Below are 247,216 nucleotides of genomic sequence, written 5' to 3' on the forward strand. Positions count from 1 at the left end.
GCAGCGTCATTGACCACGTCACTGGGTTATTTTATAGTCAGAACTACTCGCAAGATTGCGGTAGGAAAAACCAACCACAAGAATAGCGAGCAGTTCATACGCTGGTCGATGTACTCGATTAATCTAATAAATAGCGGAGATGACGTAGGATGCGAGCGGCCAGGGGGCGTAGTTTTCCAAAAAACGACCGCATGTTTTGTATGCTCGTTCAGACCTAGAGGCGTGAACAGACCGCAAAGAGTGAACGGTTCATTTGAATAGCCACCCCTTTTTTCTGAACGAGCGAGCGCAAATAGCATCCGGCTCTGAATCAGGCCCAGAGTTACTACAAATAAATTGTAAAAAAATATCGGGGAAAGCCCTGTGATAATAACGCCACCTGGCGGTGGCGTTATCCAGGGTCTCCCCCCGTTACCGGACTCCTGCTCCGCTCTATCGGGGAGAGCAGAGGCGGGAGTCGGTCCCAGTAATCAGCTGTGTGGTCTAAACAGACCGCAAGCTAATTACTGAAAAAAAGAAAAAATAGTAAAAAAAAAAAAAAGTACTTACCTAACTCCAGGGACCGGTGATCGTGCCTCCGGTGATGACTCCCCTCCGGTCAGCTGGTCTCCCATAGTGCACTGCTGCCCGGTCATCAGGTGATCGGGTCCCAGTGCAGTATGGGAGATCACCTGACCGGAGGCATGGAGAACATCACCGGAGGCCCGGATCATGCAGGTAAGTGTAATTAAGGGAGAGGGGTGTCGCGGGGGGGCGGGGCTTAGCGCGGGGGGGTTAGCAGCAGCGACCGGTCGGCGCATGCGCGGGCACTTAGTCACGGTATTTTTTGCGAAAATACCATGATAAGGCTCCGAAGGGGATTCGGAGGGACAGAGCTTTATCGCAAACTCTGTCCCTGCAAGGGATTTGTAGTAAATCCCTGTGATATTGCCTGAATTTGCAATGCTAATTCAGTCGTTAATATCACACTACAATCTGCATTCAATATGCGGATGGTAGTAAATAGAGCCCTAAATAAGTACTGGGGGGGGGGGGGGGGGGCGCAGGCAGAAGTTTTGCCTAAGGTGCCTAGAAGCCTAGTACTTGCCCTACACAGTATTGGTGCCTCTTATGCAATGCCCACAGTAGTAATGCCCCTATGCAATGTCCACAGTAGTAGTGCCCCCTATGCAATGCCCACAGTAGTAGTGCCCCTATGCAGTGCCCACAGTAGCAGAGCCCCTTATTGAACACCAACAGTAGTAGTGTCCCCTATGCAATTCCCACAATAGTAGTGCCCCTTGTACAATGCTTATAGTAGTGTCCCTTATGCAGTGCTCACAGTAGTAGTGCCTCCTATGCAATAACCACAGTAGAAGTGCCTCTTATACAATGCCAACAGTATTAGTGCCCCTATACAATGCCCACAGTAGTTGTGCCCCCTATACAATGCCCACAGCAGCAGTGCCCCTTATACATTGCTTACATTATTAGTGCCCACTATACATCGCCTACAGTAGTAGTGCCCCTTGTAGTAGTGCCATCTATACAATACCCATAGTGGCAGTGCCCTCTATACAATGCCCACAGTATTAGTGGCCCTTGTAGTAGTGCCCCCTATACATTGCCCACAGTAGTAGTGCCCCCTATACAATGCAATGCCCCCATACAATGGCCACAATAGTAGTGCCCCCTATACAATGCCCACAGTATTAGTGCCCCTTACAGATAATGACATACAGGCACACACACAAATATTACTTACCTGAAACCCTGCTCCTGCGCCCACCGCCGTCCGACAGCTCCTCGCGCTCGGCACAGTGAGAGAAGATGTCCTGATATTATAGAGTCTCTCCTAACACTGGAAGGCGGAGCTCAAGAGTGAGCTCCAGCCTCCGGCTGCAGGGAGGGTGCCGTCGGGTGCCCGCTGGTAACCAAATCTCAGCAGATGCCCGGCATATGGAGAAGGCAGCGGTGACACCTCTCCGGCATGGCTGAGCGCCGGCATCAGATCTACCTGCGAGCGGCTTAGTGCTTGAAGTGCCGGTATACCATACCATAGTATACCGGCACACTTCGAGCACTGGTCACACTGCAGAAAAGGACGCAGCTGCATTAGCATGCGCCTCTCACTCAGGGCCTTATTATTTATCAAGCACTGTGGCAGTACTTTCACTGTTGTGCTGCTTGGTTATCAGTGGTGTTACCATTACTTTTACAGTAAAATGAGTGTCTTTATTCAGTCCACGGGTGGAGCTAGGCACAAACCTCGGCTAGAGCAGGGCATGCTCTAAATATCTCTTAATAAAATGATACCTGGACATTTGAATAGATCTATTATTAACAAAACCTATTCCCACTTCTATTGTTTATTCATTTTGGTCCTAGAAAAAGAATCATTTGAAGTAAGATATTTCCAGTATCATAAACTGAGACTGTCAGGGAAGAGACAAATGGGAGCCCTAAAGAAATACAAAGGAAAACAGCCATGGGAGTGATTACTCCGTAATAAGGACATATTTAGGCATTATCCTCAGGACCCATGCCTCTGCTATATAGCTACGGGGAACATGAAATATTGCTGCAGGAGGCGTCCTGTGTAAAAAGACGCTTCCTGCTGTCTTCTCTGATCTGTCCGAAGACGCAGCATCGGATCAAACTGTGTCTGCATCTGAGTTACCCTCAGGCTACTCAGGATGTCAGTTCAAATGATGCTGCCAAGGCCATTGAGGCTCCGTCCAATGGACACAGCCCCTGGCTTCGGCACGCCCAGAAAATGGGTCAAACACCCCCCTCTTTTCTGTGATGCTTCCTGATGCCGCCCCTAATGCCAGCAGCATGTCATTTACGCTGCATGCCCCAGATCTGCGCGTGCAGATTACATTAATCCCATATGGACCCGCCTCCTCCCTGGAACACTTGAGGGGGGGGGGGCGCCGTAGCACGCACGTTCTTCGGGCACCCTGGCTACACGCTACTCCTCTGCCAGGGCCGTCTGCATGCATTTGCCCCCCCAGGCTAAAAGTTGCCAGCCAGCCCCTGATGACTGAACATTCAGTGTAGGCACAGCACCAGACTGTGAAATGAATGTCGTAATCGTGCAGTTGTTTCTATGTCTGCTAGTGGATGTGCCCCTTTAGTCCTTTTTAAAGTGACCATATATATTAGCCAGCCCTCCGTTTTTGCATGCAAGGGCGTAACTAGAACTTTGTGGGCCACATAGCAAGATCTTAAAAGTCCCTAACAGAGGTAAAAAAAACAACACATACATTAGCCCCCACACAGAGCCCATTCATGTTATAGCACACAGAGCCCATTCAGGTTATACCAATAGTACCACTTATACACATTATGCCATGCAGTAGTAGTGCCCCTCAGAACCGTAACTAGACTTTTTGGTGCCCTGTGCCAGAAAGAGCAATGGCGCCTCCCCAGTTTTCAAATAGGGACATAACACACCCAAAAAATGGGAATGGCCTCATTGGGAAGGGCCAGGGTAGAGATAGGTGAGGCCAGGAGATGCAGAGGGTTAAATAAGAGGAAGCTACAAGTGAGAATGATAATAAACAGAAAATTTACAGGCCTGAACAGCGCCCCCTGCCCTGCGGTGCCCTGTGCCATGGCACATGCCGCACTACCCTAGTTACGGCCCTGGTGCCCCTTATACATTTTGCCACACAGATTATTCCACATAGTGCCCCATATAACACATTATTCCACATAATAGTAGTGCCCCTTACACATTATGCCTCCCCCCAGTAACTCACCGCCCCGTGTCGCTCCCGCAGCCTCTCGCCTCCCCCTGTGTGCCATCAGCAAGTGTAGATTTGGTGCCAAGCTGCCAGCTAATTACAGCTGGTCCACCAGCACGCAGACGTGAAGAGATAGGACTGGCGCAATTTGATTCTGGCACCAGTCGCAAGCCAATGAGAACTTGCAGACCAGTAGCCAATCAGGAGCCGCCACTGCTGATTGGCTGCTGGTCCGCTAGTTCAGATTGCTTCACGACTGGTGGTGCTGTCTCTATATGTCTGCCTGCCGGGGCACCAGCTGTAATCAGCTGGCGGGCTGGCACCAAATCAACACAGCTAACACACGGGCCCCCCACGGCGGTCCCCCACAGCGGCCCTTAATGAACCGGCCCACTTTGTGTTCGTAACTGGGTGCAGGGAGAGCTAAGGGCCACAGAGGCAACTCGGGCACCATAGCAGCTGCACCACTTGCACCCACGGTAGTTACGCCACTGTTTGCATGCATGTTAGCAAACAATGGGTCAGGGTCAATGGAATGGGGTTAGAGACTAAGACAAAATAAACAAATAAAGGTTACAGGTGTACTTCCGGGTCCTGTCTTCAACCCAGACAACGCCAGGTATCCCAGCTAACATATAATAGCTTAATAATGGGGGTAAGGTGCAATCAAGGAGATTGCTAGACTCTTCAGGGAGTCAGGGAGATTGCTACAATTTCAGAGAGTCTCCATGACGATCAGGTAGAATTGGCAAGTATGCCTATGGTCGTTCAGAATGGTCGCATGTACTGAGAGACCAGAGCCATTTTTATTCCATATGGGATCGCAGACGCAGGCTCTGACTTACCTCAAAAATGTTCATGGCACGCCTGAGTTTTTGCAGCCACTTCCCTGTTACCTCCCACAAACTGTCCATGACTAACAATCACACTGCAGGTATAAAAGTTGCTGCGAGCGACAACGGTAATGTACCTTCATGCATGCGCAGGTAACCAACAATAGGTCAACTGCGTAAAAGTCACCTCTTTGTACATCTCTGAATCAGGCCCTGTATTGTGTATTTCAATGGTTGCCAGCCATCGGTCTGTTTACTGATAATAATAAATTAGTAAAAATGTGGGAAAGGCGAGCAGTAGGGAGACCAATCCTGGGATCTGGATCGGCAGGATCCCGGATTTTGGGCGAAAAACTCCGGGATATGAATCCCGGGATTGGCGTTTCTGGGAATGAACTGCGCATGTGCAGTTTAGTCAGGCAGCACTAAAAACTTGGGTCAAAGCGCGCTTCCCCAGTCTGGCGGGCAGGCTGTGTGGCTACGTGTGACATGAGAGGTCACGCTGCACAGCCCCATGCCCGCCCACGGAGGTGAGTGACTGGAGTGCTGCGGCCGCGTGTGTGCCTGCTGTGACATGGTGAGTGACACTGTCACTGTGTCACACAGTGTCACTCTGAGGAGGTCTGGATGGACTGTTGCCGCCGCCGCTGCTGGGTACCTGCTGAGCTTTCTGCTGTGCTGAAGTGAGTGGCTGGGCTGGCCTCCCTGCACTCTCTCCCTGCAAGGTGAAGGCTGAAGCAGAGGACGACTGTGGTGAGGAGGCTACATTCAACTGGACTGGACAGTGGACTGGAGTGGAGTTGACTCTGGAGGGTCAATGTAAAGAACAATAATATTTTCATGGCTCATTGATTTTTTTCAATCCCAAATCCCAGGATTGAAAAACTGAAGCGGGATTGGCTTCCCTAGCCAGCGCCACCCACTATATGACCAGTCAATTCAGAATGTTACTGGGGAATATATAGTTTGGTGATTGCACTAGAAGTCTATTTCAAAGTCTTCCAAGCAATTATGGGGCTGGTTCAGAGTCGCAGATAGCTGCTTCTTTTCCAGTAGTCGTACCTGTGACTTTATGCTAATGCCTGTATCAGCCCTTCCTCTACTGTACAGTGTGCGTCTGACCGTGCAAGCCCTGACATGCCCACTTTGTGTGTCTTTAGATGCAGCATATTCCCCCTTTGTGCGTCTTTAGACACAACCATCGGATGAACCATCAAAATTTGCACCTGCGCTACGGCAGGTGCAGATTCTTGGCTTGATTCAGATCCGCACGCATTGCCAATATTTCCACAATTTGAGCGATTGTAATACATTGCATGTGTGAAAGTCACACTGCGCACGCGCATCAGCTATTTTGCGATCACACACACACAGAGGATTCACTTGCATAGTGAGTGACAGGTAGTCAGCGTTTGGGGGAGGTAACGAGGGTAGTTAGAAAAACGCAAGTGTGTCAAGACCGTTTAAACACTGTTTTCAGGGCATCCAATAATTAGCCAGATCCCTCTGCATGCCTGGAGACCCGCTTTGTCTGCAGCATCTTACACTTACTCAGAAGGCTGATGGCTGTCTAATTTGCATTTGATGTTTCTGGTATTGTACATGAGCGACAAATGTAAGATGCTTTTAGCGGGCATCTCTAAGCATTGGACGGCGAGTGAGTCATTAGCATATTTTTGCATTTGCAAATCCGTGAGAGATCGCAGCTGTGATGGAATTTGCTTGCAGATCTGAATCAGGCCCTCTCTGTCTCCAATGTATGGAAGCTACTAAGGGTGCGATTCATGGTTGGTAATGCAGCTGCACTCACAGCCTCTCCTGCAATAGCGGTTGCTGCGCTTGTATACACAAATGCTAATCTCAGGCTCCACTGTGCGATGTAGTGTACGAGCGCTGAGACGCCCACTTTCAGGCCCTGTGGACTGTGCATCTGCGATGGAGAGGGTAAACACACTAACATCGACGCAACATCGGTCGCAACATCAACATTTGCGGTAGCCTAAGGTCTACTCTAACTACTCCCCTCAAATCCAACTATACATGGACAATGAAGCTGTGTATTTGCTATTGGGAAAGCAGCAACATTTCTAGACATGCCCATGACACTCCCAATGAAAAGGCCCCTTATTGTGATCACTATAGGTCACCTCCCAGTCTCTACCCTGATGCACCCAAGCATCGTAAACCCCTTTTCAAGTGTTAGCAATACTGTATGCAGTTGCGAGCAGCATAGGACACTTCGGTTTGTGCGCGCTCAGTAAGGGATTCCTGGACTTTTCACGCATGAGCACTAGCAAAACATCGCTGAACTGCGGAAACATCAGAGTACTGTACATCTCTGAATCAGGCCCTATATATCTGACACAATGCAGATGTTTACGTAGTTGAGCGACTATCGCATACTTGCCTACTCTCCCGGGAGTCGCGGGAGGCTCACGAATTTTCGGGTAACCCCCCCGCACCCCCGGAAGAGAAGGGAGATCTCCCACATCCCGCCCACTTCGTAGTGAAGTGGGCAGGATGGGGAGATTCTCCAATAAATTTGCGGGTCCATCGGGAGGGGGCGGGGCGTAATGACGCAAATTGCGTCATTTACCTCCGCCCCCTCCTCACGAACCCGCTAATCATTGTGATCTACTGTAAAGGGGACAGGGCCTAATGACGGCTGTAGCCTGGCCCCGCCCCCCGACGAGAGCATCAGTTCCTCTCCGGCTGCTCCCGGAAAAGACAACTTAAAAGTCAGTAAGTAGGTGCACTGTGCATGAGTCTGAGGTGCACTGTGCATGCGTCTGAGGTGCACTGTGCATGCGTCTGAGGTGCACTGTGCATGCGTCTGAGGTGCACTGTGCATGAGTCTGAGGTGCACTGTGCATGTGTCAAGTTACATTACAGACAGCCGTCTCAGCAAGGATTTGGCCGCAGTGTGATTGACAGTAAGGCAGCGTTTGTGGGAGGTAAAGTGCTGAGGAAAACCCAGGTGTGTCCTTGTGAAGCTGGTGTACTTTTATGGGACACTGGTTAGGTACGGTACCCTCCTGCTATAAAGTAGAAAGACTATTTCTGGTGCCATTATCCTTACATAGGAACATGCTGTCTCCGTGATGTATTACAAATTACCATAACAGTCTATATTATCAGAATGCAAGAGATAAAAAGCTGGCAGGGCTTGATATAGAATAGTGACACTAATTACTCCATAAAAGTTACTTTAAATGATCAGTTTTCAAACCCCCATACCCCCCATACCACCTGCTGCAGCAAAACAGACCTCATACAATATCACTTCCTATAAGTCTTACAATATAAGCAGTATTGAAAAGGGATGAAATGTAAATGAGTCACTCCATTTACATGCTAAAGGAAAAGCCCACTTTGGAAACTTCTGTTAAAAGGGCCTTAGAAACTCAGGGGTCTAATTACCAATCAATGAATAGCCTATTTATGGAAGGGTTAATACCAGAGAAGACACTGATTTCTCTGGAGTCATCCATTTTTTGCTCAATTATCACTGTCCCCATAGGACAGGGCTGGATATGGGATGCTGGCGCTTGGGATCCCAGAGGTCAAATCCTAATGCCTGCATCCCAACAGGGTTAGGATACCGGCACTTGTCGGTCAGTATCCTAACTCTCAACCTCTCCCTAACCCTCCCTCCCTAATGCCTAAACCTAACCTCCCCCTCCTCGCACCCTAAACATAACCTCACCCCTAATGCCTAAACCTAACCTCCCCCTCCCCACACCCTAAACCTAACCCTCCCTCCCTGGTGCCTAAACCTAACCTCACCCCTAGTGTCTAAACCTAACCTCCCCCTCCCCACACCCTAAACCTTACCCTGCCCCCTTAGTGCCTAACCCTCCCCCTAGTGCCTAAACCTAACCCTCCCCCTAGTGCCTAAACCTAACCCTGCCCCCTTAGTGCCTAACCCTCCTCCTAGTGCCTAACCCCTAACCCCAGTACTTACCATCAGGATGCTGGCGCTGGGATTTTAACATGTGTCGGGATTCCGGCCAGATCCCCTAGAGCTATATGTAATCAGGGAAAAGTGTCAACTTAACAAGCTGTGAAAAGACTTTTCACAGATTGGATTGTTTTCTCCTGAACAGTTAGTGCCATCAGTGGATGGTGAAAACACAATACCTTCATGCAACTCTGGGTGGAGAATCATTGAAGATCCCTGTGAATCATCAGTGCACATTCAGGGCTTGGTATTTATCAAAGAGATATAATTGATAGTGAGAGATAAAGTACCAACCAATAAGCTCCTGTCATTTTTCAGACACAGCCTGTAAAATGTAAGTTAGAAGCTGATTGGTTAGCACTTTGGGCCTCATTCAGACCCACTTGCAAGCGGCTGTCCGCTCGCAAGTGGGTCGATGGTGTGCACTGCGCATGCGCACGACGGAGGGAGCTCCGTCGTGCGCATGCGCCAGACGTGACGAGCGAAGGACTTTCCCTTTGGTGGGCGTGCCGGGGGTGTGCCTCCCAGATGGAGGCGTTCCCAAGGGAACGCCTACCGTCAGAAGCCGGCCCCACTGACATCACTAGTGATGTCAGTGAGAGTGATTTTGGCTCTGATAGAGCCAAAATCACTCCAGGGCTTGTGGTCGAAAACCCCAACCACAGGCTTCTGGTCGCACTGGCGATGGTCGCGATGGTCTTGACCATCGCGACCATCATCCTGCACGCTCGTATGAGCTGTGGGTGGTGACCCACAGCTATACGAGCGTCCAGGAGGACGCTCCATTTTTATGGAGGACGGCCCTCATTCAGAGCGAGCGCTCTGCTCAGAGCGTCCGGCTCTGAATGAGGCCTTTATCTCTCACAATTTTCGCTCTCTCCAGGCTTTGATAAATACTCGTAGCTTAATAAATGAGTGGCTCCGCTCACTGCAGTATTAGATAAAAACAGAATTTCCTTATAGTGTTATGCTGTACCTACCTGTCCATGATCCTGGGCATAGGTTTTATTGCACATGCATGAATTCTGTTGCACACATGTGCAGTACTGATGAAGTGTTGACTAGCTATGTGCATCCTTATATGCTCACGAATGCCCAGTGAAGAGACTCAGGGCCTGATTCAGCACGGATCGCTATTTTGCTAATGCGCACGCAACACAGTTGCTAATATCAGCGGTGATATGCAAATGCATTTCAAACACAGTATAACATTGCGATCGCAGCCTCACATAAGGATGCCCACATCCGTAATACTATGGCTGCATATGGCCTTGCAGTGGATAATTTATGCATGCCCCTGCAACACCTTTGAAACACACTGGCACGCTTGCATTCACCCGACCACCCCCTCCCCGTCACCACTCACAAACGGCACTTCCTGTCAATCACTCTGCTATGGGTCTGCGTAGCGATCGCAATAGCTAGTTCGCGCACGTGAACTGCGATGCATACGCATGCACAGAACGCAACAATTGGCCGATTGCATGCGTATTAGCAACTGCGATCCATGCTGAATCAAGCCCTCAGTTAATTGTGTATATGAGAGTTTCCACACAGCTGCCCCCTCCCCCTGTTCCTTTCACTCCTGCAACATGTGCCTTCCACCCCTGTACCCTGTAACTACCACCCATGGACCCTGCACCCCTGCACAGTGTAACTGTCCCCTTGCAACTGAAACTCCCACACCCTGTAACTGCCCGCTGCACCCTGTAACTGCCCTAACTTCACATTGTAACTGCACCTCCTCCAACTGGCACCCCTGCACACTATCACTGCTCCCCATGCAAGTGACACCCTGCACCCTCTAACTTCCACCCTTGCACAATGCAAAAATACCCCCTGGAACTGCCTTCACTAAACACTCTACTAAGGGGCATTACTGTGTGGCATACTGCGTAAGGGACATTACTGTGTGGCATAATGCGTAGCGGGCATTACTGTGTGGCATAATGTGTAATGGGAATTACTGTGTGGTATAACGTGTAAGGGGAAGCACTGTCTGATATAATGTGTAAGGGACATTACTATGTGGAATGATGTGTAAGGGGTATTACTTTGTAAAATAATGTAAAAGGTGCATTACTGTGTGGAATAATGTGTAAGGGGTACTACTGTGTGGAATAAAGTGTAAGGGGCATTACTGTGTGGCATAATGTGAATAAGATTCTCTATTGTGTGGCGTAATGTGAATAAGGGACTCTACTGTGTGGAATAGTGTCTATAAGGGACACTACTGTGTGGCATAATGTGAATAAGGTTGTGCTACTGTGTGGCATAATTTGAATTGGGGCTGCTATTGTGTGACCTCGCACTTTCCCGTAAGTTTACATAAGACCACGCCCTGCAGCTCAGGCTGCCACTATTTAAAGTATGGGGGGGGGCACCAATGCAACGGGCACAAAACACAAAGGCCCTCATTCAGAGCCTGAGCTCTGAGTGAGGGCCGTCCTCCATAATTATGGAGCGTCCTCCTGGACGCTCGTATAGCTGTGGGTCACCACCCACAGCCTATACGAGCGTGCAGGTTGATGGCCGCGATGGTCTTGACCATCGCGACCATCGCCACTGCGAGCCGGAGCCTGCGGTTGAGTTTTTCAACCGCAAGGCCCGGATTGATTTTGGCTCTATCAGAGCCAAAATCACTCCCACTGACATCACTAGTGATGTCAGTGGGCCGGCTTCTGACGGTAGGCGTTCCCTTGGGAACGCCCCCATCAGGGAGGCACGCCCCCGGCACGCCCACCAAAGGGGGCGTGCTGTCAATCAACATCGACAGCATGCCCCCTTTGATCAGACACAACGAGCGAAGGAAAGTCCTTCGCTCGTCGCGTCTGGCGCATGCGCACGACGGAGCTCCCGCCGTCGTGCGCATGCGCAGTGCACAACATCGACCCACTTGCGAGCGGACAGCCGCTTGCGAGTGGGTCTGAATCAGGCCCAAAGTGTCTAGTTACGGCTCTGCCACTGTCTACGGATGTTTCTTTATAAATATAGCCATCAGTGTCTTCATACCATATATTTGTTGCACCATACCATATATTTGTAAGTTTAGCATGCCATCTAGTGACTGCTTTTATCATTGACGTTTTTTTCTATAGGAATAGTAATAGTAATTATTTCAATGTAACAAAAATTATTATTATTATTACTATTAATTTATTTATAAAGCACCAAAACAAATTCTGTAGCATTGTACATGAATGGGGAGGGGGAGTCGGGGGGTCTATACATATATTGATTTAGGATTACTTTACAGAACACAATATGAGACAAATAAGCCCTGGCTGTTACAGCTTACAATCAAATAATAATAATTTTTATTATTACGTTTTTTTTTATATGGTGCCTCAAAATTCCACAGTGCCATGCAGTGGATAAGTAACACAAGGTAGTAGCCCAGTGGAGCAAAAATAAAATACAGAAAAAGCAAAAGGCAAAACATTAGCAATAAAGACCAGACACCCCAGGATGCCACGGCGCACAGTTAGGGAACCACTCTTGGTATCCGCCTAATGTAATGTTGGAGGTAGCAGTACGCTGTATTCTCTCCTGGGGATTTACATTTTTACGTGTTAGAAGTTTATTTGTTTTAAAAGATAAGCATGATGACTTATTTCACTAACACTAATAAGGTGTTAATAACATATTATCAGGGGTGATTCCTGCTATTCTTAAGATATGTGAATATGGTACTCATCAATTCTAGGGTTGCAGGTGGAAGCTCCTAAAATGTCACATACAGTAATATATGTGTTGGTGTCTTGAATATAACGCCTAGTGTTAATCCTAGAATCTTTCTTGTAGATAGTTATGCCAAGAAAGTTAGTGGTACTTAATATAAGGATTAAACATGTAGTTGCAACCAGAATATTGAGTATATCATCAAAGGAGCATAGAGAGATTTCATCTATCCAAATACAAAAACACATTGTTGAAAGTGGCATGGGATCTGTATATTTATGTTGTTGTCTATACTGACCCATAAACAGGTAAACATAGGAAGATGCCAATGCATAGCAGATCCTGTTAACTGCAAACAGAATGTATATTTGAAGAGAAAATAGTTTTCCTACATCAATAACTGGTATCAGGAATTACACAATGGACCATGATATAGGTTTTTTCTCATTGCAGGATAATAATAATAATGATACTGGTGTTTTTGCACTAGCTCTCATATTATTTCTTGTTTCCACATGCTTGGAGAATTTATTTGCTAGAAAAAAAATAATGGAGGATAGAGACACTTTGAAATGCATATATTAAATTTGATTCAAGTAAAGTTAGATACATTAGTTGGTGTCTGGATACCCTGACTAACAGTCTAACACAAAACACTGTTTTAATTTTTTACCACAAAGGGTGGATTTGTTACAAACTGTAATATACTATTGTATGTTTGTTGTATGTAAATGTTGATTTTCACCACGAGAATGTTGTGAGAATACAGCCCACAACACTGAGGGGGAATTATTCCAAAACCCCATATTTGCACACTAGGGGCTCGATTCAGACCCGCTCGCTAGATGCGTATGCAAATTTCGGCAAGGCAGGTGATCCCACGGCAAGGCATTAGCACGCCCACTATGTCTTAGCATGCGATCGCATTGTGTTTGCAGTCGTCCACCAGCCTGTCTAAGGACGCCCACTCGCGCATGTCATCTCCAGGAAGAGTATGCAACCATCGGTACATCGAGTACCATCGGAAGTGAACGCAGTGCTTGAGGCTGACCATACCCTACCACAAGCACTTCGAGTGCTTCAGTGTAAAATACAACCATGTGACATGTACTATGACTCTCCGTCTTAATTATGCACGCCCCTGAAACGGCGTTAAGACACTCAGACACGCCTGCATTCGCACCACCACTCCCCTGTTTCAATCGACCAACCCCTGTCACCACCCACAAATGGCTCGTCCTGTCACTCAATCTAGTGAGACGTCTGTGTAGAAGGGGCGATCGCTTCCCAATCGCATGGACTGGTTCGCGCACGTGCATTGCGTCTTATACGCATGCGCAGATTGCAAACATCGGCAGGCTACGTGCGAATGCAGCCTAGCAAACGGGTCTGAATCAGGCCCCGAGGGCCTGATTCATCAAGGAATGCATGGATACAGACGCACACACCCGGCAGCTGCGAGTTGAGAGACTTCCTGCACGCAGAGGGATGCCAGGCTGCGTCCGCCATCTCAGTGGCTAATTTATGCATGCCCCTGTAATGGGGTGCGAACGCACTGGCACGCCTGCTTTCGGCCAACCACTCCCGTATCCACCCACAAACGGCACTTTTCCCTGGGTCTGCATATTCACTGCGCTCGCTTTTGCAGATGCAGTGAGCGGTTCGCGCACATGTACTGCGACCCAGACGCATGCGCAGACTGCGAACATCGACCAAATGCGTGCATCTGCATCCGTGCGTTCCTTGCAGAATCAGGCGCTGTATTCCCAGGTAAAACCCATTTGCACTTATTTGGTTTATCTAATTTTTCATCTCCCTTTTCACTTCTGTTTTTCTTTCTGATTTCCTTAAAAAAACTCCTACTGATTACTCTCTTGGATTCTGTTTCTAGACGATTACTTTATTATAGCCTTTCTTAAAAAATCGCTACACATTATGGTGTCTATTTACTAAGCAGTGTTAGGAGAAGTGAAAAGTGTAGAGTGAAAAGTGATAAGGTGCCAGTCAATCGGCTCCTAACTACCATCTCACAGGCTGTGTTTGAAAAATTACATTTGGGCGCTGATTGACTGGCACCTTATCACTTTTCACTTCTCCTAACACTGCTTAGTAAATAGACTATATCAGCTTGCTCAGGAAACCTTCTTACATACAGTTTCTCTTTACTCTTTTTAAGTGGCCTAATTTAATGCCATTGATCCAATCTGTGTGATGCTCACTAGTGGCTGGTATATAATTGATAGTATCTGTTGGTTTTCTACAGTTATTAGAATTAATTTTATTCTTTTTGATGTATATTGCAAGGTTCAAAAAATAGTAAAACTGAATTTTATGTTACAGTCATATGAATTTAGAATGTTGTAAAAATCTTGCCATATAAAAAGCATATTGTCAGTATGGGAATGCCAAGACACCAGATTTGACCCATGAAAACACCAAATTGCCTCCTATTACTAAAATGCCAGAAAGAGGTTGGTGTAGCTTCAGTCAAATCTAGTTCCCATCGCTGTATCCATTTTTTGTAGTAATTATGCAACCTCACAATAATTATTACTTAAAATAAATTGATGCGATATAATAACTCTACCTTTGAAAAAGGCCAGAACGAGGCTGAAACACGTTGGGACTGGGCTGGACACCAGAGACATTATACACACCTTTCACCACACTCACATCAATGAGGCAGTGTTTTTAATTGTATCCTGCACCAGCAGCCGCCGAACGAAGCACACAGCCAAAGTGATTAAGGGCCTCATTTAGACCCGCTCGCAAGCGCTGAGCACTCGCAAGCGGGTCGATGTTGAGGCCCTGTGCACGCGCAGCGGCCACACTGCGCGTGCGCAAGCCCTGGAGCAAGAGAGAAATTCACTCCGTGGCTCACTACAAAAGGGGCGGCTGTCGATGGTGATCGACAGCTCGCACCATTTTGTAGGCAGGGTGGGGGGGTGGCTGGCCAAACGGAGGCATTCCCAAAGGAACACCTGCCGTTTGGGGGTGGCCCCACTGACGTCACTCATGATATCAGTGGTGAGCTTCCGACTCTATTCGAGCCGAAAGCTCACTGGGGCTTGTGGCAGACGAGACCCTACCACAAGGGTCTCATCGCAAGCCTCGATGGTCACAATGGTCTTGACCATCGTGACCATCAACTTGGCCGCTCGCTAAAGCTGTGGGTGGTCACTTTACAGAGAAGTGGCCTCCCTCATTTAGAGCGAGCGCTCGCATTTTTGCGAGCGGCTCTGAATGAGGTCCTAAGTGCATCCGGCGCCAGCAGCTGTAGAACAGAACACCATAGTCGCGTCAATTAAAGTGCATCCTGCGCCGGAAGGTGCCGAACGGAGCACAGAACAGTGGTGACAGGACTACTACTTTCTCCCAGGAACTGACATCGGAGCTTGTATAAAAAAATTCTCAAGCTTTTAATTCAATTTAGATATTTCAAGGGAAGATAGTGTGTATTTGAGAGGCAGCATGTATTACTTCCTGGGTGTTGTAGTCCCATCAGCTGCACACCAAATTAATAAAGTAATAAAATAATAAGTTCTTGATTTAAATAAAATCTCAAGTCTTTTCATTCAATTTAGATATTTCAAGGTTGTGGGTATTTGAGAAGCAGCATATATTACTGGATGTGGCAGTCCCATCAGCTGCACTACTAAATAATAAAAGCTGTCAAAAATATTTTTTTCTGGTTTAAATTTTTTTTCAAGTCTTTAAATAAAACTGCATGGTAAAGGTTCATCATTTCCCTATCTCACTGTACTTTCACTTTGTGTGGTGGTAGTTACAAGTTCTAGTACAGTAGCTTTACTCCTGTCCTGGTGCAAATCAATCATGAATTAGTCTATAGAAGAACAGGAGCATCCCAGTAAAGCTGACAGTCATAGTACTTCTTCAACATCTAACTTTATAGAAGGAAAACTGGTAAAAAGGTGTGACATACTACTCCAAATCTAAACAATGTTTGACAGTCTTTAAGAAAACATCACCTCTAGCTATGAAGGGAAAAGTTACAGCTGAAAAACATAAAATTGCCAACATGCCATACACAGTGGAAATAGTTCAGAGCATGGTCTTTATTTGTGAGTTGAGACCCGGGTTAAAATCCCAGGAATTGCAACCTGGGTTGACCTTTTCACACAGAAGAAATACCCGGGTTGACCTGGCAAGTTATTGAGTCCAAACGCTTGACCCAACAATTTCATCTTCTGAAAGGGGCTACTGGCCTGGGACCGGGAACTGATCCATTCTCCATAAGCCAGGTAAAAGGGGGATCAGCTTCTATGTGAAAGTGGCATAATGCTGAAAACAAATTGTCTGTTCACAAACTCCACAGATTCCTGAGGAGAGTTTAAGGATGTCCACAAGAGCTATGTGTGAGTCTGACATCTCTGGTACTGTAATTCTAGAGAAGCCTCCTTCCACCATTTCTGAACCATCTGTAAATGTGACCATGAGTTGTAAAAAGGTAATGATCTTGATGGTTTTAACAAAGCAATTGACGTTGCTACATTGCAAGTTGTCAATGTGCAACAGTGAGATGAGGGGGATAATTCTGTTTCTGACCCTAATGAAGATGATGATGGAATGTGTTAAAATTCAGGAGAGTGATGTTGTTTGTGTAGAAGTCATTCACCAGTGGCAGCAGTTCATGCCAGTGGTAAGAAGTGCATTGTTATGCCTGGGCAAAGACAAAAAATGCCGCTTCTTCTTTGTGGAATTATTTTTACCCAATATCTGTCATTTGTTGATGCAAAGTAAACAGAGGTAGGGACATTATCCATCTAGGCACCTCCTTCCTGTTACGCCATTTGCAGAGAGTTCATTCAAGTGGCTTATCGAAATCGGGAAATTCACATATAACAAGCAGTCCAGCATCAGCTACCAGCAGCATGGATAGATTATTACTATTATTATCATTTATTTATATGGTGCCACAAGTTTCCTGCAGCACCTTACAAAGTACATAAACAGGTGACCAGTGACATACAGAACAATACAATACAAGACAAGGACATGGATAGTATACATTGCTACATTAGCAACCATAACACCCACATAAGCAGCCAAGCATAAGCAACCAAGTATTAGGTGCCCTAGTGGTGAGTAAGAAGTAGATGAAAGTAAAGTAAGAGCTTACATTCTAAAAGGGAGGGGCAGACAAACAAGTGTGACACAGATGGGGTAGACGGGAAGGAAGGAGCATGTAGCAGTGAGTTAGGATGACAGCTGGAAGGCTTTGATGAAGTAGTAGGTCTTGAGAGTCCATTTGAATGATTGTAGAGAGGTGGAAAGTCTGATGGGGAGAGGGAGAGAATTCCAAAGGTGGGGAGCAGTGCGGGCAAAATCTTGGAGGTGGGAGTGGGAGTAAGTAATCAGTTGGCATGAATGGCGGCGGGTGAAGGGAGATGAGATGTAAATGGAAGAAGATCAGGTGAGGGCTTTGTATTCGAGCGTGAGAACCTTAAATTGGGTTTTGAAAGGGAAGGGGAGCCAATTTCAACATGTACCATGTTTTATGCACACGATAAACTTGGTGGTTCAGAATTTCTTAAAAAATGAGAGGTCCATGCAGATGCTGTCTGTAGCCTGAAAAATATCTGGGTATTTGCAGCATTCAGCAACTGCATGCAGACCATTGCAGCAATTGCAAGAAAAAAAACTGAGCTAATATTGTGTGATGATGATGATATTAACAACAACAGTGATGATAGTGATGCATCTTGAACTTTGAGGATGATTAACACTGTTAGCCATTAGCTCATTGGTAGCATGGTTTAAACAAACCACCAAAATGTTTTCTTTTGTGAGTGCCCAAACAAATCAAGCACTTCAGCCACAAAGTGGCATTCCCTGTCACTGAAGTGCTTGGTATGTTAAATTGTACATTACTGTTTTTACTGGGTGTTTTAGCCCAGAATTATATTAATACAAAGTAAAATTCTCTCCACATGAAGACAAGGTCACAAGTCAGCACGTGATTATCACCAATATGCTCCCGTACAATGAATGTGATTAGTAATGGTGACAGTATGAACACATGTAAACTATTATGGAGAATAAAGAAGTTAGTGGATTATCTAACCCAAACTGAATATATGGAAATGCTTCAAGGTGACCTCTGGTAATGAGACTCTCTTTTATATTCCTCCTAATTAACTATAATGAGTACAGATCATTCGATTTGATTTTTTCAGATTTTCCTCTTTCAGTAAATGGTGAAGTATCAGCTCCAGCTTCTCAACTCTCATCAGGAGGTCCTGGCAGCAGCATATATCTGGTTCTGGACAGCCACTTGTCATAGGCATTTAAGTTTGGCAGGACCATCCATCAACCGGCTTCTCATACAGGTGTGTAGGATCCATTTCCTGCAGCTTTTCCAAAGATGCAGAGAAAGAAAAATCAATTACAACCTGAGCTGTGATAAACACATCACACCCACTAATATATCTTCTTGTAACTATTGCTCAGTTTGCATTTGAAAATTCACATTTGGAAGCTTGGTTTTTATTCATGTGTTCCATGTTTCCAATTTACTTTTCCTTATAGAAAATAAATACTTTACCTTCCACTAAACACTCCATCTACAATCACCTGTACTGGCCTGTGTCCTGTGATTTGCTGTTTGGAGTAAGTTTAAGGGTAATCTAGTTTTCTACTAGACTTTACTCCAGCAGTACCTGTAACCACCTCTACTGGCCTGAGGCTTGAGAGATACTGTTTGGATTCAGTTTGTATTTGAAACCTCACTTCTGGAATCTTGTTTTTTTTTTCCATTTACTGATTTTAATCGATATTCATTGAGTTTTAAGGAATCCGACAAAAACACTTGAAGGTGGTTTTGCCAAAACAAAAACACGATGTTGATTAGAACCAAAACAAAAACATGGGGGTCCGAGCACATCTCTAATTGTAACTACTGTGAAATCCTAAAGGCTATATTTCGTAGGCTGCTGGATTTCAAAGCCACCTGTTGTCAGCAGTTTTACTCACAGGACTTAAAATGTAAAATAATATTAAAAGTAGAATACTCCTGGTTTCACATCTAATATTGTTGCCGTTTAAATCCCACAGGCATAACCGCTGATAATCAGCATTTTTGAAAACCCGCTATTTAGTAAATTTAGCCCTAAGACAGGGTACTAGCCTTTTTATATCAAATAACCCCTTATGTCTGTATATGTTTACCAAACATTCACTGTGGGCCTGCATCAGAGGTGCACACTAGGGGGTAAACTTACTAAGATTCGAGTTTGGTCGAGATTGCAATTTCTGGTGAGTTTAGGTATTTTTTTCAACTCGCAAATTTACTAAAGATAAACTCGGGTGAGTTTGGGAGAGATTTCTCTCTTTTCACTGAAAAACTCGGATGAGTTTGTAAACTCACTATCGGCCAAACTCTGAAGTACTGTTCATGAAAAAGATGCAACTCAGGAATTTACTAAGAAACGAGATTACAATCTCGGGTGTAATTGTAGCAAACTCGCAGCTAATTAGAAGTTTCAAATAGACTACCTCCTGAGCTGCGAGTTTGCCAGAAGCATATGTATGTTTCTGCTTAGTAACCTTCTCTAAAGTGTTAGTTTAAAAAAAAAATTATATAGGGTCCCCCCTAAAAAGGATAACCAGCCCCGGGCTGCTCAGCAAATCCTGGTTCCTTAAAATACGGGGGAAAAAATGAATGGGATCCCCCGTATTTTAGGAATCAGCACCCGGCTGCTGAGCCAGTCCTGGTTTTAAAAATAGGAGGAAAAAAATTGCGTAGTGTTCCCCCTATGTTTAATACCAGCACCAGGCTCAAATCCGGCTGGGGTTTAATGCCACAGCCAGGGGACCCTGCCAAAGCATACGCACCCCAAGCTGGTCAGCGCAAGCCGGGGATCGCAGGGAAGGTGGGGACCCCCCCCAATAAAGGCTTAGGCCCTGATTCAGAGCCGCTTGATGCCGCTGCCCGCACGCTGGGATTGTGAGCGGTTTTTTTTGTTCTCCGGCCACTCGCAAAGCTGTGGGAGACCACCCACAGCTTGGAAACGAGATTACAATCTCGGGTGTAACAGCAACGGTCAAGCCGGCTGGCTTGACCGTTAAAGGGTGCTGTAACCCCCAAAGTACACTCCAGTCCAAACCAAAAAAAAAATTATTTTCTGTGTCTGTGAATTGTGTGCGCAGTAGCCGCACGTGCATCAACAAAGTAGTGCCAAGCGTGCGCCTGTGTCATAAGTAAAGGGCCAGCTGGCTTGACCGTTAAAGGGTGCTGTAACCCCCAAAGTACACTCCAGTCCAAACCAAAAAAATATATATTTTCTGTGTTTGTGAATTGTGTGCGCAGTAGCCGCACGTGCATCAACAAAGTAGTGCCAAGCGTGTGCCTGTGTCATAAGTAAAGGGCCGGCTGGCTTGACCGTTAAAGGGTGATGTAACCCCCAAAGTACACTCCAGTCCAAACCAAAAAAATATATATTTTCTGTGTTTGTGACTTGTGTACACTGTGGCTGCACGTGCATCAACAAAGGAGCAGCGCCAAGCGTGCGCCTGTGTCCCATAAGTAAAGAGCCGGCTGGCTCATTTCTTAAAGGGTGGTGTAACCCACAAAGTGCACTACTCTCCAGCAAAAATAAAAAAATATTTTCTGTGTTTGTGTGCGCTTTAGCCGCACGTATATATCAATATAACATAAATGGAGGACCAAACTTTCTCCGATAAAAATAAAATAGGGAAAGATCAAGAACCACTTCCCCCTAGTGCTGTTGCTGCTGCTGGGAGTTGTTCATCATCCCAGAGAGGAAGTAGGAACATCACTACTTTTACTAAACAATTGACCCTCCAACAGTCCCTAGCGATGAGGATGAAGTACGACAGCAGTCATCCTGAAGCAAAACGTATAACTGAGGCCTTGACTGCTATGTTGGTGTTAGACGTGCATCCGGTATCCGCCATTAGTGCAGTGGGATTTAGACAATTGATGGAGGTAGTGTGTCCCCGGTTCCAAATCCCGTCTAGATTCCACCTGCATCCTCAAAGCAGCAGCGACAAGCGTGCGTCTGTCTGTCTGTTAAAGGGTGGTGACACCCTCAAAGTGTGCTACACAAACAATAAAAATATTGTTATTTTTTTTTCGGTCTTTGTGAAATGTGTGGGCTGTAGCCGCACCGCACCTGCATCCTTAAAGCAGCAGCGACAAGCGTGCGTCTGTCTGTTAAAGGGTGGTGACACCCTCAAAGTGTGCTACACAAACAATAAAAATATTGTTCTTTTTTTTTCTGTGTTTGTGAAATGTGTGGGCTGTAGCCGCACCTGCATCCTTAAAGCAGCAGCGACAAGCATGCGTCTGTCTGTTAAAGGGTGGTGACACCCTCAAAGTGTGCTACACAAACAATAAAAATATTGTTCTTTTTTTTTCTGTCTTTGTGAAATGTGTGGGCTGTAGCCACACCTGCATCCTCAAAGCAGCAGCGACAAGCGTGCGTCTGTCTGTTAAAGGGTGGTGACACCCTCAAAGTGTGCTACACAAACAATTAAAACATTGTTCTTTTTTCTGTCTTTGTGAATTGTGTGGGCTGTAGCTGCACTTGCATCCTCAAAGCAGCAGCGACAAGCGTGCGTCTGTCTGTTAAAGGGTGGTGTAACCCTCAAAGTGCTCCAAAAAATAAAAAACTATTTTTTTAATGTGTTTGTGACTTGTGTGCGATGTAGCCACACGTGCATCAACATAGTAGCAGCGCCAAGTGTGCGCCTGTGTCATAAGTCAAGGGCTGGTTTGGACATCTGGTCCGGACTGAAGGACGTGCCAACAATTTCTGACAAGTCTACTGTCACTGCATATGATACTGTCCTCAAAGCAGCAGCGACAAGCGTGCGTCTGTCTGTTAAAGGGTGGTGACACCCTCAAAGTGTGCTATACAAACAATAAAAATATTGTTCTTTTTTTTTCTGTCTTTGTGAATTGTGTGGGCTGTAGCCGCACTTGCATCCTCAAAGCAGCAGCGACAACCGTGCGTCTGTCTGTTAAAGGGTGGTGTAACTCTCAAAGTGCTCCAAAAAATAAAAAACTATTTTTTTAATGTGTTTGTGACTTGTGTGCGATGTAGCAGCACGTGCATCAACATAGTAGCAGTGCCAAGCGTGCGCCTGTGTCATAAGTCAAGGGCTGGTTTGGACATCTGGTCCGGACTGAAGGACGTGCCAACAATTTCTGACAAGTCTACTGTCACTGCATATGATACTGTCCTCAAAGCAGCAGCGACAAGCGTGCGTCTGTCTGTTAAAGGGTGGTGACACCCTCAAAGTGTGCTACACAAACAATAAAAATATTGTTCTTTTTTTTCTGTCTTTGTGAATTGTGTGGGCTGTAGCCGCACTTGCATCCTCAAAGCAGCAGCGACAAGCATGCGTCTGTCTGTTAAAGGGTGGTGTAACTCTCAAAGTGCTCCAAAAAATAAAAAACTATTTTTTTAATGTTTGTGACTTGTGTGCGATGTAGCCGCACTTGCATCTTCAAAGCAGCAGCGACAAGCGTGCGTCTGTCTGTTAAAGGGTGGTGACACCCTCAAAGTGTGCTACACAAACAATAAAAATATTCTTCTTCTTTTTTCTGTCTTTGTGAATTGTGTGGGCTGTAGCCGCACTTGCATCCTCAAAGCAGCAGTGACAAGCGTGCGTCTGTCTGTTAAAGGGTGGTGACACCCTCAAAGTGTGCTACACAAACAATAAAAATATTGTTCTTTTTTTTTCTGTCTTTGTGAATTGTGTGGGCTGTAGCCGCACTTGCATCCTCAAAGCAGCAGCGACAAGCGTGCGTCTGTCTGTTAAAGGGTGGTGTAACTCTCAAAGTGCTCCAAAAAATAAAAAACTATTTTTTTAATGTGTTTGTGACTTGTGTGCGATGTAGCAGCACGTGCATTAACATAGTAGCAGCGCCAAGCGTGCGTCTGTCTGTTAAAGGATTACATCAGTGACAGCATCCAAGTAGGCATGTCAGACAGTCCGTACCTGTACTGGCAGGAAAAAGAAGCAATTTGGAGGTCCCTGTACAAACTGGCTCTATTTTACCTGAGTTGCCCCCCCTCCAGTGTGTACTCCGAAAGAGTGTTTAGTGCAGCCGGGAACCTTGTCAGCGAAAGGCGTAGAAGGTTGCTTCCACAAAATGTGGAGATGATGATGTTCATAAAATGAATTATCAACTCTTCCAGGGAGACCAGCCTCCAGAACGTACAGAGGGACCTGTGGTTGTGGATTCCAGCGGGGACGAATTAATACTCTGTGAGGATGAGGATGTACACACTGAAGAGGGTGAGGAATCGGTGGATGAGGAGGATGAGGATGGCATCTTGCCTCCGTAGAGCCAGTTTGTGCAGGGACAGATTAATTGCCAGCTTGTTTTGTGGGGGCCCAAATGAACCAGTCATTTCAGCCACAGTTGTGTGGCAGACCCTGGCGCTGAAATGATTGGTTTGTTAAAGTGTGCATGTCCTGTTTATACAACATAAGGGTGGGTGGGAGGGCCCAAGGACAATTCCATCTTGCACCTCTTTTTTTTCTTTGCATTATGTACAGTTTGGGGCCTAGTTTTTCAAACTGCTATCCTGTCTGCCACTGCAGTTTCACGCCTAGATGGGTCACGTGTTTGTGCCGCCCACTCATGTCGCTTAGCATAGTCATCCAGCTACTTCAGTGCAACCTTTTGGACATAAAAACACTATTGTGAGGTGTGAGGTGTTCAGAATAGACTGGAAATGAGTGGAAATTAAGGTTATTGAGGTTAATAATAGCATAGGAGCAGAAAAACCTACAAATTCTGTGATTTTAGCTGTTTTTCTGCTTTTTTAAAAAAAAATACAGATCCAAAACACAAAACCCAGAACCCAAAATACGGAAGGGTGGTTTTGGCAAAACCAATCCAGATCCAAAACACGAAGAAAGATCCAGATCCAAAACACAAAACACGAAAAGTGGCCGGTGCACACCCCTACTTTACACGTCAAAGGAATTACACAGAATTTTTTGGCGAATTCATGTATTTCCATACACTGGACTGTTGTTTGGATCATAATGACGAAACCACGATTCGCAACACGTCACAATCGATGTCAGGAAATCGGGTATCCTCTCCGACATTCGAACTGTGGGCCTGATTCAGAGCCGCTCGTAAGCGGCCGCTCGTTTGCTCCGAGCGATGTTCGCACATCTGCGCATGCATATGGGTCGTAATGCGCATGCGCCAACCAGTCAGTGCGGTCGGAAATCGTGTGTTCACAAAATAGCGAGTGCCTGCTAATTTGAGTGACAGGATGAGGCGTTTGTGGGTGGTAACAGGGGAAGGTGCTTGAAAACGGGGGGTGGAGATCCGAATGCAGGCATGCCAAACGGTCAAAACGGGCGTTTTGAGGGTGTGCATAATTAACAAAGCAGCGTCATCGACCACGTCACTTGGTTGTCTCTTAGCCTGAACTGTTCGCATGATTGCGGTAGGAAAATCCAACCACAAGCACTGCGAGCAGTTCAGACGCCTTTCGATGTACTCGATTAGTCTAATAAAAAGCAGAGGTGACGTAGGATGCGAGCGGCCAGGGGGCGTCTTTACAAAATAGCGAGCGTATGTTTCGTTCGCTCGCTCAGACATAGAGGCGTCAATAGACCGCAAAGAGCGAGCGTTCAATTTAAATAGCCGGCCCCTTTTTCTGAACGAGCAAGCGCAAATAGCATCCGGCTCTGAATCAGGCCCTGGGTATTTAAGAACACTGGAGGTTGATTAGCTTCTCCACTAATCTATTACCGCTAGGAGATTAGGAAAATGCCAGTGGGGTTCTATTGCCCCTGGGGAATCTATTAATACTCGGGGGTGGGAGGTACAATTACAGTGGGGGCCTATGGAGTTCATGGGGACATCTCCAGGAATATATTTAAGTGATTCCTAATAGTCGCTTAAGAAAGAATTGCTTTCCAGACCAATCGTGTGGTTCCAAAGCACAAAAAGTTATTTATATAAAGAAAAAGTAACACGATGAAAGATTTAACAATTAGAGTAAAAAGCAATTAGAAATAGTACAGCCGATGCGTGCGCACTGGTCCCAGTATACAGTAATCAATCATGAAGTCTGCGGTCGCAAGAAGATGTCTGAACACTGGGATCGGGACACAGCTTATATACCTTACAGGTTTCAGAGTTACCAAAGGGACTAGTTGACAAGTTTCCATTGGTTCTTGCTTCTGGTCATTGGTCAGTTCATACGGTGTCATCAGGGTATGGCTCAGTCTTCCAGCAGTCTCTTTGTGTAGCTTCCCGCTGAACAACTGGTTAAAACTGGCTACAACACTGCACATAAATAATAACATTCTCAGCAATAACTCCCTATCATCCATAACTAGCGGACGCATGATGCAACTTCTTTGCCGATAGAAACAGATGTCTGCAAATAAACAGGGATTTAGTATGATACCAAACATGACATGTTCACTGTATTCTAAACCTTAGATCTCATTTAAGTACATATTACATCATAATTATTAACATATAATACCTTTAATAACTCTGGTTATTAACTATAGTGTGTGGGAACCATTTTATACATTTGCGTTTGCATATGTGCATCTGTGCATTGAAATTGCAAATGTGGTATGTATGGATGTGAATACGCATATGAGCGTCTATGCGTACGTACAGTCAGGTGCATAAATATTGGGACATTGACAGAATTTTCATATTTTGGCCTCTATTCACCACCAAAATGGCTTTGAAATGAGACAAACAAGATGTGCTTTAACTGCAGACTTTCAGATTTAATTTGAGGGTAATTACATCCAAATCAGGTAAACGGTGTAGGAATTACAACGGTTTCTATATGTGTCTCCCACTTTTTAAGGGGCCAAAAGTAATGGAACTATCAACACAAAAGCTATTTCATGGACAGATGTGGGCTATTCCCTCGTTATTTCATTATCAATTAAGCAGGTAAAAGGTCTGCAGTTGATTCTAGGTGTGACATTTGCATTTGGAATCAGTTGCTGTCGACTCTCAATATGAGTTCCTAAGAGCTGTCACTATCAGTGAAGCAAGCCATCATTAGGCTGAAAAATCAAAACAAACCCATCAGAGAGATAGCAAAAACATTAGGTGTGGCCAAATAAACTGTTTTGAACATTCTTAAAAAGAAAGAACGCACTGGAGAGCTCAGCAACATCAAAAGACCCGGAAGACCATGGAAAACAACTGTGGTGGATGACAGAAGAACTATTTCCCTGGTGAAGAAAACCCCCTTCACAACAGTTGGCCAAATCAAGAACACTCTCCAGGGGTTAGGTGTATATGTGTCAAAGTCAACAATCAAGAGAAGACTTCACAAGAGTGAATATAGAGGGTTCACCGCAAGATGTAAACAATTGGTGAGCCTCAAAAACAGGAAGACCAGTTTAGAGTTTGCCAAACAACACCTAGAAAAGCCATTACAGTTCTGGAACAACATCCTATGGACAGATGAGACAAAGATCAACTTGTACCAGAGTGATGGGAAGAGAAGAGTATGGAGAAGGAAAGGAACTGCTCATGATCCAAAACATACCACCTCATCAGTGAAGCATGGTGGTGGTAGTGTCATGGCGTGGGCCTGTATGGCTGCCAATGGAACTGGTTCCCTTGTATTTATTGATGATGTGACTGCTGACAAAAGCATCAGAATGAATTCTGAAGTGTTTCAGGCAATATTAAATGCTCATATTCAATCAAATGCTTCAGAACTCATTGGACGGCGCTTCACAGTGCAGATGGACAATGACCCGAAGCATACTGCAAAAGCAACCAAAGAGTTTTTTAAGGCTAAAAAGTGGAATGTTATGCAATGGCCAAGTCAATCCCCTGACCTGAATCCGATTGAGCATGCATTTCACTTGATGAAGACAAAACTGAAGAGAAAATGCCCCAAGAACAAGCAGGAACTGAAGACATTTGCAGTAGAGGCCTGGCAGAGCATCACCAGGGATGAAACCCAGCGTCTGGTGATGTCTATGCGTTCCAGACTTCAGGCTGTAATTGCCTGTAAAGGATTTGCAACAAAGCATTAAAAAGTGAAAGTTAGATTTAGGATTGTTTAGTTTGTCCCATTACTTTTGGCCCCTTAAAAAGTGGGAGGCACATATAGAAACCGTTGTAATTCCTACAACGTTCACCTGATTTGGATGTAATTACCCTCAAATTAAATCTGAAAGTCTGCAGTTGAAGCACATCTTGTTTGTTTCATTTCAAAACCATTGTGGTGGTGAATAGAGGCCAAAATATGAAAATTCTGTCAATGTCCCAATATTTATGGACCTGACTGTATATGCAGTGATTTTGCTGTGCTGCAGTCTACTCTAATAAAACTATTTTATACATTAAGTACACTACTGAGATTTTAATATAAAGTACTACACTTGTTAAAGTGTAGGGGTTCTGCTCCTTGCAAATTGCTCCACTACCCTGACGCACTCTCTCTGCTCTACATTGGTTGGAGAATTTTGAGTAGCTCTGTAAACAGATTGCTGAGATGCTTAATGATGAACCATAGCTCTTTTGGTAAATGGGCTGCCATATTGATGTTCCGAAAGTCATAATTTATTAGTTCAATCACTAGTGCTGACAAATTGAACCTCAAGCTCTAATCGTTTGAACGATTTTTTTTTCTAACGATTTTGCTAACGATTTACTCAACGATTTGAACGATATCTGAAGAAAAAGAACGAAATCTGACAAATCTGACTGCAAACATGTCAGATATCGTTCTCTAACAAACGTGAATGCATGAAATACATACGATCGTGTATGTGTATATGTATATATATATAGATGTGTGAGTTATGTGCGTCAGTGTATGTGTGTGATGGATTCGCATTAGTGCGCATTGGATTGCACAACGCAAAGTAGCGTCGTGGTAATACATCATCAGACTATAGACGACTAAATCGTCAGATAATAATTGTAAGCGACCATATCCAATTATTTGACTTTGACAATTTTTATCAATAAAATGTTTAAATAAATTTTTAAAAATACATTGTTAATTTAATTAAAGTTAAAAATATAAAAATTTTCAGAGTTTTTTTGAAAAAAAGTGACAGCACGCCCCCTTTGGTGGGTGGGCCGGGGGGGTGGCTGCCCAGACGGAGGCGTTCCCATGTGAAGGCCTCTGTTTGGGGGCGGCCCCACTGACATCACGAGTGATGTCAGTGAGAGAGATTTCGGCTCTGTCAGAGCCAAAATTTATCTGGGGCTTGCGGCAATGGGACCCTACCAAAAGGGTCTCGTCACAAGCCCGATGGTCGCGATGGTCTTGATAGGACCATTGATAGGAAGCTGGATCTAATACAGACCTCTCTTGATGCTGCTCTGACTAAAATCTCAGAAAACACCACTAGAACTAATACCCTCAAGCAACGCACCAGTGACCTCGAAGATGATGTTTGTACCATCATAACTCCTCTGAGAACCACTCTAAACAAATTCAGTGGCTCATGGATAGAAATGTGTGATTTAGAAAACAGGGATTGCAGAAACAACCTGCATTTCTTACAGGTCCCAGCGAACATTCCTGATTCGGCCCTACATAATTACATCTCCACCAACCTTATTGCAGATTTGAATCTTTAAACTGATATTATCAATCCACAAATTGAGCATGCTCACCGCTTAGGCCCGGCAAGGGAGGGATCCTCTAATAGGCCGTGCTAGGTCATAGCGAAGTTCATAGATTTTCGCTTCAAAGAGAAAATCTGGATGGCCAAATAGTTTTAGCCAGATGTTTACCCCTTCAACATCTTGGAGCATATTATTGCTGATTTATCTTGCTGACAGTACAAAGCCATAATTTTAAGTATACTATATATATGTTAAATATTTATGCACCCAACTCCTCACAAACTATTTTTTTTACTTTCTCTCTCCCATTTATTATTGCAGAGGGACCATCCAAACCTAATTCTTGGAGGCGACTTTAATCACGTTGACGACTTTGCCTACAGGGATCATCAAATCTCTCGAAATCACTCATGGCCTAGTGGACACCTAGAGATTGCCTAACCCTACTGGAAAATCATTCTCTGTCTATTTGGGGGTCCAAAAATCCTTTTATCAACATAGTTGACTCCGACATCACCGACATTTTGAACTCAAACCATGCCCTGATCTCTGTTTTCATTCGTTTGCCTAGCCCTTGTTTGGGCTCCCTATGCTGGAAGTTTCCTGCTCACCTGTATCATTCTACAGATTTTCATCATTTCCTCAAACACAAATGATTTGAATATCAAGATGATAATATGGAACACTGGGACACCCTGGTTTTATTCTGGGAGGGATCTTAGGCAGTCTTCTGTGGTCATGTTATGTACTACATTCTAATTATATATGACCTTCATCTGAATGTATCTGTTAGTTTTAATGCTTATGTTTCTAACCTGACTCATGAACTCTTACTATAAGCAGGCTAGACAACTTTGTGAGAGTTTCTTACTATTCCAGGCCAGGACTCATTTACATCACTACAGGAGGTATATTTTCGACAGTGCTGGTTTTTAAAAGTAGAGTTGTTACCCATGGCAACCAATCAGATTCCAGCTATTCTCTTGAATAAGGTGTTAGATAAATGATAAGTAGAATCTGATTTTTTCTATGGGCAACAACTCAACTTCTAAAATCCCACGCTTTAGTAAATATATACCCACAAATCAATGTTATAGATCGGGCAATTGTGAGGGCAAACTTTTGGCTAAATTGGCTAAACTCTCTAGATAAAAAAAAATCAGATTACATTAAGGGACCCGGGAGTCTTCTCACTGGGTGTAGTAAGTATTACTGCCGGGCGCATGGCCGGTGGTTCAAATCCCGACAGCAGAAGCCCAGCAAAGGTGAAGATCCTGATCGCTAATTAGGTAAGTATAACTAACCATATTTCCCCCCCTAAACCTCCCTTAGGGGTGCCTAACCCTAACCCCCATCTAAGTGCCTGAACCTAACCCCCCCTTCCCCGCAGCCTAACCCTGTCTCCCGGGGAGGGTGCCTAACCCTAACCTCCCCCCCAGGGGTGCCTAACCCCTAACCCCCCCGGCTTCCTGACTACATCCTTTCTCACTAACTCTGCTGATATCACTGCCCTATTCCATGATTGCTATTCTTGCTCTATTTTGGCTCCCTGCATGATGTGCCTCTGATGGATCGTCTGCTTGCTGAAGCTTGGCTCCCCAAGTAACACAATCTCAGAAAGACTTGATTAACGCTGATATCACAGGTGAAGAAGTGCAGGCTGTTCTTTCATCTTTACGTTTACACTGGCCCTGATGGGTTCTCAGCAGACTATTACAAGATCCTTCAACTGGACCTTGTTCCTATTTTACTTGATAGGAATTGCCCTGATTACCCCGCCTATAACTCAGTGTTTACTACACTCCTCTCAAAGCCATTGAAGGACCTTTAGTCTGAGACCTCATATCGGTCTATTACACTTTTAAATTTAGACTTTAAGCTTTTGGCCAAGATTATGATTAATAGACTCCAATCTATTCTTCCTGCTTTCTTGACTGAGCAGAAACTCGACTTTGTATCGGGACGGCATTCAGTTAAGGTGATATGAACAGCGACTGCAGCTACTGAGTAGCCTTTGACTACCAACCATCCTCCCCCCTCAAAGATGTTACTTGGTCTAGATACCAATAAAGCTTTCAACATGGTTTCTTGGTCCTTCCTGTATGAGATTGCCTGACTGAGTGATTTTGGTAGGGACTTTATATGTTTCCTTTAATGTCCTCGACCACCTCACTATTAATTAATAGCACAGCTAGCAGTCTGGTAACCATGAGATACTAATCAGGAGTGCCCACTTTCCCACCTACTATTTAATTTGGTATTGGACCCTATGTTCCAGTTTCTACAGTCTTGGCTGGTATTACGAGGCATTAACATAGGTTCCCATGAAATCAAACTGACTGCATTTTCAGATGACCTTTTACTATTCCTGATGAATCCGAAGACATCTCTCCATCCCCTTATGCTAAAGCTTGAGGATTATGGTAAGGTCTGTGGAATCATGGTGAACTTTGATAAGTCTGTTGCTCTCTACCTTAGACAGGATTACATGAGGCCGACCTGAGCACGGGATATGTTAATTTGATGGACATCAAAATCTATCTCTGGGCATACAGCTTCCTTAGAATTTGAGTCCCCTACACAGTCTCAATGTTTCTGGGGAGGATTCATCTATTGAAAATGGTCTCTTTCCCTAGACTCCTCTCTCCACTCCAATCTCGCCCAGTTTTGCTTACCCGCAAAGATGTCCAAGATACTAACTACTGAAATAAAAAAAAACCTTGCAAAGGTCTTTTTAAACTCCAACAACCTAATTTTTAAGTGCAAATAGATTTTTATTAGTTTATAAGAAACAAATTTGACAAAAACAATTTTGGCTGTATATATATTTAGATGTTTCTATTTTCTATGTGTTTGCAGATTGATATATATATATATAAACAACCTAATTTGTAATGGTGGTCATAATTTGTCCAATGTGGAACTCTGCTAACACCTCTTTTTATCTGGTATGGGTCCCCATATTGTTGGCCAGCTCTGGCACATCTAAAAACCAATGGCCTATCGTCAGGTTTGTGAGGTCTACCCGGGACTGACAACTGTTAACATGGCATCCCTTCAGGCCCAACATTACGCCATGGATTCATTACTTAGTGCCCTCACTACTACTTCTAAATTAATGCCTGCTGCAACTAGTTGTTAAAATGTTTAAGGTATTGCATTCAACACATAAATTCAACCAAAGTTCTCTACAAATGTATTTATTTACTGATTTATTTATAGTTTCTACAAAAATAAAAAAATATAAATGTTGAAAGAGCTTTTTTATGATGGCTAAAAGCACCGAATATGACAATTAATTTGTATATAACCAGTACATGTCACGGGCCACTCTGGAGGACTGCGGGGGGTCCGGGATTTACCTGTCCGAGAGCACTAGTAGGGTCTATCTGGCGGGGGTGCAGGCTGTTGGCAGTTAGCGTGGTGTGCGAGCAGGTCCTGAGAAGCAGCACTGGGTCTCTGGCTTGTTGTAGCCGCTGTTGCTGGTAGTCTGTGCAAACTCTGCCGAGCGCTGGGCGTCGCCATCTTGGATTTGGTCACATGTCAGTAAGGAGCCAATCCAGGCTGAATGATTCACATGGACTGACAGCCAATCCAGCTCCAGCCTTGGGTACTTAAAGGCTTCCTGGGAGTTCTTAGGTTGCCAGTGCAATGTCTTACACAGCTTGTCTGTGTGCTAATTCTCTGTGCCCCTTATCTTGTTTACCTCCAGTGTCCCAGTTGCAGTGCTCATTTGGTGAATTTGTTTGCTGCCAGCTCCAGTTCATAGTGCCACTGCCAGTGCTCTGCTCAGTTCTGGTAATCTACAGCTACCTGCGCTACGTTACAGAGCCTTCCCCACCAGTACTCCCAGTCACGCGCACCAGGTTCCCATACCACAGCATCTCCGGAGCCGCGATCTGCATACCCGGTGGGGTTTAGTTCCCTTTTCCCTGTGATCTCCATCCTCTGCATCATTCAGCAAAGGCAGAGACATTCATGAACAAGTACCCCCTGCGTCCAGCCTCATTCCAATATCAGGAAAATGCTCACAAGGACATACCTGCACCCAGTCCGGATTCACTTCCCACTTTGGATTTGACACAACATGTATGACAAACATAAGGTAAGTTGTTGACTACATTAAAACATGGACATGAAGAATTATAAACCACTCAAATTACATATAGAGCACAAAGTAACAATGTAAACAAATCTGTCTGCTGGTATTACAATTACAGTTATTATCTATTATATAGTGGAAAGTTCTTGGTGTAGTTTGTTTACTCAAACCAGTGTCAATGACTTTGGATGTGGGATGAACGTCCTCAGAAATATGGCAGCAACAAGACGGAGCAAATCATAAATAATTTGTGAGTACAGAGATCTGTTTGGACATCTGTGAAAGAATGAAGTCCAGTCCTCTGCTACAACATATATATAAAAAAGTTTATTTTTAATTGTAAATCTCTGCTTACAAAGGTGAACTGATGACAATCGGTAATTCTTCACCAGCAACATTTAGTTATTAATATCTTTACTGTCAGAGGTGTGCCCAAGAAACAGCAGTGTCTCCCATTATCTATGATTACTAGTAAAACTGTGAGCAGTGTGGAGAGAAGAACCCATTGTGTATAGAAGAAACTGGTCTCAAAATTGCTTTTGTGAGCCCTGGGATAATTGTTCCCTCTCCATTAAGTTGTACTAATGAGGAAAGTTGGTAAAGAAGGATAATTATTTCCATAAGTATTTCAGTTACTTACACTACTGTGTATAATCATGCCTAATATTCTGGGCATCAGATCTCTAAGGGCGGGATGTATTAAACGTTGCATCGTGGATGCGGTACATCCTGCTACTTATCGGGTACATACCGGCATTACTAACACTGGTATGTACCTTGAAATGCGATTAATATCGCAAAGGATGGCTCTCCCAGTAAGAGCTGTCCAGAAGGACCTCAGGGTTTATAACCTGGAAGTCCTTCTGCGCATGTGCAGAATGATGCGATTGCCGCATGGGACACTGGGAGGGATTCGATTGGATCACTCTCAGAAGCAAATGCAAACAGATCCCCATAGGCATCAATTGGGCAACGGCATCTGCAGATGGCGTTGCCCACTTGGTCCAAGCTCCGGAATGTATAGCATTCCGGAGCTTGGTACATATGAGAATGCGGCCAAAACTCTGAAATCAGGAGTTTTCTGAGTTTTGGACGCATTTCAGGCTTAGTACAACCACCCTAACTCTGCTTAAATGGATTTCACCTTAATTATTGTCTGGTCACCAAACCACTGATTTATGTATTATTATAGGGAAATGCACGCTTTTTATTTTCTCTCCTAACAAACCTCCCAACCCTCTGCAGACTGGGAAATACCTCTGCATGCAGGGAGTAAATTATGATGAGCCAAAGTCCTGACTGCTTGCCCATGGGGATGTGGCATGGGGATGTAGCATGTGGCATGGGGATGTGGCATGGGGATGTGACATGAGGATATGACCTGGGGATGTGACATGAGGATGTGACCTGGGGATGTGGCATGGTGATGTGACATGGGGATGTGACATGGGGATGTGACATGGGGATGGGGCATGGGGATGTGACATGGGGATGGGGCATGGGGATGGGGCATGGGGATGTGGCATGGGGATGTTGCATGGGGATGTGACATGGGAATGTAGCATGGGGATGTGACATGGGGATGTGGCATGGGGATGTGGCATGGGGATGTGGCATGGGAATGTGACATGGGGATGTGACATGGGGATGTGGCATGGGGATGTGACATGGGGATGTGGCATGGGGATGTGACATGGGGATGTGGCATGGGGATGTGGCATGGGAATGTAGCATGGGGATGTGACATGGGGATGTGACATGGGGATGTAGCATGGGGATGTGACATGGGGATGTGGCATGGGGATGTGGCATGGGGATGTGACATGGGGATGTAGCATGGGGATGTGACATGGGGATGTGGCATGGGGATGTGACATGGGGATGTGGCATGGGGATGTGACATGGGGATGAGACATGGGGATGTGGCATGGGGATGTGACATGGGGATGTGGCAGGCTGTGCTAACAGCAGGCACAGTGGGAGAGAGCAGTGATTTCTCAGTGGTTTGTCTCTTGGTAAATTGTGATAACCTTAAATAAATCCTTGCTCCAGAGAAAACACAGGAGAAAAGGCTTATCTCCACTTCATAAATAGAACCAAACTGTTTAGTTGGTCATCTAAACAGTATATGATAACAGCAAACTATAACTAGGACAAATATACATTGATTAATGCTATAGATAACAATAATGATATAGTGGTGACTGGATTATGACATCTTGCATTAATGGAGGGGGCAATAACATAAGAGGAAATGCTGTAGTCAGGCAAACTTATTAGCAACCATATGATATATTTTTTAAAAACATCTACTATCACTAAAAACAGTGGCGTCAGAAGGGGGGTGCGGGCCGCACCCGGGTGTCACCCGCCGAGGGGTGACACCAAGATGCAGGCTCCCCCTCGGTGACAGGAGGCGGGTGCTGCACTGTAACATCATGTGCAGCACTCGGCTCCTGTCACAGAGAAGGAGCCTGCACTGCCCGCACCTCCGGCACCCTCCATTGATAACTAACTACCGGCGGTCTCGGGACGCGAAGCCACGCCCCGTTCCCAAGGCCACGCCTCCTCCATCGAGGCCACGCCCCTTTTCGGCAAAGTGCGCGGCTCCGCCGCGCTCAAGGCATCCCTCCCCGCACCGGGCGTCACTGCGGGGAGGGACGCCACTGACTAAAAACCATAGGGCCTGCTTCAGCGTTGTATGCTTACTGCATCCAAAGACGCAGCTGCTGTGTGCATGTATACTAATGCTGCAGGAGGCATCTGAAGGAGAAAGCATCTCAGGGCCTGATTCAGAGCCGGACGCTATATGCGCTCGCTCGGTCAGAAAAAGGGGCCGGCTATTTAAATTGAGCGCTCGCTCTTTGTGGTCTGTTGACGCCTCTATGTCTGAGCGAGCGAACGAAACATGCGCTCGCTATTTTGTAAAGATGCCCCCTGGCCGCTCGCATCCTACGTCATCTCCGCTATTTATTTGATTAATCGAGTACATCGAAAGGCATCTGAACTGCTCGCAGTGCTTGTGGTAGGATTTTCCTACCGCAATCATGCGAGCAGTTCAGGCTAAGAAACAACCAAGTGACGTGGTCGATGACGCTGCTTTGTTAATTATGCACACCCTTAAAACGCCCGTTTTGACCGTTTGGCACGCCTGCGTTCGGATCTCCACTCCCCGTTTTCAAGCACCTTCCCCTGTTACCACCCACAAACGCCTCATCTTGTAACTCAAATTAGCAGGCACTCGCTATTTGGCGAGCGCTCGATTTCCGATCGCACTGACTGGTTGGCGCATGCGCATTACGACCCTAACGCATGTGCAGTTGTGCGAACATCGCTTGGAGCGAACGAGCGGCCGCTTACGAGCGGCTCTGAATCAGACCCTCAGCACCTTCAGGCAGCATCTCAGAGCTGATGCCTGCGATGTGTGCGGCATCGTCCATCTGAGTACGCCTAAAATTAATGACATGCCCCTATTTTCTGGGAACGCAGGCAGCGCTGCCCTGTCCCCAAACGGCTGCAGCATGTCAATCATGCTGTGGCTGTGATCGGCACATGCGTAGTACAGATCCTGTTCATACGCCAATCATTAAACATCAGAGTTGTACGCAAACCATCAGGTTTGGGTACAACTCTGAATCAGGCCCAGAGGTTGCTTTGTACTGAATCTTATACTTTTAAGACTTGTTTTTTACTGTACGGAATTTATGCCAGTCAAAAAATACAAACAAATCCATCTTGTTAAAAATATCAAGTCAATTATTAATTATTTTTATTATATAAAATGAAGCAGAACTGCCCCTTTGTTTGAATATGCCGCTCATTCTCTCTGTATATTGATGTAGTTCCTTCTTTTAGCCTGCAGATGTCCCTCTTGACTGGATGTCTCACTGATGGCCCATGGCCCAAATATGGTTCTCCAAAGTTTTTGGACCCCAACCATCCCTGACAACCATCACTGGCTGTACTATTGGACATCATTTTTAAAATTGTATTCATCCTGTGAGAAGATAAGTGTAAAGTATTCATGGCTGATAGTGAATCTCTATAGGTGTGTGGTGTAACACCATGATTTAATGCGTCACTAAAAACTTATAGATATGAAAACAAAAGTGGAGGAGCATCATAACTAACCAATGTATATAAAAGAAATTTCTAAAAAAAAATATTCTAAAATAAAATAAATGCATAATATATTTAATCTGGGAATATGTTTGCACTACATAAGTAACTTAAAAAATACATAAAATCATTTTAAAAAGCTGCATTTCTTACTGAAATACTCTAGAGGGCAGCTGTTTTTAAGGAAATAAAGTATCATCTATATAAAGCAGTTCAGTTATTAATAATGAGAAGCATACAAACACTGTGCAGTTGACTTTCATTGTATAAGCCAGGATCACTAAGGAGGAGTACAGGTTGAGTCGCCCATATCCAAATATTACGAAATACCGAATTTTTTTAACATGATAATGAAACCTTTGCTTTTTGATGGTTCAATGTGCACAAACTTTGATTAAGGCACAAAATTATTGATAATATTGTACAAAAATTACTTTCAGGCTGTGTATAAGGTATATATGAAACATAAATTATTTTCATGTATGTACACAAACTTTGTTTGAGCCACACACTTATTGAAAATATTGTATAAAATTACCTTCACGCTGTGTGTATAAGGTGTATATAAAACATAAATGCATTCTGTATTTAGATTTGGCTCCCATTTCCCAAGTTATTTTATAATGGTATGCAAATATTCCAAAATACGGAATATTCCAATATCCAAAATACCCCTGGTCCCAAGCATTTTGGATATGGGAGCCTCAACCTGTATTGCTTAGCTGCTCAGGCTGTTATTGATTGCAGTAATAGCTTTTCGCAATACAATTTTTTTTTTCTCTCTTCACATATTGATAAGTAGACTGTCTAAACATTACTCACAGGGCCTCATTCAGAGGCGGTCGGAGGATGCAAGCGGTCGCTCAGAAACTGGGCGGCCACTTGCATCCTGACCGCCCGCCTCTGTTGCGGGCGTTAGGCTGTGGGTTTACACCCACAGCTCTAACGACCGCTCGGGTAAAATCGCGACCATCGGGGCTTACGATGAGACCCTAGGGTAGGGTCTCACTTGTCGTAAGCCCCGGAGAGCTTCTGGCTCTGTCAGAGCCGGAAGCTCTCCACTGACATCACTTGTGATGTCAGTGGGGCCTCCCCCAAACAGTAGGCATTCCCATGGGAACGCCTCCGTTTGGGCTGCCACCCCCCCGGCCCGCCTTCCAAATGGGGCGAGCTGTCAATCAACATCGACAGCTCGCCCCCTTTGGAAAGAGACCCGCTACGACCAGCGCTGTCGGTCGTAGCGGGTCTCACGCATGCGCACGAGGGAGCCGGCTCCCTCGTGCGCATGCGCACTGGCCAAACATCGGGGCGGCCGTGCGGTCCTGTACTGAGGAACAGCCTGGAAGAGTGGCATCCTCTAGCTGAATTCAGGTCATATAGGAAATTGTAGAAGCCGGTTGTGTCTTTGTATAAGCTTCCCAACCAACAACTGCAATTGGGTTGGTTACTGGATCTCGGCAGTAAGAACACAGACAGCGGCATCCCGACAGTCAGAATTCTGATACAAGTAGGTAAGTATACTAATCCTAACCCTCCCCCTTACCCTCCTTTCCTACAGCCTAACCCTCTGCAGCCAAACCCCCCCCCCTGCAGCCTAATGGTGGGTACACACCTAAGCAATATATCTGCAGATTGAGTGATCTGCAGATATATCTGCAGATGATGGTCATTCATACACACTGAACAACCATCATCTGCATGCTGCAATGGGTCCCGGCGGGCGGGTCCTGGTGGTCGGGGGCGTGTCCCGCTCCCCTACCCACAGCTGCCACTGTGTGTGTACGGACGGTCTGCAGACCGCCTGTACATACCTGCCAATGTACAGATATGTCTGCATACATATCTGTCCATCGGCTGTGCAGCGCAGCCAATGCAATATGTCTGTGAACGACGTTGTTCACAGACATATCGCTGGTACACACTGGCCGACGTGCAGCAGATATATTGGCTGATCAATTGATCATCCGATATATCTGCCAGTGTGTACCCAGCAATAATTCTAACCCTCCCCCTAGTGCCTAACCCTACCCCTAATACTTATTGTCAGGATTCTGGAGCCAGGATTCTGACTGCTGTCGGGATTCCGACACCGGTATTCTGAGTGCCGGCATCCTGACCGCCAGGATGGTGACTACATGCCCTGCAGTCTTCTAAATCCCCAAATACTCCACCATGCAATACGTCTTTAACAATTTAATTTATATACAGTACATAGGAACCTATGAGCAAATTGGGAGCTACTACGAAACACAATTCTTCTGTTTACCTAGCCCCATAGTAAGTTGCACAGGTTACTGTAACTGTAGTTGTATATTTGCATACTTTATGTATGCATGAATGTGTCATGTGCGACCATTTACAGCTTAAACTAAGAGGGAATTATGTCACACAGAAGAGATTGTTTTATCCATTAAAGCAGTGGTTCCCAAACTTTCTTAAATCATGGCACCTGAGATTGTCAGTATTTTATTCATGGCACCTCTAGGCCAAATGTTTGTTATTGAGAAATTCAGATTACTAAAGTAGATTGTGCTTACTGTCTGTGCTGGTGGACAGGTTCACTTCTGTTTGTCCACATATTTTAGAATAGGCCAGTGGTTTCCAATCTGTGTACCGTGGCACCCTGGGGTGCCTCGGGACACTTGCAGCGGTGCCTCCAGTTGGTGGCCTAGCACCAAATTAAATTATTTATAGTCAATGCCATGTAAATATGTGGACAAACAGAAGTGCAAACCTGTCCCCCACCACATAACTGAGCCTAAGGATGACAAGTAAGCACAATTTATTTAATAATTTTTTTTTTTGAATTTCTCATCAAGCTTTTGGCTTAGGGGTGCCATGAAAACAATGCTGATACTCTAGGGCGCCGTGATTCAAAAAAGTTTGGGAACCACTGGAATAGGCACAACCAGTGCTGGTGACTTACAATCACATTGACCATTGATTTGATTTGATCCTCGACTGCCAACCCGTGGCACCCCCACTGCTGGCTAGCCCCCTTGCAGCTCATATGACAGTGGTGACCATTATCTCATGTTTTTTTTATTTCTAGTATCAATTCAGGTGGAATTCTACTTATACAACTCCTAAACAAAGCCTACCATATAGCAGCAATTTAAATGTATGACATATTTGAAAGATACATTTGTTATTTGTAGAGCTGCATATATGTAGCAAGAGGAGAACTTGGTGACGGGAAAGGGATGACAGGAGAAAGGCTGCACCATTGGTCTCTAAGTATGGCACACAGTGGGCACAGGTGCCACTGTGATAACACTTGTGCTGCCACCTCTGCGTTGTGCCCTGGGCAGCGGCACTAGTCAAACCATTCTCAGTATGGCACTGATTAATGTCATAGGCCATTTAATGGCTCACTTTGTCATTTTCTCTAAATCTTTCTGTAGTAAGTTACTAGTCTGCAATCAGTTTTGCTTTCTTGATCATAGAAATACAGCATTATATTTTCTTTTTTTCTATGACATCTATGAGGTCATCTAATCTATTTGCATTCTGCTCTTAATGAGCAGCAACTTTCTGTGTTGTGTACCAGAAAACCCTATCTGGCAGCAAACGAGTTAATACACGTTATACTGCATCCAGATTTTCACAATATCTTATAAAAGAACTGTATTTGAATAAAACTTGGCAGGAGTGCTGCCGTTCTTTGTCCAATTTTCCATTCAGCCCAGTGTGATCCAAAAACATGAATAAGCAAAATTCAGACAAAAAGACTTTTTTTTTTAACACACAAGAATTATGGAAGCAATAATGTGTAAAGTGAAAGAAGCAAAATCAATACACATAATAAGCAGGACAATAGTCTAGAAGGACTGGGGGATCCTGCACTCTCTCTTACCTGAACAATTGCTTGAGGACATTTCCCAATTCCCCCACACTTTCAAGGACCAGCACCAGATTTGCTGCGATGTGTAAGCCAAGCATAACATATAGCGTAATGGAATAATTCTGACTCTGGTGCCTGATGATGAATATGAGCCCCTGAGCTAGCTGGAACCACTGAAACAGTCGCTTATCATGCCTCAGCGTCATCAATAAAACATTGGATGTGTACTTGGTGTGATAATGATACATTATGTACAGAGCATCACATGCTGCAGAGATGTGTTTATACAAATATGCCTTAACCACTTATTCACCAGATGCTTTCTTTCTTCAAGAACATACAAATATTCCAATGTTCTCGTTTTAGTAATGGTCAGCAGACTGAGAAACATAGATATTATCATTTAGATTCTGAAGCCACACACTTGTCCCATCTCCATCGCAGAAGCCACCCCATGTCAATTTGTGTTGGGTGATTCCATTGCTAGTAGTCCGTGTATTGATTGTCTATCTTAACCCAGTGGGTTACGGCTGAACAAGAAAAGGAGATTGTAGGTAAGTAATTATACAGTAATTCACCCTACACTACAGAGTATATTAAAAACCATATTACAGTCAACATATTCATGTGAATTCAATTAATGGGGCTCTATTAATTACATGTATATATAGAAGTGCACTATTAATAATCTATATATCTATGAGGGGTACTATTAATTAGAAATAATGATATAGGGACACTTGTTTAGGGGCACTGCTTTAAATATTATAAAAGATACAGGAGTACTAATAATTAGTTCTATAGATATTGGACCACTTGTTTATTATTAAGGGGATGGGGGTATTGTAGTTTACTTTATTTCTGTTACCCACTGGCCAGAAATACTAAGAGGGGCCATATGCTGCTTTATATTGTTCCAGGAACCACCCCAGGGGACAGGGACCGATGCTCAGTACCACATATATTTTGACATTAGTAATGGCAGTTTTCCCTAAACTGCAAGCAATTTAGGAGTTTAGGAACTGCTAAACGTCACCAAATGCTTTGGGTGTTTTTGGAACGGAAGGAACAAAATTATATACAGAGGCAAAGGACACTGATTAATTTTTATACCCTATGCTGAAATTGCAATATTGATATTGAGCTTTATCTATTTGTTCTCTTGGGACTTTTTTTATATATATTTTTTCAAAACCGGCCGACTGTTGATTTTTTATATGTATTGTTTTTATTTTATATATGTATCTATTACATTTTATTTTATTGTCATTATTAAATTAATTATCTGTTAGCGCTGTCTAGTTTCTGTTTTTGATTGTTTGTTTATAGGTCCAGAGCATATACCTATCTTTGATAGCAGCTATAGATTATTTATTCACTAAATTTTTTTATATATTTTTAGGATATTGCCTATGAATATTCATTGATTATAGTGCGCTCGATCCCCCCTTTTTCTAATAAGGGAGAAACCTGGATTAGTACCTGTCACCCTCCTGGAATCAGAATGAGGAAAACCAGGTGACCAGGAGACCTTGCTACTAGGTTGGGTGTTATTTTTGTGTGGGCACGTGTTCACACATTTCAGGCGATGTCTGTCTCTAGCACAAACTCGTGTCAGGCAGACCCGTGCCTGGGCTACACAAAGGGAGGTTTGTTAGGGGACAACATCCATCAGGTGTCTCTTGGCACCTTCCTGTATCACTGTGTTGTTAATCTGGTAGCTATAGGGTTAAATATAATTAATTTCCCAAGGGAACCGTTTTACTCTCCAAGGGCTGGAGATCTTCTTGAGGGATACTGTTGGCTCACAATGATTCACCTGTAAGGATGAGACTGATCTACACTGCTAAAAAAAACTACTTCCTAGCTCTCCTCAATCTGGTGTAGTACAGTATGTATACCACCCGCCCTAGTCTTCCACTGCAGATGTAAACCAACCTCTCTGCTGTGGGTCCTACCCTAGACTCGTTGTGATGCACTCCAGTCACCAGACTACCAAACCTACCTATCTACCTACCGATACACAAGACACTACATCATATCAGAATCCTAAACAAACAGTAAACAATGGCAACACAATATGCATATGCAATACAATACAGAATACAATGCATTTAGACCCACACTGGAGGACACACTGGAGGATGGAGGACACAGCCCAGGGGCCTGAGACCTGTGGCTGGGGTCAAGGGTCAGAGACCTGCGACATGAAGCTTGTGACTGGAGCTAGGGACTGATGGACACTGGATCCTTAGACTTAAGAGGCTTAGAACAGGGGGTCTTGATAAAGTGATTAAGGACAGGGGTCTGTTCACAGAGCAAAACCTAAAACCTGGACCCTGGCTAGAACACAGAATCCTTACCTGATATCCATGTGGTTGAATCTTCCCTCTCGCTGGACTCTGCAGCCACTGGATCACTTCTTCCCACGTGGTGCTGGACTGCTGACTTTCTTTTTGTCCTTTTGCATCCTGGGCGAAAAGCATTCTGCTCTGAGGGCTGTCAATAAAAGCACTCTGGAATCTCTCCTCCATCCAGTACTGCAGCTCTCACCAAGGGGTAAATTTACTAAAGCTCGATTTAAAATCAATCCAAATTGATCAACATCAATGGGTTTTCCGAATGCAAAAATTGCATATTTATCATCGTAGGGTTTCAATTTCAATTTAACTTGAAACCCTACGGATGATAAATATACAGATCCTGCATTCGGAAAGCCCATCAATGTTGATGTATTTAGATTGATATTAAATCGACCTTTAGTAAATTTACTCATAAGAGTCTCTTCTTTCCCATGCTTGGATACAGATCATAGTCCCTGCTGGGGTCGGCCGATGATGTAGCAGTGAGGGATTGTAACACCTATCAACATCACTGTGCAGCCTCTCTGCAACTAGGTGCATGGCTGGGATCAGTGTCTGCCAATCCAGGCTCTTACACTTACATGACCATCTTGAATAATAAAATAATATACGAGGTGTGGCTATTAAACAATGAGACTGTAGTTGTAAAAAATAAACCATACTGCGTGAGGAGTGGAGGAACATTGATTTTGGACTGCCGCAAAAATGGTTTTGCAAGTTTCACCCGTCTCACACAGATATTTTGCTGTCACACAGCATTAGAAGAAGTTGCGTTTTTCCTGTGTGTTTAAAAAAAGGCTCAGTTCAAAAGTAGAGCAAAGCGTGAACTTAAAAGCTTACCAGGCAGATTGTATGTCATGTGCACGTGTGTTTGAGTGGCACAAAAGATTTAATGACAGTCGTGAGGATGTCGTCGATGATGAACGTCCCGGAAGGCCTTGTGCATCAAAAACAAATGAAAAAAATGGTAAACATCGACAAAGAAACTGTTAGGCAAGTTTTGCATCAAGATCCTAACATAACAAAAGATTGTGCTAAGATGGTACCAAGGCTCCTCACTGCCGAGCAGAAAACAAAAAAAAAGTGAATTTGTACAGACATTTTGGAACAAATTCAAGCAGGTTTGCATTTTTTAGATAAAGGTATTACCTGTGATGAAATGTTGATCTACCAATACGATCCTGAGACCAATGCCAGTCCATGCACTGGAAAACACCATTATCACCAAGAATGAAGAAAGAAAGCAAAAACAAATCCAAATTCAAAGCCATGTTAATTGTTTTCTGTGATATCAAAGGTGTTATTTTGGAAGACAGGGAACCTGAAGGCATAACAGTGAATCAATAGAAAAATGTTCAAGCAAGTTTGCGGTAAAGAATCAGAATATAGAAGCCAGAGTTGTGGAAAAATAGTTTCATCCTCGATCAAGACGACTCACTAGCTCACACAGCTCTCTCTGTAAAGCAGTTTTTGACCGAGAAACAGACTACAGAGCTAGAAGACCCTTCATACTCGCCAAACCTAGCATCATGTGACTTCTTTTTTTTCCCTAAAGTCAAATCTGTACTTAAGGGAACTCATTTTGCATCAGTTCCGGGTGCCAGAACAGGGCGCAGACCACCTTAGCCAGCTGTTCTGGGTGCTGGAATGGGGAACAGACCACCTTAGCCTGCCATTCCGGGTGCCGGAACAGGGTGCAGACCACTTTACACAGCCATTTCTGGTGCCAAAACAGGGTACAGACCACCTCAGCCAGTTGTTCTAAGTGCCAGAATGGGAAGCAGAGCACCTTAGCCATCCGTTCCAGGCACCTGAAATGGGGTGCAGACCACCTTAGCCAGTCAGAATGGGCCTAAGACCACCTGCTCAACTGTTCCGGCTGCCAGAATAAGGCACAGACAGCCTTACACAGACATTCCGGCTGCCTGAACAGGGCGCAGACCACCGTAGACAGCCTTTTCAGCTGCATCAACAGGGTGCAGACCACCTTAGCCAGCCATTCTCGCTGCCAGAATGGGGCACAAACCACCTAAGCCAGCCAGCATGGGTGCTGGAACCCTGCTGTGACCACCTTAGCCAGCCGTTCCAATTGCCAGCATGGTGCTCTGACCACCTTAGCCAGTCGTTCCAAGTGCTGGAACTGAGAGCAGAACACCTTAGCCGGCGTAAGATGGGAGGTGTTCTGTGAGTGTTCGAGGTGTGTCATTGACAGTGGCTGTGCTCCCAGGCGCATAGCCGCAGCCACAGAGGCCATGTTCAGATGGAGAAACTGCACCTGCCTTTAGGCTGGTGCGAGTGTCGATGGTGTAAGTGATGGGGCACTGATGGTGGCGTGTCAAGAATAACCAGCGGTGTTACAATATGCAGAGATGTTGAAAGTGGGCATTTCAGAGTTAGCACATTCAGATGCTGGCTACTGTACCTGGGGTAGGCTGAAACAAACATTTGCATATTATAGTCACCACGCCTCCGCAAGCGGACGCACCAATGAACGCAGCAACGTCCACCTCTGAATCAGACACCATATGAGGTTTTGCATTTGAAAGCACCCACTCTCCACTCCCCATCCCCAAAAAACCCCAAGAAAACAAACAAAAAATCATGCAGAATATAGTGGAACCAGTAGCTGGATTTTATTCTAACGCTAACATAAAAATGGGTATAGAATATGTTTGAAAAAACCTAAATAGAACACATCTCTAGACTGCTTTTCTCACTTGCATATCCTTGCCCTTATTCTTCTGAACTTGCATGTAAACCCACCTTATTGGTTTTTCCAAGTGTGAAGTGACATAAGCAAAATACGTGCATATCTAAATACAGATTACTTTTTTGCACACGCTCAGAGGTGCAATTTTAGATTTCGAGCCATTGTTAGGTTCCACAACTGAACTTGTCTACAATACTAAATTGGGCCCATTGTCTAGTTATTATACAGCAGGCAAGTTATGTATATTTTGTATATATGGCACCAGATAGTTTCCTTAGTGCCCTTCATAGTGGATGAAACATACAACATAATTACATAGATCATACAGGGTAGTTACAGAAAAGTTACCAACTTTACAAATATACATAATTACATTGAAATCACTTAGGGAGAGAGGGTCCTACTCACAAAAGTTAACATTCTAGAGGGTCAAAGGCTGGACACATAGAGGGAGAAGAGAGCAGAGTTGGGTAAAGCAGAGAATTATGGTCTAGCCCGATGGGGGCAGGCTTGAGTGAAGAAATACATTTTGAGGGCACATTTGTAGATGACTGGAAGGCTGGATTAGTGTCTAATAAGAGTGTAAGAGTGTAGGAATTTTAGGAGATTGGTTTAGGGCTTTGAATGTGAGTGACAGTAGTTTGAATTTGATTCGGAGTTGGACATGGAGACAATAAAGGAATGAGAGGGAGTAGTGAGAGAAAAATAAGTCAGGCAGCAGAGATAAAAAAAAAAAACACTGAAGGGAATCAAGGTGGGAGCTAGGTAGGCTGGTGATCAGTAGGTCACAGCTATCAGGAGATGATTATGTCACGGATCAGGGTTTTAGTGGTTTCCAGAGTAAGAAAGTGTGTTGTCCTAGAAATATTGCAGATATATTAATGACAGGTTTGGCAGAGGGACTGGCCGCATGGAGAGAAATAGATGGTAGATGCTTTTCCAAGCATCTACTGTCTCACAGGCTGACTTATTATTTTATTCAGTTGTAAATTTTAACATAAATATCTTCATTGAACTATAGAGAAGGTATAATGAGTACCTGACCCAGCGCTATTTATGGGAAGTATTTTCTAAGAGTAGCTTTTGCAGGAGATAGTCACTCCCCTGATAAAATATTGCAAAATAATATAATAACAGCACTTGATGAAATGTTGCAAATAGATGCTTTCAACACAGTTAATAAGTCAAAATTAAGGTGCATTTAATAAACTAAAAATTATTTAGACATAAAATATGATCATACAAACATCCATAAAGCATAAAATATGCATAAGCATGGATAATGCGTAAAAGATCTCTTTGTGGATCATGGTAGAATTCCTTAGGAATGTTATTTAATTTCACAGTCTTTTGCCATAATGGTACCCAAGGAGTTAATATGAGAGGGAGAGTTCAGTCCTGAATAATGCAATTCTTACTGTGCAGGAATAACATAGGGTTAGTTTGGCGATGACTTGCCACTTGCAGCAATAGTCCACTCCGTTTGACGGATCAATGCTGGTCTTTCTGAAGGTGAAGCTTATTTCTGATGTAAGACTGCATGTGAACTTCGTTGATAAATATCACCTCTCTCTGGGACTTGACCGGTCAATCCAAATCTGCAGGGATCCTTGTAGCTTCTTTAAAGTGGTTAGGGGATGTTTCTGTTTCCCCACCGACGCGTTTCGCTGGTAAACAACAAAGAAATACCCGGCACCAGGGAAGAACTAAATTAGTATAAACTGTGAAGGCTGCTGCTCACCACCTGAGAATGCTGCCACAACTCTCCAAAAGGTAGGTATAAAATAGAAAAAAACACAAGTACACCAACCAATATAATAAGGTATTAATAGTAATATTTAATACATCATCTAAAAGATATCACAATATAATGATAAAACCAATAAAGTAAAAAGCAGTCACAATTATAAATTCATCATGTAGCAAATGTTATACATAGAAATAACTTGTAAACATATATCTGAAAATCAGCACTAACTACATATAATAATACGAACCCAGCTGAGAACAATGTGTTACCATATAGTTCCTAAATTGCAAGAGTAAGCCTCCAATGGCTATATTGAAGATACATTACAAAGTATCTAGTAAACTCAAAGTCAAGTTTAATGAGCCAATGCCTGCAAGGTGAAATAAATGGCTGGACGCATTGACAAGGATCACACAGATTCATGATTATCGGGAATCTGCACATGCGCCTAAGCTATACTGTGAATGTGCAGTATGGGTCTGCGATCCCGCATGCAGTCCGGCATCAGTGATTGACAGTCTGCTGCCGTTTCTGGGTGGGTAGGGGGCAGCAACGATCTCCGTTTTGCAAAACAGAAGCATGTTGCAGCCCTTGGGGGTAATGGAGAGGCCAGGATCTCCGTCGGCTGACAGAGATTTCCTGGCCCCTTGTACTCCTCTGCGGCAGCCGGCTTGAGTTACCCCATGGTCACTTAGCCGTTTGAAGGGAGTGCAGATGATCCAATGCTGCATCCTTGGACGCAGCTTGGATTAGTAATACATGCAGGAGGAGTGACCATATTACAGCCATCACAGCTGCTAACATGTTAGTAGCTGTGATAGCATATCTGCTTAATCACCTCCTCTGTTCTGCTGTGATTTCTGAAACTCAAGTAATTTTGGAAGCTACACTTATTTCTGTTCTGGAAGTCAGTCTGCTCCTGATATACCCCTTTTCATTCGGTATGAGAATACGCCTGCCTGCACTGTCATCTACTCCTAATTTGCAGATATCCAGGTTATAGGCGAGGACAGTGTACAAAAATGAAGGCTGCAGGTGTACTTCAGTGTCCTATCTTCAACGCCGGGTATCCTAGCTGGTATATAATACTGTATTCAAAACATCTGCACAGCAGGTGTTATGCTGGGTACACACTGGCTGACATTGATTGGCCAATATATTGTGGGTGCGTTGTTGGGTGTGTACCAGTGATATGTCTGTGAACGACATAGTTCACAGACATATCGCACCGGCTGTGCAACACAGCTGATGGCGATATATATCGGCACATCAGCCGACTATCCATACATTTGCTGCAAAGGCCGCCGATGACAGTATGTAGAATGTCTGCCCAGTTTTGACGTCAGGCACGACACATTGTGCGCCGATAATTGGTAACAGGGGCAGAACTATGGGAGACAATGGAGGCGTCTGGCGCCGGGCTCCAGCTCTGAAGGGGGCACCTCCTCAATTGTCCACAACATATTCACCCCACTTAGGGCTGTAACTATGTACCCGGAGTGTACTGTCATGGCCCTTCATGGCACCTGAGAAGGCACCGTACACTAGAGGAGAGCTCCATGTCAGACCATCGGCTGCTGCCTTTGTCTATCTATAGCCTGTCTGCATGCGAATTGCTACATTACAGTGTCAGCGGCTGTGACGAGGAGGCACCAAATTATAACTTGCCTCCAGGCGTCTGGGATGAATTTACGCCACTGATTAGTAAGTGTGTATGGCATTGGCAAGCACTTACCAATCGTCAGATATCCAGCCGATCCGTCGTCCTAGCGTGTACTCAGCTTTACATATATGAGCTGTAGCACTAGCAGCCATCTCCCTACGTCTCCCTGCATACTGTCCCGTGTGTCAGCAGCAGAACACACACAGCCACACTGTGCAAGGCTGACATTCTCCAGTCAGTCCGGGAGCAGCAGCATCATACTGGGAGCCGGCTGTAATCTCTCCCTCCCTGTCTCCACGGTGACAGTCTGTCACAGACACCCCCCAGGACGCTACATGTGCCGGTCCGGTCTTTCCCTAAACCCGGGTGAGTGTGAATATAGGAGCTGGGCTGCGCCATGGCTGTGGGCGGGGCAGCAGCAGTGGGCAGATACAAGCCACCACCTCCATGGGTTGGCACAGCAGCGATGAAGGATAAGGAAGGAGATTGTGGCTCCGTATCTGTCCGGCTCCCCCTCCCTTAGCAGCACAGCGGTGGGTACAGGCTCTCCGGTTATGCCCGGGGACGGGCAGCAGCTGCAGTCTGGATCCCGGGGCTTACGTCCGTAGCGGGCACACGGTGAGACATCTCAGGCCTGACTAGATATCCTGCAGTACAGGGCCAGGTCCATGTTGCTGCCAGACATGTGGGAGAACACGGCTGTATCACTACTGCACACATCATGTAATGCAGACATGTGATTCCTTACCAGAAGCTGGGTAATTATATACCGCCTGCTTTATTATTATGATATATAAATGTATAATATTCCTTATTAGAGACAAACTCAGTGTGTGCAAAGTGTTGTGAGGAGTAACATCAATATTCATCTGCAGAACACATGCTAAGCTCAGCCTGTACCAGATTGCTCCACTCCTGGCTTTCCCATCCCATGCCCGGTGACCTGTGCTGCAGTACTACACTACTTCATGTTACATATTTGCACAACTTTTGTATTTGTTGTCCCATGACAGCCTTTTATCCACCGAAACCTTTAACTTACTATTGTAAATTTACCCGAATTTTCCTATAACTGTTTATAATGATTTGGACATATACTGAAACATCGGATGTTTATGATCTGAACAAATTCACATATGTGACCCCGTATATGCTGCACTTTACATTTAGAGGGGTATTCAATATGAAACGTAAACTTCGCTGTCGAAGTTTACGTTTCATATCGGAGTTTTTACCTGCGTTAAAGTATCGGGCGCGCGCCCGCTTATCCCCGTATTCAATATGAAATTAACGAAAATGGGAGACTCCGAAGTTGGATTTGCGTAAAGTTACGAATTTTTCCTTAAAAAAAGTGTAGGACCCCCCTAAAGTTGTAAAAACATGGGGGATCAATATGAAATTAACGAAAATGGGAGACTCCGAAGTTGGATTTGCGTAAAGTTACGAATTTTTCCTTAAAAAAAGTGTAGGACCCCCCTAAAGTTGTAAAAACATGGGGGATCACTATGGGTACCCCCGTTTTAGCCTGTAATTGAAAGTCAGGGATTTAAATAGCCGCAGCAGGTGTTTTTTCCCGACATTGAAGAAGTGATGCAGAAGAGCACTTAGGTTATTTTTTTTGTTTTTTTAAGTGGTCCCATCAAATTTGGGGTACATGAAAATGGGTACTAGCATATTTTTAAGTCCCTAAAGTAAGTTTTTAAAAATTCTGCAATTGTGCACCTGCCGCTATAAATCTATTCTAGAAAACACCTGCCGCATACATGCAGAATAGCCCTGAACCTATTTCCCTATTTTTAAACAACTTTTTCCCTTTTTTTTTTTTTCACCCCAATTTTTAAATACATTTTTTGGGGTGTCCCTATTTTTTTTTTTTTTAAACTTTTTATGACACAGTTCTTTTTTAAATGTCATTCCCAGGGGTGCAGGCTATTTTTTTTAAGCCTGCACCCCTAAACCCCAATTCTGCACTTTTTTTCGACACCTATTCAATGGTGAAAAGTTTTCCCCGTTTTTGATCAAAGACTTTTCGAACCTGCGATAAGTCTTTGAAATTGAATACGGTGTAAAAGTCAAACCTGCGATAATGACGTCAAAAGTGCGATATTAACGCAAAAACTATGTTTTCGCTCCCATATTGAATACAAGTTGTTGTCTTCAATATTACCCTGTTTAGACTGTTTTTTTTTCTGACTTCCTTCTGTAGGTCTGTTTAGTAAGTGATGGAGGTTCTGGAGGAGGAGATAACGTGCCCGATATGCTGCAATTTGTTTGAAGACCCAAGAGTACTGCCATGCTCACACAACTTTTGTCAGAAATGTATAGAAGGCATACTTGGGGGAACATCAAGGCAGATGTTATGGAGACCGTCATCTTTTAAATGTCCAACCTGCCGTAAAGAAACCTCCACGCTGGGTGCCAATAGCCTTCAAGTCAACTATGCACTGAAAGGAATTGTGGAAAAGTACAACAAGATCAAGGCCACTCCAAAGATGCCCGCGTGTAAGGAGCATAGTGGCCAACCCCTGAACATGTTTTGCACTACAGATGAAAAGCTGATATGTGGGATTTGTGCCACTAGTGTTCAGCACAAAGATCATGTCTTTACGTCCATCGAAGATGCATACCGTCAAGAAAAGCATTCATTTGTCTCACTCTTTCGGGAGGTTGAGACCCTTCAGAGCATGGATGTCCACACCCACCTGGACGCCTTGGAGACCAGCAAGAAAGAAGCTCTTCAGTTGCTGAATAAGAACTCGGCCGGGGTGAAGGATTACTTTGAAAAGCTGCAATGTTTGCTTGAGCAGAAAAAAAATGAGACCCTGTCAGATTTGGAGACCATGAAGCTCTCAGTCATGCAAGCGTACGATCCAGCAATCAATATGATGAAGACCATCAAAAGTGAGCGGGAAAAGATTAGGGATATAGCTGAAGGGTTTAAGGACATCTCTGACCCACTTCTGTTCCTTCAGCGGATGGAGGAGTTCAGGGGAAAAATAAACCTTCTGAAAAGCCCAAAGCCTTCTCTCTCAGATGAGACTGTCATTCATGATATGGAAAATTTTAACACCACTATATGGGATAAGATCAAACTCGGAGATCTGGATAAACAACTGTGTTTGCCCCAGCAACCACCAGCCAAGCTGCAAAGATTTCAACTGAAATTCCCATTCTCCACTACTAGCCTAGCAGTCACTGCTATCATACCTGTCCTTGTACTCATTGCATTTCTGTCAGCACCAAATAGCTTTATCCAAGCCTTTGACAGCCCCCTGCAGCCAATGTACCCATACCTATTGGAGACCAGTGTAAGAGCAGCTGAAGAAGCCGCCTTCTATTGGGATCTGATTGCACAAAAACTATTTCACCTTGTGGAAGCGTTAAAGAACTGTATTATGATTTTCCTGGAGAATGTGGCAAAATTTACATGTAAATATGCATTGTAATTATACATACCATTAAGTAAACTTGTCACTATAGCTTATATATTCTAGTTGGATATCTACAGAACAGGAGTGGTAGCTTAATATACATTGCTTTAATGTATAGTTTAGTTCCCTTTGCTAGGTACAAATAAAGAGGTGTCCTTATACATCCTTGCTGCAGTCATGCTAAAAAAACCCTCTTGGCGCGCCATGTCCTGTGAGACTCGGATAGTGGTGGGCATCTCTTTTTTTTGCCGAAAATGAGTTTAAATCGTAATGCAACTAGGACTTGCCAGCAGACTGTGCTGATTAATTTGATATGCGACACTTGTATGGCTGTATGTGACTGTGGGCCAAAGTCCAACCTCAGACTTTTTGCTTCAAATTGAATATGGCCCTGAGTCTCTGAATCTGTATACAAAGTGCTACAATGTAGTGGGCATAGCTTTTACATTACAAGTGAAGTTGTGGTTCATATACAGACTCTGGTGTGCAGATATACAGGTGTCACATGTCAAATTAATCAGCACAGTCTGCTGGTGCATCCTAGTCGCATGGCCTTGCAACGCTAACGCATTTTCGGCAAAACAAGACACATGACGCTAGCAGAGTAGCACGGGACCTGGCGGTTCACTCATGCCAGGCAAGTTGTGCTGTGTGGCGGATTGAGGCTAGATGTATGAGGACACATCTGTCGTCTCTCTTTAGTTTTTAAGAACATTACTATAAACTTGTTGAATCTTATGCTTTTTTTTTTTTTACCATGAGTGTATTGTCACATTACTAGTTCCCTTATTTTTATGATGTATAATGCATGTCTACTTTAACCCTTTGGGGCAGGGGCATCATTGCAGCTTCGCACAATGGCCCTCATTCAGAGGCGGTCGCAAGAAGCGAGCGCTCGCTCTGAATGAGGGCGGCCGCTTGACTTTTCTAGTGCGGCCTACTGGTCGGTAGCTAAGCTGTTATGGTCGCGATGGTCAAGACCATCGCGACCATCGGGGCTTGCGATGAGACTCTAAGGTTGGGTCTCGGCAACAGTAAGCCCCAGGGAGCTTCCTGCTCTCATCGAGCAGGAAGCTCCCCACTGACATCATTGCTGATGTCAAGGCGGCCATCCACAAAACGGCAGGCGTCCCTTAAGGAACGTGTCCATTTGTGAAACCACCCCCCGCCCCGCCTACAAAACGGGTCGAGCTGTTGATCAACATCGACAGCCGCCCCTTTTGTAGTGAACTCCCGAGCGAGAGAATTTCTCTCTCGCACCGGTGCTTGCGCACGCACAGTGCAGCCGCTGCGCGTGCGCAGGGCCTAAACATCGACACACTTGCGACCGGGTCTGAATGAGGTCCAATGTGCTTCTGTGCACACTGTTTAATATCATTAAGGCACACTACGCGAGACTACAATGGGACCTGGCACTTTATTGAATCAAACTCTTCGGGCAGGTTCCCTGAATGAACAAACCTTGCAATATGGATTTTAATCCAACAGGTAATTCCACTTTCCTTATTTGGAATATCCTGTTCATTGAAGTGTACTTGTTGCTGGTGGCAGCCGTTTTGTATTGCGATTTCACAAGTTCTTAATGACTTCATAGGCTGCATTTTCAGCCCTAAATGGCCGCCTGCAACGTCTAAGAGCCTGACACGTGCAGACTAAAGGGCTTTTATAACATAACATCCTACTGTATTCAATATTTCAAAAGATGTCTTGTAAAGTTTACATAAAACCTATTTTAGTGCATCTCTTCATATGTTGCTTTTTAAGAAAATGAATCAAACACTATTGATTTAGCATTCCCCTTTTTCTATTTTCATAAGTCTCTTCCTCTGAAGTACACTGAAGGCTAATCATCTGTGCATAATAAAATAAAGTAAGTGCAAAAGTGAAATGTTCTTGTGCAAAAATGCATATGTCCGATGGGAGATATGTATTCCAAAATGTGCTATTTCTAAAAGTAAAATGTATTCTGGTCTGAACCATACAGCGTTAGCACTGGGCCATATTCAGTAAACAGTGCTGTTAATATTGATCATAAGGCATGTATGATGTGGGGCTATAATCATGGCTTCGTTGCAGATACTGGTTATACGTGTATGGGTGTGTCTGAGAGTTATAGCATATGAGGGGATATGATATATGGCTTTTAATCCAACAGGTAATTCCACTTTCCTTATTTGGAATATCCTGTTCATTGAAGTGTACTTGTTGCTGTATACTGTGGTGGCAGCCGTTTTGTATTGCGATTTCACTAGTTCTTAATGACTTCATAGGCTGCTTGCGACAAGCTTTATAAGGAATATTTATAGTGTACTCTATAGCCAGGTTTACTTTCAGTCCCATCAGGACACCTATAATAAGGACAGCACTGTATGTATAGCACTGAACCTTTGTTATGATCACTCATGAAAGTGAGCAAATGAGTCAGCGTGGTGAAGAGATTTGCACATTATTAATGTCAGATTCTCGGTATTGTAAATCTATATAGAAATAGGCGGAAGCTCTTTTTTTTCCCCTTTAACTTAATAATTCATGCAGAAGTTACATAATATGACCATCAGTACACTGTCCGATTTGTTTAATCTAATTTTTATTGGTGGCACCAACTGGTCTTGTATAATTAAAGTGTTAAACACAAAAGGGAATACCACGCAGGAGTAGTATACAATATAGTGAATACAGCCACACTGTACCCTACATTTTATTATTTAAATTATTCTAAATTTGAATTTGCTTCCAAGAGTTACTTTTCGTTTCACTTTGGGTTTTATATTCAGTTTTAACCTTAATAATAAAAGTTCTGTTTTATATGTCCCACTGTTATAAGTGTGTGCCCCGCTATGAGAATACTTTCTTCTCTCCCTTTTTGAGAAATCAATACGTAACTGGTGTTGTAAATCTTAATAATAGCCTAGAATGTAAATATAAAGCTTCTGTTACCAAGCTTATCATACAGAATAATTGCTATTTATTATAGGCTCATACATGTGTGTGTCACTGGTACCCACTAAGCACTAAAAAGAATACTGTCTTGTTAACAATTCAGACGAAACAAGTAACTATGAACTATCTTATCTTTTCACAGAGGCTTGATCCACTATATGCCAGATGATAGACAGAACATTGGTTCAGACTATAAAATAGCTGCAACCACTAAAATATGGGTCTACTTTAAATGTGTTTCTGTATGATATGTAGATGTCCCACAAATGTATTATTTGTTCTAAATCACGTGGAGGCGATAATAATTTGTATGTTGCAATGAGACATGAAATATTCCAAGTGCGGAGCCCAAATTTTATTTAATGACAACTCTGCATGCACATCGGGGTAAATTTACTAAGATGGGAGTTCTATTAAGAAGTGAAGTTGCCCATAGCAACCAATCAGATTCTACGTCTCATTTATCTAGCACCTTCTAGAAGATAATACCTGGACTCTGATTGGTTGCTATGGGCAACATCACTTCTCAATAGAACTCCCATCTTAGTAAATTTACCCCTTAGTATCAATTCATAGTCAACCTATCTTATAATCAACATATAAGATAAAAGATATTTAATTTTGGGTGAATCAGCCAATGAATGAACACTACCTACCTGTGATTGAACATTTTCAGGTTTAATACAGTAATCTTAAACTTAATGCATACAATCTTTATTGACTATGTTTTATTGATGTAAGTAATATTATTTATTTAATGGACTTGTCTGATCATTTGCTAACATTGTGTTTTCATTCACTGGTCATTTCTACACCTTTCCTGTTTTTTGGTTGTAAACTTCTAACTATTCCCTCAATCTTCAAATCAAAACTGTATTTTAAAAGTATAAATAGTAATAATGATGGCACAGGTCTCAAAATGATTTTTATGTTGTATCTCCTACATACACCATGCCTTTAAATGAGAATTCCCTTAACCGTTCATTCACTGGAAAATTCACCCAATGCAGCTACAGTATGTAGTGTTGTAGATCTTTGTACTTTTGTCTAGTTTTATCTTGATGGATAGGGAACAGACAAAGCCAGACTCCTAATGACAGACAAGAAGAGGCTCTAGACCAGTGGTTCCCAAATTGTGTGCCATGGCACCCTGGGGTGCCTCAGGACACTTGCAGGGGTGCCCCAGGGTTGGTGGCCCAGCACTAAATCATATTATTTATGGTCAATGTAATGTAAATATGTAGACAAACAGAAGCTCAAACCTGTCCACCACCACATAACAGAACCTAAGGATGACAGGTAAGCACCATTTACTGCACTTTACTACTTCACTACATTTTTTTTCTGAATTTCTCAATAGCAAACGTTTGGTTTAGAGATGTGCTGTTACTCTAGGGCGCCGTGATTCAAAAACCTCTGCTCTAGACAGTAACATTGAAGAAACAAGAACCATCATGAACCATATTTGAGCTCTAAGTAATAGTGTTCATTCTAGCACCCTGCACATGTCACAATCCGTGCAGTTCCTCTTCCCTGCCTGGGGTGTGTTGCTCTCTGCTCTGGTGCATCTAGCACACTCGGGCCTGTATCTCAGCAGTTTGTTGCATTAGCTGAGCGACAGCCCAGACAGGAAAGAGGACCTGCATAGGTTGACAGGTGCAGGGTGCTAGAATAAACACTATGTAAGCAACAAGGAGTCCAGTTAATGAGCTAGATATTGTGAGTGGTGGAGAAAAGCCACTTCAGTGTGAGGTAGGGAGTAAAGTGTTAAAGTTGTCCCTTTTTTTGAAGTCTAAAAAAAAAAGTTTTGCAAGAAAACATTTCACTTCCAAGTGATCAGGTATAGCACACAACATGGCGGCATTTCAATGCCATCCTCTGTAAACGTAGTGGTTCTGAACAATCTGTATACATTTTGCTACAAACTCATAAATATAATTAGTCCTCCAAAGACGAGATCTCAGGAAGTACAGTCAGGTCCATAAATATTGGGACATTGACAGAATTTTCATATTTTGGCCTCTATTCACCACCACAATGGCTTTGAAATGAAACAAACAAGATATGCTTTAACTGCAGACTTTTAGATTTAATTTGAGGGTAATTACATCCAAATCAGGTAAACGGTGTAGGAATTACAACGGTTTCTATATGTACCTCCCACTTTTTAAGGGGCCAAAAGTAATGGGACTATCAACTGAAAAGCTATTTCATGGACAGGTTGTGGGCTATTCCCTCGTTATTTCATTATCAATTAAGCAGGTAAAAGGTCTGGAGTTGATTCTAGGTGTGACATTTGCATTTGGAATCAGTTGCTGTCAACTCTCAATATGAGATCCAAAGAGCTGTCACTATCAGTGAAGCAAGCCATCATTAGGCTGAAAAATCAAAACAAACCCATCAGAGAGATAGCAAAAACATTAGGTGTGGCCAAATCAACTGTTTGGAACATTCTTAAAAAGAAAGAACGCACCGGAGAGCTCAGCAACACCAAAAGACCCGGAAGACCACGGAAAACAACTGTGGTGGATGACAAAAGAATTATTTCCCTGGTGAAGAAAAATCCCTTCACAACAGTTGGCCAAATCAAGAACGCTCTCCAGGAGGTAGATGTATATGTGTCAAAGTCAACAATCAAGAGAAGACTTCACAAGAGTGAATATAGAAGGTTCACCACAAGATGTAAACAATTGGTGAGCCACAAAAACAAGAAGACCAGATTAGAGTTTGCCAAACAACATCTAAAAAAGCCATTACAGTTCTGGAACAACATCCTATGGACAGATGAGACAAAGATCAACTTGTACCAGTGTGATGGGAAGAGAAGAGAAGGAAAGGAACTGCTCATGATCCTAAACATACCACCTCAACAGTGAAGCATGGTGGTGGTAGTGTCATGGCGTGGGCATGTATGGCTTCCAATGGAACTGGTTCCCTTGTATTTATTGATCATGTGACTGCTGACAAAAGTAGCAGAATGAATTCTGAAGTGTTTCGGGCAATATTATAAGCTCATATTCAGTTAAATGCTTCAGAACTCATTAGACGGCGCTTCACAGTGCAGGTGGACAATGACCCGAAGCATACTGCAAAAGCAACCAAAGAGTTTTTTAAGGCTAGAAAGTGGAATGTTATGCAATGGCCAAGTCAATCCCCTGACCTGAATCCAATTGAGCATGCATTTCACTTGAAGACAAAACTGAAGAGAAAATGCCCCAAGAACAAGCAGGAACTGAAGACATTTGCAGTAGAGGCCTGGCAGAGCATCACCAGGGATGAAACCCAGCGTCTGGTGATGTCTATGCGTTCCAGACTTCAGGCTGTAATTGCCTGTAAAGGATTTGCAACAAAGCATTAAAAAGTGAAAGTTAGATTTAGGATTGTTTAGTTTGTCCCATTACTTTTGGCCCCTTAAAAAGTGGGAGGCACATATAGAAACCGTTGTAATTCCTACAACGTTCACCTGATTTGGATGTAATTACCCTCAAATTAAATCTGAAAGTCTGCAGTTGAAGCACATCTTGTTTGTTTCATTTCAAAACCATGGTGGTGGTGAATAGAGGCCAAAATATGAAAATTCTGTCAATGTCCCAATATTTATGGACCTGACTGTATATGCAGTGATTTTGCTGTGCTGCAGTCTACTCTAATAAAACAATTTTATACATTAAGTACACTACTGAGATTTTAATATAAAGTACTACACTTGTTAAAGTGTAGGGGTTCTGCTCCTTGCAAATTGCTCCACTACCCTGACTCTCTGCTCTACATTGGTTGGAGAATTTTGAGTAGCTCTGTAAACAGATTGCTGAGATGCTTAATGATGAACCATAGCTCTTTTGGTAAATGGGCTGCCATATTGATGTTCCGAAAGTCATAATTTATTAGTTAAATCACTAGTGCTGACAAATTGAACCTCAAGCTCTAATCGTTTGAACGATTTTTTTTTTCTAACGATTTGAACGATTTTGCTAACGATTTACTCAACGATTTGAACGATATCTGAAAAATAACGAAATCTGACTGCAAACATGTCAGATATCGTTCTCTAACAAACGTGAACGCGCATCGTTCATGCTTGTACACATGAACGATTTCTTCATCAGATTTGAACAATTGAACGATTTTTAAAATCATTATCGTTCAAATCTGATGAAAAATCTGACCGTGTGTATGCACCATAACTCTGCAGTTGGCAGAGCATTTTAGTACTGATACTTTGTTTCCTAGTGCTGCATGTTGCTGGTGTAGCTTTAGAACCCAATAGCAATATCCTAATGCTCCTGTAAGAGACAGCAGTGAATGGCACATTAGATTTCAGGTCACATGAATAGTGCCTCAGGTATTACATACAGTATCTCCATAGTGAAAAGCACATTTCTGAGACGCTGGATTTTCATTGATTGAAACCATCTTTTGTAGGGAAGTTACTGCGATGATCGCCACTACTTGTTGTGTATTCTGAAGCAACCACAATGTGTATAATTGTACCATTTTTCACTTGAAAAGCAGATTGGACCTTTCTGTATAACAATATTTTTGTCTTTTTTTTTTTATGTTTACCATGTAAAACTTGTGAGATTTGAATGTATGCATAACAATTGTTTCCTGTCCGAATGTATTCAAATGAATGAATGTAATGTTGTTTCATGTTTTGCAGAAAATAAACAACAATATTCCATGTGTCTATGCATTTTAGAGTACATGGTCTGCATTGTATGTCAACTAAAATGTCAATTACAAGCCTATGCTTAAGAGTCAGGACTAAAGTTGCCTGTAAACCACAGTTCTCAACCTGTGGAATGTGTACTCCAATGGCTACTCTATAAAACTAAATGGAAGAAAAACTTCTGTTAATGTAGAAAAAGTAAAAATAATTACAATTACACCAAGACACAATGCATTTAGTTTTGCTTTTTTAAAATGCCCCTTATGATTAATTGGGGATGTAGGCGACATCCCGACAGTCAGGATGCCGGCAGCCAGAATACTGACAGATTGCAGAGGAAAGTATTACGGTCAAGGGGAGACGTAGGCACTAGGGGGGGGGATTAGGGTTAGGCTGCAGGAGGTTAGTGTTAGGCTGCGGAAGGGTTGGGTTAGGGTAAGAGTTATAATACTTACAAAAATTTGTCAGGGTTCTGAAAGTCGGCATCCTGTCAGTCGGGATCCAGTACCCAACCCAATTAGTTGTATTAAAATATAACCTAACTACAGGGCATAAGAACAATAAAAACAGGATGCAGATATTATATTGGCACTGCAATGTCGACATTCTGGGAAGAAGGGTTAGAGTTAGGCTGTGGGATGGGAGGGTTAGGCACTAGGGGGAAGGTTAAGCTACGGGAGGGGAGGTTAGGCACTAGGTTGAGGAAGCGCCACACAATCAGCTGGAAGTCATTAGGACTTCACCTAGAAGACTCCACTAGACCATCAGAGACTTTTTGACGACATTCTAATGGTCAACATTTCATCAGTGTCAACATGATGAATGTCAACATGATAAATGTCGCATAAAATATAACAAACCACCCCCAAATTTTTTTGTATAAATGTCCTCAGATTAGGGTGTTCTTTGAATTCATGTCCACACATAAGTGGGTGCTATACTATCACACAAGGTTATGTACAGATATGCAAAACTGTTCAAAGCTTAGCAATTTGAAAAAGAAAGTTAAAAAAAAGAGAACTCCACCCCAAAAGAACTGTATTCATGAGCGTTTAGATCTTTACTGGCAAATGAATTATTTTCATGCACTCATTTCCAGGCCGCACAGCTTAGAGGTTATAGTGATATGGACGCATCACTTGCCACCGTCTATTTTGTGGACTGCTCCAGTATTCAGCCTATCAATACACTATAGACACCAGAAGCACATAGTGGCTGCATCAAATTATATCTAAAGAACATTTTTGTTTTTTAAGTTTATCACCTCTATGTCACATTGCAGGTACATACAAGCTGAAACTGTGTGTAAATGTGTATATCTGTTTATAGGTATCGGTCTTTATGGACGACTTGGCATCCTATAGTTATTTTCAAGGTAGAGATTCCAAGCTTGAATAAGGAGCTGTAATGTAGTTAGAATATTTAACATATGGTGTTGTTCTTATAATGCCTGTGCTTGCTAAAGCTGGTAAAATTAAACAATAGTAATACAAATTTGCTCGCTAGGGGGGTCCATCAGCCATTTTTTGAGTGAGCCATGTAAAATACAAGTGTTAGGTGTTAGAGCCAGAATCTGCTCATGGTTTCTTTTTATTTGGGTCAGCCAAATTAGAATGGGAGATTATTTTAGTCACCTAAAATGTTTTTCAAGCTTTTAAATACTAAAGCAAGTCAGCGTTACTATATATATATATATATATATACACACACACACACACACACACACACACACACACACACACACACACACACACACAGAGCCTTGAAAAAGTATTCACCCCCCTTGGCATTTTACCTTTTTTGTTACATTACAACCTGTAATTTATTTATTTATTTTTAATCTGGATGTTATGTGATGGATCTGAACAAAATAGTCTAATTTGGTGAAGTGAAATGAGAAAAATATATATATAAAAAAGAATCTCTATAAATAAAATTCTGAAAATTGGCATGTGCATATGTAATCACCCCCTTTGCTATGAAGCCCCTCAAAAGTTCTGGTTCAACCAATTACCTTCAGAAGTCACATAATTAGTGAAATGAAGTCCACCTGTGTGAAATCACATGATCTGTCAGTATAAACACACCTTTTCTGAAAGACCCCAGAGGCTGAAACACCACTAAGCAAGAGGCATCACACCATGAAGACCAAGGAGCTCTCCAAACAAGTCAGGGACAAAGTTGTTGAGAAGTACAATTCTGGGTTGGGTTATAAAAAAAATATCCAACTCTTTGATGATCCGTCAGAGCACAATCAAATGGAAAGAACATGGTACCACAACAAACCTGCCAAGAGAGGGCTGCCCACTAAAACTCACAGACCGGGCAAGGAGGGCATTAATCAGAGAGGCAGCACAGCAACCAAAGGTAACCCTGAAGGAGCTTCAGAGTTCCACAGCAGAGACTGGTGTATCTGTGCATGTGACTACAATAAGCCATACACTCCATAGAGCTGGGCTTTATGGAAGAGTGGCCAGAAAAATGCCATTACTTAGTGATAAAAATAAGAAGACATGATTTGAGTTTGCCAAAAGGCATGTGGGCGACTCCCCAAATGTATAGAGGAAGGTGCTCTGGTCAGATGAGACTAAAATTTTACTTTTCGGCCACCAAGGAAAATGCTATGTCTGGCCAAACCCAACACATCCCATCACCCCAAGAACACCATCCCCACAATGAAACATGGTGGTGGCAGCATCATTCTGTGGGGATGTTTTTCAGCAGCAGGGACTGAGAAACTGATTCGAGTCGAGGGAAAGATGGATGGTTGCTAAATACAGGGATATTCTTGAGCAAAACCTGTTTCAGTCTGCCTGGAGACTGGGACAGAGGTTCACCTTCCAGCAGGACAATGACCCGAAGCATACTGCTAAAGCAACACACGAGTGGTTTAAGGGGAAACATTTAAATATGTGTGGGAATGGCCTAGTCAAAGGCCAGATCTCAATCCAATTGAGAATCTGTTTTCAGACTTGAAGATTGCTGTTCATAAGCGGAAACCATCCAACATGAAGGAGCTGGAGCAGTTTTGCCTTCAGGAATGGGCAAAAACCCCAGGGGCAAGATGTGGCAAGCTCATAAAGACTTATCCAAAGCGACTTGCAGCTGTAATTGTTGCAAAAGGTGGCTCGACAAAGTACTGACTTTAGGGGGGTGAATAGTTATGCACGCTGAAGTTTTCTGTTATGTTGTCCTAAATGTTGTTTGATTCACAATATAAAATAAACTAGGGGTGTGCACCGGCCACTTTTCGTGTTTTGTGTTTTGGTTTTGGATCTGGATCTTTCTTCGTGTTTTGGATCTGGATTGGTTTTGCCAAAACCACCCTTCCGTGTTTTGGGTTCTGGGTTTTGTATCTGTATTTTTTTTTTAAAAAAGCATAAAAACAGCTAAAATCACAGAATTTGTTGGTTTCTCTGCTCCTATGCTATTATTAACCTCAATAACCTTAATTTCCACTCATTTCCAGTCTATTCTGAACACCTCACAATAGTGTTTTTATGTCCAAAAGGTTGCACCGAGGTAGCTGGATGACTATGCTAAGCGACACGAGTGGGCGGCACAAACACGTGACCCATCTAGGAGTGACACTGCAGTGGCAGACAGGATGGCAGTTAGAAAAACTAGGCCCCAAACTGTACATAATGCAAAGAAAAAAAAGAAGTGCAAGATGGAATTGTCCTTGGGCCCTCCCACCCACCCTTATGTTGTATAAACAGGACATGCACACTTTAACAAACCAATCATTTCAGTGCCAGGGTCTGCCACACAACTGTGGCTGAAATGATTGGTTCGTTTGGGCCCCCACAAAACAAGCTGGCAATTAATGTGTCCCTGCACAAACTGGCTCTACGGAGGCAAGATGTCATCCTCATCCTCCTCATCCACCGATTCCTCACCCTCTTCAGTGTGTACATCCTCATCCTCACAAAGTATTAACTCGTCCCCACTTGAATCCACCACCACAGGTCCCTCTGTACCTTCTGGAGGCTGGTCTCCCTGGAAGAGCTGATAATTCATTTTGATGAACATCATCTTCTCCACATTCTGTGGAAGCAACCTCCTACGCCTTTCGCTGACAAGGTTCCCGGCTGCACTAAACACTCTTTCGGAGTACACACTGGAGGGGGGGCAACTCAGGTAAAATAGAGCCAGCTTGTACAGGGGCCTCCAAATTGCCTCTTTTTCCTGCCAGTACAGGTATGGACTGTCTGACATGCCTACTTGGATGCTGTCACCGATGTAATCCTCCACCATTCTGTCAATGGTGACAGTATCATATGCAGTGACAGTAGACATGTCAGAAATTGTTGCCAGGTCCTTCAGTCCGGACCAGATGTCCAAACTTGGTCCTGCCTGCCCTGCATCACCGCCAGCGGGTTGCTTAGGATACCTAAGTTTTTTCCTGGCAGCCCCAGTTGCGGGAGAAAATGAAGAAGGAGCCGTTGACGTGTCACGTTCCGCTTCAGCTGACAGTGTGTTCACCAGCAGGTCTTTGCACCTCTGCAGGCTTGTGTCGGCCGGAAAGAGAGACACCACATAGGCTTTAAACCTAGGATCAAGCACGGTGGCCAAAATGTAGTGGTCTGATTTCAACAGATTGACCACCCTGGAATCCTGGCAAAGCGAATGAAGGGCTTCATCCACAAGTCCCACATGCCGAGCGGAATCGCTCCGTCTTAGCTTCTCCTTCACTTTCTCCAGCTGCTTCTGCAAAAGCCTGATGAGGGGAATGACCTGACTCAAGCTGGCTGTGTCTGAACTGACTTCACGTGTGGCAAGTTCGAAGGGCTGGAGAACCTTGCACAACACGGAAATCATTCTCCACTGCGCTTGAGTCAGGTGCATACCCCCTCCTTTGCCTATGTCATAGGTGGATGTATAGGCTTGTATGGCCTTTTGCTGCTCCTCCATCCTCTGAAGCATATAGAGGGTTGAGTTCCACCGCGTCACAACCTCTTGCTTCAGGTGATGGCGGGGCAGGTTCAAGAGTGTTTGCTGGCGCTCCAGTCTTCGGCACGCAGTCGCTGAATGGCGAAAGTGGCCAGAAATTTTTCGAGCCACCCAAAGCGTCTCCTGCACGCCCCTGTCGCTTTTCAGAAAATTCTGCACCACCAAGTTTATTGTGTGAGCAAAACATGGGACGTGCTGGAATTTGCCCAGATGTAATGCCCGCACAATATTGGTGGCGTTGTCAGATATCACAAATCCCCAGGAGAGTCTAAGTGGGGTAAGCCACTGGGCGATGATTTCCCTCAGTTTCTCTAAGAGGTTGTCGGCAGTGTGCCTCTTACTGAAACCGGTGATACACAGCGTAGCCTGCCTTGTAACGAGCTGGCGTTTCTGAGATGCTGCTACTGGTGACGCTGCTGCTGTTGCTGCGTAAGGTGATACATCTACCCAGTGGGCTGTCACAGTCATATAGTCCTTAGTCTGCCCTGTTCCACTTGTCCACATGTCCGTGGTTAAGTGGACATTGTGTACAACGGCATTTTTCAGGACACTGAGGACACTTTTTCTGACGTTTCTGTACAGTCTCGGTATCGCCTGCCTAGTGAAGTGGAATCTAGACGGGATTTGGAACCGGGGACACACTACCTCCATCAATTGTCTAAATCCCACTGCACTAATGGCGGATACCGGACGCACGTCTAACACCAACATAGCAGTCAAGGCCTCAGTTATACGTTTTGCTTCAGGATGACTGCTGTCGTACTTCATCCTCCTCGCTAAGGACTGTTGGAGGGTCAATTGTTTAGTAAAAGTAGTGGTGTTCCTACTTCCTCTCTGGGATGATGAACGACTCCCAGCAGCAGCGGCAGCAGTAGGCGTAGCAATGCAGGATCCTCCAGAGGAATCCCGGATAGGAGAGTCAGTCATGCCAGTGACATGGCCTGCAGGACTACTTCCGATCCTGACTAAGGAGGAAATTGACGAGGAGGGAGTTGACGGTGTGGTTTGCAGGCGCTTGGATACAACAGGACAACGGGATTTAGGTGTCCCTGGACTGCTTACGGTCTTAGCCAAAGTTTCTGAACTTGACAGTAACTTTTTATGAACGCGCTGCAGGTGCCGTATAAGGGAGGATGTTCCTAGGTGGTTGACGTCCCTACCCCTACTTATTTCACCTTTACATATGGTACATATGGCAAGACAGTTGTTGTCCGGATTTGGATAGAAATATTGCCAGACCAAAGAGGTGGAATGTTTGGTCTTCTGCCCAGGCATGACCGTGATGGGCTTTTTCATCCCACGGACAACAACTGTCTCCCCCGGAGCCTGATTTAAACAAACCACATCACCATCAGAATCCTCCTCGCCAACTTCCTCCTCAGCGCCAGCTACACCGGTATCCTCATCCTGTTGTACTTCAACAGTGACATCTTCAATTTGCATATCAGCAAGTGGACTGTGGGTGCTCCTTTCAGCACTTGCAGGGGGCGGGCAAATGGTGGAAAGAGCCACCTCTTCCCGTCCAGTGCTGGGAAGGTCAGGCATCGCAACCACCACCACACTTGGACTCTCCTTGGGGATTTGTGATATCTTCTTAGAAAGCAGTTCTTCGCTGTGCTTTTGCCAGCTTAACTCTTTTGATTTTTTTAGTGGGAGGAGGGCTTCCATCGTCATGTGAAGCTGAACCACTAGTCATGAACATACTAGGGATCGACCTTAGCCGTTCCTTGCCACTCCGTGTCGTAAATGGCATATTGGCAAGTTTACGTTTCTCTTCAGCTGATTTAAATGTCTTTTTCAAGGTCATTTTCCTGAACTTTGCCATTTGGGACTGTATGTGCCCTCTACTATGACATTGGGCATCAGCCTTGGCAGACGACGTTGATGGCATGTTATCGTCTATGTCATGACTAGTGGCAGCAGCTTCAGCACTAGGAGGAAGTGGTTCTTGATCTTTCTCTATTTTATTTTTATCGGAGAAAGTTTGGTCCTCCATTTATGTTATATCGATTTGATATATACGTGCGGCTAAACACAGAAAATTATTTTTTTTTTGGTTTGGACTGGAGTGTACTTTCGGGGGTTACAGCACCCTTAACGGTCAAGCCAGCCGGCCCTTTACTTATGACACAGGCGCACGCTTGGCACTACTTTGTTGATGCACGTGCGGCTACTGCGCACACAATTCACAAACACAGAAAATAATTTTTTTTTTGGTTTGGACTGGAGTGTACTTTGGGGGTTACAGCACCCTTTAACGGTCAAGCCAGCCGGCCCTTTACTTATGACACAGGCGCACTCTTGGCACTACTTTGTTGATGCACGTGCGGCTACTGCGCACACAATTCACAAACACAGAAAATAATTTTTTTTTTGGTTTGGACTGGAGTGTACTTTGGGGGTTACAGCACCCTTTAACGGTCAAGCCAGCCGGCCCTTTACTTATGACACAGGCGCACGCTTGGCACTACTTTGTTGATGCACGTGCGGCTACTGCGCACACAATTCACAAACACAGAAAATAATTTTTTTTTTGGTTTGGACTGGAGTGTACTTTGGGGGTTACAGCACCCTTTAACGGTCAAGCCAGCCGGCCCTTTACTTATGACACAGGCGCACTCTTGGCACTACTTTGTTGATGCACGTGCGGCTACTGCGCACACAATTCACAAACACAGAAAATAATTTTTTTTGGGGTTTGGACTGGAGTGTACTTTCGGGGGTTACAGCACCCTTAACGGTCAAGCCAGCCGGCCCTTTACTTATGACACAGGCGCACACTTGGCACTACTTTGTTGATGCACGTGCGGCTACTGCGCACACAATTCACAAACACAGAAAATAATTTTTTTTTTGGTTTGGACTGGAGTGTACTTTCGGGGGTTACAGCACCCTTAACAGTCAAGCCAGCCGGCCCTTTACTTATGACACAGGCGCACGCTTGGCACTACTTTGTTGATGCACGTGCGGCTACTGCGCACACAATTCACAAACACAGAAAATTATTTTTTTTTTGGTTTGGACTGGAGTGTACTTTCGGGGGTTACAGCACCCTTAACGGTCAAGCCAGCCAGCCCTTTACTTATGACACAGGCGCACGCTTGGCACTACTTTGTTGATGCACGTGCGGCTACTGCGCACACAATTCACAAACACAGAAAATATATTATTTTATTAGCACTTGGGGGGAGCACCCCTGATGGACAGAGCACCCCCTGGACAACACTACAGCACCCCTTTAGGACTGGGACACTGCACAGGACTTTGGAGTGGACACAGCCCCTATGGAGAACTGACTGCACAACACAGTCCAGCCAGCCCCTATGGACTTTGAAGTAGTGGACACAGCCCCTATTAACAGCAGCACAGCACAACACAGCCAGCCCCTATGGACTTTGAAGTAGTGGACAACAGCAGCACTACACTACACTACACTACACAGCCCTAACTCCCACCCTCCCTCTTCACTGTCCAGAGCCGAGTGAGAAAATGGCGCCGACGCGGGTACCTTATATAGGATCCAAAACCCGCGAGACTCGGAAGGCGGGATGATGACGTTTTGCCTCGATTTCAGATCCGAGTCAGGCGGGAAAAGTCGAGCCTGACTCGGATTGGACTCGGATCGGGGGGGCTCGGGGGGGTTCGAATTTCAGAAATCCGAACCCGCTCACCCCTAAAATAAACCCACAACTTTACAGTTGTAGGCATGTTCTGTGAATGAAATGATGCACACATTCAAACAAGCCATTTTAATTCCAGGTTGTGAGGCAACAAAACATGAAAAATGCAAAAGGGGGGTGAATACTTTTGCAAGGCGCTGTATATGAATGGCTCACACCTATACTGCTTCATCTGCATTTTATATATCTATTAGCTGAGATACCCCTTTAACCCCATTCCATTTATCCTGAAAAGGACCCCACTGTTTGCGAACATGGTTTTAGGTCCTTTTCAGGGCTCTCTATCCATTTATATAGAGTATTTAGACACTGTTACCTCAACACTGAGGTATAAACAATGTTGTTTGTTTTTCCATTAAAAGCCAGAATGAAAAGGCTGTTGGAAGCTCCCACTCTTGAACATGCCACATACAACTGCCCATGGGAAAAGCAAGGAGTTCTGAGTATGATGTCCCTGCTGTGACACCCTTGGCCAATATTAATGATTGGGGCATTCTATCGACCTTGATGTTCACCAGCAGGTGTACTGTCAGCATGGACGATCACTCTAAGATCATCTGATGGCATGTTTTCTAAGGCACTGTTAATGCTCTTGATGAGTTATTGATAGTCTTTCACTTGCAGGAAATGTTGCATGCTATGTGGAAATCAATGCCAGGAATATCTTCACATCGTCTTTTTGCTTCCTGGTTCCCATCTCCATTGAAGTAATCATAATTTCCTTCAAATTTATCATTGGAAGGTGGCACCAGTGATCCTACATGATGGTAGACTTGACCCTGAACTTTACATTTTCCATACATGAATGTAGAATCATAAACTGGACCTGTTGCTCCAATGGATGTCATTTGGAGAGCAGAGTTATATTTTCAAATGTTGAGCAAAACACTTGATTTATTGTGTGTTCCAGCAACCAGAAACTGAAGTGGCTCTGGTGAGTCCAAGAGTGTTTTGGGCGTTTTACCTTGCCCCCACATCAACACATACCAGGTTCTTCTATGCCCCATGTCTTAGCACTGCAGTGCCTGGACATGTTCCCAATATTTACCTAACAGTGCACTCATACTAGATCTTTTCAGGATAGTGAAATGCAGCATTTTTAAAGTCTTGCCATGGTTTTAATCTAAGAACAGCAATTCTTGCAGCATTAGCAGATTGTTAAATTTGTGTTGCTGCTGGAGAGTCCATGGCTCTCAAGGCTGCAGTTTGTACAGCATTGGCTGACTGGTGGGTTTGTTTTGCAGCTGGGGACTCAATGGCCCTGTATTCTGCATGTCTAGCAGCATCAGCAGATTGGCAAGCAAGCCTTGCATTGAGTGTTCTCTCTCGAGTGGCAGCTTGCCTCTTGTTGAGCTGCCAATCGTGCTTGTACTTCCTCTGGGGTCTCATCACGTCTTGCCTCTCTTTTACTTCTAGCATCTGGGGAGCTGAGACACAGACTGGATCGTTTTTTTTGGTGATGTGGCTATTCTGAAACTTAAGCCTCGACGATTTTTATGGAAGATAACGATATCGTTCAGTGTGTATGCAGTGCTCCCGTGGGTCGTTAACGATGTCTTTTGTCATCCTTACATGCAGGCCAATCTGACAATATCGTCAAGCTTGCCTGTTCAGAGATGTGGCAGGATAACTTCACTTTAAGATATCTTTAAAGATATCTCTCAGTCTGTACACCCCAGAAAGTTCAAGGGAAATCTTTCACCAATATCGTTCATATAGCATATAGGTCCTCATTCAGACCCGGTCGCAAGCTCTGAGCGGGTCGATGTTTAGGCCCTGCGCATGCGCAGCAGCCACACTGCGCGTGCGCAAGCCCCGGAGCGAGAAATTCTCTTGCTCCGGAGCTCACTACAAAAGGGCCGACTGTCGATGTTGATCGACAGTTCGGCCCGTTTTGTAGGTGTGACGGGATGTGGTTTCACAAACAGAGGCATTCATAAGGAACGCCTACCGTTTTGTGGGCGGCTGCACTGACATCAGCAGTGATGTCAGTGGGGAGCTTCCTGCTCGATCAGAGCAGGAAGCTCCCTGGGGCTTGTGGTTGCAGAGACCCAACCTTAGGGTCTCGTCGCAAACCCCGATGGTCGCGATGGTCTTGACCATCGCGACCATCAACCTGGTCGGTTGCTAAAACTGTAGGTGGTAACCCACAGCTTAGCTAGCGACCAGGAGGCCGCACTTGAAAAGGTAAGCGGCCGCCCTCATTCAGAGAGAGCGATCGCTTCTTGTCCTAGTCTGTATGAGCCTTGAGTCTTTGGTTGTGCTTTAACAGTGAATGGTACTGAAAAGGACCGCACTTTTGAAGGGTGAGATGTGAAAAGAACGAAACTTAGGTTCTGATTCAGACCCGCTCGCTAGATGTGTTCGCACGCAGACGTCAGCTGCCAAATTATGCAAATCCCGCGATTGTATGGCAAGACATTAGCACGCCCACTATGTCTTGGCGTGCGATCAAAGTATGTATTTAGACGCCCACAGCCTGTCACAAGATGCCCACTTTCCTTAGTAACACACGTCATCTCCAGGAAGTGTATGAAAAAATCGGTAACATCGAACCCATATGCAGCACTTGTGGCTGACCATACCCTACCGCAAGCACTGCGAGTGCTGCAGTGTGTAATTCAGCCATGTGACGTGGATGCTGATGTGAACGCAGCCTAGCGAGCCGGTCTGAATCAGGCCCTTAGTTTGAATGTAGTATACTAAAGGTGGAAAGCTTTGACAAGGAACAGAGGGCCGGATTCAGAGCCTCTCGCAAAAAGCGAGCGCTCGCTCTGAATCAGGGTGTGTGCTTTTTTTTTTTTTTTGTTGCAGCCTCTTGGCCACTCGCATAGCTGTGGGTTACCACCCACAGCTTATGCGAGTGGCCATGATGATGGTCGCGATGGTCAAGACCATCGCGATCATCGGGCTTGCGATGAGACCCTTGCGGTAGGGTCTTGTTGCCGCAAGCCCCAGTGGACTAGCGATGTCAGTAGGGTCGCCCACAAACGGCAGGCGTTCGCATGGGAACACCTCAGTTTGTGAAGCCACCCCCCCGCCACGCCTACAAAATGGGGCGAGCTGTCGATCAACATCGACAGCCACCCCTTTTTGTAGTGAGTCCCGGAGCGAGTGCTTTTTGGGCTCGCGCATGCACACTGGGCCACCATCGACCCGCTTGCGAGCGGGTCTGAATCAGGCCCACCCGGAAAACCATGCAATTTAGGTGTAAATGACAGTACAGACAGGCGTAATTCTGTTTGGAATGGAGCAGTGACTTACAGGACAGAAATCAGTATAGCTGGCCAAATCTCTGCTGTTTCAGATATCACTGCAGAACAGAAATCAATGCAGAACAGTGCAGTACATAAATCATTTCAGAGCAGAAATCTCTGCAGACCAACATTGGAGACCATGGCATATGAAAATGTGCTTTGTGGAAATAAGGGGTCTATTTACTAAGTCTTGGAAGGAGAAAGTGAACGGAGATAAGGTACCAGCAAACCAGCTCCTGTCATTTTTCAAACACAGCCTGTGACATTGCAGTTAGCAGCTGATTGGCTGGTACCTTATCTCCGTTCACTTTATCTCCCTCCATGGCTTAGTAAATAGACCCCTTAGTAACTGTCAGTGCAGGTGCTGTGTGACAGTTGATCCTCTGACTCACTGCTCTTCTGTTGGAGCTCTGTCTGCCCCCTCTGGTACATATCAGCCTGTGCCTTTAGATCACTGTAGGTTTATGCACTGGAAGAAATGCTGAGCGAACTTGCATAAACTAAAATTTCAAATCGGAGGCTCCACTGCCTACTTGGTGGGCCTCATGTAGACCTCCATGGCCCTGATGAACTTCAAACATAGCCAAAACCTAATCATGGTCAAACTACACCACCATGCCAAAATACATCTATATAATAAGAATGTGTGCGTATCTATTGGGACGGGTGCCGCCATCCCGACAGGGTTAGAATACGACACTTGTCAGTCAGTATTCTAACCCTCCCTCATCGATGCCTAAACCTAATCCCCCCCCTCCTCCCTTAGTGACTAACCCTAACCCTGCCCTAGTACATAACACTAACCTGCCCCCAACTCCGTGACTTGCCTTCAGAATTCCGGCGATCAGGATGCCGCCGCCGGCATTCTCAGCGCCAGAATCCCCGTGGTTGGGATATAGACCGCATCCCATATCTATTTTTATTCTCCATTAACACCATTTTTAGAATACACGAAAAAGAAGAGAAGGAGGTAGGGTGAAAGCTGGATAGTGCAGTACAATTTATTTACCTCAATATAAAAAGTGATAAAACCATAAAGTCAAATAATTTATGTATGGCCTTATAACTTTAGTAAAAGTAATCACATATCTGTTTGCTAACAATATAAAGTGAACCAGACAGGCCCTTGATTCCCCTTGGCTGGGAATCCCGGAGTCACAGCGGCAATACACTGTGGCACCAATTCTGTGAAATCCCTTCCATTAGGCTGTTATATATACATATATATTTTCAAAAACTGCAGTTTCTACATAATTTTATGAAAAAAAAACAACTTGATAAATAGGTCCCCGTAATTTTTTTTTACTTAGTCAATCCTTGAGTAAAATAGACTACTTATCAGAGAGCTAATACTAACGGTATCTGCTATAACATTATACTGAAATAGATCAATTTAAAGCCTATTTAATATTAACAGGAGCACAGGTGTCCAAGCAGCAGCTACCACAGGTCACCTCTCTTTTCACTGGTGGGATTAGCCACGGCTTCACGAGTGTTCTGTATGTTAGGTCGACATTCACAATAGCAACAGTCATTACTCAGACACTGTAATATTAACATGTTCAGAATGTTGACAATCACAATGTTTACTTGCAAAATGTCAACACCCAATTTTAGTCCTAACCCCACAACGTCTATTGTCGACATTTTAACTCTGCCGACATTTCCTATGTCAACATTTTAACCATGTCACCATTGTCACCTTTTAACTGTCCACACCATGAATGCCATATTCACAATTGTGACTGACAACTGTCCTGAAGACGTTTCATTCTGCCCCCACCAAAAGTGATGAGATCCGAACCAACAGCAGAAAGGAGCCCACACACCATTCATAACATAATAAACCAGCTGTGTATTCATTTTACTAAAAACAAAGATTTTTAGGGGAGAATTCAATTACCCCCCGAGAATTTACCGGGTGTGAAAAAGGGTGGTAACCTTTAGCGTTAACGTCCGGAGCTATTCAATTAGAGACCATTTTTTTGCCCGATAAATTAAATGTTAATGGGTGTTAACACATAGGTCCAAGAACTTATCCCGGTTTCTATTGGTAGCAGCACCCAAAAACAGGCTATTTATTGGGGAAATCCCATTAACTGCAGCCTGCAGGCTGCCTTTGGGCCTAATTGAATAGTCCGGGTGGATCAATTAGCCTGCAGTAAATTACCGTGGCTAATTGAATTTCCCTCTTAATGTGTAAAGGAGTGTGCAAACCAGGTATGCAAGAGAAACTGGTTATCCATCTGTTTTAGAACCAAAAGTTTAATAACTCAGGACCCCAAACAGTGCACGTTTTCCAGGTCTCCTCACAGAATCACAAGTTAAATAATTACCTCCACCTGTGGATCTTTTAAAATGTGTCAGTGAGTAATGAATACACCTGTGCTCCTGCTAGGTGACCTTGGAAATGTGAACTATGTGGGGTCTTGAGGACAGAGTTTGAGAACCACTGCAATAATGTATTCTTGCCTCCATAAAACAAAAGCCGCGCATTACCTTCAAATGTTAATACTGCTGATAAAGCAGTGGTTAAAGTGATTACAAAATTATTTTGCATTTGTACAATTATTAAGCTGTAATGATGGGGAAGTGTTTCAGTAAATGCCTGCATTTGAAGTGTATTATAGTAATATTTTGAGATTTGTATACATCCCTTTAATTATAATAAAGTTTAGGGAGACGCAATGCAGTATCAAGTCTCTGAAACTAATTCGTAGCAAAAGAAAGGAGGCCCCTAATAAATGTGGGACCGGCCATGCCTTCTCCATCTTAATTAGGGAGGATGGGATACGTGTGCACCCACAGCAGCAATTGCACAGAAATCCAGTTACAAATGGTGCAAAAAACTTGTCCACCAATATTGTAAATACACACTTCTCCAACATTTAGTTGTCTTATCACGGTGAAAATATTTGGCACATGTACTACCCAGGAATGGTGTTAGCTAGCATTTAGTAATCCATTCAATGCATTTTACTAAACAAGACTAAAAATTGATGTCTGGCTAATGAGCAAATTTGAACTATGGGGGTCAGGGAAACAGTCAGGCAATACAGAGAATACTACAGAACACATACAACTATTTGTTTCTCAAAGCTTTGAAGCAGCACTCGCTGTAATACCAATTTTCCAAAGTTTAAATTACTATATTGTTTAAATAGATGTTGTCCTTTTATAAAATGCAGCTGTGGGAAATAAATAAGTTATCAAGTGTTGTGTTTACTTTCAGTTAATCTAAATGTCTAATATCATAGGAGGTATGATTTTTAACCTATTAAAAGGTCTTCATAATTTTAAATGCCTTTGGTTCATGTTAGCATAGAAATCCAATATCACTTGTATTTTTCATTTAGATACATTATACTTATTAACTAATAATCAAATTTAAATACAGTACTGTGCAAACGTTTTAGACAGGTGTGGGGAAATGTTGCATAGTAAGAATGCTGCAGAAACTGTGTGCAAGTGTACCTAGAAGAATTGATGTTGTTTTGAAGGCAAAGGGTGGTCACATCAAATATTGATTTGATTTAGATGTTTCTTCTGTTCATTCACTTTGCATTTTGTTAATTAATAAAATAAACTAATACTTATTTTTGAAAGCATTCTTACTTTGCAGCATTTTTTCCACAACTGTTTAAAACTTTTGCACAGTATTGTACATTTTGATGTAATAAATACAATATGAAGTAATTTTATGCTAGATTTCAAAGAACACTTTTACAAAACCCGCTTGCTCTTGTTGCATTCTTTTCATTGCTCCTGTAAATGAGTTTACTGTGTGTTTTACTCTTAGCAGTGACATGGGTTCCCAAGCAACTGTAAGTCACATATACAAGCTAGTATGATTAGTGTGTTTGGTTTATTGTTACCATGCCAGAAGCCTTTCATTTGTACAGTTTACTGCAAACAGTCATTGTGAAGTCCTAATGAGTGTGAAAGTGGTCTAAAATGAGCAACTCTGAAGTGATAACTCTAAATGTTGGGGGCATGAAATTCAGTACATTAACCTCAACCTTGATGCGGATCCCAGAGGCAAGACTGGCAAATATGCTTGACGGCAGCGATCAGGATTTTAAGATAGTAAATGGACAGTATTTTGTGGATCGGGATGGTACTTTGTTCAGCTTCATCTTGGATTATCTTCGAACATCTCGGCTTACTTTACCTTCTGATTTTTCGGATTATGAAAGACTTCAAAGGGAAGCAGAATTCTACAATCTTCCAACGTTGGTTGAGCAGCTAGGTCAGGAGAACTTTTATCGTCCCAGATTGGAGATCTTGGAAGTACGTTTTCTTCTTCAAGAAACTCATGCTTTTTTTCGGATATTCTGCTCATGCAACAGCACAATTGAAGCATTTGCAGATCGCATTTTAATGTTCGCAGAGCAGCCCATGGGGGGTCAAGGCTGGAATTTCCCATTCTCCTCGCAAAAACCTTTGGCTCCAATTCCTCTTCAAAGACCCTCGCATCATGACCTAGTGTTTCAATGTGGCACGGACTACTCAACAGCAGACCTCTTCAAAACCAGGTAAATTTAGTTTTTCACGATTTCTTTGATTTTATACGTAACAGAAAAAATATCTTTATATTAAAAATATTCAGGGGTAGAATTAAATAACATTTGTAATTTATCACTGTAAAACAGTTAACATTTTTTAACTTGTGATAAGGTTTTGAAATGAACACGTGGCAACAATATTTTGATATATCTGAATCTTGGTTTTATTACACATCTAAAAGTTTCTTCATCCACCAAATATTAATCTTGATTGCCTTTGAGTTAATGCCACACGCTAAAATTAATGTGCTCCTGATCTGTAGAACAATTTGGATGAAACAGAAAAATATGAATACCGTATACTTGATATTTGCCTTTGCCAGAACTATAATATTATTAGACAAAGTACTATGAATTTTACTTAATTTTAAGATATGTGAAAAACATCTCAGGGCTTCTTGGTCCAAATAGTAATATACTGATACTCTGGTAATTTATAGGGTTTTATTAAGAGGAAAAGGCAATAAGCACTATTAACCTGCACTTCCCTATTTTACACAAAATACAGACTGCCAAAAGCAACATTTTGTTCTCCTTAAGGTTCTGAAAATTAACAGGTTCAACAGTGTAAAACAATTGTGGTTGCCACGTTGCCTGGGATATCTTCCCACTAATGAATCTGATTAGCAAATCAACAAAGCCAGCAAGTCTGAAACAAGTATAAATACAAAACACAATTTGAAATGTGTAGACATTTTCTTTAGTAATATAGAGTACAGGGAGTAATGTATCATTTTATAATGCAATTCATTTTTCTATGTAGACTATATGTAACTAAACTTTCAGGAAAAATACTGACCATCAATTGGTATAATGTATGTATGTATGTATGTATGTATGTATGAGCAGGGCCATGGTCAGTCTGCTAGTTTTAAATTGACTTTTGTCCAACTGCATTTATACTTTACTGCTTGCCACAGGTATGTGTCTATAAAACCAGATCAGAGGAAACTGCTAAATGGAACCAATGTGCTGGGACTACTGCTGGATATCCTGCTCAAAGAAGGCTTCAGTCTGGTGAGCACCAGAGCAGTGTCAGCAGAAGAGAAGGTAGAGTGCTACACATTTGAGAGGAAGAAAAGACCAGAAGTCCTAACTCTTGCAGAAAATCTAAAACCAGAAAAAAATGTGACCATCCACATGAAGCAGGGAAAGTCCACTAAAAAGAGATTAACACATGCAGCCTAGACAACCATCAAGAGTGCATCAACCTGCCATATACAGACAAGAACATGCAGGAGTGCGCCAAACAAACTGTATCTTTTCCATAGTAAATGTAAGCAGGGAGAACAGGTATGGCATCTATTCAAAGTTCCAAAGTCACTGGAAGGAGCACTTTTAAGCAAATAAATGGTTAAACAGTCAGAGGCAGTGCTGTGAACCTCAGGGCTTTCAGGTTAAGTTTTTTATTTGCATTATATTTCATGGCATGGCTAGAAAATATTTTAGAAATTAGCCATCCAAGTACCAAGCATTTTGGATAAAAGATCCTTACCTGTATTTGTACATGTACACCTAAAAAATGATTTAAATTTTTTTTAAATTCAGAGACTTGGTCTTTATTTTTGTGAAATATTTGAAATAAATAAAAAAAAAGTGCAAAAAGTATAGAAAATTGTATACTAATATTGAAACCTGTGGTCACTGTTGTATGTGTTATACAGTAATGGAGGGACTAAAACCCATCAATTTCCTAATGTTTCCAATATATTGATATGTTGTGCCTAATGCTGGCCATACACGGTACAATTATCGGGGCGATCCGCCAGATATCTGCGGATCAGCCCAATAATTGTAGCATGTGTGCGGGCGACCAAGGGTTAAATATCGCTCGGTCGGGCATGCCAGATTGTCCAGCATGCCCGTCCGATGCGATATTTAGGAGTTAAAATGTCGTCTGCATCGGGCAGTGTATGCCCAGCTGCAGCCGACAGACATTTTTACTGTGTTCCTTCCCATGGAACAGGGAAAGGTCTCCTCCCCCGGGGGCGGAGCACAGATGCCAGGGCTAATACACTATGAGATATCTCAGTGTATGCCGTTGACATCTGCGGGCTGGCAGGCTGTCAGATAAAATGTCTGTTGGTCTGACAGGCATTTTATCTAGCCATGTATGCCCAGCACTAGATGTTGAAGAGAATTGTTCAATCTTCATTATTCAAAGTATATTAATTCTCATCTCCTTTAATTAGAATTTAATTCTCGGCCCCTTTAATTAGAATTTGTGTAGGGAAATTAAATATAGCCAAAGTAAAATTAGGCTGTCATTTAAGTTTATATAGTATGGTACATTCAAAATGAGTTGGGCTATAAGTCTCCACCTAGTATTTCTATTTGTCCGTATTCAACAGCCACTATTTAATTAAGTTCTTGTGATGTGACAATTAGCTTATGAGTGTGCTATACTACTTGTATATTTATGAATATAGCAGTTATAGAGAGGACAGATGTGTATTATCCCCAGTACTGTTATTAATCCTAATCCAGTCGTTTTGTATTTATAGCATGGTCTATGAGAGGGAACTTTATAACCTTCACAGTCAGTTGGGTTGTTGTGCTCTTTAGACTGCCCATAGTTTTAGCGGTTGGAGAGCACATCTCCCTATTGTTATATCTTGTTCTCAATGTTCGTTTTGATTACTGCAGCGGTGGGTTCCCAATTCGAGACACTCTACCCATGTTTTATGCTTTGACGTTTTCCTACGGCAAACACTGTAGCCCCAGATTTTGGGCTATTTCAGTTTTTTGTCTTTTCCCTACTATAATTTTCTTCCCTTTGTCTTGGGTTCCATTGTCTCCTATACCTACTCTCTGCTATGATGTACTGCTCACCGACTCCTCAGGTCTGGTCTATACTCATGGTCTTCCCTGCATTCTCCCATTCCTCACGCTATGGTTAACTTTTTTTTCCCACTAAATACCAATTGGCTCAACTCCCCAAAACACAGGTTGGCTTTGACAACCTTTCATAGTCATAAAACAAAAATAGTGGCACTCAAGGAGACCCATATCTCATACATGGAGTCCCAAGTTTTGAGAGATATTAGATGCCCAGTTTAATACTATGCAAATGGACCATTCAAAAGACATGGGGTACCAATCCTACCCCATTCTCCTGTAATGTGTGCCCTCGCTCAAAGTAGAAGACAAAAGTGGCCGCCGTTTCATCTAGCTGGACAACTGAATGGTAATGGAAGATCCATGTTTTTTTTTTTTTTAAGCTTTCCAAAAGATAAAACATGGCCATTTAATCATAATGGGCGATTTTAATTTAGTTCTTGAACCCAAACTAGACAAATCCACAGTGTCTACCTCTGGTGCTCATAGACCTAGTATGGCTCCCTCCATGCCCTTACGGAATTATTAGCAGAGTATGATCTGCATGGCGTTTGGCAGATACAATTAAAAACAATACATATTTTTCTCATGTCCATTCATTATAATCTCGTATTAATTTAAATGGATAACTGGATGCTTCAGCAGGTCTGTACATCTCAGATAGTCCCTATAGTCTAGTCGTGCTGCTGTCATGTGCACCTGGAATGGAGCTAATTTTAAAACCTCGCCTAGGCAATGGTTCTTTCCAGAATATATATTGTCCTCTCTTGAGGCTATTCCAGCATGAAACTGGGTACACACTAGATGATATATTGAACGATTTGTCGTCTTGAGGTGAATCGGACTGACAAATCGTCCAGTGTGTACGCACTCCCACACATTGTATCTTCAGATCGACCTGCAGTGCAAGCCAATCTGAAGATCCAGCAGCCAACACCATGCTTCTGGATGCAGCGGGGCAATGATATATCAGGCGGTCGTACACCAGATTGTGCAGGGTGTATGGATCACCCAATATTTTGTTCCATCGCATTTGGAAGCATTTATGTCACCAATCCGAACAGGAACTAAGTTTGCCACAGATGGAATCATTGCACAATCCAACCTACTCACCTTAAGAGGGAGTTGGGATCTATTCAGAACCAATATCAGAAGTTATTTCTATCCCGCATTAAAAGAGCAGGTTCCTAGCTCGCAAATTACGTATGCACGAAGCTAGGAATAGAATTAGATATTATGTATCCTGATGGTAAGAAATTGTTGACTCCAGCAAATATAGCCAATGCCTTTGCCAACTATTATACCCCACCGTATAATTTACATTGATAGCTCCACATTCCAACCATCAGATGTTTCGATTAACAATTTTACAAGATCTCACCTCCAAAAACTAGGTGCTGATTGCTCTAGCCTCTCAACACCTGTGCTCAGAACATGAAATCCTTGATGTTGTCAGAGCCCCTCTGGTGGGAAAGGCATCTGATCCGGATGGCTTCACTAACTCCTTTTAGAAGTATTTTAAGTCTACTATACTTATTTCTGTTTAACTCAGCTTCCCAAAAGGGCTTGTTCCTTCCGAAGATCCTGGAAGCTCAAATTACCACCCTACCTAAACCAGTGAGAGATCTGTAAGAATTTCCAACCTATAGCAGATATTTATCATAAATCACCTTTCCTTTCTCAGCTTAAGCATCCAGACCAGGTAGACAATATTGGAGGCAGACAAGTGTCAGATAATACACACATGGTCTTTAATCTTAATTCAAGTGATTGCTGCTCTATATAGTCATCGCTCCACTAGGATTTTTAGGAATTCTCTCCTTTTTCCAATCACAAATGGTAGACGGCAAGGGTGTCCTTTTTCCTATCTAATTTAGCAGTTGAGCCATTTGAATGTGCAATTAGGAAACCAACATAATTTCCAGGTATCACTGTTGGTTCCTCCGTTCATAAACTGTCTTTTCGCTGACAACATTAGATTTGTCCATCCTCAATAGACAGCTATAGTGCAACTTCTCTGTACAAATTAAATATAAAAAAAATTGATGCTTTAGGCTTTAATATTTCAGAGATGTTCTCTTTCCTTAAGTCTCTATATCTGTATAATTGGATGCCTGACTTCTTTATCTACATTGGCATTCACATTGCAAATGACAGCTTTTACCAAGGTCAATATAGACCTTGTGAGTGCTGGCTGGGTTTTGAGTTCTTCTGGCTGTTCAAAATGAAGGTTTTACCAAAATGTATGTCGCTTTTCTGCATTTCTTATACGACCCCCTAAAGGTTTCTTTTACAAATCCAAAGGCAAGCTCCATCTCTCCTGACCAAGTCTAAAAGTCAGGGAGGTCTGGAAGTCTGCCATTTTTTAATGTACACCTCTGTATGCCTGATATCATAAATGAGTAACGGTTGGAGTACCAAAACACTTAACCATGGGTTGTCCTAGAGAGGGCATTGCTTCCAGATTATCTTAATGTATTAAACATTAATGTATGACAAAAAGAGAGCCGAGCAGTGACAATTTTAGTGAAGTTAAAAAAAAAATAATAAAATTTAGACATTCAAATGCTGTCTTGGCTTATGCTGCCTAAACCGTTAAAAGACAGATCACAATACTGGACTTTATTTTATACCATGTAGAGATTGATACATCAATTTTTCAGGAGAAACCGGATAATATGTAAGCCCTGTTTACTGATACAAAATTTAAGTTTATTCTTGTTTTTACCGTTCAGATTTATGCGAAAATAGATTCTTTAATTTCAATGTCCAGTAAGTCTGTAATGGCATGACAATAACTAAAGCACAGCGACAGACACAGTTTTCTTATGGACAACTTTATGTGGCCTTTTTGCTTGTCAAGTCAAAATGAAATCTTTTCGTGTTGACGTCATGAGGAAAAACGACTAATGTCGTCTACAAGGAAACCTTATAAGACCTTGGTTAAAAAAAAAGGACTATCGCAGTGAATTCAGAATTGCTTCAGTGTGAACCTGGGGCAGGTCACTAGTATTACATTAAACCCCTGCAGTGACATAGTCACCTTACGTGTAGTAAACTATTTACACATTAAGTGGCTACAGTGCATCCAGAAAGTATTCACAGCGCTTCACTTTTTCCACATTTTATGTTACAGCCTTATTCCAAAATGGAATAAATTCATTTTTGTCCTCAAAATTCTACACACAATACCCCATAATGACGTGTAAAAAGTTGTTTGAGATTTTTGCAAATTTAAATAAAAAAAAAATGAAGAAATCACATGTACATAAGTATTCACAGCCTTTGCGCAATACTTTGTTGATGCACCTTTGGCAGTAATTACAACCTCAAGTCTTTTAATATGATGCCACATGTTGTTTGGCACACCTATCTTTGGGCAGTTTCGCCCATTCCGCTTTGCAGCACCTCTCAAGCTCCATCTGGTTGGATGGGAAGCGTTGGTGCACAGCCAATTTCAGATCTCTCCAGAGATGTTCACTCGGATTCAAGTCTGAGCTCTGGCTAGGACACTCAAGGACTTTCACAGAGTTGTCTTGAAGCCACTCCTTTGATATCTTGGCTGTGTGCTTAGGGCTGTTGCCCTGCTGAAAGATGAACCGTCGCCCTAGACTGAGGTCAAGAGCACGCTGGAGCAGGTTTTCATCCAGGATGTCTCTGTACATTGCTGCATTCATCTTTCCCTATATCCTGACTAGTCTCCCTGTTCCTGCTGCTGAAAAACATCCCCACAGCATGATGCTGCCAACACCATGCTTCAATGTAGGGATGGTATTGGCCTGGTGATGAGCGGTGCCTGGTTTTCTCCAAACATAACGCCTTGCATTCACGCCAAAGAGTTCTATCTTTGGCTGATCAGACCTGAGAATTTTGTTTGTTTCTCATGGTCTGAGAGTCCTTCAAGTGCATTTTGGCAAATTCCAGGCAGGCTGCCATGTGCTTTTTACTAAGGAGTGGCTTCCATCTGGCCACTCTGCCATACAGGCCTGATTGGAAGATTGCTGCAGAGATGTGTCAAAACTGGATTATTGGCTGAGACAAGATCAGTTTAAAATTGAAGCGTGCGCGATGCCATCTTGCAAATGACAGCTAGACTCCATTTTAGAAACAAGAATCTGCAAGACGCCATTTTGCGACCAGCGTCACTTTAAGTTACAACTCAGGAGCGAAGAACAGATGGCAATGTTTTTGATAATCTACCAAGGGCAACTGGAAGAACAAGCTTCCTGAGTAAAAGTAAATAGAATAGACAATGGGTATTTTTACATACAAATTGGGAATCCCTGGATGCAGACAAAGTATAGTTGTGGCAATTGTAATATAATCCAGGCATTGGTCTACACAATTGGATTTGTCTGAATCCTAAACAGGTCTTAGCCCCACACACAGACAGGATGGCCCCTTCACAGCTTGAGGTGGTAACACAGTTGCATTCACACAAGAGTCTGGGAGAACAAAAGAGCTTTTTCCTTTGAACACAGGAAAGGTGGGGGCCTGCTGACAGAGGGCATGTGGAACTACCCTGCTCAGCAATCCACACTGCTAGATGTTCACTTCGTGTATGAGAAATGATGCACTTAAATCTCACTCATTAATAACTAGCGCCCTTATATCAAACCCCGAATACTCACACATTACATATTCACACATAAGGTTTAATAAGCTTTAAAGTATATGATTTAAGTTGGTTCAGTTAGTTTAAATGCTGTGAAATAAAGATATTTGATAACTAAGGTTCTATACATGTTAAGACAGCAGTGTTTGGGTTTGTACTGATGCATACTCTTTCAACAGAATTCCGGTACTATCGGTGTGGAGATCGCATCCTGCATTCGCAACTTGTGGACCGCAGAGACTACAAGCAACAAAATGTATATTTTAGGAACAACTGTTAGGATGCAGCATGGGGAGGCGGGAGGGAAAAGACCCTCAGTTGTTAGAGGTTGGGCGAGTCTATTTGAACCAGCCTGTTAAATGCACTGTAACATATGCTTTTCCCCTGGGAACCAATGGCATAAGCAAGAAACTTCTCTATTGTCCTGTCTATTCTGGGGGTGGGGAGTTTAAACATGTGTGCCCAAACACTGGGTCTTTAGTCTTCTTGCTGAATGACGACGGGGTCTCTTGCTGATGCCTATCACCGGGTCCGGAAGAGCGGCGTATGTATAGTGTACTTGGGGGTCTGTATAATTCCTTTGCGTCTAATTGTGTCTGGATCAATAGCGTGTAACTGACTGTACTTTTTACTTGAATAATACTTTGTGCTTTGGAACCACATGTTCTAAGTCTGAAGTCTCTATTTACTGTATGACTGCGTACGAAAATTAAGCGTCATCCTTAGAGGTTTAGGATTTTAGAAGGTACAGGCAGAGGTATATAGAGGTTCATTTTAATATTAAAAGATGGTTTTCCTATTGGAAGGTTCTCCTCTCTCCACAGAGGAATGCTGTAGCTCTGCCAGAATGACCATCGGGTTCTTGGTCACCTCCCTGACTAGGGCCCTTCTCCCCATTCGCTCAGTTTAGATGGCCGGCCAACTCTAGGAAGAGTCCTGGTGGTTCTGAACTTCTTCCATTTATGGCTGATGGAGGCCCCTGTGCTCATCGACACCTTCTAAGCAGCAGATATGTTTCTGTACCCTTCCCTAGATTTGTGCCTCAAAACAATCCTGTCTCGGAGGTCTACAGACAATTCCTTGGACTTCATGCTTGGTTTGTGCTCAAACATGCACTGTCAAGTGTGTGACCTTATATAGACAGGCGTATGCCTTTCAAAATCATGTCCAAACAACTGAATTTACCACAGGTAGACTCCAATTAAGATGTAGGAACATCTCAAGGATGATCAGTGGAAACAGGATGCACCTGAGCTCAATTTTGAGCTTATGGCAAAGGCTGTGAATACTTATGTACATGTGATTTTTTATTTTTTTTTTATTTGCAAAAATCTGAAAAAAAAAAATTACACGTTGTCATTATGGGTATTGTGTGTAGAATTTTGAGGACAAAAATGGATTTATTCCATTTTGGAATAAGGCTGAAACATAACAAAATGTGGAAAAATTGCAGCGCTGTGAATACTTTCTGGATGCACTGTAGGTTGTTCCTCTCTAAAGTAACCCATGGAAATTTTAGGAGGAACAGTTGATTTTTGTACACCCATTGCCTTGACAATGATTCCATGAACAAAACCAAGACCCCCAACTTCAATGGGAGTCCAAACAACTTTTACATCTCAGGAATGGGATCTATTTAACAGTTCCACAACTATACAATGGTAACAACCATCTCGAACTACACTATAAAATTATCCACCTGTTGTACTTTACCCTGACTAAGCTACATGCTATCTGGCCTGCTCAGTCAAAACTCTGCTACCATAATTATACGGAGATGAACAATATTTTCCACATCTTCGGTGGGTTTATCCTTCCTTTCAAAACATATATGTAAAGGTGGTTTCTAAAGTTTAAATATTATGTAGCACCACTCTCCCTTCATGTATATCACCGTGATTTGGATAAGCACAAATGTTATGTACTGAGCCGTTCTTTGAGCTTAACCAAAACTGCTCTAATCCAGCTTTGTACGAACACACTTCCACCATACCTTTCGAAGATTGATCATAATATATCGTTTATATTCTTGATAAGACATTTAATATATTCCACAGGAGCTTCACCATTGATAAAATAGTGCAAGTGGCATGAGTTTGTTTCCAATGGTGAGGGGCTGGATCTATTGTCAAGCAGTCCCTTATCCTCTTAAAATAATTTTCTTTATGTACTCTGTTACTCACATTAGCTATTGTTTTGTGTTCCTTGCTCTGCTACCTTACACACTTTATATTTTTATTGCTCAACAGTTTTGTGAAAGTCTTTGAATATGTGGACTGTGAACGTCCCTCCGTTACTGTTTTCTGTTTCTAAGAAAAAGCAGCATGAAACCAAAATATGTCGTTTATTGTCAAATCAAAAAGGAATGCTATACAGCTTTTACAAACATCTACATTTATTGATTTTTTTTTTAACTTTAGAAAGACCATGGTTTGTTTGGAGGGTCTTCCTTTTTACCAGAGTAAAAAGTTTCTCCATAAACTAGTTAAAATATAGTTTCTATTAAACATCTAGGAGGTAAATGCATGAGCTGCAACTTGCAGGCATCGGCGAGTCTGATGTTTTAAAGGGAGTCATGTGAAAAGGCAAAACCAACCTGTATTTACTTTTGAAATGATTGCCACTTTAAACCATCAGAATCTCATCAATGCCTGCAAGTAGCAGGCTATTGCATTTACTGCACAGGCTCTATCCATCAAGCAGTGAAGAGTCAACAGAGGCATCCTCTCTCACTAGCCTCAATACACCATGTAGCGCGATATGACTGACGTGAGTGAGCTGCCAGGTCCCATGCTAGCATCTACTGTCTTTTTTCTTTTTGTGCCAAAAATGCATCTCAGTCACAATGCGATGGGGATGCACCGAGAAACTGTGCTGATTAATCCGATATACAAGTGTCACATACTTGTGTATAGTCGAGTCTACAAATGGAACTAAGGGCGGGATGCACTAAAGAAATGCAGTCAAACCCCCGAAAATACCATCTTCAGTTGTTTGACCGCATTTCTCATGTGTGTCAAAGCCCTGGAATGTTGGCTGCAGTGAATAACACCATTTTCAGATGCTAGAAACCTATGGGCATCTCTTTGCATAGTGCTGTGAGGGATCCAATCTGATCCCTCCTAGCACGTGTCATTCTGCACATGTGAAGAATGACACTAGAGGGACGTCTAGGTTGACCTAGAAGTCCCTCACTCGTAAAGGACAGCTCTTACCGAGAGAGCTGTCTTGTGTTTTTGGTCATGCATTCCGCCCCTGGCGTGGGGAAAAAAAAAAAGCTGTGGCCACTGCATCGCATGCATGCTGATTGAGAGACTTAGTCACAACCAAATATACTAGTGTTGCATATTAAATCTGCACAAATCTCCTGGTGCATCCTAGATGCATTACATTGCGGCTAAGACTCATTTTTGGTGTGCATAGAGTGGCCACATCTGTATTTCCCATCAAAACTGCTTTGGGTTGGGGAGAAATGCTCCTTTACAGCTTTGTTCAATTTATGAAAATGTCTTCAGGGCAGAGAGATCAGATTGCTCAGGCCTTCACGTATTTACCAGCACTTCCTTCCATCACCATAGACCTATAAGGGGACAGCAGAACCACGTAATTTGTAGGTGGCAAGTTGTAAATCTTTCCTCCCCTATATCACTCCAGCTGGAAAGCAGAGAGGGGCATGTGCATTTCAAATTAACAAGCCTAACACTACTGGCAAATGAGGAGACTGACAAGCAGGGAGATAATGCTGATGATCACCGGCAGGTAAGCCTTGACAAATCCCTGAAAGGTACCCCTGGTTGCAGATTGTTGAAAAATAGAGCAGTTCACATTGGATGTAGTGGTCCTAGAAAGCAGAAGATACCTGGACAGGTCTCTCTAGCACTACTCACACCTGGGGAGACCTATTACTGCAATTTTTGCAGTCCACTGAAGTATAATAAAATTGGGCACCTGATGCGATACGCAACTAGAAGTCTAATATGTAAAAAAAAAAAAAAAAGGACACGATTACACATTTATTAAGGATTGAATATTGTAGTTTCCCAATTAAACTTTTGTATCCTGGACCGCTCACACAAGTATTGCGGTAGGTAGCAACACTACTCCATAGGTTTCATAAAAAGTTCCATGAACTGCAACATGGGTACTTTATAACCACTGTCATAAACCATACAATTATTTGAAACCAAGAACAAATAAGATCTTTACACATCACAGTATAATTTACCTAGAAAATTACCTGTAATAAAAAAAAATAAAAGTGAAAGGGTCACTTATGCATTACACTTAGTTACCATCATTTTAAAATAATTTTCAAGGACTCTTTGGTGCACAAACATGAACCATTATGTACAGCAGCCCTTGATATACTAACGTCCCAAATAATGTTTTGCAGTATTTTTAACGTTATAAAGGTTGTTTCCCAATTTGAATATTTGACATTTTGCATTCACTTTTAGCATTTTAATGTTCTGATGGCACATTACAGCCATTGCCCCCAAATGAATAGTCACCAATGTGTCTTCTTACAGGTAACCAGCGTAAAGAGTAGAGAAACATCTTTTCAATCTACTCAATATGAACATTATGCAATGTATTCCTGCTAGAAATACATTAGTATTACCAAAAAATTAATTTTAGCCACTCAATTTAACAAACTCTGCCAGTTAAGCTAGCCATCTTCATTTTTGAAACCTAGCTAAAAGCACCGTATATTGCAGTACACTGTCAAACAACTAACCAAATGGCACCAATTTTAAAGTGAAAACATTATAGATATAATGGAATGCATTTTATGATTCAGGATGAGCATATATATTTTTATTACACACATATACACACACACACACACACACACATACATACATACATATAATCTTTTTCCCACTTAGTACAATGGTTCTTTAAAACACTTAGCTTTTTAACATTGAGTACATCTAGGGCTACAAAATTCAGCAACATGGCTAAAAAATACTGCACTATTAAGAAAAAGAATGGCTTATTGCTACTCTGTTTACAGAGCAGAGACCTAATTCCGGTCCTCCATTGCATTCCTTATAGTTCAAGTTCTGCTTCTGGTTAAGCTCGATAACTCCAAAACCAAAGCATTACCATTCAACATCACTTACCTTTGTGCAGACGTCTTTTCATATATTTGGAAATCAGATTATTTTACCTTGGTACGCTGATATCCAGGGACAGACCATAATACATATTTTTTTTTTTTTTAATTAAAAAAAAAAAAGTAAGCACGGCTCTTTCAGCACATCTCAGGTCTTTACCAGTTTTGAGATCTCCTGTCTGGGCTACTTGGTGGTTTTTAAACTTATGGTGGTGCCTAAATCAATGTAGTGCTATTCCATACCTTATCCCGAAGACAAACATAATCCAGATGCATGTGGCTTTACTGCCAAGCTTACATTTGGCAGCAGAAACCACCCAGTATGGCCTACAAAACAATCACACGTCCCAAGCTCTATGGTGGACTGAATGTTCCCGATTTAGCTCATTAGTAGGCAGCTTGCATTTCAGGCCAACTATTTCACTAAGCATCCGTAAGTGAACCTAGAATGGGTTCTAGTATTGAACTAGGTGGACTTCATATGGGCCTCTAAAAAGCTCAGACCCTTATCAACACCAGTTCAGCCTGCTACTTCACATACCTTGCAAGCATGGGATGCATTGATTGTTTAGACCAGGCCCGGCCAACCTGTGGCTCTCCAACTGTTGTGAAACTACAATTCCCACCCTAGTAAAGCATGCTGGAACTATAGTTTCACAACAGCTGGTGAGCCACAGGTTGGCCAGGCCTGGTCTAGATAAACCCACCAGTCCAATCCTTATCCCACATAACCTTAACAAAACAAATCCCTGAACGCAACACTCTTCTCCTGGCTCTCTAGCTGACTTCATGTCGGCAAATTCAGTAATCCCCTTTAACCTCATCCAGAAGTGCTTTGACTTCCCGGTTCGAGACACGTACACAAGTACTACCAAAGTTGCCACTGGTCATCAAGTTTGAAACCAAGGGGTCCCTACAACCACTTCCCAGTGTGATCTATATCAGACCAAATGGTGACCACGATTTATGATTATCTGTCCTAACAGACAAGTATCGGCTGATCGGGTCGGTAATTGCAATGTGTATGGCTGCAACAGAGCAGGGATTATCAGTATGTAGGGCATGAAAAATCTTCCAGCACGAGCAACAGATGAGAATATGTGCTCATATACTCGCCATCAGACAGACCAACCAATTATCCAACAGTGTATGGCAATATAAGATATTTTGTCTATCTGATGGTGACATCCAATCGTGTATAGCCACCTTTACCCAGGAAGGTAGCAGACGCCAAGTGCAATAGGACCTTGACCTCCACACCACACTTCTCCCAGCAGTGGGAATCCATCTATAAAAGACTGCTTACTGGCTGGAACCCTGTTGAAAAATGCAACTTAAGCTACTGAACAGACTTTACCTCATCTAAACTGTATAGAAGCTGGCCACAACACTAAGGGGAAGATCAAGCCTTGTAGAGTGGTAAAGTACCAACAAATCAGCTCCTGTAATATTTCAAACAGCCAGTAAACTGAGTTATGAGCTGATTAGTTGGTACTTTAGATCACTCTACTTCATCTCTCTCTAAAGCTGGGCATCCTCTATACAATTATCTGTCAGATATCTGACCAATCTGGCTGGTTGGAATGAAAACCTGGTAATGTATGGGAGCAAAGTGACAATCGTCCATTTGCTCGCACACACTGGAAAATAGCCAAAACGGTTGTTCAGACAAATTGGTTCAAAAACACAAATTTAACCAATTTGAACAATTTTTTTTTTGTCCTTTTTTCAGTGTTTAAAACCATATGATCAACTGTCATTTGCTCCCATACATTACCAGGTTTTCATTCCAACCAGCCAGATTGGACAGATATCTGACAGAAAACTGTATAGTGGATGCACAGCTTTAGGGTTGATATCTCTCTCCCTAAATTCTGTTGGCACAACTACTCCCCATAGGGGACTTATTCCATGTTTTTTGTGATTGCCCCATTAGAGGGGTCAGTAACCTGATTTCTTAAATCTTCTTTAAACCTCCATAAAAGTCTCCCAGACTGTGGCCCTGTAACACTTGAATCCCCCCACAACTTCCCTTATCGGTAGAAAAATAAAAAAGCATCCCATATCCCATTCCAAAACTTTGTTTTCAAATCCAGTTTTCATTTCTAATGCAAGCACCAGATACTCCCTACTCTACCTCTGAGTCCTCCCCATGGTCAAGTGGTTTACTTGGCATGTGTACGTAACAGAGGGTAGAGTGTAAGATCCTCTGAACATGGATCTTACCCTCATGTTCAGCCTTGTTGAGGCATCCCAACCTTCTTCCCCTACAGGGCCCCCTCTAAGCAGTATTTCCTTTCATCTGACTTGGGTGTTTGATCTGTATCTTACCATGTTTGTTTTGTGTGTGTGTGTGTGTGTGTGTGTGTGTGTGTGTGTGTGTGTGTGTGTGTAATTGTTTCACTGATAATTTCCCTTCCCTCCACCTCTTATTTGTACTCAGCCACCCCTACACCCAATTTTTTATTTTTTTTTTTAAAGTCAACTGTTGATCGTAAAGAGAAAAAAAAATAAAAAATGGAGAAAAAAAAAATAAAAAATGGAGAAAAAAAAAAAGTGCATTAGATTATAAGGCATTCATACATTCTGGAGAAGATACTCAAAGAAATTCACATTCACATCTGGTATGAGTTCTGACACTTATTGTGGAAACAATGCTTTTCTGATTATTTCACATATTTGGTATGAGCACAAGCACTTTATTTTGTACTTTACGATTGCACTTTCTTCACTGTATGTGGCATACAGTAGTTGGATGTGGTGGTTCATGTGTGCAGTTTTGGTTTGCATGTTTTAGTTTTTTCTTTTGACATAAAAAGGAGTGTATATTTGGTTCTGGCAATTTATCATCAGATTAAAACACTATTGCACTTTAATAGATATATGAGAAAACAATTACACTATATGGATTTTGTGTGTTTTTAAAATATTGCGGAGGCAAAATGCAGATTTAAGAGGATGCTATAGAGAAAAGACACCCGCTTTTATATATATTATGTATACATACACGACATAACAAGGGGTTTTACTTTGTCACTGTTTATTTAAAAGAAGAAAATGTAAAACAAAATTTTATATTATAATCTATACGAGTACACAGATATACAAGCACACACAAGAATGCATACGCAAGCAAAGTTTAAAAGTGTGTTAATTTATAGAAAATATTGTCATGTAATAAATGTACAGTGACGTATCCACTGTTTAGATGATCAATGATTTAAGCATATACCTGCATCTTAGAGTTCTATATGCCAAGTTGTCAGCCATACTAGAGCAGCACTTTAGAAGAACCCCCCCCTCCACGCAACTAAAAAAAAAAAAAAATCTAAACATATTTCACAAATTTAAGAGGCATTTAATTATTTTATTTAAATATTTTGTTTTGTAAAGTAGATATTGACCTACCTACCTGGATCCCAGTTTTATACATTCTCTGGATAATTCCCCATATCATATAGTAATTTTAAAAACTACAGAAACTTTGATTTATAGATAACACAAACAGCATAAAAAAAAAAGGTGCCCACTTTTGACAACTCACACTTTAGATGCATATACAGTAACTAATGCTTATTTTCTCTGCAGTGACGCTGTACTAGTCGTCAAGGCTATCCTAGACTAACATTGCTGTAAAATGAAAGCTACAGCATACATACAATACAAGCATGTCTAAAAAGTAGTTTATAGTTTTAAGCAGCATATAAATAAAGTTGCTTAACTGGAATGGGAATTTTCCTGGGTAAAATCTCGGCGATCACTCTTTGCAAAGGAAAAGATGTTGGTTAGCTTTACTCTAGCAGCACTGTTAATATTGGAAGAATGTGAAGAGTTAACTCCAATATTTACGTGCTGCTAAAGCACTGCTGCCACTTTCATAGACAAATTCTGAGGACGTTTTGGAAGTAGGCAAGCCTTGCGTTTTGGCGGCAGCACAATATGGCCTGCACCTCTGTGTATCCCACAAACCATTATGTGCTGCTACTGTACACCAAGGTAATCAACTCCTATATTACCACAATACCATAAAGACAGTCAAAACATTCAAAGTATATATTCTTAAATTATCACGTTTATAATTTTAACCAAGTTTCAGCATGTGAATTAAAACTTGCTCAAGTAGTGAATGTACCATTTAACCGTACACTACTTTAGAAGGGTTATATGAAAGTGTGTATGCAACATATGTACCAATATATTTGACATAAAAATGTAAATATGAGTGGGAGGGGAAGAGAGATGGGAAAGCAGGGGAGAGAAGTGTCTGCTTACAAAATTACCTCATGTGTTGAGATGAGTGGATATTTAGATAGACATCTTTTACAAATGTGGTAACAAACACATTTGTGCATATAAACTCCCATAAAGAATACTTATTTTAAAACCCCTTATACACTTTATTTTGGGTTAGTGACAAAGCACTTTAATGTAAACCTACAGATGTATCCTCATACATTGTTGCTGCAGTCACGCTAAAAAGCCCCTCTTGGCGCGCCAGCTTCGCACGACTGCTTGCAATAAGCGTCATTTGTGTCTTTTGCCCGAAAATGTGTCTAAGTCGCACTGCGACGCAACCAAGATGCACCACAAGACTGCACGGATTACTTTGATATGCGAAACCCAATAGTCTGAATCTGTATAGAAAGCAGCAGCCGCGGCTTTATTTCCCACCACACCAAGTTCTGTTTTGCTTCATTCACAGACTCAGTCGCACAGAGATACAAGTGTTGCATATTAAAATGAAACGGTGCAGTTACATGGTGTGTCTTAGTCGTATCGTGACCAAGATACATTTTCAGGCAAAAAAGACGCTTGGCGCTAGCAGAGTTGCCTTGAACGCGGCAGCTCACTCATGCCAGGCGTCTCATGCTCCATGGCGAATTCAGGCTAGATGCATGAAAACACATCTGTAGATCAGCATATACTAAGACAAATAGCACACATTCAGGAGAACAGTTTAATTTGAAAATACATTTCAGGCATATGCTTAAAAAAAAATATATATATATTATATAGTTACCGTTTGTGACAAGAGACTGCCCCTATTAAAACAAAAAAATATACAAAAAGTTAATAAAAATCTATTATAAAATATATACAGATAGCAGAAGCAGTATAAATCTAGGCGATAAATCACAGCCTCTGAATATATTTCCATAGGACAATCAACCTCATGTGACTGCAATAGGATGTTTCCAGCCAAGCCTGCGGCAGCCGCCACCTTGTTCAATGTGTTCATGAAGTTAGAGGTGGCCAGGGACTGATTAAGCATAAAAATGATCAGGGTGAGACCACATATTCCCTATTAATTTTAATTAACCCATATTTCTGGAGAGCCATCAGTAAAATACAGGCTCTGAAATTCTATCATTGAGGCTCCTGGATGAACAAAGATTATATCATGCTTCTAGCCAAGAGAAACACCATTTAACAGCTGCAGCGCTATTCGGTTCAAAATAAATTTAGAAGGGGATGCACGCATGCACAAATTAAATGTTATTGATTAGTTAACCAATCACGTACCTTCAACACTCAAGGAAAGTGCTTTACATACCCACGACACTAGCATAATGATGCAATATAATGTGTTTTGTTTTCCCAAATCAAATATACACACATAAATACATATACATATATATATAAACGTCCAAACTGGCCCGGCACTCCAACCACCAACGTGTATTGCTCCGGTGCCCTCCAGGGCAAATGACCCAAAATGTATAGATCCAAAAAACGGAGGCACTCAGCGAGACTGAACTCAGCGTAGATAAAAATCCTTTAATCCTACGTTTCGGGATTCACTCCCGTCGTCAGGGACAAACGGCCTGTTTGTCCCTGACGACGGGAGTGAATCCCGAAACGTAGGATTAAAGGATTTTTATCTACGCTGAGTTCAGTCTCGCTGAGTGCCTCCGTTTTTTGGATCTATACACACATATATATTATATATATATATATATATATATATATATATATATATATATATACACACACACACATATATATATATATATATATATATACACACACACACACACACACACACACACTATATATACACATACACACACACTATATATTATATAAATAAAATACTACAGCAAAGTATTGGCACTCAATTGCATTTATAGTTCAAATACTTTGATAATATTTAAACACAAAACGCAGATTAATTGTAAAATAACTCATGTGGTAGACATAGGCTGGGTACACACGTAAAGATTTTCTGTCCAACCATCCAACTAGTTGATTGGTTGGAATGAAAACCTGGTAAGGTATGAAAGCAAATGACAATCAGCAATTTTCTCCCAAACACCGGAAAATGGACTAAAACTGTTGCTTGAACAAATTGTTTAGATCAAACATTTAACAAACTTGTCGGAACGTCCATTTTCATCTGTTTTCTGGCATTTAGGAGCAAATTGCTGATCATCAGTTACTCCCATACGTTACCAGATTTTCATTCCAACCAATCAACTACCGTGTTTCCCCGATAAGACACGGTCTTATTTTTTTTTGTTAAAAAAAAACACAATAGGGCTTATTTTCGGGGTAGGTCTTATTTTAATTAACATTGACAGCAGTGCCCCTTATGCAGGCCCCCCTGTAGCAGTGCCCCTTATGCAGGCCCCCTTGTAGAAGTGCCCCTTATGCAGGCCCCCCCTGTAGCAGTGTCCCTTATATGGTAGCAGTGCCGCTTATGCAGGTCCCCCCCCTGTAGCAGTGTCCCTTATGCCGCCTCCCTTGTACGGTAGCAGTGCAGCTTATGCAGGCCCCGCCCTGTAGCAGTGTCCCTTATGCAGCGCCTCCCTTATTGCTGTGCAAGTCCCCCTGTAATTGACCCCCCACCCACCAGTACAGTACTTACCTGACTCGCCGGGAGAACTGATTCTGTTGGATAGACGAGTGACAGTGGATGATGTTGCGTATGTTTGGCCCCCTGAAAAGCCCTAAGAGGACGAAGATTCAAGGCTGATGAATAGGTAAAGACAGCAGTGCATTCGTGGCTCGCAGTTCAGCCTAAAACATTTTTTTTAAAGAGTAAATACGAAAGGAGAGAGGGAGGGAGAGGGAGAGAGAATTTAAAGGGGTTCCAGAGGGTCTATATTTAAATATTGTTTTACCCCATTAAGCATAATTTTTACAGTTACCTTTAAGTACTGTAATATATTTGGAATTTAAAATAAATAAAATAGTTAGAGGAAAAACATCTAAAACTAAACCATGGCACTACATACTCTGTTCAATGGGATATTGCTGGCTACAAGGTCATGTTCAAAAGTTTCCAAATAATGTACAGAAATGCTAAAATCTATCATTTGTAGCACAGAAAATGGAAAACTGCACAGTATGTACATGCCAAAAACCACCACAATTGTGAAGGAGGTTACATAAATATATTGACATTTCAGACGGGAAGTGAAAGAGTACTAACTTGCTTATAAAAAGAACAAAATGTTGTTACACTGAATAAAGTCTTCATGAAAACCTGACACAAAAATGCATACTTTATTTTAAAGCGGATTAAATAGTAAACAAAGTTTCAAAAAGAAAAAAGCATTCAAAGTAAACCAAAATGAGGCAATAAAAGGTCATAAAAAAAAGGACATGCAATAGTGCTGCTCAAATTAACATTACAGGGATGAGAAAATAGTAATTTAGGATTTAATTGCCTAATGATATCAGCAAGGAATTATTTCACCTCAGTTTATGTGCTAACATCACACTGTTCTATAGGAGCCATGTTCTTTACAACTAGATAAGAGTAAATGTAAACTCCTTATAGTTTACCAGTTCCTCTGGTAGAGCTAGTAAGCAAACTATCTGGAGTTTTTATTTGCTTAAGTCTAGTTGTGAAGAACAAGGGCCATATAGAACAGTGAGGGAGGTTTTAAATAGCTATTTAGTTTTGTATTAAAACCTAGCTGTTGCCTGCAACATCACTCAAGATGAAATCACTTCTGCCAACATTTTTTATTTGAGGTGTTCTAGTTGTATTGCTTTGCCTAGGGGTCCTGTCGCAGGAGTGGCCCATGTGACCAGCAGTGCTATACAGATTGTGGCACCAGCGCCTTCACCCACCACTCACACCAATGTCTCTGTGTCCTGTGCACAGACTGCTATGTAGCCTATCCTATTCAAGTGAACTCCGGTTCAAAGCACCTCTCCCCCCCCCCCTTACCAGCCGCACACGATGCGTAACCTATCTCTTGCATCGATGTCAATACATTTTGTTTTTGTTATTACTCAATCTTAACTTGTCGTATCGAGATGAATCAAAGTGCAGGTAATGGTTAGGAGTTTCCACTACACAATGTTGTGGTTTTCATGAAAAATGGTTCGGTAATTTTAGCATCAACTTGGAACTGACACAACATTCTTATTATAGTAGTATATATGTGTGTCCTGCCTTACACTGTATGCCCATTTTTTTTGCTTTGTGGACTATAGTGTATGGGTGCAAAGTTCATTGAAACTGTCTTTTTGCTGTGCAAGTTTAAACCGATAGTAATTTCTAAACACAGAAATTCAGCCAGCAATAATTTTATGTACATTTATAATTTTGTTTGCAAAGTATGATTTTTAGTTGCAATTCTGTGTAAGCCACTTACTGTTTAGGCACTATGTAAACGGCTTAAAAAAAAAGGTGGCAGAAAATGTCAGTAAGATATTGCTCTTCCGGTTATCCCTGTGAATCCTGATCCTGTCACTATGGGAGCAATTCAAATCAGGAGTGATGCTGGCAGCCACACATCGCAAACCCAAAATCGCTCCAAACTAAGCATGTCCCAAGTCACTGACTACACAAGGTTTCATCATAGGTAGGAAGCATAACAGGTGGGGGTGACTGGACCTCGCTTTTGACTCCTTTTACATCTCTGGGAGGATTGAAGCACAATAATTTTACCACTTTGAATTAGGGATGTGCAGGCTCGGATAGGTTCGTGTTTGCACGTGGAGTTCGGATTTTTCCCTCCAAAAAAACGGAACTCAGAACGAGGCAAAACGTCATCTTACATGGACGAACATCATCATTCCTGGACAAAAGACCAGGAATGATGATGTTCGTCCATGTAAGATGACGTTTTGCCTCGTTCTGAGTTCCGTTTTTTTGGAGGGAAAAATCCGAACTCCACGTGCAAACTCGAACCTATCCGAGCCTGCACATCCCTACTTTGAATCGGTTAGATCCCAGGTTGATACAGAGATAGGAACTTCCATGTTTCTAGTTTGTCAGCTTTGCACTTTAAACATTGCAGGACCAGAAACCTCCAAACCACTGTAGGAACCGGTGAAAGTACCAGCACCTTGATATTGGAATCTGGCATTGCAAACCTTTTATACTTTTCCAGGCTGGCTCTGAAGGACATCCATGCACCTAAATTAAAAAACAAAAAAACAAAAAAAACAATTAACAAAAGATTATACACGCAAATATATCACTGTTGTGTTTTCAGAACAGAGGAATCCAGCCAAGAGGTAGAAAAAAAACAAAAAAACAGACTATCAAATAACATACTAAAATAATATTTAAACTAAAAAAAAAAAAAAAAAAAAGGATAGCATCACTGAAAATATGTATAAAAGTAAAGCTGCACCATAAAGCATATGCTGTCACGATAAGTCATGCTTTACCCGAACTACTAACATATGAACTCTATATGATCAAAATATGGAGCCATACTAGAGAAAGTGTATGTATTTTCTGCGCGGGTAATTAAATTGTTTTTGGGCGCTCAATCCCTCGTCTAAAAGTGACTGGGAGCTATTCAATGGTTTGTTAATGGTCGCAAATGCCGTGGGTACCCAATTAGTTCTGCTCGCAACCTTTTGAGATGGCGAGCAGGAATCCGCAGAAAGTCTGCCCTTTTGCGTCGAAACTACAGTTTGGGCAGCGGATCCATTACTTTCAGGGGTTTAGCCGCTTTACTCGTTTAAACCCAGTGAATTTGGGAACGACAAGCCCATCGGCAAAACAATCAAATATCGCCCGTCACCCATTACTTACGGGAAAAGAAACAATTGAATTCCTGTAACCAATATAGACAGGAGGACCTAAATGATACTTACAAAGTAATTATAAATTACTCTCGATCAATCCTACACACAGACCTTTGTAACGCTCAGCTAGTTTAAGACAAAAATATGGAGTTTATTTTTAACGAGGCACAGTTAAAGATGGATAGTATCTTCAGTTCCTTTTAACAAAGAATCTTTTGGCACAAATTATGCACAGTATGGAATATGACAGTTCATTAAGCTAGAAGTTTGAAATGCAACACCTACTGCAATACAAGCATTGCATTTTTTAAATGTTAAAAAACATTTATTCATACATCCAAAAAGGGATAGTAAAGTTATAAATCAGTTTTGCAGTCTTATGTGGGGTACAGACCTGAACGATTTATCGGCAGCCCGCCCGACCCAACAATTTGGCTAGTGCTCTGCACAAACTATATGTGCATACAAGCTCACCAATCTACCTCCCAATATGTCTGTCTGACTACAGGAACCGGTTGAGGGGTCATTGTTGCTGGTTCCTGCGGCCAGCATATGGGTTGGTCGGTCAATTTGCAGAAGTGCACAATATATATCTGAAAGATATATCACATCTGTCATGCTGCACAGCCACTGCAATATATTTGAACGACATGGTTCACTAATTTATTCTGAGTGCACAGTGGCCAATGGTCAGAACGATATGGCGTTCGACTGCTGTATGAACCTTATATCATCCAGTATGTACCCAGAATTAACCACACACGGAATAGGTAGTGCTAGTTCTTACATAACAAAAGGATACTATAAAACATCAACACTGCCCATGTAGGGATGTATAAAAACAGGCAAAGTGGCTTCTGATAAACTGTACATAAATTAGAATAACTCTGGTAGTTGAACAGCTTTTTGAAAAACTATGGTAGCATAGAATGAGTAAAATCTGAATAATTTTGTTACGAACAGTTCTGATATTCAAGGAAATGCAAGAAAATACATAATTAAACTCCCTACTGATTCAACAATTTAACGTCCAGTTAATAAGTAAGGGAGCAGATTGCAAGCTCTGTAGCAGATTCCGGCACAACTTGCTGTGCGTGGTGAGGCGGTTTGCTCATACAGAACAGCAGCAATACAATAGGCAGATATAATCATCCCTCCATCCTGCAGCCACTCTGTCAGTGTAGACTCAGGAGGGAGTCATGCTCTGCCCTTAGCTGCAGCAGGGTGTGTTCCTGCTCTCACCGTTAAACAGCAGGCCAGGCTCCGGGCAGTGTGTGACAGAGGTTGCTGCTGTCCACCTCACCAGCAGTCACCACTATACTGTTAGATATAGAGGGCAACACTACACCCAATCACATTTGTGAAGGTAAAGGGTGTCCAAGAAACAGAATGCCACCACAGGTTCCCCCACCCCTGGTCCGCGCTCTCTTACACATAGCCTTAAGGTGCCTATCCACTAGACAATTAAAATGAGCGATTGAACGATAATGATCGATAATAGTTTGAAAATAGTTTGCAGATTGTTTAATAAAATTGGGTTTTTAGCAAACGTGCTGGTTAACCTGACGATAATGTCAGGTTCAGCATGTTTGTCAGTCTGTGATGTGCCTACACTGAACGAGCAGTCGTTCAGTGTAGGCACAATTAATTTTCTGCAAACAACTGCACGGTTATAATGTCGTAATCGTGCAGTCTTGCCTGTCTTCTAGTGGATAGGCACCTTTCAGCATCTTAGCGTACAGATCATGTCAACCAGGAGTTGCAGTTATCTTGTCAGCTGCTGACCAGACTGCTAGAGTGTGATGGATTTCAACGACAGACGTAAATGACTACGCAAACATATCGATCAGATTTCGCTTGAGCAATTGGGCATAAACCTATATGATAGGGAGAGTATAGTTTTCCCCATGTATGCCAACTTTTCAGGTCCAAAAAAGATCTGCATCACAGAACTGATGCCTATTGCACTGCCCATCTTTGTAAGCAGCTGTGGGAGTGGCAGCTGGATACAGCAGGAAGGTAGAAGATGCAACCTGCTGGATAATGCTCAGAAGAAATTTTGCGTGAATTCTATCCTATCCAGCAGGGATGAAATGGTAGCCAAATGCCATCCTGAGATTGCGTAATGTTTTCTAGACTTCGCTTAGATTATCGCTTTAACAACAGTCCCTATAACAGACTGTGGGGACGAGATACACTCTGAAATAAATTAGATTTCTCTGTGGTAAACAGGTTCATAAATTGCCCCAATCAGTGACAGTCTTTCTTTGCTGGAGAAAATTTGGTAAATAGAAGAAAATTGGATACATGACAAACTGATCTGACAGCTTCTAATCAATATACGCGCAGGCTTTGCAGGTATTTGTTTGTTTTGGAACAACCCTGTGAAATCAGTCCCAATGACCATCATTCCTAGTGATACTTTTACATCTGTCCGTTTGGCATCAGGCAAATAAACCAGTTTATGGCTATTTATTCAGCACATATACTTGCTTTCTAAAATATTTGAGGGTGCTCTGACTTTTGTCTGTATGGAATCTTCCTAACAGAGACCATAATACAACAGGACAAAAAGGAAATGCATTCCATCCCGACTCAAGCGCTTATGTACAACGATAAAGAATTTCCCTGTCTGAGGGCCAGTTATGAATTTGCACAAGTCTGTTGCTAGCACCTCTCAAAGGCAGTGTCCATATTCTGTAAACACCAGATATAAAAATATGAAATTAGAGAGGTCATTCCCATTACAGGAAAACGTGCATGTGATGTATACATGGCTTGAAACAATTGAGCAACAGAGTATATCAAATGGGTCATGCTCCTTGCTTTCCAAACTATTATAGAAAGCAGTGTGTATCAGCACTTCATGTGGAAAATAAAATGACCAGCATCAATACATCCTTGGGTCAACCCCTCATAGACAAGCTACAATTTTAGATGACTCTTCAGATAAACTCCTTTAAAAAAAAAAAAAAAAAAAAAGTGCTGTTGCTTAAACCTTTAAAGAACTTAAAGGTGTCTATTCAAAACAACTGTACATTGTACAGTTGAGATGCAGAAGCAAGTTTAGGACTGAACCCTCTACTCATTGTACCTAAAATGATGCATCATACTCGCTCCTTGGCTGGAGGTAGCCTACCCAGGACAGAGAACATAGGGCCTGATTCAGAGCCGCTCGTAAGCGGCCGCTCGTTCGCTCTGAGCGATGTTCGCACATCTGCGCATGCGTATGGGTCGTAATGCGCATGCGCCAACCAGTCAGTGCAGTCGGAAAACGTGTGTTCGCTAATTTGCGAGTGCCTGCTAATTTGAGTGACAGGATGAGGCCTTTGTGGGTGGTAACAGGCGAAGGTGCTTGAAAACGGGGAGTGGAGATCCGAACGCAGGCGTGCCAAACGGTCAAAACGCGCGTTTTAAGGGTGTGCATAATTAACAAAGCAGCGTCATCGACCACGTCACTTGGTTGTTTCTTAGCCTGAACTGTTCGCATGATTGCGGTAGGAAAATCCAACCACAAGCACTACGAGCAGTTCAGACACCTTTCGATGTACTCGATTAATCAAATAGCGGAGATGACGTAGGATGCGAGCGGCCAGGGGGCGTCTTTACAAAATAGCGAGCGCATGTTTCGTTCGCTCAGACAGAGGCGTCAACAGACCGCAAAGAGCGAGCACTCAATTTAAATAGCCGGCCCCTTTTTCTGAACGAGCGAGCGCAAATAGTGTCCGGCTCTGAATTAGGCCCAGTGTACTCAGGTAAATGAGGCTCTGGAAAAAAATAAATCCCTTTCTATAAAGTACACAATGTCTACCTAAATATTAGTTGTCTAATATGAAACACATGACATTTCACAAGTATATTTAAAAGATCACATGTTACAGAACATGAGATGTCTGACATTGACTTTACATTTGCTCTCCAGCAGAGTGCAGAATATAGCTCTGTTGCTGCTCATCTGCAATAATAGAGCTACACTACCGGCTATCACACTGACAAGAAGACAAACTGCTGCTGCTCAGTGATAAACACTATATGCACACAGACTGCTTTTACTGGAAGTCACAGAGGAGCACAGCTGCACAGGGCAATGAGGAAGGCACTGACAGGACCAGCAAAGCTTTGTATTATTCGCCCTGCAGATATCAGACATTCTACAGAACTTCTGTAAAATCCTTAAGAAAAGTCTCAAGCATTCTGTACACAAGATGCCATAAAGCCAGTGTTACTGGCACAGTGGTCATTATATTCTTCAAAGTCACTTGCATTTTAGGTTCAGTAGGGCTTTAAAACAGGGGTTCTCCAACCTGTTTCCACTGTCAGAAACCCTAAAAACATAATATGTTCTGGGTACTTAAGGGGTAGTGTATAAATCCCCTTCTATTTCTGTACCGGGAAGTGACATGGAGTGAGGGCGGAAGTGCAGTTTCCTGCCCATATACAGTCCACTAAAAGAAGACAGTTGTCCTCTCGCGGACTCGCCACGCTTTGGGCTCGGTGGCACGCTACGCTCGCCACAAGATTATATTCCCCCTCTATGCCCACATGGATGGTAGGTAATGACGCTGGACAGTAAGTGATTACATCATTACAGAAACGGAAGGGGATCTATCCACTACCATACTTAAGGGCTGGAGTTTAAAACTTCTGCTTCGAAGGCAATTGCACATCTGTAACAATGTTGTCCATATAAACGGATCATCAATTATAGGCATTAAAGCAGAGCTGCCTGGAACAGATCATCCATGTCATATGGTTTGGTGAAACTATATGGATAGTCACTTTTTAACAATAAAGTGTGGATATTTTCTCGTAACGAACATCCACTTTTATATAGCAGCTAGGTGTGGTCCCTCAACTGAGAACTCCACTGTGAAATAAGCACTGTAGACCAGCGGGCGTCAACCTCAATTGAGGTGTGACTACTTTAATAAAATGAAACCTCCTGAAGAGCTACTAAAATTGTAGAAAAAAAAAAAAAACTGGCTAATAACCAAATAATTGAAGGTCATTTAATGAAAATTAAAAAAGTTTTATAGAAAACAATGCATTTAATTATTACAGTGATATTATTGTAGTTTGTAAATAAAATTTACGCACAGGCACATTTCACTGGTAATTACCGGCTCCAAGGAGGTACGTAGGGCTGCTTTGTGATTTTCCGGCAGGGCTGGGCGGGAGTCACTAGCTCTGTTGTAGCATAGACGCAGTGGCTGGAACCACAGCTGCGGCAATCACCTGACGTACTTCCCTGTGGCCCCCCACCCATGTCGTCGACACCACGTGGGAGTACGCCTCAAAGGTCACTTCCTCCTAGTTTACTCAGCAGCACTGACACTAGGTGAGCTACCAAAATTAAGACCGCGAGCTACAGGTTGGAGACCACTGCTGTAGACTATTAAGGGATCAAAGTAGCTACATTTTGATAAACATGGATTATGCTAAGCAAAAAAAAAAAAAAAGTTTTTAAAAAAACCAAACCATACAATCGAATATCCAGAAAGTTCTCATGCCAGACTAACAAGAGCAGGAAAACACTTCTAGGGCATTGATGAATTAAAGTGCTAATTACATGCAAATGTTAATTCATTACCATATCACATTAAGGGTGCACTAAAATCAGCTAAGGAATATAAAGCAAACTGTTGCAAGATCTTGGTATTCAATAAATTGTACTCAAATTAGCCACATACCACAACTGATCAAGTACTAATTATTTACTTAACCACAGAAAATTTCTTAACCACTCATCAATCCACCACCACAAAAAAAAAAAATGATGACTAAAATAAAATATAAAAATGTAAAGGGGATAGCACTAGCACTCTGTTTTATAAAGAAGACTGCTATAGGTACATATCCTTTCATTCAAGTGCAGTTGTGTATAGATTAGAAACACTTTCTGCAATAAACAAATCTTCAGATCTTATGGGGGTCATCCACTAGACGATTTTATCCCTGTCCAACCTCTTAACGATTTTCCCTTGAAGTTTCCCTTGAAATATGATCTTCCACTCTGAACAATTTGCAAAAGTTTGCAAAAGTTTTTCAAACGATTTGCAAAAGATCTAACAAGTGAAATTGACCTGCATGTTCAGTCGATGGAGGAGACGATCAAACGACCAGCGGGAGCGCGCATCGTACATCGTTAGAAACAATTACTGCACGATTTGCAAACGATGTTTGAACGATTATCGAACGATTTTATCATTATCGTTCAACTTTATCGTCTAGTGGATGCCCCCCATTAAGGAACACATACAAACCCAATAACCATCAACATTGAATTAAAATCAGAAGATATGCATATTCAAATCTATATCTTGGTCTCTTCTCAATGGAACTTCTATCATCCAACAAACCTAAAACCAATGCCTATATGAAAGACAATACCCTTGCAAAAAGCGATTTATTCTTGATACAATCCACCTCCTATGAGATCTTTGCATGATACATTTGTGCATGAAATGTTTTTATTGTATTAAGGGAGGTATTTATCAAAGCTGTGCGAGAGATAAAATTGCAAGAAATAAATTACCAAATAATCAGTGTGAGCGCAAGAACACTAAACAATTTTAGTGCCTAAACCCAACCTCCCCCTCCATGCACCCTAAATCTAACCACCCCCTCCCAAAACCCTAACCTCTCCCCTGCACACACACACCTTAAACCTAACCAGCCCCCTGCACGCACCCTAAACCTAACACTCCCCCCAATCCCGCTACTTACCTTCGGGACACCGGCATCCCCTGCGCCGGGATACTCAACTTATTCCTATTTATATACGGAGGTGAGTAGTTGGTCACTCCACTCAGCAGATATATTTCGATATTAACATTACAATAGTAACCAGATCTAGACTCCCTGATCCGGACAAGAAAATGGTTGTATTCGGTAAATCTGAAATTTTTTACATGCAGAATTTCCCTGACGGATTGCCGATCTGTGGATCAGGGAAATGCGCCTCAGATGTATGGGCCTCTTTAAGTGTAGACAGACTCTGTAGATGTAATGTAAATTAAATATATAAAGGGGAATTCATTAGCCACAATAAGCAGATTTTTCACAAAAAAAACAGCTTATTGTGCAATTTTATACTTTTTGCACAATCCTATTAGCCACGAAAACTTTTCACCACTTCCTGAGCAGGTGATAAGTTGGGAAAAATTTCTATTGTAAAGGAAAAAATGTCAGTCATTAAAGAGTGTAACAGTGGTTCTGAATGTAGTCCTAATTTGTCCAAAATAATCTTTTAATTAGCTTCATTTGGTCAATAATGACATTTAATTTTTGTGGTGAAAAAGTACAAAGTGCAGGAAAATGGGATAATTGATGTGGGACAGGTACAGTATATGGGGGGTGCTATATGAATGGGAAAGCTGTTTTTGTTAAATTACAGGTGGGTGTTAAAAGACAAAAAAAAAAGCGTCAAAATAGGACTCCAAGTAAAGGCCCCCATACATCAGAGATTGATTGCAGCAATAGTGCAATTTGCAATAGATTGTGTATTTATTTATTAACAGTTTCTTATATAGTGTATAAAAATCTTTCCTTTTTTCAATCTATTGCAAATTGCACTATTGCTGCAATCAATCTCTGATGTATGAGTGCCTTAAGACAAATACTTTTATGAACCCCCAATTTATAACACATTTATTTTGCAAAAACTAAACAAAAAAAAAAACCACTTGCTTGCTATCATAATTTGACAGTTTTAGAAATATGCATAAACCATTTGACAAGTTAAGAACCCCAAATACTTAGTAATACACTTCTATATTGTTTTTCTATATCAGTTGCTGTTTTATGGGATACAGGCAAAATTCCCAATTTTCACCTATACTTCTGGGTAAAACCAGGAAGAATTTTCACACAAACGCTATATCGTGACTTTTGGAATTTGATTGAGTGAAAAACGTGAAACAGCAAAGTTCCGATAAGCGAAATTAGCACATAAACGTGCGAAAACTTAGTGTGCAATAAATTATTGCATTATGGCGGCTAATGAAATTCCCCTCTTAAAGTTCATTAAAATATATAGAGTTCATATATATATATCTTTATAATATATATATATATATATATATATATATATATATATATAAAAAAAATATAAAGATATTTTATCAAAACGTGTTTGATGAAAAGTACTATATTTCTACAGCCAGGGTTAATGTTCACTATTTTTCTAGCCTATTTACTTAAGGATGGATATAAGCAGGGCCATGACTACTGGTTGCCCAGAATGGCACTTGCCAGAGGAGTCAGATAAAAGTGGGGTTGGGGGGCATGGCCGCCAAAGCCAGTAAAAGGATCTCTGCAAACTAAATCAGTTAGTCAATCCTTTAGCAGGGGCGCCCAAGATCTTTAAATACGTTATGGGACAATTTATTTTGTGCAGAAAAATCATATCAACCACCGTCTGAAACAATGGACTAGTGGCCAAGTTATCAAAGTATATTTTATTAACTTTTGACCCAATTCCAAGATATTTCATTATGAGATGCATATATTCCAAAATACGGAATATTCAGATATCCAAGCATTTTGGATATGGGAGACTAAACCGATATGTATACCTATATTTTCTATATTAAGTACATAGTGTGCATCACAAAATTAACATTTTAAACCACACAACACAGAGGTTGGATGAAATGACTTATTTACAAAGTCATTATCTGACTGCTGAACAATGTTGGTGACAAACGAAATCCTCTCTCTTCTGAAATTAATATTTTAAAAGATTATGGTTGACTGTTAGTATTGAAAGCCCTGCACTGTGTGCAAGATTATATATACAAAGAAACAAGATGCCCGGCACTCATCCACAACTAATAATTCCTGGTGCCCTCCCAAAGTACAATAGACACTAAAACTGCATACACACAACAATTTTTTGAACGATTATCGTTCTAAAAAATCGTTCACTTTCTGAGTCAAATGATGAACGATTATCGTTCATGCGCGTTCACAGTTCAGACTTGTCAACTCAATGATTTTCATTAAGGGAATATGCAATAACAGTTTGTAGTTCAAAAAAATAAAAATAAAAAAAGCAAACATTACACTTTAAAAAAAAAAAATCTGACAGAAAATCGTTGGTAACAAAATCGTTGTGTGTGTATGCAGCTTAAGAAATAAGTAGGTGGCACTCAGAACTGTGTATCATATATATATATATATATATATATATATATATATATATATATACACACACACACTTTTTTTCAGTCTAGAGTCGGCACTCCCATTCATATAATGAAAATACTGAGGTGCCAGTCATGAGTTAAAATAAATAGCAAGATCGAGAAAGCGGCACTCCACGGGTTAATAGAGATTTCAAACAAGTTCCATCAAATCAACATTATTTCAACCAGTCATCAGGGCACACATACATACTCTATATCTACACACACACACACACCTTGTGTTCAGTCCCACATTCTTATAAATGTCATGGGTTACTTGAAATATTTTGAGATTAAAATGTACACTTTCTTTAGTATCTAATCGATATTTAGAATTTTCACTTTCAAACTTTCAGACACATTTTCTTTCTATTTAAAACACACACACAAAATAGGAAAGATCTCCAATAATAGACGGTGCGCGAACTTACCAGTTAAGTAACTGCCACTGAAGTATCTTTATGTCAAGGTCTATAAAGATAAAAAGTGATTTAATAAATTAAAAAGGTTACAGATTTGACTTCATTGTATACGTACTGAACATACATGCAATAAAAAACAGGGATACATTCTCCAATGATTACAGCTATTTAAATTGCTACATTACTTTTTTGCACTGCTAAAGCCTTTTTAGCCACATCCGTAAGCCAACCCCCATCTCAAACCTGCATTATATATAGAAAGGGTCAAAACCTGCAATAAAAGTGCCATGTAACATAGCATGATGACACTCAACAGATTTCTGAGTCCAGGATCCAGGGTTGATCCTCAAACATGCTTATAGGTCATCAGACTGACCTCTTCTTTTGTGTGTAGACCACTGGACTTTCAAATCATAATCTAGCACTGCAGGTGTTCCCATTCAAAAAAAAAAAAAAGTTTCCCTCTAAACAATACAGGGTGGGGATTCAATTCAGCTCCAGTTTGTTAAACTCCCGGGATGAGTGCCTAGAGCTATTCAATTGCCAGCGCAGTAATTCCGCAACTAGCAGTTTTCTGCACACACCCTCCACCATTTTAAAACATGTATTTGTAGTTAATAAGGAAAGAAATATAGATCTCTTAAGTACATAGTGTACATCACAAAAATAAAATTCTAAAGTAAGCAATACGAGCAAGCAAAACTCTGCGCTAACTAATGCCTTGGGGAAACATCACGTGTAACCGCATCACGTCCGGCACTTAGGGGCATACCCAATTAGCTGTAAGATTTGTGCAGCTGAAATGAATGCTTCTCACCCAAATTCCAATTAACGTCGCTTTGCGTGCTCCTGTTTCACGAGCCATCCAGTTGTAAAAAAAAAAAACAAACAAACAAAAAAAACCTTGCACTGTAAATTTTGCTGTAAATAGCCATGTTATGTATGTTAAAGATTGGAAAAAGAAAAAAGAAATCGGCCTGTGCCCTACAAAACTGCATATAAATACTGGATAATATTATAGATCTCTATTACTGGACAAAAGCAAATTTGGGTTTCCAATGAAATATTTTTCCATTTCTAAACACTGAAAAAAAATGACAGAAAACAAGTTTTTTTTTTTTTTTTTTTTTTAGCAAATAAATGCTCTAATTAAGGGGCATAAAAATGACTAAGTAGTTTGAGTCATTTTAAGCCACTTTCAAAAAAAAGACACCTGTTACGCTCAAATGCAATGTGAAAAACACCTGTCCCAGCCATACAACACCCTCATACCCGTTTAATTTTTACCCATCATTCTGCAGAATATAATCCTAAAATGTACATGTAATTATTAGCCAAATTAAGCCAATTAAAAAGTTTTAATTGCCTAATCATTAGGAGGGTGTCCCAGGGGGTTCCGAACCAAGTCCTGGCATTTTACCTTAAGATAAGGATTTTCACCAACTTGGCATCTGCTCTGGGGCTCCCAAGAAAAAAAAAGAAGCAGCAGCAGCGTTAAATCATATTAAAAATTACCGCAGGCTAAATTTGCACAGCTAATTGAATACCAAAAACTCTCGCCGGGCCGTGTTAACTCACAAATCTAGTTAACACGGCTAATTGGATACCCTTTATTTAGAAAATACAGTTTACCGTGACTAAGCGCCAGCCATTGGCTGCGGTAAACTGCATCCCCTGACTAAAGTGCCGGGCAGGTAATTGAATAGCTCTGGGTACTTATTCCAAGAGTTTAACAAAGTTATGCGGAATTGAATTCCACCCACAGATTACAGTCATTTGGCAATTCAACAACATTGTATTAACAAGAATACTTAAATATCCATATACACTATTCCAGTGGTCCTAGAGAACAGGCTATGACTAGTGAATTTCTGACAAAAATAATATTTAAAAAGATAACAGGTGAAGATGAAAGAAAATGATTGGCAAAGGAGGAGGAAAGTTTCAAAAATAAAAACCTGCATTGAGTAGCACTACTGATTTGTACACACATCATACAGTACTTGCCTTGGTATTGAAACCATTTGTAACAATTTAGTAAGCTACAAATGCCGATTAATAAAAGGGGACAGCAAAATAAACCAAGATATTGCGAATGGAAAAAACAACACATAAGCTGAGTGACTAACATGTAACCAATATTAACCGCACTGACCTCTGTTACAGAAAAAAAAAAAAAAGTGGGCAAAATTAACAAAATTAGATGCAAATAGGCACTCTGTTATACAGGCCCAAATCTCAGTTGCAACCGCAGTTAAATCTTTTCACAAGGTCAGTTGCATTGAGAACACAGTCAGAGGCTCGAACATTAGAATTTCCGGCAAACATTAACCCCTTTTCCATTTCTAAGCCAATGTAGTTAACCCTTATCTCCACTATATTAACATACAAGACCAAAATATATGCTGCTATAAAACTTATTCTAAAATCACATAACAAAAACATGCTTAATTCACCCTTAGACATATATATGAAAATCTCTACATACTGAAATGGACTTTGAGCACCTGTCTGTTGTAAAATTTCTCACATTAAAATAACTACTTTCAAAAGGATAGTGCTGCTCCTTCCCATCTCTGCTAGAGAGGATGAGTTATATATTACTATATACTACAATACTATGGGCTCTATTCAATTGAACACAAATTAAATAGCGTCAGGAGGGAGCTCCCGGAGCTATTCAGCGCGCTAAGGATTTCTTCTCACACCCCTACAGGGTTGCAAGCAGAAATCCGACAAAAGTAGAGGCGCAATGCTGCTTTCTGCCCTTAGCGCGACACAAACCACATCCCGCCTGGCAGTGTAGTCGGAGAATGCCCGTTCTCGCGACTAAACACCCTGTTTAAAGCTCGAGGGGTGGGAAAACAGGCATTCTCCGACCCAACAATGCACTGAATTGAATAGCAGCTCTGGGAGCTCCTTCCCGGCACCATTTAATTTGCGCTCATTTGAATCGAGCTCTATGGGGGGGGGGGGGGAATTATCAAAGCTGGGACAAAGATAAAAATTGAGAGAAAGTACTAACCAATCAGCTTTTAATTTACATTTTGCAGGCTGTGCTAAAAAATTATAATTAGGAGCTGAGTGGCTGGTAATTTACTTTTTACAATTTAGTCTCTTGGAGCTTTGATAAACACCCCCCTATATAATGGATCTTGCGCAACATTATCACTGAATAGCACTGAATTTATGCTTCACACTTGTGATATATTATATAAACGTACAGACTTAGGGGGCCTATGTATTAGCACCCCCCACCATACCAATGAATCATACGTTAAATAAACACTAGTGTTTACTTTAAGCATGTGTACAGGTTTGTGATAATATCACTAGTGTTCACCCTAAGGGGGGTATTTATCAAATTTGTGAGAGATAAAAATGTAAAAAAGAAATGACCAATCAGCTCCTAAATATCATTATTTAAACACAGCCTGCAAAATGTAAACAGGAAGCTGATTGGTTAGTACTTTATCTCTCGCCCAGCTTTGATAAATACCCACCTTGATCTGTTAGTGAAGCTTTTTAATGGGGGGGGGGGGGGGGTTTGGGTTGAGGGAAGATAAACTTGATATACATTCACAAATATAAACAATATCCACACGCACAATATATTATATATATGCTTGTATATTACAATTTACTTCTATAGCACAAGTGCAAAATATAATATATATTTATTAGAGAAATACATGTTATTTGTGTATGGATACATCTAGAGGGGGGGGTGTTTTGTGTGTATATGATCAGGGTCCAATAGTGTAATAGGCAGCGCTCCACTAAAGACTTAGAACAGTCTAAATATAACAAGATCCAGAAGGATGGGCACTCACCAAAAAGGTATGGAAATCAGCAGTTCTTTATATGCTCACATATAACATATGCTTTTATACGTGAGTATATAAAGAAGTGCTGTTTTCTATACCTTAATGGTGAGTGCCCATTCTTCTGGATATTGATATAGTATTATATACACACATACAGTATGTCAAACGGTATAAATAATTTCCTAGTAGCATGTTCAGAAATACAAGGCGTAGAGTTTTTACACATTTAATAAAATGTAAGTTATTCACAATATCACATTGTTATTTGATTATCTTACTGCCAACAAAAGTATGATATACCAAAATCATCACAGTTCAAAATGTAACATTTTTAAATAGTTAATAATTTGGGGGAACAGAAAAAAAAAATGTTTCAGAATTATTTTCAGTAACTTGCAAAATAAATAGTCAAGTGATTACTCATAGCACAAAAGTGTTGACTAATTTCAAAGCTTGTTTATATAAATAGGTTACATAAATCAAAATAAATAGTAACATTTTCCAAAAAAAAAACAAAAAAAAAACATGCAGCAAAGCAAGCTAATACATTTTGTTTTAGCTTTAAAAAAAAAAACAAAAAAACCCCCCCCCATTCTTAATCCCTGCTGGAAAACAATTCTGACGTAGTTAAGAAATTATATTCCCATTTTTCTGAGCTCACCATCCTTACAGCAATAGGTTGGCTATTCAAAGTAACTTGAAGTAAAGACGTATATAAATTCGGCTATGCACTGTGCTACATAGCAAGTACATCGCAGTATACGGTCTAACCACACCCAGGATAACTACAGCCTTGCAGAAAATCTACTGAGAACTTTGAATGAGCAAAAATCCCAACATCAAAGGACTAGCATTGCAAGATGTGTAAACTTCGGTACAAGGAATAAGTCACATCACCTGCAGTGCATCTTATATGGAAGGCCTCAGATTACTGCAGACCATTACACTATCTTGAAGCATATGGGGTTCGTTCGGTCTGTGTGCATGTTACAGACGGCTCACCAGACCCACTTCACATGTACAACGCGGTGCAGCAAGCAGTGGACTATGCTGTACGGCTGGCAGCGTGCATGGATGGTAGGCTGTGCCGTCACACTGTATACATAGAACGGGTAAACTGAGCTGTGCTGTGTACGAGGCACTAGGTCAGGGCTCAGGCCAGACAGGCTTGTAGCTAAGCGGGGATGTGTGACGCTGCTTTCCTCTCCTTACGGATCCCTATCTAATACGTATATACTATAGCGGCTGCCTGTAGTGGATGTGTCCTTATTACACAACGGGGATGTAAGAGTTTACACTAAGTATACCGACCCCCTTGCTTCCCACGACCCCAGTGTCCGGTCCACAGCTAACTTCGGACCTGGCCTCCAGCTCCCAACCGTGACACCGGTCCCCTGTGCTAAAGAGCATCCACGGACAGTATAAGTACATCTCTGACCAATGTTACATGCAGTGTGCTGTATACTCTATACAAGAGGAGCATGTGTTACACTGTACAGCAATGATGTATAAATAGAGATTGACATAACTGCGTTTCATAGAAGTGTGAAAATACTTAGCATCATAATTATATATACCGTACAAACATACACCTAATACTATTTCTCAGAACAGAGAACTAGGACACAGGCAAAATATACACCAGTAGAGCATACGTGTAGGAAAACTGCAATTGCACAATAATTTGGATATTATACACCAACAATACACTATGCACCGTAACATTTGTTACAATATATGGAATATACAGAAGTTAAAGAAAAAGATATAAGGCCATGCAAATAAATCTCAGGCAAAGAGGCATACACTGTACATAGACCAATATCGCACACCAAGGGTGTGTGTGCATATAAACACCAAGGGGCATGCATTATAGACCAAAAGTGGTACACATCAATAGTTCTTGTATTCAGATTTTTGCAGTGACACATTATATAGAAAATAGTGTACATCAAGAAGGGTGTTCTAGCAAGCCTATTAGCACCCATTTATAATATTGCACACCAACATTATTTATAAAATATATATTATTATTATAATTTATATACACACAGAAATTAAAATGTACATTTGAAATGCAGCTATACACATGTTTATTGTACACTATTACTACATGTATATAGCATATACACAAATCAGACATTAAACACTAGTGTTAAAGCATGTATACAGGTTTGTGATATTACCAGAGTTCACCCTAAGGGTATTTATCAAAGCTGGGAGAGATAAAATTGTGAAAGATAAATTACCAACCAATCAGCTCCTATCATTTTTTTAATGGTAGTGAGGAGCTGCAAAACGTAAATTGGAAGTTGATTGGTTAGTACTTTCTCACAATTCTATCTCTCCCATCTTTGATAAATACCCCCCTAGGTGCAAAGTGCTGTTTAGTGAGGGCATATTTTGATGGTAACATTTTTAGATGTGATGTATCGCTATTGTAGCAATGCATCATAAAATTTTGCCCTTCAAAATTAAAATATGCCCTCCTAACTGATCCGCACCCTGCACCTAGAGTGAACACTAACAGCACTATTAAACACTTGTTTCATACAGTGGTGAACTGCCCACAATAATAAATACTGTGAGGAAAAGCAAAGGCGAGATCGCTGCAACTTAGGCTGGTTCCTATAATTTTTGGTTCTGAAATGATGAATCCTTGGCAAACATGTTAACATCCACACATTTCACAGCATACCTCTCACTATACATGTACACACCTGGAACAAATACACACTCACATGCAAGTCACACACTACTGTATGTAATCTGCAGTGAGTAGGAACAGAACATTATACATGGGGACAACACACAGAAATCCTACTAACATATCTGTACAGCAATGAGGATGGATATGAACAAGCAGGAACAAATTAGATAAAGGGGATCCCCCTCCCACACTTCAAAAATAGTACATCGACTGGGGTGCCACACACTAAAGATAGAGACATCTGTCCACTATCCACAATAGAATAGAACAAACTAGGGGTGCACTCACCAGACTTCAGAAAGTTTCCAGACGTTTTATTCAGCACATAGCAATGGAAATTTCAACCGACGTTTCAGGCCCCATGCAAAAAAAAAAGCCCTACAGTACATGAGAACCAATACATCGGCTGAATTTTACATTGCTATGTGCTGGAAGTTTTTCTGTACATTTCCTGGTGAGTGCACCCCTCGTTTGATTATATACACACACACACACATTATATATATATATATATATATATATATATATATATATATATATATATATATTATATACATACACACACACGTGAAAATGTATATACATAATAAGTATTGTTTTTGACTAGTATAACTTGTAATCTACCTTATCTTAGTTGTATCAAATCCGATTTATCTTAATTATAAGCAAAGCGTAAATAGATTTTGGTGTTATTACGCATTTATGGCTACTTTATCTGCAGCTAATTGCCACTTAATTGGCTGGCAACTACGGGAGATAGGAGATTAACGACTATAACACACACATACGAGCCAAGAATGAAAAAACGGGCTTATATATATTACACACATCGTACCTGCCCTATATACATTACACACACCGTACCTGCTCATAGCCCCGAGCCTGTGTCGGTAACACTTTCCTTTGCAAGCACCGAGAAGTGACAGCGCAGCCGCCAGATCAGAGGGGTGTGTGCAGGGTTAGCTACCCCCGGGGAGTCTCGGGGTGCACATACCTATCCCTCACTGTCCCGTACAGATAACAGCGATCACCCGTGCCCCTCATGCAGGTGCCAGCAGGTGACCCGGGGTACACCGGGTGTCAGAGGGAGAAGAGGGCTGCGCCAGGTATCCGGGTGTGACTGCAGTGACAGCAGCCCTCTCACAACCCCTCGGGAAGATGACAGCAGCGCCCGCCCAGCTCCCCCGCCCCCTCTCCCGCTCAAACTGCAGGATTCAAACCACAACCCCCCCGGACACGGCGACCCCCGGGGGGTACTCGGGAGACTTCGGGGGATTTTTTATGAATTTTTTCAGATTTTTCCCCTCTCTTCCGGCAGGTGCGGGCACCCGGGCAGGGCGGCGAGTGGTACCGGGGGCTGTCATAGCCCAGAGAGACACGGCGTGGGGGAGGGGCACGGCACCGGTCACAGCTCTGTAGGTGACATATAGCTGCCATACATTACCCGCTGCGCCCTCACTCACTTCCTCCTCAGTGACAGCCCCCTTCGTCCGCCGCCCCCGTCCCTCCATCCTCACACCGGTGTCCGCTGACACACAACGCCCGGGCTCCGGGTTTCCTGTGCCCCAACTCCGCTCCCTATCACTCCGGTCCCTCCAGTCATGACTCGAAAATGGCGCCGAAAGCGCAGAGCTGCTCATTCAAATTCGTTAGTGCCCCGGGGCATGCCGGGAACTACTCCGGCTGTCAGGGGGGACACGCCCACCCACCGAACCTGTGACACGCCCCCCCAGAACACGCCCAGCTCAGACCTGCACGACGGGCCGGGCACAATTACAGTACCGCTGCTCGCCCTCGCACTGTCCGGCACTGCCCACCACACACGGCTGCTCGTAAGGGGGAGAATAGTGTTTACACGGAGATGTGGGGAGGTCATTCATGTACATCAGGGGTCTTCAACCTTGGCCCTCCAAATGCTGTGGAACTACACATCCCAGCATGCACTGCCACCTTTTTGATATAACAGCATGCTAAAACTATGGCAGTGCATGCTGGGATGTGTAGTTCCACAGCAGCTGGAGGGCCAAGGTTGAAGACCCCTGATGTACATGGTGGAGTACACCGAAAGCCACCATTAATGTTAAGAGAGGGCCTCATTCACTAAATACACATCGGTATGAGGGCGCTAGGTGACCTATTATTTGTACCAAAGTGCCTGGATGGCATGGGCCTGAGTTACACCGCACACACTGCACCTATAGGGCTCAATCAAATTCAGAGCGAAGTGGACGAGTTGACGTAACGGCGTTCAATTCTTTGCTCGCTATGTGCAAATGTGCGAGTCCAGTGGTACTGTAAGTGCGGTATACAGCCACACGAACTCGCATTACAAGGAACTCGCTACTAATTGGAGCAAGCCCTTAGAATATAGGGCCTGATTCAGACCCACTCGCAAGCGGCTGTCCGCTCGCAAGTGGGTCGATGTTGTGCTCTGCACATGCGCACGACGGCGGGAGCTCCGTCGTGCGCATGCGCCAGACGCGACGAGCGAAGGACTTTCCTTCGCTCGTTGTGTCTGATCAAAGGGGGCGTGCTGTCGATGTTGATTGACAGCACGCCCCCTTTGGTGGGCGTGCCTCCCTGACGGGGGCGTTCCCACGGGAACGCCTCCCGTCAGAAGCCGGCCCACTGACATCACTAGTGATGTCAGTGGGAGTGATTTTGGCTCTGATAGAGCCAAAATCACTCCGGGGCTTGCGGTTGAAAACCTCAACCGACCATCGCGGCCATCAAACTGCACGCTCGTATAGGCTGTGGGTGGTGACCCACAGCTATACGAGCGTCCAGGAGGACGCTCCATTTTTATGGAGGGCGGCCCTCATTCAGAGCGTGCGCTCTGCTCAGAGCGTACGCCTCTGAATGAGGGCCATAGTTTCCTTGGGTCTGCTACTAAAGAAATCACTGGGAAACTGGCAGTGGCATAATACTCCCGGTGTTTACTGTACAGCACATGTACAGAATATCTCAGGAAAAATTTTGTAGGTGCCATTTTCCCAGAGCTATGCACATGCAAAGTAGACTTTGACAGAGTCGTCATTGCACCGGCATGAGGGGTGGAGATTGCACCCGGGCAGGGCCATCTTAACGTATAGACACACTGGGCAGTAGCCCAGGGCCTCACTATTCAAGGGGCCTTTGGGCAGAGGCAGGCTGGGCCAGGGGCTCCTACATGGAGTGTGCGGTCACTTGCTCCATGCATAGGGCAGCTAGCAGCGAGGCAGGCAGAGAAAGATGCTCCCTAGCTGCTCTGATTGTGAATTACACAGAATCAGAGCAACCAGACAGCATTCTTTACTTACCTCCCAGCAAACAGCCACAGAGTCTGATTAAGGGGGGCACAGAAGGCACATTGCCCTGGACCCCTCTCTCTCAGGGGCCCCCATACTTTAATCACGGCTGCCGTACATAGCAGGAACTGCACTGTGAGCTACAGAAGAGAAGGAGGAGGTGGAGTTCCTTAATCCTCACTTTGCATCATGTTTTTTTATGTTTAAGCATTGATTTTGTTGAAACGTACCAATAAATCTAAAGGTTTCATTTTAATGTCCACTAACATTTTTATTCCCGTGAATGGGTGGGCAGTGGCCCCAATGCATTGCTTTGCCCAGGGCCTACAATGGTGTTAAGATTGCCCTGCACCCGGGTGCCCTCCAATAAAACTCCACTTCTTGGGTTTGTAGGAAATGATAAATGCATTTGTAACAGAACTGAAGTTTGCACAGCATGCTAACGGTTGGGCAGATTAAGGTGCCTACACACTAAGCGATCTGGTCACGATCCGATATTGTGTCCGATTTCTCCCCCGGCAGCTCGTGGACACGATTTGGTATTAAAAGCTATTCAAATTGGCCCACGATCTATCGTGCATCCTAACTATTCCAGTGCAACGTGACTGAGATTTTCAGATCTTGCCTGCAGCAGATGTGTAAGATGCGATGTACGACCAGCGGGTACGCGCATCGGCATCTTGATCGTGAGTGGACACTCGGGATTAGTACATATTTTACACGATCTGTCGTTCCGATGCGTCGGAATTGGGCAGATCTTGTAAAAAATCGCCTAGTGTGTTGGCACCTTTAGGGTGTTCCAGCTAATTGCTCATATTATGGCCTAATTTAACAACAAGACATAACCCCTTTAGTACTTGCTAAAGGGGTCCTCCTTTCAGTATTTAATAAACAGCGGCAAGCTTAGCTTGTTGCCGTTTGTCACTGTACCGCTTACGCCTCGCAATAGGGACCCAGAAACAGTTTGTCCGGCTTCCAGGCATTGCAGAGTCCCGGTCAGATGAAAGTGTAATGCACACGCACAGACTAGCCGTCGCACATGTGCATGACACAACAGCCCGTCTCTGGCAGCAATAGGCTGCCAGCCGCAGAACAGAGGATGCCACCGATGATGGGGACGTCACTGGACCTCGCCAGAGAGGTAAGTAATGTTAAATACCAACGGCATATTCGTTAGTATCACTACGATACTAATTAAATATGCTGCTGGTAATAAGCATTGTTGTTAAATGGGAGCCCTTAGTTTTTTTTATGAGAGCATGGGCACCAAACATTCTTTAACATTCATAGCCATGCCGACTGGGTGCATTTTCCGCTCACGACCTCTTGTACATTGGGAGACAAAACGTTGTTGGAGGAGGCATGTTCCTTCAAAATGTATTCCATACCACATAGGGTCACATTTGGCGTGGGTCACTTGTGGATGCTTGACCTCTGATACAAAATGCAAACCTCTCATGGTGCTGATAGATGGATCCTTTTGATTAGTTGAGGGCTTATACTATAGCAGTGGTACCCAAACTGGGTGCCACAGGTTGGAGTTCCAGGACCAAATCATATTATGGTCAATGTTGACAGGCAAAGCCAATGCTGGTGGCTGCCAATCAAAAGATATTTGACAAACAGAAGTGTAACCCTGTATACTGTACCACCACATAACTGACCCTAAGGAGGAACACAATTTACTTAAATTTAAGATTTTTTTTATAGGGTGCCGCAAAAAATACGCTGATACTCAACGGCGCCGTGATTCAAGAAAGTTTGGGAACCACTGTACTATAGAAATGTTGGTGCTGCTATCCATTTGCACTATACAGTTATACTACCAACAACATTGCATATTTCCATTGTATCTTATAAAGACGAAGGAGGCATATATGTTGTGACACAGTCAGGATAGGGGTCCCTCTCCTGGGGTAGATGAACTCCCTCTTTACACACACAGCAGCCGTAGAAACAGGATACAAGTCTGGGGTTCTCGTACAAACTGGTCGGCGCCAGTCTTTATTGTGCCAAATGAATATAAACATAAACAAAACATAAACATAAGTCTTAGCCCGGCTGGGCACTAGCTACACAGCAGATTCCCTCTCTATAATAATGGTAGGGCCTGTTGCCCTCACCATCAACAAAACACGTGCACAGTACTTACAAGGAAAGCAACCAAGTGTCTCTGAAACCTGGAGTGGCCTGTGGATGGAGCCCTCCCTCTCCTCACATCCACACCCCCAGGACCCATTCTGGCTTTTCCCTAAAGCCGACATTTCTATTCTGTTTTTCCCAAATAGACTTCTCCTGGGGGTTTCAGAACACATATGACAGGAACCTAGGACATACATAGAAGCCATTCCACACTTCTCCAGTGCTTCTATCACAATGTGCATTTGATTTGAATACAATAAAAACATATAAATTTGTTTTTGCGTTTTAGTCTTATTTTTGACTTTGCATATAGTGAATGCAACATTGTTTGTTGTTACCATTTGAAGGAATGCGCACCTGCGCTGCCTCCCTCCAGCATCCTGCAAGTTACACTGAGCCACATGCATTACTGCGCATACATGCCGTATCTGCGCATCTTTACTCCATTGCGTCCACAAATACAGGACAGATACAGACTGTCACCACAGCCAGAGCCATTTCAGCACCCAAACATATCTGCAAATACTCTACACCGCACCCGATATATATAGTAGGATACCAGGGCTACTATCCACAGTGCCATCAGTACCTTGGCCCATAAATGTGTACCTGGAGGACTATTGCAGTAAGCACGTTCCGCAACGCTGCCACCATATTACTCTGCTACTACTATCTGCTGCCACCATACAACTCTGCTACTACTAGCTGCTGTCACAATACTACAATGCTAACAGGTCATGGGCCCAGTACCCACGTGCTAGCAGTTGCCATCAATTTCTCTAATCACCAGACTAATGCAGAGAGGGATCTGTTACAAGGCCGTCACCGTGCACAAATCCCGCTGCTGAAAGTCCAGATACCCGTGGATCAGCAAGGTCACACACACGACATGGAATAAGAGGATCTGAGTGAGTACAGACAGACCCTTATTCAATCTGTATGATAGAAATGTATAGTGCAAGGAGCAGAATTTCGTTTGAGAAGCTGACAAGTGCTGAAAGCTACTTTACATTGAAGTTTGCCATCCAGATGCAGCTGAAGCAGGAAAAATTGTGGAAGGTCACTAGTAGCCCAGGTAAAAATTAAAATCCTCAAGATGAAGACAGAGCTATAAAGGGACAATGGCCTAGCGGTGGAATTACATGTTTATTGAGTAATCCACGGAAAAGACACAGTTTATGATATGTAGATAGGATAAGTGCGAGTCAAAAAGAGTCCAAAGCATTGCTCAAAAGTTAGAGGCAAGGCAGTTGTCACTGGCATTGTAGACGTATTGTTTGTACATATCCTGGGAACCAACCTGATTGTATTTTCTCTGCTCTAGAACATTCACAGCAGAGTCTAATTTTCGAACTGTTGGTGTGTTGTGTAAAACTAAAGAGGGGCTGTTATCTCTGCAGCTTAGGGATGGAAATCGGAAGGCCACCATCAAATGATGGCTGGGCTTCCACCATTGAAACTTTCGATTTGATGGCAACTAACCATCACATCAAAAGAATTAGATGGTTAAAACTATTTCAATGACTATTGGCAGGGGGCAGAGCCTCTGTGAAAAGGGGCAGAGCCTCATTGCATCCCCGTTCGCGTCACTGTGAGGGCGTGCCCAGCACTCTCCGAGATGCTGGGCTGCCCTCAGGCTCCCCCTACACAGAGAATAGATGCCGTGCTCATGGGCACAGCATCTATTCTCCCACTACTCACCCGCTCCTCTGCAGAGCAGAGGTGTGTACTTTACCCCCGCAGCCAGCCATTGGATGGGCATCGGAAAGCTGCATCCGATGGCTGGCAACCATCAAATTCCCAGTAGTCGATGGAAAAAGTACTTTTATCGAATCAGAAACATCTATGATTCTAACCATTGGTTTCCTATGTCCATCCCTACCGCAGCTACCCAGTACCAACAACTATATACTCTAGACACTCTGGAGTGCCATGCAATGGTTGCCGAGGATTCCACCCAATCAATGGCACTGTAGCACAGGCTGTTGGGGCATCTAGGCTATGACAGAGTACAGAAGCTTCAGAGTGGTATGGTAACTGGGATGTCAGAGGACAATACTGAAAGACCAGCATGAGAGAGCTGTGTGAAAAATGAGCAGACACGTGTATCTTTTCAAATTTTGGATCCAGCTCGCAGCACTTGTGGTTGCCTTACCTTACCGCAAGCACTGCGAGGATTTCAGTGTAAAAAAAAAAAGCTGGTGACATGTACTACAGGGCTTGACAAAACCCGGGGGCCAGGTCGCCATGGCGACCAGATTTGGTTGCCTGGCGACCAGATTTTCAGCAATCCCCAGGCCCTGTAGTCCACACTACAGAGTAACAAACACACAGCTGGCGGCGGCGGCTGTATGTTTGTTATAGCAGCTGATGAGAGTGTCAGACTCTCATTGGCTGCTGCATCGTCCACGGAGTGAGCCAGCTGGAGCTCACTCATGAGCTCCACCTTCTGGCTCACCCAGCAGCAGGTTGGGAGAGACATCATGACGTCTCTCCCATAGTGTAGAGCGGCCAGGAGGAGCGGACAGCGGCGGACGTCGGCAGGAGCGTGGATCAGGTAAGTTGTGTTTTCTTAATTTTTAAGGGGCACTGCATAGGGTGGGTGGCCGCTACTGGGGACACTGGGGGGGCACTGCATAGATTGGGTGGCCGCTACTGTGGGGGTGGCCACTACTGGGGACACTGTATATGGGGGGCACTACTGGGGCACTGTACAGGGTGGGGCCGCTACTAGGGGCAATGCATAGTGGGGACTACTACTGGGGTCACTGCATAAGGGGGACTACTATTGGGGGCACTGTATAGGGGGGACCACTTCTGGGGGCACTAATTAAAGGGGCACTACATAGGGGGACCACTACTGGGGGCACTATATATGGGGACCATTAATGGGGGCACTGCATAGGAGGTGGCCGCTACTGGGGGCACTGAATAGGGGGGGTGGGCACTACTGAGGGTACTGTACGGGGGGGGTGTGGCCGTTACGGGGGCACTGTATAAGGAGGGGGGTGTTACTAGGGCACTGTATAGGGGGGTGCTACTAAGGGCAATGCATAGTGGGGACTACTACTGGGGGAACTGCATAGGGGGACTACTACTGGGGGCACTGCAGAGGGCAGATTACTAATGGGGGCACTGCATAGGGGGGACTACTACTGGGGGCATTGCATAGGGGTGCCCAAAGCATATTCTTGCATCTGGGCCCACCACTCTCTAGTTCCGCCACTGCCAGCGGTGGCTTTGTTTGCCCGGGGTTTTTTCGTCTACCATCACGACCATCGACCAAAAATGGTCGCGATGGTGATCCCAGCCTGTGACCTCTGTCACAGTGCTAGGATCGCAAATGCAGAAGGGGGTGTAATACGTGCAGCTTTGCAACTGTGATCCTCGCTGAATCAGGCCCTCAGTTCGAACTGATAATATGTGGAATTTGCTGTGTATGAGCTAAATACGGCTTACTGGAAAGTGATAAGAAGTACATTATTTCAATTGGGTCTAATTGGCTGAGTGGATTGTGCAATTGAACTAGCTTGCTACAGCTGCTTTTGTGAAACATTGTTACACTAACCAAATTGGCTTCTACACGTCATTATACTGAATAACAGCTTGTTGCTAATCTGTGTGGATTGCTGCTACAATAACTTCTAACTACGTTCATATATAATATTGGACTGTTGTTATACTAACCTAAAGCTGAATCTTATGATGCATACACACGTAAAGATTTTCTGTCCAACCATCCAACTAGTTGATTGGTTGGAATGAAAATCTGGTAACGTATGGGAGTAACTGATGATCAGCAATTTGCTCCTAAATGCCAGAAAACAGATGAAAATGGTCGTCAGACAAGTTTGTTAAATGTTTGATCTAAACAATTTGTTCAAACAACAGTTTTTGTCCATTTTCCGGCGTTTGGGAGCAAATTGCTGATTGTCATTTGCTTTCATACCTTACCAGGTTTTCATTCCAACCAATCAGTTGGATGGTTGGACAGAAAATCTTTACGTGTGTATGCAGCTTAATCCCCTTTTTTTTACTGAGCTGGTTTACAGTTGGAAATATATTTGTGTGAACGTAGAGTGGCATTGGATTAACACAATACTGAAGTCATTTGTCGTATTGGTCACTTGGATTTAAAAAGAGAAATGAGTTTTTAAGAATAACAATAACTGATGTATTTATATTGACTAGATTGCATAATAGTAATTTGTAATGCCATTGTAGTAGTAAACATTTTGACACTGACCACATATTTTATGTATTTTTAATATTGTATGTATGTTAATAAATGTGTTTGACAAACAGCGCTTCATTCATTTTGTTTTAGTTATTTTATGTGAGGTGTCTCAGTAATCCCTTACTTGAAGTTACAGTTTGATCAAATAATACTATTCCTCCCTCTTATTGTTTATTAGTACCTTATCATTTTAAAAATTTCTTCCATTGCCGGAAAGAGACGTCAGATGTCGTGTGATGCTCATGATGTGTCCTGTGATGGATGGCAGCCTTGAGTGAGGGGGAATGTTGGAAGAAGTGCACTCCTGCGCTGCCTCCCTCCAGCATTAGTTACACTGAGCCGGCAGGCGCTAGGACCCAAAAGAGCTCAGTCAGAAGGAGTTCGACCTTCTGCCATGTGCTACTGTGTATTCGCAGTGTCTCCGCGCATCTTTATCCATTATGTCCATGAGGACAGGACAGACTCTGAGGGGTCTATTTACTAAGCTGTTAGGAGATAAAGTGAACGGTGATAAGGTACCAACCAATCACCTTCCTAATTGCCATGTCACAGGCTGTGTTTGAAAAATGACAGTTAGGAGCTGATTGGCTGGCATCTTATCACGTTCCCTTTATCTCCTAACACAGCTTAGTAAATAGACCCCTAAGTCTCTAACCACAGCCAGAGTCATTTCAGCACCCAAACATAACAGCAATTATCCTTAAGCACCACTGATATCATATATAGTAGGATACCAGGGCTGCCATTCATCTGCCGGAGCATTCACCCAGCTTATGCTGGTGCACTACAATGTCTAACATTACCTTAAGATCCAGGCTGCTAAATTCACACAGATTTCCTACTACTGTTGCACCTGTGATATCCCTGTGTCATTTATTGTTGTTCTACCAGGTTACAATAAATCCAAGAACTGGTTAAGCGCACCACATGTAGACTAACTATCACCAGCACCAGCACCTGCGTTACACACAGTGTCATCAGTACGTTAGTCATACAAGGGGCTTTATGTTTCTCATCGGTTTGCAGGTGAAAATGTGAATCACCACCTGCAGTCAGTGTAAAGCACTGGATACGGCATATTTTGTGTATGACCTGTTTCTATCATTTTAGAATTTACTTAAATGTAAAACGAGGCGCATAAACTACTGGTGTCTCCTGTAGTAAAGGAGGCGCATAAACTACTGGTGTCTCCTGTAGTAAAGGAGGCGCATAAACTACTGGTGTCTCCTGTAGTAAAGGAGGCGCATAAACTACTGGTGTCTCCTGTAGTAAAGGAGGCGCATAAACTACTGGTGTCTCCTGTAGTAAAGGAGGCGCATAAACTACTGGTGTCTCCTGTAGTAAAGGAGGCGCATAAACTACTGGTGTCTCCTGTAGTAAAGGAGACGCATAAACTACTGGTGTCTCCTGTAGTAAAGGAGGCGCATAAGCTACTGGTGTCTCCTGTAGTAAAGGAGGCGCATAAACTACTGGTGTCTCCTGTAGTAAAGGAGGCGCATAAGCTACTGGTGTCTCCTGTAGTAAAGGAGGCGCATAAGCTACTGGTGTCTCCTGTAGTAAAGGAGGCGCATAAGCTACTGGTGTCTCCTGTAGTAAAGGAGGCGCATAAACTACTGGTGTCTCCTGTAGTAAAGGAGGCGCATAAACTACTGGTGTCTCCTGTAGTAAAGGAGGCGCATAAACTACTGGTGTCTCCTGTAGTAAAGGAGGCGCATAAGCTACTGGTGTCTCCTGTAGTAAAGGAGGCGCATAAACTACTGGTGTCTCCTGTAGTAAAGGAGGCGCATAAGCTACTGGTGTCTCCTGTAGTAAAGGAGGCGCATAAACTACTGGTGTCTCCTGTAGTAAAGGAGGCGCATAAACTACTGGTGTCTCCTGTAGTAAAGGAGGCGCATAAACTACTGGTGTCTCCTGTAGTAAAGGAGGCGCATAAACTACTGGTGTCTCCTGTAGTAAAGGAGGCGCATAAGCTACTGGTGTCTCCTGTAGTAAAGGAGGCGCATAAACTACTGGTGTCTCCTGTAGTAAAGGAGGCGCATAAACTACTGGTGTCTCCTGTAGTAAAGGAGGCGCATAAGCTACTGGTGTCTCCTGTAGTAAAGGAGGCGCATAAGCTACTGGTGTCTCCTGTAGTAAAGGAGGCGCATAAACTACTGGTGTCTCCTGTAGTAAAGGAGGCGCATAAGCTACTATTGCCGAGTTGGGCGCATCGTGTGTACACAGGGCCTGATTCAGCTTTGGGAATAGAGTTAAGGGGCATACACACTAAACCATTCGCTCCATGGCGATATCGTCTTGCAGGGGTCTTCAACCTTGGCCCTCCAGCTGCTATGGAACTACAGATCCCAGGATGCCCAGCGACAGTTTTAGCATGCTGTTATATCAAAACGGTGGCAAGGCATTCTGGGACATGTAGTTCCACAGCAGCTGGAGGGCAAAGGTTGAAGACCCATGTGTGTCCCCAGCAGGGGTGTGCTCAGTGTCGTTAATGACATCGAGCACACACACTGAACAATATCATGCACGATATCGTTCAGTGCCGGGCACCCACCCTCATCCCCGAGCATGCAACAGCCTAACAATATCGTCAGGTTGGCCTGCATGTTCGGGCGATGAACGACAAAGACCAACGACCTGTGAGGCGCGCATTGTTGGTCGTTATTGTTCATCGCTTTTGCATACAATTTGGCCAATATAGTGAACGACTGAACGACAACGATATAGTTATTGTTCAGTCGTCCAGAATATCGGCAAGTGTTTACGCACCTTAAGATGTAGCTAGTAACTGATCAACTTGGTAAAACCATGCAGATGTAAAATGTGCAGAGAAATTTAGATTTGGGAGGAGGGTGTCCAAACTGAAATCTAAATTGCAGTGTAAAAATAAAGCTGTGCAGTATTTGTGGGCTACATGCAAAAGCAGCCAGTATTTACCCTGCATGCAAAATAAAATGTATGTATTTGCATCTCTTGCATTGCAACATGGTTTGTCCAGGTTTACAGTTACTTGCTCTATCTTACTCTATTCCCAAAGTTGAATCAGGCCACAGTCAGCTCTGAGAGCGAAGCAAAATGCACCTCTTTTCCTAGGGGGGAATTTTGCATTCGCGATTTAGAGCCTGATTCAGCAGCATACGCAAATGCAATCACAACTGCAATTGCCTACGGATTGCAGTTGATAAAATATGCTAATGCCTGCCAAAGCACAGCCGACATAAAAACGCCTACTGCTGCCTTCTCATATCTGTTCACCGTCACTCTTCTGCGTAAACATTGGCGTACATCGGGCAGTCACGCCGCATTTACAAGTCTGACCAGTTACAAACACTGCAAGTCTCCTCGCACGCAGAAGGCTCTCATGCTGCCTATGCAATCGCAGTGGCTTATTTATGCAGGCCTATAAAACGGCGTTGAAATGGACAGACACGCCTGCTTTTTTCCGACCACCCCTCTGTCACCACCGCCAAACACTGACACGTCTGTCATTCACTTGGCGATGGATGTGCTCAACCATGGCTATCTCTAAAACCTGAACTGTTGGGGTACCTTGAGGACCACATTTGGGAACCTCTGCCCTATTACACAGAGTATTGTGAGGTGATAAGGATGAAGTTTTTATTCCTCCTATCGGCCTACTATGAGACCTTTTCAACCTTAGCTCACCCAAATACAACTAATAACCTTTCCTTTTAGTACAGTTTTTTTTTTTTAAAAACATAAAATCATGTTTAAAACTTATTCTCACATATACATAGCCAACTTGACCATTGTAGGACGGATGTTAGTACACTTGCTGTCTCCCTTTTTAGGGACAAACTCTTTGACAGCCTGTTAGGGCCCACTTTGGATTACCAAACGCGTTTCGTCATAAATGACTTCCTTAGGGGTGCTGCAATGGTGTATGTGTTAATCCCAGTTGGGCTTCAGATAATTTTATGCCTCCGAACTCTTAACCACATTTGTGGTGCAAACCTGGATACCACTTGTTAGTGACTGGTTATTTACTTCTACCAGGAGTATATATCCACCAGGAAGATCAACTAAAGATGGTGACAATATAAGCTATTAGCATAAGATCAAAGTGTCTCTCAGCCACTCTGTCTGGTTAGCAACTGGTTATGTACTTCTACTGGAAATTTAAATCCGCCAGGAAGGTAAGCTTTTAGCCTAGACTCAAAATGTCTGTCTCTCAGCATACTACTCAATTCACTAGTCTGGAAATGAATTCATTTTTAATTGAATTGAGGGAAATGAGAGACTGACAGGCTGGTTGCTGAACTGAACACATTGCAGCTGGTTACACTTGGGATTACTTATCAGCTATACTGGTTTAAAATTATATTGCATGGTGTATGCACTAATATACTGTTACAAAGCTGGAAGTTGTATCAAGTTTTATTGAATTTTGACATCAGTGCTTCACCCCTGATGAAGTCGACAACGACTAACTGTGTTGGAGGTTTATAATCTGTGTCCACAACACTGCAAGCTGCCTCTGTCACGAGCTTGCATCCTAGCGTTAGGGTTGCACAAAGAGTGTCAATTTCTATCTGCAGTTTAGTGTTAGCAGATTTCTTGTCAATGGTGTATGTAAACGATGATGATTATTTATCAAAAATATTTTAAGAAAATGTTTTTAATAAATATTTGTAAACTATCAATTAATGATTTTGTATCGGGTACATGTTTTACTACAAGAATGAACATACAAATGATTGCACATCAACAGGTCAACTCAGGCTAGACTGATCATCACTCTGTAAAATAGATATCCTCATATTAAGAAAACACTAAATAATCAAAAAACATTATACTGTATATATAAGTGAGAAAGTGTCTGTGTGTGTGTGTGTGTGTGTGTGTGTCTGTTTGTCCTTTATGCACGTCCACAGTTTTTTACATATCTCCACAAAATTTGGCATGGTGGTGTAGTTTGCCAGGATTAGGTTTTTGTCTACATGGACCCCGCCAAGTAAGCTGTGGAGCCTCTGATTTGACATTTTGGTTTAAGCAAGTTCGCTAAGGAGGTCTTCCAGTGCCTAAAACTGCACTGATCTGAAGGCAGACTGATATGTACCAGTGGGGGGCAGGCAGAGCTCCAACGAAAGTGCAGTGAGTTGGAGGATCAACTGTCACACTGCACCTGCACTGACAGTTACTAATTTCTTCCAAACACATTTTCTCCAATGTTGGTCTGCATTATAAAAAATTAAGGCTGCAGATGTATTTCAAGGTCCATTCTTCAATCCAGACAATGCCAGGTATCCCAGCTTTATATACACATACACACACAGGGTTTAAAGTAGGGTGCACTACTTGATAGAGTAATGACTGTGTGCCAAAAAGTTATTTCAATAAAGTGTGTAACGAACAGCACTCCAAACTTCAGTATGCTGCATAAACTCAGTGGTTTTTTGTTTTAAAGGTGAGTCCTTTCTCAAGCAAAACTAATATAAACATACACACACAGAATAAAGATACAGAGATTGCACCTTCATTGTATACTCATTCTGCCAGTTCTTTTAGAAGACACACTGCATAGATCACGTTGCACATTTTTTTCTAGTTTTTGTTTCTTTCAAGATTCTGGCCCAATTACAGTATAAAAGCCTATGAGTTCAGGCAACAATGAGCTCATCAATGTAGCTTTGAAATTTAAAGCATTATTTTTTTTAAGGAAAAAAAAAAGAAAAAAGGAAAATTTTGCCTTAAAAACAATTGCAGCTTTAAATCTCGAGGCTAAATCAGTGAAATCTCACCTTTGCCCGCAACTCACAGGCTGTTATATTTGGGTCTCTATCCCCTCCTTCACCTGATTTTATTTTCCCAATGTGACATTGCACCCTTATCCATCTCGTCTTGTTTTTGCCCTGGGGGTGAAGACCAACCGTAAAGTGACACCTCTTTTTTTCTGCATATGTATTCCATTTTGGGTCATAATCACCCAAATGAGAAATGGGTGCACAATGCTTTTGTATGAAGGTGCAGTACGTCTGAAAAAAGGACGATGTGTGCGCATACATTTATGTAAAGACTTGTATATGTAACATTGCACGTCTGCATGCTTGTAGCTTAATGAATGACCTGTAGTGATAAATCAAGGAATCTGATCAGACTTTAATTTAAAACTGGGCCCCAATATGGCCCCACCCCCTACACATGCAGTTATGTTTAGGGGACAGGGCAAGCACAGGGCCCACTGCCGCCCTATTGTGGTGTTGCAGAATACACACAAACACATGATACAATATACTCACAAACATGGTATAGATTTGTCAACTGAAGAATGCCAATTACCTAAGTGATGGGACAGAACAATTTTATTGTAATGGCGCACATCCACTTGCGAATTTCTATTTCTATGTGCGATTGAACGATAACGATATAGTTATTGTTCAATCGCACATGAATTGGGCACATTAATGTTGGAAACGACCAGCAATGTGCGCTTCCGCTGGTCGTTTCCGACATCAATCATCAGCCGAACATGCTGTACAACGTGACGATAACGTCAGGTTGAGCATGGCAGGGGATGATTGATGTGCTTACACTGAATGACTGGACGTTCAGTGTAGGCACAGCACAGACTGTGAAAATACTGCACGATTACAATGTCGTAATCGTGCAGTCGTTTTTTGGTAGTGGATATGTGCCTTTAGAGTTTATAACTGAGCAGGAGAGGATTTGTCTTGGCCATTAGCCTTAGAGGAACACTTGTTACTATTACCATTATGTTTGAACATTGTTAGATAAACTGTTAGATTGTCAGTAGTAATAACAGCAACATTACAGCATGGAACGTTTTCCTTGGCCCAACAATACCTATGTAACTGGTTGGTGGAGAGCACAGATTTGAGATTGGCCTAGAATCTAATCTGCATTACTGAAACTGACAGCCCCAGGACAGTACTGCCCAGCCAAACAATGAAATGAACAGAAAAGCAATTATGTCTATAAAATGATTGCACCTGGTGTCTTTCCAGCTCAGCGGTTATACAGCCATAAGATGAATCCAGTCCCTTATAACAAGGGTGTGCGGCGATCGTAGTTCAAAAAAGTGGGGGTAAACACAGGGGAAATCGATGTCTGGGGTTCCCGTGTCATGAACCAGAAAACACCCTTTTTTTGTCTGCTTAACCTAATGGAGCAAATCATCTTATTAAAGTGCTGTTGTTATGAGGTCAGTTTGCAGATGGTTGGTAGCAGTGCAATTGATGTGATATATTTGGATTCTACAAAAGGACTCCAGGACCATTCAACATAATCTGGCATTTAAGATGAAAGTTTTAGGCAGCGGCGGCTATTATGCTGGTCTGAAACGTGAGGCCGGCTTTATGCGCATGCTAGGGATAGCGATCCCACACATGTGCACAAACTGACAGCCCAGGCTTCTAGGGACTGTTGCAACTGCAGGGGAGTGGCTCTCTCTGCTAATTGCAGTCCAGACTGGAAGTCCCAGGGGAAGAAAACACTTCCCCCCTGAGACTGCCGGCCGTGATTAGCTGGGAGTACTTCCATTGGAAAGCCACTGCCAGGCAGTCCCTGCGAGTGGTGGATTTTACCAAGGACGGCAGTGCAGTAGCCCCTAGGTAAAATCTGCTACTGGTCCTAGGTCTAACTGAATAAGGAATAAGGATAGAAAACAAAGGATTGTTCTACATGCAATATGGTGCTATTCGGCGGAAGTTATTATTGGTCTTCCACAGGGATTTTTTTGGGGCCCTTAAAGAAGTCATGAGAAATATGGAGCTGTATGCGGTCAGTAATACCGACTCGCACATTAAATGGAGTAACTGGGATGGAAGTTGACAGAAAGCGGAGTAGCTGTACACAGCACCAGGCAGTGGCTGTAAAGATAAAAACAATTTTTGGATGCCTAAAAAAGGGATCAATGCACATGTTGCAAACACAGCATTACAATTCTATACGTCACCAGTTAGACCTTATCTGGAATATGAGGTAAAGTTTTGGGCATCTTATTGTAAGAAATACCCTAAGGGAAATATTTAATAACCCACAAGCTGCTGGTAGGAGAGGATTTTAATTGTGTGGGTATTCTAACTTTAAATATGCCACTTACCGGTATGTTTACAGTTAGAATACTTGTGCCGTTAAAATGCTCCAAGTAGAATTATACCAGTGTCAGGATCCCGGCGCGGGCATGGTCATGTCAACATAGTGAGTGCGGCCTCCTGTTCCCTATTAATGGGGAGATGCACTAAGCCTTGGAGAGAGAGAGAAAGTGGAGAGAGATAAAGTACCAACTAATCAACTCCTACTTGTCATTTTACAGACTATGGGGTCTATTTCCTAAGCCTTTAATGAAGATAAAGTAGACATAGAAAAAGTACCAGCCAACCAGCTCCTAACTGTCATTTTTCAAACACAATGTGTGACATGGCAGTTAGGAGCTGATTGGCTGGTACTTTATCTCAATTCACTTTATCTCCATCCAAGGCTTGGTAAATAGACCCCTAAGTTTGAGAATCTATTTTTTAAAATAATGTTAGTAAATCTGCTACTTAAAAGGATTCTTTATACTAGACTGTAGGGGAGATTTATCAAATGTTGGAGAAAGATAAGGTACCAACCAATCAGCTTCTGTCTTTTTTCAAACAGCCTGTAAAATGACAGTTAGAAGCTGATTGATTGGTACTTTATCTCTCTCCAATTTAAGTCTCTCCAAAGTTGAAGCATCTCCCACAACTGTCAAACTAGGGGCTCAGTGGATCAACACAAATACTAATTCATTTTTATTAATCAAACTGGGAGAGATCAAAAAATTTATTTCTTTTTCGATCAATTAGATAAATCCTATGAGAAAGTTAGAAATAGGGCCTAAAGCAGTGGCGTCACAAGGGGGGTGCAGGCCGCACCGGGTTGGCACCTGCCGAGGGATGACACCAAAGCTGACTCCTCTTCCTCAGTGACAGGAGCAGGGTGAGCACTGTAGCATTACATACATCACTCGGCTCCTGACACAGTGAGGGAGCTGGCACTGCACATAGAGTGGTCCCCAAGGGCAGTCCGCACCTCCGGGACCCCGGGAGTGACTAAAATGAGGCTTCGGGCAACGAGGCCACGCCCCAGCCTGCGAGGCCACATCCCTTTTGCCACTGCGCGCCCAAATGTCTTCTACCAGGATTCTGCGCCAGGTGTCACCGAGGTGAGTGACACCACTGGTCTAAAGGGTTTTTAGTTTTTAACATATATTCTGAGAGGTTGCCTAATTGTCAACAGCCTGTGGAGCTGCATACAAAAAAGAAAAATACAGAAATGTTTATATAGTAATACTTTTGCATTATGATATAAACAGGTTACAGTTCCTCTTACTGTATCCGGATAACTGGTACACCACTAGAGGTCAGAGTAGCCAGCTGCAGCAATCTTCTTCACTTCCCAGAAGTAAACTAAAAAAACTTACACTAAACAAATAGAACAAGAAAAACTTAATTTCATAGAAATCTCAAATTAAAGTGGCCACATATCTGCAAAAACCAATCCCATAATGTATCTGTATTTGCTCCTGCATGACAAATGCTGCGTTACAGGTTTGGGTTTTAGTTGTATTTTGCTAAAATACTTGATAAATCAGTGGTAACAGCAGCTTATTTCACTCCTAGGGGTATATTTACTAAAGTGCGGGTTTTTAGAACTGGAGATGTTACCCATAGCAACCAATCAGATTCTACGAAACATTTATCTAGCCCTTCTAGAAGATAACAGCTAGAATCTGATTGGTTGCTATGGGCAACATCTCCACTTCTAAAAACACGCACTTTAGGAAATATACCCTCTAGTATTTGTTGTGACTGATCAATTTCATACAGAAAAACCACAGTCACAGAATCACCATGTAAGCATAAAGGACATTTTATTGTACCATACATTATAATGCAAAGTTTCAGCCCTCTATGCGCGAGGTGGCCTCAAATCTGTACAATACAGTCCCTTTCAGTATGCACACTGGTGCTGCCACATCTCTGTATGATTGAAATACTACCATTCTCCCACTGGCTATGCAGGACTCACCACTAGATCCAGTTACAAGTAAAGTTAAAAGCAAAATATTTTGTGTAGGACACATACGTTACGCCAATTGTAACAGCAGACATATTTGATTAAGGATTTTGTTATGTCAGAGGTCATTAACCCCTTCAAGACAAGAGGTGATTAGCAATTCTGTGACCAGGCCTCTTTTCGTGGGTTTCCACTGGGTCGTTTTGGCCGGAATATAAATTTTTCATTTCTTATTCTACCCAGGATTATTTTGTTTCTCAAATAGATACAATAAAAATCTGACGGCCGTTTGCTAGGAAGAATTGGACAAAATACGCTTTTCCATAACCTTTTCCATAGTCATGTTTACATACTTTTATCAACGAGTTTTATTATACGCAACAAGTTTAAATCTCGTTGCATATGATAATGATAACGGTGCTCCAGCCAATCAGCTCCTAACTGTCATCTGTTTGAAAAATGACAGTTGGGAGCTGATTGGCCTGAGCACCATTTATCACACCCAATGGGGGAGATGTATGAAGCTCAGAAGCGGTATCAGTGCACGTTATGTGCGCTGATAACGCTTCTCCCCATTGTATGATCGGGGGTTTGGGCGGTAAATGATAGGAGCGCTACCATTATCGGCGCTGCAAGATAGCAGCGCAGATAGCCTGGGCCATGTACAAACGGTCATATCGCCTGATCGTTCGGCCGGCTGTAGCTGTCGTTATCAGCTACAGCCTGGCGCTAGCCTTTACCCTCAGCTGGAACATGCGCTGTCCCTGCTGCAGCGGCTGCCGGCTCCAGGGTGCACGCGGGGATCTCGCGAATGCTCAGTGGAGCCAGCCGGGACTGACACACAGCGCATCAGCACTAGGCTGACGCGCTGTGGTCTCTAGCAGGTAGTGCCGGAGGGGGGAGTTAACGCTCCCCCTCTGCGGCCGATGAGATGTTCTTACATCTCATCGGTAGTGCTTCCTGCTTTGCCTCGGTAAAGAGGCAAAGCGGGAAGCGTTATAGCGGCACGTTAAGCGTCATACATCTACCCCAATGACTTTTAAAACTTGTTGCGCATGATAAAACTTGTTGATAAATGCACCCCTTAGGGGGATATTTATCAAAGTTTGGAGAGATATAAAGTGGAGAGAGAGATAAAGTGTCAACCAATCAGCTCCTGTCATTTTGAAAACACAGCCTGTAACATGACAGGAGCTGACTGTTTGCTACTTTATATATCTCTAAGTTTTGATAAATCTCCCCCTTAGAGCAAATCCAGATAAATTACCAGGACAAGTTACAATAATATTTGTAATCTAGGTTTTAGGGATTATAAGGACATAAAACATTTTGATTTTGTTTTTGTTTGTAACTGCTATTTACCTCGTTTTTCAAGGGCTTCAAAAAGTGCTGACAGTTCCAAGGTAAACCTGATCTGTTAGTGCTGGGATGGGGAACCTCAGGCCCGGGGGCCGTATAATATAAGGCCCCCGGAACCATTTGGTCTGGCCCTCTGAGCTTTTTTCTGCTAGCCTCATCTGGCTAGCATGGTGCCTAGAATGGCACCCTGCAGACAGAATCTATGCAGCAGTGCCACCTGGAGCACTATTAGGACGCTTCATCTAGTCACACCACTGCCCTTACAGCTCCCCAAAGCATCCTCAGGATGATCCAGGCATTGCTGTAATCACTTGTGATTGTGGCCTAGCTCCCATCTGACTTTACATGGAGGGGCGTGGCCTGCACCAGGCCTGTGAATAATGTTATATATATCAAAATGGCCCTCGGCAGAAAAAGGTTTCCCACCCCTGTGTTAGTGGTTCATGTCAGCATGGATCTAATCTTAATGGCTTGCATGGGATAACTGAATCAGTAAGAGCCTGGGCTGTGAGGAAGTCACTGGGATTTCCTGTCACAGTGTTGAATTACTGTGGTGCTATTACCCTGTGCAAACAGCTTTCAGTTTTGAATATTGTAAGGATCACGGATCTAGGAACTGAATTAGATTCGATCCTGGACTGGACTGATCACTGCACACGACATCGCTCATATCCATTACAACATTTATATACATCACATCAAACAGCCAATGGGGCCAATTTAGGTTTGAGGTCATCCAGTTAAGTCCCTGTAGTGCCCAAGTTTAGGTTTGATTCCTGTTGATTATTTTATATACATTTAGTGGCATGAACTGTGTCCAGTAGGCAGGATGTGTGTATTAGGTTTGTTGAGTAAAAAGCACTTTTTTTCATTGATTATATTGATTCCAGTCTAGACCAATTAAGCATTTCACAGGACCCACAGGCAATCCTGACTGCCATTCCTGGACTGCTGTCTATAACGGAGCATAGGGAAAGCAAAGAAACTTTATCATAGGGCCTATTCATTTTTAGGACCTGATGGCCTCATGTAAATTATGTATCCAATTTGCAGTGAGTTGTGGTGGAGGAAACCAATGCACTGGACATTATTGCACTGGGGAGAGACAGCTGCGAGACCCTAGAACTCCTTTACTCTAACTAGCAGTAACAAAAGTTTTACACTGCCGGGCAGCGTTGCTATACTTTTATTGGGGCATGTCTTGCGCCTCCACGCTGCACCTTTTTTGGAAAATCACATTTTCAGGTCATTACTACATGTCAATAATACAATCCCAATGTCCACTCCTGATTATCTTAAGCTACAGATGAGGCTGAAATGTAGAATGTTTTGGGAGAAAATCTGAAAAAGTTATTTTAAAAAGGATTTGTATTAGGGTGATTGGACTTTGATATGACATTTACACACGTCCTGAGCAGATGGATCTCTGGACCTCATTCAGACCCGGTCACAAGCACTGCGCACTCGCAACCAGGTCGATGTTTTGGTCCTGCGCACACGCAGCGGCCGCACTGCGCGTGCACAAGCCCCGGAGCGAGAGAGAAACTCTCTCGCTCCGGAGCTCACTACAAAAGGGCTAGCTGTCGATGCTGATCGACAGCTCGGCCCGTTTTGTAAGCGGTGCGGGGGGGTTGGCTACACAAACGGAGGCGTTCCTAACGGAACGCTTGACATTTTGTAAGCTTCCTGCTCGATCAGAGCAGGGAGCTCCCTGGGGCTTGGGGTTGCCGAGACCCAACCTTAGGGTCTCGTCGCAAGCCCCGATAGTCTTGACTATCATGACCATCACCCTGGTCGGTCGCTAAGCTGTGGGTGGTAACCCACAGCTTAGCTAGCGACCAGGAGGCCGCACTAAAAAAAAAGAAGCGGACGCCCTCATTCAGAGAGAGCGATTGCTTATTGCGACCGCCTCTGAATGAGGGCCTATGTTCGCAGATGTAAATGGAGAGTTTTTGCATACAGCACATGCGCAGATGCCAATTTACGCATTTTTGCTTACTGTATGTCCGTCCTATGCTGAGTCATGTGGAACTTGTCTGGATCTTTGTTTGCATGAAATTGTGCTTTTTGGGTCGGCAACAGTGCGGTGAGACTGCGATGGCGCGTAAGTGCCCTGAAAAGCTCAGCGCCATTCTGAGTTATTATTATGCATACTGGGAAGGAACGCCAGTTTCTGAAGGACCTCTTGCACCTAGTATGAGGCTGGTGCACGTGTAGATACTAATGATGATGACTGCAGGAGCCGTAGTTAAATCAATGGACGATAAGTCTTTCAGCTTGCAGGTGCACGAGCCCCCACATTAGCCCTACAGATTCTTGCATGCATAAGGTAGTAAATCAGGCTTCCACGGCTGCCCGTAACTACAGTCACCTTGCCTGCGACTCAGCACCAGCCCCTTGGTGTCTCTGGAGTTTTCCTGTCTAGATGCACTACTAGTTAGTGGAGATAGTTGAGCACCTTGAAGTGTGCTGAACAGAATATCTAGGCCTTTTGCTCTGCATTGAAGGCCTGATGCTGATCCGCTGAAATGGCATAGCAGCTGCTATCTCTCATGGATCGCAATAGCAAAAATATGTCTTACAAAGCTTCCCCGCCCATCAATGCCTTCTCATATCCGTCCAACGTGCAACAGCGCATACATCTGTATTGTCGACGCAGATAGTGCAGCCACGCAGCTTCTGAGTGAAGTATGACCTGCCTCAAACACTGCGTCTCTCCTGATACAGAGAGAGCTCTGATGCTGCGAAGATCAAAGGATATGAAACGGGGTTTAAATAGTCAGACACACCTGTGTTTGCCTATCCACCCCCAGTTACCTCCCCAAACGATAACTGCCTGTCACTCAATTTGCGATGGATTCCTGTGTGCATGATCGCTAATCATTCACTGTGCATGCTCAGTGCAGCTATGGCGTATGCGCAATGGCTAGCAATCACTACCTGCGTGAAACATTGATTTCGCATCCGAATCTGAATCAAGCCCTGACTGCGCTCTATATATGAGCCTCACTGTGAGGATTAGTGCTGCACAATTTAACAAGAACAATGACTAAGGCAGTGATGACAAATACAGTACTAACTTTAACTGTAGTTTAATATATTTTAAAAAATAGATATATCAAATTTCTTATCTGGCAAACTTATCTGGTAAACTGTAATGTAGGGCATACACTGCCAAATAAAATGTCTGTCAGTCTGACAGGCATTTTATCTGGCAAGCTGACACCCTGCAAATATCGCGGGCTCCTTCTGATATCCGATATCTGCGCTCCTTCCCTGGGGAAGAGACAATTCCCTGTTCCTTCCCTGTGAAGGAACAGGGGAAATGTCCGTCAGTTGGCCATGGCTGACAAACACTGATACACTGACCGATGCAGCCAACATTTAACTTGCTGGACAATCAGGCATGCCCAACTGATCGATATTTTAGCATTGGTCGGCTGCACACACAGGGCCTGATTCAGACCCGCTCGCGAGCACTATGCGCTTGCAAGCGGGTCGATGGTGGCCCAGTGCGCATGCGCACTACGGAGCCGGCTCCGTCGTGCGCATGCGCGAGACCCGGACAGCGACGGGCAATCCGTCGCACCGGGTCTCGCACCTAAGGGGGCGTGCTGTCGATGTTGAGAGACAGCACGCCCCCTTTGGTGGGCGGGCCGGGGTTATGGCTGCCCAGATGGAGGCGTTCCCATGGGAACGCCTACCGTCTGGGGCCGGCCCCACTGACTTCACAAGTGAGGTCAGTGGGAGTGCTTTCGGCTCTGTTAAAGCCGAAAGCACTCTTGGGCTTGCGGAAACGAGACCCTACCACAAGGGTCTTGTCGCAAGCCCGATGGTCGCAATGGTCTTGACCATCGCGACCATCATCATGGCCGCTCGCTATAGCTGTGGGTGGTCACCCACAGCTATGCGAGCGGCAAGGAGATAGTTCTGAAAAACCAGAGGGCCGGCCCTGATTCAGAGCGAGCGCTCTGTCAGAGCGTCCGGCTCTGAATCAAGCCCACAGTACAATTATCTGGGCGATCCGCCAATATTGGGCGGATCAGCCCGATAATAGTATATTTATGCCTAATGCTGGCCATACACAGTACAAGAGGCACAGTGTTTCGTTATTGTATCACTGTCATTTTTGGGCTTAACCACACCAAGCGGTGGCTTGCAAAAGCTGCTGCTTAGTAAATTTATCCCTAAATTGCAAACATTCTGGAGAATAGAACGTTTAGGTATAAAGTTGACGTTGTATTGAAATGCATATGCCTTTAATGGTTACACGTGGAACATGGGGCCTGATTCATTACTGGTCGCAACTGTGATTACGCATGCAGATGGCCGATTGTTGCATTCTGCTCATGTATCACAGTGCGTGAAGGTCTCACTGCGATCAGACTGCGATCGCAGTGACTATGCAGACCTATCGCAGAGTGATTGACAGGAAGTGACTGTTACGTAGTGATGATGGGGGGGGGGGGCACTGTTACTTGGGCATGCATAAATTAGCCACTGCGATGCCATACGCAGCTTGGCCTTTCACTGCGATCGATGAGGTAATCAATTTCTGAGTAAGGTCAGACCTTGTGCAAGTGTGCCTGAGGCTCCGATTGTATTCGATGTTCCCGATGGTTTTGCAGACTTGCTATGTATTACGGATGTGTATAAGGTGAAGTAAGGGTCCTTATGTTTGGTAGCGACGGCATTGCGATTGCAGCCATTAGCATATTTTCGCAGTTGGACTGCGTGTGTAATCACATCTGCAATCGCAATAGCGATCCGTAATGAATCAGGCCCATGGTTATAATCTTATTTTGTTAGGTAGAAATTTAAACTTAAAGAATTTTAAAAAAGTTCTAAAATTTATATTGAAAAATAGTGTCAATTTTCAGGAAAAGTCTTTACAGCGGGAAGTGTCCCTGAGTATTAGAAACAACCATGGTTCTTTTGGGATTGAGTGGATTTTGTTTATGGGTATAACTTCATTTATGGAACCCGAATTGAGCACCTTTAATATGTTATTTTGGACCTAGTAATTTCTATATACATACCAGTCCATAAATGAATGTAGGTGTACTGTAAATTCTGTCCTATTATCAAACATACACGGTTACAATTTAGAGACATTCTAAAATCTCTTACTGCTAACACATTTGGTAATGGGTCTCTCCCAAAAAACATAAAATCCTGATTTGCAGCATGAAAATAGAGACCTTGCCCAACAGAGCAGTATAAATCTGACTCAAAAAGTTGGAAATCTTTATTCATACTCGTGCGATTAGTCCATTTACAAATTACAATCGGTGCTGTCTATTTTTCCAGATGTTGCTAATAGCAGTGGGATTGGCCAGTAATGTAATTAGGACAAGGACAAGTAAGCCTAGTCTATAAATATTCTGGCGAATGGGTGGTAAAGACAAATAAAAAAACAGGAAACTCTAAAAATACTGAAAGTAGGAAAAAAAGAGAAGTTGTAAACTAGTGCTTCCCAAATATAGCGTAGATAAACTGTTACTTCTCTGTATGCAGAGCTTTTCTGCAGCAGATCAATTCATCACTTTTGAAGTTTGCAAGGTATTAAAATGTACCTGTTGTGTAGGCAGCCGTTTTGTGTGCTAAACCAAAAGCAAGCCTAGCGTTCCCGTTTTAGCAGGGCACGGCGCCCTGCTTGATTTCAAAAGGGCAGAATGCGAGCTGCCCTTTAGTTAACGCCCTGCTAAAACAACCTGACGGGTGCTGTCCTGCGGGTGGGAAAAATAGCGATACAGCAATCACAACACACAGAGAGGAGAGCTTGGGGACAGCCCGGCATGTGCGGAAGTGGCAGGAATGCCCTCAAGAGTGATGTAAAGGGGGCGTGTCTTAAAGCCACATCCTCTTTTCTCGTGCCACGCCCCTCTTCTGGGGGCGCGAGATAGAGTGTCCTTTCTAGGTCCGGTGCCGGACCTAGAGTGAACACTACAGGCCTATAATTATAGGTCATTTATGTACCACAAATGGTATTGCACATCACTGTCCAGAGAGAATATTCACATCAGTCCCTTCCCCAGTAGAGCTTACAGTCTAAAGGCCCCCACACACGGAGCAATAGTGGCCTATAATGTTCCGTGTATGGGCATGATATCGTCCGCTGCGTGTTACCGTGGAGTCGTCCGTCACTCCTCCAGAGTTTTCAGCATGCACAAGAGATCTGGAGAAGCAATGTACGTTCCCATGCTGGTCTATGCAGGGGGGGGGGGGGGGCGGCATATCGGGCACCGAATCACTCCGTGTGTGGGGACCGCTCGATTTGTCGCCCGTCAGGTCGTGGATCGTATTTTTATACCACACACACTAGGGTCCAATTTGTCAGAAGCCATTTAAGCTACCAGTATGTTTTTGGACTGTGGGAAGACACAGGAGATCCAACTGGAAACCCATGCAAGTATGGGCAGAACATACACATTCACACAAATAGGACCCTTGCTGGATTCAAACTCATAACTCTAGTGCTGTGATATGAAGCAGCAATGCTAACCACTGTGCTACCCTGAAAACTAATTACATCACTAAGGAATTCTTTATGAATCTTAGTTTATCCCACAAAATTGTTGCCTGCACTGTGTGTTAATAATAGGTACACGAAGTTATCTCTTACAGAAGAACAATCTTTTTTTTTTTTTTTAGTTTAGATTCCATTATTAGTCAGCTTCTAGTTACAATGTTATTGTCACTGGACTATAATTGAAGAGTGGGATGCAAAGACTTTGTTAGGAAACTGCATCACAAAGGGAGATTCAGTACAGATGTAAGATTGTGTGAGATAATACAGCAGGGGGCTTTACAGCATCACCCCATGATTCTAATTTAAGGGTAGATTTACTAAAGCTTCTAAAAATGAAAAGTGGTGGTGTTGTCCATAGCAACTACGGTAATCAGATTCTGTCTCTCATTTCTAGAATGCAATAGACAAACCATAGCTACTGTAGACTCTGGCCCCATTTAGCAACAAAGGCAAATACCAGCAGAATTTTTCGTTTAGTATCATTGTGATACTAACAAAAATTCACTGGTATCTACCAATATGTATCCCTCGACGAGATCCTCTGCTGGGCTGCTGGCAGCCTAACGCTGCCAGCGACGGTCCATGTGCATGATACGGGGACCTGGTGGTGTCTGGAAGGCTTCACTGAAGCCAGAAAGACACTGCCGGGTCTCCATTGCCGGCAAAGGGGACCGAGCGCGGCTGTGACAAACAGCAGTAATCTTCGCTTACCGCTATTTGTTAAATGCAGAAACGAAGAAATAACCCCTTTAGCGAGTGCTAAAGGGGTTATGCTTTGTTGGTAAATGGGGGCCTCTGGTTGCTATGGGCAACACCACTTTTATTTTTAGAAGCTTTAGTAACTCTGGGCCTGATTCAGAGCCGGACGCTATTTGCGCTCGCTTGTTCAGAAAAAGGGGCCGGATATTTTAATAGAGCGCTCGCTCGTTGCGGTCTGTTGACGCCTCTATGTCTGAGCGAGCGAACAAAATATGCGCTCGCTATTTTGTAAAGACGCCTCCTGGCCGTTGACATAATACGTCATCTCCGCTATTTATTAGATTAATCGAGTACATCGAAAGGCGTCTGAACTGCTCGCAGTGCTTGTGTTTGGATTTTCCTACCGCAATCATGCGAACAGTTCAGGCTAAGAGACAACCAAGTGACGTGGCCGATGACGCTGTTTTGTTAATTATGCACACCCTTAAAACGCCTGTTTTGACCGTTTGGCACGCCTGCGCTCGGATCTCTACTCCCCGTTTTCAAGCCCCTTCCCCTGTTATCACCCACAAACGCCTCATCCTGTCACTCAAATTAGCAGGCACTAGCTATTTTGCGAACACACGATTTCCGACCGCACTGACTGGTTGGCGCATGCGCATTACGACCCATACGCATGCGCAGATGTGCGAACATCACTCGGAGCGAACGAGCGGCTCTGGATAAGGCCCTCTGTCCCAGAGCCGGATTAAAAACAAGGCATCCGTGGGTGGTCGCCCCAGGGCCCCAACTCATAGCGAAATCACCAGCGTGGCATATGTGATCTGGATGTGTATGTGGCCTAATTTGAACTAGGGCTTCTACAGTGCGTTTAAAATATTTGTGCTGCTGCAAGTATTTACACATCATACTTTTTAATAATATCTCCAGCATATTTTATTGACAATTTCACTGGTAGAGGCCCCCATACACCTTAATCCGGCCCTGATCTACTCCATGCTAATAGTTTGCTTAGTGCAAGTAACAAAAAAAAATAAAAATTCTATAATATAATACAATATAAACATATAAACATATATATATAAACACACATATATATATATATATATATATATATATTATATATATATCTCTGACACAGGAATCAAATTATACCCCTTTTACACCAGAGCAAAAACCTGGGATTTTGCTGGGTCTACCCGGGTCACAGCTCAGTGTAAAAGGCTCCCATTGTTTCATTAAGTTTTTCGAGTTCTCAGGCCCTGATTCAGAGCCGGACGCTCTGACAGAGCGCTCGCTCTGAATCAGGGCCGGTCTTTTTTTTTTTTTAGAACGGCCTCCTGGCTGCTCGCGTAGCTGTGGGTGACCAACCACAGCTATAGCTAGCGGCCAGGAAAATGGTCGCGATGGTCAAGACCATCGGGCTTGCGACGAGACCCTTGTGGTGGGGTCTCATTGCCGCAAGCCCCAGAGAGATTTCGGCACTAACGGAACGCCTCCGTTTGGGCAGCCACCCCCCAAGGCCCGCCCACCAAAGGGGCCGTGCTGTCACTCAACATCGACAGCACGCCCCCTTTGGTGCGAGACCCGGAGTGGTGGTTTGCCCGTCGCTATCCGGGTCTCGCGCATGCGCACGACGGAGCCGGTTCCGTCGTGCGCATGCACTCTGGGCCACCATCGACCTGGTTGCGAGCGCTCAGCGCTTGCGACCGGGTCTGAATCAGGCGCTCAGTCACCTAGTATGAATCTTTATGACTTGCCAAAAAAATGGTAGTTGCTCAGATCAGCTTAATTGCATAACACAGGTGCTTGTAAAGGGCGGGGTTTACACTGAACACCATTTTTCTGTGTTCAGAGCAAACCCCGCCCTTTACAAGCACCTGTGTTATGCAATTAAGCTGATCTGAGCAACTACCATTTTTTTGGCAAGTTTGGAGAGGCATGAAGGCAGTCAGCATTAGGAGGATGTGCTGATGCTTATAGTGCCATGTGGAGGTTTTTTGGGGTACCTCCAAGGTAAGTTAGCTCTCAGCTTTTATATGTACTGTTATCATGCAGTACATCAATTGTAATTATATGACCCAGAGTGGGTGCTACCATTATGTAGCAATAATTATTTTGGGGTGAGCGTTTGGGAGTGGGGCCCCCGGGGGGGTTCTGACTGGGCCTTTCTCATGGCATCACCACTTAATTCACATAGAATACCTTTATCACTTCTCCATTTGTTTGTATATCATTTGTGTCATTTTAATTCCTTTCTCATTTCATTAACACTTATTGATTTATACTTACACATCTTTTCTTTATACTTCACTATCACCTTTTTCCCTTTTTCGTGTGATGCCCTGGGGATGGCCCTTGGTTGGAATTTTTTGGGGTGCCTTGCTTCTCGGACGTGAACCCCTTAATGCTAGGGACGCCAGTATAGAGGAGCCTTGACGATTGGCCTGGTGCTTATTCATATATTTGCAAATGTATGTAACTAATACCTCTGAATCGCTATTATCATGTAGGATTTAAGTATTGTTTTTGCTGCAGTGTGCTGGGGGGCAAATCTCTTTTTTTTTCTGTGTTCATGAATCTTTATGACACAGCAGTGTTAAAAAAAATTAAGCATGAATTGTGTATAAACAAAAAACAAACAAACAATGAAGAAACATGGAAAATTCTTGCCTTTTTGTTTTTTTTAAAAAGCACTATATCATCCCTGACGCAGATCTTTTCTTCTATTTTTCCATTTTACAGATCTTAAATTATTGTGATTGTTCATGACTAATCCTGTCACCCTCAAATGAGTTCTGGTTAATAATCACTGGTCTATGTATTCCACCCTTCTCAAATTACTCTGTCCCACTTCCAGTTCATCTCTCACCGGACCAGGGCACTTAACGTGGCACAGGATGTATGCCTAATGCAACCTCATACCAATAACTTGCCAGCATGGCTTGTGGTGTTCAGGGAGGAACGCAGTGAACAATGCATTATCAGGGTAATTATGGTATTTCTTTTTACTAAACTCACACAAGATTTGTAGCCAAGAAGAAGTCATGAGTAAGACGAGGTTAAAATCTGACTTAATGTGAAAGCTGCTATTGAAGAACAACACCCAAGGGTAGGGGTTACAAGCATATGAAATTGTTCCAAACTAAGGAATACCGTCCTGAGCTGTTAAAATATGCAAGGTTGTTGCAGTAATACATTTGGCTAGCAGTTCCCCTTCTTTCTCCGTGGTCATTGCCCTTTGCGGAGGTCAGCTACAGAGAGGCATAGTACCTAACTCTTCTCTTGATGGCACTGTATTGATTTGTACAGGTGCGCTCAGATTTCCATTAAGGCTCAAGGGGTTATAAAGCAAGTGTGGAAGAACTGAACTTTGCACCATTCAATGGAAAGAGTTGGATGGAATGGGGGCGATAGGTGCAACAGTGCTGCTACTTCTAATCTATCTGTGTGGATTTTGCAGAACATGATTATTGATTTAATATCAGAGGGTGAAATGGACACATTCTTAGGATGTTCCTTGTGTACAGATGGGTGCAAAGACATTTGTATTATGCAAAAGGACTCAGATTTCTACCAGCTTAGAGTTGGTGGATATTAGGTCTCAGTCTATAGCAGTGGTTCCCAAACTTTTTTGAATCACGGCGCCCTAGAGTATCAGCTTTATTTTCACAGCACCCCTAATGTAGTAAAGTAAATTGTGCTTAACTGTCATCCTTAAGTTTGGTTATATAGTGGTGGACAGGTTTGTGCTTCTGTTTGTCCACATATTTACATTACATTAACAATAAATCATTTGATTTGGTGCTGGACCAACAACCTGAGGCAACCCTGCAAGTGTCCCGAGGCACCCCAGGGTGCCGCGGCACACAGTTTGTGAACCACTGGTCTATACATTTGATGAGATAAATTTTGCTCTTTCTGGTTGCACATTGGTGGGTAACGCATTTTAGGCGCACTTTCCCCAACATAAAATACCCGGAATAAAATTACTTCTGCTATTCCATCACACTTTTGATTACTTTATGGCATAAATGAGACTAAACCGAGAAAAAAAAATAAACGAATTAAAGGTACTGATATAGAAGCAGGTTGGACTTTGATGTGATGTTCTTACATTTGCAAAGTAAATCTCTTGAGATTTTCCGTCTCTCAGCAAATCTAGGTGATGTGGTGCACACCTGGTGTGTTTAATAAATAAGGGGCACTTGAAATAAGGAATGGCAAAATAAGGGAACATTTCTTGTAAAGGATACACTAATGGTGCGTACACCGCCAGTTTTAGTTTAGCATATTTAGGTATGACAATAACTACATAAGAAGTGCCTTACAGAAGTCTGACACATTTGAATACAATTAGTCAATCATTAACCTTATCAGTTACAAATTGAACTACATCACTGCAACATAAACACATAAGTATGAAATGTATGCAACATAAGTATAACTTATCTGATCATACACAAATACTAAATACAGTGCTGCTTAGTTTATACCAACCAAGGATCACCCTGTACAGTTTTTGTGCCTCTAATTTTATCCCAGGCAGAGTCCAGTTGCATTTATTTAGGGTTGTATTTACTAAAGTGCAGGATTTTAGAAGTGGAGGTGTTGCCCATAGCAACCAGATTCTACTTATCATTTATCTAACACATTCTATAGATAATAGCTAGAATCTGATTGGCTGCTATGCGGAACACCTCCACTATAAACTTGCACTTTAGTAAATATACTCCTTAGTGTCCGATTTAAGTCTATAGTGGGAGGTTTATCAAACCTTCTAAAGCAGACAAGTGGAGGTGTTTCCTATAGCAACCAATCAGATTCAAGCTATCATATCTAGCACATTCTGGGCCTGATTCAGAGCCGAATGCTCTGACCAGAGCGCTCGCTCTGAATCAGGGCCCTCCTCCATGAAAATGGAGCGTCCTCCTGGACGCTCGCATAGCTGTGGGTGACCACCCACAGGTTATGCGAGCGTCCATGATGATGGTCGCGATGGTCAAGACCATCGCAACCATCGGGCTTGCGACGGAGACCCTGTGGTAGGGTCTCGCTGCCGCAAGCACTAGTGATGTCAGTGGGGCCGGCTTCAGACGGTAGGCGTTCCCATGGGAATGCCTCAGTCTGGCAGCCACGCCCCCGGCAGGCCCACCAAAGGGGGCGTGCTGTCAATCAACATCGTTTTGGTTCGAGACCCGGAGCGACGGAGAGCTCCCTCCGTCCCTCAGTGGGGCAACATCGACCCGCTTGCGAGCGGGTCTGAATGACCCCCTCTATACAATGATAGCTGTTGGGAGCATCTTCACTTGTCCTCTTTAGAATGTTTGATAAACCTCCCCTTTATTACATATGTGTTATGCATATATGAAGAGTGTCTAGAAGTTCTCTCTGACAAAATGCAGTCGGCGCCCTGAATAACTCTTGTCCGAGCAAAGTCCAACAGGGGTATTCAATATGGGAGCGATAACATCGTTTTTGCGTTAATATCGCACTTTTGACGTCATTATCGCAGGTTTGACTTTTACACCGTATTCAATTTCAAAGACTTATCGCAGTTTTGAAAAGTCTTTGATAAAAAACGGGGATAACTTTTCACCATTGAATAGGTGTCGAAAAAAAGTGCAGAATTGGGGTTTAGGGGTGCAGGCTTAAAAAAAATAGCCTGCACCCCTGGGAATGACATTTAAAAAAGAACTGTGTCAAAAAAAGTAAAAAAAAAAAAAAAAAGTAGGGACACCCCAAAAAAACACAAACAATTTTTTCCCATTTTTTTTTCACCCCAATTTTTAAAGAATAGGGAAATAGGTTCAGGGCTATTCTGCAAGTATGCGGCAGGTGTTTTGAAGAATAGAATTATAGAGGCAGGTGCACAAATGCAGAATTTAAAAAAAACTTACTTTAGGGACATAAAAATATGCTAGTACCCATTTTTATGTACCCCAAATTTGATGGGACCACTTAAAAAAACGAAAAAAATAACCTAAGTGCTCTTCTGCATCACTTCTTCAATGTCGGGAAAAAAACACCTGCTGCGGCTATTTAAATCCCCGACTTTCAATTAAAGGCTAAAACGGGGGTACCCATAGTGTTCCCCCATGTTTTTACTACTTTAGGGGGGGTCTTACAATTTTTTTTAAGGAAAAATTCGTAACTTTACGCAAATCCAACTTCGGAGTTTCCGGTTTTCGTTAATTTTATATTGAATACGGGTATAAGCGGGAGCGCGCCCGATACTTTAACGCAGGTAAGAACTCCGATATGAAACGTTAACTTCGACAGTGAAGTTAACGTTTCATATTGAATACCCCTCTTAGTCTCACAAAAGGAACAGCTGCATGTTACCTAAAGTGGATGTTGACTGAAGTTTTAGAGATGAAGCCATTCCTTTGCTCCATTATTCTGGGATACCCTCTTTTCCTGCTGATTCGTGGGGATCATCTCTTACTTTAAAATACATACTACACCAACAGCATTTCTACACATAAATCCTCTTGGCTCACATAAAGGTGTCTGTACTTCACATAGAGGAAACTTCTATGCTCTCCACTCATGTGAAGTTTTGGTCAGCCAATAAGTTTGATTGGTACATAAATAGTCCCAACTGCGAAGCAGAGGTGATATCCAAGGGTCCCATAGGTGCAATTGTGATGTCTAAATCTGTATATGTGAACTGTATACCTATATTAATGATTACTCTGCATGTTGGCCATGACTAGACCAGAGATGCCCCAGGCCCAGTTTGGGGAGCCATTTTGGGCATACAAAGGACCCAAAGAGAGTGAAGTCATCCTCTGATACACTGGACTTGCTAGCTGTTCATCAAACTTTTCCGGCCTTTGCTTCATAGTTGGAGGTAGCACAACTGAGAGTGTGGACAGATCAATCAATCTATCCTCAGTCTTTGGTGCAGAGAGACTATTAGGTGCCTATGTATCATTCTGTTTTTTACATAAAATTATGCAGAAACTGCAGTTTCTGAATAATTTTATTTATTGTAGTTATGTACTAAAAGCACAGTGATCTCCGGCAAAGTGCTAATTAGCACTTCAGATCGCTGTCCCCATTATTATCAATGGGGACTATGATCTGACCCCTATGTATTAAAGTAGAAAAAGTGAAGCTTTTCTGAGTTTCAGATGGTGTAAACTGCTTTAAGCCTATGGGGGCTCCAGGGGCAGGAGAGAGATCTGTTGATCTCTCTCTCGCAGTCCCCGGCTGGCTCCGGAAGCTGACACTGTGTGCATGTGCAGTGTCAGCTTCCCCTGGAGAAGTCTTTCATTTCTTTGAAAGACTTCTACAATTTGCCAGGGATGTAACTCACAGGGACAGCGTTCCCTGAGAGCAACAGCTGTCCCTGCGAGTTCCCCTTTGTACATAGCGGGTATAATTTCAGTAAAAATGAAAATGTCCCGGCGATGTGGCTAGATAATGATCGCAGCTGGTCCACGATTATCGGTACATAGACCCCTTAATCTTTAAGCAGATTACTTTAGCATGTCCGAAGATCTTTTAAAATATTAAGTGAAGATGTGGTCTTTCATAGGTAGACTTCATGGCAACTCCTCAGAGCAGCAAAGTAAAAATTTTCTAAAAGTTGCCTTCCCTTGGGTCAGATGTCGCAGACGGGATGTCGCCAAAGTGGAACTTTAGCCTGGCCTATATGGTCCCTCCTTTTACCTGTATGCGTACAATATTTCAGAAAGTCTGCTTGGATAGAGAAGAAGTAATAACCACAGTAGCAGATTGCCTAAGGTGACTATGGCCTGTAATGCCCTAGAATATGGTGATAGAGAGCCCAAGGATATTGCCACTACTTGCACATATGCACATACCAGCTCCAACCCAACATCCACAGATTAAGCAGGCAATTTACAGGAGAGGAAACTTGCTAAAAGTCAAAGTCGTCCACATCAGCCAAAAGGTAAATGATTAGGTATTAACTTATGTTTAGAACTCTATTCATTTGTGTATTTTGTAATATCTTTGTAGAGACACATTGCTTTGGTATTAACCAGCAATAATAGCTGACATGGGAGGGCTAGAAAAAGACAATTCCAGTTAGTATGATAACATGTTCCCTTATTTCCAATAGCTAATCACTGCAATTATTATTATCATCCTTTATTTATATGGTGCCACAAGGGTTCCGACTAACAAAGTACATAAACAACTGAGCAGAACAAGAGAACAGAGACTAACAGTACAATACGATGCAGGACAAGTACATGCAGTGCTTAAAATGGTACTAGAGAAGTGATGGAACTCCCCCCCCCCCCCCTCCCACTCCCTCCCAGGTACTTTTTCAAAAAGGGGACAGCACAGACAAGAAGGGGCTTGGTCTCAAAAGAAAGGGGACGTTGTCACACAAAAGTATTCCCAATACAAATGACACCAGACTGTAGTGCAATCTTATTCACATTACACCGCACATGGGCCCTGATTCAGAGCCGCTTGCAAAAAGCAAAAAGCAAGCGCTCGCTCTGAATCAGGGCGGGCGCTTGTTTTGTCAGTTGCGGCCTCTTGGCCGCTTGCATAGCTGTGGGTTACCACTCACAGCTTATCCGAGCGGCCAGGTGAGGGGCGCGATGGTCAAGACCATCGCGACCATCGGGCTTGCGACGAGACCCTTGCGGTAGGGTCTCGTGGCCGCAAGCCCCAGTGGACTTCCTGCTCTAATAGAGCAGGAAGTCCACCTACTGACACCACGAGTGATGTCAGTAGGACCGCCCACAAACGGCAGGCGTTCCTGCAGGAACGCCTCCGTTTGCCCAGCCACCCCCCACCCTGCCTTCCAATCAACATCGACAGCCGCCCCTTTTGGATGCGAGCGCCGGAGCGAGTGCTTTTTGCGTTCGCTCCAGGGCTCGCGCGTGCGCACTGCCTAACAGTCGACCACTTGTGAGCGGGTCTGAATCAGGCCCATAGTGCCCGATTCCCATTACACCACAAAATAGTATCCCTTATTCATATTATGACACACAGCAGTGCCCCTTACACATAATGCCCACAGCAGTGGTGCCCCTTATGCAGTGCCCTCAATAGTGGTGCACCTTATGAAGTGCCCACAGCAGTAGTGCCCCTTATGCAGTGCCCACAGTGGTGGTGCCCCTTATGCAGTGCCCACAGTGGTGGTGCCCCTTATGCAGTGCCCACAGTGGTAGTGCCACTAATGCAGTGCCCACAGTGGTAGTGCCCCTAATGCAGTGCCCCCGGGAGTGGTGCACCCTATGCAATGTCCTCAGTGCCCCCTGCTGTAGTAGCACCCCCAGTGGTAATGCCTCTGTAGTAATGCTCCCTGTAGTAGTGCCCCCAGTGGTAATGCCACCAATAGTAATTCCCCCTGTAGAAGTAATGTCCCTTTAATAATGCCCCCAATAGAAATGCCCTCTGTAGTAGTACCCCCAGTGGTAATGCCCCCAATAGTATTGCCCCTTTTAGAAGTAATGCCCTCTGCAGTAATGCCCCCTGTAGAAGATATGCCCCAACAGTAATGCTCCTGCAGTAATGCCCCCAATATAGTGCCGCGCACACACACACAAAAAAACAATACTTACCTTAAGTCCCGCTTCTGTGTTCGCGACCGCCAAACAGGCTGCTCCTCTGTACTATGCTACCATAGTGCACACTGCGGGAGCCGGAAGCCGGAGCTCAGGAGTGAACTCCAGCCTTGTGCTGTGGAGAAGGAGCCGGGCACCTGGTGGTAACAAAACATCAGCGGGCACCCGGCAAATGGAACCTCCCAGCGGTGATGAGCTGAGGTGGGCCGGAAGTGGCAGAACTGGTTCCACCTCCAAATAGAAGCGACGGAACGCAGTTCCGCCCCGTTCCAGACCACTTAAACCCCTGAGTACATGGTATACAAACTTTTCTGTAATAACACTCAAATAAGTAGTACCATGGCAGAAATCAAGAGTTAGGTGCCATAAGTAATAGTAAGGAAAGAAAAGGCACATAAGGGAAGAGGGCCCTGCTCGTGAGAGCTTACTGTACATAGGGCAGGGGTAACACAGATGGGGTAGATAGTAAGCATGGGACAGAAAGCCTGATTCAGAGCCGGACGCTCTTTCAGAGCGCTCGCTCTGAATCAGTGCCCTCTCTCTCTTTTTTTAGAGCGGCCTCCTGGCCGCTCGGATAGCTGTGGGTGACCACCCACAGCTATAGCGAGCGGCCAAAAAGATTGTCGCGATGGTCAAGATCATCGGGCTTGCGACGAGACCCTTGTGGCAGGATCTCGTCTGCCGCAAGCCCTGGAGTGCTTTTGGCTCTATCAGAGCAAAAAGCACTCCCACTGACATCACTTGTGATGTCAGTGGGGCCAGCCCCAGACGGTAGGCGTTCCCATGGGAACGCCTCTGTCTGGCCAGCCACGCCCCCGGCACGTCCACCAAAGGGGGCGTGCTGTCACTCACCATCGACAGCACGCCCCCTTTGTAGCGAGACCCATAGCAACGGCTTGCCAGTCGCTATCCGGGTCTCGCGCATGCGCACGACGGAGACTGGTCCGTCGTGCGCATGCGCACTGGCCCAACATCGACCCGCTTGCGAGCGCTCAGCACTCGTGAGCGGGTCTGATTCAGGCCCAGAGTGTTATGGTGAGAGATGGAAGGCTTTGATGAAGAAGTGGGTCTTGAGAGCCCGTTTGAAGTTTTGCAGGGAGGTGGAGACTGATAGGGAGAGGTAGAGAATACCAGTGGTAGGGAGCAGCAAATACTGTATGTTGCTCCTTTCATAGGTGAGAGAAGCAGCATAAGATCACGTGGCTGAAACTGCTTCTTCCTTTACCATCCTTGAGATGTTTTGCCTAAAGTTCTAATTCCCCCTACTGAGTAGCAAGCCTAAATATCTTTCATGTCCATATATGGTTGTCTATCGTTTACTTACAATAGAATTAAGCTTTCAAATCCCAAACTCATTTTTTTTTTTAATAAACCACATTTTGCTCTTATAAAAATGTCTAAAAGCACAGCCAGTATTTCCACTGAAGGCGAAGGTTCTAGACTGTGTCATCAGGGATATGAAACAAGAGAGGAATAATAACAAGTACATGGCGAATATTTTATCACATGTAACAAATGCATTCAAACTGTTGAATATAGATGATCACTCCACATGCTTTTACATGATAATATAAAAACTATTTGGGCTTGCTACAGAAAAATAATAATTGTATTTTCATAGCGCTTTTATCCCAATCACACTTAGGGGCATATGTATCAAAGCTTGATGTGAGATAAAATTGTGAGATATATATCACCAACCAATCAGCTTCTAACTTTTTAAGTAGGATGTTCTTTGGGGAGGGGTGATGACAACACCACCATTAATTTTTCTTTTTAAAAAAGAAGGTCTGAGTTAGTGGATGATAAGAGTGCCACACTGTACTACATTTGATTTAAGGGGATCTATTGAATTGGGTTCAAATTGCAACAAAGTTAAATAGAACTTTTACTGAACTCCACCTAAAACGTCATTTTTAATTTTGAGTGCAGTTGTCCCTAAAAAGGGGGTTTATCCTTCTGTCTTCATTACATATTTAGCTCTGATTTATTTACAATGTCTTCTAATGATCTATATTGCTAATTGAAAGATTGGTATTAACCAGGATCATTGATACCATTATCTGAACTTAGGTGGTGGAAGGGGAGAAGCAGTGGTTGGGAGAAGAGGACAAATGCCCAAGCGCCATGTGCCGCCTAGTGCGCCGTCCCAGGAATTATTGATATCAAAATCTGTCCCCCTGTAACAGGTCCCACGCCCATGTTGTTATCAAAGTAAAAAAAAATATGTTTTTTTAAGAAAGAGATACTGTATGATGTGCAGTTTGTAGGCTGTAGTAATGGGGGTGCCGTAAAAAAGCCAGCGGTCGAAATGCCGCCAGCTTCCCGACTGTCAAATCCTGCCAGGGGACTAATGACAGGCGTCAAAATCTCGACACCTGTCATTATACCTACGCCGGGAGCACGGTCTGAAAAACTATTAAAAAGTATCTTTCCCTCTGAATTATTTATATGTTCAGTACAATAATGTAATTTATTCAGGGACGGACTAAGGATTAGGCACAATTGGCCTCTGCCTAGTGGAGTAAAGCCCAAGAGGTGATATTCCACACATATTTCCCTAATGACTAGAGACTAGCGTGTCTACAGATTTCATTAATGTAAAATCTGACCTTGAATTTGTCTTTGCTTGTAGTAGCCACAGGGTTTCCATCCTTTTTATTTTCAGATACTTTCAGTGGCGTGGGCAGAGTTGTGGTCAAAACCACGGTTGGACTGCAACTATTTTGTCAGATTTTCTTAGCATTCTTAATAGAGACAGAAAAATTCATTTATGGCATCAGAATTGTTGATATGCCCCTTATGGGTGTGGATCGAAAGATCTACAGTATTTAGACAGTCAATAGGTCGACACTAAATGGTAGACAGGCAATAGGTTGACAGGGTCAAAAGGTTGACTGTTAAATGGTCAACATGAATTAAGGTCAACACACAAATTGTTGACACAGAAAAGGCCAACACTTTTTTTTTTTTTTTTTGTTATTTTAGCCTCTCTAGGAAGAGTCCTGGTGGTTCCGAACTTCTTCCATTTACGGATGATGGAGGCCACTGTGCTCATTGGGACCTTCAAAGCAGCAGATATTTTTATATACCCTTCCCCAGATTTGTGCCTCCAGACAATCCTGTCTCAGAGGTCTACAGACAATTCCTTGGACTTCATGCTTGGTTTGTGCTCTGACATGCACTGTCAAGTGTGGGACCTTATATAGACAGGTGTATGCCTTTCAAAATCATGTCCAATCAACTGATTATACCACAGGTGGACTCTAATTAAGCTGTAGGAACATCTCAAGGATGATCAGTGGAAACAGGATGCACCTGAGCTCAATTTTTGAGCTTCGTGGCAAAGTCTATGAATACTTACGTACATGTGATTCGGTTTTTTTTTTAAATTAAATTTGCAAAAATCTCAAAAAAACTTTTTACACATTGTCATTATGTTGTGTGTAGAATTTTGAGGACAAAAATGAATTCATTTCATTTTGGAATAAGGCTGTAATATAAAATGTGGAAAAAGTGAAGCGCTGTGAATACTTTCCGGATGCACTGTACATGCACATAAAAAATGCAATTCTGTACTGTCATACTGTATGATTTATTTTCACAGTCATTCACATGAATACAATTTGCATTAGTAAAGCCTGATTGTTTAGCTTTGTGAATCCTTGCCAGTTGAACTCCATAACCCATACACTGAAAAACAGGTACTTTATGCAGGCCTGGCGAAAGGCGGGGTGAGGGACATGTACTGACCCAGAGGTGCCCTGATGCTTGGAAGGGCCCAAAACACTTAGAAGCCACCAATAACTTACATTTAGCAGGTAATTTAAATTAACAGCCACGCCGCCGGTGGTGCAATAATAAAACAGAACCGAAAAGTAACCACTCCCCTCAGTAACCCCCTTCCCAGGGATGGAAACGTCATCCAATGCTCAGGTGCCAGAGTAGTTAATGACATCCCTGGATCCTGCCGCCTAGGAGGAGCAGGAGAAGCCACTGCTGGAAACACCTTCCATCCATCAGTGGATGATTTGCAGCCAGCGGTGGTGCACCAGGCAGCACAGAAGCAGTACCAGGCCAAAAGGTAACGATTACAATCCAGTCTACAAGAAGATGAAGTACACTGAAAGACCACTGGTGGCGTTCTCATTCAGATCGGGGCTACACTACTAACTGTGTGACAGTCCAGACAGAATATGTGCAGCAGCATCTGCATCATCAGTGAGGTGAGTATATATTTATTTCCGGTAGTGGTGGGCCCTCAGAAACAGTGTACTGGGCCCCTTAGAGTTCTGTTGCACGCCATGTCTTTATGGGCCTTCTGTCAAAAAGCTACTGTTGTAGGCTTTACAGCAGGACCTGTCCCATCAACAACAACTGTGGCTAGAAACTTAAATGTACCTAAGGTAATCCATCTCACAGGCAGGAAGTTATTGGACAATCATACAGTGATGTTGGTCTTCCAGGTCCTGAAATAAACCAGGTGACATCATTACTGAGGTTTCCTTGCGTGAGAAAGAGGGGGGAGGGGGGGGAATCTCCCACAGCAGACCCTAATGTTAGAGAAAGTGGAACTTCCCAAAAAGTTCCTTAGGTTATGAGGAAGATGTATCAAGTCTTCTATAGAGTGGAGAAGTTGCCCCGTTGCAACCAATCAGCTTCAAACTAGCATTTATCTAGAACATTGTATAAAATGATAACCAGCAGCTGATTAGTTGCTATGGGGCAATGTCTCCATTTATCCTCTTTCTAGAAGGCTTCATACATCTCCTGTCTGTTAGGAAAGAGGTAATTCTCCTACCCAAACACACAAATGAAAATGTTAAAAGGAGTTTGGAAATAACCTTGATTTTATGTAGCCTGATAAATATCGCTGGCTCTGAGTCAGGGTGGTAACAATCCCTATCAAAGAAGGAGATTCCCACTTTCACTCACTAAAAGTGAGCCATAAATAAACTGAAAGGGAGTACTTCAGGTAGTACAGTAGCTACAGTGTTCATCTCTTCACTCTTAGCAATATAAAACGATGGTAACAGATTGAATAAAATACAACTAGTATAATATTAGTAAGCTGTTAGTGATGTTGAATTATATCACACACAAAATAAGAACATTATAACATATAGAAAGGGGGCGGGGGTGATGTTACAATTGGGAGGTTCTTTACAATGTATTTGCTGTTCACTGTAAGTGAGTGTCTCCTCCTTTGATAGAGATTGTTACCACCCTGAATTAGAGACAACAATATTTATTATTAGGGTTCATAAATTCAAGATTATTTCTAAATACCCATTAACATTTCGTTTGTGGGTCTATAGTCCAGCATCGGATATGTTCTGTCCTCGCTCAGGGTATGAAGATATATACATATGTCACTTTTTCTGAGCAATGTGAAGGGCAGAACCCTCAAAACTAGTTTTACACAATTTCTTTCCTTATCATATAAATACTACAAAAGGTACCCGGCATATGCCGGGTCACCTTAGTCTGCCCCATTTCCCGCTCTGTCTGGTCCAGTCACCCTCTTTTTGCCACTCCACCCCCCCCCCCCTGACTGCTGCTCATCCTCCCTCCTGCTCTGCTGCCTCCCCCCTACACTGAAATTGTGCCCTCCATGAACCTCATTAAGGGGAAAATGTATCATACTTCCGAAAGAGATAAAGTAGAGCAGTTACCCATAACAACCAATCAGATAAATAACAGCAATGGTGCATACACATGGTACGACTTTTATGAGCGATTTGAACGGTATCATATCGTTCACTTTTTTGCAGTCACCAACCTGACAACGACCAACGATGCACGTTCAGCTGCATACACATGTAAAGATTTCTGTCCAACCATCCAACTAGTTGATTGGTTGGAATGAAAATCTGGTAATGTATGGGAGTAACTAATGATCAGCAATTTGCTCCTAAATGCCAGAAAACAGATGAAAATGGTCGTCAGACAAGTTTGTTATATGTTTGATCTTAATTTGTTCAAACAACAGTTTTTGTCCATTTTCCGGTGTTTGGGAGAAAATTGCTGATTGTCATTTGCTTTCATACCTTACCAGATTTTCATTCCAACCAATCAATTAGTTGGATTGTTGGATAGAAAATCTTTACGTGTGTACCCAGCTTTCCCGCATGAACAATAATGATATCTATGGTCTTTCATGCATGTAGGCCAACTTGGACGATTTTGTAAAGATTTGCCTGTAAAAAGATCGCTTCACTGAAATAGATATCAGTGTGTACAACCAAAATTGTTTGACCTGCACTACAGAAAGTTGGAGGGTAATCTATGGTTGTTCAAGTTGCTCCGTGTGTATGCAGCATTAGAAGCTGATTGGTTCATATGGGTAATCTCCCCATTTTCTCTCCCTCTCGCTCTCTCTCTGGAAAGTTTGATACATCATTTAGTGTGTTTCAGTAAACTGTGATCATGCTTTCTATTTTTTTCCCCTCTATGTCAAATGATGCCAGTTTATAGTTAAGCCTGACATGGGTGGGGTTAGAACAAATGAGCAACCAACCAGAGCATTAGAACTCTCACTGCGTTCATTCGACTTTGTGCTCACCTCTTAATGGCACATCACGAAGATAGCCATGGAAGCCAGTTAGCAGTCATCTTCCATTTTGCTCCCATGTATAGTTTAAAAGATAACACTGATTCCATGTGGGAAGTGTGCAACAATATAGAGCCCTTTTTAATTAATGATTACTGACAAACTGCAGTGATTGAATGTTTTCAGGTTGACATCAATGGCTTTGCCACTCTAGGAGCAGGCAGAATATACAGCTTTAAGTCCTTACATGACTAGAAACTATTCCCTATCAATTTCAGTTTACATGTAGCCCATGTCATTAATGATATGTAAGTAGTGCCTATGTTCAGTCGGCAAGCGAATCGAAGCATCAATATTGCTTAAAGTCTTTTTCAACATTGACTGGATTATTTGAAAACTCATCACTCTGTGTGATACAATTGAATCCACAGAATGAGAAGGTACACTACGCTTTGCTTAGCCAGTGTTATTTGAGAATTGACTTTACTGGCCAACTGAAATAGTCAATTGGAAGACCTCAGATATTTTGACATGAAAACGTAAAAAAGTTAGAAATGTTGAATTTTACTCAAAGAACCACAAGTAAAGGTAATACAGAAATAATATCTCCTGGGATCTAAGTGGTGAATGCTGAAAAGGGTTAAGGGCAACACATTATATAATTTAAACAATGTTATATAAAAATGGTAACACAGATTCTGAGACTGTAAATTGGTCAATGTAATGCACACCGGATAGCTGTGCCAGCTAATGTTTTATTATGTGTATTGTATATTACATTTGCTGCTACTCAATATCAGCCAAGGTGTCAGGTTCATTACTAGACTAAACAAGCACAGAAAACAAACTCCAGATCCTCTCTTCCTCACTAGCATTATGTAATACTCCTAAACTATATAACAAGGTTATTATTATATGTCTCTGGGAATATAGATAGATTTGCCTGTATCGTACCTTTAAACATTAATAATAATAAAAAAAAAAAAATCAGATGAGAATTGTAATGATGCCAATTTCTCAAACCGCTGCACAAACTACACCCATATATTATGAGGTCATGAATCTAGCCTGCCAGAAGGTGGGCAAGGCTGTGGGTGGTTGGACAGATTTTGATACGACTTTGGTGTTTCGGGGAAAGGAGATGTATAGATTGCGGGCACATGTTATGTGGTTATGTTACATTTAAAATGTTGGGACACAGGCACATGAAAGATGATGACCACATCCGATTCTGAGTTGGGAGTGGAATCGTGGATGGATCTTGCAGATGTCAGCATTCTGTGCATGCACCAAAGAAATAAAAATGGCGTCTTTGTATTCGCCAAATCAGACTTAAGCACATGGACGGAGTTCGCTACTGTGTACGGGTTTATCCATCCTTGGAAAAACCACACTATCCGTGTTATGAACGTTTCTGGATTGTGACTGGGCGGTGATCAATTCCATCTAGCAGGAGTGTCATGGGCATGTAGGCTGGCTTTCGTGCTTGACCATAGAGTGTGGATGAAGGTGGGATCACTTTTGCATGGGTGCAAGTAGAGATAATGATGATGACTGTGGTTGCAGATGTAAAATCAGTGGGCGGAATAGGCTCACAATTGCAGTCACACAGATTTTCTGCAAACACTGGCGGAGTCTTGCATTAGCATAAGATAGTAATTTGCAGCCATACAGAAATGACTGACAAGCTACCAAACAAAATCCAAATAGGCATCCATGTTGTTCTTGGCAATCCAAGCCCTAATTTAACACTATCTGTATATTAGATTGACCAGATTCTTCATCATCTATTGTCCATAACTTGGCTTATAGGGACTGCATCGGCTTCCGTAATAGCAAGAAAATGACTTCCCCATTGGTAGAGCTTTCTGGTATTGTAATCCGGACTGGCAGTCACATGGGGAGAAAACACTTCCCCCTGGGATTGCCTATTTGGCTGTGAGTAGCAGTAAGCACTTCCACCTCCACTGCAAAGCAGTCACTGGGCATGACAGATGTTACTAGGGGCAACAGTAGGTATAATCTGCCACTGCTTACATCCCATTTCCATTTAGGTGCAAAGATTGTACTGGACAACATCAACAAATCAGTAATTAACTTGTAGCTTGTATCTCTTTAGTACAAGGCAGACAATGAAAGCAAGCGCCTGATTGGCTACTTATGGTGTAGTTCACATTTATCAGCCAAATGCAATGTAGACCGACATTTGTGGCCTAAATCACAAACAAAATGCGTTCACTAAAAAAGCCACAGTAGCAAAGATGCAATGTTACATAAAGCCGGCTAAGAATACTTGCATAGGTCTAACTCTGCCTCAGCTACAATGTGAGTTAGCACTTGTGTCATGTAAGTTGCTGGGGGATTGTTATCAATAAAAGTAGTCCTAGTATTTTCCCCAAACTGCAATTAGAGCAGCCAATGAAAAGCAAGTAATCAAATAGGTTGACCAGTGACTTACAGTACAATACAGGACAAGGAGAATATACATTGCTACATTAGTGACCATAACACCCAGATAAGCAACAGAGCAAGTGTTAGGTGCCCTTGTAGAGAGTAAGAAGTAGATGAAAGTAAAGTAAGGAGAAGCACAAGAGGGTAGAGGGCCCTGCTCGTAAGAGCTTACATTCTAAAGGGGAGGGGCAGACAAACAGATGGGGTAGACAGGGAGGAAGGGGCATGTAGCAGCAAGTTAAGATGAGTGCTGGAAGGCTTTGATGAAATAGTGGGTCTTGAGAGCCCGTTTGAAGGATTGTAGAGAGGTGGAGAGTCTGATGGGAAGAGGGAGAGAGTGCCAAAGGTGGGGAGCAGCGCGGGCAAAACTTTCTGTTCAAATGCAAATAAAACCTAAAAAACTATTTCAAACATCTAATATTCTTGCAATGCATGGAATTAAGACGAGCGCTGTGCTTAGGCACATAACCTTCCCATGCCATTTTCCATGCTCTGCTTATTAGTCCGATCTTAGAATTCCTCTTTGTTTTATTACGATTCTGTTTGTAACCTCTGTTAATATATAGGTTTTTTGTATACGAAATCAAAATTAAACCGAACGGTTATATTTATGAATTCTTCCTTTAGACGACGGTGAGCAAGTGCAGCAGTGGCTCATGTGGCTTTTATGGCCTTTTATTTAGGGTAGGGGAGAGAGTTGATGTGACACCCCACAAACTGCCACATATCACCCCCAACTTTCCAATGACATGACCTTTAAATGCAAAAAGTTTGGAGAAAAGAATGAAGGACATTCCTAAGAATAATATACTATTAATTATAAAACTTCTGTGCATCAGATCAGTCATCACATTTTAGCTGTTGCAAAACATATTATGTCTTTTTATTATTTTGCGGCATCCAGATACCATACATGTGTTTTAAATCATGTATACTTTTATCTGGTCTGCGAATGACTTGAAAATGTGTTTACAAATATTGTTGAATTTTAAAAGGACCAGTTATTTCTATAAGTTTCCATTTAGACCTTGCCCCAGTCCATAGAAAAGGTGGCAACTATGTTGCAGAACTAGAAGGGATGTTCATTGATCTGTAGGCTGAATATTAAGGGGGAGAGTTGTTCTAAAGAGGACAAGTGGAGGTGTTTCCCATAGCATCCAATCAGATTTAAACACTTTCATTTATCTAATATTTTTTTTTATAAAACGATAACTAGAATCTGATTGGTTGATTTAAGCCACACCTCCACTTGTCGTCTCTAGAGGATTTGACAAATCTCCCCCTCAGTCAAAATACATCAAGGTTCAAGACCTAGGGGTAAATTTTCTAAAGTGAGAGTTTTTAGAAGTGGAGATGTTGCCCATAGCAACCAATCAGATTCTAGCTATTATCTTCTAGAAGGTGCTAGTTAATGTTACAGTAGAATCTAAAATCTCTTACCTTAGTAAATCCCCTATTGTCAGCAGGATAACATTATTAACCTTGATAAATTACAGCAAATAACAATTTAAGAATTTAGATATTAGTGATTAAATGGGTCGAGGGGAACATAGTCCACATGCAAGAAGGGATCAGGAGTCCTTCTGGATATCCAATCCTTATGTGAACACACAGGCAAGGCAACTTCTCAGACCATTATTTTGCTTTAGTAACTTCTGGGTCTCACAAGACCCAGGGTCACCGCCATTGTTTTCTCTAAAAACGGTAAAGGCTTTCCCACACTGCTCCCTAGTGTTAAAGCAGGTTTTAGCATAAGCTTTGATTTAATTTTGATCTAACTCTATTAATTCTTCCTATGGATATATACACACACACACAAATAAATTACATTTGTCCTGTACACTCGGATAGCCACAGTGAATCTGACCAAAGCCGTTAATTACCATAAAAAATTGGCCTGGCCACAACATCAACAGGTACAGTATCAGTAACAAGTACAATATCAGCAGGTGAAAGTACCATACATTAATACATCTGATACATCAAAAATGTTATAATAGTAACACTACTGTCTCATACTTCTCATCGTTCTAGATACAAACACTGAGAAAAGCGATCCACCAGTGCCATGCACATATTTGCCAGTGCTCTTTGGATCTGCAGAATCTGTTGTAAGAGGGTCACATGGTCATTGAAGTAAAGGAGAATATCTAAACTTGGTGTCTCATTTACAATTTCGTTGTAGTGAAGTTAGAGAACCATGGGGGGGGCACTTTGGGAAGGAAACGTGTCCTAGCTCAACCCTATGCAGTGTAAAATAAAGCTGCCCAGTATGTGTGTACATCAAGAGAAAACAGACAATGGGCCTAACTCTGTGGACAGGCAAAACTGCTGCATCTGTGATTTTTCGCACTGCTAAATGCATCAGAGGATGCCCGAGGCACACATTCGCATCTTTGCGGATCTGCGGCGCTATACACAGTGGCACGGAAGTAAGCTGAATCTCCTTTCGTGGCTAAATGGGTGGCTATTTTCAAGCACGCAATGCAACCATAGATGCTCTGAATTAAGCCCAGTACAGTAGATTTCCTGCATGCATGCAACAAAAATTACATTTACACCCCGTACATCACAACATGGTGCAAAATTGCCCCGTTGAACAGGATTGTCTCCTAAATCTAAATTAAATCCTTAGTGTTCCTATTATCCATTTATTGGGCTTCCAAGCTTAACAGAAATACAGCTTCTAAAACAAAGAAATTCTGTTTATTGGTGATTTGCTCAAGGGAGCAGGACATGTCAGCTTGCTAACAAGCTTGCAAGGGGTAATTAGGGTCACATACTCTTGCACATTGCAGTTTCTGTTCAGTAATTTGTAAGTATAATGGAGACTTCACACTGCAAGGCAAAAATAGAGATACTCTAACCCTAGACATGGCAGAAATACTTGTCATTACAAAGCGATGCTTTGTTATCCAGTGACTCATACACTTCTGTAATACTGTACACCCAGCACCTATGAAAGCCCTCTTCTAGTTTTGGTTCCTGGGATGTCAATTTATTTGCATGTATGTTCTTAAAATGTCTGTCTGTTGTGAGGTTTAGTACGTCATGGTGCCTGTGGTGAGACAAATGACCTGTCCTTTCCCAGCCTCAGACTAGTTTCCTGGCCGAAGGACCTAACATGGCTGACAGAGGAAGGAGGGTTTGGCATAGGGGGGAATGTGTGAGCTGCTCCCTGAGTTATTTTATGAGAGCACAACCTATCTGCCTGTGACGCTCATCTGTGGACAATGGCCCTCTGCATTTAGTGCAACTGATACTAGGTTAAGATGTTGCTGCTCATTAAGGAATCCTTTTGGGAAGACTAACAAAAGGCATTTTCGAACCTGCGTACAAGGCCATCAAAACATACTCTGGGCCCGAGTGACAGAAGTGGGGTGTGGCCTAGTTGGGAAGGCATGGCCAAGCCCCCTCAGGAGAAATGTAGGGAAATAATATGTGCACACACCGTGTAGGGGGACATTCCTCCTCCACAGCTCATCGGCCCCTCAGACAACACTGGATAATTGGTGCCCACTCCTCCCCCCTCTCTGCGTATTAAGAGGAGGGGGCCCATGTGCAGTCTTTGTCCGAGGCCTCCTCCTCTCTATTCGGCAGTGCACTGAGTTCAGCAGTAGACTCTGGGAACTAGTAGGCTCCAGCGCTGTGCCATAGTCTATTGCTCTTGCACAGGTCACCTGGGAAATGGCACAGCAGCCATTTCCCCGGGCTCTTCCCTACTGCACATGCGCAAAACACCGGGAAAATGTCCACCATGCCATTTTGCCAGTGATTTGTACAGCGCTGCTACCACCAACTTGGGACTCCGGAGAAGTACTCTGTAAGTATTGAAGAAATGGTCCGGTGTACCCTACACCCAGGGGTTAAAGTTGTCAAGAACGGGGTGGAACTGAGTTCTGTCACCTCTAATGGTAGGTGAAACTAGTTCCACCTCCACCAAGTCCCTGCACAGAAGTCCCACAGACAGAGAGCCACTCACTGTGTGCCTAGGGAGGCTCAATTTCTTCAGAGAAACCAGCATATAGGTAAGGAAAGAATCAAGCGAAAGCAATACATAGGGGTTGCAATAAAACATTGGGCATCCAAATGACATAGACCAGTTTGTGGGGACCCCATAAAAAAACTCAGAGGCCCAGCAGAAAAATAACAGTGGTGATATAGAACTTTTTTTTTTCTTTTTAAGTGATCCAACATTGTAGTCTCAGCTGATGGCAGGAGTGCTAAAAAAAGCATCTAAAATGTATTTCACACTGTTATAGCCCCCAAAGTTCCTGGGGGTCTAGGCGACACCCAGCTATTCACTTTACACACACACATTGTTGTATATAGGTAACGGTAAACAACAGTTTCCACACTTGTTTTGGCCTGTCAGACTAGCGTGGCGGGGAAAGGGTGGGAGGGGCGGTAGGAAGAAGGCGGTGGGAGAGATGAGTTCCACCACCTCTCCAGGACCACTTTAAGCCCTGCCTACACCCATTACAGATATTCCACTGGACATTGTGGAGATTTATCAAACCTTCTAAAGTGGACAAGTGGAGGTGTTTCCCATAGCAACCAATTAGATTCAACCTACCATTTATCTACATTATAAAAAATGATAGCCAGACACTAGGCTCCTATAGGCAACACCTGCACTATTCAAGGTTTGAAACATTTTCCCCTTATTCACATAAAGGGATATATAATACAGAAATTATATATATATATATATATATATATATATACATATATATAAATAAATAAATATATCTGCATGGCCAGCTAAAGGTTACGGCCAGAAATGTGACTGCCTTAGGATTTAAACCCCAGAACGCTCCACTAGGTGATTTCACAGGAAACAAAAAAAAAATATATATATATATTTTCTAAAAAAAGGGCATCATTGTTGTTTGTTTTGTGAGACATCTATCTTGCATGCTACTTGTGAAAGAACAAGCAAAGTGATTATTGCTGGATATATACAACGCTCTACATGAATTGTGAAAGAAGGGTTAAATTGACATCTGTTGTCTCTTTATTTTTAGATCAGTGCAGAATGGTTTCACTACAGTATAGTTGAAAACATATGTTAAATCCAGGCAGCCTTGTCCCTGTGACGATATAAAAAAAATGATATTTCTTGGAGGTGACACTACTTCTGCTGTTTCTGGAAAACAAAGCTGAGTGAACAAGCCGTAAGCACTGCATTTGTGTAAATAAAGTATACCTTTAAGCTAAACATTACAAAGCCAAATCACAGCTTTCACTTGTAATCATAGTGCTGGAAGTACACAATGGCATCCTTTAATGTCAAATACAGCTTTTCTCTATACCTATTTTGCAGATTCAGCTAGCACACTGTCATTTTGCTTACTCTACATTAAAATAGTTTTGAATTGAGGGGCAAAGGGAGTGACCGTAGAGCTTACAGAAACTTCTGACCAAGTGCATTGTAGTTATTTATTTTTACACTCTATTTACTTCAAATGGCAAAAAAGGCAACGGTCATTTATTGAGGATAATCTAATAAAGTCAAAGGGGCTGGTGCATAGTTCCACGCAAGTAGGCAGCAATTGCTTCCATACTGGCTGCAGGCAAATAAATGCATATAGCAGGGGTGGTTTAAGAGAGGAGAGGGCCAGTGTGCAGTCGTGAACATGGCGCCCACGCTGTGTTCCCAGAGACATCTCTACTATGCATGCGCAAATCTCTGGGAAAATGACCGTCGTGCCATTTTCTCAGAAATTCCCAGTGATTTCTGTCTGCAGTGCCGGCAGACGTGGCAGGACTCCGGAAAGTCAAATATAATTATATGGATGCAGGATGTACAGCATGGGCCCCACTGTACCCATAGGCCTGAGTGCACTACCCATTACCGAGATGCCAATGTCATCCGTATACAGAGTAGTACACATCTATGTGGGTGGACCGCTCCTATCTTTATCCTTATCTTGATAGCTGTCATCATTGTAAACTTGTACCAGCCCTATACTTGGAAACAGGCAGATTTATGCTATGGCCTAACGCTACATGTCCCAATGCAAAGCCATCAAAATGCCCTCTCTAAACTTGGACTATGTGAGAACGTCCCATTACAGCCCAGCTCAGTCCTCATGTGACTGGAATATATACGCCTCCGCATTACTTGTATTTGCATACGCTCGTCTCCAGGGCATGCGCAGCAAGAAAACATGCAAGATATAATACGGCCACAAACTGACCAGCGTTTGTCCCTGCATCAGCCCCAAGTAAACAAGCTGATGTGATGTGGCATATTTTATACAATTAGTTTCTAATAACACATAAGACACCCTGAATTAATGGCACTTTTCTATTCATCATACCTTTGTAAGTGGACTGTCACCCCTTGGCCAAGATGGCACTTGCCAGGGGTGCCGACCAAGGGGGGTGGTGCCACTCGGCGGGAGAATAACTGTGACTGCACCCTGGAGAGAAGCTTTTCTTGTTGCCGCATAGTGTCCGACCTTGGGATGGGTGTCAGTGCCGGTGATATTGGTGCTGCTCAGTGGCGTAAGTTCATCCTAGATGCCCAGAGGCAAGTTATAATTTGGTGCCCCCCGTCACAGCCGCTGACACTGCAATATAGCATTTCGCATGCAGATCCACCCGCCAGGGAGGAGCGAGACAGAGGAGTCTATTTATCAAGCAGTGAAAAGTGTGGACCAGTGGAGAAGTTGCCCATAGCAACCAATCAGCTCCTACCTTTTATTTTATAGACTGTACTTGATAAATGTTACTTGAAAGCTGATTGTTTGCTATGGGCAACTTCTCCACTCTTTTCACTGCTTGATAAATAGACCCCAGAGAGTTGGGGGGAGGAGGGATTACTGGATGGGTCACACTGACAAAAGAAGCTGCTGAGGAGGCGGCAGCTGATGGTCTGACATGGAGCTCTCCACTAGTGTATGGTGGTTTCTCAGGTGCCGGGAAGAGGTGCCATGTATTGGGCGGCCGTGACGGTACACTCCGGGTACATAGTTACAGCACTAAGTGTGGCGAATATATTGTGGGCAATGGAGGAGGTGCCCCTTCAGTGCTGGAGCCCATAGTTCTGCCCCTGGTGCTGCTGCTAACGCTCGCCCCCCTTAAACAATGCTCACCTCTCCGGCACCAGTAACAGTCCTGGAAAGGAGGGCGGTCTCTAAACGTAACTGACAGCCGCACCAAAGAAACTTTGCAGGCATGCGTGGTCACCCCGGGCAAAGAGAACCTATTGGAAGGGTTGGTCAGTGGGTGGAGCCTTAGGGGAATGGGTGTACAAGTAATTGTAGACTAGGAGTGTGCACTGTGCCGGTGGGCGGACGTAGATGCCCGTCATGTGTTCTGCTGAGACACATTGGGTCCAGCCCCAGCATGGAATCAGTGGCCCCAGGAGGAACAGTGACAGGCAGCAGATCGGACACCAAAGTCTCAGCGTCGGATCCAAGCGGGGGCGGGTGGTACACACCGCACGAGTAACATAGGAGCCAGAGGAGGGACTGGTCCATCACAGCTCCTCCCAGCACTAATCGATGCAGACCCTACTGGAATAGGTCCGAGCTGACAATTAGACACATTATGTAACTATTATTAGGTCAGACAATGGTATAGTCTGCAAAAACTTTATGTTCTGATTCCACAAGGAAAAAGTAAACAAAATGAGCACTATAATTATATTCCCTATTTATAACAACATCATTTGCCAATATTATGATTTGTTTTTATGCTATCTTGTAGCAGAAAAATAACATTTAAAACATATCATTTGACACAATTAGCAGTAATGCCCCAAAAATGAACATTCCTCATCGGTGCATAGCGCAGCACTTTGGAGTGTTAATTCTGCCCAATTTATCAAAGTGCCTTCTCTAGGACAGGAGTTCTAGTAAGAGACTGACCCGGAAAAGTGTGTGGAATTCCCTTTACAGCCCGACTATTGGTTATTTTGGGGGGGTTTTTAACAAAAAGGGAAAATAGATAAAGACTGAGGAGATGTATCAAACATTTAAAACTACATTCTATAAAATGATAGGGACAGCTGATTGTCTTCTATGGGCAACTTCTCCACTATTAACACATTTTTCTCCACTATTGATACATTTCTCCCAATAACTGTGTGTCTCCATATGTTGCATAGAGTCAGAGCAGAGCTTTGGGAGGACAGCTGTAACATTTATATAGTACATCAAGATATTATGAAAGAGTAAAATAGTTACTTATTGTGTCTGTATAGATGAACTGTAACATTGTATAAATATATTTATGCCACTGCTGGAAGCTGCAGATGTTGTTATAGTTGGTTCCTTTACATTGATACAAAGCAATAGGTAGCTGCCTTATCACTAAATAGCTCATTATCTTGTCTATAGGGTAGTACCTTGAGATAGACTGAGTACATAGCACAAGACAAATCACCAAGTGAGGCCTGCTGTACAAAGCTATTAGAGACACAGTGGGTCTGCACACACAGTGGTTACATAACAATAAAAGTCATTAACTTAACTTTTTATTTTTGTAACATTGTCTAGAGGACAAAGGACATAAACGTACACATACAAATTCAGAAAACTAACATTTCTTGCTTTACTGTGTCCCTTTAAGTGTGCTCTGACTCATAAATTACTAATTCAGACACTTACATTATTACATTAACAGAATAAAAAACACTTTCAGTTATGTATTACTACTACTACTACTACTATAAAGGCAATACCTTCCTGTGGTTTACTACAGAGTAATTTATGCCATGTATACTTGTTCAACTATACAGATTTCTGACGTATTATTAACTACAAAAAACTAATTCAAATTCATCCCAATGTCATATTCAGCAATTTATCCAAACTAAGGGGTCCATTAAATTCTGAGCTAGTTTGCAAAAGTAAGATTGTCTTATGAAACTCGCAGTCGTCGCACAAATGTGTGCAATCAAGATATAAGAGATTCACTAAGAAATGGCAATTTGCGGTACTCACGGCGAGGGTGTACAGCTTTTCTGTATATTGCAACCTGGGACAAGTGCATGAAAATGTGGGGAAACCATCCTGGACTCCAAAAAAGTGACAACTGAAATATCAGGACCATACAGAAGGCTATTAGTGGCCATCAGGAAAGTATTGGAGTTTTTTTTTTTAAATATGTCAAATGACTTACACTTTTTTATTACTGGTTGAAAAATGATAACCAGTAAGTGTTTTTCATAAAATGAAAAGTCTTTCTAGCATTTTGGGGGACAGAAAAATGTCTGTATAAACAATTTTCAGTAAAAAGTTGAAACAAACACTTTGACCTCTCATCTCCAAGTTTAAAAATGCCTCTCCCATTAATACAACACCTCCACATACCTGTCCCACATCACTTACACCTCCACACACCTGTCCTACTTCATTTACACCTCCACACACCTGTCCCACATTATTTACACTTCCACATACCTGTCCCACATCACTTACACCTCCACACACCTGTCCTACTTCATTTACACCTCCACACACCTGTCCCACATTATTTACACTTCCACATACCTGTCCCACATCACTTACACCTCCACACACCTGTCCTACTTCATTTACACCTCCACATACCTGTCCCACATCACTTACACCTCCACACACCTGTCATACTTCATTCACCCCTCCACATACCTGTCCCACATTAATTACACCTCCACACAGTGGCGGTTCTAGGGGTGGGCTAACAGGGCCCTCACCCGGAGCACCGGCCCCTAGAGGGCACCACTGAAAAAAAAAATTCCCAGAAAAAAAAAAAGTGCCGTTCACCCCCCGCTAGCCACCGCAGGGAGGCTCCATTTGCCAGGCGCCCGCTAATATTTGTTATCAGCAGGCACTCAGCTCCCTCCCTGCAGCGGCAGCCGAAAGCCGGAGCCCACTCCTGAGCTACGGCTTCCGGCTCCCGCAGAGAGCACTATGGGAGGGACGTCATGATGTCTCTCCCATAGATCCGTGGTGGAGCCGCGGTCGGAGCGGACACAGGAGCGGGGCTTAAGGTAAGTATTGGGTTTGTTTTTTAATTGTATTTTTTTTTCAGAAGCACCAGCACTGGGGGCATGACTACTTGGGGCATGGCTGTAGGGGGGCATTACTTCTGGGGGCACGACTATAGGGGGACAGTACTACTGGGGGCAGCATTACAACAATGGACACTACTAATGAGGGCATTAATATAGGGGGCATTACTACTGGAGGCACTACTACAGGGGGCATTACTACAGTGGACACTACTAATGGGGGCATTACTAATGGAGGCACTACTATTGGAGGCACTACTATAGGGGGCATTATTACAATGGACACTACTAATGGGGGCATTAATATAGGGGGCATTAGTACTGGAGGCACTACTATAGGGGCAGTACTACAGTGGACACTACTAATGGGTGCATTAATATAGGTGACATTACTACTAGAGGCATTACTAATGGAGGCACTACTATACTCTAGGCACTACTATAGGGGGCATTACTACTTTGGGCACTACTATAGGGGGCATTCCTACTGTGGGCACTACTATAGGGGGCACTACTAATGTGGGCATTACAACTGTGAGCAATGCATGGGGCACCACTTGGGGGCCATTGTGTAAGGGGCACCACTGCTGTGGGCATTGTATAAGGGGCACTGCTACTGTGGGCATTGTATTAGGGGCACTACTACTGTGGTCGAGGAGGGATTACCGGACGTGTCACATTGACAAAAGAAGCTGCTGAGAAGCAGCTACACCAATGAGTAGGGAAAGGCTATAGATAGACGGAGTTTGGCAGCTTATGGTCTGACACGGAGCTCTCCACTAGTGTATGGTGAGTTCTCAGGTGCCAGGAAGAGGTGCCATGTATTGGGCGGCTGTAACGGTACACTCCGGGTACATAGTTACAGCCCTAAGTGGGGTGAATATATTGTGGGCAATGGAGGAGGTGCCCCTTCAGTGCTGGAGCCCGGCGGCAGGCGCCTCCATTGTCTCCCATAGTTCTTCCCCTGGTGCTGCTGCTAACGCTCCCTCTGTCAAACAATGCTCAACTCTCCGGCACCAGTAACAGTCCTGGAAAGGAAATTCTTTGGCCAGATTATGATATTTGAATTAGAGAGGAGCGGTTCCATTTTGACTCGCACCAAACTGAATTGACTCCTCAGAATTGTATCGGATTCCAAGGTACACTTGAATATACAGTAAGGCACTGTATGATGTTCCTGGATCACCTGAATTTTCCAGCAATATATATTATCTTAGCAATCTTACATGTTCTCTGGTCTACATCTACAGTATGCATATATGGCATTTCTGGTTGACTGGCAAACAGAAGGGGTGCATTGGTGAGGTACCCTCTTACATAGCATTAGCTGGGCAAACGAGGCTGGCGTTTTCTGATAATTGCAGTCTGGACTGGCAGCCTACCAGGAGAAAACCTCTCCCCCTGGGCAGGGCTGCATCTAGGGGGGGGGGGGGGGGGGGGCTAGAGGTGCACGTGCACCGGGTATCGGAATGCAGGGGGTGAAAAAGGGCTGACCTGACTCACGGTGGCTGCAGATTGAGAAAATGGCCATCCAAAAATGGCCGCCGCGTAAGAGGAGATGGATGCTAGAGGTCCTTACTGGACCTCTAGTGTCTGCCTCCTCCTTGGCGGCGGCCATTTTTGGATGGCCATTTTCAGCAGATTCCATGTGGACTAGCCGTCCGCATCGACTTTGCTGAAAACGGCCATCCAAAAATGGCCGCCGAGGAGGAGACAGACACTAGAGGTCCTACTGGACCTCTAGTGTCTGTTAGGCCAGCGCAAGTGCCGGGAGAAGATGCTGAATGCTGCAAGAAGAAGTAAGAAGTGGGGCTGCAGCACAGTTCAAAATTCAAATAGGGGAGCCACACCAACTGCCATTTCACACGCTGTCAAACATCACTGGCTGGGACTCACTGGCAGCTGGTGTGACTCCCCTATTTGAATTTTGAACTGTACTGCAACCCCACCCCTGGAGCCGACACCAATCATAAATTACCAGGGAAGTCCAGGACCAGAGCATTGTGTCCCTCCTGGAGAGGGTCATGTTGGGAGGTATGCCATAGCAATGAGCATAAAACCCCCTGGCAACGAGCATAAAACCCACTGGCAACGAGCATGAAACCCCTGACAATGAGCAGGTAATTTTAAAGTAATTAGAAGCCTTACTGTGGGGCATAAAATGGTGTCGGGCAAATACGTAAGTGGCACTTTGGTAATAGGCATTACAGTGTGTGGCATAATGTGTAATGGGCATTATGGTATGTGGAATAATGTAAGTCACTATACCAGGGACATTTGACTAGTGCACTGCCTTATGGAGGAGCAAGGACAAAACCAGGTATGGGAAGGGAGGGGCGCAAAATTGTTGCCTTGCACCGGTGGCAGATATCCTAGTTTCGGCCCTGCCCTGGGACTGCCTGCCCGTCCTGTGATTAGCAGAACTTGTTTCCAATCGGAAGCCATGACTGCCAGTGCAGTCACTGGGGTGCCAAATTTAACAGGGGGGGGGATGCTGTGGCCATGCAGTCCTTAGGTGAAATACACCAATTAGTTTAACAGCATATGCTGCTGCATCAATTTAATAGTGAACAGATTCCAACGTGACCAGGAAACAGACCCCATTTGAGTAGTATAAAATGATGCACCATGTGACCAGCAAATAGATCCCATCTTACTACACAATGCTGCACTATCTGACTAATAACCAGTTCCCCATTTCACCTGTACACGCTGTACCATTAGTTTGGCGAGTAAGTTATAGGTGTATCTATAATGGGTGCAGTGTGCAGTACACACAGGCTATTCTGGCCCATACAACACACCTCGCACCATTGAATTCACTTACCTGCCTAACCTGCAGGCCACCCATGTCATTATTTCGCTGACTTCTTTGGAAATAAAAACCTGCACTTTAGTAAATATAACCCCTTGGAAGAGATAGTTCTTATCAGAAGAGTTGTCCCGAGCTAAATTATTTGTGATTATTCATGCGAATGGCATTAATAAATGCCACTATGCATGCAATAAGGGGCCAGTTGTATTACATAAAATATACGATACATGATACACCACCCCACTAAAATGCTGATGTAGTTAACACATCTCATTTGTGCACTTTATAATGCAGCACACATTTCACTATCCAGTTTTACCTATTTTTGTGTACTATAACATTTCAGTGATAGAAAATAATATATCAGACCTGTGTAATGTTGTATTAGCTACAAATTCCAACAACTTCTAGGAATTTTCCTCAGCTGATGTTCTCTAGATAAATGCTGTCTCTATTTTAGCCAAACTGCTACATAAACCTTAATGCTACATCAGCAATTTAGTAATAGAAACATTTGTAAACAACAACAACAAAAACAGAACTTCGTTACGTTCTGGTGTATTTGCACTTTTCTCTGCCCAGACGTCATGGCTGTGTAAATTACAGGCCCAAATAAAGGAAATACATTAGTTTTGAATATTGACTGCTTCTTATAACTTACTTAGACACAAGTTATCCAATATTTCACAGCTGCTTTCAAATAATTTAGTCGCCACCAGCGTAACCCAGGAGGAGAATGTCCGTAACATTTCCAGAGGGTTATGTAAGTTAAAACCTAATTTCCAAGAAATGATAGGACTACCTATAAAGCTGGAGGGAAGGAGATAAGACTCAGCCAGAAACTTTTCCTCCCCTCCCCCACAATCTCCCTTTCCAGCCCTCTTTTAGCCAAGACAACAGCTAAAGCTGGGCATACAAGTCCAGATAAAATGCCTGTCAGACCGACAGACATTTTATCTGGCAGCCTGCCAGCCGCAGATGTCAGCGGCATACACGGTGAGATATCTCACAGTGTATTAGCCCTGACATCTGCGCTCCGCCCCCGGGGAGGAGACAATTCCCTGTTCCTTCCATGGGAAGGAACACAGGAAATGTCTGTCGGCCACGGCTGGGCATACACTGCCCAATGCGGCCGACAGTTTACCTGTTAAATATCGCATCGGACGGGCATGTTGGACAATCCGGCATGCCTGACCGAGCAATATTTAACCCTCGGTCGCCCGCACACACGCTACAATTATCGGGGTGATCCGCGGTTATCGGGCGGATCGCCCCGATAATTGTAGCGTGTATGGCCATCTTAAGCCAGAAGTTCCCAAACTCTGCCATTATAGTACAGGTTTTAAGGATATCCATGCTTGAGCACAAGTGAGTTAATTAGTGCCACAGTCAATTTGATTTAACCATCTGGGCTCAAGCACGGATATCCTTAAAACCTGGAATGTAATGACAGAGTTTGGGAATCTCTGAGCTAAGTATTCAGAGGATCTCCACAGCTATGTTCTAGAACACAGGTTCTCAAACTCGATCCTCAGGACCCCAAACAGTGCATGTTTTCCAGGTCTCCTCAGAATCACAAGTGAAATATTTACTCCACCTATGGATCTTTTTAAATGTGTCAGTAATGAATACACCTGTGCACCTGCTAGGCGACCTGGAAAATGTGACCTGTGTGGGGTCCTGAGGAACGAGTTTGAGAACCACTGTTCTAGAAATAAATAAAACAAAAACAAATAAATAAAAATAAAACATCTTTTAATTGCAACTAATTAAATAGTAATGACGTTTGGTGAATACACTACAATTCAATATGTGATGTTTATGCATGTAATTGATTATACTTTCCAGTGATTCCAACATGTATCCCATGAGATGTTCCAATCTTTCAAAATTGACAATTGGCAATACAATTGCTGTTAATCTGTATGCTAAATACAATTATCACTATCCACATTTTTGTCTAGGCTCTATTAATTAACATTGATTAAAGTGCAATTATAATTATAGTAACAATTAAATTTAATTAAAAAAAATATCACACATGGTTTTTAATTGCATGAAGTTTTATCAATACAGTTTCAGATTTAAATACTACTGATAAACACCAAGGGCCGTATTCAATTAGAAGCGAAAAGTCAGTTGCCAGACTTTTCGCCGTCATCGCTGGTTTTGGGTGTGAAAAAGTATCGCGCTCGTCCCCGCTTATCCCCTATTCAATTCCCAATCGGCAAAAACGGGACCCGGCGAAACTGAAATCGACGAAAAGTTTTGTCAGTTTTGGGGAAAACAGCATGACACCCCCAAAAGATGAATGGGGGATCACTATGGGTACCCCCGAATAACCCTGCTAAAAGGTATTTGGGGTTTTAAATGGTATCAATAGGCACTATTTGGCATCTTTCAGCAAGTGGTGAAGAATAGCATTTTGCAACTTTTTTGGGGGAAATTAAGTATTGCCAGTAAATTTCGGGTACATCAAAATGGGTGCAAGCATATTTTAAAGTTGCTAAAGAGAAGCATTAAAAAGCACCAAAAACGCACTTTCAGCGATCACCTGCAATCAAAAATACACCTCCCCCATACTTGCAACCCCCCCAAAGGCTATTTCGTTAGTTTTTGAATTTGTACCCCCACTTTGAATTTTTTCTCCCATTTTTTCAAAGTGCTGTTTTGGGGTGTCTTTTGTGGGTTTTTTTGCACTTTGACAAAGTTTGCATCGAAGGGGGTGTTCAAAGGGTTCATGGTGGTTCCCGCAACATTGTACCCCAAAACCCCAATTCTGCACTTTTTTCCGCCGGGTATTCATAGGCAAAACTTTTTTGCCTATTACATTGCATTATCGCTGCAATTGAATACGGAGAAAAATTAAATCGGTGAAAATTACGCCATCGGTGAAAAAGTATCGCAGAAACTGACTTTTCGCTTCTAATTGAATACGGCCCAAAGTGTCTCTGGAAATTATTTAAACATATTGGTGACTAATACCTCTTTTCCACTTAAGTCCCGGGTCTGACCCGTGATAGTTCCAAACTGGGTCAGACCTGGGACAGACCCCTTTTACACTATTGTGCCGATCCATGTTATTCCCGAATAGGCGCCGTTCACACTGCACCCTTGTGCTTTGGTGGCGCTTGGAGATGACATCTCCTTGTACCGGAATATGTCTCTCCCCATGCTGTAAACGGGTCCCGGGTCGGATGACCCTGTTACCCGTTCACACTGAGCCTTACCCGGGTCCTTCCTGGGAATAACCCTGCTTGTTAGGGTTGGCTTCCAGAGTGACTGGACCCAGGTGGAGCAGTTTCCACTGACCAAAATCCTGGGTTGATGCGTGCTCAAGTGCAATTACCTGGGATTTTCAGTTAGTGGATAAGGGGTATATGTCATTGTGTATAAGCCTTTAAGAGTGTTGTGATTTGTATAGAGACTAATACCGCTTTTATACCGAAATTCCGGGTCCGACCCGGAGGTTGGAACAGGATTCCAATCTGGATCAGACCCAGAATTTCCCCGGCGCCGACCCAGGATATTCCAGAGTCGGCGACATTCACACCGGATCTGGGTCTGCAGAGACCCGGCTTTTTCGGCGTTGAAGTGAACCACTGAACCCGACCAATCGGCAGACATGCGGCACGATCCAGATCACCCTGACACGGATCGCGCTGTTTACACTGCAGGGTTTCACAGGTTATTCCCTTATTAAATCCTGCAAGTTACCTGGGTTGGTTTGCCGGGTCACTCGACCCGGCAATCCAACCCTTTCCGCTTTTACACCAAGAAGCTACCCAGGTTAACTCTGCAATAACCCGGGTTTTAGCTCTGGTGTAAAAGGGGTATAATACTGCTTTTACATCTGTGTGATGGGTCGCACCCGGGACTTTGTTCACGCGACCATCCCAGATTCGACCTGGCTGAGGCCCCTTGCAGACAGACCACCCGACCCGGCACTAATGTTGGGTTGATGACGTTATCGGCATCACGTGATGAGCTGGCAGTTGGAGATGATCTTATATCCAAACGGCGGCTCTTCTTATACAGAGAACGGGACCCAGGTCACATCAACCCGGGTTACCCGTTCACAATGCATCATGGGCAGGGTTGAACACGCGTGACCAGGGTTGACATGCTGGGTTGCTCAAAGCGGCTTATTTCAACCATGCCCTTTCACTCTGCACAATAACCCGGGTTATTGCAAGTGTTAAAGGGGTATTAGTAGAAATGCCTTCAATTCCCTTAAGACAGAGGTTCCCATATGCGGTCCTCAAGGCACCCAAACAGTTCAGGTTTTAGAGATATCCATGGTTGAGCATAGATGGTTAAATCAAATTGACTGAGGTACTAATTAAGTAACCTGTGGTGAACCATGGATATCTCTAAAGCAATGGTAGGGGAACCTTGTTTCTGTCGAGGGCCATTTTGATATATATAACATTACTGGCGGGCCAGGTGCAAGATTACGCCTCTTCCGTGTGACGTTACACAGGGCAGGGCCACAATCACCAATGATTACAGCAATGCCGGAGCATCCTGAGGATACTCTGGGGAGCTGTAAGGGCAGCGGTGTGACCGTCTGAAGCATCCTAAGGATGCTCCAGGTGGCACTGCTGCATAGATTCTGGCTGCAGCATGTCATTCTAGGAACCCTGCTGTCCAGTTGAGGCTAGCAGTAAAAAGCTCAGAGGGCCAGATCAAATGATTCCACAGGCCTTATACGGCCCCCAGGCCTACGGTTTCCCATCCCTGCTCTAAGCCCTGAACATTTGGGGAGCCTTGAGGGCCGCGTTTGGGAACCTCTGCCTTAAGATCTCCTTGTTCAAATTCAAGAGTCATTTATTTTTCCACATATTTGTAGTGCGATTGCGACAATTGTTTCTGATATAGGTCAGTGCTGTTATACTGGCAGCCAGAGAGCCTCATCCTCCCTGTTCCTTGGGTATTTATTGCTGCCATTTGAATTGTAGAATCTGTGTGATTTCAAAGCGGAATCGTTGCAGCTTCAGGGCTTAAAATCACTGAGGTTTAATTTTCTTAAGCTGCCCATCCACTACAAGATGCGGGGACGACGGCACGATTACGACATTATAATCGTGCCGTCGTTCCCCTAGGGCTGAAGTGCATACACTGAATGGTCAGACTTTCAGTGTATGCAGATCAATCAGCCCCGAACATGGCAACCTGAAGGCGGTCGTCAGGTTGACCGTCATGTTCGGACGATGATAGATGTTAAAAATGACAAGCGGGCACGCGCATCGCTGGTCGTTTTTGACATTTTACTGTGCGATTTGCGGACGATTTACAAGCGATTGCATGATAACGACATCGTTATCATGCAATCGCCTGTCAAAATTGCCTAGTGGATGGCCAGCATAAAACCACTTGTGATTTCTATTAGGCCAAATCTTTGCAATTCCACTGGATGATATCAAAGAACTTTCTCTCTGTTGGTTCTCTACATGTGCAAGGTGTTCTCATCCCTGTTAATGTAGTAAGGCCACAAATCACCACCAAAAAGAAGGGATCAAATGGGGACCATACATCAGCAATCAGAAAAAAAAAAAAAAATCTATGCAACGATTGTAGTTTTTCCCCCCCAGATTTCATGATTTTCAAATCCACCAATCTGCACCCATACATTACAGAGTCTTCTGTAATTTGCAGATTATTTTCAGCAAATAACAGATCTGCCATTTGTGAAAGGCTCGTAATTTTACTAGTAATGGTCAGCAAATTGGCTGATCGTTACCATACACTAGCAATCTACAGCCCTGATTGATACGTGAAATCCAACATGTTGGACAGCCTGTTTTAAAGCGGGAAAAAAAGGAAAAAATAGTGCTGTGAGCAGTCTGTTTATATTTATAGCGCAGGTTTCAGAAAATATATAAACAATTTATTAGGCTTTAAAAAGATAGACACATTGTAGTCAGGGCCCAAAATAGTTACAATGTATCATAAAAAAGAAGATAGTTTTCTCAAAACATTTTGATACAATGCTTATAAAAAAAGATACAATTCCTAGTAATAGAAGTAATAACACAGGAACATTAAAATGTAAAACATACATTTCCTTTTGGCATATGTTCATTTATTTTTAAGAGTCACTGTATCAAAGTGCAAACGGTGTGAAAAGGTTTGAGTTCCGAATATACTGCAGGTTAGACCTCCAGGCATATAGTATAATGGATTTTTAGCACGTGTGGAAGTACATGCTATAAAGACATATCAGTGTCAATGGATGCTATCCTAGTAGCTGCATATAATCTCCCACGAATGGTATCACTGAGCACTCATGCGGTGTATATAGCTGAGAGGTACCTTAGTCTGGGGTTATGGCAGTGGTTCCCAAACCCTGGGGTGCCTCGGGACACTTGCAGGGGTGCCTCAGGTTGGTGGTCCAGCACCAAATCAACTTATTTATGGTCAATGTAATCTAAATATTTGGGCAAACAGCAGCATAAACCTGTTCACCATCACATAACAGAACCTAGGATGACAGTTAAGCACCATTTACTTCACTTTACTACTTTAGTTCATTGGTTTCTGAATTTATCAATAACAAAGTTAAACTTAGGGGTGCCGGGAAAACAATGCTGATACTCTAGGGCGCCGTGATTCAAAAAAGTTTGGGAACCACTGGGTTATGTAATGGTCTCTGTCAGATAGCAGTCATCCGTATATGGAGAATCTCGCCCAGTAATCTTCTCTATTTCTCTGTTGGAGTGAGGCTGGCTGACGCTGGCCATCTGCAGCTCTCCGCTGGGAAGTAAGCTCAGTAATGCCAATAGGACAGCCTGATTAACCGGTTCCGATCACTGTGTGGTCAGAACTGACAATCGGTGAACCCCATACATTGTGATTATTTTTACATATTCATCTGAAAAATGGGGAGTTGCCCTAATTGACTGCTAATGTATGGGCCCCTAGGTAGTAACAGTTTGGAGTTTGGTTTTGGTTTGTATTAGTAGAGTGGGCATTAAGCAATAAATTACATAGGATGTATATGTAAAGTGTAGAACTGTGTGTGGGAAGGATTTGGTGTGTGGTTATACGGAAACTAAACTGGACACAGGCAGTATAGTATTGGCATGTGGCTGTAGTGTGTAGATTATAACCCTTGTAGTGCCCTATAAATAAAAAGTAATAATAATGTGCTCTGTGCTCATGTTATATGACAATAGGACGGCTGAGCATTAGGCTTTAATGCCTGACACAGAAGTGCACAAGGCCTGGGGTGGTACAGGCAGTCTGTGGTGGCTTCATTTGTGTTTGGAGTTTGCTTGTATCATACTGTGATCGTGATTCAGAATTAGGAGCAATCAATAAAAGTGCAAAAAAAAGGAGCACTTTGCACCTTGGTAAAACCATGTTACACTGCAGGTGGGGCAGAACTAAAATATGCAGAGAAATATAAAGTAGGAAGGGTGTGTGTCCTAGCTTAATTCTACATTTAGTGTAAAATCAAAGCTGCCCAATATTGTTTTGTTACATAAAGTAAGCATAATATTTTCCCTGCATGCATATAAGAAATGCATGTGCGCCCCTCCTTGCATTGCAGAGAAAATTGTGCCCTGTTTATTCCTATTTTCTTTTATTGGCTCCTAACTCTTAAGCCACCTACACACTATAGAATTGTTGGGCTGATCTGCGAATAATTGGGTGATCGGCCTGATTTATTGTATAGTGTGTATGAACGATCGTTTCAGCGATAAAACGGTTAGAACACATCCACAAACGCATTCCTTCCATTATCTGACCTGTCAGTCAGAAAGAAAATCTTGGCCTCAAATTCCCGATATTGAGCAGTGTGTGCGCATTCTCAATAAGCTGCCCACGTTTCCGATGTTCTCCTGTCACTATGTCATCATCCTTGTGAGTGGACATATGCAAAATCAGTGTGGTGTGATGGAGATCGCTAGCTATGGAAAAACTGCATAATGTGTAGCACATATATTGGGGCAGGTTTCTCGTCCCAATAAAAAAAATGTGACAGTGTGCAGCTAGCTTAAGTCAGGCCCTGTGTGTTTCCACAGAATATTTGCCCATGGTAAAAAGCATGTGTATTGAATATATTTTATACATCATAATGGAAACAAAAAAAACAAACACAACATAGAAGCAACAGTGGAATTGAATATGGTAATACTAGGAACATTGCTAGTGTGATACACAGTTACATGCATTTTGTGTTATAAACACTTGCAAGATTTATTCAATTAAATGCAGGCACTATCAGGCAGTATCAGGCAGTATCAGGCAGTATCAGGCAGTATCAGGCAGTATCAGGCAGTATCAGGCAGTATCTGGCAGTATCTGGCAGTATCAGGCAGTATCTGGCAGTATCAGGCACTATCTGGCAGTATCAGGCACTATCAGGCAGTATCAGGCAATATCAGACAGTATCAGGCACTATCTGGCAGTATCAGGCACTATCTGGCAGTATCAGGCAGTATCAGGCAGTAAGCATATTCAGATTTGACTGCACCTTAACCAAAGACTTTGGTTTGTTTTACCCATCTTTCTTTTTTGCAATTGTTATTGATACTAGTTCCCAAACTTGGTCCTCAAGGCAACCTAACAATCCTGGTTTGACTAAAGGTGGATATGCGCTAGACGATATGTTGTCCGATCCCGTGGATCGGAGCAGCATATCGGGTACATTGTCTAGTGTGTATCCATGCTATGCGCACTCCTGCTTGAACTTATTTGTTTTATATATGCCTTATTACAGTTTATACTGAATGCATTGTTTTTTTAATGTCTTTCTTATGAGCTGTGTAGAAATGTACCACGATGCTAAGTTGATTATTTAATTTTCCCTTTAATATTAGAATAGATAATAAACAATTCTGCTCATAGCTTATTCTGTGCTTTCTAGCTCTATCTGCTAAGGAAGGAGAGAGTACGCAAGTATGGCACAAATGCAGTTTATGGGGAATCCAATTCAATGCGCTGTTTGGGCGGGCTAAGGATTTCTTCTCCCTTGGGGATGCGTAGAGAAATCCAACCAAAGTGCCGAGCGCACAGCTGTTTTTCTGCTTAGTGTGGCACTAACAACCACGCGCCCAGCACTTTGGTCAGAGAATGCCGGTTACCGCGCCTTAACACCCTTGCTCGCTCACGGTGCTATTCAATCCGTGTTGAATTGAATTGCCCCCTTTGTGAGATCCAGTGCAGGATTAGAGGTGGGGCAACATTAAGGATCAGGTGGATTATGAGGGGAGGGGGACCGTGTGCAGTATCTGTGTGGACCACCTCCTCTCTCCACGGCGTAGATGGGTCTCTGGGAAAATGATGTCCGTGACATTTTCCCAATGATTTGCGTAGGTGCGGGACTCTGGAGAGGTAAGTGTACTAAATGGGTGCAGGGTGTACAGTGTGCCCCACACACCGTTCACCCATTATAGATACGCCTTTGGATCAGGCCTCAAAAGTGGCTGCCAAGGTGGCTCCTGCCATAAAATGGCAACTTCAGTTATCGGCAATATGTGTAAAGGGCGGGGGAGTGACTGCATGGACCAACAGGAAGCCACAATTAGGGGAGATTTATTAAGCTTTCTAAAGAGGCCAAGTGTGTGTGCGTGCATGTGTGTGTGCGCATGTGTGTGTGTGTGCATGTGTGTGTGTGATGTGTGTGCGTGTGTGTGTGCGCATGTGTGTGTGCGCATGTGTGTGTGTGTGTGTGCATGTGTGTGCGTGCATGTGTGTGTGGGTGCGCGTGTGTGTGTGTGTGGTGTGTGTGTAGCCTGTGCTGTGCACTGGGGTAAAATCTGTCAGGGGTCCCTACAAGTCACTCAATGTGGGGCCCTAACAAATCTTAATCTGACACTGATGAGCTCCCTGCACCATACAAATGGGCAACTGTCTGAATGTATGAACATTCTATATGGAATATACTATTTAGGCAAAAGCTTTGAATGCGGGATCCATGAATTAGAGATATTGCATGACATTTCAAGACCTTGTAAAAATAACTTAATTGTCGCTTTGTGCAGAAATAAAAAACAACAATGGCCTTTTGTTTGCTGTAAATGCTGACATGCATAGAGAGATAGGGTTTAAATAGCGAAGTATAGTAAATATAGATTTACTTCAGTTTAGAAAATTACTGTCATGTAATTAATGTCACACACTAAAAAAAGAAACCCCTTCCCTACACACATTGTGGTTTACGCATAAAGAGTGAGTAACAAAATGGTGATGAGTCACACCTATTCACTAAAGACTTTGCAGCATAATAATGAGGTTCCATTGTATAACAGGAACAGAAATCATCCCCGGTGGCATGCATTTCCTGCACACTACGTAACTGTGCACTTGGGAATGACATCCAGGAGAATAAATAGAAGTCGCACAACCCCATGGCAAGTAATGTAAGGAGAGCGCACCGTACCATGCAACACCTCATTATTACCAAACACTACAATTCACTTCTCGCAGATGGAGCAGTCTTTAGTGTAGCATTTAATGAATTTTGTTCATCAATTAACACCGGTTAGAGAAATGGCATTTTTCCGATGAACAGAAAAGGCTGGAACTGTGACATACAATGTGACGTATGCACTGTAGTCTGTGGTGGAATCTTTTGTGCAGCTTTACAAACCTTACTCAGGTCTCTGTGCTATAAATAAAACATTTTATCTTCTATTCAATGTTTCCTGCATATCTCACCAGAAAGGGGTGATGTACTTCTCTGGGCAGGGGTGTCGAATGGGGAAGGGGGTACAACTACTGGTGCCAAACCCAGCAGTGCAGCCTCTGTGGATGGTTGTCTGAAAGACTCAAGCTGCAGTGGCTACCTCTACACACTGTGGACATGTCCCCTCTTAATATGAGGGCATGACATTTGTAATGGCGGCCCTGTCTCTGGGTTTCAGATCCGTGAAGAAAGTGCAGCAAAAACAAATGACGGAAGCGTACCAACCAGGACTATTACACAACCAGGGGCGTAACTAGGCTATGGGGCTTTTGAAGGCCCCATAGCAAAAGTCTCTAAAGGCCCTATGTACCACCCATTGGTGAAATATATATATATATAAACACATTTAACTTTGACAAGGAAGATGGGCTGCCCTAAGTCTTGGGCCTCATAGCAGCTGCATCACTTGCACCTATGGTAGTTACTCCCATGTACACAACCCTGTGTAATACATAGAAAGCAGTAACAGTGCCAGACAATACCTCAAATATGCCATATAGATGCGCATAAGAGATGAGCAAAATTATAAAAACACAAAATATTAATCTCAACTTGCATTTGTCTGTGATTAACCAAATGCAAAATAGTGCTGGTGTAATTTAGCCTTAAGTGTTCCCAGTGCTACCCCCAACTACCTCACACAGCAAAATAAATAGACCACATCCCAGCTGTACTCACAGACTATAAATTGCAGATTGCATAACTGGATTTTGCAAACAGCCAATGCAAAAGCTAGTTCACAAGTAAAGGAGCCCATACACCAGCGACGGATCACCGCATTGTTGCGATCCTGCAACTCAGCATCTCAGGATCGGTGAAGTCCAACATAAAATTTGAATTAACGAATGAAGGTGAAGATAAGGGTATAAATAACCAACACGAGAGGCATTCTGGTTGCACGGCTTTGAAAAAGCAGCCTCCAGCAAAACGCGTGTTGGTGTTCTCACCTACTGCCGCCAGTCACCGCACTATTAAATTGCGGCTAATGCTATTATTTACCGATTGAAATGTTATAACGAGTAAACCGAGTGTAAGGGGCTGAGGGCCTGATTCAGACCCGGTCGCAAGCGCTGAGCGCTCGCAACCAGGTCGATGTTTGCCCACTGAGCATGCACACGACGGAGCCGGCTCAGTCGTGCGCATGCGCGAGCCCCGGCTAGCGACGGGTGCTCCGTGGCTCCGGGTCTCGCACCAAAGGGGGCGAGCTGTTGATGGTGATTGACAGCTCGCCCCGTTTGGTAGGCGTGGCCGGGGGGTGGCTTCACAAACGGAGGCATTCCCAAGTGAACGCCTGCCGTTTATGGGCGGCCCCACTGACATCACCAGTGATGTCAGTGGGAGAGCTTCCGGCTCTATTAGAGACAGAAGCTCTCTGGGGCTTGCGGCCATGAGACCCTACCACAAGGGTCTCGTCGCAAGCCCGATGGTCGCAATGGTCAAGACCATCGCAACCATAATCCTGGCCGCTCGCAATAGTAGTGGGTGGTCACCCACAGCTATGCGAGCGGCCAGGAGGCCGCACACACAAAACTCCCAGATTCAGAGCGAACGCTCTTTCAGAGCGACCGGATCTGAATCAGGCCCAGAGTCCCTAATGACAAACACTCCGGTGCTCTTACTTCTCATCGCCGGTCACCACTCAACTGTATGCGGCATAAGTTTGCTTGTCATGTACTGATTCAATAGTAATACTGAGTGAATGGGATTAAATCCCCAGTGACAGCCATTCCCTGGAGGGATGATAAGGAGTGAAAGAGTAACTTATTTGAACGGATGAGAGGTTATAATACTTGTCCATTTGATGGGGATAGATTGTAGTAAGTAATATTCATAGTGGCATTAATATCAAGCCACCAAGTAGGAAAATATATATGTGATACCCATGAACACTGCAAAGCACGGATGTGATTATTATCAGGAATAAAATTTATTATCATTGCTGTATATTATTATTCATATAAGAGGAGAAAGAGATGTGGATAAAAACCCTTATTTAGATTGTGAAATCAATCAGGGAATGAGATTTGTAACCTCTATACGCTATATTAAATAAATAAAATATATTCTGTGCTATTTAAATCAGTTATATAATATTGAGACGATAATTGTAGCGTGTATGGCCAGCATTACATGTTATCGGGGCGATCCGCCTGATATCGGCGGATCGCCCCGATAATTGTAGTGTGTGTGTGGGGGGGGGTGACTGAGGGATAAATATTGCTTGGTCGGGCATGCCGGATTGTCCAGCATGCCCGTCTGATGCGACATTTTCCGGTAAACTGTCAGCAGCATCGGGCAGTGTATGCCCAGCCGCGGCCGACAGACAGACATTTCCTGTGTTCCTTCCTACGGAAGGAACAGGGAAATGTCTCCTCCCCCGGGGGCGGAGCGCAGATGTCGGGCTGATACACTGTGAGAGAAATCTCGCAGTGTATGCCGGCGACATCTGCGGCTGGCAGGCTGCCAGATAAAATGTCTGACGGTCTGACAGACATTTTATCTGACTGTGTATGCCCAACATAAGAATGATAGATAATACAAAGTAACAGTCTGAATATTATGGTATGACTCACTCTTTATAAAAATAGAGCATCTTATAATGATCGTATGATATATACTGTCACATGAGGAGGTCATTAATATTTAAGTAGAATCCATGACTGAATAATTTCCTGAGATAATAAACTATGAATGACAGTCCTATCACTCAGATATTTAATATGTGAGAAATGACATAATTGACGGCAGAGGAAAGTTTTAAATCACTTGTCTATTTATCTAACACATTCTTTTCTACGTAACACTTTACTTTGATTTTATTTAATATTTGATAAATAAAGATAATATAAATGTTTTTATATATTTTTTCAGAGATTTAGGTACTAAGGATGATCCTGACCTAGGAAGTGCATTGAATTAAAATCTTGTCTTATCCTGGTGTTTGAATTAAATACATAAAACTATCCTTTATTGCCAGAGACAATACCAGGTATTAAAGATTTCTCTCGGAAATATCCCTAAATTGTCCACATTGATTACCTGTATTAGTATAGATCACTTTATTCTGCATATAAGATTTAAGTCACATTTGCTACTGTTATTTCCTGGGATTTATAAATCAATATTGACAAAAGATGAGTATTTGAAATGCTAAATACTGTAGTTGTAGTGTGCTACAGCCAGCTTAGACATCACGCATGATAGGCCAAATGTAATAGGGTGAGAGTTTAGAAAAGTGAGAGTTTCTGACACTTTTTAAACTTTGCCAATGTAATAGAATCCAAAAAAAGTAACAGAGCGAACTTGCATGTTTTTTAGACTTAAAGAACTCTCACGATTTAAAATCTCATTCAGATGTTTTCCCATTTTGAAGATAAAACTCAACCAATGTGAGAGTTTACTGCTAAACTCTCACATTTTCTAAACTCTCACCCTATTACATTTGGCCTGATATGTTTACTCACAATAGAGAGTATATGAAAACATCACTCAGATGTTAGCAGGGGTTGGACAAGGGATCCTGGCAGTTGGGATGTCGGCAGTCAGAATACTGATAGTGGCATCCCGACAATCAGAATCCCAATGCATGCAGGCAAGTACCCTAACCTCTAACCCACCTTTCCTGCAGCCTAATCCTAACCCTCCCCTCCCCAGCCTTACCATAACCCTTTCCCACCCGCAGCCTAACCCTCTCCATAGTGCATAATCCTAGCCCCTAATACTCGCTGGAGGGGGGGGGGGGTCAGTGGTCGGGATTGTGACTGGGCGAAATCCCGACTGCCAGGAATGTCATCTACATCTTGATGGCAGTAATGTACATAAGTTCCCTTGTGGCTAATTCCACCAAGACAGTAGGGTTCTCCCTACAAGTTGACCATATTAGGCTATTCTAAAAAATATACTGACCTATTAATATTTTTATAAACACACACACACATATGTATATATATATATATATATATATATATATATATATAAAAAACAAAATGTGGAAGACAAGCGCCTCATAGCGTATTATGTTCTACCACGGAATACCCACACCATACGTGGCCAATATGCGTACCGTTAAGTGCTCATCCAATAGCTTATATGAGATCTTTACATCACGCCTGAACCTTTAGGATGGTACTTTAGCTCTTCTCCACGATCTGCTGGTTACAGCGAGTCCCTGCAGAGACTGGGAGCAGCAAGGATGAAATAAACCAAGGTGTGGATGGAAAGCGAGGTGTCCCAGTCCGATAGTAAATGGGTTTCTAGTCCTGTGAGAATGGAATAGAAGGAGCAGCAGTAGTGGTCACTGCTTCCCCTGCAGCCGGTCACTATGAGGAACTATCTGTAGAACCAGCAGATCGTGGAGAGGAGCTAAAGTACCATCCTAAAGGTTCAGGTGTGATGTAAAGATCTCATATAAGCTATTGGATGAGCACTTAACGGTACGCATATTGGCCACGTATGGTGTGGGTATTCCGTGGTAAAACATAATACGCTATGAGGCGCTTGTCTTCCACATTTTGTTTTTCATAATACTCCGGGACCATACAACGAGGATCCATTTGGGAGGACCTGAGCTGCCACTGGGAGACCAGAACCATAGCTGAATATTTCTTTGAACTGTTTTGAAAATGATGTACAGAAACGTCTGATAGGTCAAGCGCTGGGATTAGTACTTTTTTATCATATATATATATATATATATATATTTCTACTAGTGCAAATGCAGCAGAACTTTAAAAATATTTACACTATGGTCTCAATCCAATTACCCACGATTTACTCATGGGTGAGAGTAAGTGCGGCCCCATAAGAAAATCCGCAATTCTGGGGCGAGATAGGGCTGTGAGGGGGGCGAGTTCCGATGCTGTTGCTCGTGTTTACATACCGTTGTAACGACAACACGCAGGCCCCTCAAGCAGTGGCGAGGTAATTGGATTGAACCCAAAATGTGTGGTGTTTTTGTTGACAACAAGGATGTTGGCTAAGATACAGATTACAGAAACATATATTCAAACACTGAAGTATCATTTTTATTTCAAAACATGTGTTGTGCTGACTTTATGCAAACTATAGAAAGCATTACTTCCCCATTACTGTTTACATGCCTTATTAACCTTTGCTTAGCACAAAGGAACATGTGACTACCACATTTGGGGGATATGTACAAAGCCTTGGATAGAGATAAAGTACCAACCAATCCGCTTCTGTCATTTTTCTTGCACAGCCTATAAAATGATGGTTAGAAGCGAATTGGTTGGTACTTTATTTCTCTCTACTATATCTCTCTCCAATGCTTGATACGGCTCCCCCAATGGGATGCATATCAAATTATTTATGATCTCTAAAAGAAAAGTGTGCACCTTAAGAAGGTAAAATCGAACTTTAAAAAAGGTAAAATCAAATTTTTGAGGAAGTGAAAGATCTTCAAATACTATAAAAAGCAGACCACAAAAATGTTTGTTATGTTGTAGTAAAGACTTTTCTGCACTGATCTATCTTTGCTTGAATGTTAAGACCTTTGTTTTATTAGTAACTAATTATTAGATACAATAGTGGACATAACCTCGTTATAAAACAAGACTGGGTATTTAGAAGCGAACAAAGGGATAATGGGCCTGATTCTGCAAGGATCGCAGTTGCTAATACGCACGCAATCGGCCGATAGTTGCATTCTGCGCATGCCTATGCATCACAGTGCGCAAAGTGTCCATTGCAATCGGGACTGCGATCGCAGTGACTACGCAGACCCATCGCAGAGTTATTGACAGGAAGTCCCGTTTGTGGATGGTGACGGGGGAGTGGTCGGCAAAACACAGTCGTGCCAGTGCATTTAAACGCCGTTGCAGGGACGTGCATAAATTAGCCACTGCGATGCTCTACGCAACCTGAGGTCTCATAGCGTGCGAGGAAGTTAGCAATTTCTGAGTAAGTCTGACCTTGTGCAAGTGTGTGTGAGGCTGCGATGGTTCTCGATTGTACAGATGGTTTCACAGTCTTGCAAAACATTGTGGATGTGTGTAGGGTAAAATGGGCATCCTTATGTAGAGCTGCGGCGGCATAGCGATTGCAATGGATTAGCATACTATCACAGTTGAACTGTGTGCGGAATCGCAGCAGTGAATCAGGCCCAATATTACTAAGTGGAAGCTTGCTTCTCAGTGTGTTTCCCACATCAACTTATAATTGCAATTATATTAAAAGTAAAACACGCCCTAAAGAGGTAACAAGCTTATAAATGTTATCAGTTCCTCTCTCTTCAATGCAACATTAGGGACAGAGATAAAGGAGCTCATTCAGACCCGTTCGCTAATTGCGGCCGCTCGCTCCAAGCGTATTTAAATTTTGCAAAGTGACGTCAAGGCAGCCGCTCGCTCTGCAAGGCATAAGCGCGCCCACTATGTCTTGGCGAGCGATCACTTTGTAAATGCAGACGCCCTTTAGCATGTATTTAGACGCCCACTAGCGCACGTCATCTCCAGGAGGTGTTAAAACATTGGTACATCGAGGACCATCGGAAGCGATCGCAGCGCTTGTGGTTGACTCTACCCTCCCACAAGCACTGCGAGCAGTTCAGGCTAAAAAACAACCAGTGACGTGTTCAATGACGCTACTTTGCTAATTTTGCACACCCAATAAACTCTGTTCTGACGGCCAGACACGCCTGCATTCAAACATCCACTCCCCCATTCACAAGCACCTTCCCCTGTTACCATCCACAAACAGCACATTCTGTCACTCAAAGTAGCGGGCAGTCTGTACTACGAGCGCACGATTCCCCATCGCAAAGACTGGCTTGCGCACACGCATTGCGAATTATACGCATGCGCAAATGGGCGACTATCGGTCAGTGCGAGCGGCTGCAGCTTAGCAAGCAGATCTAAATCAGGTCCAAAGTGAGAAACAATCAGCTCCTGTCACTTTACAGGCTGTTTGAAAAATGACAGGAGCTGATTGGTTGGTAATTTATCTCCTTCCACTATCTCTCTAAAAGTCTTAGGGCCTGATTCAGACCCACTCGCGAGCAGCTGTCCGCTCGCAAGTGGGTCGATGGTGCGCATGCGCGAGACGCGACGAGCGAAGGACTTTCCTTCGCTCGTTGTGTCTGACCAAAGGGGGCGTGCTGTCGATGTTGATTGACAGCACGCCCCCTTTGGTGGGCGTGCCGGGGGCATGCCTGCCAGACGGAGACGTTCCCAAGGGAACGCCTACCGTCAGAAGCCGGCCCCACTGACATCACTAGTGATAGAGCCAAAATCACTCCTGGCCTTGCGGTTGAGAAACTCAACCGAAGGCTTCTGCTCGCACTGGCGATGGTCGCGATGGTCAAGACCATCGCGACCATCATCCTGCATGCTCGTATAGGCTGTGGGTGGTGACCCACAGCTATATGAGCGTCCAGGAGGATGCTCCATATATATGGAGGTGGGCCCTGATTCAGAGCGAGCGCTCTGGTCAGAGCGTCCGGCTCTGAATCAGGGCCTTAGTACATAGCTCATTCAGAGCTGCTCACTAGATGTGTACGCTCGTACTCAGCGTATGCAAATTCGGCTAAGTGACAGCATGGCAGGCGATCGCACGGCAAGGCATAAGCACGCCCACTATGTCCTGGAGTGAGATTGCTTTGTGTATGTAGACGCCCACCAGCCAGTCTTAAGACGCCCACTTGTGCATGTCATCTCCAGGAAGTGTATGCAACCATCGGTACATCGCGTACCACCGGAAGCGATCGCAGCACTTGAGGTTGACTATACCCTACCGCAAACACTGCGAGCACTGTGTGAAATACAACCAGGTGATGTGTACTATGACGCTGCCTCTTAATTATGCACACCTCTGAAATGGCGTTAAGACGCTCAGGCACACCTGATTCGCACCTCCACTCCCCCGTTTCTAGTGGCCTGCCCATGCTACCACCCACAAACGGCTTCTCCTGTCACTCACTGTGCTGGGCATTCTATGCGCAACAGGCAAACGCTTCCCGATCTCTCGCACTGGTTTGCGCACGCACACTGCGATGCATACGCATGTGCAGTATGCAAAAATCGGCCAGCTACGAGCGAACGCTCCTTAGCATCCAGGTCTGAATCAGGTTCATAGACCCAATAGACCCTCATGTCAAAAATGTTTAATACAATATGGGGTATATTTATCAAAGTTCGATTTTGCATTTGATTTTATGTTTGATTTAGCTCAATCAAATTAAATGTAAAAATCCCTGTCAAAATCCTACATTTACTAAAATTCGATTTTGGAAGCCTTTTCTAGATCGAATTCGAATTGGTTCGATTTTGAATAGTGATTTCTAGTTGCATTTTGCATGCCCATATCCAAATCAAAAACCAAATCGAACACAAAATCGAACTTCAAATCCCCAAAATAATAAATCTGAATAGCATGAACAGGTGTGAATTACACAGATGCATGCACAGATCAGTGAGGTCAGTGCATGCTTGTGTGTATAAAATGTGTAAAGTGTTAAAAAAAATAAAAAATTATGAGGGTCCCTAAAAGCACAACCAGCACCAGGATTTTCTGAGCAGGACCTGGTTGTGAAAATATGGGGGACAAAAGACAGAGGTCCCCCGTATTTTGCAGAACCAGCACTGGGCTCAGTGAGCTGGTCCTGGTTTTGGAAATACAGGGGACAAAAGACATAGGGGTCCCTTGTATTTTCCAAAACCAGCACCGGGCTCTTTCTAGCGGGGGTGTAATGCCACAGCCAGGGTCCCCCAGCCAAAGCACTACACCTGACCACTAGTCAGCCCAGGCCGGGGATCCCTGGAGAGGTGGAGACCCTAATAAAGGGGTTCCCCCTCCCCCCTTTGCCAATGGGTGCCGGGTTGATTGTGTATAAAAATAGATTAAATAACATTGTCTTTTACAGGAGAACTAGAGGTCCCAGCAAGCCTCCCTCCCCCACATGCTGGTACTTGGAGAACCACAAGTACCAGCAAGTGGGGCATTAAGGGCCCACTTTTACCTGTAGTTCACTTGCAAAGGAACATTAAAATAAACACAAGACACACACTTTATTACACTAGACAGAGTCTGGTGCTGATTTTGGAAAATACAGGGGGCCCCTATGGCTTTTGTCCCCCATATTTCCAAAACCAGGATGGGCTCAGAAAAGCCTGGTGCTGGTTGTGCTTTTAGGGTGGGACCCCATGTAATTTTTTTTTCTTAACACTTTACAACCTTTTTACACACAGAAGCATGCACAGATCTCACTGATCTGGTATCAGGCATCTGTGTAATTCATACCTACTCATGCTAAATTCACCAGGGTGAAGCAGGTCTGTTATTTTGGGGATTTGAAGTTCGATTTTGTGTTCCTTTTCAAATTGAATATTAGTAAATCAGGGATTTGTATGCTGGTGTATGTAAAAGTACCGATGTTAAATTTTGAGAGGGATTTGGTTTTATGTTCGATTTGACATAACATCACTTTTCGCGATCGCGCCCAGCACTTTGGTCGGGTTTAGCTGCTTTACGCGGCTAAACCTGACCTCTATGGGCACTACCAGCATGAACATCTTGGACAATTGCATAGCGGCCCGCGATCTCCTGTCACTTTAGACGGGAGATGCGGGCCGCGAATACAATTGACTTCCGCCCTCTGAGTGAATTAGAAGCCTTGCATGTATACAGCGATATCAGGATATCATTGGATTTCCCCATTTCAATTAATGGTGCTTTCCAAGCATAATTCCTTTCCATTCCCCATCTTGACTAATTAGCGGCCACCATGATTACCTAACGCATGACTCATGCCTGGATGTGGCTGGAAGCAAAATATTCAACTTCCTCCGTGAATAAGGCTCTGAGGCTATTATACAGCTGTTTATCTGACTTAGTTACATATAAGTATTTCTACACCATATCCTGACAATATGTTTATACTTACATCATCAAGGTTTTCTGTGTGGCTGCTAATTGCTGATGGATTACTCTGTTATATCAAATTTTCTATTCATGTTTTTTTATTAAAGTAATGTATTACAATGTATTTCTTGTCATTCTCCTGGAATAATAACTATTAATTTATATCTTGAAATAATACAAAGGGGACGTTAAAGGTGACTAAACTTATCTATAAGGAATGGAGGTAAAATGCAGGGATATGGCTACTTCTTTGTTAATAAGAAAAGTCTGATCCCGTTTAACTCTCCACAGTTTAGAGCACACACAACCTAAAGCTAATGGCTGCCCCGCTGCTGAACTGGACTAAATACATGACAATATAAATAAGAGGAGCCCATACTTCTTGCACATAACTCTGTGTTTTGTTCTTGTTGACCAGGGACATAATGAGGGGTGTGTGACTAGTGTTGCTGCCTGGGGCACAATGCCAAGCAGGGGCGACGAAAGGGGAGAGCGGGTACTAATTACTCATACTTACCCGGCCCTGGACGTTTGGCAGTCCGGGATGCCAACGCCGGTATCCTGATCCCCTTCGGGATATCGGCGTTGGCATTTTGCAGAGCGGCGGGATTCCGGCGTCGGTATATCGACGGCCAGCATCCCGTTCACCGGCATCTCAACTGCACCCTGTTGTGTGCTGGGCTGCATTGGTAGCAGGGAAACTGCTCGCTGCCGCTGAGCAGCAGCAGTCTCCACCCCTCTGCATGTGGAGGGGAGCAATCACACTGATTGCGCCGGGCTTTCGGGCTCACAGCGGCGCTGCAAATAGTAATTTTAAAATGTTTTTTCCTAAGGGGGCATGGCCACACTTCGCCGCAAATAGGCCACGCCCCCATCAGTACCTGGGCTCGTGGCGGCTCTTGGTGGGCTTGAAGCTAAGGGACGGCAACAGTCTCCAGCTTGTGGAACGTCACGTGCACCGAGGGCAGGGGGAGATGGGGTGCCAGCTCGGGGCGCCGCTGACATTGCATCTGACTCTGTAACTTGACGCTATCAGGTGCATTGAATTCTCTGTGATGTTCGGCTGGGCACGTCGCAGTGGAATACAGAACCCCAACATCGCCCATTTTATTGCACACGCTATTGGCTGCGAGGGAAAACTGATGATGTTAGTGATCTCAAAAAGATGGCCCTCCGATTGCACTTTGGGCACATTGCCGGCACTTGAATCCCCCTGCATGTTTTGATCCACTAATGTACAAATTATATCCATTTTTTTTTTGGAACGATCTGCAAACGATTTTTGAACGCTATCGTTCAATCACTCAATTTAATCGTCTAGTGCAGTGGTTCTCAAACTCTATCCTCAGAACCCCACACAGGTCACACAGCAGGTGCACAGGTGTATTCATTACTCACTGACACATTTTAAAAGATCCACAGGTGGGGCTAATTATCTCACTGATTCTGTTAGGAGACCTGGAAAACATGCACTGTTTGGGGTCCTGAGGACCGAGTTGGAGAACCTGTGGTCTAGTGGATGTGTGCCTTTATACTAGTCGAGGTCAGGAGCAGGTGGGAACCAAATCGCACTGCGGCCTGGAGGACCCAAATTCTCTGGTCTCCTTCAGGAGAGCTCAACAGAATGGCTCTGTTAAAAAGGGTTATACTGAGGGGTCTATTTAGCAAGCCAAGTTTAAACTAACGTTACTTAAATCATGTGGTATCACAGCTATGTAGGAAAGGGTTAACGGAGAACAGACATAATGGAATTACCTTCTCCGTTAATGCCTGACTTAAGGTATCCATCCACTAGCAGACCTCAAAACGACTGCACGATTACAACATTGTAATCGTTTGTCAGTCTGTGCTGTGCCTACACTGAGCGAGCAGTCGTTCAGTGCATGCTCATCAATCATCTGCAAACATGCTGAAGCTGACATTATCGTCAGGTTGTCCAGCATGTTTGCCCGATGATAGATGTCTAAAACGACCAGCGGGAGCGTGCATCGGTGGTCGTTTTAGACGTTTTTTAAACAATCTGCAAACGATTTTCAAACGATTATCGAACGATAACAATTTACTCGCCTAGTAGATGGGCACCTTTACTGTATACTACATCGCACTGTGTAGAGCAAGTCACTGCTCTACAGTGTTGAACGTTTTCTGTTATTCAGGTAGCAGAAAAATTATTAAACAATCCTTAAAGGCTTACCTTATATAACTCCATCTGAGAATGTTGTTATATGAAGACACTAATCTTACATGACCACTGCAGGGACAGATGGAAATTTTGCGATCAGTCCCTGCAACTCCTCCCCTTGACCCAACGCAAAAAAAAAATAATTATATATATATATATATATATATATATATATATACACACACACACATTCATATTTCATGAGGGAAGGAGAGTGGGATATTGCCCTTTCGAGTACTGGACCATGAGCTCTCCTCACGTGGTGCGACACTTCTGAAGAGCTGGGCCATCAGGACGCGCATGCCCGACCTGAAGTCAGAGCATACGCTATACAAGAAACAGGAGTCCATCAGACTTCCGAAAAATAAGACCGCTGGGGGCTTTGCAGGGACAGCATGTTAACGCAATCACTGTCCCTGAGAAGTTTTTTGCTGCGTAGCAGGGAGAAGTTAGTTCAAGAATGCTAATATCCGCAAAGATATTGGGCTATGGGTAACATCTCCACTTCTAAAAACCCGCACATTAGTAAATATGCTTAAGCATTATAGGCCAAGTGGAGAAGTGCCTGGTAAATGCTTTCCATCAATTAAAGTAAAATGGGGGATAATACATAAAATCTATCAAACTGACATTAATGTAAACAAGGACATCCCCTTTAAGGCTTATGTGTACTGCTTTAGTAATATTTCTATTTTTTATGGTGCGTACACACGGTACAATCAGTTAGCGATAACGATATCACTGACTGATCATCCTGCACCTTCCGTGTGTGCTGGATGATAGTTATCGTTCATCCAGCACACCACCAACGACGGGCCAGCGACCCGTGATCAACGATCGCGGGTCCCTATGTAACCTGGTCGATATTGACAAGGTTGGCCTGCATGCACGGGCGATGGTGGATATTGCTGTCGTCCATACGTGCCCACGCATCGCTGGTTGTTGGGCACCAAAAATTAATGACCTAAACGATAACGATATGGTCGATATCGTTCATTTCTATTGTACCGTGTGTACGCACCATTACACTCCAGACTTGCAAATTCTGCCTTAGGTGGATGGAAGCTTACTGGATACATTGCTCCCTCACAAGGAAAGACTGGAAACTGAGTGAAGTGAGTCATAGGGAATTATTTACTAAAGTGAGAGTTTTTAGAAGTGGAGATGTTGCCCATAGCAACCAATCAGATTCTACTTATCATCATATATGCTTACTCTCCCGGGAATCGCAGGAGGCTTCCGATTTTTCAGGTAACCCCCCGAACCCCCGGAAGAGTAGGCATATCTCCTGCATTCCGCCCACTTCCTAGTGAAGTGGGCAGGATGGGAAAATTTTACCTGGAATTTTCGGGTAGGAAAGGGGCGGGGCTAAATGGTGCAAATCATGTCATTTAGCCCTGCCCCGTCCTCACGGACCCGTGAATCGCGGGTGGTTTCTGTAAAGGGGGCGAGGCCTAATGGCATCTATCATCTGGCCCTGCCCCCCGAAGAGGGGAGCAGCAGGTCCCCTCCTGCTGCTCCCGGAAAGCTGCAGAGGAATGTCGGTAAGTATGCTTAACATTTATCTTGCACCTTCTAGAACACAGGTTCTCAAACTCGGTCCTCAGGACCCCGAACAGTGCATGTTTTCCAGGTCTCATCATAGAATCACAAGTGAAATAATTAGCTGCACCTGTGGATCTCTTAAAATGTGTCAGTGAGTAATGAATACACCTGTGCTCCTGCTGGATGACCTGGAAAACATGATCTGTGTGGGGTCCTGAGGACCGAGTTTGAGAACCACTGTTCTAGAAGATAATAGCAATAATCTGATTGGTTGCTATGGGCAACATCTCCACTTCTAAAAACTCTCACTATAGTAAATATACCCCTTATTCTGCTCCACACTTCTACAATGCCAGAAATAAACCCAGCAGTACCCAGAGACCTGTCATTATACAGTCCCTTCTAATGATTCATGCAGCAATCAAAGTTTTTCTGGGCCACGCAAGAGAGCTTCTACCAAGAATAGACTGCAAAAAATAATTGTAGATTTACTGTCAGACCAGGGTATTCAGGATATACCATAAATTCATCTATGGGGGACATGTAAGAAAGCTTGGAGAGAGATAAAGTGCCAACCAATCAGCTCCTAAATACAATTTGACAGTTAGGAGCTGATTGGTTCATACTTTATCTCTCTCCACTTAATCTCATTCTCCAAGGCTTGATACATCTCTCCCTTTATAGGCTTTATAAGGCTTCGCCACAGAACTGTGAATGGTACCCTTTAGTACCCCCTTAATGTAAAATCCCAGCCTGTGGAAATTTCAGCCTTAGCAGATGAAAAATAAATCTCAGCGCACTTGTCATTAGTTTGATATTAAGACGCGCTGTATTTTGGCATGAGCCATATTGCTTTCACAAAATAAAGTGAGTACTTTTGTTCTCCACTCTAGCTCCCTGATTTCAGCCAGTGATTTTGTTTACAGAATAAATATATCTTGATGAATACAAAATAAAGTGGAGGGTTATGTAAGCAGTGACACATAGCAGGGTGTGCATCTCAGGATTACAGGGTCGCCTGGATTTCTCATCAACAGCTAAATTACAACCTTTTCCATCATTCCTGCTGCTGCTTCTATATTTCAATTTAATTACATAATTTAAAGCTGATATTTCCATGTGCTGCATTCTGTAGGTTTGTTATATTTTCCAAAGTGCGCTAAACCAGTTGATAAAAAACCAGGTGGGAGACTTATCAAAGCTTGGAGAAAGATAAAGTGGAGAGAGAAAAAAGTACTAACCAATCAGCTTCTGCCATTTTTTAATTAATTTAATTAGTTGCTATGTATAACTTCTCCACTCTTTAGAATGTTTGATACATGTCCACAACACAGCACTTTCTCCTGTCATTACGTCATGTACCTTCAGTGCAGCAGTCACATATATACAGTGTATATACAGGGCAGGCTGTGCTTCTATTCCTGATTTCCTGGGTTAGCTCTGCGTAGGCTGATCCTGTGTAGCTCTGCGTAGGCTGATCCTGTGTAGCTCTGCGTAGGCTGATCCTGTGTAGCTCTGCGTAGGCTGATCCTGTGTAGCTCTGCGTAGGCTGATCCTGTGTAGCTCTGCGTACGCTGATCCTGTGTAGCTCTGCGTAGGCTGATCCTGTGTAGCTCTGCGTAGGCTGATCCTGTGTAGCTCTGCAGGCTTCTGTAAGGTTTTTGGCCCGGTCACCAATGCAGGAAACTTAAACTAATCTACTGTGAGGGACGGGGGAAGCATGTGTGACAGCTGCAGACCCTCCAACATAACCCCTTCCACCAGGTACAAAATGCTATGGTCCTGCACTTCCTTCTTAACATATGATTTCAGTCACCTGGGTTAAACTGACTAATTAATGAGAAGGGAGTTTCAGCACAGGTGACAGCAATAATCAATTTAGGGGGAAGTCCAGGAGCAGAGAATTTTGCACCAGGTGCTCACATTGGAGGCTATGCATCTGCGACAAGCTGCTGTTTAGGGGAGGGGCATCTGCGACAAGCTGCTGTGTCGGGGGAGGCATGTGTGGCAGGCTGCTGTGTGGGGGGTGCATGTGTGGCAGGCTGCTGTGCAGGGAGGGGGAATGCATGTATGACAGGCCACTCTGCAGGGCAGGACATGTGAGACAGGCTTGCGTGCATGGGGGAGGGATGGTGCATATGTGACAGACTGCTGTGCGCAAGGGGGGCATGTGTGATAGGTTGCAGTGCAGGAAGGGTGCATGTGTAGCAGGTTGTGGTTCAGGGAAGAGAAAGATGTGTGACAGGCTGCTGTGTGTATGTCTCTGTGGGAGGGTCGCTTATGTGACAGGGAGAGGGCATGTGTGACAAGCTGCTGTGCAGGGAGAGGGCATGTGCGACAAGCTGCTGTGCAGGGAGAGGGCATGTGTGAACCAGTGTGCTGTGGATGGGTACATGTGTGAGCAAGTGTGCTGTGTGGGTGGGGGGGGGGCATGTGTAAACAAGTTGCTGTGCAGGGGGGGCATGTGTGAAGAAGTGTGCTGTGCAGGGGGGGTGTGAACAAGTGTGCTTTGCAGGGGGGGCATGTGTGAACAAGTGTGCTGTGCAGGGGGGGCATGTATAAACAAGTGTGCTGTGCAGGGGGGGCATGTATATACAAGTGTGCTGCGCAGGGGGGGCATGTGTGAACGAGTATGCTGTGCAGGGGGGGCAGTGTAAACAAGTGTGCTGTGCAGGGGGGTATGTGAGCAAATGTGCTGTCAGGTGGGTATGTGTTAACAAGGCTGCTGTGCAGGGGGGGCAGTGTAAACAAGTATGCTGTGCAGGGGGGGCATGTATAAACAAGTGTGCTGTGTAGGGGGGCATGTATAAACAAGTGTGCTGTGCAGGGGGGTATGTGTGAGCAAATGTGCTGTCAGGTGGGTATGTGTTAACAAGGCTGCTGTGCAGGGGGGACAGTGTAAACAAGTATGCTGTGCAGGGGGGGCATGTATAAACAAGTATGCTGTGCAGGGGGGGCATGTATAAACAAGTGTGCTGTGTAGGGGGGCAGTGTAAACAAGTGTGCTGTGCAGGGGGGTATGTGTGAGCAAATGTGCTGTCAGGTGGGTATGTGTTAACAAGGCTGCTGTGCAGGGGGCATATGAGCAAAGCTGCTGTGCAAGGGGACATGTGCTGGAAAATCAACTAGGCAATAGGCCATGCTAGTGAAAAGCTGTCGGCCAGAGGGACATGTGAAGTAAAAGCTGGTGGACAGCAGGGGGCATGTTGCTTATGGAGAGAACCAGACCTGAAGGGGAAGGGCAGACTTGGCAAAGAGAACCTATGAAGAGAGGCCAAGAGACCTGTTGGAGAGTGGAGTATAGTGAAGGTAAGGGTGGGGGGAAGAAGTGCTCTATGTAATGTGGCTAGGGGGTTGTACTGTAGGCCAGAGGTTCCCAAGGCTCCCCAACAGTTCAGGATTTAGACATATCCATGGTTGAGCACAAGGTTCTAATGCCAGTGCCTTTGCATGTATCCGCAGACCCCGTGTACTGTCATGGGAACGCATGCATCATTGAGCTTGTCATGACTTTTTGCAGTAGCACCTCTGAATAAGGCCCTCGCTGTGATTGAAGTGGTAAAAATAATGTAAAGGACTAAATATTCTCTTTAAAGTGCTGCGTAAAGTGTGCTCTACTGTATATAAATAACTTTGGGCAGCACAGGCAGTGCAATGGTTAGCATTACTGCCTCACAGAATTGAGGTTGTGGGTGTGACTCCCACTATGGCCCTAAATGTGTGGAGTTTGTATATTCTCCCTGTGCTTGCATGGGTTTCCTCCGGGTGCTCCGGTTTCCTCCCACACTCCAAAAATATACTGGTAGGTTAATTGGGTCCCAACAAAAATTAACCCTAGTGTGTATGTGTGTGAGCATGTGGTAGGGAATATAGAGCCGTATTCAATTAGAGCGGACCCGCGATACTTTTCCACGTCCCAGACTTTTTGCCTACATCGCGTCTTTTGCAGGCGGAAAAGTATTGCGCGCGTGCCCGCTTTACCCCGTATTCAATTTGAAAGTACACGAAACGGGACTCGTCGAAACTTGAACAGGCAGAAAGTACTGTCAGATTTGGGGAAATCAGCCTGACACCCCCCAAAAGATGTTCTGACATGGGGGTTAGCTATGGTACCCCCCAATTTGTCTTGCTGAAGGTATTTAGTGTTTTTAAACAGGCTCAATAGCTGTTAAATAGCGTTTTTGTATAATGCAGAATAGTATTCAGGAGGTTTTTTTGCATAAAATAACTTATCCCAGCAAATTTGGGGTACTTGAAAATGGGGGCCAGCATATTTAAAAGTTGCTAAAGTAAAGTTGAAAAAATAGTGAAAAATCCACCTGCCGCAAGCACCCGCAATCAAAACAACACTTGGTTCATACTTGGGGACCGCCCCAGAGTCAAATTCGCTAGCTTTTAACTTTGACCCACAACATTTTTTTTACGCCCCCAAAATGAAAGTGATTTTTTGGGGTGTTCTTAAGTGTTTTTTTTTTTAGTTTTGACACAGTTTACCTTTGGGGGACTGTCTGAAGACTGCATGGGGGTTCCCGCAACATTGCACCCCAGAACCCCAATTCTGCACTTTTTTCCGCCTCCTATTCATAGGTGGAACTTTTCCGCCTATTACATTGTATTGACTTTCCGCCCAGGCGGAAAGTCTTTCAAATTGAATACGGAGTAAATCCAAAACAGGCGAAAATGACGTCACCGGCAAAAAAGTTTCGCGGATACGGACTTTTCGCCTCAAATTGAATACGGGCCTTAGATTGTAAGCTCCACTGGGGCAGGGACTGATGTGAATGGCCAAATATTCTCTGTAAAGCGCTGCGGAATATGTGTGCGCTATATAAATAACTGGCAATAAATAACTTAATATATTTTCTCTCAGTTTATTTTGCCAAAACTGGAATTTAAGTAACAGATTTATGCAAAGTTGTTCCTCAATAAACATATCTACAGTATATATGCCAAAAATCAGGACTTTCCAGTGCATATCTTTAAGTAAACAGAGCCAGTAAAATGCAAACTTAAATTCCTGGCAATAGATCTGTGTTTTAAAACAATGCTGGAAACCACGTCTTGTAGGATCACTTAGTTAGAGATGAAGTGCTGATCCTGAGCTGCAGGTATTGTGCACTTGGGAGCTGTGAAGAAGTCATATGGTCTCTTATATAATAATTGTATTTATTCTGCAGGAATGGACTTCACTAATGCATTATTTTTCTAATCCAGGAAGCATCTCAGTTCATTTTCAATATTATCTATTATAGAAATATTTGCAAATTGACAAGATGCATGAGTGTCGTCAGAGACTAAAGTCACTGGTATTGTTATATGGTCAGTGCTGCTTTCTAATTGTAACATCTTGATTTTCACAGGATGGGCACGTTTTACTGCACCTAGCACGCCAATTACATGTAGAGTTGCGTGCTTGCCGACTTTCTGGCTGCCCCCCAATAGTGGGTGGTGTAGGGGCATGGCAGCGCGATCTTGATATGGCGGTCCCGCCCCCCGCTTTACAATGCCAAGATTTTCATCATTGTAAAGCAATGGGATGGGGCTACAATGATGCGATTTAGAGCAAATCACGTCATCGGACCCCTCTGGACATATCAAAATCCCGGCAAGGACAATATCTCGACATTCTAAATCCCGACAGGCAATTGTGCAACAAAACAAAGAAAATACTTACAGATGTTTCCTCATAAACCCAAATTGACAGTAATTGACGCTATCTGCTAAAAAGTCGCACACCCAGGGGTATATGTACTAAAGAGCGGGTTTATAGAAGTGGAGATGTTGCTCATAGCAAACAATTAGATTCTACTTATTTTATCTATCACCTTCTAGAAGATTATAGCTAGAATCTGATTGGTTGCTATGGCAACATCTCCACTTCTAAAAACCCCGCACTTTAGTAAATATACCCCCCAGTGTTTAATAATAAGAGGTATTCTCATGCTGAGACTTGTAGTCCAAAATGGGTGGCAGTAGTGCAACAAAATAAATAAAAATACCTACAGATGTGTCCTCATACAGCCATATTCACAGTAATTGATGCTATCTGCTAAAATATGGGTTTATGAGGACACATCTGAAGGTATTTTTATTTCATTTCTTGCCTCCCACATGGAGTGTAAATACATTGGGACGCATTTGTTAATGAGTTTTTTCATAAGCGAATGATAAATTGTGCTCAAGCCAATCAGCTCCCGATGGTCATTTTCCAAACGGATGACAGTTAGGAGCTGATTGGCTGCAGCACCATTATCATACGCAACGAGTTTTAAAACTCGTTGCATATGATAAAACTCCTTGGTCAGTTTATGCCTTGTAGATTTATGTCTTTATTAAACTTTACATATATAACGCCAGTATATTACGCAGCACTTTACAGAAAATGGTTTGAATTATGCTCATCAGTCCCTGCTTCAGTGAAGCCTATCACACAAACACATACATAATGATCTGAAGTCTATTCAGCCCAGGGTTCAATAAACCATTGTAATGATTCACCACAACGTGTACAAACACTTATTTAGGCCATTTACATGGAATAGAAGTTACAATGGAAAAGAGTAGACATGTTCAGCCTCAGAGGTCACAACTGTACACAGATTATTTTCGATAATACATAGTAGGGTTTCATCTCCACTCACAGCTTGTGTTTTTCTTTTATAGCATTCTTTTTATTACAGATCATCCTTTCCCAATAAAAAGTTAAAGAGCAGCTTTCAGGCTCATTATTGCCATCGAGTGAAATGATAGTTCACTGTTCATATTGTAAAATGTGGATACAGGTCGTTGTTTCTTGGTTAATTATATGGTGCTTATTTAATTTGTTCATTTGTGAAAAGTCCCGTGCCTGTGATTTGTTACTGATTCTTATTGCATAATGCATAACGTGTGATCATTACTTGCTTCAATAAAGAAAAATATGTTTTAGGAAAAGATCTCCAGTCAAACGCCAAAGAATTACAATTTTCCAATTGTTAAAAGCTAATTCAACCCAACATGGAAAATGTAATAAATAAATCCATCTTAAGCTCCAGAACCAAAATTTTCATATCTTAAACACGAGGAAAAAATTCAACATTCAGCCTTGAGGAGGCTCTAAAACGAAGATTAAGTGGGCGGCAATATAAAATGAGAAGCTACTGTAAATGATCAGTTATTCCAGCTGTGCAGGGGCATATCTATAATGGGTGCAGGGTATGCGGTGCACAAGGGCCCACGGGTACAGGGGGACCCGCACCGCACACCCTGCACCCATATTATCTAAAACTTACCTCTCCGAGGTCCCGCAACTGGCATCTCAGCCCTGCACAAAACATTTTGAGCATGCGCAGTGAGCAATTCGCCAGGAAAATGGCGTCCGCATAATTTCCCCGGTGATCTGCGCATGCGCAGAAGTGCCCAGAGTCTATTGATTCTGCGGTGGCCGGACGTTATCGTCATTCGGCTGCTGGCTGCCGAGGTGAGAGGAGGGGGCCTGTGACGGGGGATGCATACGGGCCCCCTCCTCTATAAAGACGCTCCTGCAGTTGTGCCATACGGGATGCAGTTTCGATGCTGGAATCCTGACCACCGTCAAAATTCAGACGCCGCTATCCTGAATGAGATCAGGATAGTGGCATCGGCATCCCGAACGTCCGGACGCCGGGTGAGTATCAATGTTCCCGGGGAGAGGGGGGTTAGGTTTAGGCACCCTCGGGGGAGATTATGGTTAGGAAACCCCCGGGGAGGGTTAGGTTTAGGCTACGGGGAGGGGGGGTTAGGTTTAGGCACCCCCAGGGGGAGGTTAGGGTTAGCAGAGCCGTAGCTAGGCATTTTGGTGACCCCCCCTATACTTTAAACAGGGATAGTGCCCAGTGAATGCATGCACCAAAAAGGGGGCGTGGCCTCACCAAGATGGGATGTGGCCACACAAAAGTACCAGATCAATTCACATTACACTGCACATATGTCCATTATTCACATTACACCGCACATATGTCTATTATTCACATTACACCACTCAGTAGTGTCTGTTATTCAGATTACATCACAAAGTAGTACTCCAAACCTCTTTGTACATGTTACGCCTCACAGTAGAGTCCCTTATACATGTTATGCCACACAGTAGAGCCTCTTATACACATGCCACACAGTAGTACCCCTTATACAAATTATGCCACACAGTAGTACCCCCTTATACACATTATGCCACATAGAGCCCCTTATACATATTACGCTACACAGTAGTGACCCTTATACATGTTATACCTGCAGTGCTGTTGGTAAGGCAGGGGGTGCACACAGTTAACAGTCAGGGGATAGTGAAGTAAGACACTATTACACGGCCATAATTGGGGGGGGGGGCACACAGCTGGCCAATAATACCAGGGGAAGGGGCCACAGAGCCAGCCACGAACATGGTCCCTCACCTTGCAGGGCACCTTTCTCCACCAGCACCATGTACAACTGAGCAGTAGCTACCAGTCCGTTTTGCCAGCGCCGACAGGTCCGCAGTGTCCCGCACTGTGGCAGACACCTCCCCCATCTGGATCCGACTTCCCCACAGAACGGAGGCTTAGGCACAGCGAGTGGAGAGTGGCTAGGCTTTGGCGGGAGCAGAGTGTGATGAAAGGACCGGAGCCGGGAGCACGGAGAATCACTGTCCGAGGAGCGGGCGGCAGCTGCAGAAGCGAACACACAGGAAGAAGGAGCCACAAGCACCATGGGGATTCTGGGAGATGTAGTGAGCAGAAGATGCCACCGGCGGTGATTGGCTGCTGCGGCACAGTGCACACAGGCAACACAGCGTGTCCCATTTTGTTTTAAAAACCGGGCCCCAAACAGCTTGTAGCCCTCCCTTCTTTACCTCAGCCAGCGCGGCCAGTGTTAGACACTGAGCCTGCGCAGGCTTTCATACTACAGAGGCACTTGTGGTGGGCGGCCGGTTCCGCCCTCAGGGATGTTCCGCTCTGTGCGGCGGCACCGACCGCACCACCCTAGCTACAGCACCTGAGGGTTAGGCGCCTGCCCCGGGAGGGCTAGGTTTAGGGCGTGGGAAGGAGGGGTTAAGCACCACTGGGGGGAGGGTTAGGATTGGGGGGGGAGAGGGGAGGGTTAGCTGTACTTAACTCCGCTGTCGGGATTTCCTCCACTACATAAGACGACATAGACAGTTATTTAATCATGATCTATGGTGGGATCTCTGCATACATTTCAGTATGATAGCGGAGAAGGTGAAATTTGGATGAACTAATATTGCTGTGCTAAAACAAGACATTAAGCATAAAGCTGGGCATCCACTATACAATTTTCTGTCAGATATATGTCCAATCTGGCTGGTTGGAATGAAAACCTGGTAATGTATGGGAGCAAATGACAATCGTCCATTTGCTCACAAACACTGGAAAATAGACAAAAATGGTCGTTCAGACAAATTGGTTAAAACACACAAATATAACCAATTTGAACAATTTTTTTGTCCTTTTTTCAAACCATTTGATCGACTGTCATTTGCTCCCGTACATTACCAGGTTTTCATTCCAACCAGCCAGATTGGACAGATACCTGACAGAAAATTGTATAGTGGATGCCCAGCTTTAGCTTATATTTGCCAGCTCATTCTCGATAATACAGACATTTAGAATAATAAACACAAATATCAGGGCAATAAACAATTTGATTTATTGTCATTCACTCCGGAACATGTATTACAATAAGGGTTCCTTCAGTGGTACAAAAGACTGATGTCTATTTGCAACATCAGTGACAATATACACTTTGATACTTTCAATTTGCTAGAAAGTTATGAACAAATAGATACAATCATTCAAGATTGAAACAATCATACTTCTTGTACATGATTAAACAGAATACCACTCGTACAGATTTAATATATCCAGAGATATTATTAGGATATTTATATACCCTTATATAAACTGACCACTAGAGAATAAATATGTCATTAACAGTGGAACCTAATGGATCAATATTAATTTTATTTCATACACATTTATATCTTCTTTTCACATACGCAGAATTCACTTTGCACTTTCATCATACCATATGATAATTTAATATTTCGTGTTGAGTTTTTTGTCTCAGAGAGCTATATGTGTCTATTTTAATGAATACTAATAAAAGCTATATTCTGATAATGTCGACATGTTGCCTTAGCAATGTCAACATCATAACTATCGACAAGGGTCATGAAACGCTCATTTGCTTTGCAAAACAAAATAAAAATGAGAGTAATACCGCCTTTACACTGAAATTCCGGGTCTGACCCGGAGTTCGAACAGAGTTCCAACCCGGATCAGACCCGGAATTTCCCCGGCGCCGGGTTGGTGCCGTTCACACCAGAGCTGGGTCTGCATTGACCCAGCTTTTCTGGCGTTGAAGTGGACACTTGGAGATGACGTCATCTCTAAGCGCCACTGAAGCCAGACTAATCGGCCGGCATGCGGCGTGCTCCAGGTCATCGTGACCCGGAGCGCACCGTTCACATTGCATGGTTTCACGGGTTACTCCTGTGTTAAACCCTGCAATTTACCTAGGTTGGATTGTCGGGTCACTCCACCCAGCAATCCAACCCTTTACCCTTTTATACCAAGGAGCTGCCCGGGTTAACCCTGCAATAACCCAGGTTTTAACTCTGGTGTAAAAGGGGTATAACAGATGTACAAAGTAGCCATGCTGGTTAAATTGAACTGAATGTGAGTTGAATTTCTACAGTAATACATTAACAATGAAGCCTGGAAAATTACATTTATTTTAAAGGAAACTTTACTTTCAAAGGACTACTCCACCCCAAATAAAAGCAGTATGATAGTACTTGTAGTCATTCAATATAAGAAATTATCTTCTGAAAAATAAAATAAGCTACGATCTGCATGATACTGTACAAAAAGACAAAATACGTTGTGCGCAGAAGTGGGAAAAAATCCCATAGCAGCAAGAACACGTCAGATGGCCGAGAGTTTTATGATATGTTTCAGGTAATGTAGTTCTGTTGATCTTTAACTACTACTTTAACATAGACATTTGCTATTTGTTTTCAGCCTTACCGTGTCAACCTACTCCTTCATAACAAAGGTAGAACAGGTCATAAAAGAAGCAAAAGATAAATACAATATGTTGTGCACACATGTACCAAAGGGAGACCCGTTAAGCTGTAATAAGTTATATCATAGTGGTGTCTCCTGTTAACTGTGCAGATCTAATGGTGCGTACACATGGTCAGATTTTACAGGACGATAAGAGTTATAATGATATCGATATATCATTATCGGTCATATCATCCTGTTTTTGGGCCCTTCCAACCCCCAAGCGATGGTCGATGCACAGGCGCAGATGGTCGATTTCGATATCAACCATCACCCGTGTATGCAGGCCAACCTGGTCGATATCAATAGGGTCTATAGGGTCGTTATAGTTGTTTGGGGGTTGATGCATGTGCTGGATGTTCGATATCGAACATCCAGCACATGAAGGACGATCAGACAATGATATTTGATCCGTGAGTACGGAGCTTAACTCTCTTTCTGTAAACTGAATAAGTCTCAGCACCTTCATGACATCATCCTAATCTGAGTTCGCAATGGCACCATCAGAAAAATCTGACCAAACATCCATCCTAGCTTCCTTCAATGCGTGGGGGCTCATTTATAGAATAATATAATTTCATTAGAAAGGTATTCTATAGTGCTGAGCAGATGGGAAACCTATGCGTGCACAATTCAGCACAATTGGCAAAGAACTCTGTGAGACACTGAGACACCCATATGACCCAAATGCCATAAAATCCACTCTGTGGATAGTTAACTATCCCCTTGTCCAAATCGTTTAGTTACAATAGTGGGATTTACAGCAAGTTAACCCTTCTACTGCCAAATACACTGTGCCGATATTGCTGTTAATAAGGGCCTGATTCAGGGTTGTACGTAATGCCGATGTTTTCGCACATGCATCGATTTTTGGTCACTGTGCATGTGTCGTAGTCTCAATGTGCCAAGATACATTACCGTAGTCGCACGCTGCGATTCTTTATTTGTAGTGTGATTGACAGGCGTTTGGGGGAGGCAACGGGGAGTTTAGGTTAAATCAGGAGTCTCGACCGTTTCAGGGGCATGTCACATCGCGCATCTGCGATCCCGTACACGGAAAAACAGGGCTATGGCATCTCAGATACAGCAGCCATTCTGAGTGACCATAAACTCGCTCAAGGAGCCAATGTTTGCATGATCTGACCCCGATGCAGTGTATGTGTACTTAGCTGCAGAGAGCTGCAATGGCTCTGGTGGCTGTCTCTGTACAAGTCCCGGTGGCTGTGCCATTAGCATATTTCCGCACATCCTCAGCTGAAATAAATCGCAGCAGCAATAGTGTACAACACTGCATCAGGCCCTAAATGCCTTATTTTTGAATGTACCCAAGCTGGAGCTTTAGGGGCTTATTTATCATAGTAATTCTGTCCTTAAAACATGCAGAAACAGACATTTAAGGGAGAATTAAGTATTGCAGCTGTTTATGGAGGCTTCAAAGCAGGACATAGCTCTGATATTCCGTTTTTTGATCAACAGCACTCGCAGCAGCCATACCTATAGTTTTCTATGACAGGGTCATATGGCTTTAGCCTGCTCACCTCTATGGAGAAGCCCACCCAGAGAGGGATCTTCTGACCGTCTCCAAGGCCTGGAGCCTTTCCCCGTGCCCATTGCAGAATTTGTGCTTTGCAGCTGCCCGATTGAGCGGCCAAGTCTACACCTGGCATTAAAGTGATAGCGTCATCATCTGGATGGGCTCTTATCGGAGCCTGTGTCTCAGCGACTGTCCCTTGATAAATAGACCCTAATGGTGGGTATAAATCTAAGTGATATATACCTGCAGATCGAGTGATCTGCAGATATACCTACAGATGATGGTCGTTCATACACACTGAACGACCATCATCTGCATGCTGCAGTGGGTCCCGACGGCTGGGGAGCGGGTCGGGAATGGGTCCTGGCAGCCGGAGTGTGTGTCCCGCCCCCCTCACCGTGTCTGCACGGCCAGTCTGCAGACCGCCCGTACACACCTGCCGATGGACAGATATGTCTGCAGACATATCTGTCCATCGGCTGTGCAGCGCAGCCAATGCAATATGTCTGTGAACGACGCTGTTCACAGACATATCGCAGGTACACAATGGCCAACATGCAGCAGATATATTGGCCAATCAATTGATGAACCAATATATCTGTCAGTGTGTACCCAGCATAAGAAACATTGTAAACCGCTGAGGTGTGAGGCAATAAAGATTAATTTTTTGGTGTAATACAAAATCTTCATAAATAGGCCCCTTGTTCTGGTAATATAGCTTTTCTTTCATAGAGTAAAACAGAGAAAAATAAATAAATGATTAACAATATATTTTCCCTGGATTCTTGTCTTAGGGTGGGTACACACCTAAACGACCGGCAATCGTGCTGATGTTCAGGACGATTTGCCGTCACCCTGGACATCGCATGATTGCTGGTACACACTTAAAAGATTTAAGTTCCGTCCTTCATTAATATGTACAACCTCACATGCGATATTCTGTGATTGGCCGTACAGCACGGCCAATCACACGATGTCGCATGCGACCATGGGAGCGAGCAAATCGGGCATACACACTGCACGATATGCCCGATTTGTTGTTTCGATTTGGCCACATCAGCCATATAGCGATATCGTTCAGGTGTGTACCCACCATTCGTTTCATTGAACCAATTAATTCAACTAACATTTATATAGATACCAAATACATATACTGTATTAGAGGAAGTACATAAGTAGGAGTATACGTCATTTATTCTTTGTGCCTGTTCTTTAATACTAAAAAGAAACACTTCTTCTCTATCTCTGTTAGTAAGGAAACTGTTTATTTGTATTGTACTTACAGTACATTACAATAGTTTGTATAAACATGCTGGATAAACCATTATAAATACTTTCACTTGATATCAACCCACTCACATCTACCAACCTTCTATCCAGTATGATTTTTATTGAATTTTAACAGTTCTGATCTGATGATTCACAGCAACACGATTTTCAGAAAGAAAAATAAATCCAGCAAGCCCTATATAATCCAGTGGCATACACCACGTCACAGAAACGTGACTCATGTAGGGTGTAATGGAATCTGGATATATGTGTAGGAGAAGATGGCACTTACGCAGCGATTCCATGACACTGTGTCCTGCGAGTCTTATTCATTCGATTTTGGGGGCTATTAATGAATGTTAAATTAATCTCAGTCACAATACATGTCAGCCTAATGCTGGGCACACACTTGGCGATATATCGGCCGTTCAATTGGACGGCCGATATATCGTGCGCACATCAGCCAGTGTGTACCAGCGATATGAAAGATATCGTTCACAGACATATCACGTAAGCTGTGCAGCACAGCCAATGGCTCTCGTATCTACAAATATATCTGCTCTCTGTGCTGTGTGTACGGGCAGTCAGTCGACCGCCCATATACTTGCTTCAGAGGCCGCTGGGAGGGGGTCGCAACGTGATCCCCGACCAACAGGACCCGCGGGAAGAGGCAGTGATGGTTGTTCAGTGTGTATGAACAACCATCATCTTCTGATATATCTGCAGATCGACTGATCTTTCCAGTGTATACCCACCTTTACACCAGTAGTACCAGAGGCAAACAATCTAGTGCATAAGTGACAAGTTTGAGGAACTCCCCTCGGAGAGACCCTGGAAGGGTCTCCCAGGGGCAACTGGAGTGGTGTTGGTGGTGGGGTGCATGGTGACATGAATCGCGCTATCACGTTGCCATGTCCACTTCACTGTAGACCTGGACGGGATGTTGGAGAGTACCCAAAATTTTCCCGGAGAGTAGGCAAGCATTAACTAGTGCAGTGGACTAATATGGGGTTGGAGATATTAAAACAGGATGATGACTATTACTGAAAATTGAGGAAAGTCTGGCGCACATCAGTGATTACATTATTACACCCTGTATTGCTTGTTTAGTGGACTTAAACCCTACAACCTCTGTATATCTATATTGTGTCTCTTTTGGACATATGAATATATTTATGGGCACACACTTAAATGTGATTTCTACCGTCCAAAAACATGTGCTATCTTCACTCTTCCAATCGAAGGCTGGGTACACACTTTACAATATTTTGGCCAATCTCGCCATCCGCAATGGATCGCAATGAACATCGTATAGTGTATAAGTACCCCCAGTTTATTGTCTGAAGAATTGTATAGTCGCATCTACCCATCTCTTCGTTCACTTAATACATGCCGCCTTTCATGCCAATTGATTACTTCCTCCCACTCCCGCCTCCAAGATTGGGCCCGTGCTGCTCCCCACCTTTGGAACTCCCTCCCTCTCCCCATCAGACTCTGCACCTCTCTACAATCTTTCAAACGAGCTCTTAAGACCCACTACTTCATTAACGCCTTCCAGCTCTCATCCTAACTTACTGCTACATCTTCCTTCCTCCCCGCCCACCCCATCTGTGTCACTCCTGTTTGTCTGCCCCTCACCTAAAGAATGTAAGCTCTTTCAAGCAGGGCCCTCTACCCTCTTGTGCTTCTCCCTACTGTAATTTAATTTATCTCTTACTCCCCACTAGGACAGCTAAGACTCGGCTCCTTATGACGGCGTAAAGGTCGCTAATATAGCAATGTTTATTATACATGTCCATGTCCTGCTTTGTATTGTATTGTAAGTCACTGGTTACTTATTTGTTCATGTACTTTGTAAGGCGCTGCGGAACACTTGTAGCGCCATATAAATAAATGATAATAATATTAATAATCTGATGCGCTGCACATCTGAAAAGACACAAAGGCAGCGCTGCTGCTGGAGGAGTATGAGGACATGCATCGGACACAATGGTCCTTTACATTGCACTGTCTATATTTAAAGGCTCAAAAATATTTAAATGGTTGAAAAGGTTACATAGAAACATAGAATATGACGGCAGATAAGAACCATTTGGCCCATCTAGTCTGCTTATAAGGGTTAGGGGTTTGGTTAGCGGTTAAGGTAGGTTGTTAGGGAGTTAAGGTTGTTTGTGTATAAGTGTTAGGATATTAGAATTAGGGGCAGGGCTGTTGCTACCATTAGGCAACCTTAGGCAGCCGCCTAAGGGCGCTGGCCACTGGAGGGCGCCGCTGAGTCCACAAAAAAAAAATGAATGGCATAATTCATGGATGAGTGGCATATAATGAATTTGTGGCACAGCTATGTAGCATATTATGAATTTGCGGCAGTGTTATGAGGTACATTATGATTTTGGAGCTCTGCTGTGTGTAATATTCTATATAATATGAATTTGGGACACTGCTGTGTGGCATGCTATTTAACTGGGGAGACTGATGTGTGGCATATTATGAATTGGAGGGAGCAGGAGCGGTTGGTGAAATGTTGCCTAGGGCGCCCGGAAACCTTGCACCGGCCCTGGCTAGGGGTTAGTGTCAGGGTGTCAGGGTATTAGGGTTAGTGGTTTCTCAGAGTTGGGGGTAAAGAGTATTCGAGACAATTACAATTGCTCAAGCTTAAATGACTACATTGAAAGGTATTATTAAAAGTTTTCGCTGTGGACAGAGAACTGAAGCCATTTAACTGTTCTTATAATGGGGGGGGAATAAACTGCTTTTCAAATTGGGAGGGGGGATAAAGCTGCTGTAAAATGCAGTCATTAAGCTCCAACCTTGAACTAAAACTTCAAACTGTGAATAAAAAATGTCGAAATTCAAATTGAACCGGCCCAGACATCATAACTGCACCATGGAAAAGTCTGAGACTATAAAACGAATTTTGAACCAAGGCAAATAATTCTTCAGGCACCTCTACACCTTTTATTAGTGCAGAATTGTGCAACATGTAAAGTTACTTAGATGACCATAAGAAATTAATGTACAATCCCAATGCTTGAATCATTTTAACTCCAACCTGATTCTTTCCTATTACCAAGTCCTATCCAAGTCTACTTGTGGTCTTTTCCTGCCGTACTAGCGTGCACAGAGCACACACTGTGAGCACTGTTCAAGCCTTTATGTCTGTGCCCTTCACAAACCGAATAAAGAAATAAAGTCAATCTCGCTAATGAATATCGTTATTTTTCCAACACCATGATGCACATGACAGAACACCAAAAAAAGAAAGTAAGTAGAGCAAAAATATTATAGAAGGCCTTGCAAGCTAAACAAAGAGGATTCTATCGCCTCATTCCAAACTGCTGAGCTAGCAGCTCAACTCCAACTTTCTTTTAACTTGGGAAACACAGGGAATCTCAAATCTCTTTTCTTCAGCGCGCTTTGCTCACAAGTTATAAAGTATCTACTAAGAAGGCAGTAAAAATGTAATAAGAAGCCAGAGTACGGAGATTGTATTCATAGTGTTTATAGCCTAGCAAAGACGCAAAAGGGTATTTATTTAATGCCATGTACAAATATGTTATATGTTATCCTTCTCCAAGTGCATCAGGTATTTAATATAAATAATCACGTTTGGGGAGCAAGACTGAATAAAAAGAAATAAAATAGCGAAAAAAAAACAAAACACTTTAAAATATATATTACAAATCCAGCAGACGTTCCTCACGTTTATGTTCTCTGTCTGTTTTATTGAGTGCATCGTTAATCTAGAACACAAGTCTCTGTGAGAACAGGAGACAAAATGTAAAAAAGGGAGGACAGGTAGATAAGAAACATGCACGACTGTTGGTGACAATCAGAGAATGAAAAGATTGTGTCCATTAGAGTGTTTACAGTCGCTAAGAGCTGTCTGCCACTACCTCAGCATGCTCTAGTAACTGAAGACCTCTCCCACATCCCCGGAGACATCATGTGGAGTGATTTGTGCCTGTTCTGTGTTGACAACCACAAGGCTTTTAAAAACTTGAAACTTTAAAAGCTCACGTGTGGTTCTAATGTTAACAGGGCTCATCAAGAGTTTGATTACTGCTCCACAATTGTGTGCTTTACTTGATCCAATAGTAACCTAACTCCTGCTATAACCAAACAAAGAAACAAAAATAAAAATGGTAGTGTCAAAATTAAATGACTTTTTTTTTATTATTTTCAGGGCAAGAAAAACAATATATGCCTGAAAGCAATAAGTGGTATTAAATGTATGATGTTTCAGTCTCTGGATAGTGATGTGATTCTCTTGACAGTTTCTGAAGTTTCCACTCTTTCAAAAAATAAGTAGTACAAGACTGGACTGGGGACCTCTTGACAAATGACCTATCAATTATGTACTAGCATACCGTGGAGGCAAATGTTATAACTAGATAGTGCACACAAAAGTCTACCATCATTCCCAAACTGGTACAGTTTAGGCCACACCCCAATATCCCTGGGCCACACCCTGAACCACCTAAAATAGACTACCTAATAGTGGTTTTACCCTGCATATTGTGAAAATTGTGTCTACCCCACCAAAAAATTGATCAGTTGGGGGCAATGAACACGTTGGTGGAAAATGGCCAACTCACCGACACTCTGAAAATTTGGGGTTGGCTAGCCTTGACAATGAGAGGGTCATATTGAGACTCATGAAAAATATGTACCAATGTGCTAAAACAAAAACACATTTAATTGGATTTCTGTATCTGCTAGGTTTGGTTCTAGAATCTACATTTAAACTTAGATACAGGGCCATTTAAAAAAAAAAAAAAAAAAATTCAAAAAGGGCATTTGCTCTAGGTCCACTAGAATAAGGAGAGCACCACTACCTAGTAAAGAAAGCTGATGTGAGATGACTGTAATAGTGGATTTATCCCAGCTTTCTTGGAAGAGACCCCTTGTGTAAAAAAATTATTTTGTTGAGCATATGACCAAAATCATTTTAACATATATAAGGTCCAAATAAAATAAATAAATAATAATGTACATATAAATATTAATGTACCAATTCCGATATTCTAACTTTCATACTCCAAAAATACAAGAAACCCTTCAAATATGATGTGTAGCTGTGGAAACATAAAAACTACTTATTTCTGTGTTAAATAACACTCTTGAGAAAACTTGGTACACCTTTAATTGCTATACAATTACACCTCGTGTTTTGTGAGCTGCTATAAGGGGACCACTAATATAATTCCAAACTATTAATTTGTGATGAAGTGAAATCCTCTCCTTTCTCTGAGTTAGCTTTCCCGATCTTCTACAATTCCCAATCTTCTACAACACTACCGTCTAGGGGGCCATAAAAGTGGAAAGTAAAAAAGAGAAGAGCAGTCATGTGATCCCCACCATACAGCCAGTGTAACTGGCGTTTAACAGCAGCTGCCATGGATCTTGTAATACAGGAGACGTCTTCATTGTAAGCTCTCTTGAGCAAGGTTCTAATTTTTTTTGTGTCTACACGTGTGTAAAAATATTATAATTATGTAACTGCTGTAAAACAGTATAGGGTTAATACAGAGTGAGTCCTACTCTAGTTTGCATACTGTATTTTGCTTGAGTTTGCTCTGCACATGTTCAGAAAATGAATGCACGCATATGTACAATTGCAGAACTGCATGTATTTTTTTATGTATCAAACCTTTTGGCCGGACAGGTAGTATGGGGATAGGAGTTACGTTCTCAAAAAGGCAAAGTTCAGTAGGCCTAAATCAAGCAATTGCATTTCATTCAGACCAACAATTATTTGCATAAATGCCTGTTAGGAGACGTATGTTTTGTACCTCCTACACAACAAATGCAAAATACACTCTAAAGCTGGATACACACTGAGACGACCGGCAATCGTTTCCACTTTCCAGACGATTTCCTTTGAGACCAGAACTAGCGAAATTGAGCGTACACACACTGCAATCTTGCAAACGACCGACACTAGAACAACCATGTTTAAGATCACTGGCTGGGAGTGGCAAGAGGTGTTGTCTTCAGAGGCCAAATTGGAATGAAATATCACAGGACATCCAGTTGGATGTGCACCATATCGCTAGCACATCAAACCTGACGTCGCATGCGACCGCAGGAGTGTGCATATTGAGCGTACACACTAAGCAATGTAGGTGATTTGTCAATACGAAACAGCAAATCGGTCCAACCTTGCTCTTGTCTGTACCCAGCTTTATGCTGATGACTTGTCATAAATTAGGCAAAAATGTGACCATCAGTGGGGCTGATTGTGTAATGGCTTTACACACCCACATGGCACTGGCCACACCCACAAAGCACTGGCCACACCCGCACAGCACTGGTCACAGCTCCTGCCCTTCTCAGTAGAGGTTTGAACATTTTTAGCCGAGGCCTGTGTAGCCCTCAATCCGGCCCTGAGCATAACTTAGAAAATAGGAAATGATATGTGTTGCCCACAGATTATAGCTAGCATTGTCAAGAATGTACTAGATAGCTAGAATCCGATTGGTTAATATGGACAGTACCTCCACATTTCCTCTTGAGAAGTTTTGATAACTCTACCCCTAAATCATACAAGCCTACTCTCCCGGAAGTCGCGGGAGGCTCACAATTATTCGGGTAACCCCCCGCACCCCCCGGTAGAGTAGGCATTTCTCCCGCATTCCTGCGAATAGCAATGGAATATTACAGAATGTTACCAGAAAGCCCTGTTTTTATCACAACCACACCATAAAATGTGCTTAGAAAGGTTGAAATTAAATAAAAAAATTACAGTTTTTGAGGTTATACTTGATACATTGTAAAATTGTAAACATGTGTCTAGTAGATCTTACCAAAGTGGAAATCCTCCAACAATAAAACAGCCCTCTCACACTTCATTCACAACTAAATTACATTTTACAAATCAAATCTGAGACAGCAAATTTCTCTCCAGATAGAAATGGCTGGAAAAAGTGATGCTGTATTGTCAGATACACTTCTTACTAATATCTCACGTTAGAGAATTCTTGGACCAGCAGAAATCTTTTGTTTTGAATTAAGAGAAAACCTGTGTGATAAGGTTTTTAGGGCTCTATTCAGCATTATTGGAATATTTTCAGGCAACATCGTCACAATATTTTTTATATTATCAATTTTTATCACAGCTATTCAGCATTTAACTATGCAGGGACAGCGGTTTTATTAACACGCTGTCCCATCACAGTTCCTGAAAGCATTGTTATTGGAAGTCAGAAAATAAAACCTTCCTTTTCTTGCTTTGCACATGCTCGGTCATGCACTTACTTAACACTGCGAATAGTCTCCTTCCCTGCAGTGTGGCGAGCGTCACGTGTATGTCCAGCTCCTGCCTCCCAAAAGTGTCTACACTGATTAATATGTGTACATAGGCTTTATATTAGTCTGTAAACATTTATATTTATGTGATTTTATATTAAAAACTGTAGATATAAATTTTATAAATAAAACCACATAAATATAAATGTATATAAACTAATATAAAGCCTATGTACACATTTTAATCAATTAAGACACCTTTGGGATGCTGAAGCTGGACTTATACTTGCTGCTCGCCACACTGCAGGACTGATGGGAAAATGTCCTTCTGTCCCTGCAGTTTTCGAGATAATTAAGGATTTTCTTCATATAATGCCATTATGAGATGGCGTTATATACAGTTAAGATTTATGTAGTGTATAAGGCCCGCGGAATCATTTGGTCTGGCCCTCTGAGCTTTTTTCTGCTAGCCTCATCTGGCTAGCAGGGTGCCTAGAATGGCAACCTGCAGCCAGAATCTATGCAGAAGTGCCACCAGGAGCGTCCTGAGGATGCTTCAGACGGTCACACCGTTGCCCTTACAGCTCCCCGGAGCATCCTCAGGATGCTTCGGGTATTGCTGTAATCACCAGCGATTTTGGCCCACCCGTGTGACATCACATGGAGGGGACGTGGCCTGCACCGGGCTCGCAAATATGTTATATATATCAAAATGGCCCTCGGCAGAAAAAAAGTTCCCCACCCCTGCCTTAGGCCCATACATTACAGGGCTTATGTGCAATGCTCAGTGATTATGGCCCTCATTCAGAGCCACTCGCAATTAGCGCTCGCTCGTTCAGAAAAAGGGGGTGGCTATTCAAATGAACCGTTCGCTCCTTGCGGTCTGTTGCCGCCTCCATGTCTGAACGAGCGAGCAAAACATACGCTCGTTTATTTGATAAAAACGCCCCCTGGCCGCTCGCATCATACGTCATGTCCGCTATTTATTAGATTAATCGAGTACATCGAACAGCGTATGAACTGCTCGCTAGTCTTGTGGTTGGTTTTTCCTACCGCAATCTTGCGAGCAGTTTTGGCTAAAAGACAACCAAGTGACGTGGTTGATGACGCTGCTGTATTAATTATGCACACCCATAAAACGCCCGCTTTGACCTTTAAGCACGCCTGCGTTCGGATCTCCACTCCCCGTTTTCAAGCACCTTCCCCTGTTACCACCCACATACGCCTCATTCTGTCACTCAAAATAGCAGGCACTCGCTATCTAGCGAACAAACAATTTTTTGCCGCACAGATTGGTTTGCACATGCGTATTACAATCCGTACGCATGCGCAGTTGTGCAAACATCGCTCGGAGCGAACGAGCAACCGCTAACGAGCGGCTCTGAATCAGGCCCTATGACGCTTCTGCATCCATAATGTACAGATACGTATAATGAATGGAAGAGTAATATCTGCTGTGCCGGACATCTCTTATCTATGCTGCCCATCATCTTCACACATAGGCTTATACCGATGTTACAAATAGTTTGCAGATCACTCTATTTGGCAGAGTGAAACATACATTTTACATGAACTATTTCAGAACTTTATTTGCCCTGTATGACAAATGGTCGGCTTCTTTTTGAGCATACGCAGTGAGCTAATTAGCAGCCCAAGTGCACTGGCTCAGATTTTGCCATTTTCTCCCTCCGCACTTTTGCCACATCCTTCATCCATAGGTGCCCAGTACCTCTGACCCAGCCGCTTTGTACAACAGCGGGTGTGAATAACAGGGCATGTTTTAAATTGGGTCTCAGCTCCCAAGAAGGGATACAGTTGATATACCGGCGGTTGGGATGTCAGCGCTCAGAATACCAGCGACAGAATCCCCACACCAGTCAGAATACTGGAGCTAGCATCCCGACCGTAAGTATTCGAGTTTGGGTGGAGTGTTAAGACAAAGATAAGGTTAGGAACTAGGGGGAAGGTTAGGCACTAGGGAGAGGGTTAGGCACTAGGGGGAGGTTTAGGGGTTATGGTTAGGCACTAGGGGGGGGTTAGGGGTTATGGTTAGGCACTAGGGGGAGGGTTAGGCACTAGGTGGAGGGTTAGGCACTAGGGAGAGGGCTAGTGGTTATGGTTAGGCACTAGAGGGAGGGTTAGGTTCATGATCAATGGCAACACTAGAAAGAGATTATCATTAATTGTATTTGTTGTTTTACAAATTGAGTGGTGTACTGAAATGAATGTTAGAGAGATATAAAGTCAAGCTAATGTGGATCTCCTGAGAGCATGGAGGCAGCATTGGAGGTTCTACAGCATGGTCCTGAATGGCTCGTGTCCAGGATTCTTGCTTTTGTTAGTACTTCTAGGTTTGTAGACAATGGTTGGGTGCAGAGGCACGACACTAATGGCTGGGTGCAGAGGCACGACACTATATGTGCACAGTGAATTGGTATCATAGTCCTCCCCTATATCCGTAGCAGCAGGTAGTAGTTGTGTTAGGAATAATTATGTATTTCTTATAGTCAGTTTTGTAATTGTGGTAAAGATTAAGCTGAATTCAGGGTAGTAGGTATCCCACGATGTGTTTGGAGAAAGAATTTGACCACCTATACCAAATATTAATCTATAGACTCAGTGGAGGCTGCAGGAAGTGAAACAAACAGCAGGACTGGCCTTAGAAGCAGATAAGAAAGACACTGTGGCTAAAAAAAACCTCTTCCGATAGACTTGGCAGTGGAGCCAGAGGGGAGCAGAGGAAAATAGTATTGGTGAATCAGTCCTACATCTAGATGGAGTCCAGGGTCTATGAAGGTCCCCTCTGGAAGAAGTCCAAAAGATAAGTAGAGCTGGAATTTTTAATCCAGATGCATAAGAGGACCATGAGTGTTTTTCCCCTATGACAGGATTATGCTGATACTTTGGAGGCTGCTGTCCCATTTTCCTCATGTTCCAGATTTGAGACTCTCATTTATAGGTGTGATCTTAGAAAAAAAGACCCTGGTGCTATCAGGATGATACATCACCTTTCCTATACGGAGGAGTATTTAAGCGTCAATGCCATACACCATCACTTATATAGCTTTTTGGAATACTTTTTAAAAAAAAATAAGACTATATTATCATTATAATGATGCTTTAAATGTCTAAAATATAATACTGTTTTCTGGGCTTTGCAATAATAAAGCAGATGAACTATCAAGGTGTCATTATTGCATTTTTGGCTCCTTGGGCAGTTGCTTGCCCTTGCCGGTTGCCTCTCTAGCTGCATATTGTTTGAAGTCAAGGAAGAGACCCAACCTCTGCAAGTTCTGACCTGGTGCAAAGATCAGGTCATTTTATGGAGCAGAAATTGTTTGTGCCCTTCCGTGCACCAAGAAACTCTGCTAAAAATTCTGATACACTTTTGCTTAATTTTCAACAATCTTGTTCTGCAACAGAAAATCTGGTTACACCTACTTGATACTTAGCAGGGATCTCCATCATTCAACCCAACCACTGTAATCTGTCGGGGCAAGCCTCTGCTAGGTGAACGCTGCCATCTTCCTACGCAAAACCAAGCGCTGTGGTGGACATACAGGCACTTGAAGCAGGAAAACTAATAGTAAGACAAATTTTAAAAATGTAATTACTAATACTTTCAATAATTATTAGGGTACTACAAGTTGTGCATTTTCTACTATTTTAAGTCATGTCGAATACAGAGTGCCGAGATGTTAGAGGCATCTTTCCATGCAACCATCCTAAACGTTCCACTTCAACCACCGACATGGAGTACCAGCTGTTACGCTAATGTGTCCTGAGAAGTCCCTGATATCTACTATTTTGACTGGCCTGAACAACCAAGGCATAACACATCTCTTGACAAAACCGCAAAGTGACCCACCATTACAATTTTGTTGCCTAGATCAGAGGTTCCCTAACTCGGTCCTCAAGGCACCCTAACAGTCTAGATTTTAAGGATATCCATGCTTGACCACAGGTGACTTAATTAGTACCGCAATCATCTTGATTTAACCACGTGTTGTAGTGCCTTGAGGACCGCATTTGGGAACCTCTGGCCTAGATACATGATGTAAAGTTGTATAGTGTTGGTCTTACTAAATGCAGCTAAACTAGAAGATAAGTAATTGGAAACACTTAAGGCTGAATCATTTCTTTCTGTGATGAATAAATATCCTCACTTTGCGCCAACCTGCACTGACGTCACCTATCTGTAACTAGTCCCTTCAATTTTTACTCCTCAAGCTGATCTCCTGGGCACAGACTTTATTGCCATCTTATATCTGGAAGGTTTAATTGATGGAAAAAGATGAATCATACTGTCATAATATTGCTCTGGGCAATGCCTCACCTAACCACCTCATAATTCATATCTTTTAATGACTAAATAGCAGCACAGTGAGCTCTCATACAAATAATATATATATATATATATACAGGTTGAGTCTCCCATATCCAAATATTCCGAAATACGGAATATTCCGAATTACGGAATATTTTTAGCATGACTGAGATATTGAAATCTTTGATTTTTGATGGTTCAATGTACATAAATTTTGTTTAAGGCACAAAATAATTAAAAACAAAAGTATAAAATGACCTATAGGCTGTGTGTATAAGGTGTATATGAAACATAAATAAAATTCATGTATGTACATAAACTTTGTTTTGGCCACAAAATTATTGAAAATATTGTATATAACACATAAATGCATTTTGTGTTAAGATTTGGGCCATATTCCTAAGACATTTCAATATGGTTTGCATATATTCCAAAATACGGAATATTCCGATATCCAATATACCCCTGGTCCCAAGCATTTTGGATATGGGAGACTCAACCTATATATATATATATATATATATATATATATATATATATATTACAATGCGTTCCATGCATTACCATCAAATACTAGTTTTGTAGAAGATTTTTACAGAGAGAAATCAAAATGGAGTTTCCCCACAAAGAAAGCGTCAACCCTTATTAGGGTGGTGGTGCTCTAGCTTTTCTCTTATGTAAAATAAAGTTTGAGTATTTTGTGTTTCTCACTGAATATGATTCCTAGGTGGTATAATTACTAAAGTGACAGTTTCTAGAAATGGAGATGTTGCCCATAGTAGCCAATCATATTCCATTAACATTTAACTAGCACCTTCTAGAACATAATAGCTAGAATCTGATTGGTTGCTATGGGCAACATCTCCACTTTTAAAACCTCTCACTTTAGTAACTCTTTGTTTGCTTCCATCATGTAGAAAAAAATAAAATGTGAAAAATGCCAAAAGGGTTGAAAACTTTTTATACACACCGTATTCGCATTGGAAATATAAAACCCAGTTATGTCCAGGAGAGAGATATGGGATGAGGCAATATGTGATTATAATTCAAGCCTACAAAGAGCAATCCAGCCCTGGAAAGGCTTCTTCTTGCCCAACACCCCCACAGCTGTGCATGTGTCTGTGCAGACTGATAAGAACATATTGGTCGGTGAAGTCACTTTGTGCAGTCTAATAACTGGCTCAGCGGGAACCCCAGTTTCCTCTCCATAATTGTCACCCCCAATGGAGTCCCAGGTATGGAGTACCTGCATTCAGCACAGTACAAAATGGTTTCCAGAGACATCAGAAGGAAGCCAGCCCTCTGATGGATTGTGTATCTAGTGAAGGAAATAGGTGGGCATGTTATTATTATGCTGAGCTGTGATGTATAGAAAAGTACACTGAAATCATCTATGTTGTTGATTGGGTACTTTGGAGAGAAGGCGTGAAGGGGGGATTTGTTTCTAAGTACCAGGGCTGGACTGTGCATCTGGCCGATGAAACAAAAGAAAAATAGATTCAGGCGCCAAGTTCTATTGGTGTAACAGAAACTTAATGCTGCTCCCTTATAAGAGTCCCTCCATAGTTACAAAGAATATACAGAAAAAAGAGGAAGCGCAAAAAGCTCTGTGACTATTTAACTTCAATTAATGTGCCCCAACTTATTTAAAACAATTCAATAGTGATTATAAATAAAAAAACAGCCAATAGGAAAATATACATTAATGAATATATTTATTTATTAAAAATGTAATGCATATGTTGCAGTAATGAGTAAAATAAAAATAACAATAATAATAACACTCCCCTGAGACCACTAAACGGTCAAAACATATAAGCTTATATGGAAAAAAATATATAAAAAATAGCATAAAAATAAGGATGTTTAAGATGTGATAAATCCTGTAAAAAATTAGTTCAAAGAAAAAGATTCTTTTCAGATAAGTGCATGTTTTCCAGATGTCTCTTGTTGAGAACTCCAGTATATTGCGCCCAAAAAAAGGTTGTATAAATCGTAAAGTTTAGTCAATAAAAGATAGATAGTCTATCATCAATAATATTTAGCAATTCCGGGATTTGAATCCAAACATTGCCCCTGTAGTATAAGTGATAAAAAAGGGGGTATGATTTAAAACATAAACTGATGCTGTACTTGCAGCGGTCAGACCTGGGTGGTTTCACAAACCACGAGGATGATAACCGTGAGTAGTTTAGCCAGCTGTTGTCCAGGCTGTTTGTAGGATTTAGTAAGTCCTCTTTGATGTGTCACTACATTTTCTCCTCTGAAGAAACGACCAGTTGCTAAGGTCGAGAAACGCGTTAGTAGTAATTGTGATTCTCTCTCCTGAACCACGGTCCTATATAGCGGCATTACAACTTGTTAGTGTAAAGCAAGCCTGACCGTCTCTACGGAACATCCAGCTGGAATGCCAAACGCGCTATTAAGCGCTACAAGAACCGGGTAATATCCGCCCTGAAGGAAAGAGACTCAGGGGTGAGAGGTGGCCGCCAATTTCATCCCACCACCATCCTGATCAACCCCCTTCACATCAAAGAGGACTTACTAAATCCTACAAACAGCCTGGACAACAGCTGGCTAAACTACTCACGGTTATCATCCTCGTGGTTTGTGAAACCACCCAGGTCTGACCGTTGCAAGTACAGCATCAGTTTATGTTTCAAATCATACCCCCTTTTTTATCACTTATACTACAGGGGCAATGTTTGGATTGAAATCCCGGAATTGCTAAATATTATTGACGATAGACTATCTATCTTTTATTGACTAAACTTTACAATTTATACAAACTTTTTTTGGACGCAATATACTGGAGTTCTCAACAAGAGACATCTGGAAAACATGCACTTATCTGAAAAGAATCTTTTTCTTTGAACTAATTTTTTACAGGATTTATCACATCTTAAACATCCTTATTTTTATGCTATTTTTTTCCATATAAGATTATATGTTTTAACCGTTTAATGGTCTCAGGGGAGTGTTATTATTATTATTGTTATTTTTATTTTATTCATTACTGCATCATATGGATTTAAATTTTAATAAATAAATATATTAATTAATGTATATTTTCCTATTGCCTGTTTTTTATTTATAATCCCTATTGAATTGTTTTAAATAAATTGGGGCACATCTGGCTGATGGCCTGATGGTCCGGTCCAGCCTGAATGTCTAGCCGAGCAGGTAATGGTGCGTACATACTGGGCGATCAGGAAACACAGTACTGGTGCGTACACACTTGGTGATTTTACTGAGCAATTGCACGATTACGACATCATAATCGTGCAATTGCTCAGTAATCGTGCACAAATCGTGCACTATAATGACGGAAAAGACCAGCAAGGCGCGCTCCCGCTGGTCGCTTCCGACATTGTCCATCGCCTGAACATGCAGACCAATCTGTCAATAACCACAGATTGGCCATGCTCAGGAATAAAGGAGGGTGCCTACACTGAACGACACATCGTTTAGTGTAGGCACTACAGGGGATCAGGAACGACTGTGCGATTACGATGCCGTAATCGCACTGTCTTTCCTGATCGCCCAGTGTGTACACACCATAAGACTCCTAACGCTCTGCTCAGCTGGGATAGTGAGAGACAGGATTGAGATTTAACCACGCCCTGTGATGTGAGGCCACGCCCCTTTTACCCAAGCGCGTATACGGCGTGTGCATAAAGGGGAATGCCAGGGCTGATCTAGAGCCCCAGTCCGTCCCTGCTAAGTACAATGGTGCCAAAATAATATGTCCTGTCACAGTGTACTATTTAACACTGCTATCCACATTGTAACAATATACCACCATTAGAACTCCATTGTTTTTACGATTCCGCCCTGGTTATCCCTACTCAGTGTTTGCCAATTTTATTAAATCTCAGTTTCTACCAGCAACAGCTATTTGCGGAGGGTCATTAATTGGGCGACACACGTGAACTGTAATCTAGAATTCTCTGACCTTCCCAGGGTTCAGGACTCGGTTTACTCTGTTTTCTTTGATAATATCTACTGTAATCTCATCTGACACTAGATAAGCATCATGAATGGGGATAGACCTGTACATGTAACATAAACCAGGACTTAATACTACGACTGCATCAGCAGCAAAGAAACCACAATGGAAACACTATACACATGGCAGAGCTGATTAATACTAGCGATCCCATGGGGACACTTGTCAATGCTTACTAATGCTCTGTGTGTTCAAATGCTGCCTGATTCAACAAAAACACATCTGAAAATAATCAGAGTTTCTACTGGGGCGGCATCAGAATAAAGCAGGAAAATTCTGAGGCTTCATGCCTATTTATTTTCCCTTGCCTCACATGTAAGTGTGTGCATAGTGTGGTGCTATTTGTGCCATACCTTTATATTGCCCATTATTTTTCTTACTGCAATGAAGTCGACTTTATTTTGGAATTAACGCATTACACTCTATTAATTACACTAATGGAGCGTACACACGGTCAGATTTGTCAGACTTGTCAGATTTGTCAGATGAACGATTGAACGATTAAACGATCTGAACGATTTGAACGATTTTAACAAAGTTTTGAACGATTTGAACGATTGAACGATTTTTGACTGCATTAAAATGAATGGAATCGTCCAAGTCTGACTGCAAACCCATCAGATGTCAGATATCGTTATCTGACAAACGGGAACGCGCATCGTTGATCGTCCATCGTTCAGGCATGTCAGATATGAACGATTTTCCTTCAGATATGAACGACTGAACGATTTTTAAATCGTTATCGTCCATATCTGAAGAAAAAATCTGATCGTGTGTATGCACCATAAGATTCAGCTTCAACTGACTTAATTTCCAACACTGAGCTTGCTGTCGCTGCCACTGCACCACGCCAAAGTCACCCATGCCCATGTGCAAAGAGCACTCAAACCTGTATGACCCTGAAAGCGGAACAATCTCCTGGCCACCTTCACATGGCTTCTGAGGTCATTTATGGACAACTAAGTACTCGCTTAGCCCCGACTGAATGATTAACGTTGATAGAGTGACAGGGAGGGGGTTCGGTATATTTTGTCGACATTTATCATAGTGACATTGACACTGATGACATCTCGACAAAACAATGTTTCCCAGTGCAGCAATTACTTGGTAGCAGATCTCTGGCAGTGACTTCTGGGTCTGGGAGTCAACTGATCATGAGTGCTGGCTGTCATGAAGCGGTCCTGGTGGTAACCCCTAACACTCCCCCCCAAGCAGCCTAACCCTAACCTGCCCCCTAGTGCCTAACCTTCCCGTAGCTTAACCCTAACCCTCCACTCCCGCAGCCTACCCCTAACCCTCCGCTCCGTGCTTAATATCAACATTGTGAACATGTCGACATTCTGCAGATGTCTTTTCTGTGTCGACATGTTCTACGTCAACATTTCAATAATGTTGACATCATAACTGAAAACATTATGTTTGTCAATATTTTGGATGTCAACATAGTGGGTGGGGTGTGGTATATAAGATCGTCAGTGTCTAGAATAGATTTTGTCAATATGCCAACACCAGATGGTCGATAAGCAATAGGTCGATGTGGTCAACAGGTCAACGAGAAAAGGTCGACATGTTGTTGTTTTGTTATTTTAACCCTAATCCTTACCCTAACCCTCCCTCCAGTACCTGACACTAACCCTCCCCCTGGTGCCTAATCCTAACTTTCCCCTTTCACAGCCTAACCCTCCACCAAATGCCGAACCCTAAAAATCATGAAAAATGATGAAAACCAATGTGTCGACCTTTTGACCCTGTCAACCATTTGACTCTGTTGACAAAAACCCAATGTCGACATTTTAACTGTCGACCATTTGACTCTGTCAACCTATTGCCTTCGACCATCTGGTGTGAGACCTATTGACTATCTATCTAGATATTGCCATACTGACAAGTGACTGCATCTCTGTGGAGGCACCTGAAGATGGATAACAGTCGGAGGGCAGGCCAGCCTCTGTACTCTAGTCAGGTGACTGGCAATTCGGTGGCAGGCCTCTGTGCAATATGTGGCTAGCAATTGGGAGGTAGGCATCTGTACAACAGGTGGCTGTCAGTTACAGTTTCGGGAAGCAGTGTACCTAACATCACAATACATTGCACTGTATTCTATAATATTAATTATATTACTGGATTCTGTTCTGAAACAAATATTCCTTCTTGTGAGTGTGCCTCTTCTATCATTCTTTTAGGGGCATGGACAGGATTTTATCTTTGCCTTTCACTAAAATATCTATATTCTACATATTTATATGCATGGCCGCTGAGACATCGGATGGGGTCTGGTAATAGGGATAAGAGGCCGGTGGAGGGATCACAGCTACACCCCTTTTTGGCAGAAATAGCTACAAAGTGTAACATTGTTCTCAGGGGAACGTGCAGGGAGTGCGAGGTCGGGCCCTCATGAAGGTGGGGTAGCGGTGTATTTACACCTCCTCTGTACTTTCGAGCCCTTAGAGGTTCCCCTCTTGTCATTTATGTGTATATGTCCTCTATAAAATCTAAATACTATATATATGGCAAATATTATATATACTTCTTCCTATTGAAAACACTACAGTCATTGAGCAATGATAGAAATTATAGTACAAAAATGTTTATTTAAAGTATACTGTATTTTATCAATAAATATTGGATAGAATTATACATTAATGGTCTGATGCAAAGATGAATGTAGGACATTTTGCGGAGAATAGCTTGCGTATTTTCATACTGCACACGCTCTGGAACTGAACGTGCACAATTATGGGCTATCTCGACTCATTTGCGTCTCAATCACAATTCTACTTGTGACTGGAGAGATGTCATTGTGCTGCAATGGGGCGTACTCACATAGGCAAGTTTAGTGTGGATGCTTAGATGGAACAGCTGGCTTTACAGAGTTGGATGTAAGTGTAAATACAGATTTTGCAATAACCCTTATCCTGCGCTGATATTATACACAAATTCAACACACAAAACTCCAATAAATCATCACAGATAAAATCAGTTATACAATACAGGGCCTGATTCACTATGAATCGCTCTTGCAATAGCTTACGAAGATCGGACGGTGGTGTGTACTGCACATGAGTATACGCACCGCAGTGTGCACGTGTGAGTTAGCATTGCGATCGCACTGCGATCACTTACGCAGATACAAAGCCATCGTAGATCGAGGGGCGGGACATTAGTGTTTGGGGGTGGTGACGGGTGAGTGAACGGAGAAACGCAGGCGTGCCTGTCCGTTTGAATGCCGTTTTCTGGACGTGCATAAAATAGCTACTGCGGCAGCATACGCAGCTTGAGTACTCACTGCGTGCGATGACAGTTTTCATCTCTAAGGTCAGACCTGCTGTAATTCTGTGTGAGGGTCCGATGTTACCATTGTAAACGCAGGATTGCGAGGTCTTACAGATGTGCGAAAGCGGTAGCAGGCATCTCTCGCAGCAGAACTGCGTGCATAATCGCAGCTGCGATTGCAATAGCGATCCGTAGTGAATCAGGCCCATAGTCCCAAATTGCTGCTCCTCTCTGTAGACCCCTACCAGATGAGATCTGAAACAACATAAACAAAATACATACAAAACATATGACCTCATTTAACAATGATTTTTATTACCAGCGGCATATTTTGATTAGTATCTCAGTAATACTAACGAATATGTGTTTGGTATTTAACATTACTTACCCCACCGATGAAATCCGGTGATGTCCCCCTTCTCGGTGGCATCCTCAAAGCTGTTGCTGGCAGCCTATTGCGTGACATGCGCATACTGTATGTGATGGATAGTCTGCACATGCACAATACACTTTCACCCGGCAGGGACTCGGCAGTGCCTGGAAGACTTTGCTGGGTCCTCTTTGCCGGCAGAGGGGACCTTATCACTATCACCATCTACAGATGGCGTAAGTGGTACAGTGATAAACAGCGGTAAGCTAAGCTTACCGCTGTTTGTTAAATACTGAAAGGAGAACATAACCCTTTTAGTGAGTGCTAAAGGAGTTATGTCTCGCTGTTACATTCCCATAGCAGGAGATTTATCACATCTAGAAGAGAGATAACGTACCAACCAATCAGCTTCTGTCATTTTTCTAGCACAGCCTTTAAAATGACAGGAGCTGATTGGTTGGTACTTTATCTTTCTCCGCTTTATCTCTCTTCAAGATTTGATAAATCTCCCCGATAAACAGATAAGTGAAAGAATATTAATATCTGAAAGAATATTTCAAAAATATTACACTATCAGCACCCTCTCTGTGTATGTTATGTAACTCTAATACTCCTGTTTCCAGGTGTATTATTTGAACCAAGTATAGGCTGGTGTAAGGCCGAGGAGGACTGTCTTTACCCTGGAAAAAAGAAAAAATCACAATCGGATGTAGGGTGCAATTAAAATCATTCCATATAAAGGAAATCCATACACTAGCCCAGTTAAAATGTAATATGTGTGTGTGTGTAACAAAATGAAAGATAATAACTAACGTAAGAATATACTAAAAACAGCACAAATGTGTACAGGGCCGTGGAAAGAAATCAATCATTTCTTAGGCTCAGTTTAGTTCAAAATAGATGAATGAAATACAGTGTCTGATTAGTTATTACGGCTTACTGTGTACAGATGGGCTTTATCACATATATATCATTCATTTAATAACAATTATTTCTATAGCACCAGCATATTCCATTGCGCTTTACAACTGGGAACAAGCACAATAATAAAATGAGACCTGGTACTAACAGACAGACTGAGAGGTAAAAGGCCCTGCTCGCAAGCTTACAATCTCTACAATAATTAATGCTGTATGTACCATGTAACTTGAACGAACAATCTAATTGAGAAATGAATTAGTTGCATGGCAGTAGTTGTAGATATAAAACATGCAGGTGGCTCATTGGTGGTTTACAGATACCATTTGGGCCTTTCAGTGCATATTGTGCCACAGCAGGGGTGTGTTAGGTGTTATTCATGAAGACCAGAAGCGGTATGTAATCACTGCGTCTGTTTATGCAGGCACGCACCTACGGTACGCTGCTATGCTAGCGGTACGCTGCTATGCACAAGAATGCAAAATAATGCATGGCATTTTGAGTTGCGCTATCTATAACAAAGTATCCCTATTCAGTTCTATATCAAGTCAACCTATGGTGCCTTCCCATTGTAAAAAAAAGACTGCATTATTTGTAGGTAGCATGAATTAATATGTATATTACAGCAATATCATTTTCGCAATGCCCTACAATATTCCTGGAGGTACAACTGAAAAAAGTAAACTACATTACAGTTCTCAAAAGGCCATGCTGCTGTACTATAGATCCAGATTTTCAGGACAAGTTGAAATCAGCGACACTGTGGATACATTTAATGGTTCCTTAGCTACAACACAGATGGAACCAGTATAATAACTTTTAATTGTCTACTTTTACAATTCCCCTTTCATACTGTATGCACCTGCGTTTCTAGCTCCATACAGTAAGGAAATACAGGTACATCTGTATCAGGCTACCTGCCAATGAAGTCTATCCAACTTAATATTATGTGAGATTTTTACACCAAACCCAACAAAGTCTGGAGAATCAATTGAATCACAGTTGCACTCAAGATACATTGTACACTGGTCATTTTACAAGCCTACACCTTCACCCGTAAGGGATTAAACTGAAATTTGCTCCATCAGCAGGAAATTGCTGTTTTAACCCTTACATTACCAGAGGGTAACCTGTTTCGCCTTGCAGGAGGACACATAGCTTGCACAAAATCTCCACCATTTTTATTCCCTTCCAAAGCAACATTGTCATTATATAGGATGGTTAAAAATGTAGAAAAAAAATCAATTGCTCCTTGCTGTAGCAGCATCCCATAGAAATGACAGTACAGAAACAAAGACTAGTTAGATGCAGGTCATATGGCTTTTTAATTGTGATGGTCTCCCCAATAAGCATTGTCCCCTAAGGCTGTCACTTATGGGTCTGTGAGAGGGAGAGGGGGAGGAGGGGGGATTAGGGAGGGCAGTACTGCCTCTACTGTTGTCAAGGAGGCGATGACGTCACCCCTTTCTTAAATTAGCCCGTTGTCAGCCGCTGGCGACTTTTCCCTCTGGCAGAGGGAGCTGTCAATTACGTGACGTCACAATACGCCTGTTGTGACTGTAAACAGAACGTTCTCTCTCTGTGTTCTCAGTGTTCTCAGCGTCTGCCCCTTCCCCTCTCACTCCTAGTTCCCCTCTCACCTACCTTTCACTAAAGGCTCTCCTTCAGCACTACCGCAGCCTGGACATTCCCCTCAATGCCGGGCTCTATAGCTGGGGGACCCAGCAGCAGATTACTATAATTAATAACTAAAAAAGCAATTCATTGAGAAGCACTGAGGAGGTGACGTAATGTCCCCAGTAGCAGAGCCTCCTCCAATGGTTTGGCGAGCTGAGGGGAAGACAAGTGGATGGTAACCCCTCCACTGCCAGCAGCTCAGGGCATACACAGAGAGCTATTAATTGGCAATGTATTCATTGTAGGAGGCTAAAAATACAATAATGACATTAATAATTCATCCCGCACATTGCTGCACGTAGCTGCGCCTGAATTTGCGCACTTACATATATTGACTGTATATATACAGCGAGATGAAGTGCACACAGTATAGGAAAACAAGACTAGCCGTCCAATAATTCGCAGCTCTTCTGTTTACACAGCGGACTGCGACAAATAGGCGATCAGTTGTTGGCAAGAGGAATTGCCTATCACAGGCTATCATACACAGTGGTCAGCGCAACAAATACGTACTGTAGGAGTATGCGTGTGTCTCTGGGACGTGCCTGACAATGCCCCTCTTGTCTTTTATATACAGCAGATAACGCATGAATCAACCCCAAATGCACACACAAGAAATAGTGGAATGGCACTTACTCATGGGGGGAAGCCTTCAGTGGATGGGTAACCCAGACCTGAAGCTGAACATTGATAGAAAGCCAATTGTCCAATGCCAACATCTAATGCGTTTCATCAGCTCACGCTCCTCAGCCGGGCAGAGGCAGGGGAGCCCGCGGACTGTCTGGGCAGTTTAGGCAAAATCTTCTAGGAAGTTGTCTTTGTTCCACTATTTATACATTGCGTCAACATTGCGAACAGGAGAGGCGTGGCCACAACACTCCGGCAGACACATAGCAGCAGCAGCGCTGATTCCTCCACCCCGCTGAGGATCGCCAGATCAGATGTATCACGTGTCCGGGGATAACCAGCCCTGCCTGCCAGCCTGCCTGTCACACAAACGAAACACAAGCAGCAGCAAGCTCCAGCAAGATAAAGCGCTCTATGGAGACTGCCTCCCTCCTTCCTTCCCCCTACCCCGCCTCATCTGTACAGAAGAGAAGTCCTGCTAGGTGAAAGTCAGGCAACACTCTTTTCAGTCAACGCTGAAGTGCTGTCTATTGTCACAGTGTCAATAATAAGGGGAAAACAGAAAAAATATTGATATTATGTTTTATATATATATATATATATATATACATATATATATATATATATATATATATATATATATATATACACACACAATGTACACATAAATATGAATACACACACAAACATGCACACTCATATACATATATATTTGCAGTATAGATAGATAAATATATATACTGTACATGGCCGTAACTACCGTAGATGCAAGGAGTGCAGCTGTTATGGGACCCAGAACTTAGGGGGCCCCAGCTTCCTTGTCAAAGTTGCACATGTGTTATACATTTTTCACCATTGGGTGGTACATAGGGGCCCTTACAAACTTTTGCTCCAGGGCCTTCATATATACAAGCATGCATGCTCATATATATATATATATATGTATATATATATATATTTATATATATATATATACACACGCACACACATATATATATATATATACTTGTATACTTATATTATTATTTATTATTACCAGCTATTTATATAGCGCACACATATTCCGCAGCGCTTTACAGAGAATATTTGGCCATTCACATCAGTCCCTGCCCCACATGCACACACACATACACACTAGGGTTAATTTATGTTTGGAGCTATATATGTGCTCACGATGGAGACTTCTGGTAGAAATGTTTGCCTCCACTCCTGGGTCCTGTCTGAAGAATATGTTGTACTGAGGTGAGAGATGTGCGGGTTCGGTTTTACTCAGACATGTTCGGATCTCAAATATGGCATCTTATCTATCACGTGTTTTGGATAGCCAATAAAATAAATCCGAACTAATCTGAACTTGCAATCATTTTGGCGAAAAGAACCGATTAAAACTAAACCCGCACATCTCTAGTTTATACATATAAAGCAAAATCCTTGGGCATATGCATAGGTGATGCCATTAGTCAATAATTTGTCCATTACTTTTACTATTCCTGGTACTGGGGAAAATTTAGCAGAATGTGCCTTATGCCAGTTAATCCAGGTGGTTTTACCTGGTACCTAGCTCTATATTCTGGGCATAATGTCAGATGATGTGATCTGATATGTGAACATCTTCAGGTTAGGAGGGATTTACATTATACTTTACATTATACTTTATATTTTGAAAATGTGTTACGGGAAGGAATCTATAGGTGGTGGCACCTCAAATTGTGATAGTAACTAAATTCCCTGCAGCACCTTACATATATTGCATTTCCAATAGTATTGTTGGGGTAGTTGCATGACTGCTTGTATGATCTGATGGACAAATAATATCCTGCCACTCATTGATATTAGACAGCTGATAAAAGTTGAGATGACTGTCTTAAATTAATCTTTTGACTGATCTTATGACCACCATATGGTCATAACCTCAGACAATGTGATATGGTATCTATGTATATTTCTAGTCTAAAGGATGTGATATGGCATCTAGGTGTAGCTAGAGATGATGTGTTATGGTGTCTAGGTGCATCTCCAGTTGATGTGACATGGTGCCTAGATGTATCTCCAGATGATGTGATATGGTATCTAGGTGTATCTCAAGATGATATGTTATGGTGTCTAGGTGTATCTAGAGATGATGTGGTATGGTGTCTAGGTGTATCTCCAGTTGATGTGATATGGTGCCTAGATGTATCTCCAGATGATGTGATATGGTATCTAGGTGTATCTCAAGATGATGTGTTATGGTGTCTAGGTGTATATACAGATTATGTGTTATGGTGTCTTGGTGTAGCTCAAGATAATGTGATATATATATATATATATATAATACCTAGGTGTATCCCCAGATGATGTGTTATGGTGTCTAGGTGTATCTCCAGAAAATGTAATATGGTATATATGTGTATCTTCAGATGATGTGATATGGTATCTAGGTATATCTCTAGATTATGTAATATGGTGCCTAGTTGTATCTCCAGCTGATGGGATATGGTACCTACTGTAGGTGTATTGTACTTAGATGTATTCCCAGCTGATGGGTTCTTATGCCTAGCCATATCCACTTATGATGTGATCTTATACACAGGTGCATTTCCGGATGATGTGTTCTTGTACCTAGTCATGCTATTTAATTATGTAATCTCTTTTACTAGTCACTTCTCCCTAGTGTCTATAGATGATGTGTTATGGTGTCTTGGTGTATCTTCAGATGATGTAATATGGAACCTACTTGTATAGATATGATATCTATATGTATCTCTAGATGATGTGATATGGTACCTAGGTGTATCTCCTGGTGATGTGATATGGTACCAGGGTGTATCTCCAGATTATGTGATATGGTCTCTAGGTGTATCTCCATATGATGTGTTATGGTGTTTAGGTGTATCTCCAGATTATGTGATATGGTATTTAGGTGTATCTCCATATGATGTGTCATAGTGTCTAGGTGTATCATCAGATGATGTAATATGGTATCTTAAGTGTATCTCCAGATGATGTGTTATGGTGTCTAGGTGTATATCCAGATCATGTGATATGATATCTACCTAGGTGTATCTCCAGATGATATAATATAGTATATAGGTGTATCTACAGTTGAAGTGATATGCTACCTAGGTGTATCTCCAGATGATTGATATGGTATATAGGTGTATCTCTAGATGATGTAATATGGTATCTAGCTGTATCTCCAGATGATGTGATATGGTATCTAGGTATTTCTCTAGATGATGTTATAGAGTAGGTGTATCTCCAGATGATCTTATATCTCGAGTTGATGTGATATGGTACCTAGGTGTATCTCCAGATAATGTGATATGATGTCTACTGTTGGTGTATTGCACCTAGGTGTATTCCCACTGATGGGTTCTTGTGCCTAGCCGTATCCTTTGATGATGTGATCTTATATACAGGTGCATTTCCGGATGTGTTCTTGCACCTAGTCATGCTATTTGAATATGTCTTCTCTTTTACTAGGCACTTTTCCCAGTGATGTGATATGGTACATGTGTATCCTCCCTGATGATTTTACTTATGAAGATGATGCCATTTACTATTTATTATCTCAAAATCATGTAATGTGGTCCTGATATTTATCTCACGGTGATATTTCTGGTATTGTGACACATCTCCAGGTGTTTTGGGTCAGAGTATATGTCTATAGTCCATGTGTAGAAGTAGTAGAAATATTTCTACCTTGTTCTGTTTTGTAGTTTATATTCAAGTGGTGTGTAATGGGATTAGTCTCCATAATAAATTATATGAAGCTTTTCTCCAGATGATTATTTATTGTTATTCTATTTTCCAGTGATGTGACAGGGTACAAAAGTTAAATTCTGGCCTCTAATCTGACCCTGCCCTTTATCTCCAGGTGAGGTGATCAGAATAAGATAAACTGAGATCAATGGAGTCTCTTGTGCAGATTGCAAATAAAAACTGCTTTGAATATGCTGTAATAATACATTTAAATCAACAATTATCTCCTCTTATTTGATTATTTATCACATTGGTGATTTATTTTTATCATGACTGATGTAAAGTGCTACATGTATCTGTGTGCTCCCTAATTAATATGGTCTGGCAGTATTCACAATATTTGAGTTGTAAATAAATATTTCATATTGCTTTTAACATATAATAAAATGTGTTTTATATGGCCAAGCTTCTTGTATCATGACTGCCCAAAGTTCTTCATCAATTAATATGATTGCACACTGAGCACACCTTGAAATGGGGAACTACAAATTCCAGTATACCTACATGCTAAGATTTGTAGCTCAATAGAGCTCAGGTAGCGCAAACCTACCTTAAACATACACTTAAGCTGGGTACACACCTAAAGATTTTCTGTCCAACCATCCAACTAGTTGATTGGTTGGAATGAAAATCTGGTAACATATGGGAGTAACTGATGATCAGCAATTTGCTCCTAAATGCCAGAAAACAGATGAAAATGGTCGTCAGACAAGTTTGTTAAATGTTCTATCTAAACAATTTGTTCAAACAACAGTTATTGTCCATTTTCCGGTGTTTGGGAGCAAATTGCTGATTGTCATTTGCTTTCATGCCTTACCAGGTTTTCATTCCAACCAATCAACTAGTTGGATGGTTGGATAGAAAATCTTTACTTGTGTATGCAGCTTTATACATAACATCTAGAAATGAATGAGCCAAGCTACATACCAGTGTGTTAGCACATGTCCTGTGACTTTAAATGTTAATTAATAATCTTGTAAAGCACAAATAATAATTTCATAACTAGAAAAATCAGATGACACAGTAAGCAGTGGAAAAGCAGAAGTGTAATGCAATGAAAGAATGAGGCAACAAGCTACTGAACTCATCTGCAAGTATTGCTTCTATACTGTAGATTTATCCATTGTTAAGCATATTAGGGTAGTTCAGCTTTATTTCACATATGAAACTTCTGTAAGCAGTTACAGTTTGGAGTTAGCCCTAGTGGAGTTGAAACACTGCACTGTGCTGGCTGATGGCCAGTTTTTGGTGAACTGGCAGCTAGATCTATTACAAACAATTGCAAAAGAAGGGCTTCACCGCAAAGGAAAGTTACCTCATCCCAGTACTAGCCAGTCACTCTATAACTAAAGCCTTTGTGAAACTAAGAAAAGCTAACTTCAACTGGACCGCAGGGACACTGATTTCACTTTGGGGATAGACATGTCATCTGGATACTGCCAACACAGGCTAAACGCTTTCATCAAATCACTGTGCAGTGTGGAGACACTACAAGGGCCCCAGCAGGAAGCAACTGTCTGCTAACACACTGCTCCCTAAAATGGTGTAAAGTTATGGTTGCACTTTTGTATAATATACAGCAGGACCTAGTATTTCACTTACACATCTATAATCCAGTGTCACCCTCTATTAGTATCCCTACAATATACGCCTGGGCAAACAACATGTTAAATAAATCCCTCCCCATGTTATTCATTCTCTCTCTCTCTCTCTCTCTCTCTCTCTCTCTCTCTCTCTCTCTCTCTCTCTCTCTCTCTCTCTCATCTCTCTCTTCCATATCTATCTCTTCCTAAAGAGAAGGAAGATGTTAATTGAAATGATACATAGTTCATCTATTTATGTCATCTATCTATCTATCTATCTATCTATCTATCTATCTATCTATTGATCTATAAGAGTATATCTGTCTGTCTATCTAAGCACCTAATACCTTTCTTTCTGTCTGTCTGTCTGTCTGTCTGTCTGTCTGTCTGTCTGTCTGTCTGTCTGTCTGTCTGTCTATCTATCTATCTATCTATCTATCTCTCTATCTATCTATCTGTCTATCTATCACATAGTGAACATCTGTGACACACAAGACACACACACAAAAGAATAATTAGTACGTAAATAGAGTAACAGCTGCAGCAGCACAAAGAGGTCACCCCCTACCCTCCTAGCAGTAAGTAATGTGCTGTGCACCCTGATATACTGTAGGTTAGTGAGGAGTGACTACAGCAATCTCACATATGATCAAACGAATCTATGCATCGAGCACATTATTTCAGTACAAGTGAATAATGCAATTACTAGAATTGATCAAACACGTATTTTGTCGATGATTATGTAATGTACTGTATTGTTTTCTTGTCATAAGCCGATTTCTCCAGTGTGGTTTGTATCTGCATAATACCGTTGCTGTATGACATCAGATAGGTTCAGATTGCTGTAACATTGCCCTATAGGGAGAGGGCTGTCACATACTGCAGTTACAAAAGAGGGAGCCATGTTATATATGAGAAATATTCTTTGAGTAGAAAGGCCAACAGGTTCTGGATAATAAGGATGGATGCAGGATAGATGCATATACCAAATCCCTGGACAATGCTGCTGTTCTGCCGTTGCTGATCCTGAATAAAGTACTTTCCAACCAAAGTCATTGTGCATTGCATCATACCCTTGCATAATTCAGTCTCATTACTTATACTATTCAATCATAGCAGCCCTGACACAGCCTACCCAGCAGCCCTGGCACAGCCTACTTAGTAGCCCTGGCACAGCCTACCCAGCGCTTCTGTTCTGCAGCACAACCCAGATCTGGGGTCTCCCTAAACTCTGGACTCTGTCATCTCAGGCTGGAATGGACCTGCATTGCCTAATGTGAAGATAACAGGCATCTGACACTTGTGTCATGTACATGGAATACAGGAAACAAGTGTTCATGACTTCCAACACGAGACTTTCACATATGTATTTGTCCCAGGAACTTCGTTCTTATAGTCACTGGGCAAGGAAGGGCTGCAGTCAAATTAAAGAGGGGCAGTAATGCTTCATAACCGGAGTGTATGTATCACGTAGTAGCACCTTGATCCTCATCCTTTTCAACCCAGCCCTCTCATAATTTGTCTCATTTATATCCATCCAGTATTCTCTCTCTCTCTCTCTCTCTCTCTCTCTCTCTCTCTCTCTCTCTCTCTCTCTCTCTCTCTCTCTCTCTCTCTCCCTCTCCCTGTATTTTTCTCCTTGTCCTTGATCTCTGCAGAACTTAGCACTCTTTAAGACAATAACGAACAAACTGAATTTACTTTGATTCCTGAGAATTTATTTCTTGTAGGGATCAGCTTTCTCATAGTCGTCCTTTGAAATAAGCACCTTGTGTATATATTATTATGATTATTTAATGTGAGTAATAATACTAATAATAATACATATTAATATTCGTTTTGCTGCACTCATTTATAGTTTGTAATAATTTGTTACACTATTACTCTTAGGATACAGTATTATACTTATCTGCAACCTGCTAAACTTTTAAACTTGTTATAAATCTTCACACCGTCACATATCTATAATGATGTGCCCTCCCTGCACTATGACAGATCACCAACAATGAGCACTAGTATAGTCATCCATCCTATAGCGAGTGTGTGCTGGGAGATCGCCGGGATAATCTGCTGTACAGCAACAGTATTAATACCACAGACACGACTGAGACCAGACCAGAAAGTGGTGTTACTTAGGGGCCTGTCATTTCGTATTAAGGACACACAATGACACCTTTTATTCATGAAATACTAGAATGAGTCTGTGAAATAAACCAATACAGTTTCTTCTAGATGAGATTAAAAAACATATTTCTTTCTAGAGAACAACATTAAAAACACGTTTCCCAAGAGTAGAATAAACAGGAACATTTTCTTCAGAAGCGAATATATTCCCCAAAATGTCTATGAAATTATTAAACTATTTAGGTTTGGATTTTAGAATCGGGAGATTAGCGCTGCTCACTCACCCACATCCAGAGGGACATACTGTACATGCACAGCCTCCCGATAAATGCTATAGTCCTGTATCTGGCTGCACAGCAGTACAGTAGCATACAGGGAACGTTGAAAGGTTCTTATAAAAGTTTTTTTTCTGGGTACTATACAGCGATCGCTGGATCCTCTGGACCTGGGTGGATGGAACTGTAATAAAATGTAATTGTCATTTGCCTCGTCCGTGCCTTCACAAATCAACAAGAGAATATATATATATATATATATATATATATATATATATATATATATATGTGATTGTGAAACACTGTTTTATGCATGTCTTCATACAAGTCTGTGCTAAACTTACAATTTAATTTTCTGCATCCTCTCATTATTTAATACACATCAAAGACTGGCAGCACAGACATTTTACCTGTTCTGTAAAGATGATATGCATATATATTCGAATAATATAAGTCATTTTAAAATACTCACCTTCAGTTAAATGGTAGTATCAGTCTCCATTTTCATCAGTCTATCCATTCTGATTTTTTTTTCCATTTTTGGTATAAAATAGAGGAAAAAAGCAGCTTATTGACAAATGGGGCAAAGTATGTATTGTTTCCTTAATTGCAGGTGCCACCTGTCTATTTTCTGGGGCTGATCGGTTCCCCGTGAATGCAGCTGATTTTACCAATGATCCATATTAAACATTATTTTTTCAAAAGAGTTGACAGCAGAAAAATACAGTGGCCGAATTGTGTTGCCTTTGTTTAGTAACGAACTTATGTTGCTAGATGCTGTGGTCTAGTATACACACGTTGGTTGAAACTGGTGTCAGGATATTAAAGTGTCTGCTGTTATAGACAACAAAAGCAATTAACAGTGATATATATCTATATGATACATGTTACAAAAAAATAAATCAGTTTTCCACAAACAATCTTATCCCTTTATAGCATTTTTTTTATTATTCAAATTAAATTACTAGGCTTTATTGGTTGATTAAATACTGAGTAACAAAGTTATGTTTATAGGTATGCAGATACATGTATTCAATACTTTATAATGTAATGTAAAATAGGACTGTATAGGTTCAGTATGCATAAATGTATGAATTAATATATACATTATATTTTGCTGTTCAAATAATTAATCAAAACACATTATATGATAATTGTATTTGAAACTTCTACAAAGTAAAGACAGTATATTATTTATTTCTACTCTACAAAGCAAAAACACTAGTAACAAATTATACACAACCTATAATGTAATACATACAAAATATTTACAATGTTTACTAAGATATTCATATTTTAGACATACAACAGTAATCATGCTTCATAAAGTGATTCAAATGTTATTTTTTTATTTACTTTACCTGTGTGGACTATATTGAAAACATTTTAATACAAAATACTGCAAATTTATATTAAGTATTCTAAGAATATTTAATTGCCATATGGATTTATTTTTTTAAGATTTTAATATGATGAACATAAACTATTCATTGCATATATTTTGTGTTTATTTTACAAGTTTATGAATTTAAGGGAAAATATTCTCAATAATACTATTGCATTTGACACCATTAATTAAGCTAAGTATATATTTAAATTATGTGTTGTTTCTTTGCATTTTAGAGGTGGCAATACACTTTGATCTTCTTACCACCATTACAGTATGTTACAGACAATACAAAGTTGTTGCAGAAGGCAGCATTAAGCTCAGTGTAGGGTTTATATTGTACAAAAATGCCCTTCTTTTGTTCAGAAAATAAGCCATTAATAGTTGTGTGTATGTAAAAACTTTTTAAATTATTTGAAAAGCATTTAATTATTTTCTATGCACATTCACATTTAAGATGTTTTTGCAACTCATTTTGTGATCACATTCTGTAAATTTTCCATCTTTAGATTTTGAACTAAAACCAAGATCATATTAGTTTATATCACTGTGCATAATTTATTATTGATAAGTTATGCAAACGTTACATAGTCAAATGAGTAATAATGAAAAAGATGTATATTTAATTCACTGATTTTCTGCTTATATTCTATGCACAGACTTTTCAAATGATCATTTATTATTTATAAACTAGAGTAAATAAGGAATACAAATACATTTTCCAACCAAACTAGAACAAGTATATATAGATAAAGGCAAAACTAGTTTTTTACTCACAAAAAATATGTAATCAAATTTGTAGCTTTTTGAATATATCATATTTATAGAAGACATTTTAAAAATGCCAATTTTGAACATAATAAAAGTACTGAAATATTATAATGTGAATACAATGTCAAATGCATTTATTCAGAGTTATTAATATTATGACTATTGGTATTACAATATTGATATTGTTTTCAATTTATATATTAAAGAGACTGTTTTATGTTTTGCAAAGTAAATCTATAATTACTATACTTATAGTTGATATTTATGTTTCAGACCAGATATTGAATTGCTGTTAATTACAGTAATCAAAATGTGTCTAAACTAAGGGTCAAACCAATGAGATATACAGTGACAAATATTTTATAATTTAAATACTATTGTTATTTTCATGAAAGTGGAACCTTATTGTGTTTAGAAGTGAAATAGTAGAGAAAGATATTACTTTGTAAAACACATTTGTTTCTTTCTAGCTAATATCCTATTATATAATAATTTTACTAATATACAAGGGTCTTTATAACAGCTTTGCTTGCAAGGGTAATGATAGAAATAGGTATATATTTGTATGCTGCAAACAGGTGTGTGTAGTAATGTTCAGCAAAAAAATAATTCTTAAAAAAGAATTAATAAAAAAATAGGAAAGTTTCTTAGTAATTTCTACCTTTCTGATAGATGTAATAATTATAAAAATTACATTATATGTGCATTATATATATATAATTTTTTACTATTTTGTTTAAGGCATGAGATGTTGGTAGTTTCCGCAAGCAGCTAAGTGCTGCACTTATATATTTGAATGCAAGCACTGATAAAAGGATAAGGGATATTTGCTTGCATGCACAACTTTAGATAATAGTAAATATGTAGAAATATTAATACATGAACTACAAGCTATCTCTTAGTACAGGGCACTTTATACAAGGAGTGTGAATACTTCCAGGTAAAATACATACATATTTATTAAAAAAAGAAAAATTATTTATTCTACTAAACAGATTGCAATCTAATTGTACAGTATGTAATTGAAACCCCATATCTAAAAATGTAGCTACATAAAACATATTAGAATACAAAGCTATGTATATGGATAAATAATAGAGCATATTTGTATCTATCTATCTATCTATCTATCTATCTATCTATCTATCTATCTATCTATCTATCTATCTGTCAATCATTATTATTATTGTTATCAATTATTTATTTGGCGCCACAAGTGTTCCGCAGCGCCTTACAAAATATACAGAAGCACAAGAGGGTAGAGGGCCCTGCTCATAAGAGCTTACATTCTAAAAGGGAAGGGCAGACAAACATGTGCGACACAGATGGGGTAGACGGGGAGGAAGGCGCATATAATAATAATTTTATTTATATAGCGCTTTTCTCCCTTAGGACTCAAGGTTGCTTTAAAGACATCAGAAAACATGGTACAAGGATTTGGTGTTGATCTATCTATC

The 247,216-nt window shown here is 42.7% G+C and overlaps 3 protein-coding genes across 10 annotated transcripts; 2 read left to right on the top strand and 1 right to left on the bottom strand.

The window, feature by feature from the left end:
- Positions 1 to 47,146: 47,146 nt before the first annotated feature.
- On the bottom strand, positions 47,147 to 236,167 carry LOC148527283 (uncharacterized). Of its 6 annotated transcripts, none has more exons than XR_015878030.1 (7): positions 235,885 to 236,167; positions 232,297 to 232,538; positions 109,049 to 109,088; positions 98,764 to 98,806; positions 96,296 to 96,377; positions 94,448 to 94,469; positions 47,147 to 47,614 (listed from the first exon to the last, which is right to left on the bottom strand). XR_015878030.1 is itself a non-coding variant. In XM_088469097.1 (4 exons), the coding sequence occupies exons 1-4, from the start codon at positions 235,965 to 235,967 to the stop codon at positions 98,767 to 98,769; spliced, it is 405 nt and encodes a 134-aa protein (XP_088325223.1). In that variant the 5' UTR covers positions 235,968 to 236,167; the 3' UTR covers positions 98,616 to 98,766. The 6 variants fall into 6 exon arrangements, 1 of the variants encoding a protein (XP_088325223.1); XR_015878032.1 differs by having other exon boundaries at positions 96,296 to 96,447; XR_015878031.1 differs by lacking the exon at positions 47,147 to 47,614 and adding an exon at positions 91,884 to 91,912.
- Positions 49,782 to 56,133, top strand: TRIM13 (tripartite motif containing 13). Of its 3 annotated transcripts, none has more exons than XM_088469094.1 (4): positions 49,782 to 50,118; positions 51,567 to 52,789; positions 54,609 to 54,661; positions 55,874 to 56,133. In XM_088469094.1, exons 2-3 carry the CDS (start codon positions 51,583 to 51,585, stop codon positions 54,629 to 54,631), a joined length of 1,230 nt encoding a protein of 409 aa, XP_088325220.1. In that variant the 5' UTR covers positions 49,782 to 50,118; positions 51,567 to 51,582; the 3' UTR covers positions 54,632 to 54,661; positions 55,874 to 56,133. The 3 variants fall into 3 exon arrangements, with proteins under 3 accessions (XP_088325220.1, XP_088325221.1, XP_088325222.1); XM_088469095.1 differs by having other exon boundaries at positions 49,782 to 49,978; XM_088469096.1 differs by lacking the exons at positions 54,609 to 54,661; positions 55,874 to 56,133 and having other exon boundaries at positions 51,567 to 53,284.
- Positions 76,212 to 78,369, top strand: KCNRG (potassium channel regulator). The gene is made up of 2 exons (XM_088469241.1): positions 76,212 to 76,825; positions 77,776 to 78,369. The coding sequence occupies exons 1-2, from the start codon at positions 76,245 to 76,247 to the stop codon at positions 78,041 to 78,043; spliced, it is 849 nt and encodes a 282-aa protein (XP_088325367.1). The 5' UTR covers positions 76,212 to 76,244; the 3' UTR covers positions 78,044 to 78,369.
- Positions 236,168 to 247,216: the final 11,049 nt, after the last annotated feature.

Source organism: Taudactylus pleione, unplaced genomic scaffold (assembly GCF_031769625.1).
Source record: "Taudactylus pleione unplaced genomic scaffold, aTauple2 ptg000089l, whole genome shotgun sequence".
In the NCBI taxonomy this organism is placed as follows: Eukaryota; Metazoa; Chordata; class Amphibia; order Anura; family Myobatrachidae; genus Taudactylus; species Taudactylus pleione.

What these genes read in the sequence shown, in the direction of transcription:
- TRIM13 (XM_088469094.1), top strand. Translation starts at nt 51,583, where the DNA reads ATGGAGGTTCTGGAGGAGGAGATAACGTGCCCGATATGCTGCAATTTG. An exon ending in GAATGTGGCAAAATTTACAT is followed by an intron (nt 52,790 to 54,608) that starts GTAAATATGCAT and finishes TATTTTCATAAG; the next exon opens with TCTCTTCCTCTGAAGTACAC.
- KCNRG (XM_088469241.1), top strand. Translation starts at nt 76,245, where the DNA reads ATGAGCAACTCTGAAGTGATAACTCTAAATGTTGGGGGCATGAAATTC. An exon ending in GCAGACCTCTTCAAAACCAG is followed by an intron (nt 76,826 to 77,775) that starts GTAAATTTAGTT and finishes TGCTTGCCACAG; the next exon opens with GTATGTGTCTATAAAACCAG.
- LOC148527283 (XM_088469097.1), bottom strand. Translation starts at nt 235,967, where the DNA reads ATGTTGGCATTGGACAATTGGCTTTCTATCAATGTTCAGCTTCAGGTC. An exon ending in GAAAACTGTCATCGCACGCA is followed by an intron (nt 109,089 to 232,296) that starts GTGAGTACTCAA and finishes TTATCTTTATAG; the next exon opens with ACCTTGACATAAAGATACTT. An exon ending in CAGTGGCAGTTACTTAACTG is followed by an intron (nt 98,807 to 109,048) that starts GTAAGTTCGCGC and finishes TTTTTAATTTAG; the next exon opens with GTGCATGGATGTCCTTCAGA.